The sequence below is a fragment of the Stenella coeruleoalba genome (genome assembly GCF_951394435.1).
Source record: "Stenella coeruleoalba genome assembly, chromosome: Y".
Lineage (NCBI taxonomy): Eukaryota > Metazoa > Chordata > Mammalia > Artiodactyla > Delphinidae > Stenella > Stenella coeruleoalba.
The window spans coordinates 3442885-3723283 of record NC_137168.1 but is presented as its reverse complement, the minus strand read 5'-3'; the positions used below and the strand labels follow the sequence as shown (position 1 = coordinate 3723283).

At 39.2% G+C, this 280399-nt stretch overlaps 2 protein-coding genes and 1 long non-coding RNA gene across 6 annotated transcripts; all 3 read left to right on the top strand.

The window, feature by feature from the left end:
- Positions 1-9374: 9374 nt before the first annotated feature.
- LOC307181038 (zinc finger X-chromosomal protein-like) lies at positions 9375-64376 on the top strand. Of its 3 annotated transcripts, XM_079911795.1 has the most exons (9): positions 9375-9733; positions 12413-12548; positions 44046-44134; positions 48614-49183; positions 58382-58531; positions 58745-58885; positions 59258-59413; positions 59899-60039; positions 60937-64376. In XM_079911795.1, the coding sequence occupies exons 3-9, from the start codon at positions 44074-44076 to the stop codon at positions 62118-62120; spliced, it is 2403 nt and encodes an 800-aa protein (XP_079767921.1). In that variant the 5' UTR covers positions 9375-9733; positions 12413-12548; positions 44046-44073; the 3' UTR covers positions 62121-64376. The 3 variants fall into 3 exon arrangements, with proteins under 3 accessions (XP_079767921.1, XP_079767923.1, XP_079767922.1); XM_079911797.1 differs by lacking the exon at positions 12413-12548; XM_079911796.1 differs by lacking the exon at positions 9375-9733 and having other exon boundaries at positions 10252-12548.
- A 60391-nt stretch (positions 64377-124767) lies between these two features.
- Positions 124768-267907, top strand: LOC307181083 (protein WWC3-like). Its single transcript, XM_079911857.1, is given in 22 exon segments — positions 124768-125289; positions 125526-125767; positions 155939-156015; positions 157709-157788; positions 187600-187729; positions 199695-199844; positions 212108-212181; positions 216703-216945; positions 224476-224530; positions 224534-224565; positions 225383-225705; positions 230300-230423; positions 231167-231241; positions 231946-232032; positions 233111-233303; positions 233830-234004; positions 234458-234747; positions 262214-262378; positions 264452-264544; positions 266340-266567; positions 266714-266740; positions 266742-267907. Coding segments are annotated over 22 exon segments (3339 nt in total). The 5' UTR covers positions 124768-125053; the 3' UTR covers positions 266982-267907.
- Positions 267908-268465: 558 nt separating this feature from the next.
- Positions 268466-271820, top strand: LOC307181066. 2 transcript variants are annotated; one of them, XR_013825855.1, is made up of 4 exons: positions 268466-268868; positions 269068-269205; positions 269311-269385; positions 271746-271820. It is a non-coding gene; the product is annotated as an uncharacterized lncRNA (long non-coding RNA). The 2 variants fall into 2 exon arrangements; XR_013825856.1 differs by having other exon boundaries at positions 269068-269385.
- The last annotated feature ends 8579 nt before the right edge of the window (positions 271821-280399 follow it).

Sequence of the window (280399 nt, the reverse complement as noted above, 5' to 3'; positions counted from 1 at the left end):
CAAATCCAGCAATTTTACCTCTTTGTACTCCAAGAGAAGGTCTTATAAATGTGGTCAAAGAGGGTCTTAAAATATGTACTAATATTTTTCAGTGTCTTTGGTGTTTGGGCCATTTGTCTGTATTATCTGTGCTTGTTAAACTTGATTCTTGTCCGTAGAAGTTAGGGCTCTGGAATATGCATCTCTACCAGCATGTTTCCCTTGACAGTTTGAGAACTATTGCTGTTCTCTTAAATATAAGTGGTCTGCTTTTGCTTATTTAGTTATGCTGGTTGTTTTTTTTGTTTTGTTTTTTTTTGCGGTACGCGGGCCTCTCACTGTTGTAGCCTCTCCCGTTGCGGAGCACAGGCTCCGGACGCGCAGGCTCAGCTGTCACGGCCCAGCCGCTCTGCGGCATGTGGGATCTTCTCGGACCGGGGCACGAACCTGTGTCCCCTGCATCGGCAGGGGGACTTTCAACCACTGAGCCACCAGGGAAGCCCAATGGTGGTGGTTTTGAAAATATATGTTATGATGTGGGTCCACAGAAGAGTGAAGAAGGCAGCAACCAGTATTGGTAATATTTGCGTCTCTGCAAGAATTCTTTCAAATACAAAGGTAAGAAAAAAATTGATAAATAAAGCAGGTCATTTGTCTTGTCAAATTTCCTACCATCTGGATTTCGTGAATTAATCCCTATGAATCATCATACCCCCATGGTTTTGGCTTCTTTGAACCCTTGTATTTATTGGTAAATAGTTAAATCTACAGGGTTGATCGTATTGAGGTTTGATTTTAGGGTGAGGTGATGAAGGACAAATTACTACATAGGTGGTATTGTGTATAGTCATCACGAGGCAAATATCTAATTGTTCCTCTTTTTTTAAGCAGCCATTGATGATCATTGGTTAGATTAAGGTGAAATATCTACTTCAGTCCTTCTTAATGTATTAGTTGGAATACCTCTGTAAAGACAGAATTTCCTCTTTCATTGTAGGAATGGCTTATAATCATGCATTTTTCAAATAACATGTTCTCTAGCATTTTCCAAATGCAATCTTTTTTTGTTTTTTAACATCTTTATTGGAGTATAATTGCTTTACCATGGTGTGTTAGTTTCTGCTTTATAACAAAGTAAATCAGTTATACATATACATATGTTCCCATATCTCTTCCCTCTTGCGTCTCCCTCCCACCCTCCCTATGCCACCCCTCTAGGTGGTCACAGAGCACCAAGCTGATCTCCCATTGCTATGCGGCTGCTTCCCACTAGCTATTAGTTTTACATTTGGTAGTGTATATATGTCCATGCCACTCTCTCACTTTGTCCCAGCTATCCTTCCCCCTCCCTGTGTCCTCAAGTCCATTCTCTAGTAAGTCTGAGTCTTTATTCCATCCTGCCCCTAGGTTCTTCATGAACTTTTTTTTTTTTAGATTCCACATATAAGTGTTAGCATACAGTATTTGTTTTTCTCTTTCTGACTGACTTCACTCTGTATGACAGTCTCTAGGTCCATCCACCTCACTACAAATAACTCAACTTCGTTTCTTTTATGGCTGAGTAATATTCCATTGTATATATGTGCCACATCTTCTTTATCCATTCATCTGTCGATGGACACTTAGGTTGCTTCCATGTCCTGTTGTAAATAGAACTGCAGTGAATTTTGTGGTACATGACTCTTTTTGAATTATGGTTTTCTCAGGGTATATGCCCAGTAGTGGGATTGCTTGGTCGTATGGTAGTTCTGTTTTTAGCTTTTTAAAAAGGAACCTCCATACTGTTCTCCATAGTGGCTGTATCAGTTTACATTCCCACCAACAATGCAAGAGGGTTCCCTTTTCTCCACACCCTGTCCAGCATTTATTGTTTGTAGATTTTTGATGATGGCCATTCTGACTGGTGTGAGATGATATCTCATTGTAGTTTTGATTTGCATTTCTCTAATGATTAATGATGTTGAGCATTCTTTCATATGTTTGTTGGCAATCTGTATATCTTCTTTGGAGAAATGTCTAATTAGGTGTTCTGCCCGTTTTTGGATTGGGTTGTTTGTTTTTCTGATATTGAGCTGCATGAGCTGCTTGTGAATCTGGGAGATTAATCCTTTGTCAGTTGCTTCATTTGCAAATATTTTCTCCCATTCTGAGGGTTGTCTTTTCATCTTGTTTATGGTTTTCCTTTGCTGTTAGAAAGCTTTTGTTTCATTAGGTCCCGTTTGTTTATTTTTGTTTTTATTTCCATTTCTCTAGGAGGTCGGTCAAAAACATCTTGCTGTGATTTATGTCAGAGTGTTCTGCCTATGTTTTCCTCTAAGAGTTTGATAGTGTCCGGTCTTACATTTAGATCTGTAATCCATTTTGAGTTTATTTTTGTGTATGGTGTTAGGGAGTGTTCTAATTTCATTCTTTTACATGTAGCTGTCCAGTTTTCCCAGCACCACTTATTGAAGAGACTGTCTTTTCTCCATTGTATATTCTTGCCTACTTTATCAAAAGTGATCATTTTTTGAAATGTCACTATAAATTCATAAATGTGGACACCATTGATATATTTGACTCTTTTGCAGTTAATATAGTTTTGATACAAATATTCTCATCTTTAGCAAATGGAATCCTCTTTTTATTGGGTTGTGACATGTTTAGAAACACTACTAATTTTTAATACTTTATTTTCTTAATTTATGGTATAAGATGTCCTAGCCAGGGAATTGTCTTTTCTTTAAGGAAAGCTGTTTGCTTTTTGTGGGAAATGATATATAAAAGCCCCAAACCATGTATGAGCGGTGCTTATTGCTGCTGATTATTTTTTCTAGGCTTCATATATTGATTTTTACCTATTTAGTAGTGCTAGTTTTTCATCCCTTGTGACTTATAACTATAAAGTATAATTAAGCTGGTGGTGATTTTTAGAAATTAAATAACCTTATTCAACAAGTGTGAAAAATACTGCTTGAAAATCACCTCATTGACCATCAAAATTTTAAACTAATTTTATTTGCTGAATATGTATGGATTAAATATGCAGGTTAAAATTTATACTTGATATTATTTTATAGATGCAGCAAATTACAGCACAACATGCAACTTGCTCATTGTCCAAGGTAAATGACAAATTTTTATAAGTCATGCTTAGGGTGATAGTTAATTTTATGGGTCAGGTTGGCTAGGACAGGTTACCCAGATATTTGGTCCAGCATTATTTGACGTGTTTCTGTAAAGGTGTTTTTTCAAATGAGGTTAACATTTTTAGGAAAACAGATTACCCTCCGTAATATTGATGGGCTTCTATCGATCAGTTAAAGGCTTGAAGAGGAAAAGGCTGCCTTCAGACCATAGCATCAACATTTTCCTTGGTCTTCAGCCTGCTGGCCTACACTGCAGATTTTGGACTTCTGCAGCTCCATAATCTCCTGAGGCATTTCCTTAAAATAAATCTGTCTTTCTCTCTCTCTGTCTCTCTGTTCCTGTCTCTGTGTCTCTGTCTCTGTATGTCTCTCATTTTTTCACTGTTTATCTTTGCTTCTTCTTTTTAATGTTTAAAAAAATTAAATGGAGTCGGGAGGCCAGCATGGAACTTGCACACTCTGAGGGGTAGCAAGCCCAACAGGAAGAAGAAAGACTTGTCTTCTTTCCTGGCAAGGACTCAGCCAATGAAAACCCCTGAACTCTGTTTACTACAGCACTCCATTACTTCTTTTTCCTCTCTATAAAAGTATTCTCCTTCTTGTGCTACGTGGGATGTACAAATGGCTCGGTCACAGTTGCAGACCCCAAACTAATTTTCTGCTAATTTTGAACAAACCCAAACTTAACTTTTCTTAAAACTGAATTGGACTACAGTGGCTCTAAAATTTCCAAAACTGAATGCAATGCCTCTTTCAGTTTGTATTCGGAAGCTGCCAGAAGTTATCAGCAGTCTAAAATTTCCTCTTTGCAAAACGAGATTTTTAAGATTAACTGAGGCAAGAAAATGATAAAGACAGATAAAATGGTTTCCAAAGCCTCAGGCTTCTCTTCCTTGGCTTCTTTGTCTCAGGCTCTGCCTCCGTGCCATCTTCCTCCTTTTCTTGTACCTATGCCTCCCCTATACCCTCAAATCCTCTATACTAATTCTATTAACCAAACTTCCTTTTTCCCTGAAACTCTCCCCACCCCCTTTTCCTCTGTACCCATCGGAACTTGTCCCTTTAAAATTAAGCCTTCTAAGGATCCAGAAGCTAAACCCTTAATTTCTTATTCTCACTGGACTAAAGCTGAACTGCAAGCCATAGTCAAAGATTTTCCTAACATAACCAAAGACTCTCATAGATTTGTTAACAAAATTAATATATTCATTCAAACTTACCAACCTAGTTTCTCTGATTTATATCAGCTGATAATGTGCTGTGAAGGGCATGCCCAGCCTCAGATGAAAACCCCTAATTGGGAAAGTCCTCAAAGGTCTCTAGAATTACAACTGGGAGATGAGCCCACTAACTTATTATATGATCACGCTCAGACGGTCATCAGGCAACTTCATGGAGAAATTCCTAGGGCTTTTCCAAAGCCTGCTGGTTGTAACGAAATTCAGGCTCGCACACAAAATCTGATGAACCTGTTCATGACTATTACAATTGACTTCAAATAATTGTTGAATTCTTGTTCTTCCTTTAAATGTTGATTCCCCTGGGTAGCTTTTAACTCTTGTTTACTAATGGACTAAATAAGGATTGTTTTCCCCTTGTGGTTAAAAGGACCAGGATGGAATGGGAAACTATGTCCACGCAGATTTAGTTAATCTGGTAAACCAGCTCTCTCACCTTCTAGGTAAGCCACCTAAAAGGAACACTGCTGAAATTCTTCATCTTCAACTCCAGCAAATGAAGTCTCCTAAATGAAAAAAAAAAAAAAAAAAAAAAAAAAAAATCCCTCTAGTTTCTACTGTTTTTGCCAAGAGGCAGAGATTGAAAAAGAGATTGTTAATTTAGGCATTCAGGCACCTTGACCCAGTAACCAGCCTTTCACGTCCTCCCAGTTCTCAGTGATGGAGCTCTGAGGAACTACAGGGGCTCTTCCCACTCCTCCCTGTTAAGCAGCTTGGGGAAGCAGTTCTCCTCACTCAGGATGAACCTGCTTCCGGCCCTAACTGGCACTGGAGCCACACTCTTGGTGCTCTACCCCTCTACTACCAAGAGCCCCTGCCTTGGATCACTGAAATCTTTCAGAGTGGGATCTCTAACGAACCTCAAGAGGTTCCTGTCTCTGAACCTATGCCCTTTTGTTCGGGAGCTTTGAGAGACACACACCCTTTTCTCACTGCTTCCTCCACCGCTTTTCATGTATTAGGCAGAGACTTCTTACAGGAGCATCATGCTGGAATTGCTCCTCCCCAAAATGGAAACTAATTCTAGAATTGACAGTAGTCATCAAAGTCATCAACCAGGTGAATTAAATGACCCTTTGACATCTTTTATGTGTTGCGTCTCTGTCAGTACGAGAGCACATTCTGGAAAAGCTGATCATTTGTCCCTATTGAATCAGCTACCACCTTCGTATGGGCAAAATCTCCAGCTGGTATTGGCAAAATTCACAGCCACCCCTCCCATCAAGATTCTCATAGGGCTTCCCTGGTGGCACAGTGGTTGAGAGTCCGCCTGCCAATGCAGGGGACACGGGTTCCTGGCCCGGTCCGGGAGGATCCCACATGCTGCGGAGCGGCTGGGCCCGTGAGCTGTGGCCACTAAGCCTGCGCGTCCAGAGCCTGTGCTCCGCAACGGGAGAGGCCACAACAGTGAGAGGGCTGCATACCACAAAAAAAAAAAAAAAAAAAAAGATTCTCATAGATCCCCTCAAAACCTCTTACCAGAATTACTCAATATCCTGTAAGGCCAAGTGTTGCTATTACAAATAACCATGTTTTCATAGAGCAATATTTTCACAGTGCACTCTCTGAAGATGAAGACCTTAAGCATCACACCTTGCAACTTAGAGATTTTGTGTCTTGGAAAAGATACCTTCAGAAAGATTATTTTCAACTCAGTGGAGGGACCTTTATCAGGTACAGCTAAACAACCGTGTGGCATCAATCTCCAGGGAAAGACTCTTGGATTCACGTGGCACACCTAAAAATAAAAAGCACTGAACGCTGACTGGACCTGTGCATTATCTGGTGACCTTAAACTAAAGATTTCTTGGAATAGAAGTAGAAAACATCTGATGAGACAGCTTTCCGAAGACATCCAGACCAGGACTGATGAAAATTTGTCACCAAACCTCTGATGATGACATACTGCTTTAGATGGTCTGCAGTGTCTATGCTCTATGTAACATATGAACTTTAGATAAAAGACCCCTGAGAGTTCTCCTTCCTACCCCTGCCTATTGCTTGAATATGACCTCAGTACGTTTCCAATCTGTACACATTCCGACTGATGTGAGAAAATACACCCAGGAAAGGTCCTTCCTGACCCTGAGGGACAAAACTGCTGAAACTAGAAAAGCTGACTTTTGATCAGTGATGCTTTCAGAAAAAAATCTTGATCAAAGGGGAAAATGAAAAATTTTAATAAACAGAAACCTCTGTATAATGAAGTTGAGAGACTGGAATGGGAAGCTCTCATGCTCTGCAAAAATAGTAGACCCCAGCAGGAAGAAGAAAGAGTCCTCTTCTTCCCTGGCAAGAACTCAGCCAATGAAAGCCCATGGGCTCTCTGTTTACTACAGCCCTCATAACTTCCTTTTCCCCTCTATAGAAGTGTTCTCCTTTGCTTATTGTCCTGGAACTTGTGTGTGGCTCACCCATGGTTGCAGACTGTGAATAGCAATTCTATGCTGATCTCAAAACCCCTCCCCTTTTTTCCTGAAGAAATAACTGGGTTTGTTATAGGTCAACACTGGAGAACACTGACTAATACAGATTATGGGTACTGAGAAGTGGGATGCTGCAATAACAAATCCCTAAAAATGTGGAAGCTTCTTTTTTTTTTTTTTTTTTTTTCGTGCGGTACGCGGGCCTCCCACTATTGTGGCCTCTCCCGCTGCGAAGCACTGGCTCCGGACGCGCAGGTCCAGCGGCCATGGCCCACGGGCCCAGCCGCTCCGCGGCACGTGGGATCCTTCCAGACCGGGGCACGAACCCGCGTTTCCCGCTTTGGCAGGCGGACTCTCAACCACTGCCAGTCTTTCTAAATTTTCCTTTCTTGTATTTCTTTGTGAAAGTGAAAGCACTTCTGAAGGTTTTTATTGTCAGGCGCAGTTTCTTATATGGAGTTCCCCAAAGGCAAGAACCAAGCACATCTTCGTCACTCTGTGTCCAGAATTCTGTAGGCCCCTCCCCTAATACTAAAACAATGATCAATAATTTTAATACAAGATAGAATGTAGGAGATCCTTTAAAACTCACGGTGATGTTAGGTGTACTAAAGGTCTTACTGTAACTACTTTAATATTTTATAATGTTAAACAATTTCACATCTCTATTCATACTTCTTCATTTTATCATAAGTATCTTGTATTTTTACATGTATTTCTGGTAAAATGATTTGTCATACAGTGGTATTTCTTTACTGCTATCCATAAATGTATTTGAAATACAAATGACTTTGCATTTTAAAAAAGCTAATGTAATATAGTTGACTTCATATGTATAGTCATCTATTAAATAATCTTTCTTGAATTCTAATAATGGTCTATCTAACAAATATAATTAGGCCATCACTTGTATCCTATCAAAGGCTAACAATCTTTTAATGTATGAAATATTAAAAGGCTATTATAAAAATAACACTGTCTAAACTACTACTTAACTCTGAAATTAGGAAACATCTTTTTCTTTTTACTGTGGCCACTGTTTTCTTAAGTGCTTTATACTGATGGTCCTACTAGTATTTTTTATAATCATGGGAGATCTAACAAGAATACTGACATTATCTTCTTGTGTTCTGATTATGTTAACTACAGTTGAAAGGATGATGTCAGACCCCATTCTTAGCATACCATAACATTAAACAAGGCCTTTGGAAAATATTTAAACACTGGTTGTCATTATTTTGAAATTATGTTAATTATATTTGAAGTTAAGCTAGTTCTTTTTCACCTGAAAAAATATTTTTCTTCACCTTTCTGTGAAAATATATTCTATCACAGCCTTTTGTAGTTTTCTATAAACAATAATGACATGTTGTCTTTTGTGATTTCTGAAAGGATATTTAGTCACTCAGAAAAAACAAAAACAAAACTAAGCTATGGACTTGAATGGAAAACTATCACCCAGAGACTTTCCCAGAGATTTCTAACTGTACCTCTGTTTTTCCTTTTACAAAGCATTTCATGATTTTAATGTATGTGAGGCAAGGACGAGTTGCATTCTGGGAGTTTTGACAATATGTATGATAGAAAACTTAAATATTTAGCCTCTACATTTAAAGAGATTTCTCCACCTGTATTCTGTTGGCTCTGTTATTTTTGTATTCCTTGTTATTTAAAATGTCTTTATCGTTTAGGTCCATACTGAGGAAATACAGCATGTCGGATTCCAGATTAATATAGAGAAAGGCAACATTTTTTCACTTTTTACTACCATCTTTCGAAGTTTGGACCCCAAGTTCAGTATGGAAAGATAGCAGAGAAATTTAAAGTAATAAAAACAGAAAATACATGGTTTCGGAGCTGATAAATGTCTGTTTAATCAAATTTTTCCCTTTCAGGCCTTTTTAACGTTTAAAGAGCTGTTTATGTAGCTTGCTTTAAAAAAAAAAATCCATAGCCAATTCTGCCAGTATATATGTATATTTATTAAAGAATACTGAAATACAAAAAAAAGCGTTATTTATGAAACAAATACACAAGACTTACATTTCAATAGGTTCAGAAATCCTCAAACACAAGGCACATAGAAAATTAACGAAACGTTAAAAATTGTTCATTGAAATGTGCAAAATCGCTTTCAAAGTTTAATCCTTTCCCACATTACATTCATATCAGGTTCTCTAACTTTTAAAAATGAAAATATTTGGTAGTTTTAGAACAAGCCGCCTGCTCCTCTTGCCCACAAACCATTCAGAGTGGCAAGTCTATTTTCATTTTATTTCAATTTTTTTTTTTTTTTTCTTTTTAAGCGAAGGAAGGGTACGGCGGGGGTTGCTAAATTTTCTAGCTACAAGGATGAAGAAAACACATTTTCTGCAGGCTTGGGTCTTGACAGCTTGCAAACAACTCGAGCAAGTACCTGGGCCACGACCCGCACCGAGACGCGGTACGTCTCTGGGCAGAACCCAGTCCGCCCAGGTGCGGACCTCCTGTCTTTCCGCGGGGTTGGCGGACCGCGGCCCTGCGTGGGTTTTACGGCCGAGGCGGCGGCAGTGGCGCGTGTGCGGCGGAGGCGGCGGCGGCAGCGGCGGCGGCGGCGGGCGGGAGCGCGGAGGAGGAGGAAGGAACGTTGTCAGTCAGGCCGCCGGAGACCCCGCCGCAGCACGGCAACTATACTCTCAGGTCGAAAGGCCTGAGTGGCTTCGACACGAGGCGCCGAGGGACCAACCGGGCCGAAGAGGGGACTTCACCCTTCCGTATTTTCTTGGGTTTCTGTCCCAGGCGGTGACGTGACGTGCTGACGGCGGGCCCGTGCCGGGGAGCTGGGCCGCTTTTTGTCAGCTCCGAGCTCGGCCCCTCCTCCCTCCCTCCGCCCGCCCCACCAGCCGGAGCCCGGCCCAGTGCTCCAGAGAAAGGCCGGCCTGCGGCACCCGCCACCGTCGCCGAGCGCCCGCACCCGGGTCTGGTGAGTCTGGGACGCGGCCGCGGCTGCGGGGCCTAGAGCGAGTGGGACGGCCTGGTCTCGGCCTGGTCGGCGGCCCGTGTGGCGCTCTTACGCGCTAGGCGGGTCGGTGTGGCGTGCGGCGGCGAGCAGGCCCCAAGGAGGCCGCAGTTAGGCCCGGGAAGGAGCCCGGCTGCCCCGAGCAGCGGCGGAGGCGCGCTCTGTTACCGGGCGGGATCTGGGGGAGGGTCTCCCTGTGGCCCGGGAGGCGGCCGAGGGGCATCGGGTTGGCGCCGCGGCCGGCCCGGGCACCGCGCGCGAGTGAGGCCTGGCAAGGAGGCGAGGGCTGTAGCCGGGAGGTGAAGGCCGCTGGCCGGCCTGCCCGATTTTCGCTATGTAAATATAGACGGGGTGGGGGGGGCGAGGGGGGACAAGATGGCGGCGGATTTACGCCTGCTGCAGGGGATGGCTGGGAGGGGGAGCCGCCATCTTGAAGGTGGCTTTTGAAGGCGAAATTCCGCTACAGCCCGTGAGGTGGGGTCGGAGAGCAGACGGCGGCGGCTCGGGTGGCGGGTACCGGCGGCCCGGCACGGCAGCGTGTACGCGCGGAGGGGGCGTGCTCGCTGCCTACAACGGCCGTGGTCCTTCCAGTCGTGATGAGCCCTCGGGCTCCAGGCGCTCGGCGGCAGCGCCTCTTTCCTGCTCTGCCTACCGCAGCTTGCTGGCTGGCTGCAGTTTCCGCTGTATTTTAGCCGAGCTGCTGGCAATCACGACCTCGCGCCTTACCCCCGCCCTTGAAGCCACTCTAGGGTGGTTAGGGCCGATGACCGCCTAGGCACCTGAGCTCACGAAGGCAAATGAGAATCTAGGAAATTTTATTTTTACTTAAGTAAAGTCATACATGCACCTTGACGTGCCTATCTTTAGGTTTTCCACCAGTTGCCTCCCTGAGTATCTCAGTAATAAAAAATGAATTTGATGGGAAAAAAGTGCTCGTAACTCTTTTTTGTGCCGCAGGATACAGATACTTCGAAAGCGATTAAAAGTCTGAAGTCTTCTTTTCCTTAGCTGAAAAAATTTTGTTGGAAACTTGCGTTTAAGCGACTAGTGATAATTTTACACAGTATATAGTAAGAGTTGGAAATGGGGTTTTCTTACTGAAGTACGATAAAGTGATGCATTATTTACGAGTTTTTGTACCGTGCTGCTGTTTAGATTTTGTCTTATTTGAAAAGTCTTAAGGTACAGTCCCATTCTTTACAGTACTTTACATTGTATATTATTCAAGTTTATTGGTGAACTCTTTAAGCCTGTGTGAGCTTTGCGTTGTACTAGTAAAGATTGAAAAAGTTCCGAAAATCGGATGATGCCTGCAAGAAGTTCACTGCTAAGGTTTCATAGGAATGCGAGGTCTTCATTTGGAGCATTCGGAAAGGGTCCCTGAAGTAGGAGGAATTCTAGGAAGGTACTTACTGAAAATTTGTGGGACTTCATTAGGTGGAGATAGAAGTAGGGAAAGGGCATATTTTAAGTTTGAAGCTTCTTCAGAAGACAGTACATATTTAAAGTTTGACTAGAGTGGATGTATAGGTAGCGGCATACTGGAAATTGAGACTAGAAAAGGTAGATTCTGAGGTAGACTGATGGAACACCTAAGCTGTGCTTCGTATTTATTTAGCAGTTCTGGCTCCAACCATTGGGGAGAACTTTTAAAGTTGAGAAATAATGAAAACTAGTAGTAAGTTGATCAGTGTTTTCTTTACTAGAAAAATTATCGAGTATTGCTGCTTCTTGAATGACTCATGTGTTCTTGACAGCTGCTCCTTTTTTCTTTTCTTTTTTTAAATAAATTTATTTAATAAAGACTGCGTTGGGTCTTTGGTGGTGCGCCCAGGCTTTCTCTAGTTGCAGTGAGCTCCCCACTCCCTTCTCTTCCTTGCAGTGCACAGGCTTCTCACTGCAGCAGCTTCTCATTGCAGAGCATGGGCTCTAGGCACGCGGGTTTCAGTAGTTGAGGCACTTGGGATTCAGTAGCTGTGTGGCTCCTGGGCTCTAGAGCACAGGCTCAGTAGTTGTGGCGCACAGGCTTAGTTGCTCCATGGCATGTGGGATCCTCCCTGGATCAGGGATGGAACCCGTATCCTCTGCGTTGGCAGGCGGATTCTGAACCACTGCACCACCAGGGTAGCCTGACAGCTGCTCCTTTTTTTCTATCCTAAGTTCTAACATCAAGTAACGTTTTGCTCAAAATTATTATATTTCCTCTAGTGAACAAAATTTTAGTTAACCATGGTACAACATTACAGGAATAATTTAGGAAGTAGGTTTGAAAAAACAGAAGAGTAATTCCTAAAAATACAATAAATAACCTTGACATGGCCTTGTGCAAACCTCCTTCCCCCGGTGAAGGCAACCGCATCGTGAAAATAATTTTATTACTCTTCTCTGAACCAAGCTTTAAACTTTGTTTTTTCATTTATGAATGTCCTAGATGCAGGTTTCAGAAAGCATGTGTTTCCTAATCTTTCAACACGTGATGCTCCATGAGAAAGATTATCACATTTATCATGAATGGCCATGTTTAGAAAACTTAGAAACTGGACTGAAGGAGACAGATGGGAAGCAAGTTGCTAATGCAGCCTAGTTGTTGAGGTGTGAAGGATGAACATAAACTGTAGAAATAGTTGCTTTATATCTTGACAGCTGGGAAACAGAAAGAACTCTGAGAAGATAGAATGGTATGCTGCATAGTACAGCAGAAGCAGATGTTCCAGTACAGCAACAAAGGATGTTCAAGATAATGATTATATTAAACTCAAATGTATAATTAAGAAGACAGGTAAGTGTATGACTTTAAAGCATTTCTATCAGAAATGGTTAAATATATGATGTTTTTTGCTTGAAGGGGTAGATTCTGATGACAGGTATTAGCCAGCTGTTTTAATTTATGTGTATTTTTCAAATAGAGGCAGTTTTTTTTTTTTAAAAAGCATACAGCACTTTTTGTAAATGGTTTCTCTGATCCTATTTAATTTGTATTCTCACAGAATAATCTTTGTGTTATTTGTATTTGAGCACATTGTGGCAATTACAAACTTTAAAAAAAAATTCTCATGTCAACTCCAGTCTTTCAAATTTTTTTTGAAGTCTTTTTATTCTTTTACTTAACTGAGAAAGGTAGATGGTCATTTGATGTAAATGATTGTTCTCTTTAGCTTCATGCTTTTGCTCTGTTTCTACCTAGGCTTTCTTCCATTTCTTTTACTGCAGTGCTCTCCTTCCAAGCCCAGGTGCTCTGCTTAACCTCTTCCCAGACACTCTGCTGGCTCATTTCTCTCTCCTTAAAATTTTCTTAGGTTCTCTAATCTTCTAAAAATCATCAGTCCTTTTCTTTCCCCCCCACTTATTTCTAAATTCATTATTTCCCAAATAACGAGACTATTCCACAGTACAATTGGTATGTCACATAAAAGTGTTTTGTGTTTCAGAGACTCTGTGCCTTCTGTCTCTGCTGTGGTTCTTTTTAAAACCTCATGTGGAATCTCCCTTGACGTCAGTCCTCTATCCTGTTTTCTCCAGTCTTCTCTGGCTTCGCTGTCTCCTCTTGTCTGAGATTCTCACCTAGCATTTCTCGTTGCCTGCTGAACAACTCATTTGCCTTCCTGACACTCCATACTCAATATGGCTAAAATAAAATGTATCTGATACATATTAAGTGCCCAATAATATGAGCTGAAAAAGCAGTTTCTTCATAGAATCCCTAAAACAACTCCTGCTTGTTGATTTCTTTCTGTTTGTGACTTTATTTTCCCAGGCTTTTCTTTTCGTGTCCCATAGAACAATACAGACATCTTTAACTTACCATTGAAGCTGTTGTATTCTATTAGTTTATATTTTGTTTTCTTGAGGTCCTAACTGTAGAGACAGTTTCTCATCCTGCCTTGTCCCCTTAGCAAAATGATCTGGCGCATGGGCATCATTTCCAATAAATATTATTTGAATGACTGAATGCAGAGATGTATATGGAGTTGAATAACTTTCCAATTGGAATTAGCTTAAACAGTTACTGTGTTATGGACAAGGGTATAAATATTAAGGCATACTGTGTCCACATTATAAAGGTACAAAGTCCAAATGGGAGCTCAGGATAACCTTCCCTGCCTGCTTTATTCTCCTCTTTTTCATATTCTTCACCCGATAGGAATATGGACAGTCCATTCTTATTATTTTTCAGTACAACATTTTATAAAATTATGCAGGAGTTCTGACGTGGAAAAGTTTGAGAAACTCCTAGTCTAATTTCATAGTAGACTTGTATTTTAATAAGTAAATAGGCCGTGGCTTATTTATTCATTAATAGTTACAGTTAAGTTTTAAGTTGTTTGAATTTTCAAAACAGTGCTGCTCTCTTTGTACATAACTCTTCTCTCTTGGGTTTATGATATAAATGGAATTGGTACACTGAAGTGTATATATATGCATTGTCAGCTCTACTGGGAATTGCCAAGTTCTTTCCACAGTGGTTGTATTTAGTTGATACTAAATTGTGAGTCTCTGTTTCTTCATAGCACTGCCAAAGACTTAACAGTTTAATTTCTTCCAGTTTCCAGGGATTAGATGTTTTCTGATTGTCGCTTTAACTTTGCGTCAGTCAGAATACTAGTGAGGTGGAGCCTTTTTTTCCCACATGTAAGTGAAATCATACAGTATTCGTCTTTCTCTGACTAATTTTACTTAGTCTCATATCCTCTAGGTTCATGCATGTTGTCACAAATGGCAATATTTCATTCTGTTTTATGGTTAACATTCCACACCTTTATTCATCTGTATGGTGCAGTTAGGTTGCTTTTATACCTTGGTGATTGTAAACAGTCCTGCAGTAATGAACATTGGGATGCATGTTTTTCTCTAATTAGTGTTTTTATTTTGATAAATACCTAGGAGTGTAATTGCTGGATCATATGGTAGTTCTATTTTTAATTTTTTGAGGAATCTTCATACTGTTTTCCACAGTATGTTTTCCACAGTATGTTTTCCACATACTGTTTTCCACAGTGGCTGCACCAATTTACATTCCCACCAACAGTGCATGAGGGTTCCCTTTTCTCCACATCCTTTTGCCAATACTTGTGATTTGTTGTCTTTTGGATACTACTCATTCTGATTGATGTGATGTGATCCCTCATTGTGGTTTTGATTTGTATTTCCTTAATAATTAGTGATGTTGAGCATCTTTTCATGTGTCTGTTGGCCATCTGTATGTGTTTTTTGGAAAAATGTCTATTCAGATTCTCTGCCTATTTTTTTAAATTAATTAATTAATTTATTTATTTTTGGCTGTGTTGAGTCTTCGTTTCTGTGCGAGGGCTTTCTCTAGTTGTGGCAAGCGGGGGCCACTCTTTGTCATGGTGCGCGGGCCTCTCTTGTTGCGGAGCACAGACTCCAGATGGGCAGGCTCAGTAGTTGTGGCTCACGGGCCTAGTTGCTCCACGGCATGTGGGATCTTCCCAGACCAGGGCTCGAACCCATGTCCTCTGCATTAGCAGGCAGATTCTCAACCACTGCGCCACCAGGGAAGCCCCTCTGCCTATTTTTTAATTGGGTTGTTTGTGGGGTTTTGTTTTGTTTTGTTTGTTTGATGTTGTGTGACTTCTTTTTACATTTGGATATTAACGCTCTATTGGATATATCCTTTGCAAATATCTTCTCCCATTCATTGGGGGCCTTTTCGTTTTGTTGGTATTTTCCTTCCCTGTGCAAAAGCTTTTTAGTTTGAAGTAGTACCACATCTGTTTATTTTTATTTCCCTTGAGGAGGGAAATAAAAGAAGAGAAATAAAATTTCTCTTTTTTATGTGTGTAAAAAAAAATACTACTAATGTCAAAGGGTTTGCTGCCTGTGTTTTCTTCTAGAATTTTTATTGTTTCAGGTCTTACATTTAAGTCTTCAATATGTATTGAGTTTATTTTTGTGCATGGTGGAAGAGAGTAGTCCAGCTTGATTCTTCTGCATGTAGCTATCCACTTTTCTCAACAGCTTTTATTAAAGAGGCTCTCTTTTCCACATTGTATTATTTTTGCATCCCTTGTTACAGATTAATTACGTGCAAGTATGGGCAGTTCCTTTGTACATAACTTGTTTATAATATTATGTCTTTGTCTTTAACTTTTACCATTTTAATTACACTGTATCTTGATGTGTTCTTCTTTGGGTTAATCCTGTATGGGACTTGCTGTGCTTCCTGGACTTGGATGTCTGTGTCCTTTCCCATTTTAGGGAAGTTTTTGGCTATTATGTCTTCAGATATGATCTCTGCCTCTTTTCCTAATCTCTTCTCCTTCTGGGACTCCTGTAATGTGAATATCAGTACACTTGAAGTTGTCCCAGAGGTCTCTTAAACGATCCTCATTTCTGTTTATTCTTTTTCTTTTTTCTGTTCAGCCTCAGCAGTTTCCACTAGTCTGTCTAGTCACTGATATGTTCTTCTGTATCATCTAATCTACTGTTGATTCTTTCTAGTGTGTTTTTCATTTCAGTTATTGTATTATCTCTATTTGGTTGTTTTTTGTCTTCTACCTCTGTTAAAAACTTCTAACTTCTCACTCTGGGAATCCATTCTCCTCCCAAATTCTTTGACTATCTTTATGATCATTGTCTTGAACTCTTTATTGAGTAGATTGCCTATCTCTACTTCATTTAGTTCCTCTGGGGTTTTATTTCTGTACATACGGCAGCTGGCTGTGGAGTATTAGTGGGTCTTAGGGCTATTGCTGACCCACTAGTGGGCAGAGCTGAGTGCTGGGGTCTCTAACTGCAGGGCCAAAGGTGTCCTGGAGTTGGTGTTAGCCAGCTGGTGGGCAGGGCCTGAGATGTGAAGTCCCATGAGGTTCCCAGGCTGGGTGGTCCCATGCTAGTGCCAGTGCACTTGTGTGTGTGGTTGATTCCCAGGGCAGCTATGGGCTGAAGGCCCTCAAGATTAGCTGGCCTCCTTGTGGCTGGGGCTGTGTCCCTTCCTGGCTAGTTGCTTGGACTTCCTGATACTGGTGCTGACAGACTGGTGGCTGGGCCAGGTCCCAGTGCTAATAAGCTAGAGGGAGGGCTCCAGAGTGATGCTTGCCAGCACCAGTGTCCACATGGTAGAACAAAGCTCCCAAGAATGGCTGCCTCCAGTGACTGCATCCCCAGGGTGAGCTCCATTTGTCTCTTCTTTTCCAGGAGACTCTCCAAGATCAGGTATCAGTATATGGATCTAACCTGGGTGTCTTTCAAATCACAGCTTCTGTATGTGCCCTTTAAGAATGGAGTCTAGGGCTTCACTGGTGGCGCAGTGGTTGAGAGTCTGCCTGCCGATGCAGGGACACGGATTCGTGTCCCGGTCCGGGAAGATCCCACATGCTGCAGAGCAGCTGGGCCCGTGAGCCATGGCCACTGAGCCTGCGCGTCCGGAGCCTGTGCTCCGCAACGGGAAAGGCCACAACAGTGAGAGGCCTGCGTACTGCAAAAAAAAAAAAAAAAAAAGAATGGAGTCTATTTCCCGCATTCTTCTAGGTCTCCTCAGAGTAAGCCCCACTGGGTTTCAAAGTCAGACATACTGGGAACTTGTCCTCCCAGTGCAAGACCCCCAGGCTGAGGAGCCTACTGAGGTGCTCCAATTCTTTACTCCTTGGGAAGAATCTCTACAATTGTGATTATCATCCCATTTGTGGGTCACCTACCCAGGGATATGCATAGACCTTGACTGTACTGCATATCCACCACTTCTGTCTCTTTGTGGTTCCTTCTTTGTATCTTTTCTACTAGTCTCTGGTTTTTCTCAACAATACTTGCTCTGTAGATATAATTTTGGTGTGTGTGTGAGAGGAGGTGAGCTCAGGGTCTTCCAACTCCTCAAAATCTTAGTAAGTATTCTCTTATTCTTTGTAGAATTGTTTTAGTTGTCTTTTTCCTTTAACTTTTTTTAGACTCTTTATTTCAGTTGGAAAAATTATTAGATTTTTGTATTTGCATCAAGTTTATACAATATATGGACAATATATGGACATACATATATGCCTTTGATGAACATGGTTTATTTCTGTAGGCTTATTAAAGTCCTTTTATAACATTTTCTCCATCATCATTATCGTCTTTGCCATTGTCATCAAACACTTATTGTGTGCCAGCACTGTTCTTCAGACAGTACTAATATAATAACTTCTAAAATCTCCCTACCATAATTACACATTTCATTTATTTATTTATTTTTGGCTGTGCTGCGTGACTAGTGGGATCTTAGTTTCCCAACCAGGAATTGAACCCTGGCCCTTGGCAGTGAGAGCTCCGAGCCCTAATCACTGGACAACCAGGGAATTCCCAATACACATTTTCTTGTATCCTAAGTTTGCTTTGAAACTTTGAAACCCCAGGGATTGAAACCCATAATCTTAGTGGAGGTAGAATTTTAATTTTACCATCTGGCCCCAGAGTCTACACCTATACCATACTATATATTGCTTTTCATATATGCATTGTTAACTGTATTGTGTTACGTTGTGTAACTTTTGTGGCCATAGTGAATAGCAGTTTTTTAAAAGTAACAATTTCAGTTTATAATTTATAACAGACTCTGTTGACATGCAGAAATCGACTATGCAAACTTTCAATATTAAATGTATGACCATACTGCATAGATTCTGAGGTGCACTTTCCTCCTTATAGGTCAGTATCTCTGAAATTGAAATGTATTTATCACAGCCTGCAGTATTCAGGAACTACTCATTTTGTATCCCTCCACATGAGTTACAGTCATTATTGGTTACTACATACATTGCTAATACTTATCAGACAGTACTCCTGAAAGTAGAATAAATTGCTCTTGGAAGAGTTGAAAGAAGTTAAACAGCAGTCAGAGCCTGGGTTGTTTGATTCATATTTCAGTCATAGGATACGTGGTCATACATTGAGAGTCTTTTTATCACAAAATTTCCAACTTTGAACAGAAGCTGCTTAACTTACTTTAGCAAAAATGAAATAATGACTTTAGTCAAAAAATAAAGTGCTGGCATCAAAGTTTGAGAAGTAAGTGTCATTGACTTGTAAGAAAATTCTACAGATGATAATTAAGAGATGCTTCATCAACACCTTGTTGTTGGGAGAAAACTGTAGTTAGACATGGACATTGAACAGCTTTGAGCAGAAAAGTGAGCCACAGTAGCACCCTGAATGTGATGTGAAGAAGTTTTAATATTCTAAATGCATTTCTTTTGGTTATTTTTCACACACATGCCAACTCCAGTATGTATTTTACAGTTATAAATGATGACGAATTATATCATTTTATTGAGCAGTAGTTTTTCTTAGTGGTATGTAAAATAATGGTTCATCTAATAATTAAGAGCATCTTCAGAGTCCATGAAATCCAGTAGTGATACTAGTTAGTGGACTTTTTGCATTTTCTGTGTAATTGTGTTTTCTGTTAATAATGATGTTAGATTCAGTTTTTAATGGTATAGGTACTTGAAAGAGTGTTTCCAGTGTTTTTTTCTTTAAATATTGATACTGCAGTGTTCTCTTAGGTAAATATTCTTTAAATTCTCTTCCTTTAGAGTTTAGAAGTTTTTATCATAAAGAGGAGTTGAATTTGGGGGATGCTTTCGCCTGCATCTGTTGATTTTTTTTTTCCTTTGATCCATTAATGTGCTGAATTTTATTAATGGATTTCCTAACTTTAAATTCTCTTTGAATTTTCTGTATAGTTAGTATTTACATTTCCATATCATTGAGCTGTAATTTGTCCCTTATTTCTCAAGATCTTTTTAAACACTAGCTTACAAACTAATTCTTTCTACTTCTCTTCTTCCAGTTATTCAACTTAAATGTTAAATATTGCTTAACTTGATTTCAGGTAATGAACTTTAATCAGTATGCTTACCTTCTTTTTAAACTTCCATTTGAAGGTAGGGTTTGCTGACTAGAAGAAAAAAAAAAGGAAGTTTAAAATTCACTGTGCCAGGTAATAAAAAGATTAGCTGAGGGATGGATAAGGGGGAAAAAAAAGATGGTTAGGACTTTACTTAAGATAGAATGAAAGTTAACTTTAAAATATTAGAGGAAAACTAGATAGATTTAAAAGGATAACAGTGAGAGGTTTTTTAAAAATACAATTTTTAAAGTATTAATTAAATTTTTTTTTTGAGAATTTTTATATGGAAGAAGGCTAGACTATGGAAAACTAGAATAAGTTTTTTGTTGTTGTTTTTTTGCCACCCTTTGTGGCATGTGGGATCTTAGTCCCCAACCAGGCATCGAACCGATGCCTCCTGCAGTGGAAGCATGGAGAGTCTTAACCGTTGGACCACCAAGAAAGTCCCTAGAATAAAGAATTTTTAATATATAGTGATGAAACAGCTTGATATTTTATCTCTTGTGAATGAAATTTAAAAATTTGCAATTATATTTGTTTCATCTTTTAAAAACTAGATTTAGTTCTAATTTTAACAGTGCACTAATTCTCCAAATGAAGAGAATAAATAGAGGTGGATTGTATTTTGGCATGATTTTCTGACATAATTGTGAGCCATCATTATATGGCATTTTCACTTCATACTGGAATTGCAATATGAAAATTGTATGTCAGTTTTCTAAGACCTTTGCTAGGCTTAATCTTGTGGATATTTTTGTTTCTCTAGCTGTTAATTAGTCTTCCTATAGATTTTAATTTAAGTCAGTGGCCATGACTGTGACTGAGCATATCTTTTTCATTTTCACCAACTTTTTTACATCTTTTGTGCTTTACATTTTCACTTTAAATATAATTACTTTGTATTTAGCTTGTATTATTATTATGTTTAAAGAATTGATCTGTCATACTAATCAACAAAGATAATGTGTTTTGAGTGGAAAGCAGAGTTTACAGTTACGTGGAAGAAATGTTTTGAGTTCATTAGTTGAGTGAACTCCAAGCAGTTTTCTTGTTCACCCGTATTGTTAAACTATTGTATATTTTTAAACATATACAATATAGTCATTTTAATGAACAACATTTAAAAAAATTATATATAAACAACAGTTCTGTGGGGTGTGCACATTATCACTTCAGTGCCAGTGGCACATTAAATACGTTCATTCTTAAGACTTTTGCTTCTCCTGCAACCATTAGATCTGCTGAGATTTGGGTAATGAACATTCAAACAACTTAAATAGGCTTCAGAAGATACTGTGAAATAATTGAAACTGGAGAATAAGAGTCTTAGAAGGATTAAAAAAGTAAAATAGATAACATGTTTATGAGAAATGAGTAAAGTCCCTTTGTGTCCTTGAGCACATTTCTTAGCTTTCAAAGCTTCAATGTCATTAATTGGAAAATGGGGCTGGTAATATCTACCCCTAGTTCAGGTAAAGATAAAATGAGATAATTTATGCAAAGACTTTAGTACAGTTTCTGAGATCTAGCAAATTATCTGCAAATGACAGCTTTTTAAAGGATGGAAACAGAATAGATTAAAATAAGCATGAATACAAATTAAAAAGTGTACACACTGGACTTTCCTGACTTTGTTAGCTAACAAAGTAGAAATAATGGTAGACTAACATCTAGTACTTTAATAAAACAATGTAAGATCTTTTTCACAAACATATTAAATTTAAGGATTCATAAATTAAAGAAGAGTAGTAGATTGGAAAAAGTTAATATTTTAAGGATGTCAGTTCTTCCCAAATTGGTCAGTATAAATTAACAGAATCCCAGTCAATCCCCTTTAAAGAGAGGTTTAAATATATGCCAATAAGGACGAATATACAACACACATATACTGATAGGTCTTTAAAAAGTCAGTGAGATAAAACTCAGCTGAGAGATGTATAAAACTCATAAGCAACATATTAACAAAACCCAAACGTTCATTTTTCAGTAAAATTACAAATTTTAAAAATACTAATTTCCAGTGCTCATTGGGTTTTAGGGAAGTGTAGGTACTTTTACATTACTGGTAAAAGCATAAAAATTGTTAGGAGAGTTTTGTGGAGAGCGTCTTAACAGTATCGGGGTTTTTTCTGTTTTGTTTTTGCTGTGCCATGTGGCTTGTGGGATCTTAGTTGCCTGACCAGGGATCAAACCTGGCCCTGGCAGTGAAAACTCCAAATCCTAACCGCCAGACGGCGAGGATATTCCTTCAAATTTTTATGTGTACAAAACAGTCTGACTCACGTGACCTTCTTTACAGTTTTCCTATAGAATATCCACCAAAATGTAAACGACACAGCAAAAAACCAAAATGTGCTGTCACAGTGTTGCATACTAAAATACTGAGAGAGATGCAAGCAGTATTCATGTCTCATTTTGAACTTCGCTAAATTAAGTAAGAGCCTACTCATAACCAACTGAATCTGCTTAAAGGGCAAATTATGGAATTTACCATACTTTTTAAAAATCTAGCAGGAAATGGAGCATCTCTTAATAATTCTTACCTGCTGAGGAAAAGTAGCCCTCTTGAGGAACATTAATCATAATGGTGGTAAGATGTAGAGGTAGTTTATTTAAAATGCATTATTACCTTATCTGATATCGATTGTGTTGGCCTCAAGTATTAAACACATTCACTCATGTGAATAACCATTACCCTGATTTTTTAAATGACATTATGAGTAACAGAGAAGCCTCACTCCTGTCACCTTCCCAGTCAATTATTCCTCCCTTTGCAAGAAAGAACCACTATTCTGACTTCTGTTACCATTGATTTGGTTTTTATTTTTGTGTGTTGGGCTTTCCAGAGCAACATTATGCCTGGAAAAGTTATCCATGAAATTACTTATAGCAGTTAATTCATTCTTATTGTGTATAATAATGAGTTGTATAAATATTCCATCATTATCCATTCTGATATTAACTTCAGAGAGTACTGTTGGAGAATGTACATTTATTGGATTGGCCAAAAAGGTCATTTCGGTTTTTCTGTAAAATCTTAACAGAAAAGTCGGCACGAACTTTTTAGCCTACCTAGTACATGCTTTGGTGCTGGTAGTAAACAGTAATTTGCTAGGATTTTAATTGAATACAGAGGTTAATTTAGGGGAAATTGACATTACAGAGGCAGTGTTTTCTAGAGCAACAGAATTCTCCCTTTGTCTTTTAAGAAGAATCTCACTAGAGTTTTCAGTTAACATAGCCAATCATGTATTTAAGTGGTAAAAAATCTATTGTCTTTAATAGTACTAATTTTGTACTATTCTACTTTTCTGAACTGGTTATGATGATAATATTTCTGTTGGTTTTTTGGATTTCTTGGATATATAAGGTATAAATCAGAAATTTGACTATAATCATGCATTTACTTATCTTACCTAACTGAATTGGTTAGCAGTTTCCAGTATTAAAATACAATATGTTAAAAGGCATCTTAATCTTCTGACCTTTGTGAGAATGTAGTGTTTCACCCCTAAATTCAAGGTATGCAGTTTTACTTTAAAGTAATGCAAATATCATTCCTCTTTATTATGTGAGCTGATTTTGTGTAATAGAAACCCTTTGTAGCAGGTTAGACTGATTTTGAAATTCTGAAGTGCATAATTATACACTTGTGCACACATTTTTATTGTGTTAAGACATATCTCTTTTTCTACTGAGTGAATATTTTTTTTTTTTTTTTTTTTTTTTTTGCGGTAACTGGGCCTCTCACTGTTGTGGCCTCTCCCGTTGCGGAGCACAGGCTCCGGGCGCACAGGGTCAGCGGCCATGGCTCACAGGCCTAGCCGCTCCGCGGCATGTGGGATCTTCCCGGACCGGGGCACGAACCCGTGTCCCCTGCATCGGCAGGCAGACTCTTAACCACTGCGCCACCAGGGAAGCCCTGAGTGAATATTTTTAAGTAAAAAATCAATATTGAATTTCAACTTTTTGACATCTTTAAGAGTATCGTCGTTTTTTACTTGCAGCCCATTGATATGGACTAATTGGCTCCATCCTGATTTCTTACTTTGTTAAGGGATGTGTTTGTGTGTTTCTCTTTCAGATTATGGATCATATTTGCAAATACTTGAACTGGTGTCATAAGTAATAGAGTTTGGGAGTGGTTTGATTTATTTTATCAGGTTTTGGTTTTGGAGATTTGTTGACTTTGCCAAAGGAATTGTAAAATGCTCTAAAATAATTCATAAAACTTTAGAATTATTTGTTTTTGGAACTTGTGAAAAAATTCACCTATGAAAGAATTTGGGTTTCAAGCTGTTTGAAATGTTAACATTAGACAGGTTATTGTATTTACTTTTACGATTGCTTGAGTTTTCTATCTCCGGTTAATACTGGTAAATTTTAAAAAATTAATAATTTTTGGCTGTATTGGGTCTTTGTTGCTGCACATGGTCTTTCTCTAGTTGCGGCGAGCGGGGGCTACTCTTGGTTGTGGTGTGTGGGCTTCTGATTGTGGTGGTTTCTCGTTGTGGAGCACGGGCTCTAGGTGGGTGGGGTTCAGTGGTTGTGGTGCACGGGCTCAGTAGTTGTGGCTTGCAGGCTTGTGGGATCCAACTCGCAGGCAAGTTGCTCCATGACATGTGGGATCTTCCCGGACCAGGGCTCGAACCTGTGTCCCCTATATTGGCAGGTGAATTCTTAACCACTGTGCCACCCAGGGAAGTCCCTAGAGGCTATTTTCATCTCCTAGGATCAGGAAATACGGGGCTGAGAGTGAATAATGATCATGGGAATAAGAGAAAGGAACAGATAATTGAGTAGTTGGAAGGGAAAGAATAGGAAAGATCAGACATCCCAACTGACAGGGAAGGAAGAAAAGGTCATAGTGATCACTTCTGGAGGAAGCTGGGTTTTATCCAAATGAAATATTCAGTAGATAGTGTGGTGGAAGAATTAGGTCCAAGCCTAGTCTGAGTATGTGGATTTGGGGAATTATCATTCTGCATATGGTAGTTGAAACCATAGGAATAAAGAGAAAGTAGAAGACATGGCTGATTGCACAACCTTGGGCAAGACAGTAAAGGCTGAGGAGTGACACAGTAACCAGAACTTGGGAGAGTGGGAAGAAAACTAGGGTGTCACTTAAAGACTGAGAAACAAGAGAATTTCAAAACTGAGGGTATTCTCTCTCAAACGCTAATGGGGTGAATGAGAAAAAGGGTTATTCTTTAACCTACGGTTAACCCTACCATTCGTTGAAATATCATTGACATATAACATTATGTAAGTTTAAGGTGTACAGTGCAATGATATGTTGCCAGTATGCATTGTGAATTGGTTGTAAACACCTCTGCCTCATCACGTATTTACATTTTCTGTGTGTGGTGAGAACATTAAATTTTGACACCTTAGCTGCTTTGAAGTATGTAATACAGTATTGATAACTGAAGTCACCATTTGGTATATTAGATCCCCAGAACTTATACCTGAAGTTTGTACTCTTAGACCAGCATGTTCTCATTTCCCCAAACTCTCCTGCTCCTGATCCTACTCTTTATTTCATTGTATTTATAGATGGGCATACCTGCTCTTACTGTATTTTGCTTATTGCACTTCACAGATACTGAGGTTTTTACAAAATGAAGATTCTGGCAACGATGTGTCAAGCAAGTCTGTTGGAATCATTTTTCCAACAGCATTTTGTCATTTCGTGTCTCCGTGTCACATTTTGGTAGTTCTCTCAATATTTTAAACTTTTTTGTTATTATTATATTTGTTATGATAACCTGTGATCTTTGATGTTACTATTGTAATTGTTTGGCGGCACCAGGAACTGCACCCATATAAGACAATGAACTTAATAAATGTTGTGTGTGTTTTGACTGCTTCACCTCTGGGCCATTCCCCATTCTGTACCTTTTCTCAGGTCTCCCTATTCCCTGGGACACAACAATATGTAATAAAAGTAGACCGGCATGAAAAGATGCTCAACATTGCTAATTACTAGAGAAAGACAAATTAAAACTACAATGAAGTGTCACCTCACACCGGTCAGAATGACTGTCGTCAAAAAGTCTACAAACAATAAATGCTGAAGATGGTGTGGAGAAAAGGGAACCCTACTACATACTTGGTGGGAATGTAAATTGGTGCAGCCAGTGTGAAGAACAGTATGGAGATTCCTTAAAAAACTACAAATAGAGCTGCCATATGATCCAGCAGTCCCACTCCTAGCTTCCAAAGGAAGCTCTTAATTCCAAAAGATACATGCACCCCACTGTTCATAGGAGCACTGTTTACAGTAGTCAACACATGGAAGCAACCTAAATGTCCATCAACACAAACATGGATAAAGAAGATGCAGTGTATGTACACCAATGGAATATTATTCAGCCATAAAAAAGAATGAAATAATGCCATTTGCAGCAACATGGAGAGACCTGTATACATCATCATACTAAGTGAAGTCAGACAGAGAAAAACAAGTATCGTATGATACCACTTATGTGTGGAATCTAAAAAATAATACAAATGAGTTTATTTACAAACCAAAGCAGACATAGAAAACAAACATGGTTACCAAATCAGGGGTGGGCAGTGGTAAATTAGGAGAATGGGATTAACATGTACATACCACTATATGTAAAACAGATAAAAAGGATTTACTGTATAGCATAGGAAATTATATTCAATATCTTATAATAACATAATGGAAAAGAATATGATAAATAATATGTATACATATTCAGTTATGTACACTGGAAAGTAACACAGAATTGTAAGTCAACTATAATTCAATTAAAAAAAAAGGAAAGGAAAAAAAATTAGGAGTGAGAAGAAGAGTCACTTGATGAAGTGAACTTTATTGTTTTATTTTAAGAAATTGCCACAGCCCTCCTGCAGCCACCACACTGATCAGTCAGCAGCTATGAAGATCAAAGCGCAAGACCCTCTATGAGCAAAGATTAGGACTAGCTGAAGCCTCATATGATGGTTATTGTTTTTCAGCAGTGAAGTATTTTTAAATTAAGATATGTATTTTTTTAAGATATAATGCTGTTACATACTTAATAGACTACTGTACAGCATAAACGTAACTTTTGTATGCAGTGGGAAGCCAAAAAATTCATGTGACTTCCTTTATTGTGGGGCTCGGGACCTGAACCCAAAATACCTCCACGATATGCCTATAACACATTTTCTTTACTCATTCATCACTAAGCTTGTTTCCATATCTGGGCTATTGCAAATAGTATAGCAGTCTCTGCCTTATCTGAAGTTTCACTTTCTAGGGGTTTTAGTTACCCTGGTCAACTGTGGTTGGAAAATATTAAATGGGAAATTCTGGAAATGAACAGCTCTTAACTTTTAGATTGCATGCCATTCTGAATAGCATGTTGAAGCCTCTTGCCATCTGGCTCTGTCTCAGCTGGGACATGAATTATCCCTTTGATCCATGTATCCTGCCCCTTAGTCATTTAGTAGTTTCCTTGGTTTTCAGATCTACTGTCATGGTTTCACAGTGCCTGTTCTCAGGTAACACTTGTTTTACCTAATAATGACCCCAAAGCACAAGAGTAGTGATGCTGGCAATTTGGAAATGCCAAAGACAAGCATGAAGTGCTTACTTAAGGGAAAAGGTAGCAATTTGGGAATGTGAAAAAGAAGCCATAAAATGCTTCAGGGGAGAAGGTGAAAGTTCTGGACACAATAAGGAAAGAAAAAAATTGCTTAGGTTGCTAAGATTTACATTAAGAATGAATATTCTATCCATGTATAAAATATCCTATCCAGGAAAAAAAAGTTCCTCGTGGTTTTACTGTCACACGTCAGACTGCAAAAGTTACAGCCACAATGCATGATAAATGCTTAAAAAGGTATTGAATTCGTACAATAAAATGTTCTGAGAGACCGCATTCACATAACTTTGTTTACAATACATTGTAATCATTCTGTTTTATTAATACTTAACTGTTGTTAATCTCTCACCGTGTCTGAAAGTTACACTTTATCATAGGTATGTACTTACAGGAAAAAATATAGAATGTATAGCTTTGGTACTGTCTACAATTTCAGGTATCCAGTGGGGTCTTGGAACCTGTCCTGGTGGCTAAGAGGGTAACTACTGTTTTTTAGTGAACATGGCACTGCAGATATCTTTTTGACATAGTGATTTTATTTCATTAGGATATATACCCAGAACTGGAATTGCTGGATCTTATGGTAGTTCAATTCTATTAAGTTTTTAAAGTTTATATTACATTGCAGTATAGTTGATTTACAGTGTTGTCTTAGTTTCAGGTGTACAGCAAAGTGATTCAGTTATACATATACATATATCTGTTCTTTTCAGATTCTTTTCCCATTTAGGTTATTAAAGAATATTGAGTAGAGTTCTCTGTGCTATACAGTAGGTCTTGTTGATTATCTGTTTTATATATAGTAGTGTGTGTATGTTAATCCCAAGCTCCTAATTTATCCCTCACCCCACTTTTCCCCTTTTGTTATCATAAGTTTGTTTTCTAAGTCTGTGAGTCTGTTTCTCTTTTGTAAATAAGTTCATTTGTATCATTTTTTTTTAAGTTTCCTCCTATAAGTCAGCGCTCCCCAACCTTTTTGGTACCAGGGACCAGTTTCGTGGAAGACAGTTTTTCCACAGATGGTGGGAGGTGGGGGGTGGTTTCGGGATGATTCAACCACATTACATTTATTGTGCACTTTATTTCTATTACTATTACATTGTAATATATAATGAAATAATTATACCACTCACCATAATGCAGAATCACTGGGAGCCCTGAGCTTGTTTTCATTTGCCACTCACTGATAGGGGTTTGATATGAGACTGAAAGCAATTGATTTATTATGTTCTCTGTGCAGTCAAACCTCTCTGCTAATGGTAAACTGTGTTTGCAACGACTCCCTAGCACTAGCATCACTGCCTCAGCTCTACCTCAGATGATCAGGCATTAGAGTCTCATAAGGAGCATGCAGCCTAGATCCCTCGCATGTGCAGTTCACACTAGGTTTCACACTCCTATGATAATCTGATGCTGCCGCTGATCTGACAGGAGGTGGAGTTCAGGTGGTAATGTAAACAGTGGGGGGCGGCTGCAAATACAGATGGAGCTTTGCTCTCTCGCTCACCACTCACTCACCTCTGTGGACTGGTAATGGTCTGTTTCCCGGGGGTTGGGGATCCCTGATATAAGTGGTTTCATATGATATTTGTCTTTCTCTGACTTGCTTCACTTAGTATGATGATTTCTAGGTCCATGCATGTTGCTGCAGATGGCATTATTTCATTCATTTTCATGGCCGAGTAATACTCCATTGTACATGTGTGTACCACATCTTTATCCATTCCTCTGTTGATGGACATCGAGGTTGCTTCCCTGTCTTGGTTATTGTAAATAGTGATGTAGTGAACATTGGGGTGCATCTACCTTTTTGAATTACGGGTTTCTCCAAATATATGCCCAGAAGTGGAATTGCTGGGTCATATGGTAGCTCTGTTTTTAATTTTTTAATTAATCTCCATACAGTGGCTGTACCAATTTACATTCCCACCAACAGTGTACGGGGGTTCCCTTTTCTCCACACACTCTCTAGCGATTTATTGTTGACTTTTTCATGATGGCCGTTCTCACTGGTGTGAGGGGATACCTCATTGTAGTTTTGATTTGCATTTTTCTAATAACTGGTGATGTTGAGTAAGTATCTTTTTATGTGCTTTATGGTCATCTGTGTGTCTTCTTGGGAGAAATGTCTATTTAGATTTTTCTGCCCATTTTTTGATTGGGTTGTTTGTTTTTTTGTTATTGAGCTCCATGAGTTGTTTGTATATTTTAGAGATTAATCCCTTGTAGATCACATCATTTGTAAATATATTCTCCCATTTTGTGGGTTGTCTTTTGATTTTGTTTATGGTTTCCTTTGCTGTGCAAAGCTTTTAAGTTTAATTAGGTCCTAGTTGTTTATTTTTGTTATTATTTTCATTACTTTAGGAAGTGAAGCCAAAAAGATTGCTGCGATTTATGTCAGAGTGTTCTGCCTATATTTTCCTCTAAGTGTTTAGTAGTATGTAGTCTTACATTTAGGTCTTTAATCCATTTTGAGTTTATTTTTGTGTATGGTGTTAGGGAATGTTCGAGTTTCATTCTTTTATTTATTTTCTTTCATTTCTTTATTCATGCAGTTTTCCCAACACCACTTATAGAAGATACTTTTTTCTCCATTGTATATTCTTGACTCCTCTGTTGTAGATTAATTCACCGTAGGTGTATGGGTTTATTTCTGGGCTTTCTAGCCTGATCTGTTGATCTATATTTCTGTTTTTGTGCCAGTACCGTATTGTTTTGATGACTGTAGCTCTGTAGTGTAGTCTCAAGTCAGGGAACCTGACTGTTTGGGTGTTTTGTGTTTCCATACAAATTTAAAGTTTTTTTGTTCTAGTTCTGTGAAAAAATGCCATTCTAATTTGATAGGAATTGCAGTGAATCTTTGATTGCCTTGGGTAGTATAGTCATTTAGACAATATTGATTCTTACGATCCAAGAACATGGTATATCTTTCCATCTGTTTGTGCCATCATTGATTTCTTTCATCAGTGTCATACAGTTTTTGGAGTACAGGTCTTTTGCCTCCTTAGATAGGTTTGTTCCTAGGTATTTTATTCTTTTTCATGTGATGGTAAGTGATATTGTTTCCCTTATTTCTTTCTGAACTTCTGTTGTTAATGTATAGAAAGGCAAGAGATTTTTTGCATATTAATTGTGTACCCTGAAAATTTACCAAAGTCATTGATGAGCTCTAGTAGCATCTTCAGGATTTTTATGTATAGTATCATGTCATCTGCAAATAGTGACAGTTTTACTACTACTTTTCCAGTTTGGATTTTTTTTTTTTTCTTCTCTGATTGCTGTGGCCAGGACTTCCAAAACTGTGTTGCATCACAGTGGTGAGTGTCGATATTCTTGTGTTGTTCCTGGTCTTAGGGGAAATGCTTTCTGCTTTTCAGTTGAGTATGATGTTAGCTGTGGCTTTGTCATATATTGTCTTTAGTACTTTGACGTATGTTCCTTCTGTGCCCACTTTCTGGAGAGTTTTTCTCATAAATGTTGAATTTTGTCAGAAGGTTTTTTCCCATATATGTTGAGATGATCATGTGGTTTTTATTCTTCAGTTTGTTAATGTGGTGTATCACGCTGATTGATATTGAAAAATCCTTGCATACCTGGGATAAATCCACTTGCTCATGATGTATCTTCCTTTTAATGTATTGTTGGATTCAGTTTGCTAGTATTTTGTTGACGATTGTTGTGTCTGTGTTCATCAGTGATACAGGCCTGTATTTTTTCTTTTTTTCTTGGTATCTTTGTCTAGTTTTGGTATCAAGGTGTTCGTGGCCTCATCGAATGAGCTTGGGAGTGTTCCTTCCTCTGCAATTTATGGGAATTGTTTCAGAAGGATAGGTGTTAAGTTTTCTTTAAATATTTGATAGAATTCACCTGTGAAGCTATCTGGTCCTGGACTTTTCTCTGGACTTCTGTTTGTTGGTAGTTTTTTAATCACAATTTCAATTTCAGTACTTGTGATTGTTCTGCTCATATTTTCTATTTCTTCCTTGTTCAGTCTTGGGAGATTGTACCTTTCTGAGAATTTGTTCATTTCTTCTAGGTGGTCCATTTTATCAGCATAGTTGCTTATAGTAGTCTCTTATGAGTCTTTGTATTTCTGTGGTGTCCGTTGTACCTTCTTTTTCATTTCTAATTTTATTGATTTGTGCTCTCTTTATTTTCTTGAGAAATCTAGCTAATGGTTTATCAGTTTTATCTTTTCAAAGAACCAGCTTTTAGTTTCATTCATCTTTTCTATTTTCTTCATCTCTTTTTCATTTATTTCTGCTCTGATGTTTATAATTTCTTTCCTTCTAGTAACTTTGGGTTTTGTTTGTATCTTTTTCTAGTTGCTTTAGGTGTAAGGTTAGGTTATTTATTGGAGATTTTTCTTGTTTCCTGAGATAGGATTGTATTGCTATAAAATTCCCTTTTAGAACTGCTTGTGCTTCGTCCCAATCTTCATGTGCTAGGTTTTTGATCTTCATGTTTTTGCTGTCATTTGTCTCTAGGTATCTTTTGATTTCCTTTTGACTTCTTCAGTGATCCATTGGTTGTTTAGTAGTATATTGTTTAACCTCCACGTATTTGTGTTTTTTACAGTTTTTTTCTTGTAGTTGCTTTCTAATCTCATAATGTAGTGGTCAGAAAAGATGCTTGATATGATTTCAATTTTCTTAAATTTACCAAGGCTTACTTTGTGTGGCCCAGCATGTGCTCTATGCTGGAGAATGTTCCATGTGCGCTTGGGAAGAATGTGTAGTCTCCTTTTGGATGGAATGTTCTGTAAACATCCATTAAATCCATCTGGTCTAGTATGCCATTTAAGGCCTGTGTTTCCTTATTGATTTTCTGTCTGGATGATCTGTCCATTGATGTAAGTGAGGTGTTAAAGTCCTGCACCATTACTGTGTTACTGTTGATTTCTTCTTTTTTTTTTTTTTGCGGTACGCGGGCCTCTCACCTTTGCTGCCCCTCCCGTTGCGAAGCACAGACTCCGGACGCGCAGGCTTAGCGGCCATGGCTCACAGGCCCAGCCGCTCCGCGGCACGTGGGGTCTTCCCGGACCGGGGTATGAACCCGCGTCCCCTGTTATCGGCAGGTGGCCTCCCAACCGCTGCGCCACCAGGGAAGCCCCGATTTCTTCTTTTTTGACAGCATTTATGTTATATACTGAGGTGCTCCTATTTGGGTGTATATGTATTTTCGGTTGTTATATCATTTTCTTGGGTTGATGGTTTTATCATTAGGTAATATCCTTCTTTTTCTCTTGTAACAGTATTTTAAAGTCTATTTTGTCTGATGTGAATATTGCTATTCTAGCTTTCTTTTGATTTCTATTCGTATGAAATACCTGATTCCATCCCTTCACTTTCAGTATGTGTCGCTAAATCTGAAGTGGGTTTCTCATAGACAGCATTTATAGCAGTCTTGTTTTTATATCCATTCAGCCAGTCTGTGTCTTTTGCTTGGAGCATTTAATCCACTTACGTTTAAGGTAATTATCGATATGTATGTTCTTATTGCTATTTTGTTAATGTTTTGGATTTGTTTATGTAGGTCTTTTTTTTCTGTTCCTCTTTTGTTCTTTTCTCTTGTGATTTGATTATTAACTTCAGTGTTGTGTTTGTATTCCTTTTTCTGTTTTGTATGTATTGTAGATTTTTGGTTTGTAGTTACCATGAGGTTTTGCTGTAGCAGTCTGTATGTACACAAATTTTTTTAAGTTGCTGGTCTCTTAATTTCGAATGTATTTCCTATATCTTGCATTTGTACTGTCCTCACAGTTGCTGGTTTTGGTATCATATTTGTGTGTGGATGATTTTCTACCTTTACTGTATGGTTTCCTTTACTGGTGAGCTTTCCCGTTTGTAATTTTCTTATTTTTGTTTGTGGCCTTTTCTTTCCCACCTAGAGAAGTTCCTTTAGCATTTCTTGTGAAGCTGGTTTGGTGGTGCTGAAGTCTTATAGCTTTTGTGTGTAAAGCTTTTGATTTCTCTGGCGAATCTAAACTAGAGCCTTGCTGGGTTGAGTATCCTTTGTTGTAGGTTTTTTCCTTTCGTCACTTTAAATATATTGTGCCACTCTCATCTGGCTTGCAGAGTTTCTTCTGAAAAATCAGCTGTTGTTTTCCCTTATTGCTTTTAATATTTTCTCATTGTCTTTAATTTTTCTCAATTTGATTAATATGTGTCTCAGCGTATTCATCCTTGGGTTTAACCTGTATGGGACTCTGCACTTCCTGGACTTGGGTGACTGTTTTCTTTCCCATGTTAGGGAAGTTTTCAGCAATTAGCTCCTTAAATATTTTCTCAGGCCCTTTCTCTCTTCTCCTTCTGGGCCCCTGTAATGCGAATATTGGTGCATTTATCGTTGTCCCAGAGGTCTCTTAAACCACTCTCATTTTTTTTCATTCTTTTCTTATTTTGTTTTGCAGCAGTGATTTTCACAGTTTTGTCTTCCAGCTCATTTATCCATTCTTCTCCTCATTTATTCTGCTGTTGATTTCTTTTAGTGTACTTTTTGTTTAACTTATTGTATTTTTTAAAAATTAATTTATTTTACTTATTTGTGGCTGTGTTGGGTCTTTGTTGCTGTGCGCGGGCTTTCTCTAGTTGCGGCAAGCGGGGGCTACTCTTCGTTGTGGTGCACGCGCTTCTCTTGTGGTGGCTTCTCTTGTTGTGGAGCATGGGCTCTAGGGGCGCAGGCTTCAGTAGTTGTGGTACATGGGCTTAGTTGCTCTGTGGCATGTGGGGTGTTCCTGGACCAGGACTCGAACCCGTGTCCCCTGCATTAGCTGGAGGATTCTTAACCACTGCGCCACCAGGGAAGCCCCTATTGTATTGTTTATCTCTGTTTGTTTGTCTTCTATATATTGTAGCTGATTGTAAAGCATTTTTTGTATCTTGGTCTCTGCCTCCATTCTTTTTCTGAGATCTTGGATCATCTTTATCTCATTACTCTGAATGCTTTTTCAGGTAGCTTGCCTGTCTCTACTTCACTTAGGTATTTTTCTGGGGTTTAACCTTTTTCCTTCACCTGGAACATATTCCTCTGCTGTCTCATTTTATAACTTTCTGTGTTTGTGGTTTCTGTTCCTCAGGCTGCAGGATAGTAGTTTCTCTTGCTTCCGTGTCTGCCCCCTGGTGGGTGAAGTTGGTCTAAGAGGCTTTTGCAGGCCTCCTGGTGGGGGTACTGGTGCCTGCACTCCAGTGTGTGGCATTGGATCTTGTCCCTCTGGTAGGCAGGGCCATGTCAAGGGGTGTGTTTAGAAGTGGCTGTGGACTCAGGAAGATTTTAGGCAGCTTGTCGGCTGATAGGTGGTGCTGTATTCCCACCCTGTTGGTTGTTTGGCGACCCAACACTGGAGCAACAGGCTATTGGGTGGGGCCAGGTCTTGTGTCAAAATGGCAGCCTTCAGGAGAGCTCACACCAATGAGTACTTTCTGGTACCTCCGCCACCAGTGTCCTTGTCCGCACAGTGTCCTCACCTCCCCAGGAGACTCTCAAAGATCAGCAGGTTAGTCTGACCCAGGCTCCTATGAAGTCACTGTCTTTTTCCTGGGTCCTGGTGCACATGAGACCTTGTGTACCTCCTCCGATAGTGGAGTTTCTGTTTCCCCCAGTCCTGTGGAGCTCCTGCAGTCAAGCCCCACTGGCCTTCAAAGCCAAATGCACTGGGGGTTCCTCCTTCCAATGCCAGACCCCTGGGCTGGGGAGCCTGACGTGGGGGTCATTACTCTCCTAAAGGAGAACCTCTGTGATATAATTAGTTTAGAGTTTGTGGGTTGCCCACCTAGCGGGTATTGGATTTGATTTTATCGTGAATGCACCCCTCCTCCCATGTCATTATGGCTTCTTCTTTATGTCTTTGGATGTAGATTTTTTTTTTGGTAGGTTCCAGCCTTTTTTATTGATGGTTGTTCAGCAGTTAGTCCTGGTTTTGGTGTTTTTGTGAGAGGGGGTGAGTTCAAGTCTTTCTACTTTGCCATCTTGTCTCCAACTTTCTGTTTTCTGAAAATATGGTTCCTTTCTTATCCATATAATTGACATAATGTGGTGCTCAAGCTCACACTCGCAGTAGAGTAGAGTAGTACACCAGTCCATTAAGGTTACTCCTTGTTTATCAGTTGTAGGACATTCGATTTCAGGGTAAAATAGTAACTTTGGCTAAGTGAGGCCTCTTTGGTTTAATGTCAGAGTGTTAAAGGCTTCTCTCCCCTCCCCTTCTCCCAGATGGCTATGCGGAGCTCAGCTGCGGTGCACACCCTGTCTAGCCTGCAGACAGAGTCGCACATGCTATCTCCAGGCCTGGGTCTCTGTCCTTGGGCACCCTCTGGGCACATGCTGAGCTCACTGGGCATTTGGACCCCACTGGGGTCCCCATGGAGCTGTCCTGTTAATTTTTTGAGGAACCTCCATACCGATTTCCATAGTGGCCACAACGGTTTACATTCCCACCCACAGTGTGGAAGCATTCCCTTTTCTTCACGTCCTCACCAACACTTAATCATCTCTTTCAGACTAGCCATTTAACAGATACTAAGTGATGACTCTAACAGATTGCTTTTTGTATCATATCCAAAAAATTGTTGCAAAGACCAGTGTCAAGGAGCTTTTCTTCTCTGTCTTTTCCTAGGAGTTTTATGGTTTCAGGTTGTAAGTCTTAGTCCATTTGAAGTTAATTTTTTTGAATGGTATATAAGATAGAAGTCTAGTTTCATAATTTGCGTGTGATTATCCAACTTTCTCAACAGTGTTGAAAAGACCATTCTTTCCCTATTGACTGTTTTTAACTTCCTTATAAGTTATTGAGTGTATTTATATAGGTTTATTTCTGGACTCCTGATTCTTCTGTGATTTCACACGAATTTTAGGATTGTTTTTTCCATTGCTGTGAAAAATAATATTGGAATTTTAATGCATTGAAACTATGGATAGCTTTGCGAAGTGTTGACATTTTACAATAATTTTTCTTATCTGTGAACACAGCATATCGTTCCATTTATTTGTGTCTTCAATTTCAATTGAAGACAATTTCAATTGTACTTCATCCAACTCCTGAAACTTTACTGAATTTGTGTTTTGATGGAGTCTTTAGGATATTCTGTATATCAAATGTGTCATCTGCAGGTAGAGGCAGCTTTACTTTTTGCCTTTCTAGTTCCATTGCCTTTTCTTTTTCCCTGCCTGATTGGTCTAGATAGGACTTGCAGTACTGTGTTAATGGGAGTGGTGATTGTGAGCACTCTTGTGTCTGATCATAGAGGAGATGCTTACATTAGTTGTGGACTTATTACATAGGATTTTTATTCTTCATTTTGTTAATGTGGTAATCCTTCTAATGTGCTGTCGAATTCAGTTTAGTACAATTTTATTGTGAAGTTTTGCGTTTATATTCATCAGGGATAGTAGTTTTCCTTTCTTGGACTGTCCTTGTATTGCTTTAATATCATAAAATGAGCTTGGTATTGTTTCCTTTTCTTCAGCTTCTTGAAGTGTTTGAAAGGAATTGGCTTAGTGCTAATCCTTCTTTAAATGTTACCAAAACCATCTGGTCCTTGGCTTTTCTGTGTTGGGAGGTTTTATTTACTGATTCAGTCTCCTTCCTTATTATTGGTCTGTTAGATTGTATATTTTTTTCCTGATTCAGTCTTGTTAGGAAATATGTTTCTAGGACTATATCCATTTTTTGTAGGTTATCCAGTTTGTTGGCATGTGGTTGTTCTTAAAGATTGTATTTCTCTAGTGTCAGTGGTAATGTCTCCTTTCATTTCAGATATTATTTATTTGACTTTTTGTTTTTTAGTCTAGCTAAAGGTTTGTCAGTTTTGTTTACCTCATTAAAAAAACAGCTCTTAGGGGCTTCCCTGGTGGTGCAGTGGTTGAGAATCCACCTGTCGATGCAGGGGACATGGGTTCGTACCCTGGTCCGGGAAGATCCCACACACCGCAGAGCGGCTGGGCCCGTGAGCCATGGCTGCTGAGCCTGCGCGTCCGGAGCCTGTGCTCCGCAACAGGAGAGGCCACAACAGTGAGAGGCCTGCGTATCGAAAAAAAAAAACAAACAAAAAAACAGCTCTTCAGTTTGTTTATCATTTCTGTTGTTTTCTGGTGTCTATTTCATTTATTTCTGCTCTGTTCTTTGTTTCTTTCTGCCAACTTCGGGCTTAGTTTGTTCTTTTTATAGTTCCTTGAGGGGTAATGTTAAGTTGTTTATTTGAGATCTTTTTTCTTCATGTAGGTGTTTATCGTCATTTTGCCACATCTAAGTTTTGGTACGTTTTGCATTTTGTTTCCATTTTTGCTTCAGAATATTTTAAAAATTTTTGTATGATTTCTTCTTTGACAAATTAATTCAGAGTTTTTTGTTCAGTTAGTTTCCAGCTTTGTTCCTGGTACTGATTTCTCATTTCATACCATTGTTGCAGGAAAAGATACTTGATAATTTCATTCTTCTTAAGTTTAAGACTTATGACCTATATAATAATCTATCTTGAAGGGTATTCTGAGTGCACGCACGAAGAATGGGTATTCTGTTGCTGTTGGATGAAATGTTCTATATATGTCTTTTAGGTCCATTTGGTCTAATGTATAGTTCAATTCTAATGTTTCCTTTTAGATTTTCTGTTTGGATGACCTGTCTGTTAAAAGTTGCTCTGTTGAAGCCTCCTCCTATTGTTGTAATATTATTTCTCCCTTCAGATTCACCATTATTGGTTAATATGCTTAAGTGGGCCAGTGTAGGGTCCAGTGTTGGTTGCATACATATTTTTGATTTGATATATCTTTTGATGAATTGATCCTTTATCTGTATATAACCTTCTGTACCATTTTTGATGTACAGTTGATTTTGTGTGATATTTGTAGCTACCACTGCTCTCTTTTCATTGCCACTTGAAAGGATTATCTTTATCCATGCCTTCACTTTGAGCCTGTGTTTGTCCTTACTGCTGCAGTGAGTGTCCTTTAGGCAACATATAGTTGGTAGTTGAGTCTTGTCTCTTTTTTTTTCAAATCCATCTAGCCACACTCTGTCTTTCGATTAGAAAATTCTGTCCATTTATGTTTAGGATGGTTAATGATACTTAGAGATGTACTAATTCTCTCTTACTGTTTCTTGAATGACTAGAAACAGACATGAATTCCTTTTTTCCTTCCTTCTTCTCTTGCTGCTTTCCTTTGGGAACTGACTAGTTTTCATAGTGGTAAGCTTTGCTTTTCTTCTTTTATCTTTTGTGTATCTACTGTAGGTTTTTGCTGTGGTTTCCATAAATTATCTTATGCACATAATGATCAGTTTTAAGCTGATAACAACTTAAAATGTTGATTGAATACAAAAACCCTATCCAAACCCTTCACACTTTGTTTCTGTTGACAGAATTTGCCTTTCTCATATTACATATCTAGCAACAAATTGTAGCTAACATTGTTTCTAATACTTTTTATCTTTTAATTTATAGAACAATTTATTATTGTCCTGTATGTCCTTCGGAAATGAAGGAAAGGGGCTTCCCTGGTGGCACAGTGGTTGAGCATCTGCCTGCCAGTTCAGGGGACACTGGTTCGAGCCCTGATCCAGGAAGATCCCACATGCCGTGGAGCATCTAAGCCTGCGTGCCACGACTACTGAGCCTGTGCTCCATAGCCTGCGAGCCACAACTATTGAGCCCGCATGCTGCAACTACTGAAGCCCTTGTGCCTAGAGTCCCTGCTGCACAATGAGAAGCCCGTGCACCGCAACAAAGAGTAACCCCTGCTCACCTCAACTAGAGAAAGCCTGCGTGCAGCAACAAAGACCCAACACGACCAAAAATAAATAAATTTATTTAAAAAAATAAACTGTCTAAAATCAAAAAGAAATAGAGAATTTTAAAAGCAGCAAGAGGAAAACGTTCTTTCATAAGGGAACCACCATCATGATATAGGTGGATTTCCTATGGGGGAAAATGCTACCTATTTGGCATGTGGGATCTTCCCAGACAAGGGAGTGCACCTGTGTCCGCTGCATTGGCAGGTGGATTCTTAACCCACTTTGCCAGTTAAGAAGTCCCTAGACAGTTTAATTACGTGTCTTAGAGAAGATCCTTTTAGGTTGAAATTCAGGGGATATATCCAAATCCTCTACAGTTTGGGGAAGACATTCTTTCCTTAAAGCCATTGTTTCCCCTTGTCTCTGTTGTCATTTTCTGGGATGTCAGTAATATGTAGGTTGTTTTCTTTAATGGTATCCCACAGTTAAGGTATGCTCTCTTTCCTTTTCCATTCTTTTTTCTTTTTTTTAACCTCTGATTGGTTTATATTAAAGGACTTGTCATAAGATTTTTTTCTTCTGCTTTATCCAGTTTTTTGTTGATGTTCTCTATTTCACTTTTTTCCCATTTCATTTCACTGTATTCTTTTAGAATTTCTGTTTGGTTCTGTTTTATGATCTCTGTCTTGCTTTTTTATTTTAATTTTTTTTAATTTATTTTTTATTTTTTATTTTATTTTTTTCTGTCTTGCTTTTGAACTTCTTATTTTGTTGATGTATTGCTCTCATTGTTTTCTTGAATTGTTTCTCTGGGTTTTCTTCTAGTTTTCTGAGCTTTCATAAAATAACTTTTGAATTCTTTATGGCACATTGCCATAAAGATCTCCATGTCTTTGGAGTTGGTTACTTGAAAGTTACTGTGTTCCATTGGTGGTATTGCGTGTCCTTCGTTTTTCAAATTCCTTGAAGTCTTGTGTCATTCTCTTTGCATTAGAAGAAGCAGTCACTTTTCCAGTCTTAACTGTCCTCAGCAAAGAAATACCTTCTTTCATCCCTATGAGGGATTCTGAGGCTTTCTAATACCTTTTCTATGGACATGCCTGTTCCATCCTTTTTGCTCCCTCTTTTGAGGGAATCCTTAGATTGTATGCCTTATTCCTATTCTGCAAAGCCAGCATGGGTGCTGAGAGCCTCAGGTTTCCTTTATCCAGGGCTGTGCTGAATATCCTAATTGGTATGGTTTCTCGCAATCCCATTGAGTCAGACCTGCTCTTGGTACTGTTGACAAGACACAACAGAGAGCCAGCCATACGATGGGAGTGTGTATGGGTAAGGCAGGTATGGGGGTGGAACAAGCAGGGGGTCCCCAGCAGTTCATGGGTGGGTTTTCTGATAGAGTTGTGAAGCAGGAGGATCATGTTCCTTTGACGCCCCGCAAGAACCCTGGCTACTGTTCTCATAGCTGTTCTCCAGCCCCTAGTCCTGTAGCCGCACCTCAGTATTCTGGATGTGGCAAACAAAGTGGATCTCTTTGACAATATTCTGCACCACTGAGGTAGCTGGGTCCTCATTCACAGGCCAAGAAGGACTCTCTTGGCACTGAGCTGTGCTGCCTTGGGGGATGTGAGTAATGTGAAACCATTCTTACTGGCTCCAGTGCATCCAGTTTCAGATTTTTTGCTGAAGGGAGTTCTGGAATTTCTCCACTGACTCTTGAACTTCCACAAAAGCTCACTTATCCATGGATGATTGTCTCAGTCAGTGTTCTTTGGAGTGAAGACAGTAGAAAACTCTTATTGCACCATAATGAATACAAGTTCAACTTCTTTTTTTTTTTTTTTTTTTTTTGCGGTATGCGGGCCTCCCACCGCTGTGGCCTCTCCAGTTGCGGAGCACAGGTTCCGGACGCGCAGGCCCAGTGGCCATGGCTCACGGGCCCAGCCACTCTGCGGCATGCGGGATTCTCCAGGACCGGGGCACGAGCCCGCGTCCCCTGCACCAGCAGGCAGACTCTCAACCACTGCGTCACCAGGGAAGCCCTAAGTTCAACTTTTATTAGAGATAATGAGATTGATTTCTGTAGGGAAACTTTAAGATACCTTAAATAAGATATCATTTTATTTTTTATTATTATGCTCGTAAGATATTTTCTCATTTATCCTTTTATAGTCACATATTGAAAAAAGGAAAAGAAGTACAAGCTAGAAAGTTTTGGGAAGAGGAAGCAGTGACAACTTATTTAGAGGAACTATCTTTTCCATTTTTTTATGGTTGAAAAAATATTACTGTACCTATCATAGCCTTTTTATTTGAAGCATTTTGAATAAATTTCATAAAATACATTATATTTTGAAAATAAATTGGATGTCTTAGGGGTGGCATGTTGGAAATTAATTTTTTTATAGTATAAATTACAACTAATTCTTACTTGCATAGTTCCTTAGAGACTGTGTCAATATCAAACATTAATAAGAGATATAGGGACTTCCCTGGTGGGGCAGTGGTTAAGAATCCGCCTGCCAATGCAGGGGACACGGGTTCAAGCCCTGGTTGGGGAAGATCTCACATGCCGTGGAGCAACCAAGCCTGTGCACCACAACTACTGAGCCTGTGCTCTAGAGCCCGTGAGCCGCAACTGCTGAACCCACATGCTGCAGCTACTGAAGGCCATGCACCTAGAGCCTGTGCTCCACAACAGGAGAAGCCTGTGCACTGCAATGAAGGGTGCCCCCTGCTCACTGCAACTAGAGAAAGCCTGCATGCAACAATGAAGACTCAGTGCAGCCAAAGATTAAATAAATAGATTAAAAAAAGAGATATAAATAACCATGACATATGCTTAAAAAAAAAGAAGAAGAAAGGGATAATCGTGCTCTGGAAATTCAGCAGCAGAGGAAGTAGTTGTTTTTAGCATTTTCTTCATGAGGAAGGACATGTAGGGGATAAATTAGTGCAGGAATAACACGTAAAGGTCATTTACATAGAAGAAATCTGAAACCAAGGATAGAGTTTGGGTCTTATGGAGACTTTGGATATTTTTGTTTGGCTGATGAGAGAGACAGAAACAGAGATTGGGGTAGTGGTAGAAAGGAGGGGAAGATGAAGAAAAATTACGAGAATAATGGAAAGGTTGTCAGAACCAGATCTTAGAGGCTTGTAAGCCAAGGAGATCAGATTTTATTTGGAGAATCAGTAGGGAGTCATTAACATGTTTTGAATTGAGGTCTTACATCATTTAAAGTATGCTTTAGAAAAGGAAGAAGTTTACACTCACATGTATAAGAGAAGGAGAGAGGCATACCGTTCATGAAGGACCACGTAGGGTAAGAAAGCAGAGGAGAAGAGGAGATGCCATAGTCCAGAGCTTTTATTGGGATTCTATAGGGAAGGAATGGGCAAGGAAGAATAGGTATACTAAGTTTAGGATTGGATAGGTTGAACAATGTTAGTGGCCTTTGGGCTATAGGAACTGTCCCTAGTTGTTTGGAATGTGGCCCTGGGTTATTTTAGAGTAAGGAGAATCTTGGCTTAGTAAATTTGCTGGTTAGGGGTGTGGGCTCTGATTGGTTGGTTTTTATATCAAAGGTGCACTCACAGGGAGACTATTGCTGTCAGTAGGCAGTCCCTCCAGGATCAAGGTCACAAAAGAGAGAGAAATATAGTTGGTGCACTACATTACTTGCAGTCTTAATAGTAACAATTTATATGTTGTCAGCAAAAATGATAGAGATTAAAGAAGCTGTATGTGATAGCACTGTTGAAGGTGAGTTAGAAAGTGAGAAAGTGGCGATAGGAAAACCAATTAGGAAGTTTCTGTGGTACTTGCAACATAAGTAAATCATGGCCCCTAATAAACCTCCCCTTTCTACTCCCTCTATCTCCTCACTTGCTTTTTAGGCATGTGCTAGGTTCTTCGTATTTTTGTTTTTTAATTTTTCTTTTTTTTTTAAACTGGCTATTTTTTCTACCCTAGGCCATATTTTGTCGATGACCTACCTTCAGGTTTCATGTTTTTATGTTATTGTTTCAGTCACCAGGAGAGAGAGAGAGAAACTCTTGCTTGTGGTTTCAGACATCCTATAGATGGGACTTTGATTTTATTGTGTAAAGATGAATTTATTTTTTAACCTTTCAGCTGGTACCAAGTTATTCGTGGCCTGGAGAATATACATATACTTTGAGAATTATTTCCGCAACTAGATGGTCAATTAAGGGAGGTCACTGTAAGTTATATAGAAATCTTAAGAAGGTTTACCATTGTAATGAATTTTGAATTTTTACCATTTTGTAATTTATTGGTAGGAGATTGTAGACTATATTAAATTTAAAGATGTAATAAAAATCTTTTAGGAATTCCCTCAGTATTCCACAAAATGTGTTAAAGTTGAACCTTAAAGAGTCATGGCTGTTTATGGAAAGGAGGCTGGAGGGAGTTTTCTGGGGTACAAAAAATGTTTTATATCTTACTCTGAGTAATGCTAATACAAATTTACACAAATATAAATTTATTAAGCTAAACACTTAAGATTTATGCACTTTAATAAAAGAAACTAGTGAAATATAGCAGAAAAAAAAACAGAGAACAAACTAGTGGTTACCAGAGGGGAGAGGGAAGGAGCAAAATAAGGTAGGGAATCAAGAGGTTAAAAAGTAGTATGTATAACATAAATAAGTTACAAGGATATATTGTACTACACAGGAAACATGGCCAGTGTTTTATAATAACTAGAAATAGAATAACCTTCAAAAATTGTGAATCACTGAAACTTATATAACAATTGCACATCAACTGTACCTCAGTTTAAAAAAAGAAAAAAATTTCTGCACTTTATGTAGAGTACAATGTAACTAAAACAGAGAGAAAAACCCCAAAACACTGTCAACATGCTTGAGTTAACTTCTCTTACGATACAGCTACCCAAATAATAATAATTGGTAATCATTATGTTCACTTTATTTTACCTTGATAGGTTTTGATAAATCAAGAAATGTGACCATTTCAGAAGTGTAAATATCATGATGACGTTTTAAGTATGTGATACGAAAAAGTTAATGTTTGATATACTTTATTTCCCGGTTTAGGAGCTGTGACTAATGAGAATCAAAGGCCATGGATGAAGATGAACTTGAATTACAGCCACAAGAGCCAAACTCATTTTTTGATGGAATAGGTATATCTATTTCTTGGGTTGTTCCACTTTCCATCTGACAAATTTGGAGTTACCAAGAGGCTGTATTGCTAGATCTGTATTGATTTATCCTTAGGTATCTTGTTTTCCTCTCGAAATCTCGTTGCCAACTCAGTCTGTCAGTAATACCATCAGTATCAAAGTCTTGTTATCTTTATTCTAAATTTTCTCAGTTTACTAAGTCCTATTAGTTCTGACTTTGAAAGTGTTTCTTGTTTATTTCTGCTGTTACTGGTTTTCTTTTGTTGCTGTAATGCATTTCCACAAATTGAGGGACCTAAAATACATCAGTTTGTTACCTCACAGATTTGTAGGTCAGAAGTTCAGCTACAGTGTGGCTAAACTTGGTCCTTGTGTAGAGTTTCACAGAGTGTTGGCAGGGCTTCATTCTTTTCTGGAGCTAGCAATCCAAACTAGTATTCATTCTGATGGTATAAAGTTTTAAAGAATTTTGTGAATCTCCTTTCTGTGTCATTGGCATTTACCTTATTAGAAAAGAAATCCATCTACATATCCTTCCAAGATAATCCCACTTCTTTTTGACTTCTGCTGAGATGGTTGCAGGACAACGCCCTAAGCTCTTTAGATGCATCCTACTTTGATTAAGGAATCTGTGAGGCACACAGTTTACAGCCTTAGAAAGACATTGTATGACTGAATTCTCAGACCTTTTGCTTTGTCTGAGATTATAGAAGAGTTGTAGTCAGAAACTACTTTTCCTCTAAAAGGTTCTTTCCTGACAGCAAATCACCCCAATTTTAACTCCTTTTTTCTTTGTCATCTGTTGATGCTGAGAATTTCCCCAGTTGTTAAGTCCTGCTACATTTTATTTATTGGTTCTTCCACAATTTATCTTCTTTTCTTGAATTTACCATAAGCGGCAAGAACAAACCAGGTCACATCATCAACACTCTGCTGAAATCTCCTGAGCTAAATATCTGAGTTAACTGTTACAAGTTACGTTTTCCATATAACCTCAGGATACAATTTTGCTAAGCTACTTGTCGCAATGTAACAGGTTTTTCCTTCCTTCAGTTTTGAGTAACATGTTTCTCACTATCTTTTGAGCTTTTACTAGCAGTGTCCTTAAAGTCTAGATTTGTATTAACTGTCTGTACATGGTGACTTAGGTATTCTGTAAATTCTTTTAAAATTTTTCTGCTTTGGTTGTTTCTTCCTTCTGAGTTCTCACTAGCATGAGTTGTTAACATCCATATTTCCATTACTGGACTATTCAAGGGAGTATCAAAACCATTACACATTTGTAGGTATTTGTACAGCAGCACTCCACTCTCTGGTACCAAAAATCTGTATTCATTTCTATTACTGTTGCTCTGCCAAACATTAAACAAATGTAGCTGTATAACATAGTAAAATTCTTCATCTCATGGTTTCCATACATCAGAAGTCTATCACCGCATAGCTATGCTATTTGGTTTGGACTTCATGCGGCTGAAATCAAGGTGTCAGCAGGGTGTTTGTTCCTTTCTGGAGCTTCTGGGGTGAAACTGATTCCAAGCTAATTCAGGTGGTTGGCTAAATTCACTTCCTTAACAGTTGTAGGGCTTAGGTGCCCATTTCCTTGCTGGCTGGCCTTTGCTCCTCACAGCTAGTGTTCCTTCACTTGCTTTTCATGTGCTCCCCATCCTGCCCCACCCAAAGCAATTGGGCATTGAATCTCTCTCATACTTAACGTTCTGCTTCAACTCTCTAATGCCAGCCTAAGAAATTTCTCTGCTTTAAGGGTTTATGTTTATCTAGTAAAATCACCCTATTTAAGGTTCATAACTTTAATTATATCTGAAAAGTATTTATGGCATTAGCCATAATGTGATGTATTCACAATTTCAGCCATTGTGGCATGGACATTTTGCAAAGAGGGTAGGGTGGACTAAATGGGCTGGGGTGGCTGTATACCACACTGCTCTTCATGCCGGTTCTCCCACTTAGCCCAGGCACTATTATCTCATTCTTAACTTATATTAAATTATTTACCTTGAAGTTAGTTTCTTTTTTTCACTACCTGTACCAGTAGAGTACTCATTCTAAAATAACACATGGATGATGTCATTTCTCTGTTCTTCGATGTCCAGGAGATAAAGTATAAACTTGAAATTCTCTGTTTTGATAGTGTCCTACTTATACAGCCCTGTTTCTCAAAAGGCTTTCTGAAAGGAGCCTTCTGCATCAGGCAGATGGAATCTTGCTTCATTCCTCCAACTGCTCAAGGAAAATTATATTCATGAAGTTTTAACAGTGGGAAAAAAAGTATTGACATTTACAGATGGTTCTAAGTACATAATATTGTAAAGTGATTTACACAGCTATTCTTATAAGTTAAAATTTTAAGAATTTTACTCATTGAATTTTATATGATCATATTGCCATATATTAAAGCAACAGTAATTAATTTTACTAAGAAACATGAGGATTTTTAACATGCTTTCTAAATCCTGTGTGTGTGTGTGTGTGTGTGTGTGTGTGTGTGTGTGTTTCTTAAACAATTTGGGATAGTCTTGACTCGTGGTAATTTCTATTTGATAATGGTAAATACATCTTTGGACACTTGAACATATTGAAGTATAATTAATGTTCTTGAAAGAGAGACTGTAAGTTCCTTGGAGAAAAACACATAGGATTTACTAGCTTAAAGCCACAAGCCACAAGCAAGCCTGGGCATGGGTCAAGGGGTAGAATGAAGGGCTTTTTCATTTTAGCTCTATTTATTTAGACTATGTTGTTTGTCTGTCTATGAACAAGTCACTTAATTTACCAGGTCCTCCATTTTTACATGTCCTAATAATAATGAAACCTCTCATTACAGTTTTTCAGAACACTTCCCTTACATTGCCATTTGATCATTACAATACTCCTGTGAGGTATGCACGACAGATATTACTGTCCTCATTTTACTGATGAGGCAACCAAAATTCAGAGGTTAAATGACTTGCCCAAGGTTACAAAATGAATGTGTCTAAACTGTGCTCTGTGATTTAGACCTTTTAATCAGTGCTGTTGCCACTAAGTGCTTTCACAGGTATGTTTTTAAGATGCAGCTTAAAGTCATCTATTGCTTGATGTGAATTATTAGAGACATTGAAGACAAATTATTACTAAGCTTTATGTTGGAGTTTTATAGAAATTAAAGAAGACATTTTCTTGTTATTGTTTCTATGTGTAATGAAAGTGGGTATTAACTGGTTTAAAGACTCCCTGCAGCTTTTATTATTCCTTGGCCCTTGTTGATCATTTTTGTTTGTTGAAGAATCTGTTTGTTTCTCGGAGGGCCTGCTTATTGACACATAGGCATTGGGTTAGGCATCTGCTTAAATTCAGTTTCTCTGAGTCATGACCAGGGACACTAATCAGCCAAGTAGCATTGTAGTTAAGACTTCCATGATTGCGTTTTACTGGACCAAGAGCCAAGATACCAGATTTGTTTTCTTTTATTTTATCTTATGTTTTTGGTAAGGATATTTTACTTCTTTTCCCATTCATGGCATTCATTCAGTACATGTGCTGTGCAAGCAACTGTGTGTGATCTTGGTGAAGTCATTTAATCTCAGGGGGCTCCAGTTGATTCACCCCTCCACCTTAACTACAGAATGGAGTGAGTAGGGTTTCTTATATTCTGAGGAAACTGCCTTGGAGATGGAGTGTACGGGCTTGGGAAGAGGCTAGATGGAGGCAAGATACCCTGGTGAACTCTGTCAGGCTGCACAGCAACTAACCTCAACCTCCACTGCTCCAGTGCAGCTGTACTTTATTTCATCTTCTCTATCCACAGAGATTCTTAACAAGTTGTCTTTCTTTCTCCTTAACTGTGTAGCATTCTATCTCACTTTTCACTGATGCCCAGCTCCTTTTATATGCCAAATTCAGAGGATAAATTTAGAGGATAATTTCTAAATTTCCAGTCATTAAAGAATAATGGTGGAATATTATACCAGAATAGGGTGAGACAATGAAATTTTTTAAAGGAAGGGAAGAAAAGAAATATATATGAATGATTAAAAGTAGAAAACTGTGTTGAATGAGTTGGGGGGGAAAAGAAAAGAAATGGAACAGACAGGAGGGAAAATGGTTCATTAGTTTTCTGAATTTGTGTTGCTTAATTTCATAATTATGGCTTAAAATTTTATTTTGGTTGCCTGGTAACTTTAATGTTTGTTTGTTTTAATGAATATTTTTCTTTTGTGACTGCCCTGCATTTTTTGTTTTTCTAGTATTTCTTTACATGTTAATTGGTTAGCGTTGAATAAAACCGTGCTTGTGTTAAAATCTTTTGTTTCTTATATGAATCAGATAGATTCCCTCTTTATTTCTTAAAGCTATTTTAATGTTTGAGAAAGCCAAGGATATAGTCTGTTCTCCTGGTGGAAATTAAAGAACATTTACATCATTTAAGATAGCCATTCATGCCTACCTGAAATTTGTCGTTTTAATTTTTGTTTTTTTAAGGAACTGATGCTACACACATGGATGGTGATCAAATTGTTGTGGAAGTTCAAGAAACGGTTTTTGTTTCAGATGTTGTGGATTCAGATATAACTGTACATAACTTTGTTCCTGATGACCCAGACTCAGTTGTAATCCAAGATGTTATTGAGGATGTTGTTATTGAGGATGTTCAGTGCTCAGATATCTTAGAAGAAGCAGATGTGTCTGAAAATGTCATCATTCCAGAGCAAGTGCTTATTACCTCAGATGTAACCGAAGAAGTTTCTTTAGCACATTGCACAGTCCCAGATGATGTTTTAGCTTCTGATATTACTTCAGCCTCAATGTCTATGCCAGAACACGTCTTGACAAGTGAATCCATACATGTGTCTGACATTGGACACGTTGAACACGTTCATGATAGTGTAGTTGAAGCAGAAATCATCACTGATCCTCTGACAACTGATGTAGTTTCAGAAGAAGTATTGGTAGCAGATTGTGCCTCTGAAGCAGTCATAGATGCCAACGGGATCCCTGTGGACCAGCAAGATGATGACAAAGGCAACTGTGAGGACTACCTAATGATTTCCTGTAAGTGTTGGGGTACAGTGATTGTCCAAGGTGTTTTTGAAGGCTGTCTTTCCTAACTTACATTAGGGTGATGTTTTCTTTTTTTTTTTTTTATGGTACGCGGGTCTCTCACTGTTGCGGCCCCTCCCGCTGCGGAGCACAGGCTCCGGACGCGCAGGCCCAGCGGCCATGGCTCACGAGCCTAGCTGCTCCGCGGCATGTGGGATCCTCCCGGACCGGGGCGCGAGCCCGTGTCCCCTGTATCGGCAGGCGTACTTTCAACCACTGCGCCACCAGGGAAGCCCAGGGTGATGTTTTCTTGACTTAAATTTATATAATGTTAAGATAAATCTCATAAGCCTATTTGCAATATTGTTTTAGTGTGGTTCCTATAAGATAAGCTGTAATTAAGGAAAGTGAAATGATACAAAAGTAAAGTTATTTATTTCTACATAAGGTTGTAATAGAAAGATAAAGGCTGCAAAGAATAGGACTGAACTATATGAAATCGTGAAGGATGTAATTAGGCTGTTACTTCCCTTATTAGAATTACCACCAAAACTTGAAAGGGTTTCAGTTTGGAAAAAAATCTTCTCTCTTTATAATGCACTCACTTTTGCACTTACTTTTTCCCACACCAATGTCTCTTTTCCCTTTGGAGTAATAATTGTATTTTTAAAAATAAATTCACTTTTGCATTTGGAATTATATTAGTATAACACCTTGAAATAAAGTAGTCATGTACAAGAGCGTAAACAACTAATTTATGTAGATTTTAGATTGATTAGAAATTTAATATCATTGTTTTACATTCTGCTCACTACTCCTTATGGAATGCTGGCTTTCTTCATTGAGCGTACTTTTTTTAATCACCCAGGACATAATTAGACATAGTTTTGCTTATAGCACATATCATAGTCATAATAATTGTTAGTAGAATGCCTCGATAGGTGTCTGATCTTTCTGACTCCAGCTTTTAAATATATTCCTTACATTAATGGGGTTTCACTTTGTTGGCTAGTTCCATTATCTAGCTGTTGATTTAAACAACTTGGTTATCTTAAATTAGCAGCTCATACAGATAGCTAGGGTCTTTAAAATCAAGTTTTAGTGTACAGGTGGAGTTCAGACTGTTCCCACTGACTCTGAATATAAGTCTTTTTCCCTTGTGTCTTTGAGCATAGCACAGTAAAATTTACTGCACACATTTTGGGGGCAGAGATAGTAGGCATTTATATGTCTCCAGTGTGATCAGGTATATCATCATCGTGGCCCAGCTTTATGATAATGATAATTTTCTACATTTTACAGCCTCCACTGCTCCAGTGCAACAGCACTTTTTTCATCTTCTCTATCCACAGAGATTCTTAACAAGTTTTCTTTCTCCTTAACTGTGTGGCATTCTATCTCGCTTTTCAGTGATGTACTGTTTGAATTTTATACCACATACATGGATTACTCTTTTAATAAAAGTAAACTAATTGGCAAAAAAAAAAGCCACTGTGAAAGCAACAATAAGAATAAAAATAAATAATTTATTATCAGGAATCTTTTGATCAGGCTTTAGAATATTGCAAAAGTGAAATGGCAAAAAAAATAGAATTAAACATGATTATGGAGAAAATTGATAGACACAGGAGACAGAAACTAGGAGATAAAACCCAAATACAGAAAAATTCAGTGAACTTTTTAAATACTTAAAAGACAGTAAACCTTGAAAACTAGACAGAATTGGCTCATCACATACAAATGATCTTTCCTCAAAAAGAGTAATGGTGGTTTTCTCATTAGTAAACATGGAGGCTAGAAGGCAATGGGATAATACAGTCAATATGTTGAAGGGACAAAGACGGTCACCCAAGAATTCTATATCTAGCTAAAGTTTTAAAAATGAAGGAGAAATTGACCTTCCCATATGAACAAAAAAACCTGCAGTAATCAAGACTGATCAGTATTAGTATAAGGATAGACATAAATCAATGGAAGAGAATTGACAGTGCAGACATAAACCCATACATCTCTGGCCATTGATTGATACACTGATTTTTCACAAAGGTTTCAAGATAGTTCAATGGGGGGACTCCCCTGGGGATCCATTGGTTAGGAGCCTGCACTCTTACTGCCAAGGGCCAGGGTTTGATCCTTGGTTGGGGAACTAAGATCCCACAAGCTGTGTGGTGAGGCCGAAAAAAAAAAAAAAAAGTTCAATGGGGAGGAAAAATAGTCTCTTCAACAAATGATACTGGGATCTCAGAATTGGAGAAAATATTTGTAAAGCCTGTATGTAACGGTCTAAGAATCAAGGATATTAACCTTTTACAACTCAGTAATAAAAAGACAGATAACCTGATTTTAAAAATGGGCAGAGAACTTGAGTAGACATTTCTTCAAAGGAAAAAGCGTAAGTATATAAAGGATGTTCAACATTGTTAGTCATGAGGGGAATACAAATCAAAACCAGAGTGATATACCACTACAGACATTCAGATTGGTATTTTAAGAAATGGAAAGTAAGAAGTATTGGCACGAATGGGGAGATTTTGCATCTCATAAATTGCTGGTGGGAAAGAAAACGGTGTAGCCACTTCAGAAAAATTTGGCAATTCCTCAGAAAGTTAAACATGAAATTACCGTATGACACAGCTATTCTACTGCTAAGCATATACCCGGGAAATTTTAAAACATGTCCACACAATAGTTTTTATACAGATGTTTATAGCAGCATTTTTAATGCTAGTAGCCAAAACATGTAAACAACCCTAATGTTCATTAGTAGGTGAATTGACTTTAAAAATGTGGTATCACCATACATTGGAATTTTATTTGGCCATAAAAATAAGAGAAGCATTGATACAGTCCACATCATGGATGAACTTAGAAAGTTCAAGAAATAAGTATATGAAATGTCTAGAATAGGTATATCTATAAGGACAAAAAGTAAATTAGTGATCGCCTAATCTAATTGTGAGATAGTTGAAGATGGGTTGGTAAAAGAGTACAAAGGTTATCTTTTGAGGGCGATAGAAATATTCTGGAATTAGATGGCGATGATAATTGCACGACTGTGAATTTATTAAACACCACTGAATTGTGCACTCTACTCACTATAAAAGGGTGACTGTCATGGTATATAAATTTTATCTCAATATTAAAAGAGAATCATTGAAATCATATGAGGCAATACATTGTAAAAAGAAATTAACAGAATGATAAAACCGTCAAGTCGTAATGGTAGTTACGTTAGTGAACTTTTAGAGGATAAACCACAAAATACTCAATACCATATGATAATCCAACAGGGTCTAAAAATTCTGAGGAAACTATAGTTTAAAAATTTTATACCCAGCCAACTTGTTCTTCAAAACAAAATGACAGATAAGTCATTCTCAGGTACCCAAGATTTCACAGACATTAGGACTCATGAGTGGTGGGGGTTTGCTATTCAGTAATTAATAGAACAATTAAATGAAATACATCAGTAGAAATATCTCAGGAATGGAGGGAAAAACTGGTGTTAATTTAAAACTAGAGTTTGGCGTTAGCAGATGCAAACCGTTATATACAGAATGGATAAACAACAAGGTCCTACTGTGTGTGTAGAACAGGGAACTATATTCAATATCCTATAATAAACCATAAAAGAAAAGAATATAAAAATTATGTGTGTAACTGAATCACTTTGCTGAACAGCAGAAATTGACACAATGTTGTAAATCAACTGTACTTCAGTAAAGTAAAAAATAAAAGTAGACTAAACAAATGTATATTTTAAGATCATGCAACAAAGTAATTATGTACAAAGTATTAACTATAAAGTATTTCGGATGGCATGATGTATAAGTGTGTTAATTTCTATCATCACAGATGACAGTAGATAACTGTCCTTAAAATATGATAACCATCTAATAACTATAATACTTTTCCAAGAGGGGTGTTTTAAAATCTACATTTATTGGGCTAATAGACATTTACTTGAAGACCATCACTTATACATTTAGCAAATGGATGTTGAATAGTTACGATGTGCCAGGCAATGTTGTAGGCTCTTGGGATTAGTGAATAAAATGAATGGAAGTTCCTTCCCTTCACAGGGAATGCCTTCTAGCAGAAGTGTACAGGCATAAAATTAATAAGTGAATTATGTGTGTATTAGAAAGTGCTTTGAAAAAGTTAAAATAGCCCAATAAAGAAGATAGTGAGTTGTTATGCTCAGGATGCCTAGAGAAGATGACATTTTATGAAAGACTTCATTTGAGTTTTCTGGTAGACATCAAAAAGGAAATGGATGTGCTAAACTGAGTTCAGGAGATAGTTCTGGGTTAATGATATAGATTGATATAGATTGAGAATTCTTAGTGTATAGATGAAATTTTAACCGTAAGGGTGAGATCACCAAAACAGGGATTGGTTATGTATAAAGGAAAGAAGGCCAAGAATGAAAAGGCGTGAGGTTTTTAAGAGGCAGGGGAAAAGGAGCAGCTATGACAGAAGAATCAAGAGTGTAGGTCAAAGAAGTCAAGAAGGAAAGTCAGTCACAGAGGAGAGTGAACATCTGTGTCAGATGCTAGTGCAAGTCAAATGAGTGCTGAGAATTGGTCATGAGTGACTTTAGTGAACAGTTTTGGTGAAGTTTGGCAGAAGCCTAAGTGAAGTGAGTTCAGAGAATGTGGAATGAGAATTGGAGAAATGAAACTTGCAGAAGTGGGATCAAGATAAGGTGGTTTTATCATTGTTGCTGTTTTACAGAGAGAAAGCTTAGTTGTTTTCTGAAAGGAATGTTCCTGTAGAAAATGATGGATAAATTGATGTAAAAGATAATTGTTGAACAGTACAGAGAAAATATAAATTAGTGCTCAAGTCAGAGGGATTGCTTTTAAATAGGAGGAGTACAAATAGTTTATGGTAACGTACAGTAAAAATAGAATTTATGGATTTAGTTGTTGTCAAGCGGGTAGAGCCAAATTTAGTGGATTTTTTTTAATGTTGTTTCACTTGTTCTTAGGGAAATAGGAAGTAAAATCAATTGGTAGGTAGTGTTGGAGTTTTGAGGAAAAAATGTGAAATATAATCCATTCACAACAGTTTATGGTCATGTATTTGAAAATGAAACCATAAGAATTATGTGATTTTTAAAAAAAATCCAGATGTAGCTGCATAGATAATAGGTGCAAAGACAAAAGTTACATTCAGCAGGGGTGTGATTCTGCAAATCAAATGGTCAGATGAAGTGAGAGAGGGCCATAGGAATTGGGAGAATATTCAAGGGACTAGAATGGTGAACGTGAAATTAAATTGGCTTTATTGTTAAATTTGTTGTTTAAAAATAACATTATAGGGCTTCCCTGGTGGCGCAGCGGTTGAGAGTCCGCCTGCCGATGCAGGGGACACAGGTTCGTGCCCCGGTCCGGGAAGATCCCACATGCCGCGGAGCGGCTAGGCCCGTGAGCCATGGCCACTGAGCCTGTGCGTCCAGAGCCTGTGCTTCGCAATGGGAGAGGCCACAACAGTGAGAGGCTCGCGGACCGCAAAAAAATAAATAACGTTATAATTTTCCTTCAAAACATTTGTGTTCATTCTTCCATTCTTTTACATGTATACATGCATAGAGAAATATCTGAACAGTATTCTTGTAACTATTGATAGTTTTAGGTGATGGGGTTAGAGCCTAGAATTTTGACCACTAAGTCCCCAGGGAACTCCCTTTATTGCATATTTTTAAAAACGTAGAAGCAACTAGAAGGATCTTTTACAGCTGCAGGTGAATATGTGACATTTTGCAATTCCAAAATTATTAGATTTTACAGTCCTCAAGAGTTTTATGGTTACCTACAGATTAACATTTATAAAAACATCTAGTGTGAATTTGTAAACACAGGACATCAGGTTTTTCAGTACCTGTTTAAAATGACTTTTTATAAACTTGCCAAAAGAGGGCAACTTCATCTACAAAGTTCTTAGAGGTTAGTTCCCCAAAGAATTATACATTTATTTTGGATTGTCCTGCCTGGTTTGCTGAGATCTCCAGCCCCTATCTCAGTTTGACATTCCAAAGTCACCTTTAAGAACATAATTTTAATTGTCAGTCAGCTGGATATGTCATTAAAAAAACCGCTAGGGCTTCCCTGGTGGCGCAGTGGTTGAGAGTCCGCCTGCTCATGCAGGGGACACGGGTTCGTGCCCCGGTCCGGGAAGATCCCACATGCCGCGGAGCGGCTGGGCCCGTGAGCCATGGCCACTGAGCCTGCGCGTCCGGAGCCTGTGCTCCGCAACGGGTGATGCCACAACGGTGAGAGGCCCTCGTATCGCAAAACAAACAAACAAAAAAAACGCTATTACACGTCAGACCAGAATTAAGGATATAATGCCTATTTTTTCCTCATGAACTGTATTTATTAAATATTGTAAAGATATTTTAGTTAAATTCAGGGTTTAGGGAAGGGGAGTGTGTGTGTTATTTGTTTATAATTGCCAAGAGTTTAACAAGCTGGGATTTTTGACCCTTGATATCATTAGGTTCATCCTGTACCAGCTCATTCTCCCTCACTTCTCAAGTTCTTAACCCAGTCTACCTTTCTCTTACTTTTAAACCAGAGTCCTTTGCCTCCTCTTGTGTATATCTGGTTGAAACCACCAGTCAGGACTTTTTTTCTTGTTTTCTGCATTTCTAGCTCCTGTCCCCCCAAAACAGGCTAGCTACATTGCTATTGCTGTTTGCTTCTGGGTATCAAAAATAATAGTGTTTACCCTCCTGTATAAGGAAACTGCCTTCATTTTTGCTCCTAGTTTCGTCTTCTCCCTTTCCTTCTGAGGTCTTGATCCAGCAGATTCACCATGCCCTCTTAATTCCAGCCTCTCACTTTCTTTATTACCTATAGACTTTGAGCAGGCTTAAGTATTTTTATCAAACAGTAATCTCCTTGATCCTGCAACCCATTCTGATTACTGCTTCTGTATTCTCCTTTTTTATACTAAACTTAAAGAAATTTACATCCTATATAGAATTCTCCACCCACTTTTGTCTGACCCCATATAGCATTCACTAAAACACTTTTCATCGAGAATATCAGTGACCTCTGGGTTACTATAAACCAGTGTAGATGTTCCTCCTTGACTTCGTATGTGTGTTGTGTTATTCTGTGTGCCATAGTAGGGTTTGCACATTGGTAAAAATATTTCAGGATGCTGTTTGAAAGCAGTTTTATGTTAAGTAATTTATTGGGGATGGGGATGGTCTTGATTTGTAATAAGAAACTAAAGTGTTGTATTTTCACTTGGGAGATACTTAATTTATCTGAATATTCTACGTAAGAATATTCTATAATTCTATGTAAGAATTTGATTAGACAAATGAAATTTTTAGATCTTATAGAGAACATGATGGGGAATTTGGAGAAGTTATTTTAAAGATATCAAAAGCTGAATTCTGTCTTTCTAAGCCAGTGTTAGGAATTTAAGACGTAAAATTACATAGTGGTCAAAACTATCGCCATGGCCTTATTTGAGTTGTGCTTGAGTCATGAACTTACTCATCTGATCGCTACTCATGGAAAAACCACCTTCTGTTAATTATACCGTTTATGGATTTTTCAAAAAAATCACCTTAAATCTCATAGAATTCTTAAAATACCTAAAAGTTGATGAATGTTAGCTATGAGTCACATGGATTAGGTTTTGTATTCTGGCTTAGGTCATTACCTGTGTGATCTCAGATAAATCATTCAACTTTCATTAACATAGGTTTCCTGTCCTTTAAAATTTTGGCAGTACTTTAAAACCTCCCTCCTTAAGTATTTAGTTACTAGGTAGGTAATCTCTTAAATGGTAGCTATATCACATTTTAAAATAATCAAATCATCTGTTCATCATCTGTTTTCCTACTAGAATACAAACTTCTTGAGTCCATGACTTTTTCGTATTTTATTTGTATCTCTGGTATCTAGCCCAAAGTCGCACTTATAGTTGTGATTCATTGTTGAATTGAATAAAATATAATCGTTCAACGAAAAGGATAATGAAATACGTCTAGCAGAGGAGCACCAGAAGCAAAAAGGAAATGAAAAGGCTTGATGGCAGTATTGAAGACAAGCTAAATTGAAGTCTTCTCTGGGCTTTGGTTCTGCTTCTCTCTGCTTGGTCTTCAGCTCTGCCAGATAGACCACTTGTTGTGTCTAGAGCAGAGAGAACATTCCTTCAATCTTTCTCTAATGCACACAGCGTCAGTGATGAGTTGAATAGTACTAAGTTTTTATCAGTCTTTGCCAAACTTTCTTTTGTGCCAGAGATAGCAGTGCACGAAAGGATATATTATTTGGGAATTATATTTTTGGTATTATTACAATTCAGAATATGTTTCTTTGAGACATTGTTTTTTTTTACTTTTGTTAATTTTCCAAATCCTAAACATAATACTGTACAAATTTTTTTTCTTCTGTTATGAAATTTAAAATATGAAATGTTTGTTCTGTATTCCCTGAATCTCTACTATTGGGAACCATGAGAGCCTCTATTGTTAAATAAGGATTTTGGGGTTTTTTTTCCCAAAAATGTAAAACACCCTACCTTCATTAAGGTCTATAAGAGTATGTTTAAGTATAGATTTGCTGCATTTGTAAGCAATGACCCAGAATGATTACTTTTATGAACTCAAGTATCTGTGTGTTTGTTATGTGCACGTATATATACCATGTCTGTAAGTATGTGGTTTTACATGAAACAGTTTGATGTTTACATTGACCATTGTAATATACATTTTTGAAAATCATACTTCGTTGTTTTTTTTTTTAATTCAATTCTAATAGAAACATAAGATCAAACAGTATTCAGGAGTAGCGAACATGAGATAACACCGATAAAGCATTTATATTAAATTTAGTGCTTGCTGATTTTACTACTAGGACATTTCCCACAAGATTTTCGAAAATATAATACTGCTTTTACCTTATGCATATAACTATATCCAAAGGTAAGGTATATCATTTCATTACTTTTGTTAGTTTCCTAGGTTACCAGCAGTTTAAGTAAAATAATTTTTACCTTTATATCTCATCTGCTTTTCGAAAATTTTCAAAATGTATTCATTGAATCTTCTGCTTTCTGGGTAGAATCATCCAGTTTTACATGAGTCAGGTTAGAGATTATGTTTGTAAAAAAGGAGTTTTGAAAATGGTAATATTTTATTTAAGCATCTATTACTATGTAATGTGTTTCCTGCCTTTTTAGTGGATGATGCTGGCAAAATAGAACACGACGGTTCCTCTGGAATGACCATGGATGCAGAGTCGGAAATGGATCCTTGTAAAGTGGATGGCACTTGCCCTGAAGTCATCAAGGTGTACATTTTTAAAGCTGACCCTGGAGAGGATGACTTAGGTAAGAGGAAACCTTCAGCATATTATACATCCTGATCAAACACTTCAGCCTAATTACTTTTTGGTGGTTTAGACTGAGAATGCTGTAATCTTTTCTGAAGGTAACTTTTAGGAGGGTTCCAATGTAACAGAAAAGTATGTAAAATGTAGTAAGTGAAACAGGTGGAAATGAAGTCTTCACATAAATTCTTGGAGCCTTCATCTTCTCTGATAGGTGGCACTGTAGACATTGTGGAGAGTGAGCCTGAGAATGATCGTGGAGTTGAACTACTTGATCAGAATAGCAGTATTCGTGTGCCAAGGGAAAAGATGGTTTACATGACTGTTAACGACTCTCAGCAAGATGAAGATTTAAGTAAGTAGGTGGCCTTTTTGTGGGAGAGAATTTTATGTTTCTATAGGCTTTAAATTTTTTAAAGCACCAGTATTTGAAGAAAATAAGCAGCACTAAGAAGACATTATTGTACTGCTGTATTCCAAAGAAGAATATCAGTGACTCTTGATGTATGCTCAGGATGTCATTTTGTAAGCAAATTATGGTGAAAGCCAAGAAAGTGATGATTCATTGAATAAATATTTATAGTGTATTTACTATGGGAAAGTAATATTCTAGGTATGTAACATTTGAACCTCCTTTCTGTTTAATAACAAAATTGAAATAAAAATATCTTCCCTGTCTGATCTGTAAACTTGGTCACAAAAGTGCTTCTGTTGATTTTCTACTCAGATGTTGCAGAAATTGCAGACGAAGTTTATATGGAAGTGATTGTAGGAGAGGAGGATGCTGCTGTTGCAGCAGCAGCCGCTGCTGCAGTGCATGAACAGCAAATGGATAACAATGAAATCAAAACATTCATGCCAATAGCATGGGCAGCAGCTTATGGTATGTCATGTTGCAGCTTGAAGGAATGCATGGTTCTTGAACATGAATTTATTATTGAAAAACATGTTTTTAGGGTCTTAAGTTTCAGCAATATGATGTACCAGTGTAGTGATTTAAGTAAAAACAGGAAGATGATATAGTCTACCTTTTGCCTTTGCCTTTACCTTTAACAGGAATTTTTTTCGTGCCTATATTTAAGAAGTATGTAGACTTTCAAGCTCAAATTTTTTAATCTTTAGTATATGTGGCTCATGACCTTTGAGTGAGAACGAGAGAATTCATGGGGGAAAATGATGCTGTATTTGGAAGCTAGGCATTTCCTACAGTCTTGTATATAAGTAAGCCCAGTAAAGCCTAGTACCTAGAAAGGGAATTTCTGTCATTCATGAGTATCATGGTTTTTCATTGTTGTAGTTTATAAAGAATCCTTAATTCTTTATAATTTATAATACTGTATAATTTTGTTTTTTAATGCATATTGTTAGGTAATAATTCTGATGGAATTGAAAACCGGAATGGTACTGCAAGTGCCCTCTTGCACATAGATGAGTCTGCTGGACTTGGCAGACTGGCTAAACAAAAACCAAAGAAAAGGAGAAGACCTGATTCCAGGCAGTACCAAACAGGTGAGGGCACACGAGTTCCACAGTGCAGCGTGCTCTGCAAGCTCTCAGTTGAAACTAGTATGTATCCCCAGAGGTGTTATGATGGCATTTTAACTGCTAGAATACAGTAGCTTTTGTGTATTGAATTTGAAAATATAATTTTAAGAATTCACTGATATTCATGAATGATTTCCTTGGATAAAAAATAGATTTTGGATCAGAACCTATTTCAGGAAAAATAAAAATATCAGGTTATTTTAGTGGAAATGCAAAAAAAGATTACTAAAATATTATGTCAGTTAACTTTAAATGAAAAAACTGAAAAAAATCTAGGGACTTCCCTGGCAGTCCAGTGGTTAAGACTCCTCACTCCCAGTGCAGGGCACAAGGGTTCGACCCCTGGTCGGGGAACTAAGATCTCACATGCTGCATGCCTTGGCCAAAAATAGGGTTCTGTTTCTGTCAGCATGAGGCATCATTCAGAGAGGAGCAGGACAGATATGTCAGTTGTTCATTCATATATTCCTTTTTTGTATATCTTGTATAATGATTTGCATATTAGATTTTTTTATAGGTCTGGGTGAACTTTAAGTTAATGTCAGTTTGGCTTGACATAATAAAAGCTGAAATGTTGAGCTTTATGAATGATTTTCTCTAGATATCTAAATTTATATGGCTTTAAATTGCTACTTTATATATTTTAAACTAGGAATAAGATTGGTACAGTCATAATGAGGTTTCTGGACCAGGTTCTCTTTATTACTAGGTTTCTATATCTTTTGTTGAAAAACAATAAAAGGTATGTTAAAGTAATATAGGTACTTATAAACAGTGTTCAGAACACACACTTTAAATGCTTGAAGAGACCAAAACAGAACTTGGATTGATCACTCATGCTCCTTTCTTTTCCTTTCTTAGCAATAATTATTGGCCCTGATGGACATCCCTTGACTGTCTATCCTTGTATGATTTGTGGGAAAAAGTTTAAGTCGAGAGGTTTTTTGAAAAGGCACATGAAAAACCACCCTGAACACCTCACCAAGAAGAAGTACCACTGTACTGACTGTGATTACACTACCAACAAGAAGATAAGTTTTCACAACCACCTGGAGAGCCACAAGCTGACCAGCAAGGCGGAGAAGGCCATTGAATGCGATGAGTGTGGGAAGCATTTCTCTCACGCTGGGGCTTTGTTTACTCACAAAATGGTGCATAAGGAAAAAGGAGCTAACAAAATGCACAAGTGTAAATTCTGTGAATACGAGACAGCTGAACAAGGGTTATTGAATCGCCACCTTTTGGCAGTACACAGCAAGAACTTTCCTCATATATGTGTGGAGTGTGGTAAAGGTTTTCGTCACCCGTCAGAGCTCAAAAAGCACATGCGAATCCATACTGGGGAGAAGCCGTACCAATGCCAGTACTGTGAATATAGGTCTGCAGACTCTTCTAATTTGAAAACTCATGTAAAAACTAAGCATAGTAAAGAGATGCCATTCAAGTGTGACAGTTGTCTTCTGACTTTCTCAGATACCAAAGAGGTGCAGCAACATGCTCTTATCCACCAAGAAAGCAAAACTCACCAGTGTTTGCATTGCAACCACAAGAGTTCGAACTCAAGTGATTTGAAACGACATGTAATTTCAGTTCACACAAAGGACTACCCCCATAAGTGTGATATGTGTGATAAAGGCTTTCATAGGCCTTCAGAACTGAAGAAACATGTGGCTGCCCACAAGGGTAAAAAAATGCACCAGTGTAGACATTGTGACTTTAAGATTGCAGATCCATTCGTTCTGAGTCGCCATATTCTCTCAGTTCACACAAAAGATCTTCCATTTAGGTGTAAGAGATGTAGAAAGGGATTTAGGCAACAGAATGAGCTTAAAAAGCATATGAAGACGCACAGTGGTAGAAAAGTATATCAGTGTGAGTACTGTGAGTATAGCACTACAGATGCCTCAGGCTTTAAACGGCACGTTATCTCCATTCATACGAAAGACTATCCTCACCGTTGTGAGTACTGCAAGAAAGGGTTCCGAAGACCTTCAGAAAAGAACCAGCACATAATGCGACATCATAAAGAAGTTGGCCTGCCCTAACAATACTTTCACAGACTTTTGTAGAGATGTTGGCTTTTAAAAGCCAATTTTAAAGCCGATCAGTTTTGTTCACATACAGTACTGTACATTGATTTATACTGTGTACAGATAGGATTATTCCTTCTCGTTACCTTTACATTTTATTCAGTAGTGTTCTGAATCCTATTTAGTTTGTTTAATGAGGAAAAGTAGCAACAAACAAGTTGCTTTCAATAAAATAATCCCTGATTCTGTATTGAATTTTTCCATCTTAGAAGTTTTAACTATTTAAGTATTTACTTTATTCACCTTGATGGTACTCTTCTAAGACGATTAAAGATAAAAACATGATTTAGTAACTCTAAAAGTAATCATTTTGACTCGTTTTTCCCCCACAAATTCTTTGCATTAAATAGAAACATCTGGAATATAAATGGGAGATTTTACTGTCAGTTCTAATTATAACATGAGTCATTTACTTGTCTAGCTTAACATTTTCAAATCACATGACCGTGAAACTTTGCATTTGAGCCTCAACATTGAATATAGTATATTGGCTAAGTTTGTGCTTAGTTTTCATTCTGTTTAACAGGCAAAATATGCTTCTTTTTACTTTCTTTGTAGTGTTTACATTTTTTGCCAGCACAGCACACTTTTAGAAGTGGTATTGAAAGGTTTTGCTTTTTCCTGTTTTTCATTCTCTGTCTGTACTCCTTTGTTTTAGAATAGTTATGTTCTGTAAATGAGACTTATTGTGAACTAAGTTTTGGAATTTTTTAGAGAGAAATGTGGCTCATATGCTTTTGCAAGGTACCCTAAATTTTATATGTGCCTGTATGTTGCTTATTTTACATACTTAAACACACAATCCCAAATTCTAAGTCTATGATGAAAAGTATCAAATGTACAATGAACTGAAAGATCCACAGATGTATGAAGGAGCATTTTTGCCAACTTTTTATTCAGAAGGATCAAAATTTAGCTGACGAATTAGGAAAACATAAGGACACTAATATTTTTATAAAGTGAAGTATTATCTTATAAAAATCTTTGGTAATTGGAAAAGAGAAGTTAATGGTATTCTAGATAGAATGCTTTCATACAGGTTTATCTTCATACCTTAAAAATTTCTGAAAACCTAATGAGTACCAGTAGATATTAATCTCTCTGTTCAGACCGAGAAGCCTGTAAAGAACCTGTCTTCTCACAAAATAAGGCAGAGAGTAAGGAAGCGGTGGCTGTATATACTAGAGAATGGGTGCAAATTAAACTTGACAAGCTCAGCCTGCGTTTTTATTTCTTAGGCAGTTAGCAAACTTGAATAATACTCAAGTTGCCTTTTATTAGAAGACAGAAGTTGTATTTAAAGTACATAATAAAATGTAAGGCTTTATTTGAAATATAAATTCTTTCACAGTTTTGTTTTTTATTTGAGAGTTGAAATATTTTAAGCAGTTAGTGAGTCATAAACATAGATATAAAATGAATTCAGTTAATTAGAATTTGGTTGTGTTAATACAAATTTTGGAGAAAAGGAAACACGTTTTAGGTTGCTCAAATTAGCTATTGGCACATATATACTGGCACACTGTGGGAGATTAGAAATTTTTCTTCCCTTGTGGTAGGTACCTTACAACTTCATTATGGTGCTTTCTTCTACTCCTGTAGAGGTTTTACCTTTCTCTGTGCCATTCATATTCAGAAGTTATATTAATACAGTCAGAAATCTAAGCATTTGGGGTTTTTCACAGCCACTCAAGGCTAGATTAATTTAATCTCGTTCTAAATCAAGTGATTTAGGTATATAGGAATTTAAACCTAATGCCAGCCACAGCCACAAGATGGATTTTGGAACCTCTGCCTTCTTGGCCCTCATATATGTCCCCATCTGTTTTATTGTCCATCTGTTGACCTGTTCTGGAAAACTCTTATTTTTGTATGTGAGTATCTTTTAAATCTCCCTCAAATTTGTTATTCCCTGAAGTAACATAAAAGGAAACGTTTAATGAAAGTTTACATTTAAGAATTTTAAAACATTCTGTAAAATTAATATAGATAAATAATTAATTTTATTTTAAAAATACACTGAAAGATAAAGAACAACACTTTACATCATATTTCTCACATTCTGGAGTCATAAACAGTTGTTTTGTTTTTAAGCGCAATATTGAGACCTTTAAAAGGTATTAAGGATTTGGTCAAGTTAATATAAAACATTTGCCTTTATAAAGAAAAAATGAAATTGTACTTACTGTTATGTACTGATATTAATTGAGGTTGTTTTAATTCTTAAAACAATTTGATTAGCAAAGCTAAAAAAGTATATGTTTCAGTTTAGTGTTTAAAGAGGTACCAATTTTTAGAAGAACATAAGTTATTGTTTTGTTGAAATAACCTGTCAGATATTGTATGTTCCCTCCTTTGTACACATTGTAAAATACTTAAAGTAAAATACTTAATAAGAAATTCATATAGAAGAATGTGACACTATTGTAAATGTGTACTTGAGAGTAACATGCAAAAATAAAAATCAGACTATTTTCCTGATAATCAGTGTTTAGTCTATTTGATACTAGTACAAAGTTAACACTTGCCTGAGAAAAAAAAAGTGCAGCTTTCTTAAATCTAGTAAACATAATACAGTGGACTATTTTTGTTTCCCCATTTCTTAATTCATTCTGTATAGAAGTGGAATGAATGCAAAATGTTTAATTGTGCTTCATTTTTTTGACTTGGTTGGAAATGTTCATCCTGTGAGTTAGCACGTAATATTTTAGAGTAGTTAAGAGCTAATTGGGGGCTTCCCTGGTGGCGCAGTGGTTGAGAGTCCACCTCCCGATGCAGGGAAACGGGTTCGTGCCCCGGTCCGGGAAGATCCCACATGCTACGGAGCGGCTGGGCCCGTGAGCCATGGCCACTGAGCCTGCGCGTCCAGATCCCGTGCTCCGCAACGGGGGAGGCTACAACAGCGAGAGGAAAAAAAAAAAAAAAGCTAATTGGTAAGTCCTTTTGATTAGCATGTCCTTGAAATACACTTTTTTCTTTTATCTTTACAAAACATTTGTCGTTTTCCATCTGCAACTACTTCTGAGATAAATGTCCCATGTATAAAGTGGTTGTTTTAGACCACGTAAAGTTCATTTCAGTATAAGACCACAGCAATCAATGATGGTTATTACTGTTTTCATAGCAAAAGACTCTGTCCTTGAGTTACCCTTTTGTGCCCAGTTTGGAGGTCTGTTACAGACACTAACATACTGTAGAACAGGTTATTGTCATAGTAAAAATTAGATAAAAGTTATCAGGAGTTGTCTTAACCATTTAGTATTTATCACAGTTCCAGAGGCCGGGAAGTCCAAGGTCAAGGCACTAACTTATTCAGTGGGTGGTAAGTGCCACTTTTCTAGTTCATAGACTGCCAGCTTCTGGTTGTGTCTTCACATGGTGGAAGGAGTGAGGGAGGGAATAGTGAGGCACTGTTCCCACTTGTGAGGGCTCTACCCCCATGACCTAATCACCTCCTAAAGACTCCACCTCGTAATACCATGACATTGGGATTCGATGGCACATAAAAACATAATTTTAGGGAGTCAAAAGCATTTAGTCAATAGGAGTTAAAAAGATTGGGACATTCAGATTTTTATTGAGAAAACTGATGTAACGTAAAAGTCACTGTCTAAAAGGGTAAAATTAGTGGCCTTTAAACATTGACAGTGTTGTGTTACAATCACCTTTATTTAGTTCCAAAAATCTTAGATTTTTAAAGATAAAGATTCTGCACTTCTTCAACTGTATAGGAATATGTGTTTGCCTAATAGTTCAAACAGTAAATAATAAAAGTTTGAGTTAAATATTAAGAGAATATGGTGAATGTCACTCTGACAAGTCATAAGTCAGACAAGACAACTGCAACTCAACTGAATAACTCATTTATAATAGAGTGCCTTATAAATAACACCTAACCAAGTCTGTGATCCCCCTACTCAGATCATTTATACCCCTGTTCTCTGGAATCTTCGTTTCACTGATTTCCTTTATTTCCCACAAATGGTAGGTCATATAAGGAAAAGCATGACCAGTCAGTATCTTAAGGATGTGCTATTTCAGAATAGTGGGTTTTGAACTTTGGGCCAAGGATGTCTAGTATCAGCATTACTTGGAAACGTGTTTGAAATACAGATTTTTGGGTGCGCTATATACGCACTACATCAGAAACTGCATAGGACCTAGCAACCTATTTTGTTCTTGTAAAAATACACGTAACAAAATTTAACATCTTTTAAGTATACACTTCAGTAGTGCTTAAGATTTACTCATATTTTGTTGAGGATTTTTTCATCAATATTCATAAGGAATATTGGTCTGTAGTTTTCTTATAACGCCTTTTCTGGATTTGGTATCAGATAATGTCATTTCGTAGAATGAGTTTGGAAGTATTCTGTATTTGGGGAATATTTTTACTATTATTGGTGTTAATTCTTACAGGTGTACAATTTAAGCGATTCACAATTTTTAAACGTTATACTCCATTTATAGTTAATAAAATATTGGCTGTATTCTTTGTGTTATACAATATATCCTTGTAGCTTATTTTATACATAATAGTTTATACCTTCTAAACCCCTACCCCTATCATGCCCTTCCCCCCTTCCCTCTCCCCACTGGTAACCACTAGTTTTTTTCTCTGTATCTGTGAGAGTGCTTTGTTGTTATATTCACTTGTTTATTGTATTTATTTTATTTCTTCTTAAGTTCTGGTAATTTATGCATTTCCAGGAATTTCTCCATTTCATCTAGGTTGTCTAAATTGCTGGTGTTGAATTTTTGATAATATTAATGTATTTTAACTTCTTTTTTTTCTGTGTAAGCATCAGTAGTAATGTCCCTACCTTCATTACTGATTTAGGTAACTTAATGTTTTTTTCTAGCTTTCTTAGTCTACCTAATGTTTCATCAATTTTTTTCAAAGCATGGCTTTTGGTTTTGTTAATTCTGTTATTTTTCTGTTTCATTCATTTCTGCACTAACCTTCATTGTTTTTTTCCTTCTTGCATTGTGTTTAGTTTTGCTATACTAAAACACAGTACTTTAAGGTTTAAACAGTTTATTTATGAAAGATTCTTATTTTTAATGTAGGTGTTTATAGATTTCCCTCTGGGAACGGTTTTCTCTACATCTATTAAGTTTTGGTTTATTGTATTCATTTTCATTTGACTTAAGGTTTTTTTCCCTAATTTCATTAGTGATTTTTTTTTTCTTTGACCCATTGCTTGTTTAATACTATGTCATTTAATTTCCATGTTTTTGTAAATTTTCCAGTTTTTCTTGTGTTACTGATTTCTGGCTTCATTCCATTGTGGTTGAAAAGATACTTTATATAAATTCAACTTTTAAAAAAAATTACTTAGACTTGTTTTATGGCCTAATGTATAGTCTACACTGGAGAATTTTCCATGTGCATTTGAGGGAAAGGTGTAGTTAGCTCTTGGAATCAGTATTCTGTTTATAGAGTGTTCAGTTCCTCCATTCCTTGTTTCATCTTTTTTTCTGGTGTTTTTATCCATTTTTGAATGTGAGCCTGAAGTCTTTATTGGAGAGCTGTTTCTCATTCAGTTCTGTCTATATGTATTTCATATAAATTGGTTTCCTTTTTTTTTTATTTGGTGTGTATCTGATTGTCATATCTTCATATCTGATTATCGATTAACCCTTTTGTCAATATATAATGTCCTTTGTATCTTGTAGCAGTTTTTGAGTTGTTAAAAACTAGACAATGGGTCCAAAATGCAGTGGCTTATGCTAAGCCCCAAATAGAGGTTTAAGTTAATTACAGCTTCTGCTCTCCCAGAAGTGGAGTCTTAAACCAGTCAATTAGGAATCACCTGATCAGCACTGGTTAGATAATCTGCTAGATATACCCTCTGCCGGCTCCTAAAGGAAAGTAACTTTGCAATAACCAACTCATTTTGTTTTTGCAGAGTGTAACTTCTTTGTTCCTTCTGCCTATGAAAGCCTTTCATTTTGTACAGCTACTTTGAGCTCATTTCTGTCTGATGGATGATATGTTGCCTGATTCACATATCATTGACTGAATCCAGTAAGGTCTTGAAAATTTACTCAGTGGAATTTTATTTTGCCTGATACCAGTATAGCTACCGTAGCACCCTTTAGGTCACTGTTTGCATGAACTATCTTTTTTCACCCTTTCATTCTTGTATTTTTGGATGCAAAGTTAATCTGTAGATATCATATAGTTGAACGATTAAAATATTTTAATATATATAAATATATAATATATGAAGTATATAAAATTTTTTTAATTTAATGGTCCAACTATATGCAGTTAGTGCAGTTCAGAAGTAAGATTACTATTTCCCAATTGTCAGCCACAATTCCCTCATCAGTGAAACAAGGACAATGAAAGTACCTATCTCATAGAGTTGTTCAGATTAAATAAATATATTGTAGGAGAATGCCTGGCAAAGTAAGAACTCAGTGAATGGTCTCAATTGTGCAAAGATGAACAGTTCATTTGGCTGTGATGGACAAGAGAAGCAATAGTTGCTGATAGTTAGACCTTAGACCCTCCCTTCTTCCTTCCAGGAATAATAGTCTCATATTTCTTTTACGTTTTCAAAGTATTCTGTTACACATTCTTTTGCTGTCTGTGTAATCCTCATGAAAATCTTGTTAAGGTGGCTGGGACTGTTATTGTCTCCATTTTGCAGATGAGAAACTGTGACCTTAGTGGTTTAAAACAGCTGCTCTTAAAATTTAGATGTACTTTTGGTTTTGGTTTTGTTTTTGCCATACGTGGGCCTTTCACTGTCGCGGCCTCTCCTACTGCAGAGCACAGGCTCCGGACGCGCAGGCTTAGCGGCCATGGCTCATGGTCCCAGCCGCTCCGCGGCACGTGGGATCCTCCCGGACCGGGGCACGAACCCGTGCCCCCTGCATCGGTAGGCGGACTCAACCACTGCGGCACCAGGGAAGCCCTGCTCTTAACATTTATTCATCTGGGACACATGGTGCTTTCAGATGGACAAATTTATGTGTAATTCATTCCATATCTGTACCCTTTTCCCTCCTACTGGAAAACATTTAATGCTATGCAGGCATTAAGAAGGTTAAATAGATAGAGCTATGCATAAGAGATGTGAAAGGATTTCTCTATTGTTGGTGAAAAGAAGGTTGTAAAATAACTTTATAGTAATATTCCATGTATGTTTATTCAGGTATAAAGTTGTTGGAGAGGCCACACAGGAAACTGTTAACAGTACTTAACTATGGAATTGAGGGATAGGAATCTTTAAAATGTACCCAGGATTTAATTTTTAGGTATGACTGAATGATGACACAAAAAGTCAATGCCATTGAAAGGAGAGTTCATTATTTACAGTTCCCAAGAGGAGCAGCATGATATTGGTGATTTAATAAGAAATATATACATTTGGTCTTTATCCTGTTTCTGGCACAGAACTCCTAAAACCCTGGAATTTACTAAGTGATAAGGGGGATAAAAATGGCTTGATATTCATAACAAACTCATTTCAACCATACGTGAGTTTCTGTTAGGTGACCTTTGTAAAGGACCAAAAGTTTGGGCTGACTGCCAGGAGGAGAAGGGGTGGAAGTTGAGCATGGAGAGGCGTGCTTGCTGTATGCCTCTCTTCTGTCTGGCTATTCCTGAATTCCTTTCATAATAAATGTAATCTAGTAATTAAAATGTTTCTGTGGGCCACTCTAGCAAATTAATTTAACCCAGGAGGAAATCATAGGAACCTCCTATCTTCAGGCCAGCCAGTTGGTGTGAAGAACAGGTCTTGTGATTGGTGTCTGTTGGGGTGGGGGAGGGGGTGATGAGAGAGTCTTATAAGACTGAACGCTTGACCTGCGGGATCTGATGCTATCTCCAGGTAGATAGTATTATAATTGAGTTAAATCATAGGACGCTCAGCTGATGTTGGAGAACTGCTTTGCTTATGACGAAAACCTAAATACATATGATCCCAAACATATTGAGAGTAGAGGAGACACACAGAAGTGTTTTCTGCCCTACTAGGATACTGTGCCACATAGGGAATTATTAGGATTGGTAAGCAGACATACAGAGCAAGGGGGAAAAATGATGTACTTCTTACTGTATTACCTCTATTATTGTAGAGGTGGAAAGCTGTTAGGTGAGGATGTTTTTGATTGATCAGGAAGTAAAACACAGATGTTGGAGTTCGCATTGGAGGTTTGCAATATGATTTCCATACATCTGTGAAAACCCACGCTGCAGAGAAGAGGTATCCAATGTTTAGGAATCATATCAAGGAAACTGGGGAGTAATAGTGGAAACTTTTAGAGATGAGGACATAAGTTGCCTTAAGCAGTGTAAAACATTTTAAAAATGAGGATAGAAAGGAGCAACACAAATTGAAATACAAGGAGTTTTTTTAGGTTGGTCCATATCTAAGTTTCCCATTTGTATATTATTAACCCAGATATGGATCTGAAATTTCCAGGTTCTCTAACCCTGGAGTTGTAAATAGAGGTTAAGACCTGGGGCAAGATGGAGATGCATTTAGGGGTTCATTTGCTGGACTGCAATTTGTAATGGAGTTGTTACAAGAGATGTATTATGTGTTTCTTAATTAAATTGGCTATCTGCATCCTATCAAGAACATAAAACTCCTTGAATGCCTTTTCCAAGAGCCCAGCATTGTGAATTTGACAAGTGAAATGTATGCCTTGCTTATTATCAGTAATGTTTGTAACTCTGAAAGGAATATAGAATGTCCTGGCAAGGCCTTTTACTGTGGCTTTAGTATATGTAAAGACATGTATGATTTTGATTTTGATGTATGTCAGGTATCTCTGAGGTAAGAAATTCCCAGTTCTTTGTCCTCAAGGGGTAACACTTAGGCAATGGCCCAATAGTTGATAATGTAAAGATGGGGAGCACTTGGTAAAGTCACCCAGCACTAAGTTGGCTGAAGTTTGGCCAAGAATGTTGTTTCCTGGGTTCCATCCTTTCTGGGATATGCTGGCTCAAAGATGGAAAGCAGTAACATTCCACAGAGTGCCATTCACTGCTAGTCTACTGACTCCCATTGCTGTTCACTCAGTTAATCCCAAGGGGTTCCCCAGGTAGCCAACTGGTCAGGGGAAGGGTGACCTCCTTTATCACCAGAACATCTGAAAGGGACTAGGACAGGGAGGACACGCTCTCCTGCAGGTAGAATATGTCAGAAGGCCCAGGTTTGGCTGCATCCAATAATAATGAGGCCTCAGTAGCTGTGCCAAGCTTGTGGAATACTATTTCCATGACCCAAAGTATATGTGTAGCTAGGTATGGAGGGCCAGACTCAGGTCCCATGAGATCCTCTCTTTCCAGAAGAGCCCAGGATATGGCCAGCAATTGTAGTTGTAATGTTGTATAGCATGGAGCCAAGAGGAACAGCTTCTTATATTAGATAAGTCCTTAGGCTACTATGGCATCATAGGAGGCATGAGAGAAGGTTGCCAAAGTCTTTAGTGACAGAGTCCCTGAGGGCACTAATGGGAGCGCCTATTGATTTTAATGGGAATAGATTTTAGACTCTTTTATTGGAAGGGTCCCATTGAGGGTGGGTTGATGATTTGTAACTAGCAGCATCAATGGGATGAAGTAAAATTTGTTAATACCGAGTATATTGCCCTCAGAACCAAAAGAAGACTAAAAGATGTCAGACTTTTGTGTCTGTAATGAGTGTGTCAAGTGAATCTCCTTGGATGAGGATGTTGCCAATGTAATGTCATACCTGTGTTCCTAGTGAAATGTGGCTATCATTAAGATGTCTGCAAAGACTTTCATGGCAAGGCTGTTGGGGTGCCCTTTGTATTGTGACCATTTGCAGATTATTGCAAACTGAAGCTGAGAGGTAAGACATGGAATAGAATATATTATCCAGTTTATAAGAGAGAAATATTTCGTGTTTGTTGTTTGGATAGTCAATAATTTTAACAACATTGTATATTGGATATGAGGCCCCTAATGAATGGTATCATAGCATTAAGGTTGTGGTAATCCACCATGAGGTGTCATATTTTTCATGTTTAGCAACAGGCAAATTGACCTTTAAATGGAGAAGCAGTGGGAAGAATCACCCCTTTACTTAGGTTTTACAAAATGAGTTATAATCCTTGAAGGTCCTACTTACATTGGGCAACATTAACTATTTTAATTAGAGTTTCCATGGGATTCCATTTTATCAAGTCAATTTGTAAATGCCAAAGTCTTTCTTTAAATATAATTATTCATTGTTTTTAGTGTCTATGCCCAATATTGAATATTTTAGGAGGAGGGGTATTATAACTATGGAAAATTTAGGTATACCCTTTCTTCTCTATTTTACATTTAGTTTTTCTAAACTTTTCCTAATTATGGGGAGTGACAGTGTTTAAACTGGTGTGATCCCCAAGTATAAGTACAATTTGAGTCCCAGAATTGATTAAATCCATGAAGTTTTGTTAATGGGTTATTTTAGCAAATGCTAAAGATAGTTGATAATCTAGGTTGTAGAGGCACAAAGCCAACCAGCACCTGTTTATACTTTTGTATATAATTCCTTTAGTATATAAATTTTATTTTAAAAAATGTGTACATATATGTATTACATATAACTTGTTACATAAATTTTTAGAGAATAAATTTGAGGGTCACATTATGGACCTTTTTTCATTTAGTTATATATTATATATACCTTTACTTAATTTTAAAATTATATATATAAGTGTATATAATGAAAAGTTAAAGGTATATGTGCTATATGTTTATGTGTGTGTATATATACATATATACAATTAATTTAATTATCTTTCATTTCCCTTCTATTTGTTGTGGTTTCCCCATAGCTCCTGCCTTTTTTTTTTTCCTGTTTTAGGCTTTTAACTACCTGAAGAAAAGATTTTTAATTTCTGTCTCTGGAGGAGAGGGAAGAGATTCAGTACCTCTATTCAGCAGATTGTCTCTAGAAAGGTCCCTGTCTGCAGTGAAGTCAGTCCTGTTCCCCAAACATTTCACCTGTACCCCCTAATTTTTCATTTGTTTATTTTTGTTTTGTGTGTCCTTGACCATTTGGTTTTAAATTTTCCTTTGGGTGTTTACCTAATAAATCCCTTGTTGTTTAGAGTTAGCCTCTTCTTTTTTAATAATTTTTCAAGTTTAATTGTACTTTTTTTTTTTAGAATCAGTTTTTATTTATTTATTTTTGGTCGCATTGGATCTTTGTTGCTGAGCGTGGGCTTTCTCTAGTGGCGTCGAGCTGGAGCTACTCTTTGCTGCAGTGTGTGGGCTTCTCATTGCGGTGGTTTCTCTTGTTGCTGAGCACGGGCTCTAGGCATGCAGGCTTCAGTAGTTGTGGCTTGTGGGCTCTAGAGCACAGGCTCAGTAGTTGTGGCGCACAGGCTTACTTGCTGCATGGCATATGGGATCTTCCTGGACTTGAACTCGTGTCCCCTGCATTGGCAGGCGGATTCTTAACCACTGCGCCACCAAGGAATTCCCTAGAGTTAGCCTCTTCTGTGAGTGACAGCTTCCCTTTCTAGGGTGTACCAATGAAACTCAGAGAGGATGAGGTCCATATCAGAGGAGCAGTGGTAGCAGCATACTGATTTTGTGGTTATTTGGTTTTCAAAATGAGTCTTTTAGCATGCTGAAGACAGCACTTAGGAGTACCTAAGTATGTTAACCAAGAGATATGCAATCTCCTATAAATTGAGAAAACTCCTGTCTTAGGGCAGGGGTCCCCAACCCCGAGGTACAGATTATAGTTTAAGTTCTTTAATCCACTTGAATTAATTTCTGTATTTGTATATGGTATAAGACAAGAGTCTAACCTCATTTTTTCTTTTTTTCTGTCCACGCTGTGTGGCATGCGGGATCTTAGTTGCCTGACCAGGGACTGAAACCAGCCCTGGCAGTGAAAGTGCCAAGTCCTAACCATTGGACCGCCAGGAAATTTCCTAACTTTATTCTTTCACATGTATTTATACTGTTTTCCCAGAACCATTTGGTGAAGAAATTATTGTCCCAGATATGATCTGTGGGACTCAGTGAGGGTTTATTATGTATGCATCCTGCATCTAAAAAGTGCAGGTGGTACTCCAAATCATCTGAAGTCATAGGGTCTGCAAGACAGAGGCATTCTGATTTTCCATCCTCCATGCAGAAAGTGCACATGTGCTTTAATTGTGTTGTCAGAAGACTGTCTGCAAATATAACAGGGAGCTAATATTCATCTGTCAGCAGGAAGGTACAGGCAATGTTTCCGTACCCTTGCAGGGGTATCTAAGAGACTGAGCAGGGAACGATTTTCCATTCCACCACCACCAGGTTTGCAGGCACTGTTACAATTCCAACTCACAAAAATTATCTGCAGTGCTTAGAGGAGAGATGAACATACAACCCGCACCTGACCCCCACCAGAGGATGCAGGCAGTGCTCCAATTTCCCTGACATATAGTGTCAGATAGATAGGGTCTGAGAGTCAGAGAGGGGAGCTGAATTTCTCCCCTCCCCTAAAGATGAAGGCAGTTCTCTATCCTGCCAGGATAGCATCTGTTTACTGAGAGGTAAATTGAGCTCCCATCCCCCCTTTCACAAAAGTTGAAGGCCATGCTTCAACTGCCCTCCTAGCATAGTGTCTTCAAGTTAGAGAGGGAAGATGGTAGTATACCCTCTCCCACATCTACTCCATCCAACCTGGAAACTTCAACTGGCTCACTAATTCCACTGACTGCATAGTTCTCTGCTGTTCAGAGCAAGGAGATAACTTCTTCACCGACACCTTCAAAAAGTACAGGTGTTTATCCACTTCTGCTTGCTGGTAAGGTGTATGTATGGATCTGAGTGGAGAACTGATTCTTCAGATGCATCCTAGATGCACTGGCACTTTAATTTCTAGTTGGAATTGTGTCTGTGGGCCTGAGCAGAGAGTTGATGTTTCAAACACCCTTCAGCACATAAAGGTAATCCTTAATTTCCCCTGCTACAGTAAATAATGTTTATGAGTTTGTGCTAAGAGCTGATCTTCCATCTTTAACTCACACAATGTACATGGTACTGTAGTCCCAATGAAGACACTGTCCTCTGTTTACAACAGGGAGCTGTTCATGTATCACCACTCTTAAAAGATGCCAGTGGTGCTTCAGTTTCCCTCTCAGGATAATGTCATCAGGTTATACTGGGGAGTTGATCTTCATATCCAATCTAGATGATCCATGTTGTGTTCAGTCCAAATGCTGGGACAGTGTTTGCAGTTCTGAGCATGAAAACTGATGCCAGTAAGATATATGCATTTCTCCAATTCCCTTGCATATGTTGGTGGGGCTGAGCTGGGAGTTAATTTTCTCTTCCCTCTGAAAAAATACTGACCCAATTTGCATGCTGGGATAGTAATTCTTGAACTGTGGATAGTTCATCTTCTATACTTCCAGATGATGCTGGTGGTACTCTAATACTACTGCAGACAGAGTTTCTGTGGTGCTGACAGGGAAGCTGATTTTATACACGGATACACACGTACTCAAACCTGACCAGAAGATGCAGGACATGTTCCAATTTTCCATTCCTGGATGCACCTCAGGGTGTTATCAAGGAGGTAATCTTTACCTTCTACTGAAAAGATGCAAGTAGTGCTCCAAATGCCTTGCCAGGGCTGATATTATAGTCTTAGTTTTAAATATGCAGGCCACGCTCTTGAGATAGTGTGTGTGGTATATAGCAAGGAGCTAATCATACTTCTGGTCTTAGTCAACTCAGGCCATAACAAAATACCATGGACTGGGTAGCATAAATAACAGAAGTTTGTTTTTCTCGTAGTTTGGGGACTCAAAGTCTGAGATAAAGGGTGAGTTGGCTTCCTGGCCTGTAGACAGCCATCTTTTTGGCTTATTTCACATAGCATAATGTCCTCAAGTTCCCTCCATGTTATTGCACATGATAGGATTTCCGTTTTAAAAAAATATGTACATATGCCTGAAGTAGGATTGCTGGATCACAAGGTTATTCTATTTTTAATATTTAACTACTTGTTGTTTTCCAAAATGGCTTTACCACTTTATAGTCTTACCAATAATGCAAAAGAGTTCCAATTTTCCACATCCTATCCTACACTATTTTTTAAAATAGTGGCTATCCTAATGTATATGAGGTAATAACTTATTTTTAGTTTGATTTACCTTTCCCTGATGATTAGTGATTTTGAGCATCTTGTCATATGCTTACTGGTCATTTTTATATCGTCTTTGGAGGAATATCTATTCAAATCCTTTGTGTATTGTAATGCCACCTTATTTGTTTACTTGTTGAGTTTTTAGAGTTTTAAAATATATTCTTATTATTAACCAGATACATGGTTTGCCAATACTTTCTCCATTCTTGAAGTTGCCTTTTCACTCTGGTGATTATTTCCTTTGCTGTGCAGATTTTAAGTATAATCAAGTACCAACTATCTAGTTTTGCTTTTCTTGCCTGTGCTTTTAATGTTGTATCCAAGAATTCACTGACAAATTCAACATTAGATTATGAAGGTCTTACCGTATGTTTCTTTCAGGAGTTGTATAGTCTCAGGACTTACATTTGATCATTAAATTTTTAGTACATTTTTGTGTAAAATAGAAATTAAGTGTCTACTTCTTCTGCATGTGAGCATCAAGTTTTCTTTACACTCTCTCTTGTTTAAGAGACCTCTTTTTCCCATTGGGTAGCTGTGGCACCACTACTGAAGATTATTGAACCATATACAGGAGGGTTTATTTCTGGGCTCTTTATTTTATTTCTGTCTTTATGCTGGTACCTGTCCTGTGTTGATTATTATAGATATATAATACACTTTGAAATCAGTTGTGATATTATTTTTCAAAATTGTTTTGATTACTCAGTGTTTTTTGAGATTTCATATGAATTTTAGATTTTCTTTCTATTTCTACAAAATGTCATTGAGATTTAGAGAAATACTCAATTTAATCTGTAGATCTCTCTGGGTAAAATGGACACTTAAAAATATTAAGCCTTCCTATACATGAACGTAGGATGTCTTTCTATTTATTTGTAACTTCAGTGTTTTTCAGCAAGGTTTTGTAGTTTTCATTATACAAATTTTGACTCCTCAGTTAAGTTTATTTCTAAGAATGTTTTATGCTATTTGGATTTTCTCAAATTCCTCTTCAAATTGTTTATTGTTAGTATATTAAAATGTCATGAATTTTTTGAGCATTCTTTTTGTATCCTGCTACTTTGTCTAATTTGTTTAGTAGTCTAACACATTTTTTGTGTGTGGAATTGTTGGGGTTTACTACATCTAAGATGACATAATTTGAGAATTTTTTTTTTCATTTCCAGTTGGGTGCCTAATATTATTTTTCTTGCCTAGAGTAGGTTTCTAAATTGTTCCTTACTTTAGAAGAAAACGTTAGTTTTTCATCATTGAATATAATGTTATGTTAGTAGTGGACTTTTCATATGTGTCCTTAATTATGTTGAGGTAGTTTCTTTCTACTCCTAGTTTGTTGACTGTGTTTATCATATAAGGGTGTCAAATTTTGTTAAATGCCTCTGCTTCAATTAAGATGGTCATGTGGTTTTTGTCCTATATTCTGTTAATGTGGTATATTATATTGATTTTTGTATGTTGAACTACCTTGAATTCCAGGAACTGATCCCATTTTGTTATGTTGGCTAAGCCTTTTAATGTTATTAAATTTGGTTTGCTAGTATTTTGTTAAGTATTTTTGTATCAATATTGTAGTATTTTTTCTGGCCTTTGGTATCATGGTAAATCTGGCTTCTTAGAATAAGTTTGGAAGTATTCCTTCCTTCAATTTTTTTGAATTTATTTTATTAGGAATGGTATAAATCTTCTTTAAATGTTCAGTAGAATTCTATTATAAAACCATCTAGTCCTGTGCTTTTCTTTGTTGGGAAGTTTTTGATTACTAATTCAATCTCTTTACTAGTTACAGGTCTGTTCAGATTTTTTTATTCATTCCTGATTCATTACTCATTTTATTGGCTTATAATTGTTTATAGTAGCTTCTTATAATCCCTTTAGATCTGTGGCATCAGTTTTAATGTCTCATTTCTGGTGCTTATTTGAGTCATATCTTTTAAAATTAGTCTAACTAAGGATTTGCCAATTTTGTCTTTCTTTTAAAAAAGTTAATTCATAGTTTCCTTGGTTCTAGTTTTTTAATCTACATTTCATTTATTTCTACTGTAATATTTGTTTCTTCCTTTTGCTAACTTTTGGGTTATTTTGTTCTAATTACTAGAAATGGAGAGTTAGGTTTCTGATTTGAGATCTTTCTTTTTTAATGTGAGAGTTTATTGCTATAAACCTCCTGCTTAGTACTGCATCACACAAGTTTCAGTATATTGTTTTCCCAATGTCTGTTAGTTCCTGTCCATGTTATACTTTACCTCTTTTAGCATATTTAAGAAAGTTGTTGTAAAATCTTTGTCTGCTAAATACATAGCCTGTGTTTCTTTAGGATCACTTTCTGGAGATTTATATGATTTCTTTGAATGCATCATATTTCTTATTTCATTGTATGCCCTCTGATCTTTTGCAACAATGTGGCCATTTGAAAAAAAACCCACTATTCCCAGAATTTGCTGAGTCTCTCCATTCAGAGGAAGATCTTTGCTAATCAGCCAGGTGTGAAGGCTTAATGTCCCTTGAGGCCTTTTCTGGGCATGTGTCTCCCTTACAACTATGAATGTACTTCTTACTATATACCCAGCTGTTTTAAATATCTTAAACTCCATAACAGTCTCATTCTTGCTTTTTCTCATCTTATATGTTGTCTTTTATTCCTCTGCCCCTCTAGTTCTGCAGTGTTCCTGCAAGTGTCCTGCACTGTGGCATTTCTATTGCTTTCGGTGACTCCAACCTGATTTCTAAACTATGCCATCATTCTTGTCAGTGCTCTGAATTGTGTGAAACAGAATCCAGTCCTTTGAATTCAACATTCCAGAACCTTGCAAATAAGCTCAATTTTTTCCCTCTATCCAAAGGGAAGAACAGGTGATTTGGTGGCTTCCTCCTGACCATGCCATACTGAGGAAAGGTTTGGGCATAGGTGAGAAAAACTTCACAAAATTCTGTACATTTGAATGTGCCTTTTCTTCACTGGGCATTAGTTTAGTGTCTGCAGATCATTAACTGGTTTCTAAAGCTCATAAAAGCTATTTAGTCAGTCTGTTGTGTTTTGTATTTCTGTGGGGTGAGGTGAGGTGAGGCTTGGAGCTTCCTAGTCTGCCATCTTGGTGACATCATACATTCACATACACAGTTGTAAAACATGCAAACCATGAAATTCTCCACTTTAATAATTTTTAAGTATTCAGCCCTGAAGCATTGAGTGTATTTACATCACAACTATCTATCTCTAGAACTTTTTAATCTTACAAAACTGAGACTCTGTGTCCTTTAAAAAAATAACTACATTCTTTCTCCTGCCAACCCTTGACAGTCAACATTTTACTCTCTATCTTTAAGAATTTTACTATACTAAGTACCTCAGATGAATAAAATATAGTTTGGGTTAATGTGTGTGTGTATGTGTGTGTGTGTGTATGTGTATGTGATTGGCTTATTTCACTTATCATTATCTCTTCAAGGTTCTTCCATGTAGTACTATAGTATGTAATCTCTGGTAAAGGCAAATACATGGACAATTACAAAAGCTATTTAATGCTCAATTTCATGTGTCAACTTCACTGGACTAAGGGATGCCAACATAGCTGGCAAAACATTATTTCTGGATGTGCCTATAAGGTGTCTCTGGAAAAGATTATCCTTTCCATCAATAGACTCAGCAAAGATGATCACTGTCACCAATATGAGTGGGCATTATCCAATCCGTTGAGGGTTTAAGTAGAACAAAATGTGCAGAAAGAATGAATTTGCTCTTTCTTCCTTTGAAGAGACATCTATCTTTTCTCCTGCCATTGGATATCAGTGTTCCCAGTTCTTGGGCTTTTGAACTGAGACCAGGATTTATACCATTGGCCCCCAATTTTCAGTCCTTTGGACTTGGTCTGAATTATATCACCAGCTTTTCTTGTTTTGCTTGCAGATCACAGATTGTGGGCTGTCTAGGCCTCCATAACTACAAAAACCAATTCCTATAATCTCCTTTTACATACGTAAGAGGTCCTAATAAGATCAGCAGATTTTTTTCATATGAAAACTTGGAGTCCAGAGACAGTGGACAACAAATATCATATATTTGTTTGTTTCTCTGGACAGTTTTAGTACATCTAGTATTATACTGTAACTTTGTAAATCCCCATTGTCTTCTATATGATTTGAATGCATAAAAGGTAAAATTATTAGTCTATGTTTTTGGACTCACAATGTATAAAATTGTCATTTTACAACATCAACTGAAAGAGGGTGCAGACAAAGTTGAGTAGGAGGAGAGTTTTGTTTATTATTGAAGTTAAGCTTGTATAAGTTCTTATTAGAGTATCATAATTTTAGGAAGCTAAATGTAATGACCATACTAACTACAAAAATACCATTAGGATATATAAAAGGAAATGAGAAAGGAATTATAAGGTTTAACTACATAAACCCACTAAACACAAAAGAACACATAATGTAGGATATGAGGGGCAAAAATCTATATGAAATATAAGAAACAAAGGGCAAAATGACAGAGTCACTCACCAGTAATTACGTTAAATGTAAATGAGCACAGATATTAGTACATATATATTCATAGCAGCATTATTCACAACAGCTAAGAAATGAAAGCAAAATGTCCATAAATAAACAAAACATGGAATATTCATTCAGTGAAATTACTGACCTTTATAAAGGAAGCTCTCTTTGAGTTTATCCTATTTTTGGTGTCATATCTAAGAATTTATTGCCAAATCCAAGGCCAAATTTACTCTTATGTTTTATTCAAAATTCTATAGTTGTAGCTGTTGTATTTAGGTTTTTTTTTTAACCCATTTTGTATTAATTTTATATATGCTGTGATATAGAAGTACTACCTCATTCTTCTGCATGTGGATATCCAATTGTCCCAGAACCATCTGTGGAAACATTTCTTTCCCCATTAAGTGGTTTTGATGCACATCAAAAATTATCTGACCTTAAAAAAAAATTATCTGACTTTATAGACAGAGGGGTTTTAGGGGGGACTGTCAATTCAACTTAATTGGTCTATATGTCTATCCTTATGTCAGTACTACACTGTCTTGATTGTTGTAGACTTGTAGTAATTTTTGAAACCAATAATGCAAGTCTTCCAATTTTTTTCTCTTTCAAGATTTTTTCAATTATTTGCAATAACTTACAATTTCCTATAAATCTGAGGTTAAGCTTTTCCATTCTGCAAAAAATGTTGGTGAGATTTTGATAAAGATTGCATTGAATCTGTCATTGGCTTTGAGGGATATTGCCACCTTAACAATTTTAGTTGTACCAATCAGTGAACACAAATGTCTGCATTTATTTAGGTTTTCTCTAATTCTCTTCACCAAGGTTTGAGTGTGCACATCTTGCACTACTGTTTAAAGTTTTTGCTAAGTACTTTTTGATAACACTGTAAATTGAATTATTAATATCATTTTTAGATTGTTTATTTTGTGTAGAAATATAACTGAGTTTTAAACGTCTACCTTTACTGACTCCCTCTTGCAAGAGCACTGCAATCACAACTAACTGCTGAACAATCATCGATAGGAAGACACTGGAACTCACCAAAATAGATACCCCAGATCCAAGGACAGAGGAGAAGCCATAATGAGATGGCCATGGGGCACAATCACAATAAAATCAAATCCCATACCTGCTGGGTGGGTGACTCACAAACTGGAGAACACTTGTACCACAGAAGTCCACCCACTGGAGTGAAGGTTCTGGCCCCATGTCAGTCTTCCCCCGCAGGGGTCCGGCAATGGGAAGAGGAATTCCTAGAGAATCAGACTTTGAATGCTGGCAGGATTTGATTGTAGGACTTCAACAGTACCGGAGTGAGTGGAGACTCCACTCTTGGGGGGCACACACAAAGTACTGTGAACATTAGGACCCAGGGGGAAGGAGCAGTGACCCCATAGGAGACTGAACCAGACCTACCTGCTAGTGTTGGAGGGTCTCCTGCAGAGGCGGGTGGTGGCCGTGGCTCACCACAGGGACAAGGACACTGGCAGCAGAAGTTCTTGGAACTATTCCTTGTCATGAGCCCTCCCAGAGTCCGCCATTAGCCCCACCAAAGAGGTAGCCTCCAGTGCCAGGTCACCTCAGGCCAAACAAACAACAGGGAGGGAACCTAGCCCCATCCATCAGCATTCAAGCGGATTAAAGTTTTACTGAGCTCTGGCCACCAGAGCAACACCCAGCTCTACCCACCACCAGTCCCTCCCATCTGGAACTTGAACAAGCCTCTTAGATAACCTCATCCACCAGAGGGCAGACAGCAGAAGCAAGAAGAACTACAATTCTGCAGCCTGTGGAATGAAAACCACATTCACAGAAAGATAGACAAGATGAAAAGGCAGAGGGCTGTGTACCAGATGAAGGAACAAGATAAAACCCCAGAAAAACAAAGTGGAGATAGGCAACCTTATTCTGAAAAAGAATTCAGAATAATGATAGTAAAGATGATCCAGGACCTCGGAAAAAGAATGGAAGCAAAGATTGAGAAGATGCAAGTAATAGTTAACAAAGACCTAGAAGAATTAAAGAACAAACAAACAGAAATATAATAACTGAAATGAAAAATACACTAGGAGGACTCAATAGCAGAATAACTGAGGCAGAAGAATGGATAAGTGAACTGGAAGAGAGAATGGTGGAATTCAATGCCACAGGACACAATAAAGAAAAAAGAATTAAAAGAAATGAAGACAGCCTAAGAGACCTCTAGGACAACATTAAATGCAACAACATTTGCATTATAGGGGTACCAGAAGGAGAAGAGAGAGAGAAAGGACCTAAGAAAATATTTGAAGAGATTATAGTTGAAAACTTCCCTAACAAGAGAAAGGAAATAGCCACTCAAGTCCAAGAAGCACAGAGAGTTCCAGACAGGTTAAACCCAAGGAGAAACATGCTGAGACACAGTGTAATCAAATTAAAAAAAAATTAAAGACAAAGAACACTTATTAAAAGCAACAAGGGAAAAATAACAAATCTCATACAAGGGAACTCCCATAAGGTTAAGAGCTGATTTCTCAGCAGAAACTCTACAAGCCAGAAGGGAGTGGCATGATATAATTAAAGTGATGAAAGGGAAGAACCTACAACCAAGATTACTCTGCCTGGCAAGGATCTCATTCAGATTCAACGGAGAAATCAAAAGCTTAACAGACAAGCAAAAGCTTGGAGAGTTCAGCACCACAAAACCAGCTCTACAACAAATGTTAAAGGAACTTCTATAAGTGGGAAATACAAGAGGAGAAAAGGACCTACAAAAACAAATCCATAACAATTAAGAAAAAGGTAATAGGAACATACGTATCCATAATTACCTTAAATGTGAATGGATTAAATGTTCCAACCCAAAGACACAGGCTGAATGGATACAAAAACAAGACCCATATATATGCTGTCTACAAGAGACCCACTTCAGACCTAGGGACACATACAGACTGAAAGTGGGGGGATGGAGAAGATATTCCATGCAAATGGAAATCAAAAGAAAGCTGGAGTAGCATACTGATATCAGATAAAATAGACTTTAAAATAAAGAATGTTACAAGACACAAGGAAGAACCCTACATAATGATCAAGGGATCAATCAAGAAGAAGATATAACAATTATAAATATATATGCACCCAACATAGGAGCATCTCAATACATAAGGCAATTGCTAATAGCTATAAAACAGGAAATAGACAGTAACCCAATAATAGTGGAGGACTTTAACACCTCACTTACACCAATGGACAGATCATCCAGACAGAAAATTAATAAGGAAACACAAACTTTAAATGACACAATAGACCGGATAAATTTAATGGATAATTACAGGACATTCCAACCAAAAACAGCAGATTACACTTTCTTCTCAATGCACACGGAACATTCGCCAGGATAGATCACATCTTGGGTCACAAGTCAAGCCTGTGGTTTTCTGAACACGCTATGAGATTAGAAATCAATTATAGGGGAGAAACGTAAAAAATGCAAACACATGAGGGTAAACAATACATTACTAAACAATCAAGAGGTCACTGAAGAAATCAAAGAGGAAATAAAAAAATATCTAGGGCCAAATTACAGTGAAAACATGATGATCCAAAACCTATGGGATGCAGCAAAAGCAGTTCTAAAAGGGAAGTTTATAGCTATACAAGCCTACCTCAAGAAACAAGAAAAATCTCAAATAAACAATCTAACTTTACACTAAAGGAACTAGAGAAAGAAGAACAAACAAAACCCAAGTTAGTAGGAGGAAAGAAAACATAAAGATGAAAGCAGAAATAAATGAAATAGAAACAAAGGAAACAATAGCAAAGATCAAAAAATGAAAAGCTGATTCTTTGAGAATATAAACAAAATTGATAGATCTTTAGCCAGACTCATCAAAAAAAAAGAGAGAGAGGACTAAATCAATAAAATTACAATTGAATAAGGAGAAGTTACAACAGACACTACAGAAATACAAAGCATCAGAAGATACAAGCAACTCTATGACAATAAAGTGGACAATCTGGAAGAAATGGACAAATTCTTAGAAACGTATAGCCTTCCAAGACTGCACCAGGAAGAAATAGAAAATGTGAACAGACCAATCACAAGTAATGAAATTGAAAACATGATTAAAAATCTTCCAAGATACAAATGTCCAGGACCAGATGGCTTCACAGGTGAATTCTATCAAACACTTAGAGAAGAGCTAACACCCATCCTTCTCAAACTCTTCCAAAAAACTGCAGAGGGAGGAACACTCCCAAACTCATTCTACGTGGCCACCATCACCCTGACACCAAAACCACACAGAGATACTACAAAAAAGAAAATTACAGACCAATATCACTGATGAATATAGATGAAAAAATCCTCAATAGAATACTAGCAAACAAAATCCAACAATACGTTAAAAGGTTCATACACCATGATCAAGTGGGATTTATCCCAGGGATGCAAGGCTTCTTCAGTATATGCAATTCAATCAATGTGATACACCCTATTGACAAATTGAAGAATAAAAACCATATGATCATCTCAGTAGATGCAGAAAAAGACTTTTGACAAAATTCAACACCCATTTATGATAAAAACTTTCCAGGAAGTGGGCATAGAGGGAACCTACATCAACATCATAAAGGCCATATATGACAAGCCCACAGCAAACATCATTCTCAATGGTGAAAAACCGAAAGCATTTCCTCTAAGATCAGAAACAAGACAAGGATGTCCACTCTCGCCACTATTATTCAACATAGTTTTGGAAGTCCTAGCCATGGCAATCATAGAATAAAAAGAAATGAAAGGAATACAAATTAGAAAAGAAGAAGTAAAACTGTCACTCTTTGAAGATATGATACTATACATCGAGAATTCTAAAGATGCCACCAGAAAACTACCAGAATCAGTGAATTTGGTAAAGTTGCAGGATACAAAATTAATGCACAGAAACCTCTTGCATTTCTATACACTAATGATGAAAATTCAGAAAGAGGAATTAAGGTAACAATCCCATTCACCACTGCAACAAAAAGAATAAAATGCCTAGAAATAAACCTATCTAAGAAGGTAAAAACCTGTACTCAGAAAACTATAAGACACTGATGAAAGAAATCAAATGTGACACAAACTCATATATACACTACAAAAGGTAAAATAGATAGCAGTCGGAAGCAGCTGCATAGCACAGGGAGACCAGCTCGGTGTTTTGTGACCACCTAGAGGGTTTGGATTGGGATGGTGGGAGGGAGACACAAGAGGGAGGGGATATGGGGATATATGTGTAGGTATAGCTGATTCACTTTGTTATACAGCAGAAACTAACACAACACTGTAAAGCAATTTTACTCCAATAAAAATGTTAAAAAAAAAGACACAAACAGATGGAGAGATACACCATATTCTTGGATTGAAAGAATCAATATTGTGAAAATGACTATACTACCCAAAGCAATCTACAGATTCAATGCAATCCCTATCAAATTACCAATGACATTTTTTACAGAACTAGAACAAGAATCTTAAAATTTGTATGCAGACCCTGAATAGCTGAAGAAATCTTGAGGGAAAAAACCGGAGCTGGAGGAATCAGGTTCTCTGACTTCAGACTATACTACAAAGCTATAGTAATCGAGATAATATGGTACTGGCACAAAAAAAGAAATATAGATAAATGGAACAGGATAGAAAGCCCAGAGATAAACCCATGCACCTATGGTCAACTAATCTATGACAAAGGAGGCAAGGATATACAATGAAGAAAAGACAGTCTCTTCAATAAGTGGTGCTGGAAAGACTGGACAGCTACATGTAAAAGAATGAAATTATAACACTCCCTAACTCCATACACAAAAATAAACTCAAAATGGATTAAAGACCTAAGTGTAAGACCGGACACTATAAAACTCTTAGAGGAAAACATAGGAAGAACACCTTTGACATAAAACACAGCAAGATCTTTTTTGACCCACCTCCTAGAGAAATGGAAATGAAACAAAAATAAACAAATGGGACCTAATGAAACTTAAAAGCTTTTGCACAGCAAAGGAAATCATAAACAAGATGAAAAGGCAACCTCAGAATGGGAGAAAATATTTGCAGATGAAGCAGCTGACAAAGGATTAATCTCCAAAATATACAAATAGCTCATGTAGCTCAATAGCAAAATAACACACAACCCAATCAAAATATGGGCAGAAGACCTAAATAGACATTTCTCCAAAGAAGACATACAGATGGCCAAGAGGCACATGAAAAGATGCTCAACATCACTAATTATTAAAGAAATGCAAATCAAAACTACAGTGAGGTATCACCTCACACCAGTTAGAATGAGCATCATCAGAAAATCTACACACAACAAACGCTGGAGAGGATGTGGAGAAAAGGGATTCCTCTTGCACTACTGGTGGGAATGTAAATGGATGCAGCCACTATTGAGAACAGTACAGAGGTTCCTTTAAAAACTGCAAATAGAACTACAATGTGACCCAGCAATCCCACTACTGGCTATGTACCACGAGAAAACCATAATTCAAGAGAAAAATGCACTCCAATATTCATTGCAGCACTATTTACAATAACTAGGTCATGGAAGCAAACTAAATGCCCATCAACAGATGAATGGATAAAGAAGTTGTGGTACATAAATACAATGGAATATTACTCAGCCATATAAAGGATAGAAATTGTGTCATTTGTAGAGACGTGGATGGACCTAGAGACTGTCACACAGAGTGAAGTAAGTCAGAAAGAGAAAACAAATATTGTATACTAACACATATATGTGGAATCTAGAAAAATGGTACAGATGAACCAGAGTGCAAGGCAGAAATAGAGTCACAGATGTAGAGAAAAAAACATATGGATACGAAGGGGGGAAAATGTGGCGGGGGTGGTGGTGAGATGAACTGGGATATTGGGATTGACATATATACACAATTATTTATTAAAAAAATTAAACTCTACATTTACTGTGTTCTGTTCATTATGTCTGTTTCTTTTCTTTTTCCAATTTTGGGTCTTTTTGTGGTATAACAGGAAATATATTTAGAATTCTACATTTGTTTAAGTGTTTTAAAATTTATCTCTCTGTATACTTTTTTGATTGCTCTAGTTATTACGATGTGTATATGTTACTTATTATGGTCTAGTAGTATCAACACCTTACCACTTTGAGTGAGGTATAGAAATCTTACGTCCTTTTACTCTCCTTCTCCTCACTTGTAAATATAAATGCCTTAATATTTCCTTTATATACTTTTATTGGTAGATCAGATAATGCTATAATTTTAGAGACAACTGTAAAATTATTTAAAAACTCATGCAGAAAATATGGCTATCAAATTTAATTCTAAAAAAATTTAAAAACTTACAGCATAAAATGTACCATCTTAACCATTTTATATATGCACTCCAGTACTGTTTATTACATTTTTGTGCAACAGATCTCCTGAACTTTTTGTATTTTGTAAAAATGAAGTTCTATACCCATTGAATGGAAATTCCCCACTTCCTCCTCCCCTCAGTGAAAATTACAGAGTTTTTGTGTGTAAATCTTGTATCACAAAATTTTGCTAAATTAATGTTCTTGTAAATTCTTTGATTTTTTTAAATAAAGAGAAATAGAGGGTTTTTTTTTTCCAATTTGGATTCCATTAATTTCTTTTTCTTTCCTAATTGCTCTGCCTAGCAATTTCAGTACAATGTGAGTAGCAGTGGTAAAAGCATGAAACATTATTTTGTTCCTAATCATATGGGTGAAATATTTCATTCTGTACCATTGAGTATGATGTTAGCTCTGGTTTTATTCCATAAACATTCTATTATTGGGGAGATTTCCTTTCTGTTTCTGGTTTGTTGAGTATCTATCTTGAAAAGGTACTGTGTGTTGTCAAATAATTTTTCTGCACCAATCGTGTTTCCCCCTCTTCATTCAATTCCTGTGGTTTGTTACATTGGTTGATTTTTGTATGCTGAACTACCGTTCAATTAATAGGTAAAATGCACCTGGCCATGTTATGTCTTCTTTTTTTTTTTTGCAGTACGCGGGCCTCTCACTGTTGTGGCCTCTCTCGTTGCAGAGCACAGGCTCTGACACGCAGGCTCAGCGGCCATGGCTTACGGGCCCAGCTGCTCTGTGGCATGTGGGATCTTCCTGGACCGGGGCACAAACCCGTGTCCCCTGCATCGGCAGGTGGACTCTCAACCACTGCACCACAGGGAAGCCCTTATATAATTCTTTAGACATGCTGGTAAGTTCAGTTGGCTAGTATTTTGTTGAGGATTTTACATCAATATTCATCAAGGATATTTGTCTGTAATTTTCTTTTCTAGTGGTATATTTTTGTCTGACTTTGGTATCAGAGTAATCCTGGCTGGGGAGGGCATGTGAGATTTTTTTGTTTAGTAGAAGGGAGGATTTTAAAGGGTTGATACCCCTGGCCATGTGCCATCAACCTCAAATGTTCAAGGGTCATCACATGCCATGGACTTGAGCTTGGTTACAGTAAAATTACATATGAATATATTGCCTATTTGTTACACAAATTCTGAGTTTGTAAACCACAGTATGTTTCCATTAGGCTCTTTGAAGGGAAAGATATTATACATAGGAAAATATAACTTGCAGAATATTTTCAACTGAACATTGTCAAATACTTACTTAAAACAAAATTTTAGGCACTGTGTAAATCAAGTAATGCAAACATTACATGAATGTAAAACACAGTTGATAGAATCTGTATTTTTAAAGAATAAATTTATTTATTTTATTTTTGGCTGTGTTGGGTCTTCGCTACAGTGCACGGGTTTCTCATTGTGGTGGCTTCTCTTGTTGTGGAGCACGGGCTCCAGAGCGCAGACTCAGTAGAACCTGTATTTAATGAAATGTTCATCAGTGACTGATGAGTGGAACAATCAAACAATCTACCAGCCAATTAGAAGCAATTAATACTAGTATTGACAGTAATGGCCAACCACAAGTTTGCTTGGTTATACTAAACTATTTTTAACATCATTGGGAGATACTCTTAACTGCAATGGGGCAATCCAGTTAAACAGATATTGGTTCAAGTCCTGCTCCATTATTTAATATCCATTTGACTTTTGGAGTTAGTTAACATCCTTTATAAAATTAATTTATTAACTTAATATGTCCTTTTAAAATACACTAAATGTATCCTTTAAAAATGTTTTTTAATTGAAGCATAGTTGCTTTACAATATTAAATTAGTTGCAGGTGTACTACATAAAGATTCAACAATTTTATACGTTATATTCCATTTAAAGATATTATAAGATTGGCTATATTACCTGTGCGGTACAATATATCTTGTAGCTAAGTAGTTTGTAAGTCTTATACCCTACTTCTACTTGCCCAGCCCACTTCCCTTTTTCCACAGGTAATCACTAGTTTGTCCTCAATATCTGTGAGTCTGTTTCTGTTTTACTACATTCATTCTTTTATTTTTGTTTTTTAGATTCCACATATAAGTGAAAACACACAGTATTCATCTTTCTCTGTTTGACTTATTTCATTAAGCATAATACTTTCCAGCCTCATCCATGTTAATGCAAATGGCAAAATTTCATTCATTTTTCGCTCGAGTAGAATTCTGTGGTATATACCATATCTTTTTTGCCCATTCGTCAGTGGATACTTAGGTTTCTTCTATAACTTGGCTGTTGTATTTAAAGCTGCTATGAACATTGGGGTCCATGAAACTTTTCAAATTAGTGTTTTCATTTCCAGAGGTAGAATTTCTGGGTTATATGGTAGCGCTATTTTTATTTTTTCAAGGCACCTCCATACTCTTTTCCATAGTGGATGAACCAATATACATTTCTGCCAATAATGCATGAGGGTTCTCTTCCCCACATCCTTGCCAACTGTTGCTACTTCTGGTCTTTTTGATGATAGCCATTCTGACAGGTGTGAGGCAATATCTCCTTGTGCTTTGATTTGCATTTCTCTGAAGACTTCCGTTGTTGAGCACCTTTTCATGTGCCTGTTGGCCATCTGTATGTCTTCTTTGGAGGAATGTCTACCTAGGTCTTTTGCCAATTATTTTAATGTAGTTATTGAATTGTATGAGCTGTTTATATATTTTGGGTATTAACACCTTATCAGTCATATCACTGGAAATATTTTCTCCCATTTCATCAATTGTCTTTTTGTTTTGTCAATGGTTTCTTTGGTTGTGCAAAAGCTTCTAAGTTTAATTAGGTCTCATTTGTTTTTGTTTCCTTTGCTCTAGGAGACAGATCCAAAAAATATTGCTATGATTTTTATCAAAGAGTGTTTTGCCTATGTTTTCTTCTAGGAGTTTTATTGTTTCCGGCCCTACATTTAGGTCTTTAATCTATTTTTAGTTTATTTTTGTATATCATATGAGAAAATGTTCTAATTTTATTCTTTTACATATAGTTGTCCAGTTCTTCCAGCACCACTTATTGAAGAGACTGTCTTTTCTCCATTGCATATTCTTGCCACTTTTGTTGTAGATTAATTAACCATAGTGGGTGGGTTTTGGACTCTCTATTGTGTTTCAACTCTGTTTCTGTTTTTTGTACCAGTAGCATACCATTTTGATTACTGTAGCTTTGTAGTACAGGCTGAAGTCAGGGAGTAATACCTCCAACTTTTTCTCTTCTTCTCCAGATTATTTTGGCTACCTGGGAGTTTTATGTGGTTCCACATAAATTTCATAAAATTATTTTTCTAGTTCTGTGAAAAAGGCCCTGGGTATTTTACTAGAGATTGCATTAAATCTGTAGATTGCTTTGGGTCATATAAACATTTTAACAATATTAATCCTTCCAATCCATGAACATGCAATATCTTTCCATTTCTTTGTATAATTTTCAGTTTTTACTTCATCAATGTTTTATAGTTACAGAGTATAGATTTTTCAATTCCTTAGTTAAGTTTATTCACAGATATTTTACTCTTTTTAATGTGATTGTAAACAGGATTTTTTCTTGCTTTCTCTTTCTGGATGGTTCCTTATTAGTATATAGAAAAGCACCAGATTTCTGTGTATTAATATTGTATCCTGCAACTTTACCAAATTTATTTATTTGTTCTAATATGTATATGTATATATACACAACATATTATATATACATATATACATATATATAAATATACACATTTTTTGGTGGAGACTTTAGGTATTCTATATGTTAGTATCATGTCATCTGCAAATAGTGACAGCATTACTCCTTCCCTCCCAATTTGGATTCATTTTATTATTTTTTTTTCTAGTTTGATTGCTGTGGCTAGGACTTCCAATACTACGTTAAATAGAAGTGGCCAGAGTGGGCATCTTTGTCTTGTTCCTGATTTTAAAAACAAAGTTTTCAGCTTTTCACTTTTGAACATGATGTTAGCTGTGGGTCTGTCATATATGGTCTTTATTATGTTGAGATATGTTGCCCCTAAACCCACTTTGATGAGAGTTTTTTTAAAAAATGAATTAGTTAATTTTTGGCTGCCTTGGGTCTTCATTGCTGCACACAGGCTTTCTCTAGTTGTGGCAAGCAGGTGCTACTCTTCATTGCGGTGCACAGGCTTCTCATTGCAGTGGCTTCCCATGTTGCAGAACACGGGCTCTAGGCGTGTGAGCTTCAGTAGTTGTGGTGCATGGGCTTAGTTGCCCGCGGCATGTGAGATCTTCCCGGACCAGGGCTCAAACCCATTTCCCCTGCCTTGGCAGGCGGATTCTTAACTACTGTGCGACCAGAGATCCCCAACAAAACATTTTCTTAAACTGAATATAATTTGCCTTGGTAGGATTCATTCTTTCTTGGAACTCATGACTCTATTCTCCTTTCAAATTTATTTCTTTGAGAACATTTATTGTATACTTGTTCCACCATTGTATTTTTTTGCAGTTTTTTTATTTTTAAAATATCTTTATTGGAGGATAACTGTCCCACAATGGTGTGTTAGTTTCTGCTTCACAACAAACCGAATCAGCTATACACATACATATGTTCCCACATCTCTTCCCTCCTGCATTTCCCAGCCGCCCACCCTCCCCATCCTACCCCTCTAGGTGGTCACAAAGCACCAAGCTGATCTCCCTGTGCTATGCGGCTGCTTCCCACTAGCTATCTATTTTACGTTTGGTAGTGTATATATGTCCATGCCACTCTCACACTTTGTCACAGGTTACCCTTCCCCCTCCCTATATCCTCAAGTCCATTCTCTAGTAGGCCTGTGTCTTTATTCCCATCTTGCCCCTAGGTTCTTCATGACCTTTAGTTTTTTAGATTCCATATATATGTGTTAGCACACGGTATTTGTTTTTCTCTCTCTGACTTACTTCACTCTGTATGACAGACTCTAGGTCCGTCCATCTCAGTACAAATAACTCAATTTCGTTTCTTTTTATGGCTGAGTAATAAACCATTGTATATATGTGCCACATCTTCTTTATCCATTCACCTGTTGATGGACACTTAGGTTGCTTCCATGTCCTGGTTATTGTAAATAGAGCTGCAATGAACATTTTGGTACATGACTCTTTTTGAATTATCGTTTTCGCAGGGTATATGCCCAGTAGTGGGATTGCTGGGTCGTATGGTAGTTCTATTTGTAGTTTTTTAAGGAACCTCCATACTGTTCTCCATAGTGGCTGTATCAATTTACATTCCTACCAACAGTGCAAGAGTGTTCCCTTTTCTCCACACCCTATCCAGCATTTATTACTTCTAGATTTTTTGATGATGGCCATTCTGACTGGTGTGAGATGATATCTCATTGTAGCTTTTTTTTTTTTTTTTTGCGGTACATGGCCCTCTCACTGTTGTGGCCTCTCCTGTTGCAGAGCACAGGCTCCGGATGCGCAGGCTCAGCGGCCATGGCTCACGGGCCCAGCCACTCCACGGCATGTGGGATCTTCCCAGACCGGGGCACGTACCTGCGTCCCCTGCATCGGCAGGCGGCCCCTCAACCACTGTGCCGCCAGGGAAGCCCCTCATCGTAGTTTTGATTTGCATTTCTCTAATGATTAATGATGTTGGGCATTCTTTCATGTGTTTGTTGGCAATCTGTATATCTTCTTTGGAGAAATGTCTATTTAGATCTTCTGCCCATTTTGGATTGGGTTGTTTGTTTTTTTGATATAGAGCTGCATGAGCTGCTTGTAAATTTTGGACATTAATCCTTTGTCAGTTGTTTCATTTGCAAATATCTTCTCCCATTCTAAGGGTTGTCTTTTGGTCTTGTTTATGGTTTCCTTTGCTGTGCAAAAGCTTTTAAGTTTCATTAGGTCCCATTTGTTTATTTTTGCTTTTATTTCCATTTTTCTAGGAGGTGGGTAAAAGAAAGATCTTGTTGTGATTTATGTCACAGAGTGTTCTGCCTTTGTTTTCCTATAAGCGTTTGATAGTTTCTGGCCTTACATTTATCAAAATCAAAAATAAGTTTACCATATGTGCATGGGTTTATCTCTGGGCCTATCCTTCCTGATGCTTACATTTCAGAGGAATGGCTTTCAGGTCATTGAGAAAGACACTCCTGGGTTGTAGGAGGTACAGAAACATCACAGCAGAGAAAGGATTCACATTTGTAATTAGTTAATGCTCTATGAGAGGGAGGGCATGGGGCCTATATTCAGGTAAATTCTTTTGGCAGCATTCAACCTCCTCAAGCAGGTTTTTTAATGAGGTCATCCTAGGGACACTGCTTTATGCTGGTAGTAGCTATCCTAGAGAATGGTCTTTCTTTGCCCAAAGGTTTACATGGAGTTTTTATGTTCTTGGTGTTCTGCAGGTCTTACCATAATTTTAGATGTGTTACAGAAAATGCCACTGCACAGATTCCAGACTTTAAAGAAAACTTACTCATTGGTCCAAATATCAAATCAGTCAGAATATTGCACTTTATAACCTTTTTTTTTTTTTTTTTTTTTTACCGTACGCGGGCCTCTCACTGTCGCGGCCTCTCCCGCTGCGGAGCACAGGCTCCGGACGCACAGGCCCAGCGGCCATGGCTCACGAGCCCAGCCACTCCGCGGCATGTGGGATCCTCCCGGACCGGGGCAGGAACCCGTGTCCCCTGCATCGGCAGGCGGACTCCCAACCACCGCGCCACCAGGGAAGCCCGTATAACCTTTTTTGTTTAGTTTCAGAAAAATTGTGGGAGACAGAATAACTCTAACTAGTGCGTCTCCTTGATTTTGGTGTTCTTGTGAGTGCTTTTTCCAAGTTCCACAGGACTTTAGGCCACAGAAATCTCACCACCCCTTTGGAATTTTTTACTTTTTTTGAAAGCTTCTACTGAGGCAGTACAGAACTAACTTCTAGATAAGTGTGATGCATTATGACCTCTGGCAAGATAACTGATCAAATATGGGATATCACATACTGAGATGGGGAAGTTTTGCTTCCTTGTGGTGTTCATGTTTCCAAAATTGGCATTAGGCACAAACATCGTTTGGGAACCTTAGCTAAAAATTAGAACTTAACAAGTTTTATGAAAAGAATACCATTTTAACATTGCACTGTAGGATTTTTGTTTACATCCCTGACTCTACTTCTGTTTTGTAAATAAATTCATTTTTACCCTTTTTCTAGATTCCACATATAAGAGATATCCTATGATATTTGGTTTGCTATGTCTGACTTACTTCACTCAATATGACAATATCTAGGTTCATCCATGTTGCTGCAAATGGCATTATTTTGTTCATTTTTATTGCTGAGTTATATTCCACTGTAGATATATACCACATCTCCTTTATCTGTTTATCTGTTTTATGGTTTTTGTTTTTTTTTTTGCGGTACTCAGGCCTCTCACTGCTATGGCCTCTCCCGTTGCGGAGCACAGGCTCCGGACGCGCAGGCTCAGCGGCCATGGCTCACGGGCCTAGCCGTGGCATGTGGGATCTTCCCAGACTGGGGCATGAACCCATGTCCCCTGCATCAGCAGGCAGACTCTCAACCACTGCACCACCAGGGAAGCCCTGTTTATCTGTTTTTATTAAAAAATAATTACCTAATTTTTATTTTTTGCTACATCAAATCTTAGTTGAGGCACATAGGATCTTTTGTTGCAGCACACGAGCTCTTTGTTGTGGCATGTGAGCTTCTCTCCAGTTGTGGCACATGGGCTCTGTGGTTGAGGCGCTCAGGCTCAGTAGTTGCCCTGTGGCATGTGGCGTCTTAGTTCCCTGACCAGGGATTGAACCCATGCCCCCTGCATTGGAAGGTGGATTCTTAACCGCTGGACCACCAGGTAAGTCCCTATCCATTCCTCTGTTGATGGACATTGAGGTTGCTTCCATGTCCTGGCTATTGTAAATAGTGCTGTAATGAACATTGGGGTGCATGTATTTTTTTTCAAATTATGTTTTTCTCTGGGTATATGCCCAGAAGTGGGATTGCTGGATCATATGGTAGCTGTATTTTGCTTTTATAAGGAACCTCCATAGTGTTCTCCATAGTGACTGCACCAATTTAAACTCCCACCAACAGTGTAGGAGGGTTCCCTTTATGCCACACCCTCTCCAGCATTTACTGTTTGTAGATTTTTTGATGATGGCCATTCTGACTGGTGTGAGGTGATCCCTTATTGTAGTTTTGATTTGCATTTCTCTGATAGTGTTGTTGAGCATCTTTCCATGTGCATACTGGCCATCTGTATGTCTTCTTTGGAAAAATGTCTATTAAGGTCTTCTGCCCATTTTTTGATTGGGTTCTTTATTTTCTTTATTGAATTGTATGAGCTGTTTGTATATTTTGGAGATTAAGCCCCATTGGTTGCATTAGTTGCAAATATTTTTTTCCCATTCTGTAGGTTGTCTTTTCATATGATTTATGTCATATGATAATGTTTTGCCTATGCTCTCTTCCAGGAGTTTTATGGCGTTATTTCTTATGTTTAAGTCTTTAACCCATTTTGAGTTTATTTTTGTGTATGGTGTGTTTTATCTTCATTGATTTACATGCAGCTGTCATACCTTCCCAACACCATTTGCTGAAGAGAATGTATTTTTTCCATGGTTTATTCTTGCCACCTTTATTGAAGATTAATTGACTACAGGTGTGTGAACTTATTTCTGGGCTTTCTACTCTGTTCTTTGATTCAAATGGCTGTTTTTGTGCAAAAATTATGCTGTTTTGATAACTGTAGCTTTGAAGTATTGTTTGAAGTCAAAGGGTGTCACCTCTTGCTTTGTTCTCTTTCCTCAGGATTCTTTTGGCACTACCGGGACTTTTATGGTTCCATATAAATTTTATGATATTTGTTATAGTTCTGTGAAAAATGTCATGAGTATTTTGATAGATATTGCATTAAATCTGTATATTGCTTTGGGTAGTATGGCCACTTTTAACAATATTAATTCTTCCAATCCAAGAGCATGGGATATCTTTCTATTTCTTTGAATCATCTTCAATTTCCTTTATTAATGTTTTGTAGTTCTTAGCATATAAGTCTCTCACCTCCTTGGTGAGGTTTATTTCTACATATTTTATTTTTTAATGTCATTTTAAAAGGGACTGTCTGTTTACTTTCACTTTTTGATATTTTATTGTTAAAGAAATGCAACTGATTACTGTAAGTTAATCTTGTCTCCTGCTACCTTGTTGAATTTATAGTTCTAGTAGTTTTTGTGTGAAGTTTTTAGGGTTTTCTACATGTAGAATCTTGTCATCTGCACAAAGTGACAACTCTATATTTTCCCTACCAGTTTGACCAAATGTCACTCTTGATGCCCTCAGGAGGGCACTCAGATATACTGCCATAGAGTAGGGAAAATGTGAGTTTGTCATGTGAGATGCTGAGTGTTCCCATAGGTCAGCTGAGGGTTTCTACAGGTGAGGCTTTCCCAATGGCTCATGCACTAGGCTTCCTGATGGAGTCCATAGTACAGTGAGCAGAAATTGTATCCCTTTAATGCCTTTTTTGCTGCTCTCCTAATCTTTTCCCTCCCCACAGTGATGGAGCTCCTAATTTAAAACTCTGGATGCTGTGAGAGACAAATGAGTTTATTTGGCAGAGTCACACAGAGCTGTGAAGCCACAATTTCATTTACCCTCTGAGGAAAAAAACAGCCTGAGAGGGTCTCATTTAGCCCTAAGCTGTGCCCCCTTATTGTAGGGGTTGATGTGGGCAAAGTCAAGCTGTTCTTCTTACCCATTCCAATGCACCAAAACTTGTTTTTATTCCGCTCCAACAGAGTGCTGAAATTTCTCCTCTGGGAGCCTGGACTTCCACAAAGGCTCTCTTGTCCATGGGGACTGACCCAGTCAGTATTCTCCAGGTACTCCCAGACTGTGGCCAAGAAAGACTGGTACTTATTTACACTCTCATCCATGCTCCACAGGTTGAATCAAAGTCCATCTACCTATAACTCAATGCACAGGTGGGCAAAAAATCCTCCCGGGTCCCTTGTTGTATGGTGAGGATCTCACATCTCTCAAGGATGCACTTTTTTTTGTTCATGGACAGATATCGACAGATAGCATATTTTTGTTGGTAAAGATGGGGACAAAAAAAGAGGAACATCTTATGCCTCCGTAAAGTTGATGTCACTCTTAAATCAGTTGTCTTAAGTAGGTCCAATGAGCTAAGGAAACAATGGGAAAAGAACTGAAGGAAATTGGGAAAATAATGTCCAAGCAAAATGAAAATAAAGGGATAGAAATTATATTAAAAAAGAAACCCAAAAAGAAATTCTGGGACAGCAAAGTACAAGACCTGAAGTGAAATACTGAATAGATGTGTCCACATCAGATTTGATCAGGCAAAATAAAGGATTAGTGAACTTAAAGATAACCCAATGAAAGTATTCTATCTGATAAGCAGGAAAAAAAATGGGGAAGAATTAACAAAGTCTGCGGTACTTATAGGACACAACCAAACATATCAACATACACTTTATAGGAGTTCCTAAAGGAGAAAAGAGAGATAAAGGAGCAGAAAATATCTTGAAAGAGTAGTGGAACAAAACTTCCCTAATTTGAATATGACAGGAATATACATGGTCAAGAAGCACAACAAATCATAGGCAAGATAAACTCAAAGAGACCCCAAACCAAAACACGTTGTAATGAAATTGTCTAAATCTAAAGATATAGAATTTTGAAAGCAGCAAGAAAGAAGATACTCATCACTTACATGGGATCCTCAGTAACAATAACAGGTAATCTCTCTTACTGCATGGAGAAAAACTAAAATTATTTCCCATCAAATCAGGATTAAGAATGCCCACTTTCACCACTTCCATTCAATACTATACTGAAAATTGAAGGCACAACATTTAGGCAAGAAAAAGAAATAAAAGTTATCCAAATTGGGAGGCCCGCGCACCACGATGAAGAGTGGCCCCCGCTCGCCGCAACTGGAGAAAGCCCTCATGCAGAAACGAAGACCCAACACAGCCAAAAATAAATAAATAAATAAATATAAAAGTTATCCAAATTGGAAAGGAAGCAGTAAAATTATCTCTGTTTACTAATGACGTAAACTTATATGTAGAAAACCTAAAGATCCCAGACATAAAAAAAAAGTTAGAGCTAATAAACAAATTCTACCAATTTTCATTATACAAAATCAACACACACATTCAAAATCAATTGCATTTAGGTACTCTGGTAATGAACAAAAAGAAAATTAAGAAAACAGTTTCATTTAAAATGAATAAAATACTTAGGTATTTTAGCATCAAAAGCATCAAAAAGAATAAAAATAGCATCAAAAAGAATAAAATACTTAGGTATAAATTTAATCAAAGAGAGGAAAGACTTGTATGATAAAAAGTACAAAATGTTGCTAAAAGACAGTAAAGAAGACCTAGATAAATATAAAGCCATACTGTATTCATGGATTAAAAGACAATAATGTTATAATGATAATTATAACATTATTATATTATGTTATATATATATAATATATATTATATATATATTATGTTATATTATAACATACCCAAAGAATCTACAGATTTAATGCAATTCTTATCAAAATCTCAAAATAATTTTTTACAGATATAGAAAAATCAATCCTAAATTTTAACTGGATTCTCAAGGGATACTAAATAGCCAAAATAATTGAAGAACAAAGTTGGAAGATTCGTACTGCTTCACTGCAAATATGCTAAAACCTACAATAATCAAAACAGTATGATACTGGCATAAGGGCAAAATACCAATTAAGTAGAACAGCCAGCCAGTTACAGGATGCCAAGAACATTTGGTGGGTGAAGACAGTCTTTTCCAGAAATGGTGCCGGGGAGAATGAATACCTGTATGCAAAATAATGAAGTTGGACCCTTGTATACAAGAATTAACTCAAAATGAATCAAAGACCTAAATATAAGACATTAAAATATAAACTCTTGGAAGAAAACATCAGGAGAAGCTTCATGATATTGGATCTGACACTAATTTTTTTTGACGTGACCAAATCACAGGGCGCAAAATAAAAAAATAAATTGAATTTCAACAAAATTAAAATTATTTTGGTATCAAGTGTACTATCAACAGAGTGAAAGGGCAACCCACAGATTGGGAGAAAATGTCTATGACTCATATATATGATAAGCGATTAATATCCAAAGATGTAAAAAATTCCTATAATTCAACAGTAACAACAACAAAAACTCAATTTTAAAAAAGGGTAAAGAGCGTAATAGAGATTTCTCCAAATAAGATACACTCATGAACAATAAGCACGTGAAAGGAGACTCAACATCATTATTCATTAGGTAAATGCAAATGAAAACCACTTCATAGCTATTATGATACCTATATTTTTAATGGAAAATAAGCTTTGGGGAAATTGTGAAGAAATCTGGATCCTTGGAGGGAATGCAAAATGGGGCAGCCAATATGGAAAACAGTTTGGTTCTCCTCAAAATTTAAGCACAGCATTACAGCATGATCCAGCAATTCTGGTCCTAGCTATATATATAAAAAAATTTAAAGCAGGTATCAAGCAGATACTTGCACAACAGCATTTACATCACTGTTGTTAACATTAGCTAAATGTGGAAACAACCCAAATGTCCATCAAGAGGTGAATAAACAAAATGTGGCCTGTGCATAAAACGACTCTTATTCAATCTTAAAAAGGAACAAAATTCTGACATTATGCTAAAACATGGATGAACTTCAAAGACATTAAGTGAAATAATCTAGTTATAAAAGGACAAATACTGGTATGGAGTACTTGAAAGTAGTAAAATTCATAGAAACAGAAAGTGGAATCGTGGGTTCCAGGATTTGCATATGGGGAAAATGAGGAGTTGTTTAATGGGTATAGAATTTTAGTTTTGCATGATGAAAAGTTCTGGAGATTGGTTGCCTAGCAATGTGAAGTTACTTAACGCTACCAAACTGTACATGTAGAAATGGTTTAGGTGTCAAGTCTTATGTTACATATATTTTACCACAACAAAAACCCAGATCCACTTAAAGAAAAAGATCCAATTGTGAATAATACTGTCCAGTAGAATTAATTTATCCCTGTATGACTATGAGGACTAGGAGGGCTCTATCCCTGTACTTTATCTCTGCTTCCCCATGGTTGGTCTTGACTCTGTTTTGAAATTCTGGCTTTTGTGCTACCTCTACCAGCTCAGAGTCACTCATAACAACCTCCTGGTATCAACTGGGAATGTACCATAAACCTCATTCAGGGTTCCCAGGCTGAACTTGTCCATGGTTTGATTTTAGGTACCACCAACTATGCTTTCATTGCTGTTCCACTGTTCCACTTCTACCATGAAGTTGGAGCTTCACCTCCAGGGCAGATGCCTACACTAATAGGCAAAGGAACACAATCATATGAACTTAGACTATGCCCTTTTAAGTGTTTACATTCCAGTCAAGGAGACCCATGTATAAAATTGAAAGTTCTAGGCAAATTGTGAGTGTGGCTTGATAGGCAACTTGCATCTTAAACAACTACCCAGTGCAATTTTCTAGGAATTCATGAAAATCTCCACATCCAGTTGTTCTGACATATGATGACCTTCTGGATGATGACATTTTTTCCCCCTAACGTCACTTCTTTGTGTGGACAGGTTAGTGGCTATTCATCACTAAGTTTTGGCTCCCAAAATCTAAAATTTCCTACATTTGGGGAATTTCCTTCTTATGTAGCAGAATAACATCTCCCATTGTAGAACCTGATCTTGCCAGCTTCCCTTTCAGTCAGTGAGTGCATGCGTCCCACACTTTTCCACCTAGTGCATCTATCAGACAGTGAGTTGGAGACAAAGTCTGGGATCTTGCTGGTAAGGCTAGTGACAGCCAGTGTCAGAGGCAGAAGCATAGCTTGCACTTCTCAGGGTAGCATCAGAGCTTAGCATCATTCATGCAAATGATGTGTAAGTGTGCCTGTGCTGGAAGCAAGCATTAGTGTCTTTATAAACTCCCCTTGTGGGGTGGTTCTAACCATTGTTCCTGGTGATTTCAGGAATCATTATTCCCTGATCTTTCCCAGATTCCAAAAATATTCATCTGTTAAATCCCATTCTGTTTAAATCAAATGGAGTAGGTTTCCATTGCTTCTAATTAGGAAACCTGATTGGTACAAATAGAAAGAGAATAGTTTCATACAGATTAGTCTGGTACTTGAGTTTCTCAGTGTGGTAGTTGGGTAAATTAAGAACTCCTTATACAATTGCTATCAGATACTTGGAAACAAAGATGAAAATACAAAGAGCAAAATCTACCAGCAGTACTCAAGAACAAAATCCATTTTGTAAAGTCCTGAGAGCCATAGATGGAACCACATCCAGGGGAAGACAAAAGTCCTTTCTGTTGCCAGTACAGCTATCAGAACAGCTCCCAACTGTGATACCTAGAGCAAAACACACCAGTGGCTTTTCAGTCTAGCTGCATATTAGATGTACTTGGGTAGCTTTAAAAATCCCAGTGCCCAAGCCTCACCCCAGACCAATTACATCAGCATCTTTGGAGGTGGGGTACAGCACCAGGTTTCTTGATGGATCCAGTGGTTCCAACGGTGGGGTAACTAACTATTCTAGTTTGCCTAGGACTAAGGAAAACTAAGAGGTTTCACCAGGACACCGGGCTTTCAGTAAAAATGAGAGTTGCAGGTAACCAAGACAGTTGGACAGCCTACTGGCAGCCAGTGTTGAGAATCCCTGCCTTATACCCGTAAAGACTAAGTAAAGCCAATCTGAGATGGGGTTGGAGGTTGGAGGATGCTAGTTTGCAGAAATGGCACATATGGGAGTCAAAAACTTTTCTTCTTTATGTGCCAGCAACTCCACTCCTCAGTATATACCCTAAACAATTAAAAATATTTGTCCACACAAAAACATTTACATGAATGTTCATACTAGCATTATTCATAATGTCAAAAGGCTAACACAACCAAAGTCCATCAACAAATGAAAGGATAAACAAATGGTGGTATAAACGACTAACTGAAATATTCAGCCACAGTATGAATGGAGCACTAATACATGCTACAACAGTAATTTCTTGTATTTTTGTCTGAAATTGAGTATGCTCGGTTGTTTACTTTGACATGTTACTTGTAAAAATGAGTTGTTCACCTGTTTATTTTTCTGATGACTATATGTTCTTTGGAAAGTCTGTTTACTGGAGAAAATACATATCATTTATAGATAGTCACATTATTAAAAGACAGCCATGATTTAAAGCCTTGCTACTGCCTTCAATTTTAAAGGTAAGTGATGAAAAGAGGAATCTACACATTTTAAAACAAAATATGTTGCCTTTATACAAGTTTTTTCTAATTAATCTCTCAGTTCAAATGTATCTTGAGCATTTACCCATACTAAGTATTTTTTGATATAGTAAGTAATCTTTAAAGACTGGATGGTGTTCCAACCTGTGGATGCACTGTCCCTTGTTTAGCTTATTTAAATTGGTCATTTAAACTGCTTCGATTATTTATAAAATATGTCACTACCTAAATTTGACACACATTTATTTTCTGTCACCTTTCACTTCAGATTATATTTTAGGATAAAAGTTTACAGGGGAATCCCCTGGTAGTCCACTGGTTAGGACTCCATGGTTTCACTACCAAGGGCCAGGGTTCAATCCGTAGTTGGGGAACTAAAATCCCACAAGCAGGTTGGTGTGGCCAAAAAAAGAAAGAAAAGTTTACATATAGAGTTGAAGCTTTATCCAATTATTCCTACCCTGCCATCCCAAAATTAATCTCTAATCTTAAATTGGTGATTGTTCTTCCTATTCTATTTTTTTGGTTTTGTTTTCTTATTCTTTAGTTCATTATTTAACTACAAACTGTGTATCCATAAATAATATAAATTTTCTCTGTGTTTTTAAAATTCTACACATAAAATGCAAGTACATACCTTTAATTCTCTTAACACTATGATTTTGAAATTTTTTTTTTTTTTCGGTATGTGGGTGTCTCACTGTTGGGGCCTCTCCCGTTGCAGAGCACAGGCTCCGACGCAGAGGCCCAGTGGCCATGGCTCATGGGCCTAGCTGCTCCGTGGCATGTGGGATCTTCCCGGACCAGGGCACGAACCCGTGTCCCCTGCATTGGCAGGTGGACTCTCAACCACTGCGCCACCAGGGAAGCCCTGATTTTGAAATTTATTCATGTTGACATACATGGAGTTCATTGTAACCCTTATATTATAATTTATAAATATATTAATGTAATTTATTCACAGTTTTTCTACTAGTAAACACATAGGTTGTTTCAAGTAATTTAGAATCAATGCTCTTATGATTGAACACGTGTTCAAGAGTTTACCTAGACTTTCTCTAGGGGATATGCCTGGAGAAGAATTAACTGTACCAATTTAAGGAATCTGAGATTCCTGGAAGAGGAATATCTTGTTAGAGGCATGTGCTATTTCAGTTCCTCTAGATACTGGCAAATTGCACACTTCAGCCAGTAGTGAATGAAAGTTTCATTTCCTCACATCCTTGCCACCACTGTGTGTTGTGAGATGTTGTGTTAAGCATCTTTGCGGTTAGACATCTTTTAATGCTTCTTGGCCAACAAGATTCCATCTTTTGTGAATTTCCTGTTCATAGCCTTTGTTTATTACCCTGTTGGATTGTATATCTTTTTTCTTATTGATTTCTAAATGTTTTGAATATATGCTTAATTAAGACAAGGTCTCTAAGTGTGTGTGCCACGCACAAATGGGTAATTAAGGAGATTTTGATTATTACAAAAGTAAGAGCAGATGTGGAGGAAAACTAATAAGGGATCATGCAACAGTCAAGGCTGGTAACACTGGTGAGTCCTCACCACTTTCGGTTTGATGTGAAAAAGAAGCTCTGAGGACAATTATTCAGAGATTTTTGGTGTTCCTGTATATGGTCCGAATCTTCTGAGCAAAGGACGCTGAGAGGCTTTGTTAGAGGATGATGGGACAGCAGCCAGCCCAGAGAGCTGAAGAGAGTGGATATTGCAGACTAAGAACGTGGCACTTCCGGAGCCATCCGGGTCCCTCGGCCTTCTCCTTCTCAACCGGGAGAACTTTGCTCGCCTTCCAGGGCAACAAAGCTGGAGAGCCTCCGGCTCAGGCCCTGGGAGTTTGGCTTGCATCCCAGGGAAAGTCATCTCTCCGCAGGAGAGGAGGGCGGGCCAGCAGCAGCCCTGCTGACAGCTCGGCTCCTAACTCGGGGCTCCTGTGCTCTGCCGCGTCCCCACCACGGGCAGGTGACAGCGCTCTTGTTACGTCGCCCTGTGGGAACCGGCGAGCTGGGTATCAAGTAAAGACACTGCTCGGGCTGCTGCATTTTGCTGTAATAAAGTCTGTGCCTCTGACCAGGGCTCTGGTGCCTTCCATCAGGATATGCGCATGAAACCGGGGCAAGCTGACTTCTGAGCTCGCGGGAGGGTAAAAACTTCGAAGTTTCTGACGCCCAGGAGCCAAGCTCTGGTGGAGGGTCACAGCCAGCTCCCTCCACAGACCGGGAGTCAGGGCAGTAAGCCCCACACTTCCTGCCTTCTTAGCACCCCCTGTCCCCCAACCTCTCCAGAGGCCCCACCGTTAAGCCAGGGTGGGGCCGGAGCACCAGACTCAGTTCATACTGGTTGCCAGCGATGATTAAAAGAACGAACAATTCTCAAAAAAAAAAAAAAAAAAGAACAATTCTCAGTTTTTAAATCGTAGTATGCAATACACTTGTAGCTGTACCTGGCTCTTTCACTTAAAATGTTTTACAAATGGCTTCAAACACGTGCACACAGAACACCTTATTCTTTTTAATAGCTTCACAACATTCCATTGTGTGGAGATAACTTATTTAACAAATATCTTACTGATAAATATTTAAGTTGATTTCAACTCTTTACTACAACAAATAGTCTTTGTACATAGGTATTTCTGGACATATATGTTGCAAGGCAATCTGCAAAATATATTTGCAGAAATAGAATTTCTAGGTTTAGAGAGTACTCCCAATAGATAAACTGTTCTTCAGAGCAGTAATGTCAATTTATACTCCAACATCTATACCTTATGTTATATAACATTTTTAGCACAATCTCATAAATGGACGATAACTTCAGAGTTTAATCTGTATTTCTTTTACTATGGGTAAGACCGAATCTTTGTTCACATGTTTAAGAGCCATTTCTATCTCCTTGCCCATTTTCCTAATTTGTGGTTGTAATTTTCTAATTGTTTTATAGAAATTCTTTATGTAGAAAATTGAAAATTGATTCATTTTTTGGTCATATCAGTTACCAATTACCCCCAGTTTATTAACTTCTGATATTATTTATGTTGTTTTTCTTCTTTTAGGATTTATTTACTAAAAATTAATAGTTTATCCCCTGAGATATATTTTTATTTTTGTGTGATCACATATTTTCAATTATTTACTTTACAGCATCTGGATTTTTACAATTTGAAAAAGACCTTCCCCACTCTGAGACTCCATATGCATACAAACAGAGCAATTTTACACAATCTTTTCCAAAAAATAGAAGAGGAAGGAATATTTTCCAGTTCATTTTATGTTACTATGATACCAAAACCAGACAAAAAAGTATATTTAAAAAAATTATAGACCAATATCTCTCATGAACTTAGAAACAAAAATGCTCAGGAAAATATAAGCAAATCAAACTCCAAAATGAATTAATAAATTATATACATGACTAAGTGGGTTCATTCCAGTGAGGCAGGGCTGGTTCAATATTGTTTAAAAATCACTCAATTTAACTGACATATTAACAGGGTGGTTAAGAAAAGTCATGTGACTACACTGGTTGATACAGAGAAAGCACTTGACAAAATTCATCAGCAATTTATGATAAGGACTTTCACTAAACCAGAAATAGAGGGGACCTTCCTGAACTTGATAAAGAATATCTACAAAACCCCTATAGCTAACATACTACTGGAGAAGAAAAAAAGGAAGGATGTCCTACCTCATCACTGCTATTCAGCATAGTACTTCCTAGTTCTCACCACTGCATAAGGCAGGAAAGGAAATAAGACCTACACAGATAGGAGAGAAATAAAATATTTGCAAATGTCATGGTGGTCTATGTAGAAAATTCCACTGAGTCTATATAAAACCTCCTAGAATTGGTAAGTTAAGCAACTTCGCGATTTGAAAGATTAACATGCAAAACTTATTGTATTTCGATATAACAGCAATGAATACATATAACAGCAATGAATACATGAAATTAAAAAATATAATACCATTACAGTCAATCTAAAACTGAAATATTTAGGTGTGAATCTAACAAAGTATATTCATAACTTGAAAGCTGCAAAGCTACAAAAAGGATCTAAATAAATGGAGACACATACTGTATTCATGGATAAGGAGTCTCAATAGAGTAAAGATGTTAATTATCCCTAAATTGACAGGATTAACTCAATTCCTATAAAATCTCAGCAAGACTTTTTAAGGATTTAGGGAGAACTATTTTAAATTTATGTGAAAAGGCAAAGGAATTAGAGTTGTTAAATTGAAAAGTAAGTATAAAGAAGAATCAGACCACATGATTTCAAGACATTTAAATAGCTATATTCATTGATTTGGAAGTACTACTGGTATTGGAGGTATAGTATTAGAGGAAGGATAAACACACATATAAATAGAACAGAATAGAGACCTCAGACAGGGAAGTAGGTATGACTATGAAGGAGTAGAAGGAAGGAGATATTCATAGTAATAAAATGGTTCTGTGTCTTGATTGTAGTTGTGGTTAAATGAATCTATATATGTGATAAAATGTCACTCTACCAATGTTAATTTCATATTGTACTACATCTATGTAAGATAAATCATTGGGGGAAACCTGAATAATGCACACAATGATATCTCTGTTGGGCACAGAAAAGCTCGCGGTACTAACTTTACAACTTCCTGTGAAACTATGCTTATTTCAAAATAAAAAAAAATTTAAGTCTCCCATATATCATTTATTAAATTTAAATTTTAATCCACCTAGACTTTGTTAAGCTGGGATGTGAGTTAAAGATCTCTATGAGAAACTGTGAAGGTTACTCTGCTTTAGAAATAAAATTCTAAAATGTTCAGTAGCTGAAAATATAAATCTCACAAGATGTCAGTTTGGGCTACTATAATAAAATACCATAGACTGGGAATCAAACAACAATCATTTATGTCTCACAGTTCTGGATTCTGGTAAGTCCAAGGTCAAAACTTTGGCAGATTCTGTATCTCATAAAGGACTTCCTCCTGGTTCATAGATAGCTGTCTATTCTCTATGTTCTCATATGGTGGTACAGGTTAGGGGTCTCTCTGGGATCTTTATAGGAGCCCTAGTCCCATTCATGAGGGCCCTATCCTCATGACCTCATGACCTCCCAAAGGGCCCCACCTACAAATAGCATCATATTGGGGGTTAAGATTTCAACATATAAATTTTGGGGAGATAACAAACATTCAGCTCACAGCAATGACTAAGGTGGTCATTCCAGACCAGTGGGCGGTTTGCTTCCAAACATCATTTAGGGGTCCAGTTTCTATTTTATCCTCCCTCCATCCCCTCAGATGTCACCCTTGTCAATTCTGGGGTGATTCTACCTCTGGGTGGCAACAAATTGGAAGAAATATGAGAGTAAGGAGGAGTTAAATTCAAGGTCTTAAATCTAGGCTGGAAACTCACCTATTACTTATACTCATTCTCTTTTGGCAACAACTTTGTTGTATAGTTACACCCAACCATGAAAGGGGCTATTAAATGTATCTATGTACCCAGGGAGAAGGAGAAAATGGAGTTTGGAGGACAACTACCACTCTTTGGATAAGATCCACATGATTTTTTTCTAAGTGACTACAAATTTGTCAAGTTTGCTATTTATTAAATAATCCCATTCTCCATACACTTACACAATATCACTTTCTTATATAATAATTTTTATGCTATGTACTAATTTCAGGCAGTTTTACCCATTAATCTGTCGATGTTTCAGAACTGTACCCATAAAATTAACGCATTTATAATGTATTTAATATTTAATAGTCCTAGTACTGCCTGCGACCATTTACTCTTTTCTTAATTTTTTCCCTGCCTTTGTTTGCCAATTTTTCCATATTAACTTTAAAGTAATGTATTTCTAAAATATATTCTCATTACTTTTGAAAACTTTAATCTGGGGATTTCCTAAAGAATGTGTATCTGATATGTTCTTCCATAATGAATGCATATCTGATATGTTCTTCCACCTTTTCAAGCTTTAGGTCTTCTACTAATATTTTAAGATTTTGTTACATATGTTTTGCACATTTCTTTTTAACTTCTCAGTTGTCAGAATTCTAAGTTGGTGGCGCTTAGAGATATTTCATTGTTTTCCTGCTTTTTTTTTCCTGCTGATGTAATTCATATTGTTAAACTACTTCATTTTTCACTGTTGGTAATTTTTTCCCTGTTCTCAAAATTTTCACTTGGCTTTTGTGTTCAGAAATTTTAATTTCACTTCTATATGCTAGAGTTGGGTCTCATTTATCTGCTCTGAGCATTCATGTCTTTCTATGCTGATATATTCTCAGCTGTTCTTTTACTACTCGATAAGGATGTTGTACATTCAGACTTCTGTGTTATACACGCTTGAGGTTTTGTTTTCTCAAGGGATTGTTTACCATCTCCTTCCCTTGGAGCGACATCAAGAAACAACCTTCCTTTCTACCTCAGTGGGAGTTTACCTAGCCCTCCCTTTCATGAAGGCAGAGTCTGCCCATGATCATAAAATCCCTTTAGATTTTAAGTTTTCCTGTGCCCTCACAAACATTTGTAAATTAAAAAAAAATTTGCCATTTAGTTAGATAAAAAGTAGAGCATGGAGATGATTTTTAAAAAGGTTTTAAAGAAAACTTAAGTTACATGTACGTATAAGAGAGTGCACATATCCAAACTGTAAAGAGTGATCAGTTTTCACAAACTTGTTAGGACCATTTAACCAACACCCAGATCAAGATAAAACATTAGGTCCAGAAACAACCATAAGGCCCTCTTTCAGACACTACCCCCCAACTGCTATATACCATATGCCATTGTATTAATGTGCTACAATTTCTGTATCCATTCTGCTGGTTATAGGCATTTGAGTACTTTCCAGTTTGAGGCCACGATGTACAGTACTGTTGTAAAACCCGTGTAATGTGTTGTGGTGCATATATTTTGCATTTCTGTTGCATATATATCAAAGGATAAAACAAATGCATAGTAAGGTATGCATCTGTTAAACTCTAATATAAAATGCTAGTTTTCCAAAATGGTTTTACTCTCAACACTGCTGTCGTGTTTATTTCCTTAATTAGATTACTAGCAAAATTGGAAAATTTTTGGAGTATAGGCCTTTAAAAAGTATTTTCCCACAAATTATGAGTCATGACTAAACACAGATCTGGAAGAATATGTGGGTAGTTGTTTATTTAATTTCTTACTGCAAATTAAGATACTATCAAGACAGAATTTCTTATATTTCCCACAGAAACTGAAGCTTCTGTATACACATGTATATATAAAAAATTTTGAAGCAGACAAAATGTTGGAGAAGTATCTCAAGCAGGCTTACTATAAAATGAGTTGCTACCTTTTAATTATAAAGAATTCTTGCAAATCAATAAGAAAAAAATGAACCTTGATGACACAATGGTCAGAGATCATGGGCATTCAGGTTAAAAACTAAGTTATTTTTGTTAGATACTATTAATAATTTTTGAAGAATGATAAATGCCTTCAGGAATGACCTTGTGCACAAATATCACTAGTCAAGTATTTTCTCTTGTAGCTGCTGGTAAAGGAAAGGTAGCTGGTAAAGTACATGGTAATTAAACATTGTTGACTGAGTAGCAATAAGTCAAAAGAGAACAAGAGAAGGAAAGAAAAAGTTTGGTGAGAACAGGAGGATACTAGGAAGAGAGCAGAAGATATGCAATATTAAAAACTCTCTCAGGGGCAGCAGATGACTTTAGTGCCAACACCTATTATGTAGTTGTGCAGGCTGTGTTGCTAGATTGTCTGGGTTCAAATCTCAGCCCACCACATAACATCAGTGTTACCTTGGCTTGTTATTAACCCCTATATACCTAAGTTTCCTCATCTTAAAAACTGAAATAATAATTAGTACCAGCCTCATAGAAATGTCAGGAGGATTATATGAGAGTATATTTGTAAACTCTTCAGAACAATGTCCATTGATTTAAAAATATCAAATTAAGATGGCAACAATAGTTAATCATACTGCATTATATATTTGAATGTTGCTAAAAGAGTAGATCTTAAAAGTTCTCATCAAAAGAAAAAAATTCTGTATCTACGTAGAGTGACAGATGTTAACTAGATTTACTATGGTGATCATTTCATAATATATACAAAGATCAAATCATTATGTTGCACACCTGAAACTAATATAATGTGTATGTCAATTATATCTCAATAAAAGAGAAAAAATATCAAATATAAACTAAATATATATTATTTCTACCCCAGGAAAACGGAGGCCTACCTTGTGTAAAACTGTACAATCTTTTAGAGAAAGAGACAGTGGCTGCTCTTCAAGGAAAAGGGCACATTTCTTACAAAATAATAAAAACAATTCATACAAGGGTCTGGGAAAGACAGGCCATCCATACAGAAGAAACAGGACACAGAAAAAATGTGGGATATAAAATATAGTGGGATATAAAATATAAGTCCCACAAAGGATTTAATCTGGCACAGAACAAAATAAATTTTTAGATGGCCAATATATATTTGAAAAGATCTCATTCTCATTTGTTATCAAGGAAATGAAAAGTAAAATACACAAGATACAGTAAACACTGATAGGAAGTGATAAAATCAAGAAGAATCGTTGGATGGATAATTATCTTAAAAATTTTTATATGACATTTAGTAATCAGTCATATGTACAGAGAAATGGAAAAAAGCATACACAGGCACAAGCAATACTTAATGTTCAGAAAAGAGCTAAGAAACTTTCTCCTCAGGATGACATCAAGGCTATGTTATACACAGCTAATTAGTGAAGAGTGTCCATGGTAAAAAGTCAGTCTGGAAAGGTGAGTGTTTCTCCAAATGCCCAATTATCAGCAAAAGATCACAAGGCATACTAAGAAACAGGGAAACATGACCCATTCAATGGAAGAAAATCAAGCGGCAGAAACCGTCCCCAAGAAAACAGGAATTGGACTTACTAGGAAAAGATATTTAAAACAACTGTCTTAAATATGTTTTAAAAAAATTAAAGGAGAGCAGGAAGGTGGTATATGAACAAAAAGAGAACAGCAACAAAGAAACATAAATTCTAAAAAGGGAATCAAATTCTGAAGCTGAAAACTAAAGGAGCCAGATTGAATATTTCACTGGAGAAGTTCAATAGCAGACTTGTGCATGCAGTAAGAAAGAATCAGTGAACTTGAGCACAGAACATTTAATATTATTTAGGAAAGAAACAAAGAGAAAAGAATGAAGAAAGTGAACAGAGCTTAGAAACTTGTGAGATACAAGCAATAGGACCAATATATGCATTATGGAAGTCCCAGAAGGAGAAGAGACAGAGACAAAAGCATATATATAAAGATTATTTGAAAAAATAATGAATGAAAACTTTTTAAATTTGAGAAAAAAAGACATAAATCAACAAATCCAAGAAACTCAGTCAACTCCAGTTAGGAAAAAGCCAAATAGACCCACACTGAGACACATTATATCAAACAGTCAAAAGTCAAAGACAAGGAATCTTGAAAGTAGCAAAAGGAAAAGAATCAACAAGTTATAAGGGAGCCTCTAAAAACTACCAGGTAATTTCTCAGCAGAAATCTCATAGCCTGGAAGGCAGTGGGATGATATATTTAAAATGCTAGTGGAAAAAAAAAAAACAAAAAAAACTTTCAACCAAGAATTCTATATTTGACAAAATATTTCTTCCAAAATTAGAGGGAAAAATTAAGCTAATAAAGACTTCCAGATTCCATAAAATCTCTATAGAGAAGCTGGCCAGATTGTCCTTATTTTTACGCAGGCTTACATCATAGGTGGTGGTGTTTTCTTCCACAGAGGCACATCATATACGATTGTCTCTTTTTGTGATGTATGTGATTGTGAGCATAATAATTTATTTAGTCCACAAATATTTATTACTTGCTTTTTGCCAGATTATGCAGTGGTGAAAAAACAGACATGCTTTCTTAATGTTGCTTTTAGTTCAAGGTTTCACATCTTCAGTACTACTGATATTTTAGGCCATAAATAAAATAAAGACTTACTGTATTGTGCTGTGGTTTGAAATCTGTAGGCTATAATCATAAGATGCCAATATCACTCCTGTCTCCCATATACAAATTAAAAATAGGATAATGAACTTCTGTGATCTACCATCAAATTCAACATTAAGTCTTGGCAAACTTGCTTTATATCCAATTCTTCCCATTCCCTTCTATCCAATTATTTTGAATTAAGACTTAAATATGTCATATTTTTATAATTATTTCCAAATGTGTGTGGACACTTAAGAAAATAAATGAAATACCACTATTAAATCTAAAGTTTTAAATTCAAATTTACAAAAAATTACTTCTTAATATCATTAAATATCCAGAGAGTATTCACATTTCCAACTGTCTCATAAGTATCACAAAAGTATGTCCAGCTTGTTTGTATGAATCTGATTCCAAATATGGCCCACATCATGTTATATCTCTTAAGTTCCTTTTTAAAAATTGTTTTAATTTTATATTTGGGTATAGACTTAGAGAGCGAACTTTTGATTACCGGGGGAAAATGGGGAGAAGGGATAGTTAGGGAGTTTGGTATTGACATGTACATACTACTATATTTAAGATGGATAACAACAAGGACCTACTGTATAACACAGGGAACTCTGCTCAATGTTATGTAGCAGCCTGGATGGGAGAGGAGTTTGGGGTAGAATGGATACATGTATATGTATGGCTGAGTCGCTTTGCTGTGCACCTGAAATTAAGTTCCTTTTTAATGCACAGTTTCTTCTCTACCTCCCTCTCTTCACTGGCTATTTGTCAAAGAAAAACGATCATTTGTTGGGTAGTTTCCACAGTCTAGATTTTACTGATTGCATCCTGATGTTTTAATCTTTTCTCTGATATCTGTGTGTCCTGCCAGCTGTTACAGGGTCCAAAAGCTTTGATCAAATTCAGGTTTGAGTTTTGGACAATACTATGTCCTAAGTGGTGGTGTTTAATTCCACGGAGAGGTAACATATTCTTATAATTGTAGCAGCTACTGCTGCTCAAAGCTGAGCTCCATTTTAATTCTTGTAGAATTGAAAATGATGACATTGTACTTCTATGATTCCTTCTTCATGATTTGCTGGAATGATTCCATAAGGGAATACTTCCCCTCAAGTACAGACTGGTTATCAAGAGGTGCAAGGTAAATCTGAACTTCGAGCATTACATTTCATTTATGGAAATTTCTGGATCGCCTTTGGCCTACTAGCTAGTACTGTTTATGGAAGGTGGTCACAGACTCAGGTGTTTTATACTGGAGCTCTTGGATTTGTTGTTATTTCTGAGGCTGTCATGGGAGAATTCTCTTTTTTGGGATTTCCTAGCTCTAACTGGGATGTCATGAACACAATTCTATTGTAGTGTTAAGTGCCTGACACTAAGCTTTTGATTTCTGGAGCATTGATTTCAGACAGCCATCTTGACTAAATATATTGCATTGCCAGTTATATGACACAGGCTCTAGTAAACAAACTAAAAAGGAAACCAGGCCACCCCACCCATGAAATTCCCCTTTTAGAAAGTCCTGGCTTACCTAGATAACTGACCACTTGAGTGACCCCGGTTTTCCCTTCCTGCACTTTAATTCCTGTTCTTATGTTTTAAATTCACTAATAGACAGTGAACCTCAAAACCTGAGGCACCCCACCCTCAGGCAACAATAAAGGCAGAACTGCAGGTCCATGTTGTTCCCCTCTCTACTCTCAACTTTGCTGTGTGGTGCTGGGTGTGCTATGGTGCGCTCCAGGACCTGTGAGTAAGAAAGCTTGTTTTTCCAAAGCTTTCTGAGGGCTGTTGCCAGGCATGTTCTGCAAGCATAATAAGAATTACAAGGGCTGGTCCATTGTCTCTGGTTGGGAACATGTCCATGCAAACTTATGACCAGAAATGCAGGCCCAGGTGAGTGCCTCAGGCATTCTGAGCCAATAGCACCGCTATTGGGGGGCTGAGACTGACCTCTGAGACACAACTGGCTGGCAGAGGAGTCGTCAGTAACAACTAATTTAATAACAAATTCTTTGTCCAAAATGATTTTTTTTTTTAGGCTGGCTCTGTTTATTTTGAAAAGGTTTGTTGAAGTTTTAAAAACACATTTAATTCTTTCAGTAACTAAAAATTTGCATCCAAGCCATAGGAAATTCACTCTTTTTTTTTTACGTCTTTATTAGAGTATAATTGCTTTACAATGGTGTGTTAGTATCTGCTTTATAACAAAGTGAATCAGTTATACATATACATATGTTCCCATATCTCTTCACTTTTGCGTCTTCCTCCCTCCCACCCTCCCTATCCCACCCCTCCAGTCGGTCACAAAGCACCGAGCTGATCTCCCTGTGCTACGCGGCTGCTTCCCACTAGCTATCTACCTTACATTTGGTGGTGTATATATGTCCATGCTTCTCTCTCGCTTTGTCACAGCTTACCCTTCCCCCTCTCCACATCCTCAAGTCCATTCTCTAGTAAGTCTGTGTCTTTATTCCTGTCTTACCCCTCGGGATTTTCTTTTTGAAAATTACTATTTGTTTGGAATTTTTAAAGGACACAAGTCAGAGGACAAGGCCAGCTTAACTGGCATCTGACCTGTGTTGTGCACAGAGTCCCATACAGATGGCTTCTGTACTTGATTTAAAGCTATATTGTCACCAACATGAAACTCAATATTTTTTGAACAAATATCCCCACACTTTCATTTTGCACTGGTTTACACACAAAATATGTAACCAGTCCTGGATAGAGATGCATGGGAAAAAAAGGCAAAAGTCAATCTTTGCTTAAAGATGGGTTGGTCTAGTATTAGCTCTACTAAAGGAATGCAAACTGCTGTGAGCACTTCCTGACATTGTTCTCTATGCTTCCTTCCCCTGTAAATCTGCATTTGTTACAGTGTTAAGAGTTTTTACTAGCTATTTTTGTATCACTTTAACAGTGTTTCAAAAACATTGAGGAGGATCTTGTCGAAATGGTGATGTAGGATAATCTGGACTCACACCCTCCCACAAACATACACAAATCTGAAAGTAACCTACAAGCTAGCTAAGTAATTCCTACACATTGGGGAAACAAGAAAAAAAATACCCACATCAAAGCAGGCAGGAGAGGGTGACATAATTTTGCCATAAACCCATTCTAGTACAGTACTTATCTCATGAGAAAACTTAAAACTTGGAGCTTCTCCCTTAGGAGTAAAAAAGTTTGAACCCCACATCCAGTCCTGCCTACTGCTCTAGCCTCATCCTCCACCAACAGTCCATTCTAGAAAAGCACACCTTGTGCCTGAGAATGACTGTTTCTCTTCTCACCTCCCTTATAAATTGGGGCCTCTACAATGCAGTCCTGGGTCACTGGGGAGTCCCCCAACCCATCATCTGAACCCCACCATCCGTGGCAGTTGTGATTCTTTTAACTCAAAATGAGGTCATGCATGATGCTAGGTAGCAAACTTTACCAGTGTGCAACCTCATAGGTAAAAAAATTTTGAGAAGCATTTAGAAACTTTTATAAGTAATTTGGCAAACAATTTTTTGTTTACTGAAACTGATAATGAAAAATGGGGAACTTTGAATGTTCTTTTCATTTCATTTGTCTACTAATTAAGTTTCATTGTATTTTACCAGACAATCTACCCATGACTAATTGCAAAGAGAAAAGAAAAACAACAACAGCCTTTTACCAGATAGTTTGAGAAGCACTAGTTTATCTGTTTCCTGAGAACACAAGACAGGTTCTGTCACTAAAAAGCACTGAATAAATGGAGGATGAATGAATAAATAAGTGCAATTGACAAATATGAGTAGTGCTAAGGTAATGGAACAGACAGAACTTGATACTACATTGGATTCATGTTAGATAAGAGAAAGAATCAAGGAAAACTCCAGCTGTTCCTGGAAGATTGCTGATGGCACTCCCTAAGATAGGCAATATTAGAAGAGGAGCAGTTAAGAGCATGTTTACAGATGAGAAATTAATTTTTGAATGGGTTGACTCAGATTACTTATGAGATATCCAAATGCAGATGTCCAGGAAGCAGTTAGATATATAGGCTAGAAGCTCAGAAGCAAAGTCTGGCAAAAGGTGTAATTTCTTAGTTGAAACAATTAGAATAAATGAGATCCACCTGGCATGTAAAATTGGAAGGGAAGAATTTAAGGAAAAACCTGTGGGTACCTAGCAGTTTCTGGCATACAGGAGATGATTAGTAACTCTTTGTCAAATGAAGATATAGAAAGATATGAACTTAACGCTATTCCATTCCAAGTCCAAGTTTTCCTGAACTTTCCTAAGCTTTCACATTCTTCTCTTAAACTGCAGAGCATTCTAACAGACACGGCTGTCGCTAGGGGTGGCGTGAGGAAGATGACTGACTAGAAAAGGCAAAGCTGGAAAACAAAAGCAGTGGGGAGGTTTTGAAAACACTGAAGAAAGGCTGGGCATGAGGATAAGAGGATAAGCCTAAGGAAAAAAACATCAGAGTCAGATTTTGAAGTTAAAGGTACGGATTTTACCATAAGTCACAGGCTTTTTCTATGTTTCCTAATAGGGTAAATAATACATGGTATAGACTGTACCATGGTGTTTGGAAACAACCAACAGCAATAGCAGAATAAATTCTTACTTCAGTTAAAGTGCATGAATTAGAATACTATGTGTCATTATAAATCTTCAGAATGTAATCTGCTAAATGCAATGTGGTGCCCTAGACTGGAACCTCGAATAGGAAGACAGAATTACTGGAAAAACAGGTGAAATCTGAAAAAAAGTGTGTAGTCTAGTTAGTAGTACTGTGCCAATGTTTATTTCTTAGTTTCAACAATTGTATGTGGTTATGTATGATGTTAACATTAGAGGAAGCTGTCCTGCATTACAACTTTTCTGTAAATCTAAAATTATTCCCAATAAAAAGTTTAGTTTTAAAAAAGTAAGCTCAAATTAAAAAAAATAGTAAGTTAACAAAGGAATTCATGCAATACAATAGTGTTTATAAATAGTTTCAAAACATGCAAAGTAAAACTAGATATTGCATATCAATTCATACATATGCAGTGAAAATATAAAAACATGCAGTGGGTTTCAAGAATATCTGTATTATTTCCTTCTCTTTAAAAGAATCTGGGAAAAGGACATGGAAGCAACCTAAGTGTCCATCAACAGATGAATGGATAAAGAATATGTGGCACGTATATACAATGGAATATTACTCAGCCATTAAAAGAAACGAAATTGAGCTATTTGTAATGAGGTGAATAGACCTAGAGTCTGTCATACAGAGTGAAGTCAGTCAGAAAGAGAAAGACAAATACCGTATACTAACACATATATATGGAATTTAAGAAAAAAATGTCATGAAGAACCTAGGGGTAAGACAGGAATAAAGACACAGACCTACTAGAGAATGGACTTGAGGATATGGGGAGGGGAAGGGTAAGCTGTGACAAAGTGAGAGAGAGGCATGGACATATATACACTACCAAATGTAAGGTAGATAGCTAGTGGGAAGCAGCTGCATAGCACAGGGAGATCAGCTCGGTGCTTTGTGACCGCCTGGAGGGGTGGGATAGGGAGGGTGGGAGGGAGGGAGATGCAGGAGGGAAGAGATATGGGAACATATGTATATGTCTAACTGATTCACTTTGTTGTAAAGCAGAAACTAACACAACATTGTAAAGCAATTATACTTCAATAAAGATGTAAAAAAAAAGATGTGGCACATATATACAATGGAATATTACTCAGCCATAAAAAGAAATGAAATTGAGTTATTTGTAGTGAGGTGGATGGACCCAGAGTCTGTCATACAGAGTGAAGTAAGTCAGAAAGAGAACAACAAATACCATATGCTATCACATATATATGGAATCTAAGAAAAAAAAAAAAGATCATGAAGAACCTAGGGGTAAGACGGGAATAAAGACACAGACCTACTAGAGCACGGACTTGAGGATATGGGAAGGGGGAGGGGTAAGCTGTGATGAGTTGAGAGAGTGGCCTGGACATATATACACTACCAAGCGTAAAGTGGATAGCTAGTGGGAAGCAGCCGCGTAGCACAGGGAGATCAGCAAGGTCATGTGTGACCGCCTAGAGGGGTGGGATAGGGAGGGTGGGAGGGAGGGAGACACAGGAGGAAAGAGATATGGGAACATGTGTATATGTATAACTGATTCACTTTGTTATAAAGCAGAAACTAACACACCATTGTAAAGCAATTATACTCCAATAAAGATGTTAAAAAAAAAACCTGGGACAGATACTAAGCAGGTAATTTACTAGGGTAAATGCTATACTTAACTGTGCAGCAAATTCTCAGTAATGTCATTTTAAGCCTTAACCCCAAAGTCCACGTTAACTCGTGTCAAAGAAAAATTTTTAAAAATTAAATCATTAATCAGAAGCTGATTCTAAGAGAATGTAAGAAATAGAGATTTATAACCAGATAGAAAGGGAATGCTTGAATAAGTTTGCTAATTAAGAGGTGAAACTAGTTAATGTCCTAAAGAACAATAAAACTGTAAACTTTAGGGTTATTTTCTCTCCTTGACTAAAATAATTTTCACCTAAACCAGGCAAAACCAGGCAAAAAAACATGTAACTTCAGAGAGTCTGGGCCTTAACTAGTAGTAACAGCAAGTCAAACAAAGGTATATGCCTACATAATTAAATAATAAAGTCTGTTGAACCATACTCCCTTATAACATTAAAAGGATATGCAGTCATCCTTTTGCCTAATGACCAATTTTACATAATTTTTCTTAAAACTCCCTCCCCCTTAACATTTTCCAAAGATCCTCTTAATCATACACAAAAAGGACTGACCTTATTGTGTTCTGGCCTGATTAATTTACATAAGGCAGCCATAACTCTTCTTTATAGCATGGTCACTAAATCTAGAGGTATTGGGCAAAAATCTTTTTACCTAAAGAGATTTTATAAAGTATCTTTTATAAAGAGATAAAAGAATTTTAAAGACTTTGTTATTTGCTTTTGAATATCATGACTAGGAAACCCAAGAAATTTGGTTCTAGTATTTCAACTATAGTGCCTACAAATGTGGTAAATCATGTCTCCTCAAGGTTCCCCAAATCTCCTAATGTTCCCGGCATGCCAGTAAGTGACCTTCCTTACTATTGAAAAGCTGCTATAAATATATATCATAAAACATATAAAAGACACTTTAGTTTCTGGCGGGCTTTTTGGAATTTGATTTCACATACAAAATGAAACCTTTCTCCTTAATCAGTTTGCCTGACATAATGAAATTTCTTTTCTTTCCTTTTTTTAAAAATATTTATTTATTTATTTAGGCTGTACCAGGTCTTAGCTGCGGCCTGGGAGATCTTCAGATGCAGCATGTGAACTCTTAGTTGTGGCATGCAAGTGGGATCTAGTGCCTTGACCTGGGATGGAACCTGGGCCCCCTGCATTGGGAGTGCAGAATCTTACCCACTGGACCACCAGGGAAGTCCCAAGATTTATTCTTAATAATGATACTCCATGGATTGCCTTGACTACACAATAGGTTTATCCAACTATATGCTGGTAAAAAGGAGGACACATACTTTTTGAACCTGTGCCAACATCACATTCATGGATACTTACATGCCAATGTTCAGTGGAGCATTATTCACCATAGCCAAAAGATGGGGAAAAAACCCCCAAATTTTCATCGAACACAGGAATGAATAAACAAAAAGTGTATATTCATATAATGATACATTATTCAGTCGTAAAAAGGAATGAAATTGAAATATGCTACATGGATTAAACTTGAAGACATTTTGCTTAATGATACACTGGACAAAGTCAATGTAAAACAACATTTACAAACCATCCCCTCCAAAAGCAAGAGAATATACACTCTTCTCCAGTGTATATAAAACATTCTTCAGGATGGATTATATGTCAGGCAACAAAGCAAGTCAATAAATTTAAAGAAGACTGAAAACACATCAAGCATCTTTTCTGACTATAATGGTATGAAACTAGAAATCAAATACAAGAAAAAAACTAGAAAATTCACAAATATATGAAGATTAGACAATGGTACTGAATAGCCAATTGGTCAATGAAGAAATCAAAATAGAAATATGTGTTTGGGATTAACAGATATATACTACTATACATAAAATAGATAAATACCAACTGTATAGCACAGGGAACTATATTCAGTATCTTGTAACAACGTATAGTGGAAAAGAATTTGAAAAAGAATATATATACAGGTATATATTTATATATGTATATATATATTTATAATCGAATCAATATGCTGTATACTTGTAACTAACACAATATTGTAAGTCAATTCTACTTCAATTTTAAAAAGAAGGGAAATAAAAAATTTACCTTGAGACAAGATGAAAATACCACATACCACAACTTAAGGCATTTGTCATAAAACAAAAAATATTTCAAATAAACAACCTAATTTAATACTTCACAGAACTAGAAAAAGAGACAAACTAAGCTCAAAGATAGTAGAAGGAAGGGAATAATAAAGATCAGAGCAGAAATGAATGTAATAGAGACTAAAAAAAACCCAAAACAAACTGTAGAAATACTACAGAAATACAAAGGTCATAGGAGACTGCTATGAACAATTATATGCCAAAAATAGGATAAACCTAGAAGAAATATAGAAATCCTAGAAACGTACAACCTACTGAGACTGAATCATAAGAAGTAGAAAATCAGTACAGTCAGAAAACTAGGAAGGAGATTGAATCAGTAATTAAAAACATCCCACAATGAAGCCGAGGGCCAGCCTGCTTCATTAGTGAATTCTAACAAACATTTAAGGAATTAATAGTAATTCTTCTGGAACTATTCCAAAAAATAAAAGAAGAGAGAACACAAACTCATTTTATGATGCCAGCATTGCCGATACCAAAACCAGACACTACAAGGACACTACAAGGAAGGAAAATTACAGGCCAATATCTCTCATAAACATAGATGTAAAAATCTTCTAAAAACATTAGCAAACAGAATCCAACAACATATTAAAAGAAGCATACATCTTCATCCAGTGGGACTAATTCCAGGGATGCAAAAGTGGTTTAACAACCAGAAATCAGTCAATGTAATACACCACGTTAACAAAATGAAGGATAAAAATCATATGATCATCTCAAGAGATGTAGAAAAATAATCTGACAAAATTCAACATCCTTTTATGAAAAAAACTCTCAACAAAGAGGGTATACAGGGAACATATCTAAGCATAATAAAGACTACATGTGACAAACCCACAAGTAAATTTACACTGAATGGTGAAAAGCAGAAAGCTTGTCACCAAGATCAGGAACAAAACTGTTACTGCTTTTATTCATTGTATTATAGGAAGTCCTAGCCAGAGCAATTAGGCAAGAAAAGAAAGGAAGAAGTAAAACTGTCACTCTTGCAGATGACAGGATATTATATATAGAAAACCCTAAAGACTCAACTAAAAAACTGTTAGAACTAAGAAACAAATTCAGTAAAGTTGCAGGATAAAAAATCAATGTTGCATTTCTATACTCTAGTAACAAACCAACAGAAAAAGAAATTAAGAAAACAATCCCATTTACAACTGCATCAAAAAGATAAAATACTTAGGGATAAATTTAAGCAAGGAGGAGAAAGACCTGCACACTGAAAACTGTAAGATACTGATTAAAAAAAAAACCACAAACACATATAAATGGAACGATATTCTGTGCTCATTGTTTGGAAGAATTAATGTTGTTAAAATGTCCATACAATCTATGAATTCAATGCAATCCCTATCAAAATTCCAATGACATTTTTCAAATAAATAGAACAAACAATCCCCAAATTTGTATGGAACCACAAAAGACCCCAAATACCCAAAGAAATATTGAGCAACAAGAACAAAGTTGGAGGCATACTATTTCCTGATTTCTATTTATACTATAAAGCTATAGTAATCAAAACAGTATGATAGAAGCATAAAAACAGACACACAGATCAGTGGAACAGAACAGAGAACCCAGAAATAAACTCACAGATACATGATCAATTGCTTTGTGACAAAGGAGCCAAGAAGGTACAATGGGGAAAACACAGTCTCTTCAATAAATGGTGCTGGGAAAACTAAACTATATGTAAAAGAATGAAACTGAACTACTATCGTATACCATACATAACAGATGAATGAATAAAAAAGATGTGGTGTATATATACAATGGAATTTGGCCATTAAAAAAGAAGGAAAAGTTACCATTTGAGATGCCATGGATGGACTTAAGGGCATTATGCTAAGTGCAATAAGTCAGAAAAAGAATGATGAATACTGTATGATTTTATATGTGGCATTATAAACAACAACAACAAAAATAGAGAACATAGGTGCCTGCCAGACACCAGGGCATGGGGAGATGGGTGAAATGGGTCAAAAGTTAGAAAGTTCCAGTTATAAAATACATAAGTCATGAGGATGTAATGTACTGCATGGTGACTATAGTCAATACTGTACTGTGCATTTGAAATTTGTGAAGAGAGTAAATCTTAAAAATTCTCATCACAAGAAAAAATGTAACAATGTATGGTAACTGATTTAACTCCACTTATTGTGGTGATCATTTCCCAATATACACAAATATGAAATCTTTATGTTGTATACTTGAAACTAACATAATACTATATGGCAATTATATTTCATTAAAAAAATAACAAAACAAAACGTCCATATTTTCCTGCGATAAAGTATTGCAATCAGGACTCTGGTATTAGTTTGCTAGGGCTGCCTTAACAAAATAGTACAGACTTCGGTGGCCAAAACCACAAAAATTTACTTTCTGACAGTTCTACGGGGTGGAAGTTGAAGCCCAAGGTGCTGGCAGGGTTAGTTTCCTCTATTTAGCTTGGAGATGGATACCCTCTCTCTGACTGTATTCTCTTTGTATGTACAAACCTGCCTGCAAAAATTTCATCTTCTTAAAATTAAGGGACCAGTCAGATTGCATTAAATGGTAGGCTCCATTCTGAGGGCCTCGTTTTAACTTAAACAGAGATTTGAAAACTTACCTCCAAATATCCTTACCTTCTGGTACGCATATGGGAGGGGGGTTGGCATGACAGTCTTCAGTCCGTAGCATGCCTGAAGAATAAAGCAGTTGAGCGATTTAGAGCAAGACAGAGCCCGAGGCGGAACAGATCGCTGCTGGAGGAGTAAGAACACTCCATGAAGATTGTGGGAGGAGCCACCGGGCGTAGGAAGGAGGTGGGGTCTTTTGCTAACTACACTCCCGCCCACACCCAGTACGGCTGCAAACTATGCGAAAGCGGTTGTGCGTTCCTTGAAAATAGGCATTCAGGAGGGGCCGTGGCTTTGACTCCTAGCCTGTGACTCCGCGCAAGTGTCGGCTATCCAGGCGAAGCAGAGAAGCGGGCGTCGGCTGGCGGGCTGCAGACGGGCGCCGGTGCGCGGGCACCGGGCGGAGGATGCACCGGGCGCTACGGTCGGTTCCCCGCGGCCGCCCCCGCGCCCCAGACGCTGGGCCTTAGGGCTGGCGGAGGAGGCGGCGAGAGTGGGGCTGCCGGGCGGCAGCAGGGCCCTCGCCGTCATGCCGTGGATGAGCGGCGGCAGGCGGCGGCGGCGGCGGGGACAGCCGCGCGAGGCCCCGCGGGAGCAGCCGCTGCCCGCGGCCCCCGCGCCCTCCGCGCAGCCACTCTTGAGGGCCCGGGAGAGCGCCGAGCTGCAGCTGCCCGCCGGCTGGGAGGAGGCGCGCGACTACGACGGCCGCGTCTTCTACATCGACCACAACACGCGCCAGACGTCGTGGATTGACCCCCGCGACAGGTAAGGGGGGCGCTGGGGCGGTGTGACTCTGAGGGAGTGCCACCTCCGGCGGCTGAAGCACCGGCGGATGCACTGGCGATATGCTCCGCCCAGCTCGGAGCCGTCCGGAGACCCTAAACTTGGGTCCGGTCCGTGGGTTACCCGGTAGGTCGAAGGAGTTAATTGGGTCGTACGCTCTGCAAGCTTGTGACACTACTGAACGCGGAGTCTTGACCTCTGGGATTCCCTCTGCACAGCGAAGTCTCTTCCTTGGTCACGTCACCCGCTGACCGACGCCTGGGAGCTGGGCGCCTGGAATTTCCTCTCCAGGGGCTGACGGATGGCCCTCTCTTCCTTTTTCCTCCGCGGTCTCGCCTATCCCTGTCGGGCCTCCGCGGCCCACCACCCCCAGGCTGTGGCCCTACAGGCGCCCCACGACCTCGCGGTGGCCAGATGAGCTGTTATCTTGGAGCACAAACGTGCGCCCCAGCCTCGTGGTGTGGGTTCCTTGTCTGGCGGGCTGAGCTTAGTTTCCATTCGAAGACTGTGCCAGATGGGACACTTCAGGGATTCCCGATTCTTTGGAGTAACCATCAAACTTGTGACGGTTACTCTTTAGCGCCTTAAAAATTGAGTTAAAATTCTGATTGAAAAAGCCTGTGTACTGCGGTCAGAATGGGCTATGATTAGACCCATATGCTTTTTGAACAAAGGGAAAAAAAGAGTTAAATTTTAGGTTACCGTTTTGTGCAAGATACGAAAAGACCACTAAGTCTTATTATTCATATAAATAAGTCTTATGGAGTAAAAACGAATACCTTTAAAACTACTACCATATTAAATTTAAGTTCATCTAATGATGCTTTCTCTTAATTTTTGCTCAATTGTCTGCTGCTTTCAATGTTCAGCCGCTTTTAGAGAGATGGATTTTTTTGTGGAGTTGGAATTCTGTTCAAACTGAGCCTTTCCAGTGATTATCTGATATCTTGTTCTGTCTGGAGCAACTTCTCTCCACCCTGGGCCTGAATGCCAGAAAGGAAATACTGCAAGCTTCCCAGTGATTTTCAGAAGAAAATCTGAAAACGCCCAGTGTGGTGACAGGCTCCTGATTCCTCCTACCTGCACTGGAAAGGCAGTGCTTCTGGCACAGGCATTTCAAAATATGCTCTTTTATTTTATAAAGAAGGAGACAATCTGCTGAATTATTGTTTAAGGATTTCTCTGGGTTCTGATAGGGAAAAACCAAGCAAAAGGATCGATTCCCTAACATTCACTCTCAGTGTTGCAACCTTCTGGACTCAGAAATTTATATGAATCCTAGCAGAAATTTAAAGGTTAGTAAGATTGTTAGTTATGTTGAAAATGTAACTATGAGATGAGATCATATAATTTTAACCAAAAGCTAGAGCCACAGCTGTCTGATCAAGACTTGGATGGTTCTGGAGTTACTAAAACTGCTTGGAATATGGTGTCTTTTTATGCTGTAAGTCTGTTAAAAATCCAAACAACTGGAAAATGAACCAATTAAACGTACTGTTTTTGCTTAGAAGAGGCCACGTGTGATTTTATGAGGGTAATATAAAAATTTGTCTTGGAGTGGGGATTCATAATGAAACTACGAATGTGTAAGTTTCTGTTTTAATGATAAATCAAGCAACATAAGTGAGCAGACTATAGAAATCAGGTTGTATAATCTTCATTTCCATGTCATTCAGATACATTTCCTAGCTTCCTTTTTATGAAGGTTAGTTTGTGTAATTGAATAGCATTTTACACTTCTTTTTCAACATCACTTAGCTACAGGTTCAAAAAAAGTACCACTTAAATGCTAAAAGTACCAATCCAGTGAACAAAAGTGAATATGTTGCTACTTTTTTTTTTTGCAAAGTAACAACACATGAGTCTTCTATGAGATAATTTTTTTACCTTTTTTTTTTTTTGCGGTATGCGGGCCTCTCACTGCTGTGGCCTCTCCTGTTGCGGAACACAGGCTCCAGACGCTCAGGCCCAGCGGCCATGGCTCACGGGCCCAGCCGCTCCGCGGCACGTGGGATCCTCCCGGACCGGGGCACAAACCCGCGTCCCCTGCATCAGCAGGCAGACTCTCACCCACTGCGCCACCAGGGAAGCCTCGAGATAATTTTTTTAAAACATCTTTATTGGAGTATAATTGCTTCACAACGTGTGTTACTTTCTGCTTTATATCAAAGCGAATCAGCTATACAAATACATATATCCCCATATCTCCTCCCTGTTGCGTCTCCCTCCCACCTTCCCCATCTCACCCCTCTAGGTGGTCAGGAAGCACCGAACTGATCTCCCTGTGCTATGCAGCTGCTTCCCACTAGTTATTTCACATTGGGTGGAGTATATATGTCAATGTTACTCTCTCACTTCGTCCCAGCTTACCCTTCCCCCTCCCTGTGTTCTCAAGTCCATTCTCCACATCTGGGTCTTTATTCCTGTCCTGCCCCTAGGTTCTTCACAACCTTTTTTTTTTTTAATTCCATATATATGTGTTAGCGTACAGTATTTGTTTTTCTCTTTCTGACTTACTTCACTCTGTATGACAGATTCTAGGTCCATCCACCTCACTACAGTAACTCAGTTTCATTTCTTTTTATGGCTGAGTAATATTCCATGTATGTATGTGCCACATCTTTTTTTTTTTTTCTTTTTGCTGTATACGGGCCTCTCACTGTTGTGGCCACTCCCGCGGAGCACAGGCTCTGGACGCGCAGGCTCAGCGGCCATGGCTCACGGGCCCAGCCGCTCCGCGGCATGTGGGATCTTCCCGGACCAGGGCACGAACCCGTGTCCCCTCCATCAGCAGGCGGACTCTCAACCACTGCGCCACCAGGGAAGCCCATCTTTTTTTTTTTAAACATCTTTATTGGAGTATAATTGCTTTACAATGATGTGTTAGTTTCTGCTTTGTAACAAAGTGAAACAGTTATACATATACATATGTTCCCATATCTCTTCCCTCTTGCGTCCCCCTCCCTCCCACCCTCCCTATCCCACCCCTCTAGGTGGTCACAAAGCACCGAGCTGATCTCCCTGTGGTATGCGGCTGCTACCCACTAGCTATCTATTTTACGTTTGGTAGTGTACATATGTCCATGACGCTCACTTTGTCACAGCTTACCCTTCCCCCTCCCCATATCCTCAAGTCCATTCTCTAGTAGGTCTGTGTCTTTATTCCCATCTTACCCCTAGGTTCTTCATGATCTTTTTTTTTTCTTAGATTCCATATATATATATATATATATATATATATATGTGTGTTAGCATACGGTATTCATTTTTCTCTTTCTGTCTTACTACACTCTATATGACAGACTCTAGGTCCATCCACCTCACTACAAATAACCAAATTCGTTTCTTTTTATGGCTGAGTAATATTCCATTGTATATTTGTGCCACATCTTCTTTATCCATTCATCTGTTGATGGACACTTAGGTTGCTTCCATGTCCTGGCTATTGTAAGTAGAGCTGCAGTGAACATTTTGGTACATGCTCTCTTTGAATTATGGTTTTCTCAGGGTATATGCCCAGTAGTGGGATTGCTGGGTCGTATGGTAGTTCTATTTTTAGTTTTTTAATGAACCTCCATACTGGTCTCCATAGTGGCTATACCAATTACATTCCCACCAACAGTGTAGGAGGGTTTTCTTTTCTCCACACCCTCTCCAGCGTTTATTGTTTGTAGACCTTTTGATGATGCTCCTTCTGACCAGTGTGAGGTGATACCTCATTGTAGTTTTGATTTGCATTTCTCTAATGATTAGTGATGTTGAGCATCCTTTAATGTGTTTGTTGGCAATCTGTATATCTTCTTTGGAGAAATGTCTGTGTAGGTCTTCTGTCCGTGTTTGGATTGGGTTGTTTGTTTTTTTGATACTGAGCTGCATGAGCTGCTTGTAAATTTTGGAGATTAATCCTTTTTCAGTTGTTTCATTTGCAAATATTTTCTCCCATTCTAAGGGCTGTCTTTTGCTCTTGTTTATGGCTTCCTTTGCTGTGCAAAAGCTTTGAAGTTTCATTAAGTCCCATTTGTTTATTTTTGTTTTTATTTCCATTTCTCTAGGAGGTGGGGCAAAAAGGATCTTGCTGTGATTTATGTCATAGACTGTTCCGTTTTTTTTCCTCTAAGAGTTTGATAGTGTCTGGCCTTACATTTCGGTGTTTAATCCATTTTGAGCTTATTTTTGTGTATGGTGTTAGGGAGTGATCTAATCTCATACTTTAACATGTACCTGTCCAGTTTTCCCAGCACCACTTATTGAAGAGGCTGTCCTTTCTCCACTGTATATTCCTGCCTCCTTTATCAAAGACAATGTGACCATATGTGCATGGGTTTATCTCTGAGCTTTCTATCGTGTTCCATTTATCTATCTTTCTGTTTTTGTGCCGGTACCATACTGTCTTGATTACTGTAGCTTTGTAGTATAGCCTGAATTCAGGGAGCCTAATTCCTCCAGCTCCATTTTTCGTTCTCAAGATTGCTTTGGCTATCCAGGGTCTTTTGTGTTTCCATACAAATTGTGAAATATTTGTTCTAGTTCTGTGAAAAATGCCAGTGGTAGTTTGATAGGGATTGCATTGAATCTGTAGGTTGCTTTGGGTAGTAGAGTCGTTTTCACCGTGTTGATTCTTCCAATCCAAGAACATGTTATATCTCTCCATCTATTTGTATCATCTATAATTTCTTTCATCAGTGTCTTATAATTTTCTGCATACAGATGTTTTGTCTCCTTAGGTAGCTTTATTCCTAGATATTTTATTCTTTTTGTTGCAATGGTAAATGGGAGTGTTTTCTTGATTTCACTTTCAGATTTTTCATCATTAGTGTATAGGAATGCCTGAGATTTCTGTGTATTAATTTTGTATCCTACTACTTTACCAAATTCATTGATTAGCTCTAGTAGTTTCCTGGTAGCATATTTAGGATTGTCTATGTATAGTATCATGTCATCTGCAAGCAGTGACAGCTTTACTTCTTCTTTTCTGATTTGGATTCCTTTTATTGCCTTTTCTTGTCTGATTGCTGTGGCTAAAACTTCCAAAACTATGTTAAATAAGAGTGGTGAGACTGGGCAACCTTGTCTTGTTCCTGATCTTAGTGGAAATGCTTTCAGTTTTTCACCATTGAGGATGATGTTGGCTGTGGGTTTGTCATAAATGGCCTTTATTAGGTTGAGGAAAGTTCCCTCTATGCCTACTTTTTGCAGGGTTTTTATAATACATGGGTGTTGAATTTTGTCAAAAGCTTTCTCTGAATCTATTGAGATGACCATATGGTTTTTCTCCTTCAAGTTGTTAATATGGTGTATCATGTTGATTGATTTGCATAAAATGAAGAATCCTTGCATTCCTAGAATAAACCCCACTTGATCATGGTGTATGATCCGTTTAATGTGCTGTTGGATTCTGTTTGCTAATATTTTGTTAAGGATTTTTGCTTCTATGTTCATCAGTGAGATTGGCCTGTAGTTTTCTTTCTTTGTGACATCCTTGTCTGGTTTTGGTATCAGGGTGATGGTGGCCTCGTAGAATGAATTTGGGTGTGTTCCTCCCTCTGCTATATTTTGGAAGAGTTTGAGAAGGAGAGGTTTAGCTGTTCTCTAAATGCTTGATAGAATTCGCCTGTGAAGCCATCTGGTCTTGGGCTTTTGTTTGTTGGAAGATTTTTAATCACAGTTTCAATTTCAGTGCTTATGATTGGTCTGTTCATATTTTCTATTTCTTCCAGATTCAGTCTTGGCAGGTTGTGCATTTCTAAGAATTTGTACATATCTTCCAGGTTGTGTATTTTATTGGCATAGAGTTGCTTTTAGTAATCTCTCATGATCTTTTGTATTTCTGCAGTGTCAGTTGTTACTTCTCCTTTTTCATTTCTAATTCTATTGATTTGAGTCTTTCCCTTTTTTTCTTGATGAGTCTGGCTAATGGTTTATCAATTTTGTTTATCTTCTCAAAGAACCAGCTTTTAGTTTTATTGATCTTTGCTATTGTTTCCTTCATTCTTTTTCATTTATTTCTGATCTGATTTTTATGATTTCTTTCCTTCTGCTAACTTTGGGGGTATTTTGTTCTTCTTTCTCTAATTGCTTTAGGTGCAAGGTTAGGTTGTTTATTCAGGATGTTTCCTGTTTCTTAAGGTAGGATTGTATTGCTATAAACTCCCCACTTAGAACTGCTTTTGCTGCATCCCATAGATTTTGGGTCGTCGTGTCTCCATTGTCCTTTGTTTCTAGGTATTTTTTGATTTCCTCTTTGATTTCTTCCTTGATCACTTCGTTATTAAGTAGTATATTGTTTAGCCTCCATGTGTTTGTATTTTTTACAGATCTTTTCCTATAATTGATACCTAGTCTCATAGCGTTGTGGTCAGAAAAGATACTTGATATAATTTTGAGTTTCTTAAATTTACCAAGGCTTAATTTGTGACCCAAGATATGATCTATCCTGGAAAATGTTCCACAAGCACTTGAGAAAAATGTGTATTCTGTTGTTTTTGGATGGAATTTCCTATAAATATCAATTAAGTCCATCCTGTTTAATGTATCATTTAAAGCTTGTGTTTCCTTATTTATTTTCATTTTGGATGATCTGTCCATTGGTGAAAGTGGGGTGTTTAAGTCCCCTACTATGAATGTGTTACTGTCGATTTCCCCTTTTATGGCTGTTATTATTTGCCTTTTGTATTGAGGTGCTCCTATGTTGGGTGCATAAATATTTACAATTGTTATGTCTTCTTCTTGGATCGATCCCTTGATCATTATGTAGTGTCCTTCTTTGTCTCTTCTGTTAATCTTTATTTTAAAGTCTATTTTGTCTGATATGAGAATTGCTACTCCAGCTTTCTTTTGGTTACCATTTGCATGAAATATCTTTTTCCATCCCCTTACTTTCAGTCTGTATGTGTCTCTAGGTCTGAAGTGGGTCTCTTGTAGACAGGAAATATATGGGTCTTGTTTGTGTATCCATTCATCCAGTTTGTGTCTTTTGGTGGGAGCATTTAGTCCATTTACATTTAAGGTAATTATCGATATGTATTTTCCTATTCCCATTTTCTTAATTGTTTTGGGTTCGTTATTGTAGGTATTTTTCTTCTCTTGTGTTTCTTGCCTAGAGAAGTTCCTTTAGCATTTGTTGTAAAGCTGGTTTGGTGGTGCTGAACTCTCTCAGGTTTTGCTTGTCTGTAAAGTTTTTATTGCTCCATCAAATGTGAATGAGATCCTTGCTGGGTAGAGTAATCTTGGTTGTAGGTTTTTCTCCTTCATCACTTTAAATATGTCCTGCCACTCCCTTCTGTCTTGCAGAGTTTCTGCTGAAAGATCAGCTGTTAACCTTATGGGGATTCCCTTGTGTGTTATTTGTTGTTTTTCCCTTGGTGCTTTTAATATATTTTCTTTGTATTTAATTTTTGACAGTTTGATTAATATGTGTCTTGGCATATTTCTCCTTGGATTTATCCTGTATGGGACTCTCTGTGCTTCCTGGACTTGATTAACTATTTCCTTTCCCATATTAGGGAAGTTTTCAACTCTAATCTCTTCAAATATTTTCTCGGTCCCTTTCTTTTTCTCTTCTTCTTCTGGAACCCCTATAATTCGTATGTTGGTGTGTTTAATGTTGTCCCAGAGGTCTCTGAGACTGTCCTCAGTTCTTTTCATTCTTTTTTCTTTATTCTGCTGTGCAGTAGTTATTTCCACTAGTTTATCTTCCAGGTCACTTATCCATTCTTCTGTCTCAGTTATTCTGCTATTGATCCCTTCTAGAGTATTTTTAATTTCATTTATTTTGTTGTTCATCATTGCTTGTTTCATCTTTAGTTCTTCTAGGTCCTTGTTAAATGTTTCTTGCATTTTCTCTATTCTATTTCCAAGATTTTGGATCATCTTTACTATCATTATTCTGAATTCTTTTTCAGGTAGACTGCCTATTTCCTCTTCATTTGTTAGGTCTGGTGGGTTTTTATCTTGCTCCTTCATCTGTTGTGTGTTTTTCTGTCTTCTCATTTTGCTTATCTTACTGTGTTTGGGGTCTCCTTTTTGCAGGCTGCAAGTTCTTAGTTCCTGTTGTTTTTGGTGTCTGTCCTCAGTGGTTAAGGTTGGTTCAGTGTGTTGCATAGGCTTCCTGGTGGAGGGGACTAGTGCCTGTGTTCTGGTGGATGAGGCTGGATCTTTTCTTTCTCGTGGGCAGGTCCATGTCTGGTGTTGTGTTTTGGGGTGTCTGTGGACTTATTATGATTTTAGGCAGCCTCTCTGCTAATGGGTGGGGTTGTGTTCCTGTCTTGCTAGTTGTTTGGCATAGGATGTCCAGCTGTAGCTTGCTGGTCGTTGAGTGAAGCTGGGTGCTGGTGTGAGATGGAGATGTCTGGGAGATTTTCGCCATTTGATATTATATGGGGCTGGGAGGTGTCTTGTTGACCAGTGTCCTGAAGTTGGCTCTCCCACCTCAGAGGCACAGCAGTGACTCCTGGCCGTAGGACCAAGAGCCCTTCATCCACATGGCTCAGAATAAAAGGGAGAAAAAGTAGAAAGATAGAATTAGTAGAAGAAAGAAAGAAAGAAAGAAAGGAGTAAAGAAAGAAAGAAGGAAGGAAGGAAGGATGGAAAGAAAGTAAGAAAGAAAGAAGAGGGAGGGAGGGAAGGAGGGAGGGAGGAAGGAAGGAAGGAGGGAAGGAAGGAAAAAAGAAAGAGAGGAGATAAAGTAAAGTAAAATAAAGTAAGATAAAATATAATAAAGTTATGAAAATAAAAAAATAATTATTAAGAGAAAATACAAGGAAAAAAGCTTAAAAATAAAAAGGACAGATAGAACTCTAGGACAAATGGTTGAAGCAAAGCTATACAGACAAAATCTGACACAGAAGCATACACGTACACACTCACAAAAAGAGGAAAAAGGGAAAAAAATCTTAAATCTTGCTGTCAAAGTCCACCTCCTCAATTTGGGATGATTCGTTGTCTAAAGGAGGGAAGGAAGGAAGGAAAGAAAGAATATAAAGTAAAATAAAATAAAGTTATTAAAATAAAAAGTAATTATTAAGAAAAAAATTAAAACAAAAACAAAAACGGACAGATAGAGCCCTAGGACAAATGTTGGAAGCAAAGCTATACAGACAAAATCTCACACAGAAGCATACACATACACACTCACAAAAGGGGGAAAAGGGGGAAAATCATAAATCTTGCTCTCAAAGGCCACCTCCTCAATTTGGGATGATTCGTTGTCTATTCATGTATTCCACAGATGCAGGTATATCAAGTTTATTGTGGAGCTTTAATCCGCTGCTCCTGAGGCTGCTGGGAGAGATTTCCCTTTCTCTTCTTTGTTCGCACAACCCCCAGGGGCTCAGCTTTGGTTTGGCCCCGCCTCTACGCGTAGATCGCCGGAGGGCGTCTGTTCTTCGCTCAGACAGGACGGGGTTATAGGAGCTGCTGATTCAGGGGCTCTGACTCCCTGAGGCCCGCGGGAGGGAGGGGCATAGAGTGCAGGGCTGGCCTTCGGCGGCAGAGGCTGGCATTACGTTGCACCAGACTGAGGCGCGCTGTGCGTTCTCCCGGGGGAGTTGTCCCTGGATCCCGGGACCCTGGCAGTGACGGGCTGCACAGGCTCCCCGGAATGGGTGTGTGGATAGTGACCTGGGCTCGCACACAGGCTTCTTGGTGGCGGCAGCAGCAGCCTTAGCGTCTCATGCCCGTCCCTGGGGTCCGCGCTTTTAGCCGCGGATCGCGCCCGTTTCTGGATCTCCTTTAAGCAGCGCTCTTAATCCCCTCTCCTCGCGCACCAGGAAACAAAGAGGGAAGAAAAAGTCTCTTGCCTCTTCGGCAGCTCCAGACCTTTTCCCGGACTCCCTCATGGCTAGACGTGGCGCACTAACCCCCTGCAGGCTGTGTTCATGCCGCCAACCACAGTCCTCTCCCGGCGCTCTGACCGAAGCCCGAGCCTCAGCTCCAAACCCCGCCTCACCCGGCAGGTGAGCAGACAAGCCTCTCGGGCTGGTGAGTGCCGGTCGGCACCGATCCTCTGTGCGGGAACCTCCCTGCTTTGCTCTCTGCACCGCTGTTGCTGTGCTCTACTCCGCGGCTCCGAAGCTCCCCCCTCCGCCACCCGCAGTCTCCGCCCGCAAAGGGGCTTTCTAGTCTGTGGAAAGCGTTCTTCTTCACAGCTCCCTCCCACTGGTGCAGGGCCCGTCCCTATTCTTTTGTCTCTGTTTATTCTTTTTCTCTTTTGCCGTACCCAGGTACGTGGGGACTTTCTTGCCTTTTGGGAGGTCTGAGGTCTTCTGCCAGCGTTCACTAGGTGTTCTGTAGGAGTTGTTCCACGTGTAGATATATTTCTGGTGTATCTGTGGGGAGGAAGGTGATCCATGCGTCTTACTCCGGTGATTTTTAAATGAACTAAGTTAGGCCGTGCGCAGAACTACAAAAATGGCAGCTGTTGTTAGTTGCATACAGAACACAAACATTGCACAGGACTCTAATTGGCAAGTTGGTCGTTAAGAGGAGAGAGATGAGAAAGTCTACTGGTCTGGTTGTCCAAGTAATGCACAAGTGTAAAATGTTAACAGTTACTGTCTTATGAGCTCAAATATAACCACTTGTGTGGGAATAAGTGTCAGTATTCAGACTTTCTTGTAGATGTATAAAGATCAGTTACAAACCTAAGAAATTATTCAAAAAGTTTATGTGTTTGGGAGGATGGTTTGGGGAACTGTTAAGATAGGGGCAGGGATAGGAGAGGCAAACAAAATGATACCATACAGCATTTGAAGACAGATTTTTTTTAACATCTTTATTGGAGTATAATTGCTTTAAAATGGTGTGTTAGTTTCTGCTTTATAACAAAATGAATCAGTTATACATATACATATGTCCCCATATCTCTTCCCTCTTGTGTCTTCCTCCCTCCCACCCTCCCTATCCCACCCCTCTAGGTGGTCACAGAGCACCGAGCTGATCTCCCTGTGCTATGCAGCTGATTCCCACTAGCTATCTGTTTTACGTTTGGTAGTGTATATAGGTCCATGCCACTCTCTCACGTTGTCACAGCTTACCCTTCCCCCTCCCCATATCCTCAAGTCCGTTCTCTTGTAGGTCTGTGTCTTTATTCCCGTCTTACCCCTAGGTTCTTCATGACATTTTTTCCCCCTAGATTCCATATATATGTGTTAGCATACGGTATTTTTCTTTCTCTTTCTGAGTTACTTCACTCTGTATGACAGACTCTAGGTCCAACCACCTCATTACAAATAGCTCAATTTCGTTTCTATTTATGGCTGAGTAATATTCCATTGTATATATGTGCCACATCTTCTTTATCCATTCATCTGATGATGGACACTTAGGTTTTATCCATCTCTGGGCTATTGTAAATAGTGCTGCAATGAACATTTTGGTACATGACTCTTTTTTTTTTTTTTTTGTGGTACGCGGGCCTCTCACTGCTGTGGCCTCTCCTGTTGCGGAGCACAGGCTCCGGACGCGCAGGCTCAGCGGCCATGGCTCACGGGCCCAGCCGCTCCGCGGCATGTGGGATCTTCCCGGACCGGGGCACGAACCGGTGTCCCCTGCATCGGCAGGCAGACTCTCAACCACTGCGCCACCAGGGAAGCCCCATGACTCTTTTTGAATTATGGTTTTCTCAGGGTATATGCCCAGTAGTGGGATTGCTGGGTCATATGGTCGTTCTATTTGTACTTTTTTAAGGAACCTCCATACTGTTCTCCATAGTGGCTGTACCAATTCACATTCCCACCAGCAGTGCAAGAGTGTTCCTTTTTCTCCACACCCTCTCCAGCATTTATTGTTTCTAGATTTTTTGATGATGGCCATTCTGACTGGTGAGATGATATCTCATTGTAGTTTTGATTTGCATTTCTGTAATGATTAATGATGTTGAGCATTCTTTCATGTATTTCTTGGAAGTCTGTATATCTTCTTTGGAGAAATGTCTATTTAGGTCTCTGCCCATTTTTGAATTCGGTTGTTTGTTTTTTTGTTATTGAGCTGCATGAGCTGCTTATAAATTATGGAGATTAATCCTTTGTCAGTTGCTTCATTTGAAAATATTTTCTCCCATTCTGAGGGTTGTCTTTTGGTCTTGTTTATGGTTTCCTTTGCTGTGCAAAAGCTTTGAAGTTTCATTAGGTCCCATTTGTTTATTTTTGTTTTTATTTCCATTTCTCTAGGAGGTGGGTCAAAAAGGAACTTGCTGTGATTTATGTCATAGAGTGTTCTGCCTATGTTTTCCTCTAATGGTGATAGTTTCTTGCCTTACAGTTAGGTCTTTAATCCATTTTGAGCTTATTTTTGTGTATGGTGTTAGGGAGTGATCTAATCTCATACTTTTACATGTACCTATCCAGTTTTCCCAGCGGTACTTACTGAAGAGGCTGTCCTTTCTCCACTGTACATTCCTGCCTCCTTTATCAAAATAAGGTGACCATATGTGCCTGGGTTTATCTCTGGGCTTTCTATCGTGTTCCATTGATCTATCTTTCTGTTTTTGTGCCAGTACCATACTGTCTTGATTAATGTAGCTTTGGGGTATACTATCAAGTCAGGGAGCCTGATTCCTCCAGCTCCATTTTTCATTCTCAAGATTCCTTTGGCTATCGGGGTCTTTTGTGTTTCCATACAAATTGTGAAATTTTTTGTTCTAGTTCTGTGAAAAATGCCAGTGGTAGTTTGATAGGGATTGCATTGAATCTGTAGGTTGCTTTGGGTAGTAGAGTCGTTTTCACCGTGTTGATTCTTCCAATCCAAGAACATGGTATATCTCTCCATCTATTTGTATCATCTATAATTTCTTTCATCAGTGTCTTATAATTTTCTGCATACAGATGTTTTGTCTCCTTAGGTAGCTTTATTCCTAGATATTTTATTCCTTTTGTTGCAATGGTAAATGGGAGTGTTTTCTTGATATCACTTTCAGATTTTTCATCATTAGTATATAGGAATGCCAGATAGTTCTGTGCATTAATTTTGTATTCTGCTACTTTACCAAATTCATTGATTAGCTCTAGTAGTTTTCTGGTAGCATCTTTAGGATTCTCTATGTATAGTATCATGTCATCTTCAAACAGTGAAATCTTTACTTTTTCTTTTCCGATTTGGATTCCTTTTTATTGCCTTTTCTTGTCTGATTGCTGTGGCTAAAACTTCCAAAACTATGTTGAATAAGAGTGGTGAGACTGGGCAACCTTGTCTTGTTCCTGATCTTAGTGGAAATGCTTTCAGTTTTTTTACCGTTGAGGATGATGTTGCCTGTCGGTTTGTCATATATGGCCTTTATTATGTTGAGGAAAGTTCCCTCTATGCCTACTTTCTGCAGGGTTTTTATAATACATGGGTGTTGAATTTTGTCGAAAGCTTTCTCTGCATCTATGAGATGATAATATGGTTTTTCTCCTTCAATTTGTTAATATGGTGTATCACATTGATTGATTTGTGTATATTGAAGAATCCTTGTTTCCTGGAGTAAACGCCACTTGATCGTGGTGTATGATCCTTTTAATGTGCTGTTGGATACTCTTTGCTAGTATTTTTTTGAGGATTTTTGCATCTATGTTCATCAGTGATATTGGCCTGTAGTTTTCTTTCTTTGTGACATCCTTGTCTGGTTTTTGTATCAGGGTCATGTTGGCCTCATAGAATGAGTTTGGGAGTGTTCCTCCCTCTGCTATATTTTGGAAGAGTTTGAGAAGGATAGGTGTTAGCTCTTCTCTAAATGTTTAATAGATTTCGCCTGTGAAGCCATCTGGATGCGCAGGCTCAGCGGTCATGGCCACAGGCCTAGCCGGTCCGCGGCATGTGTGATCCTCCCAGACCGGGGCACGAACCCGTGTCCCCTGCATCAGCAGGCAGACTCTCAACCACTGCGCCACCAGAGAAGCCCCTGTTGGAAGATTTTTAATCACAGTTTCAATTTCAGTGCTTGTGATTGGTCTGTTCATATTTTCTATTTCTTCCTGATTCAGTCTTGGCAGGTTTTGCATTTCTAAGACTTTGTCCATTTCTTCCAGGCTGTCCGTTTTATTGGCATAGAGTTGCTTGTAGTAATCTTTCATGATCTTTTGTATTTCTGCAATGTCAGTTGTTACTTCTCCTTTTTCATTTCTAATTCTATTGATTTGAGTCTTCTCGATGAGTCTGGCTAATGGTTTTATCAATTTTGTTTATCTTGTTAAAGAACCACCTTTTTTTTTTTTTTTTGCTGTATGCGGGCCTCTCATTTCCGTGTCCTCCCCCATTGTGGAGCACAGGCTCCGGACGCGCAGGCCCAGCGGCCACGGCTCACAGGCCCAGCCGCTCCGCAGCACGCGGGATTCTCCAGGACCGGAGCATGAATCTACGCCCCCTGCATAGGCCAGGTGGGCTCCCAACCACTGCGCCACCAGGGAAGCCCCCCACCTTTTTTACATCTTTATTGGACTATAATTGCTTTTCAATGGTGTGTTAGTTTCTGCTTTATAAAAAGTGAATCAGTTATACATATACATATGTTCCCATATCTCTTCCCTCTTGCATCTCCTTCCTTCTCACCCTCCCTATCCCATCCCTCTAGGTGGTCACAAAGCACCTAGCTGATCACCCTGTGCTATGAGGCTGCTTCCCACTAGCTATCTATTTTATGTTTGGTAGTGTATATATGTCCATGCCACTCTCTCACTTTTTTATAAAACCAGCTTTTAGTTTTATAGATCTTTGCTATTGTTTCCTTCTTTTTTTTTTCATTTATTTCTGATCTGATGTTTATGATTTCTTTCCTTCTGCTAACTTTGGCATTTTTTTTGTTCTTTCTCCAGTTGCTTTAGGTGCAAAGTTACGTTGTTTATTTGGGATGTTTCCTGTTTCTTAAGATAGGATTGTATTGGTATAAACTTCCCTCTTAGAACTGCTTTTCCTGTATCCCATAGGTTTTGGGTCATCGTGTCTCCATTGTCATTTGTTTCTAGGTATATTTTGATTTCCTGTTTGATTTCTTCAGTGATCACTTGGTTATTAAGTAGTGTATTGTTTAGCCTCTATGTGTTTCTATTTTTTACAGATCTTTTCCTGTAATTGATATCTAATCTCATAGCATTGTGGTCAGAAAAGATACTTGATACAGTGTCAGTTTTCTTAAATTTACCAAGGCTTGATTTGTGACCCACGATGTGATCGATCCTGGAGAATGTTCTATGAGCACTTGAGAAAAATGTGTATTCTGTTGTTTTTGGATGGAATGTCCCATAAATATCAATTAAGTCCATCTTGTTTAATGTATCATTTAAAGCTTGTGTTTCCTTATTTATTTTCATTTTGGATGATCTGTCCATTGGTGAAAGTGGGGTGTTAAAGTCCCCTACTATGAATGTGTTACTGTCGATTTCCCCTTTTATGGCTGTTAGTATTTGCCTTATGTATTGAGGTGCTCCTATGTTGGGTGCATAAATATTTACAATTGTTATATCTTCTTCTTGGATCGATCCCTTTATCATTATGTAGTGTCCTTCTTGGTGTCTTGTAATAGTCTTTATTTTAAAGTCTATTTTGTCTGATGTGAGAATTGCTACTCCAGCTTTGTTTTGAGTTCCATTTGCATGGAATATCTTTTTTCATCCCCTGAGTTTCAGTCTGTATGTGTCCGTAGGTCTGAAGTGGGTCTCTTGTAGACAGCATACATATGGGTCTTGATTTTGTATCCATTCAGCCAATCTGTGTCTTTTAGTGGGAGCATTTAGTCCATTTACATTTAAGGTAATTATCGATGTGTATGTTCCTATTCCCACTTTCTAAATTGTTTTTGGTTTGTTATTGTAGGTCTTTTCCTTCTCTTGTGTCCTTACCTAGAGAAGTTCCTTTAGCATTTGTTGTAAAGCTGGTCTGGTGGTGCTGAACTCTCTTAGCTTTTTCTTGCCTGTAAAGGTTTTAATTTCTCCATTAAATCTGAATGAGATCCATACTGGGTAGAGCAGTCTTGGTTGTAGTTTTTTCTCCTTCATCACTTTAAATATGTCCTGCCAGTCCCTTTTGGCTTGCAGAGTTTCTGCTGAAAGATCAGCTGTTAACCTTATGGGGATTCCCTTGTGTGTTATTTGTTGTTTTTCCCTTGGTGCTTTTAATATGTTTTCTTTGCATTTAATTTTTGACAGTTTGATTAATATGTGTCTTGGATTTATCCTGTATGGGACTCTCTGTGCTTCCTGGACTTGATTAACTATTTCCTTTCCCATATTAGGAAGTTTTCAACTCTAATCTCTTCAAATATTTTCTCAGTCCCTTTCTGTTTCTCTTCATCTTCGGAACACCTGTAATTTGAATGTTGGTGAGTTTAATGTTGTCCCAGAGGTCTCTGAGACTGTCCTCATTTCTTTTCATTGTTTTTTCTTTACTTTGCTCTCCAGAACTTATTTCCACTATTTTATCTTCCAGGTCACTTATCCGTTCTTCTGCCTCAGTTATTCTGCTATTGATCCCTTCTAGAGTATTTTTAATTTCAATTTTTGTGTTGTTCATCGTTGCTTGTTTCATATTTAGGTCTTCTAGGTCCTTGTTAAATGTTTCTTGCATTTTGTCTATTCTATTTCCAAGATTTTGGATCATCTTTACTATCATTATTTTGAATTCTTTTTCAGGTAGACTGCCTATTTCCTCTTCATTTGTTAGGTCTGGTGGGTTTTTATCTTGCTCCTTCATCTGCTGTGTGTTTTTCTGTCTTTTCATTTTGCTTATCTTACTGTGTTTGGGGTCTCCTTTTCGCAGGCTGCAGATTTGTAGTTCTAGTTGTTTTTGATGTCTGTCCCCAGTGGTAAGTTTGGTTCAGTGGGTTGTGTAGGCTTCCTGGTGGAGGGGACTAGTGCCTGTGTTCTGGTGGATGAGGCTGGATCTTGTCTTTCTGGTGGGCAGGTCCACGTCTGGTGGTGTGTTTTGGGGTGTCTGTGGCCTTATTATGATTTTAGGCAGCCTCTCTGCTAATGGGTGGGGTTGTGTTCCTGTCTTGCTAGTTGTTTGGCATAGAGTGTCCAAGCACTGTAGCTTGCTGGTCATTGAGTGAAGGTGGGTCTTGGCGTTGAGATGGAGATCTCTGGGAGATTTTCGCTGTTGATATTACGTCGGGCCGGGAGGTCTGTTGTTGAGCAGTGTCCTGAAGTTGGCTCTCCCACCTCAGAGGCACATCACTGACACATGGCTGCAGCATCACGAGCCTTTCATCCACATGGCTCAGAATAAAAGGGAGAAAAAATAGAAAGAAAGAAGATAAAATAAAATAGTTATTAAAATTAAAAAATAATTACTAAGAGAAAATTGTAAAAAGTAATAAAAAAGGACAGAACTGTAGGACAATTGGTAAAAGCAAAGCTATTACAGACAAAATCGCACACAGAAGCATACACATACACACTCACAAAAAGAGAAAAAGGGAAAAAATATATATCTTTGCTGCCAAAGTCCACCTCCTCAATTTGGGATGATTTGTTGTCTATTCATGTATTCCACAGATGCAGGTACATCAAGTTGATTTTGGAGCTTTAATCCTCTGCTCCTGAGGCTTCCGGGAGAGATTTCCCTTTCTCTTCTTTGTTAGCACAGCTCCCGGGGTTCATCTTTGGATTTGGAACCGCCTCTGCGTGTAGGGCGCCTGAGGGCGTCTGTTTTTCGCCCAGACAGGACGGGGTTAAAGAAGCAGCTGATTCAGGGGCTCTGGCTCACTCAGGCTGGGGGGAGGGAGTGGTGAGCCTGTGGCCGAAGAGGCCGGTGTGACTCTGCAACAGCCTGAGGTGCGCTGTTTTTTCTCCTGGGGAAGTTGTCCCTGTATCACGGAACCCTGGTAGTGGCGGGCTGCACAGGCTCCCGGGAGGGGAGGTGTGGAGAGTGACCTGTGATCACACACAGACTTCTTGGTGGCGGCAGAAGCAGCCTTAGCGTCTCATGCCCGTCTCTGTGGTCCGCGCTGATAGCCGCGGCTCGCGCAGTCTCTGGAGCTCCTTTAAGCGTTGCTGTTAATCTCCTCGCGCACCAGGAAACAAAGAGAAGAAAAAGTCTCTTGCCTTTCGGCAGGTCTAGACTTTTCCCCGGACTTCCTCCTGGCCAGCCGTGGTGCAATAACTCCCTGCAGGCTGTGTTCATGCCGCCAACCCCAGTCCTCTCACTGCGCTCGGACTGAAGCCTGAGCCTCAGCTCCCAGCCCCGCCCACCCCGGCGGGTGAGCAGACAAGCCTCTCGGGCTGGTGAGTGCTGGTCGGCACCGGTCCTCTGTGCGGGAATCTCTCTGCTTTGCCCTCCGCACCCCTGTTGCTGCGCTCTCCTCCGCGGCTTCGAAGCTTCCCCGCTCCGCCACCCGCAGTCTCCGCCCGCGAAGGGGCTCCTAGTGTGTGGAAACATCTCCTCCTTCACAGCTCCCTTCCAGAGGTGCAGGTCCCGTCCCTATTCTTTTGTCTGTGTTCTCGTTTTTCTTTTGCCCTACCCAGGTACGTAGGGAGTTTCTTGCCTTTTGGGAGGCCTGAGGTCTTCTGCCAGCGTTCAGTAGGTGTTCTGTAGGAGTTGTTCTACGTGTAGTTGTATTTCTGGTGTATCTGTGGGGAGGAAGGTGATCTCGGCGTCTTACTCTTACGCCATCTTCGATTATCCATAAACTTGTTTTTAAGTATTTATTTCTTCTAGGTGCTATTTTCAAGTGGAATTTTCTTCTTCTTCTTCTTCTTCTTTTTTTTTTTGCTGTGGAAGTATTTTAAGTTGTATTTCTTTTCAAAATGTAAATCCTTTTTTTTCTCTTTCTATAGGAATGTAAATTCATTTTAACACTGCAGGAATCACCCATGAGTGAGTCTTCATTACTGTTTCAATATCTGTTTCCTGTTAAGGGAAGGGGATGTCTATGGAGAAAGAAAGTTTTCCCAGGGTGACCTAGCTGGGACTGGGACTAATTTCTTTTCTTCTCTGATCCCGGCAGGGGAACTCTGCAAGTCCCTCTGGTTCACTCATGGTCACCTGACCAGGACTGAGGTATACCTCCCAATTACAGAGATATTGGGTAGGCTTGCTTTTTAAAAAAATTTTTTTGCAGAAATTATATTTCACTGTAGGTGATTACCAGGTATTGGGTATAATTCCCTGTGCTGTACGTTATATTCTTGTTTCTTATCTATTTTAATAGTAGTTTAATAGCAGCTTGTATCCATTGATCCCATACCCCTAATTTGTCTCTTCCCCCTACTCTGTCACCTTTGGTAACCACCAGTTTGTTTTCTGTATCTGAGTCTGTTTCTGTTTTGCTGATACAGCCATTGTATTATTATTACTATTATAATTATTTCTGAATTCCACACGTAAGTGATATCAGATAGTATTTGTCTTTTTCTGTCTGACTTATTTCACTAAGCATGATATTCTCTAGGTCCGTACATATTGTTGCAAATTGCAGGATTTCAGTCTTTTTCTATAACTGACTGATATCCCATTGTGTATACATATATACATATATCTATATATATACATATATATATATCTATATATACACATATATAGATATATACAAATATCACATTTTCTTAATCCAGTTGTCTGTTGATGGACACGTAGGTTGCTTCCGTATCTTGGCTATTGTAAATAAAGCAACTGTGAACATTGGGTACAAGCATTTTTTCAAATTAGTGCTTTCATTCTTGTTCTGGATATATACAGGAGTGGAATTAGTGGGTCATATATGGTAGCTCTATTTTTAATTTATATAACAAGTCTCCATACTGGTCTCCACAGTGTATGCACCAGTTTCCTTTCCCACCAACAGCATACAAGAGTTCCATTTCTCCACATTCTCACCAACATTTTGTTGTTTGTAGACTTTCTGATCATGGCCATTCTGAGAAGTGTGAGAGGATACCTCACTGTAGTTTTGATTTGCATTTCCTTCATAATTAGTGATGTTGAGCATCTTTTCAAGTGCCTGTTAGCCATCTGTGTGTCTTCTTTGGAAAGATGTCTGTTCAAGTCTTCTGCCCATGTTTTGTTTGGGTTGTTTGTTTGCTTTTTTTTTTTTTTTTTTTTTTGTGGTACGTGGGCCTCTCACTGTTGTGGCCTCTCCCGTCGCGGAACACAGGCCCCGGACGCGCAGGCTCAGTAGCCAAGGCTCATGGGCCCAGCCGCTCCGTGGCATATGGGGTCCTCCCGGACCGGGGCACAAACCTGCATTCCCTGCATCGGCAGGCGGACTCTCAACCACTACGCCACCAGGGAAGCCCTGTTTGTTTGCTTTTTGATATTGAGTTGTATGAACTGTTTGTATTTTTGGACATTAACCCCTTGTTGGTCACATAATTTGTAAATATCTTCTCCCATTCCGTAGGTTGTCTTTTTGTTTTGTGGATGGTTTCCTTTGATGTACAAAAGCTTTTAGGCTTAATTGAGTCCCATTTGTTTATTTTTGCTTTTATTTCTTTTGCCTTAGGAGAGTGATCCAAAGAAATATTGCTACAATTTATGTCAGAGTGTTTCTCCTCTATTCTCTTCCAGAAGTTTTATGATTTCTGGGCTTTCATGTAGGTCTTTAGAGTATTTTGAGTTTGTTTTTTGTGTACAGTGTGAGGAAATGTTCTAATCTCATTGATTTACATGCAGCTGTCCAGCTTTCCCAGCACCACTTGCTGAAGAGACTGTCTTTTCTCCATTGTTATTCTTGCCTCCTTTTTCATAGGTTAGTTTACTATAGGTGTGTGAGTTTATTTCTCGTCTCTCTATTCTCTTTCATTGATCTATGTGAGTGTTTTTGTGCTAATATCGTGTCATTTTGATTATCATACGTTTGTAATGTAGTCTGAAATCAGGGAGTGTGATACCTCCAGCTTTGTTCCTTTTTCTCAAGATTGTTTTGGCAACTTGGGGTCTTTTGTGGTTCCATATAAATTTTGTGATTATTTGTTTTAGTTCTGTGACAAATGTCCTGATATTTTGATAGTGATAGCTTTAAATTGTAGATTGTTTTGAGCAGTGTGGCCCTTTTAATAATATTAATTCTTCCAACCAGAGAGCATAGGTTATCTTTCTACTTCTTTGCATCATATTTAATTCACCAGTATTTTATAGTTTTCAGTGTATAGGTCTTTCATCTCCTTGGTTAAGTTTATTCCTAGATATTTTATTTAATTTTTTGATGACATTTTACACAGGTTTGTTTTCTTGCTTTCTTTTTCTGATATTTCATTGTTAATGTATAGAAAAGCAACAGATTTCTGAATATTAATCTTGTATCTTGCAAGTTTACTGAATTCATTTATTAGTTTTAATAGTTTTTTGTTGAAGACGTTAGAGTTTTCCATATAGAGTATCTTGTCACCTGCAAATAATGACAGTTTTATGTCTTCCCTTCCAGTTTGGATCTTTTAATTTCTTTTTCCTGTCTGATTGCTATGTCCAGGTATTCACTACTAAGTTGAATAGAAGAGGGAGGAGTGGGCATCCTTGTTTTCTTTCTCATTCTAGAGGAAAGGCTTTCAGCTTTTCACCATTGAGTACTTATGTTGACTGGCTTTGTCATAAATGGCCTTCATTATGTTGAGATAAGTTCTCTCTATACCAATTTTGATTAAAATTTTTATAATGAATGATATTCAATTTTGTCAAATGCTTTTTCTGCCTGTGCCCATTGGCTTTGTTGGGAGAGCTCGATCTGATGTGATCACTAGTCATGTCTTTCCTCAGGGTGTGCTGGCAGCTATCACCTTGGTAGGTGGTGGGGCTGGACATGGAGGGCCTAGAGCCAGAACCAGTTTGAACCAGGGCTTCTCTTCTGTTCAGTGACTATTACTGCCCTATCCAAGGTGTGGTCAGGTCCCATGTTGCTGGAGCAGTGTAAGAGAAAGAGGAACTTTCTCCTGAAAGTGAGTGCCAGAAATGGCTGCCTCTGCCCCATGCAGATAACCTCTTTAAGGTCTGAGGTGCCTCTGCCTCCCATGGCCAAGTTTTCTGTCCTTGGCTTGCCAGGCTACTGTGGAGCTGTGACATGCAGCAAGCCTACTAGGGTGTTTGCTTGGATCAGTCTGCGGAATCAATGCACCCAGGGGTTCACAAGAAATCAGCCAGCCACCTGTGTCTTCTCAATCCATGCTGTAAATCCTGCCTGAGGGCAAGGCAGCACACAAACACTTCTCAGGTGTGGAGTGTCAGATTCTCCAGCCTTTCTGTTGGTCCCAGCAGTTCTCCTTGCAGCCAGGTCTCACAGTGCTTGTCTCCTGCATGTAGGATGCAGTCTGTGGCTTGACCTGCTCACTCCCCAGGGCTGGTCTTTGCCTACGTAGCCTCCCTTTTCTTCTTAGTTCCCTCCCAGGGTCACAGGTGCCAACTCAGTACTTTTCCCCCTTCCTCTCTGATTATGTGGGAATCGTTCTTGTAGTCTTGGCTCTGTAGGGGGTTCTCTCTTTTTTTTGTTAACATCTTTATTGGAGTTTAATTGGAGTTTACAATGGTGTGTTAGTTTCTGCTTTATAACAAAGTGAATCAGCTATACATATTCATATATCCCCATATCCCCTCCCTCTTGCGTCTCCCTCCCACCCTCCCTATCCCACCCCTCTACGTGGACACAAAGCACCGAGCTGATCTTCCTGTGCTATGGGGCTGCTTCCCACTAGCTATCTATTTTACATTTGGTAGTGTATATATGTCCATGCCACTCTTTCACTTCGTCCCAGCTTACCCTTCCCCCTCCCCATGTCCTCAAGTCCATTCTCTACATCTGTGTCTTTATTCCTGTCCTGCCCCTTGTTCTTCATAACCACTTTTTTTTTTTAGATTCCATATATATGTGTTAGCATGTGGTATTTGTTTTTCTCTTTCTGACTTACTTCACTCTGTATGACAGACTCATAAGTCCATCCACCTCACCACAAATAACTCAATTTTATTTGTTTTTATGGCTGAGTAATATTCCATTGTATATATGTGCCACATCTTCTTTAACCACTCATCTGTCAATGGAAATGTAGGTTGCTTCCGTGTCCTGATTATTGTAAATAGAGCTGCAGTGAACATTGTGGTACATTACCCTTCTTGAATTATGGTGTTCTCAGAGTATATGCCCAGGAGTGGGATTGCTGGGTCGTATGGTAGTTCTATTTTTAGTTTTTTAAGGAACCTCCATACTGTTCCCCATAGTGGCTATATCAATTTACGTACCACCAACAGTGCAGGAGTGTTCCCTTTTCTCCACACCCTCTCCAGCATTTACTGTTTCTAGATTTTTTGATGATGGCCATTCTGACTGGTGTGAGGTGATACCTTATTGTAGTTTTGATTTGCATTTCTCTAATGATTAGTGATGTTGAGCATCCTTTCATGTGTTTGTTGGCAGTCTGTATATCTTCTTTGGAGAAATGTCTGTGTAGGTCTTCTGCCCATTTTTGTATTGGGTGATTTGTGTTTTGATATTGAGCTGTATGAGCTGCTTTTAAATTTTGGAGATCAGTCCTTTGTCAGGTGCTTCATTTGCAAATATTTTCTCCCATTCTGAGGGTTGTCTTTTGGTCTTGTTTATGGTTTCCTTTGCTGTGCAAAAGCTTTTAATTTTCATTAGGTCCCATTTGTTTATTTTTGTTTTTATTTCCATTTCTCTAGGAGGTGGGTCAAAAAGGATCTTGCTGTGATTTATGTCACAGAGTGTTCTGCCCGTGTTTCCCTCTAAGAGTTTTATAATGTCGGGCCTTAACATTTAGGTCTTTAATCCATTTTGAGTTGATATTTGAGTATCGTGTTAGGGAGTGTTCTAATTTCATTCTTTTACATGTAGATTTGTATACTGCTGCTTTACCAAATTCATTGATTAGCTCTAGTAGTTTTCTGGTAGCATCTTTAGGATTCTCTATGTATAGTATCATGTCATCTGCAAACAGTGACACCTTTACTTTTGCTTTTCCGATTTGGATTCCTTTTATTTCCTTTTTTTCTCTGATTGCTGTGGCTAAAACTTCCAAAACTATGTTGAATAATAGTTGTGAGAGTGGACAACCTTGTCTTATTCCTGATCTTAGAGCAAATGGTTTCAATTTTTCACCATTGAGAATGATGTTGGATGTGGGTTTGTCATATACAGCCTTTATTATGTTGAAGTAAGTTCCCTCTATACCTACTTTCTGGGGGCGGGGTATCTTAAATCGGTGTTGAATTTTGATGAAAACTTTTTCTGCATCTATTGAGATGACCATATGGCTTTTTTGCCTTCAGTTTGTTAATATGGTGTATCACATTGATTGATTTGCATATATTGAAGAATCCTTGCATTCCTGGGATAAAACCCACTTGATCATGGTCTGTGATCCTTTTAATGTGCTGTTGGATTCTGTTTGCTAGTATTTTATTGAGGACTTTTGCATCTATGCTTATCAGTGAAATTGGCCTGTAGTTTTCTTCCTTTGTGACATCTTTGTGTGGTTTTGGTATCAGGGGGATGGTGGCCTCGTAGAATGAGTTTGGGTGTGTTCCTCCCTCTGCTATATTTTGGAAGAGTTTGAGAAGGAAAGGTGTTAGCTGTTCTCTAAATGTTTGATACTAAACCCCTGTGAAGCCATCTGGTCTTGGGCTTTTGTTTGTTGGAAGATTTTTAATCACAGTCTCAATTTCACTGCTTGTGATGGTTCTGTGTGTATTTTCTGTTTCTTCCTGGTTCAGTCTCAGAAGGATGTGCTTTTCTAAGAATTTGTCCATTTCTTCCAGGTTGTCCATTTTATTGATGTATAGTTGTTTCTAGTAGTCTTTCATGACTCTTTGTATTTCTGCAGTGTCAGTTGTTATTTCTCCTTTTTCATTTCAAATTCTGTTGATTTGAGTCTTCTCCCTTTTTTTCTTGATGTGTCTGGCTAATGGTTTTTCAATTTTGTTTATGTTCTCAAGGAACCAGCTTTTAATTTTATTGACCTTTGCTAAAGTTTCCTTCATTTCTTTTTCATTTATTTCTGATCTGATCTTTATGATTTCTTCCTTCTGCTAACTTTAGGTGTTTTTTTTTTTTTGTTCTTTCTCGAATTGCTTTAGGTGTAAGATTCGGTTGTTTGTTTGACATGTTTCCTGTTTTTTGAGGTAGTATTATATTGCTATAAACTCCCCTCTTAAAACTGCTTTTGCTGCATTGTGTAGGTTTTGGGTTGTTGTGTTTTCATTGTCATTTGTTTCTAGGTGTTTCTTGATTTCCTCTTTGATTTCTTCAGTGATCTCTTGTTTATTAAGTAGTGTATTGTTTAGCTTCCATGTGTTTGTATTTTTTACAGAGTTTTTACTGTAATTGATATCTCGTGTCATAGCGCTGTGATCGGAAACGATACTTGATACGATTTCTATTTTCGTAGATTTACCAAGGCTTAATTTGTGACCCAAGATATGATCTATCCTGGAGAATGTTCCATGAGCATTTGAGAAGAAAGTGTATTCTGTTGTTTTTGTATGGAATGTCCTGTAAATATCAATTAAGTCCAACTTGTCGAATGTATCATTTAAAGCTTGTGTTTACTTATTTATTTTCATTTTTGTTGATGTCTCCATTGGTGAAAGTGGGGTGTTAAAGTCCCCTAGTATGATTGTGTTACTGTTGATTTCCCCTTTTATGGCTGTTAGCATTTACCTTATGTATTGAGGTTCTCCTGTGTTGGGTGCATAAATATTTACACTTGTTATATCTTCTGCTTGGATTGATCCCTTGATCATTACGTAGTGTCCTTCTTTGTCTCATGTAATGGTCTTTATTTTAAAGTCTATTTTGTCTGATATGAGAATTGCTACTCCAGCTTTGTTTTGAGTTCCATTTGCATGGAATATCGTTTTCCATCCCCTCAGTTTCACTCTGTATGTGTCCCTAAGTCTGAAATGGTTCTCTTTTAGACAGCATATATATGGGTCTTGTTTTTGTATCCATTCAGTGAGTGTTTGTCTTTTCGTTGGAGCATTTAATCTATTTACATTTAAGGTAATTTTTGGTTTGTATGCTCCACTTACCATTTTCTTAATTGTTTTGGGTTTATTATTGTAGGTCTTTTCCTTCTCTTGTGTTTCCTGCGTAGAGAAGTTCCTTTAGCATTTGTTGTAAAGCTGGTTTGGTGGTGCTGAATTTGCTTAGCTTTTGCTTCTCTGTAAAAGTTTTAATTTCTCTGTCATATCTGAATGGGATCCTTGCTAGGTAGAGTAATCTTGGTTGTAGGTTTTTCCCTTTCATCACTTTAAATATGTCCTGCCACTCCCTTCTGGCTTGCAGAGTTTCTGCTGAAAGATCATCTGTTAATCTTATGAGGATTCCCGTGTATGTTATTTATTGTTTTTCCTTTGTTGCTTTTAATATTTTTTTTTGTATTTTATTTTTGATAGTTTGATTAGTATTTGTCTTGTTTCTCCTTGGATTTATCCTGTATGGGACTCTCTGTGCTTCGTGGACTTGATTAACTATTTCCTTTCCCATGTTAGTGTAGTTTTCAACTATTATCTCTTCAAATATTTTCTCAGTCCCTTTGTTTTTCTCTTCTTCTTCTGGTTTCCCTATAATTTGAATGTTGGTGTGTTTAATATTGTCCCAGAGGTCTCTGAGACTGTTCTCAATTTTTTTTCTTTTTTTTCTTTATTCTGCGCTGCAGAATAATAGTTATTCTACTACTATTCCACTAGAAATAGTTATTTCCACTACTTTATCTCCCAGGTTACTTATCCATTCTTCTGCCTCAGTTATTCTGCTATTGATTCCTTCTAGAGAATTTTAAATTTCATTTATTGTGTTGTTCATCATTGTTTGTTTGCTCTTTAGTTCTTCTAGGTTATTGTTAAACGTTTCTTGTGTTTTTTTCTATTTCCAAGATTTTGGGTCATGTTTACTGTCATTACTCTGAATTCTTTTTTAGGTAGACTGCCTATTTCCTATTCATTTGTTTGGTCTGGTGGGTTTTTACTTTGCCTTTTCATCTGCTGTGTGTTTCTCTGTCTTCTCATTTTGCTTAACTTACTGTGTTTGAGTCCCAGGACTTTAACGTGGAGATTTTGTATGAATGATTTCTTTCAGTGGCATTGTTTGAGGTATTCATTTTGTTTGTGATCTTAATAAATGGAAAGAAAAAGGCAAAACAAAAGGAATAGGACTTGGCCTATGGATGATTTATATTCTTTAAATACTTAATCCATTGTGTTTGTGTAACTATGATTCTTAGTAAATGAAAATTTGAGGTAATTTTGGCAAATATTTTAGCTGTTATAGAAATTTATTTCCAGTGGATACAGTTGTTTGGAATTCTGACTGATAGTTAAGTAAGTTTTACAGAGAAAAGTTTTTTTTGTGTTTGTTTGTTTTTTAAATAGGAAGTTCTGACCTGTTCAAATTATTTGGATTTGGTTGATTGTGGAGCTATTGAACATTGTTGGTGTTTAAGCCACTTCAGGTCTGTAGCTGCTGACTGAAGGATGCACAATCTAAACGTTGGGATTTGTTTTTTTCGGGGATCTTACTGAAGACTCAAGCCCATGAGGCAGTGTCTCAGATAGCTCTGAGGGACTGATCCAAAGAGGTAAGGGAGGGGCCAGCATATAGAAGAGTTTTGCAACAGAAAAACAGGTAAAAGTTTACTGTTTATAAAAGAAAGCAGATATGTCACATTAAGGAATTTAGTGCTTTCCCATGTATGGGAAGATGGAAGAGTCTGGCTCACTGAAATCATTGCTTTGATATGCACTTCAGCTATCTGGAGCCAGTATCCTGTGTTTCCTCAGGGTGTACCATTGGAGGTGCCTGCTTTGCTTACTGATATGGCAGATGACATTCTTCCTCTACAAGCCACACTCACCTATATGAGGTCAGGAAATGATTTTGACCTAGTTTCTAGGTGTTGCCACCTAAGTTACCTGAATGATAGCCTTCAGTACCCAGATCAAAGGAATAAAAGAATGGATGCTGGCCCTGCAGTTGGGTCTTATAAGCAGGAGAAACTAATGAAAATGCCCTGGATGCAGAATACACCAGTGTGGGGTGACTCTCAGATGAAGAAAGAGGAGTCTCCACAACTCAGAAAGGGACAGGAACCAAGTCACCGTACCTTCAAGGCCTAAGAGAAAGGAGACAGAAGCATCAAGAAAAAGGGATGCAGAGAGGTGGACGGGGTGATAGAAATTAGAAACGGCCACTAAAGTGGTCTAGGTGTCGAGACACTGGAAAAGGCTTGCAGCACTCTGTGCTGCCAGAAAGTGCCTGACTGTGTAAAAGTTCTGTCTTATTCACCCCTAGATATGGGTTATTCTTGGTAATGATGCTGTGCCTGTTAAAGAACTTTAAATCATGTGCACTTCACTGTTTATGAAAGCAGTAAGCCATGTATTGTATTTGAGCTATTACGTATCTGTGAAATCCAACTCAGGATAAAATTGTGGGCTCTTCGGTGTGTGTGGGGAAAAAACCTTGGAGGAATTGCATTTTCTCAGGCCTGCCATATACTGACAGATTACTATAAAGCTACCTTTAAAAAACTTTATTTTTTACAGTTTTACATTTACAGCAAAATTCAGCAGAAAGTTCCCATATTCCACTGCTCCTACACATACACAACCTCCCCCATCACTTACCAAAGGGCACATTTGTTACAACTGATGAATATATATTGACATATCATCATTACCCAGCATTCATCTTTATATTAGGCTGTCTCTTGGTACTGTACATTCTGTGAGTTTGGACCTACATATACTGACATGTATGTATCATTATAGTATCTTTTAGAGTATTTTTACTTCTCTAAAAATATTCTGGTTTCTAGCTATTAATTCCCCCTTACAACCTGTGGCAATGACTGATTCTTTTGCTGTAGGATACAGTTTTTGCCTTTTCCAGATTGTCATATACTTGGAATCATATAGCATGCAGACTTTTCAGATGGGCTTTTGTCACTTGTATATTTTTTCACGTGTATATTTTAGGTTTCTTCATATCTTTTTATGGCTTCCTGACTTTTTATTTCTTTTCTCTTTTTTAGTGCTGAATAATACTGTATGGTCTGGTTGAAATAAAGTTTATTTACCATTCACCTGTTGAAGAGCATCTAGGTTGCTTCCAGGTTTTGGCAGTTTTGAGTTATGAACCTTCTTCAGTGTGCAGGTTTTTTTTTTTTTTTTTTCAGTGTGCAGGTTTTTATGTAGATATAAAATTTCAGCTCTTTTGGGTAAATACCAAGGAGTGTGACTGCTGGATCACATGGTAAGAGTATGTTTAGTTTTGTGAGAAACTGCCAAAGTGGCTGTAGCATTTTGCATTCTTTCCAGCAGTGAATGGGAGTTCCTGTTACTCCACATCCTCACCAGCATTTGATGTTGTCAGTGTCTTCATTTTGGCCATTCTAACAGGTGTGTAGTGGAATCTCACTGTTGTTTTAATTTTCATTTTCCTGATGACGTATGATTTAGAGCATCTTTTTTTCATATGCTTTGCTGTCTGTTTATCTTCTTCAGTGAGGTGTCCATTAATTGGTGGTGGCCCATTTAATTGAGTTCTTTGTTCTCTCACTGTTGAGTTTTAAGTATTCTTTCTATATTTTGGATAACAGTTCTGATCAGATGTGTCTTTTGCGAATGTTTCCTCTCCGTCTGTGATTTGTTGTCTCACATGTGTTGACATTGGCTTTCACTGAGCAGAAGTTTTAATTTTAATGAAGTTGAGCTTACCCATTATTTCTTTCATGGATCCTGCCTTTGGTATTGTATCTAAAATGACATTTCCAAACCAAGGTCCTCTTAGTTTTCTCCTATGTAATCTCCTAAGAGTTTTATAGTTTTGCATTTTATATTTAGGCCTTGAGTTAAATTTCGTGAAGGGTGTGAAGTCTGTCTAGGTGATTTTTTTTTTTTGCATGTGGATGTCCACTTGTTCCAGCATCATTTTTTGAAAGACTATCTTTGCTATCATATTATTTTGCCACTACCACACTATCTTGATTACTGTAGCTTTATATTGTCTTGAGGTCTGATAGGTTCTGATAGGTTCTCCAGCTTTGTTCTTCTTCAGTATTGTGTTGGCTGTCCTGGGCCTATTGCCACTTTAGGATCAATTTGTTGATGTCCACAAAATAAGTTGCTAGAATTTTGATTGGGATTGTTTTGAATCTATAGAGCAAGCTGGGAAGAAGTGACATCTTGACAGTATTGAATCTTTCCCATCCATGAACATGGAATGTCTCTTCATTTATTTAGTTCTTCTTTGTTTCAGTTCATCAGAGATTTGTAATTTTCTTTGTATAGCTCCTGTACAAGTTTTGTTAGACTTATAACTAAGTATTTCACTTTTGGAGGTGCCATGTGAATGGTATTGTGTTTTAAATTTCAGATCTACTTGTTTGTTGATGGTATTTAGGAAAGCAGTTGACTTTTATATATTAACCTTATATCCTACAGTCTTGTTATAATCATTTATTAGTTACTGGAAGTTTTTTGGTCATTTTTTTCCAGATTTTTCATATAAAGGTCAAGTCATCTGCAAACAAATCCTTAAGTAAAAATCAACCATTAAAAATATTTGAGGCTGTGAAATGTTAGTTCTTTAGTTGTCAGTGCTAATGTTAATTTGTATGTGTGATGCTAAGAGGTAATTAATAAGGTGAATATGAAGTTCTTATCTGTATGCATGTATGTAATTTAATGGATCTATTGTAAAATAAAATATTTGCTTTCTATTTAGCCTTTTCTGGATATTCAACAAATACTAAGTACAGCCCACTCCAAATAAAAGCAGAAATAGCAAGTCATCAGGACAGGGTGAGTAAAAATGAGTGTTTTTACACTAGAAGCAGCTTGTGTATTCTTTATATACTGATAACATCACTTATTATGATTTACTTAATTCCTTTGATAGGAAGAGAAAAGTTTCATTTTAAAGCCTCAGCCCATCTAACAAAAAATTGCTTGTATCCCTCTGTGTATTTCATAGGGCTAGATTCACCCAACATTTGGAAAGATTTGGCGATGTCCGGGCCCGAGCTCACAGGGCTGCTTCCCTTTATTAGTGGGAGGCCAGCTCTGTCCCTTGGCAGATTTAGCATCTGCCGTTCTTCCCTGGTCTCTGTATTCCCAGAGAAATCTTGCCTGCGATGGTGTTTGACCAGAAGGTGCCGGTGCTCCTTGCCAGTGGTGTCAGGTTCTTTGTGTGCCACCGTGTTCCATCCCTTCATCCTCTTGTCTTTGGTGTCTGGGAGGGGGGACAGGAGACATCTTGGAGACCAAGCCTCCCATCCTAGTGTCTCAGTGCCTAAACCAGAGTGTCTCTTTTAGTGCTGTGGTTCTCACATTCTAGTGCACCAACAAAAAACACCTGGGGCATCAGTTCAAAGTGTGAGCCCCATTCCCATTTCCATAGAAACTGTCTCATTACCATGCTGGCTGCCCCTGGAAGAGGCAGGGCTCCCTGCCAGCAAACGGCCCACAATTAAGTGTCCCCTGCTCGCTCGGCTGCCAGAGATGGCTCCCAACCCCAGCCAGCATGGTTCAGAAGGGCTGTCAGTATGCCTGCTTTCTGGAGCGATCAGACACCTGCGTGGGGATTTTTCTCGGCATCTTAGAAACATGAGCTCGCCCCAGCCTGTGACCAGGTGCTGCGCCTGTTACGAGATCCCAGACGTCAGCCTTCCTGCGATTTTCACTGGGTGCTGTGTGAGCAGGCCCGCCAGGTGCCCCAAAGATGTTGAACAAAAGACATGGGAACCATTAGGTTTAAAATCACTTCCTGGGCATTGCCCTTTGTCCCCTTGCTCGGAAGACATTTTGTCACCAGGCTCCAGGACCGGCAGGCTTCTCCAGAAGTGGGTGGAGGGGCCTCTCTCCTCCATGAGGGGCTCGGAGGGGCTGCCCTGGGTCTACAAGCCCTCCCTGTCCCGTGCAGTCACCATGTCCTCGATTTGTCCCCACACGTGTGTCACTGGGTATGGAAGAGGGGGAGTGAGTGTGGGGGACCTTCTCAGGGGGACCTGGGGAAGACGCGGGGTTTCTTCTGAAGGAACTGGAGGTGGAGTTTTAACAAGGCCTGGAGTGGGTCCTAGCACCTGTTTAAATAAGCACTGCAGGCGACTGACTTTCAGGTAGTGGGAAGCCATGCTTTGAGCAACAGGGCTTCCTAGGTGAGATCTATGGGAAGTAAGCAGAAGAGAGGATGAAAAAAGTATGACAAAGTTTGCTCATTGCAATGTGTAAATCAATACCTTGAAAAAGAAAATTGTTGCCGGTTCCAGGGCTCCACATGGGTAGAAAGCTGTTTGGTGACCCGGGCCTTCTGTGTCTAAGCGAGCCAGCCCCTCTGCCAGGGCTGTTTGATATGCCAGGGATGGGAGGTCATGGAGAGACTGGGTGACCCCGTGAATTGCAAGCTATTCAGAAACTTAGATGACAATGCTAACAACTGTAGAAATCATTTCTCACAGCTTCTTTTTGTGGAAAAAAAAATGTAATTTGTCTTTAGCTTTGCAGATTAAAACAAGAGCTGACCCAGATGAAGCAAGAACTGAAGTACAAAGAAAAGGGGGTGGAGACCCTGCAAGAGTGAGTGGCCTGCAGTGACAGAGGGAGAGTTTCCCTGCGATTTCCTGTTTGGTGCCGGGACATGTGTCCTAAAGCTTCACGGGTGTTCACTTTTATGCTTTTATTTATGCTCATTATTTCCCTAAATTAAAAAAAATTGTATTGAGTATAGTTGATTTACAGTGTTGTGTTAGTTTCAGGTATACAGCAAAGTGATTCTGTTATGTATATACATATACATATATATTCTTTTCCATTATAGGTTATTACATAATATTGAGTATAGTCCCCTGTGCTATGCAGTAGGTCTTTGCTGGTTATCAATTTTATATTTAGTAGTGTGTATATGTTAATCACAGAATCTGTTCTTTGAAGATACTCAGCTTTTAAAATACTTGAGAAACAAGATCCTTATTTTTATATTATGCTCATTATCTCTAGCTACATACTTTATATATGTAGATAAAGCTGTATAATCATTATTAAATTAAATTTTCTTAATTAGAAGTACATTAATTTAAAAATTAAGTTCTCCTTTCTCATTAGCCATACTCAAGTGCTTATTAGCTGTACGTGGTTAGTTCAGCTTTTCTCTACGTCAACGCAATTGACATTTTCAGTTGTCCTATGATATTTTATGGAGGATGTGCTGTCCATTGTATGATATTTGGCAGCATCCCTGGGTTCTCCCCACTGGATACCAGTGGCACCTCTTGATTGTGACAATCAAAAATGTTCTCCAGTACTGGTAGATATCTCCTAGGTGGACACATTACCCCTCAGTTGAGAACCACCAGGCTAATGACGACTGTATTGGACAACTCAAATAATAGAACATTTCCATCATTACAGAATGTTCTATTTGACAATATAGTTTATAGGTCTTCCTCCTGAAGTCATCTTTACAATTATTCCTATTATATTCCTTATTTTCCTATTAAGAGTTTGGGGATGAATTTCTTATAATTTGTGAGCTATATTAAGTTAATGAACAAGTGTTATTTTACCAATGATAACATTACTGGTTTACTTTTTGGATGAAATTATTCTTGATTTATATCCTATCTTCATTTCCTGAACTTGAGCACAGGCTTCACATTTTCTGTGCCTACGTTTCTCATTGATTTGTGAATGGTAATGATTCTGATAACAGCAGCAGCATCTAATACATAGCTTTCAGTTTATGGTGGGAATCCATGTGGTTACTATTATTGGTAAATGTAGAAGCATTCCACTCTTTGCATCCAATATGCAGATTCAAAAATCCTGTGTCAGATGTGACTGCAGTATTGTTGTTTATAAGGTAAAAGATAAATGTCACTGTTCAACAAATATATTATTTCAATGTCATATAAAGGTAATTAACATAGATCAAGTCCTGTTCTTTAATACGTGGTTGAAATTAATTTTCTTAATTATCTAGACTGGTTGGGTTTATGAGTCATTTGTCTTTTGTGGGGGAGGGGTTGTTGTTGTTGTTGTTGTTTTATGGACATTACAACTCTGGAATTTACTCATCTTATAACTGGAAGTCCGTACCATTTGACCAGCATCTCCACATTTCCCCCACCCTTTAGTCCCTGGTAACCACTACTCTATTCTCTGTTTCTGTGAATTCAATTTTTTTTTTAGATTCCACATATAAGTGAAATAATACAATATTTTTCTTTTCTTATTTCACTTAGCATAAAGCCTCCAACTCTCTTTAGGTTATCACAGATGGTAAGATACCATTCTTTTTAGTGGCTGAATAATATTGCACTGTGTGTGTGTATATCTTCATCCAGTCATCTGTCAGTGGATCATTAGGTTCTTTCTGTGACTTGGTTATTGTGAATAATGCTGCAGTGAATATGGGAGTGCATATTATTTGATGGAGGTTTCATTTCCTTGTAATATATACCAAGAAGTAGAAATGCTGGATCATATGTTAGCTCTATTTTTATTTTTTTTTGAAGAACCTCCATTATGTTTTCTGTAGTAGTTGTATTGCCACCAACAATGTACAAGAATTCCCTTTTCTCCACATCCTCACCAACAGCATTTCTCATCATTTTGATGATAGCCATTCTGACAGGTGTCAGGTGGTATCTCATTGTGGTTTTGATTTGAATTTACCTGAGTCTTAATGATATTAATCATATTTTCATGTGCCTATTGGCCATCTGTAGGTCTTCTTAGGAAACTGTCTATTCAGATCCTCCCCTTATTTATTTTTTTTGTGGTACGCAGGCCTCTCACTGTTGTGGCCTCTCCCGTCTCAGACAGCACAGGCTCCGGACGCGCAGGCCCAGCGGCCATGGCTCACGGGCCCAGCTGCTCTGCAGCATGCGGGATCCTCCCGGACCGGGGCACGAACCCATGTCCCCTGCATCGGCAGGCGGACCCCCAACAACTGCGCCACCAGGGAAGCCCTATTTATTTACTTTTAATAAATGAGTTTTTAATCAGTAATTTCCCTTTTTGGTTTTAGGCCAGTTGGAATTGAATTTCTTTTCTTATTTATTTATTTATTACATCTTTATTAGAGTATAATTGCTTCACAATTGTGTGTTAGTTTCTACTGTATAACAAAGTGAATCAGCTATACATATACATATATCCCCATATCCCCTCCCTGTTGTGTCTCCCTCCCACCCTCCCTATCCCACACCTCTAGGTGGTCACAAAGCACTGAGCTGATCTCCCTGTGCTATGTGGCTACTTCCCACTAGCTATCTCCCCTTATTTTTAAATTGGATTGTTTGTTATTTTGCTATTGAATTGTATGAGTTTTTTATATATTTTGTGTTAATTCCAATGGCAAGGAACTTTTTCCTTGTGTTCTCTTGGAGAAATTTTACATTTGCAGGTCTTACATTTAATTTAAATCCTTAATCTGTTTGAAGTTAATTTTTGTGAATGGTGTAAGATATGTGTCCAGTTTCACTGTTCTGCATATGAATATCCAGTTTTCCCAATACCATTTATTGAAGAGACTTTTCTTTCCCCTTGAATATTCTTGGCTGCCTTGTCAAATATTAATTTAACCTATAGTGGGCTCTCAGTTTGGCTACATTGGTCTATGTGTCTATATCAGTACCATACTGTTTTGATAACTATAGTTTTGTCATATAGTTTAAAATCAGATAGTTTGATTCCTCCGGCTTTCTTCTTTCTCATTATTGCTTTGGCTTTATGAGATCTTTTTTACACATTTAGAATTGTTCTTTACTAATTCTGTGAAAAATGCCTGTGGAGTTTTGATAGGGATTGCATAGAGTCTATAGATGCCTTTGAATGGCATGGATATTTTAACAGTGTTGTCTCTTCTGATCATTGACATGAGAAACCTTTCATTCATGTTTTTCATTTCTTTAATTACTGTCTTGTAGGTTTCAGTGTATAGAACTTTCACTTCCTTGGTTAAACTTATTCCTAGTATTTTGTTGGTCTTAGTGCTATTGTGAATGGATTTTTTTTCTTTATTTCTCTTTCTGATATTTCATTGTAGTGTGTAGAAACACAACTGATGTTTGTACCTTGACACTGAATGCTGCAACTTTGCTGAATTTTTTTATTAGGACTGTTTTGTTGGTGGGGTCTTCAGGATTTTCCATATACAGGCATATGTCACATGGAGACAGAGACTTCTTCCTTTCCAGTTTGAAATTTCTTTTCTTGCCTAATTGCCCTGGTTAGGAATTCCAGTACTGTGTTGAGTAAAAGTGGCTAGAGCATGCCTCTTACCATCTTAGATGAAAAGGTTTCTTTCAGTCTTTCACCTGAGTGTATTAGCTGTGGATTTGTCATGTTATGTCCTATATTATGTTGAGGTATGTTCTTTCTACAAACAATTTGTTGAGAACGTTTATCATGAAAACATGTTGAAAATTATCAAATACTTTGTATGGCTTTTATTTATTTATTTTAACATCTTTATTGGGGTATAGTTGCTTTACAATGGTGTGTTAGTTTCTGCTTTATAACAAAGTGAATGAGTTATACATATACATATGTTCCTATATCTCTTCCCTCTTGCATCTCTCTCCCTCCCACCCTCCCTATCCCACCCCTCTAGGTGGTCACAAAGCACCGAGCTGATCTCCCTGTGCTATGCGGCTGCTTCCCACTAGCTGTCTGTTGTACGCTTGGTAGTGTATATATGTCCATGTCACTGTCTCACTTTGTCACAGCTTACCCTTCCCCCTCCCCATATCCTCAAGTCTGTTCTCTAGTAGGTCTGTGTCTTTATTCCTGTCTTACCCCTAGGTTCTTCATGACATTTTTTTCTTAAATTCCATATATATTTGTTAGCATATGGTATTTTTCTCTTTCCGACTTACATCACTCTGTATGACAGACTCTAGGTCTATCCACCTCATTACAAATAGCTCCATATCGTTTCTTTTTATGGCTGAGTAACATTCCACTGTATATATGTGCCACATCTTCTTTATCCATTCATCCGATGATGGACACTTAGGTTGTTTCCATCTCCTGGCTATTGTAAATATAGCTGCAATGAACATTTTTGTATATGACTCTTTTTGAATTACGGTTTTCTAAGGGTATATGCCCAGTAGTGAGATTGCTGGGTCATATGGTAGTTCTATTTGTAGTTTTTAAAGGAACCTCCATACTGTTCTCCATAGCAGCTGTACCAATTCATATTCCCACCAGCATTGCAAGGTTGTTCCCTTTTCTCCACACCCTCTCCAGCATTTATTGTTTCTAGAATTTTTGATGATGGCCATTCTGACTGGTGTGAGATGATATCTCATTGTAGTTTTGATTTGCATTTCTCTAATGATTAATGATGTTGAGCATTCTTTCATGTGGTTGTTGGCAGTCTGTATATCTTCTTTGGAGAAATGTCTATTTAGATGTTCTGCCCATTTTTGGATTGGGTTTTTTGTTTTTTTGTTATTGAGCTGCATGAGCTGCTTGTAAATTTTGGAAATTACTCCTTTGTCAGTTACTTCATTTGCAAATATTTTCTCCCATTCTGAGGGTTGTCTTTTGGTCTTGTTTATGGTTTCCTTTGCTGTGCAAAAGATTTGAGGTTTCATTTGGTCCCATTTGTTTGTTTATTTTTGTTTTTATTTCCATTTCTCTAGGAGGTGGGTCAAAAAGGATCTTGCTGTGATTTATGTCATAGAATGTTCTGCCTATGTTCTCCTCTAACAGATTGATAGTTTCCAGCCTTACATTTAGGTCTTTAATCCATTTTGAGCTTATTTTTGTGTATGGTGTTAGACAGTGATCTAATCTCATACTTTTTCATGTACCTGTGCAGTTTTCCCAGCACCACTTATTGAAGAGGCTGTCCTTTCTCCACTGTACATTCCTGCCTCATTTATCAAAGATAAGGTGACCATATGTGCCTGGGTTTATCTCTGGGCTTTCTATCGTGTTCCATTGATCTATCTTTCTGTTTTTGTGCCAGTACCGTACTGTCTTGATTACTGTAGCTTTGTAGTATAGTCTGAAGTCAGGGAGCCTGATTCCTCCAGCTCTCTTTTTCGTTCTCAAGATTGCTTTGGTTTTCGGGGTCTTTTGTGTTTCCATACACATTGTGAAATTTTTTGTTCTAGTTCTGTGAAAAATGCCAGTGGTAGTTTGATAGGGAATGCATTGAATCTGTAGATTGCTTTGGGTAGTAGTGTCATTTTCACAATGTTGATTCTTCCAATCCAAGAACATGGTATATCTCTCCATCTATTTGTATCATCTTTAAGTTCTTTCATCAGTGTCTTATAATTTTCTGCATATAGGTCTTTTGTCTCCTTAGGTAGGTTTACTCCTAGATATTTTATTATTTTTGGTGCAGTGGTAAATAGTGTTTTCTTGATTTCAATTTCAGATTTTTCATCATTATTGTATAGGAATGCCAGAGATTTCCGTGCATTAATTTTGTATCCTGCTACTTTACCAAATTCATTGATTAGCTCTAGTAGTTTTCTGGTAGCATCTTTAGGATTCTCTATGTATAGTGTCATGTCATCTACAGTGACAGCTTTACTTCTTTCCGATTTGTATTCTTTTTATTTCCTTTTCTTTTCTGATTGCTGTGGCTAAAACTTCCAAAACTATGTTAAGTAAGAGTGGTGAGAGTGGGCAACCTTGCCTTGTTCCTTATCTTAGTGGAAATGCTTTCAGTTTTTCACCATTGAGGATGATGTTGGCTGTGGGTTTGTCATATATGGCCTTCATTATGTTGAGGAAAGTTCCCTCTATGCCTACTTTCTACAGGGTTTTTATCATAAATGGGTGTTGAATTTTGTCAATAGCTTTCTCTGCATCTATTGAGATGATCATATGGTTTTTCTCCTTCAATTTGTTAATATGATGTATCACATTGATTGATTTGTGTATATTGAAGAATCCTTGCAACCCTGGAAGAAACCCCACTTGATCATGGTGTATGATCCTTTTAATGTGCTGTTGGATTCTGTTTGCTAGTATTTTGTTGAGGATTTTTGAATTTATGTTCATCAATGATATTGCCCTGTAGTTTTCATTCTTTGTGAAATCCTTGTCTGGTTTTGGTATCAAGGTGATGGTGGCCTCGTAGAATGAATTTGGGAGTGTTCCTCCTTCTGCTATATTTTGGAAGAGTTTGAGAAGGAAAGGTGTAGGCTCTTCTTTAAATGTTTGATAGAATTCACCTGTGAAGCCATCTGGTCCTGGGTTTTTTTTTTTGGAAGATTTTTAATCACAGTTTCAATTTCAGTGCTTGTGATTTGTCTGTTCATATTTTCTATTTCTTCCTGATTCAGTCTTGGCAGGTTTTGCATTTCTAAGACTTTGTCCATTTCTTCCAGGCTGTCCGTTTTATTGGCATAGAGTTGCTTGTAGTAATCACTCAATGATCTTTTGTATTTCTGCAGTGTCAGTTGTTACTTCTCCTTTCTCATTTCTAATTCTATTGATTTGAATCTTCTCCCTTTTTCTCTTGATGAGTCTGGCTAATGGTTTGTCAATTTTGTTTATCTTCTCAAAGAACCAGCTTTTAGTTTTATTGATCTTTGCTATCGTTTCCTTCATTTCTTTTTCATTTATTTCTGATCTGATTTTTATGATTTCTTTCATTCTGCTAACTTCAGGGTTTTTTTGTTCTTCTTTCTCTAATTGCTTTAGGTGCAATGTTTGGTTGTTTATTTGAGATGTTTTCTGTTTCTAACGGTGGGCTTGTATTGCTATAAACTTCCCTCTTAGAACTCTTTTGCTGCATCCCATGGGTGTTGGGTCATCGTGTCTCCATTGTCATTTGTTTCTAGGTATTTTTTGATTTTTTTGATTTCTTCAGTGATCACTTCGTTATTAAGTAGTGTATTGTTTACCCTCCATGTGTTTGTATTTTTCACAGATAGTTTCCTGTAATTGATATCTAGTGTCATAGCATGTGGTCAGAAAAGATACTTGATACAAGGCTTGATTTGTGACCCAAGATATGGTCTATCCTGGAGAAGGTTCCATGAGCACTTGAGAAAAATGTGTATTCTGTTGTTTTTGGATGGAGTTTCCTATAAATATCAAGTCCATCTTGTTTAATGTGTCATTTAAAGCTTGTGTTTCCTTTATTCATTTTCATTTTGGATGATCTGTCCATTGGTGAAAGTGGGGTGTTAAAGTTCCCTACTATGAATGTGTTAGTGTCGATTTCCCCTTTTATGGCTGTTAGTATTTGCCTTATGTATTGAGGTGCTCCTGTGTTGGGTGCATAAATATTTACAATTGTTATATCTTCTTCTTGGATCAATCCCTTGATCATTATGTAGTGTCCTTCTTTGTCTCTTCTAATAGTCTTTATTTTAAAGTCTATTTTGTCTGATATGAGAATTGCTACTCCAGTTTTGTTTTGGTTTCCATTTGCATGGAATATCTTTTTCCATCCCTTTACTTTCAGTCTGTATGTGTCTCTAGGTCTGAAGTGGGTCTCCTTTACACAGCTTATATTTGGGTGTTGTTTTTGTATCCATTCAGCCAATCTGTGTTTTTTGGTGGGAACATTTAGTCCATTTATATTTCAGGTAATTATCGATATGTATGTTCCCATTCCCACTTTCTAAATTGTTTTGGGTTCATTATTGTTGGTCTTTTCCTTCTCTTGTGTTTCTTGCCTAGAGACGTTCCTTTAGCATTTGTTGTAAAGCTGGTCTGGTGGTGCTGAACTCTCTCAGCTTTTGCTTGTCTGTAAATGTTTTAATTTCTCCATCAAATCTGAATGAGATCCTTGCTGGGTAGAGTAATCTTGGTTGCAGGTTTTTCTCCTTCATCACTTGCAATATGTGCTGCCACTCCCTTCTGGCTTGCAGAGTTTCTGCTGAAAGATCAGCTGTTAACCTTATAGGGATTCCCTTGTGTGTTATTTGTTGTTTTTCCCTTGCTGCTTTTAATATGCTTTCTTTGTATTTAATTTTTGACAGTTTGATTAATATGTGTCTTGGCATATTTCTCCTTGGATTTATCCTGTATGGGACTCTCTGTGCTTCCTGGACTTGATTAACTATTTCCTTTCCCATATTAGGGAAGTTTTCAGGTATAATCTCTTCAAATATTTTCTCAGTCCCTTTCTTTTTCTCTTCTTCTTCTGGAACCCCTATAATTCGAATTTTGGTGCATTTAATGTTGTCCCAGAGGTCTCTGAGACTGTCCTCAGTTCTTTTCATTGTTTTTTCTTTATTCTGCTGTGCAGTAGTTATTTCCACTATTATATCTTGCAGGTCACTTATCCGTTCTTCTGCCTCAGTTATTCTGCTATTGATCCCTTCTAGAGTATTTTTCATTTCATTTATTGAGTTGTTCATCATTGCCTGTCTCATCTTTAGTTCTTCTAGGTCCTTGTTAAATGTTTCTTTCATTTTGTCTATTCTATTTCCAAGATTTTGGATCATCTTTACTATCATTATTCTGAATTCTTTTTCAGGTAGACTGCCTATTTCCTCTTCATTTGTTAGGTCTGGTGGGTTTTCATCTTGCTCCTTCATCTGTTGTGTGTCTTTCTGTCTTCTCATTTTGCTTATCTTACCTTGTTTGGGGTCTTCGTTTTGCAGGCTGCAGTTTCGTAGTTCCCTTTGTTTTTGCTGTCTGTCCCCAGTGGCTAAGGTTGGTTCAGTGGCTTCCTGGTGGAGGGGACTAGTGCCTGTGTTCTGGTGGATGAGGCTGGATCTTGTCTCTCTGGTGGGCAGATCCACATCTGGTGGTGTGTTTTGGGGTGTCTGTGGCCTTATAATGATTTTAGGCAGCCTCTCTGCTAATGGGTGGGGTTGTGTTCCTGTCTTGCTAGTTGTTTGGCATAGGGTGTCCAGCACTGTAGCTTGCTGGTCGTTGAGTGAACCTGGGTGCTGGCATTGAGATGGAGATGTATGAGGAGATTTTCGCCATTTGATATTATGAGGAGCTGGGAGGTCTCTTGTTGACCAGGGCCCTGAAATTGGCTCTCCCACCTCGGAGGCACAGCACTGGCTCCTGGCTGCAGCACCAAGAGCCTTTCATCCACACAGCTCAGAATAAAAGCGAGAAAAAGTAGAGAGAAAGAATTAGTAGAAGTAGGAAGAAAGAAAGAAAAGGAAGGAAGGAAGAAAGAAAGAAAGGAAGAAAGAATGAAAGAAAGAAAAGAGGGAGGGACAGATGGTGGAAGATAGGAAGGAGGGAAAGAAGGAAGGAGGGAAGGAAAGAAAATAGAAAGGAAGAAGATAAAGTAAAATAAAATAACGTAAAATAAAATAAAGTTATTAAAATAAATAATTATTAGGAAAAAAAGTACGGACGAATAGAACCCTAGGACAAATGGTGGAAGCAAAGCTATACAGACAAAATCTCACACAGAAGCATACACATACACACTCACAAAAAGAGGAGAAGGGGAAAAATAATAAATCTTGCTCTCAAAGTCCACCTTCTCAATTTGGGATGATTTGCTGTCTATTCATGTATTCCACAGATGCAGGTACATCAAGTTGATTGTGGAGCTTTAATCCGCTGCTCCTGGGGCTGCTGGGAGGGATTTCCCTTTCTCTTCTTTGTTCTCACAGCTCCCAGGGGCTCAGCTTTGGATTTGGCCCTGCCTCTGCGTGTAGGTTGCCGGAGGGCGTCTGTTTTTTGCTCAGACAGGACGGGGTTAAAGGAGCCGCTGCTTCAGGGGCTCCAGCTCACTCAAGCCGTGGGGAGGGAGTGGTATGGAGTGTGGGGCGAGCCTGCGGCAGCAGAGTCCGGTGTGACCTTGCACCAGCCTGAGGCGCGCTGTGCGTTCTCCCGGGGAAGTTGTCCCTGGATCCCGGGGACCTGGTAGTGGCGGGCTGCACAGGCTCCCCGGAAGGGGGGTGTGGATAGTGACCTGTGCTCGCACACAGGCTTCTTGGTGGCGGCAGCAGCAGCCTTAGCGTCTCCTGCCCGTCTCTGGGGTCTGCGCTTTTAGCTGCGGCTCGCGCCCGTCTCTGGAGCTCCTTTAAGCGGCGCTCTTAATCCCCTCTCCTCGCGCACCAGGAAACAGAGAGGGAAGAAAAAGTCTCTTGCTTCTTCGGCAGCTCCAGACCTTTTCCTGGACTCCGTCCGGGCTAGCCGTGGTGCACTAACCCCTTCAGGCTGTGTTCACACCGCCAACCCCAGTCCTCTCCCGACGCTCCGACCAAAGCCAGAGACTCAACTCCGAGCCCTGCCTGCCCCTGCGGGTGAGCAGACAAGCCTCTCGGGCTGGTGAGTGCCGGTCGGCCCTGATGCTCTGTGCGGGAATCTCCCCGCTTTGCCTTCTGCACCCCTGTTGCTGTGCTCTCCTCCACAGCTTTGAAGCTCCCCTCTCCGCCACCCGCAATCTCCGCACACGAAGAAGTTTCCTACTGTGTGGAAACCTTTCCTCCTTCACAGCTCCCTCTCACTGGTGCAGGTACTGTCCCTATTCCTTTTGTCTCTGTTTAGTTTTTTCTTTTGCCCTACCCAGGTACGTGGCGGGGGTTCTTGCCTTTTGGGAGGTCTGAGGTCTTCTGCCAGCGTTCAGTAGGTATTCTGTAGGACTTGTTCCACGTGTAGATGTATTTCTTATGTATCTGTGGGGAGGAAGGTGATCTCTGCGTCTTACTCTTCCACAATCATCCACTTTATATGACTTTTATCCTTCATTGTATTATTGTGTAATCTATGGATTGATTTATGTATGTTGAAATATGCCAACATCCCAGGAACTAATGCCATTTGATCAAGGTGTATGACCCTTTTAAAGTATTGTTGAATTCTGTTTGTTAGTATTTTGTTGAGAATGTTTGCATTTATATTTATCAGGGATATTGGTCTGCTGATTTCTTTTCTTGTAGTAACCTTATCTAGGTAGCTTTGGTAATGCCAGGGTAATGCTGACTTAGTAAAATAAGTTTTGGAGTGTTCCCTCCTCTTTAATTTTTGGGAAGAGTCTGAGAGGGATATATATTCATTCTTCTTCAAATGTTTGCTGGAGTTTAGCCATGAAGCCTTCTGGACCTGGACTATTCTTTATTGAGAGATTTTGATTCAGTCTCCTTATTGTTATCGGTTTGTTTACATTTTCTATTTCTTCATGATTCACTCTTGTTAGGTTTTATGTTTCTAGGAATTTTCCCATTTCTTGTAGGTTGTTCACTTGCTGACATATAATTGTTAGTAGCTTTTTATAATCCTTTTTATGTGTCTTCATTTTCATTCATAATTTTTTTGAGTCTTCTCTCTCTTTTTTTTCTTGGTAAGTCTAGCTAAAATTTTGTTTATCTTTAAAAAAAAACTCAGTTTTGTTGATTTTTAAAAATTTTCTCTAATTTGTACTTCATTTATTTCTTCTCTGATCTTTATTTCCTTCTTTCTGCTAAGTTTGGGCTTAGTTTGTTTTACTCTTCCCCTGAGGTGTAAAAGTAATTTTTTTTTTAGACCTTTTTCTCCCCTCATAATATATGGTGTTTATTGCCTTTAAACTTCCCTCTTACAACTGCTTTTGCAGCATCCCATAGATTTTAGTATGTTGTGTTTACACTTAAATTTGTTTCAAGATGTTTTTAAATTTCCTTTTTGATTTCATCTTTGAGCCATTGGTTTTTCAGGTGTGTATTATTTAATTTCCACATATTTGTGAATTTTCCAGTTTCTCTCCTGTCATTGATATCTTGTTTTATATTTGTGATCAGAGAAGATATTTGGTGTAATGTCAGTCTTTTAAGATTAAGGATAAGATTTTAAGATTTCTTAAAGATAGTTTTGTGACCTAACACATGATCTGTCCTGGGGAATATTCCATGTGTTCTTGAGGAGAAGGGTATTCTGTTGCTGTTGGATGGAATGTCCTGTTAGGTCCATTTTGTCTACAGTTCAACTTGATTTTCTGTCTGGATGATCTATCCCTTTTTTTATGCTTTATTGGTGATATTTAAAATTATTTATTTTATTTATTTATTTTTGGCTGTGTTGGATCTTCTTTGCTGCTGTGGGCTTTCTCTAGTTGCGGCAAGTGGGGCCTACTCTTCATTGTGGTGCGTGGGCTTCTCATTGTGGTGGCTTCTCTTGTTGTGGGGCATGGGCTCTAGGCGTGTGGGCTTCAGTAGTTGTGGCATGCAGGCTAAGTAGTTGTGGCTCGTGAGCTCTAATGCACAGGCTCAGTAGTTGTAGTGCAGGGACACAGTTGCTCCAAGGCATGTGAGATCTTCCTGGACCAGAGCTCGAACCCGTGTTCCCTGCATTGGTAGGTGGATTCTTAACCAGTGTGCCACCAGGGAAACCCTATCTATTGTTGAAAGCAGGGTATTAAAGTCTCGTACCATTGTTGGATCATTGTTTATTACTCCCTTCAGATTTGTTAGTATTTGCTTAATATATTTAGCTCTAATATTGGATTCGTATATATTTAATATTGTTGTATCTTCTTGACGAATTGACCCTTTATAATTGTATTATTATAATGTAATTATAAACCTTACATTATTTGACCTTCTTTGATTCTTCTTCCTGTTTTTAGCTTGAAGTCCATATTGTCTGTTGTAAGTATTTTGCTCTTTACTTGCTTGGAGTATCTTTTCATCCCCTCACTTTGAGCCTATTTGTGTCCTTGAATCATAAGTGAGTCCCTTGTAGGCAGCATATGAGTTTGTTTGTTTATTTATCCGTCTAGCCACTCTATGCCTTTTGATTGGCGCATTTAGCCCATTTACATTTAAAAGAATTATTGATATGTAAGGAGTTATTGCTGACATGTTAATTCTTCTTTTTTTCTTTTTTTTATTATTATTGTTTTTTTGTGGTACGCGGGCCTCTCACTGTTGTGGCCTCTCCCGTTACGGAGCACAGGCTCCGGACGCACAGGCTCAGCGGCCATGGCTCACGGGCCCAGCCGCTCCGCGGCATGTGGGATCTTCTCGGACCGTGGCACGAACCCATGTCCCCTGCATCGGCAGGCAGACTCTCAACCACTGCACCACCAGGGAAGCCCAATTCTTCTTTTTTTTAAAAGAAAAGATTTATTTATTTGGCTGTGCCGGGTCTTAGTCGTGGCACTCGGGATCTTCCTTGCCACATGCAAGATCTTCACTGTGGCATGTGGAATCTTCTTTTTTTTTTAGTTGCATCATGCAGGCTGCAGCTAAGGATTCCACATGATGTTACTAAAGATCCCACATGCCACAATGATGTGTTCATTCTTTACTGACTGTTTTAAAAGTTTGTTTGTTCCTTTTTTCTCTTGCTGTCTTCCTTTGTGAATTAATGATTTTTGTAGTTGGTACTCTGATTTTCTTCTTCTTACTTGTTGGTATCTGTTACAGAGTTTTGTTTTGTGAGAGGCTCACATGAAATGTCTTAAAGATATGACAATCTATTTTAAGCTGATAACAACTTAATTTTGATTGTATACGAAAACTCAACCCTCGATACCCCCCCGTACCCATTTGATATTTTTGATATCACACTTCACTTGTTTTTAAAATTATATTCATTAACAAGTTATTGTTATGCCAGCTGTATTCAGTTCTTTTGCCCTTCAACCAATATACTAGAATTAAGTGGTCAACATGCCTCCATGTTAAAGTGTTAGAATATTCTGAAACTGAATATATAGACATGGCTTTACCTGTGTCTTATGTATTTTCATGTTACCAATTAGCATCTTTTTGTGTTAACTTGAAGAACTCCTTCCAGGATTTCTTGTGAGATAGGTCTAGTGGTGATAAATTCCCTTAGCTTTTGTTTATAAGGAATGGCTTTATTTTGTCTTTAATTCTGAAGGACAACTTTGCTGGATAAAGCATTCTTGGTTGGCAGTGTTTTTTGCTTCAGCCCTTTGAATATATCGTTCTGTTCTCTCCTGGTCTGTAAGGTTTTTGTTGAGAAATCCTCTCATAGCCTTATACGGGTTCCTTTGTATGAGAGAATGATTTTTCTCTTGATGGCTTAACATTGTTTTTGATGTTAGAGGGTTTTATTATAATGACTCTTGGAGAAAAAAACTTTGGATTGGAATTTTGGAGTGACCTAATTGCTTTATGAACTTTGGTGTCCAAATCTGTTCCAAGGTTTGGGAACTTCTCAGCCATTATTCCTTCAAATAAGCTTTCCACAATCCTTTCTCCTGCTCTTCTCCTTCTGGGACTCCAGTGATGTGTAAGTTGTTTCTCTTATTGTCATCCCATTGGTCCTGTAGGCTTTCTTAATTCCTTTTCATTCGTCCTTCTTTTTGCTCCTCAGGATGGATGATTTCCAATGATCTGTCTTGGAGGTCCCTGATTCTTTCTTCTGCTTGTCTTCCTTATCAAGTCTGTTATTGAAGCTCTCTATTGAATTCTTCAGTTCATTCTTTATTTCTTTTTAATGCTTTCTATCTGCTTGTTGAACTTATTTTGTGCTTGTGTTGTTTTCCTGAAAGCACTATTAATTTTCTATGTTCTCTTGCAGCTCTGTGGTCATCTTTAGAATAATTATTTTGAATTATTTCTCTGGTAATTCCTGAATCTCCGTTTCTTTGGGTGAATTATTGTATTCTTACTGTGTTCTCTATTACTTTACTGTTTTCCTTAGAAAATGTTATGACTCTTCATGATCCCTGTGCCTCGTGTAGGTGTCTGTGCATCTGAAGAAGCCATCACCTATTCCAGACTTGATGGTTTCAAGTTCAATTTATGACTGTGTCTTCAGTTGGAAGACACACCCTTCCAACTGAGTCAGAGCACTGGGTCAGAGCACTCTCTAACATGCTGTAACTTAGTGGATGTCTTAACTTAACTTAACTTAACATAGTGGATGTCCTTATGCTTTACAGCATGTTAGAGAGTGCTCTGACCCATAGTTTAGTGGTATGGGGCACCAGTTGTCATGGCATATACCTGGACTAGACATGTGGAGGGTTTGGTGACTCATTAGCAGAGGCTTTCAGGTCCCCCGCATTGACAACTGCAGGTGTCCTGTAGTGGCTGCAATGGCTGTTGAGGTCTTCAGCAGTTACTCTGGGTATAGTGGCTAGAGAAAAGGGAAAAGAGCAGTGGTGGCTAGAACCAGTGGTTTTGCATATACTTGGCTGTGGGGCCAGCCCCAGGTGCCTATGTAGTAGCAGTGGCTGTTTCCAGACACATTTATTGGTGGGGGCCAGGGTAAGGACTGGGGCCAAGTGTGGGCTCACTGGCAGCTGCAAAGACCCTGGCTGTTGATGTACACTACTGTGTCTACTGGTTCTTGACAGAAGGGCATGGCAGTGGAGACAGTGGCTAGGGGTGGACTGGGATTTTGCAAGTGCATAATACCAATGGCAAGGGGCTGATGAAATCTGCAGGGTAGCTGTGGCAATTGAGCAGGCTATATGTTTCTTCAGTGGTAAAGTCCACTGCAGGCCAGATTACTGGGAACCACAGTTGCTTCTCCTGCTGTTGGAAACCTCTGCTCTTCCTTCTTCTTAGCCATCTCTCTACATCTCAGTCTGTCAATGTCTCAGTGGGGTGAACCAAAGTGAGTCCTTGCTCTCATGCCCTAGTAAGCAGGGTAAGGTGGTTGCTTACCCCACTGTCCCTTTATTGGCAAGGGGAACTCTTTATAGCTGAGTGGTTCTCACCTGATGCTAAATAGTGCTGCCTGGGGAAGGGGACCATCAGATAAAATGAGGCTGTTCTTCATTCCCTTTTTGTGCAGTTATTCTCAGGGTTTTTGTTTCACTGTGTTGCTGAAGTGTCTCAATGGAACCCAGAGCTCTCCCAGAGCTGTTTTATTCCTAGATAAGTCATTGTTGATCTCTGTGGGGGGATGGAGGATTGTGTCTTCTATGTCATCTATATCTGATCCGAAGTCTTTTAAACTAATCGTCTTCTTTTTCTTCCCTGATCATTACCCAGCATTGTGTTCATTCTCCTCTGATTTGGATCTACAAAAGGAGTTCTTTAATTATCTATAGTCAGTTAGCACAGCATGTAAAATTGTTTTTCTCTTAAGCAAATCAAGCTTCATTTTCAACATCAGCTACTGGTTTTGTTACTCATTTTGTCCATCTTTGTGATGCTTCCCGGTGCACCAGTACCCGTTCTGTAATTTTACTCTGTAAAACCCTGCCCACATCCAGATGCTCAGATGCCTGCTAGGGTGCTTCTGTATGTGCTGTGGCTGTGTCCTCCTGGGTCACTTCTGCTAAGGGGCTGGTTGTCTCTTTTCTTGGTGTGAAGCTACTCACTGGGGTTTTGTATTGTCGATCTGATGCATGCATTTATAACATTTCCCGTCAGCTTTTTACTTAAGGTTTTACACATATATCTTTTCAGGATGATTTCCTGAAAGAGGAATTTCTGGGCCAAATGGCAAATGCGTTTGCTGTATAGTTAGATATTGCACCATTTTGGATTTCCATCACTGACACAGGTGATTCTGTTTTCCAGAACTTTACTAACAGCATGTGTTGTCAAACCTTAGTGTTTTTGTCAGTATTATAGGAGAAATTTCTCAGTGTAGTATTATTTCACATTTCTTTTGAGGCCTTTTATAAAACACTTCAGAACATGTATAAAATGTGTGAAATACTTGGTGCAAACAAATATTGAAAACTCTTACAACAAGTAATTAAAGTCTCCAGATAAATTGGGCTATCCTTATTCAGTGAAAGGACTAGTAGGCTCTGCTGCCCTAAAGTTCCTGAAGCTTGCTTTGAAAGATTTTCTTCATGTAACTCATTACTAGCATCCAGAGACATAGCAGGGAGGACTCAGAATGAGTTTCCCAAATGGGTGATGCCCAAGAACATACATCTGATTGGATAAAGCCCACCCACGTTATGCAGACTAATGTTTTACTCAGAGTCCACTGATTTTTTTTTTAATTTTTAAAAATAATTTTTATTGGAACATAGTTGATTTACAGTGTTCTGTTAGTTTCAGGTATACAGCAAAGTGAGTCAGCTATACATACATATGTCCACTCTTTTATATATTATTTACCTGTATAGGTCATTACAGAGTATTGAGTAGAGTTTCCTGTGCTATACACTAGGCCCTTATTAGTTAAGTATTTTATATATGGTAGTGTCTGTATATCAATCCCAATCTCCCAGTTTATCCTTCCTCCCTTTCCCCCTGGTAACCATATGTTTGTTTTCTGCATCTGTGACTCTTTTTCTGTTTGTGAATAACATCATTTATACCATGTTTTTAGATTCCACATATAAGCGATGTCATGTATTTGTCTCTCTCTGTCTGACTTCACTCAGTATGACAATCTCTAGGTCCATCCACGTTGCTGCAAATGGCATTATTTTGTTCCTTTTTATACATTGCATGTATGTACCAATCTTCTTTACCCATCCCTCTGTTGGTGGACATTTAGGTTGCTTCCATGTCCTGGCTCTTGTAAATAGTGCTGCAATGAGCATGGGGTGCATATATCTTTTTGAATTAATGTTTTCTCTGGATATATGCCCAGGATTGGGATTTCTGGATCATATGGTAGCTACAGTCTTAGTTTTTCAAGGAAGCTTCATACTGTTCTCCATATTTGCTATATCAGTTTACATTCCCACCAACAGTGCAAGAGAGTTCCCTTTTCTCCACACTCTCTCCAGCATTTATTGTTTGTAGATTTTCTGATTTTCTGACTGGTGTGAGGTGATACCTCATTGCAGTTTTGATTTGCATTTTTCTGATAATTAGTGATGTTCACAATCTTTCATTGGCATCTTGGCCATCTGTATGTCTTTGGAGAAATGTCTATTTAGATCTCCTGACCATTTTTTGACTGGCTTGTTTGGTTTTTTTTGATACTGAGCTGCATGAGCTGTTTGTATATTTTGGAGATTAATCCCTTGTTGGTGTCTTCATTTGCAAATATTTTCCCATTCTGAGGGTTGTCTTTTGTTTTGTTTATGGTTTCCTTTGCTGTGCAGAAGCTTCTAAGTTTAATGAGGTCCCATTTGTTTATTTTTGTTTTTATTTTCATTATGAGCTGGATCAGGAGAGATTTTGCTGCAGTTAATGTCATAGTGTGTTCGGCCTATGTTTTGCTCCAAGAGTTTTATAGTATCCAGTCTTACATTTAGGTCTTTAATCCATTTTGAGTTTATTTTTGTGTATGGTGTTAGGGGTGTTCTAATTTCATTCTTTTACATGTAGCTGTCCAGTTTCCCAGGGCCACTTATTGAAGAGGCTATCTTTTCTCCATTGTATGTTCTTGCCTCCTTTGTCGTAAATTAGGTGACTATATGTGGGCGAGTTTATATCTGGGTTTTCTATCCTGTACCATTGATCTATATCTCTGTTTTTGTGCCAGTTCCATACTGTTTTGATTACTGTAGCTTTGTAGTGTAGTCCGAAGTCAGGGAGCCTGATTCCTCCCACTCCATTTTTCTTTCTCAAGATTCCTTTGGCTCTTCATGATAATTTGTGTTTCCATACAAATTGTGCAATTTTTTGTTCTGTTTCTGTGAAAAATGCCATTGTTAGTTTTCTAGGAATTGCATTGAATCTGTAGATTGCTTTGGGTAGTAGAGTCATTTTCACAATGTTGATTCTTCCAATCCAAGAACATGGTATATCTCTCCATCTGTTTGTATCACCTTTAATTTCTTTCATCAGGGTATTATAGTTTTTGGCATACAGGTCTTTTGTCTCCTTAGGCAGGTTTATTCCTAGGTATTTTATTCTTTTTGTTGCAGTGGTAAATAGGAGTGTTTCCTTAATTTCTGTTTCAGATTTTTCATCATTAATGTATAGTAATGGAAGAGATTTCTGTGCATTCAATTTGTATACTGCTGCTTTACCAAATTCATTGATTAGCTCTAGTAGCTTTCTGGTAGCATCTTTAGGATTCTCTATGTATAGTATCATGTCATCTGCAAACAGTGACACCTTTACTTTTGCTTTTCCGATTTGGATTCCTTTTATTTCTTTTTCTTGTCTGATTGCTGTGGCTAAAACTTCCAAAACTATGTTGAATAATAGCGGTGATGGTGGGCAGCCTTGTCTTGTTCCTGATCTTAGAGGAAATGGTTTCAGCTTTTCACCATTGAGAATGAAGTTGGCTGTGGCTTTGTCATATATGGCCTTTGTTATGTGGAGGTGGATTCCCTCTGTGCCCACTTTCTGGAGAGTTTTTATCTTAAATCGGTGTTGAATTTTGTTGAAAGCTTTTTCTCCATGTATTGAGTTTATCATGGTTTTCATCCGTCGGTTTGTTAATATGATTTATCACATTGATTGATTTGCGTATATTGAAGAATACTTGCATTCCTGGGATAAACCCCACTTGATCATGGTGTATGATCCTTTTAATGTGCTGTTGGATTCTGTTTGCTAGTATTTTGTTGAGGATATTTACATCTATGTTCGTTAGTAATTCTGGTCTGTAATTTTCTTTTTTTGTGACATCTTTGTCTGGTTTTGGTATCATGGGGATGGTGGCCTCGTAGAATGAGTTTTGGAGTGTTCCTCCCTCTGCTATATTTTGGAAGAGTTTGAGAAAGATAGGTGTTAGCTCCTCTGTAAATGTTTGATAGAATCCGCTGGTGAAGCCATCTGGTCCTGGGCTTTTGTTTTTTGGAAGATTTTAATCACAGTCTCAAGTGCTTGTGACTGATCTGTTTATATTTTCTGTTTCTTCCTGGTTCAGTCTCAGAAGGTTTGCTTTTCTAAGAATTTGTCCATTTCTTCCAGGTTGTCACTTTTATTGGCATAGAGTTGCTTGTAGTAATCTCTCATGATCCTTTGTATTTCTGCAGTGTTAGTTGTTACTTCTTTTTCATTTCTAACTGTTGATTTGAGTCTTTCCCCTTTTTTTCTTGATGAGACTGGCTACTAGTTGGTCAATTTTGTTTACCTTCTCAAAGAACCAGCTTTTACTTTTATTGATCTTTGCTATTGTTTCCCTCATTCCTTTTTCATATCTGATCTGATTTTTATTTCTTTCCTTCTGCTAACTTTGGGGTTTTTTTGTTCTTCTTTCTCCAATTACTTTAGGTGTAAGGGTAGGTTGTTTATTTGATATTTTTCTTGTTCCTTGAGGGGGAATGTATTACTATAAACTTCCCTCTTAGAATGCCTTTGCTGCATCCCATAGGTTTTGGGTCATCGTTTTTTCATTGTCATCTCTTTCTAGGTATTTTTAAATTTCCTCTTTGATTTCTTCAGGGATCTCTTGATTATTTAGTAGCATATTGCTTAGCCTCCATGTGTTTGTATTTTTTACAGTTTTCTTCCTATAATTGATATCTAGTGTCATAGCATTGTTGTCGGAAAAGATACTTAATATGATTTCAATTTTCTTAAATTTACCAAGGCCTGATTTGTGACCCAAGATATGATCTAACCTGGAGAATGTTCCATGAGCCCTTAAGAAGAAAGCATATTCTGTTGTTTTTGTATGGAATATCCTATAGATATTACTGTCTATCTTGGTTAATGTATCATTTAAAGCTTATGTTTTCTTATTTAATTTCATTTTGGATGATCTGTACATTGATGTAAGTGGGGTGTTAAAGTCCCCTACTATGATTGTGTTACTGTCAATTTCCCCTTTTATGGCTCTTAGCATTTGCCTTATGTATTGAGGTACTCCTATATTGGATGCATAAATATTTTCAAGTGTCTTATCTTCTTTTTGGATTGATCCCTTGATCATTATGTAGTGTCCTTCTGTGTCTCTTGTAATAGTCTTTATTTTAAAGCCTTGTTTCTGTGATATGAGTATTGCTACTCCAGCTTTCTTTTGATTTCCATTTGCATGGAATATCTTTTTCATCCCCTCACTTTCAGTCTGTATGTGTCCCTAGGTGAAGTGGGTCTCTTGTAGACAGCATATATATGGGTCTTGTTTTTTATCCATTCAGCCAGTCTGTGTCTTTTGGTTGGAGCATTTGATCCATTTACATTTAAGGTAATTATCAATATGTGTGTTCCTATTACCACTTTCTTAACTGTTTTGGGTTTGTTATTGTAGGTCTTTTCCTTCTCTTGTGTTTCTTGCCTAGAGAAGTTCCTTTATCATTCGTTGTAAAGCTGGTTTGGTGGTGCTGAATTCTCTTAGCTTTTGCTTGTCCGTAAAGTTTTTAATTTCTCCGTCAAGTCTGAATGACATCCTTGCCAGGTAGGGTAATCTTGGTTGTAGGTTCTTCCATTTCATCACTGTAAATATGTTGTGCCACCCCTTCTGGCTTGTAGAGTTTCTGCTGAAAAATCAGCTGTTTACCTTATGGGAGTTCCCTTGTATGTTATTTATCATTTTTCCCTTGTTGCTTTTAATAATTTTTCTTTGTTTTTAATTTTTGTGAATTTATTACTATGTGTCTCAGTGTGTTTCCCCTTGGGTTTGTCCTGCCTGGGACTCTCTGTGCTCCCTGACTTAGGTGGCTGTTTCCTTTCCCATGTTAGGGAAGTTTTCAACTATAATCTCTTCAAATATTTTCTTGTATCCTTTCTCTCTCTCTTCTCCTTTTGGGACCCCTATAATGTGGATCCGGGTGCATTTAATGTTGTCTAGAGATCTCTTAGGCTGTCTTCATTTCTTTTCATTCTTTTTTCTTTACTTTGTTCCATGGCAGTGAATTCCACCATTCTGTCTTCCAGGTCGTTTATCTGTTCTTCTGCCTCAGTTATTCTGCTATTGATTCCTTCTAGTGTATTCTTCATTTCAGTTATTGTATTTTTCATCAGTGTTTGTTTGTTTTTTAATTCTTCTAGGTCTTTGTTAAACATAGTTTGCATCTTCTCGATCTTTGCCTCCATTCTTTTCCGAGGTTCTGGATAATCTTCACTATCATTATTCTGAATTCTTTTTATTGAAGGTTGCCTATCTCCACTTCATTTAGTTGTTTTACTGGGATTTTGTCTTGTTCCTTCATCTGGTACATAGTCCTCTGCCTTTTCACTTTGTCTGTCTTTCTGTGAATGTGCTTTTCCTCCCACAGGCTGCAAGATTGTAGTTCTTCTTGCTTCTGCTGTCTGCCCTCTGTGGATGAGGCTATCTAAGAGGCTTGTGCAAGCTTCCTGATGAGAGGAACTGGTCTGGAAGAATTTCAGATGGGAACTCTTGTCTGAATGTTTGGTAAAATTTGCCTGTGAAGCCTTCTGGTACTGGATTTTTTTTTGTTGGAAGGTTTTTTTTTGCTGTATGGGGGCCTCTCACTGTTGTGGCCTCTCCCATTGCAGAGCACGGGCTCTGGACGCGCAGGTTCAGCGGCCATGGCTCACTGGCCTAGCCGCTGTGCAGCATGTGGGATCTTCCTGGACCGGGGCACGAACCCACGTCCCCTGCATCGGCAGGCGGACTCTCAACCACTGCGCCACCAGGGAAGCCCTTGTTGGAAGTTTTTTATTCACAGTTTCAATTTCAGTACTTGTGATTGGTCTCTTCATATTATCTGTTTTTTCCTGGTTCATTTTTGGAAGGTTGTACCTCTCTAAGAATTTGTGGATTTCTTCTAGGTTCTCCATTTTACTGGTGTATGGTTGCTCATAGTAGTCTCTGAGGATCCTTCGTATTTCTTTGGTGTCCACTGTAACTTCTGCTTTTTTGTTTCTAATTTTATGGATTTGAGTCCTCTCGTTTGTTTTCTTGATGAGTCTGGCTAAAGGCTTATCAAATTCATTTATCTTCTAAAATAAGTAGCTTGTAGTCTAATTGATTTTTGCTGTTGTTTTCTTTGTTTTTATTTCTACTCTGATTTTTATGATTTCTTTCCTTCTACTGATTTTGAGTTTTGTTTGTTTTTTCTCTGGTTGCTTCAGGTATAAAGTTAGGTTGTTTCTTTGAGATTTTTTCTGTTTTCCTGAGGTAAGATTGTATTGTTATAAACTTCCCTCTTAGAACTGCTTTTGCTGCATCCTATAGGTTTTCGGTTGTGATTTTATTGTCATTTGTTTCTATGAATTTTGATTTCCTCTTTGATTTCTTCAGTGATCTCTTGGTTATTTAGTACTGTTTTCGTTATTAGCCTCCATGTGTTTGTGTTTTTATAGTTTTTTTTTCCTGTAATTGATTCCTAATTTCATGGAATTGTGGTTGGAAAAGATACTTGATAAAATTTCAGTTTTCTTAAATTTTTCAAGGCTTTATTTGTGGCCCAAGATGTGATCATTCCTGGAGAATGTTCCATGTGCACTTCAGAAGAAAGCGTATTCTGCTGCTTTCAGATGGAATATCCTATAAACATCAATTAAATCTATCTAGAGTATTGTGTCATTTAAAGCTTGTTTTTCCTGCTTTATTTTCTGTTTGGATGATCTCTCCATTGGTGTAAGTGAGGTTTTAATGTTCTCCATTATTTTTGCACTGCTGCTGATTTCCCCTTTTATGGCTGATATCCCCTTTTATGGCTGATATCATTTGCGTTATGTATTGAGATGCTCGTATGTTGGGTGCACATATATTTATAACTTATATTTTCTTCTTGGATCTATCCCTTGATTGTTATGTAATGTCCTTCCTTGTCTGTTAACAGTCTTTATTTTAAAGTCTATTTTGTCTGATATGTGTATTGCTACTCCAGGTTTCTTTTGATTTCCATTTGCATTGGATATCTTTTTCCATTCCTTCACTTTCAGTCTGTATGTGTCCCTAGGTCTGAAGTGGGTCTCTTGTAGACAGCTATATATGGGTCTTGTTTTGTATCCATTCAGCCAGTCTGTGTCTTTTGGTTGGAACATTTAGTCCATTTACACTTAAGGTAATTATGGATATGTATGTTGCTGTTATCAGTTTCTTAATTGTTTGGGGTTTGTTTTTGTAGGTTTTTTCCCTTTCCTTCCTCTTTTGTTCCTTTGTCATTTGATGATCGTCTTTAGTGTTGTGTTAGGGTTGCTGTTTGTTTTGTGTTTGTGTATCTGTTGTTTCTGCATTTGCTGTGCCCATGAGGTTTACTTTTTTAATATCTTTATTGGAGTGTAATTGCTTTACAATCTTATGTTAGTTTGTGCTATACAGCAAAGTGAATCCACTATATGTATACTTATATCCCTATATCCCCTCCCTCTTGAGCATCCCTCTCATCCCTGTAGGTGGTCACAGAGCATCAAGTTGATCTACCTTTGCTATGCAGCAGCTTCCCACTAGCTATCCATTTTACATTTGGTAGTGTATATGTGTCAGTGTTACTCTGTCACTTCATCCCAGCTTCCCCTTCCTCCCCATGTCTTCAGGTACATTCTCTACATCAGTGTCTTTATTCCTGTCCTGTCACTCAGTTCATCAGTACCATTTTTTTAGATTCTTTATGTGTTCATTAGCATACAGCATTTGTTTTTCTCTTTCTGACTTCACTCTGTATGACAGACTCTAGGTCTATCCACCTCATTACAACCCATGAGGTTTTGATACAGCAGTCTGTATATGTACAAGGCTGTTTTAAATTTGCTGGTCTCTTTCCCACCTAGAAGAGTTCCTTTAGCATTTGTTGTAAACTGGTTTAGTGGTGGTGAATTCTGTTAGCTTTTGCTTGTCTGTAAAGCTTTTGATTTCGCCATCAAATTTGAATGAAAACCTTGCAGAGTAGAGTATTCTTGGTTGTAAGTTTTTCCCTTTTATCACTTGAAATATATCGTGCTACTCCCTTCTGGCCTGCAGAGTTTCTGCTGAATAATCAGCTGATAACCTTATGGGGATTCCCTTGTATGTTTTGTGTTCCTTTTAACATTTTTTCTTTTATTTTTATCACTTTGATTAATATGTGTCTTGCCATGTTCCTCCTTGGGTTCATCCTGTATGGGGCTCTCCGTGATTCCTGGACTTGAGTGAGTGTTTCCTTTGTCATGTTAGGGAAGTTTTTGGCTGTAATATCTTCAAATATTTTCTCCAGCCCTTTCCTTTCTTCTCTTCTTATTCTGGGACTGCTATAATGCAAATGTTGGTGCTTTTAATATTGTCCCAGAGGTCGCTGAGACTTTCCTCATTTCTTTTCATTCTTTTTTCTTTATTCTGTTCTGTGGTAGTGATTTCCAGCATTCTGTCTTCCAGTTTACTTATTTCCTCTTCTGTCTCAGTTATTCTGCTATTGATTCTTTCCAGTGTATTTTTCATTTCAGTTATTGCGTTCATCTCTGTTTGTTCTTTAACTCTTCTAGCTCGTTGTTCAACATATCTGGTATCTTCTCACTCTGTGCCTCCAATCTTTTTCTGTGATTTCGCATCATCTTTACTATCATTACTCTAAATTCTTTTTCAGGTGAATTGCCTATCTTCTCTTCATTTAGTTGTTATTGTGGGGTTTTATTTTCTTTCTTTGTTTTCAGCATATTTCTGTGCCGTCTCACTTTGTCTCACATCCTGTGTTTGTGGTCTTCTTTCCACAGGCTACAGGATTGTGGTTACTCTTGCTCTTGTTTCTGCCCCCTGATGGGTCAGGTTGGTCCAGGAGTCTGTGCAGGCTTCCTGGCGGGAAGGACTGGTGTCTGCCCTCGGGAGGTTGGTGCTGGGTCTTGTCCCTCTGATGGGCAGGGCCTTGTGAAGGGGTGTGCTTTGAGGTGGCTGTGAGCGCAGTATGTCTTTAGTCTGCTAATTGGTGGAGCTGTGTTCCAGTTTTGGTGGTGGTTTGGCCTGAAGCTTTCCAGCACTGGAGCGGGCAAGTTGCTGCATGAGCCTGGTTTTTGGTGCTGAAATGTGGACCTCTGGGAGAGCTCACTCTAATCAGTATTCCCTGGGGTGTTTGCTACCAGTGTCCTTGCCCTCACAGTGAGCTATAGTCGATCTTTGCCTCCCCAGGAGATCCTCCAAGACCCCTAGGTAGGTGTAGTGTGGTGGACCTCACTGTCCTTAGTTACCTGGCCCTTGGGTCTCAGCTATGGTTTCAGCCCCATCTTTGTGTGTGGGCCACCCATAGGGGTCTGCTCCAGAGGCTGCCCCAATGCACACAAGTCTGCTCCGATGACTTGGTAGTGTATAGGTGTTCAGAGGCAGTGGTAGCCAGGGTTGTGGGATCCCTGGTAGCGGCCATTCCCATTGTAGATGCTGGTGCCTTGACAGGCACCTGGTGCAGTGCCTGGCTTTACTGATAGCTGCACTTAGACTCTGCAGCTGCTAAAATCTGTAAGGAAGTCACAACACCTAAGTACGAAGCTGAAGCTGATGTGGTTAGCATCTTACGTCGTGGCCTTAACAGTGGTTGTGTGTTTATACTCTATGACTATTTGATTACCATTGACTTTCAAGCAATTGAAACCACTTTGTTCAATGCAGTAGAATTTCATTTCTCTATATGGGTGTCAGTGTCAAGTGACAATTCATTTGCTGTATTTTTCATTCTGGAGGAGCCAGTAGACCTGGTTAGCAGTGGCATTGACTCTTACAGAGAAATCACACTTTTCTGGCCTTGGGTTTTTGTTTGAAAGTCTACAGATTTCATTTGAGTGATGAAATTAAAATGTAAATATATACATAAATGTATGATATACATCCTTTTCACAGGATGAATGAAAGAATACATTACCATGTAAGTAATTTTCATTTTTTCCTAAAGAAAAGTTGGGCCACGTCCTTGGTAGATGCAGTCCTGTGAGAATGATGGTCTTTTATTTCTGCCTTGTGTTAGAGAATCTTGGTTCTCCATAGAGTGCCTACAGTGGAAAACTGTGTGGGCTTTTCTTCTTTTTTTTTGTTTTTGTTTGTTTGTTTTTTTAAATTTTTGGCTGTGTTGGGTCTTCGTTGCTGTGTGCAGGCTTTCTCTAGTTGTGGTGAGCGGGGGCTACTCTTCATTGTGGTGCACTGGCTTCTCATTGTGGTGGCTTCTCTTGTTGGGGAGCATGGGCTCTAGGTGTGCGGGCTTCAGTAGTTGTGGCACGTGGGCTTAGTAGTTGTGGCTCATGGGCTCTAGGCGCACGGGCTTCAGTAGTTGTGGCACACATGCTTAGTTGCTCCGTGGCATGTGGGATCCTCCCGGGCTAGGGATCGCACCCATGTCCCCTGCATTAGGCAGGCGGATTCTTAACCACTGCACCACCAGGGAAGCCCTGGGCTTTCATTCTGTTTTATGTTTTCCTATGATGTGTGTCCTGGTGTTTCTGCAGTCTGTGGATGAACAGCCCTGTTCAAGGGACCTCACTCTGAGTCTGAGCTCTGAACTGGACATGGAGGAGAACATCATCTGTATTTCTGATGTATCTCAGTCCTGGAATAATGGCTCTCTCTTTCTAGTGTCAATTCCCTGCATATTTAAAACTGTACTGAGAGCATGGAGGTCAGTCTAATTATAAATAACATCCGCCAGCTACAAGTAATCATTGTAAGAAGAGACTCCTCCAACTTGGTTGTTCTGGGACCTGATTAATGTATGAACAAATGTATGAACTTCTACCTCTAGAGAGTGAAGCTCAGTAGGGATCCAGATAGTTCTGATGATCAGCTGGGTTTGGGAATCCCATTGCAGACTTGGCATCCTCATGAAGTCACCAAGGCTTCTGGGAGTTCAGAAACTTCTCAAGATGACACAGTTAACTTGCATGAGATCTTGGACCAAGAGTCATCTCCTGACTTCTGGTGTCATCACATTGTACAACCACATAATGCCTCCTGTGTAAAATTGTAGTGAATTACACTGATTTTTTGTGGGTTTGTACTGGTAAGAATGTATGAGATGGACCGTTTATGCATGTCACTTGTGACTTATAAGTCTGCTTAAGGCACTTAGCAGTGAGGGAGAAAGCCAGTGATTTTGGTAAAGGTGGGGCTGGTTTTGAGGGATGACATAAAAGAATGTATAAAAAGCTAATATGCCTACTGCTGTCGTCCTTGTTTTTGGCTCCCAGTTTTTAATAGCCACCAAGAGGAACTTTTTATATATTATCACTGAATCTGACAGTGACTCAAAGGTGATATAGGGTTAAAGCTTACCCCCTCAATGGTTTGGATGAACTGTTGTATGAAAGAACTGAAGTAGGGGTTTAATGAGAGCAGAGAAAAAAGAAAGAAAATTTGCCTGTAGTCCAAGTTTTAGTTTTTGTTCACTTATTTTAACTTTCTTCATGAAACACTCTGTAGTTAAAAAATATATGTACCTTTCTCTAAAAATGTATAAGTAAAGCTTTATGCTTTATAGGAACATTCAAAGCAATGTGTATATGAGGAACATACATCTCTGTAACTGATCCATTATGGAAGTGCCCATGAGGCCAGACCTTGTTGGGATGTAGAGGTGTCACCATTCAATGTGTGGGGTCCCCCAGTGCATCTGTATCCACTCTCCAAGGGAGAGCACTCGGCCCAGTTTTCATAAATATTTTGTTTGTTGATGGCAATCATAGCAGTGCTGTTGAGCCCTGAAGCCCTATTCCGAAGGGAGAGAATGATTTCCTGCTTGTTCTCTCATTCCAGTGGTGCTGATAGCTCAGATCAGCTCTGGTGCTGAGTTTTGCTGTGAGTTGTGACATTTGTAGCCAGGAATTTGTTAATGATAATAAAGTACCGGAGTTGGTGCATTTTTTACTTTTTCTCCCATGAGTAAGTAGACTGAGCATTATCCTGATAATAATAATCAGTGCAGACATTATACGCCAGGTCTCTGCCAAGTAAGCCCTTTCCTTACATTTCTCATTAAGTGGGAGGGACAGTTTTAGTGTCCTCATCTGAGGCATGAGGAAACTGAGGTTTAAAGAGGTTAAGTGTCTTGCCCAGGGTCCCACTGTAGAGCTGGAGTGTCACTTGTACTCACCAGCATGCCAGGATGCTCTTGTGAGTGGAACAGAAGGGCATTTGGGCTGGTCTTTAAGCATCTGGATTTTCGGGTAACATGGGGGAAACAGTTTAGAGCTAGAATCTGTGTCATCGTGTATCTGGTGACTTTCCAGAGAAGGAGTTCGTTCTCTCTCTGGCTACAGAAAACTGCGTACTCTTTAAAGGGTGGAGCCAAGCCTTGTCTTCTTCAGTGCTCTGCTTCTACCACCCTTGCTGCACACAGGGATTGGCTGGAAGAATGTATGAATAGATGGATGGAAGGGAGTGAAGGCAGGAGGAAGGAACAAGAAGAAATGAAAGGAAATAAGGAAGGAAGTATATTAGTTTGTGATTTGTGGGTGGGTAGATATAAGGAAAGAAGAAAGAAAAGAAAGGAAGGAGGAGAAAAAGTTCCTTTTATATGTATTTGAATTGAAGGAAAGAATTTAGGAGATGGCTAGGAAAGAGTAATAAATTGGAACCAGAATGAAATAAAAGAGATATTTAGAAGAAATGTAGAAATTTCCAACTTTGCACAAAGCACTGTTACTGATACTTTACTGTTTTTAGCTTTACCCATATATTCTCCCTGCACATAGATCTCACTTAACGTTTATTTATTTTTATGTACCAGAAAGAAAGAAGGGTTTTTTTTTTTCTTGCTGTCTGTTTTTGTGTGTGTGTAACTTTTGGGGTTACTGTTACTATTATTTAATGGAATGTTATAATCTCACATATTTCTTTTTGAACCAGGATTGATGGAAAGATGTCAAGTGCTGACACCAACTACAAACTGGATGAGGCACAGGCTATAATGAGCGAGCTCAGGACCATCAAAAAAACCATTTGTACAGGCGAGAAGGAAAGACGGGACCTGATGCACGTAAGAGGCCCCGGTGCTCTTCAGAACCCACATCTGTCCTTCCGTCTGCCTGCCTGCTTGTCTGTCTTCCTTTCCTCTCTGTATATATTCACATACATACATATGTATCCTCCCTTTCTCATCTATATATGTCCGTGTATCTATACACACATGCATTTTAATAGGTTTATTACTTGTTATGTATATGTAATTTATGTTTAAAAGTTTTTTTTAAAAATTGGGAATGTTCATGTTGTTCAATAATCAAAACAATTCAAAAGGTATACAATAAGAGGTCTTGGAATCACCATGTTCTTTCATAGCCCATAACTGCTTTTAATGGTTTCTTGTGTACTCTTCTAGTGTTTATAAAGACACAAAAATAGCCTTCATGCAAAAGCTAATTATGTACATACAGTTTGATCTTGCTGTCTTGCTCATATAATAATACTATCCTGTACTTTTGCAAATACATACACAAATACCTCTTTATTCTTTAGTTATAACTGCACAGTATTCCATAATGTGGATGTTGAAAAATTATATATCTGAGATCGTTAGTTTTATTTTGCTTTATTGTTATTACTATCTTTTTGGCCCCTTAACTCCTGTAGCTTCTGTTATTTTTAGAAAAAGATGTGCTTTTGCAAGTGGATATATGACGGTCTTTTTGCTTGATGCTGTAATGCATTCAGTTTTTCCTTTTACGTTCTCTCGTTTTTGCTTCTTTTTTTTCTGGCTGTAGCACGTGGCTTGTGGAATATTAGTTCCCTGACCAGGGATTGAACCTCTGTACCCTGCAGTGGAAGGGCGGAGTCTTAACCACTGGACCACCAGGGAGATCCCTATGGTCTCATTTTAGTTATAGTTTTTTTTAATTTCTTTTCAGTTTTTCTTCATGTACTCAATCCGCCAAGTGGGCAGGTACTACGTTATACACATTTATGTAGATTCTGCACAGTATAAGACATACAGGGATATATAAAGTAAATATCAAACATAGAGGCAAAATAAGACAGATGCATATATAACTTTAATGTATACCAGTGCTTCCTAAAGTCAAGGCTGCAGTGAATTAAGTAGAGTTTCCTAAATGGTGGTTAAAATGCACATTGTTGGGCCCTAACCTATTCTAGTGAATTAGAATGATGTAGTTGGGGCCCACAAATCTGTATTTGTAAATGACTTTCCAGGTCATGGTAGGTAAATGATGTATTCTTAGTTTTGCTGTGAACAATGGTAACAAGACTAGCTACCATTAGTGAACCTTCTGTGTGTGCAGAATTGGACAAGATGTTCTGCATGCATTACCCATCTAAGCCTAGCCAAAACCTCAGAGTGAACACAGTGGTGTTTGATAGTGTATATATGGAGGCTTTGGCCCAGGTTGAAGCTGGTTTCCCTGCTCTGGCCCCTCTGAGGCTACAGTGCATAGCAGTGGATAAATCATCCACTTGTGTTGCTTGAGAAAGGATAGAGAGTTTATGGAAGGAGTTTCAGGCCTCAGAATTTTCTCTGAGATGTCCATAGCTTCACAATCTATGGGAACCTCCAGGAAGAGGCAAGAGCAACACCCTCTTTCACTAAAATCAAATAAGTTATTTTAGCTTTCTTATACTAAAAACTGACACCTTCTAAGAAACTTATGTTTACAACTACGTATACAAGTTATATTGCACTAAAATCAAATAAGTTATTTTAAAATCAAATAAATTATTTTAGCTTTCTTATGCTAAAAACTGACCCCTTCTAAGAAACTTTTGTTTACAACCACATATACAAGTTATATTGCACCAAGGTATTCTGGTTCTTGAGTTTGTAGTAAGAACTGTGGAAGAGGAGTATGTTTAGAAATGTAAAATCAGTGTAGAAAATTTGAAATGTTTAATTTTTATATTGAGAGGTTCTGTTTGCCAAAATTTCTGTGTTTTTTGGCAAACTAGCATGTATATTAATTTTAACTCTGTACAATTAGGGTGGAAAATATTAGGTTGTAGAAACACATAGTAGAGGTGACATGGAAGATTCAGAAGTCCCAAGCCCTTGGAAAAAGAAAAAAAAGAAAAAAAAATGAAACACTGACTGATCCAACTTTGTGGGCATTCTGCAAAACAGACAGAGGCTTATAGGAACCACACAAATTTACAATCAAGAAAAATCTATGTTCAAAACACTGAAATTTCATGGCATTTTTACTTGATACCCCATCCCTTGCCCTTGCCCCATTCCATTACCAATGCAGCACTATCTAGGTCTTGAGGAAATGGTGATCTAGCTCCCTGCCTTGAACTGGAGGGATCACAGCAGACCTTATGTAGAAATTAATGAGTATACTTGTTCAAACCTATTTTGGGATTACCTTAAAATCTGACGCGAGGTGTTCATTTTGTATAACTTGGAACCTGCATGAGAAAAACATCAGTCACTACTCTAAAAGTTACAAGGCTGACTGTAAGCATGGACTTACCTTGGATGAGAGCTTATGAGTGGAGTCATACAGTAGACTATTTAAGGACCTGAGAAGAAGTTGGGATGAGACTCTGGTAAACTAGGACATCTAAAGCAGTTATATATGAGGAGGAATTTAGAAAACTATGGGTATGCAAAGGTAAAAGACATACTCAGAAAAGTCCTCAGAAGAGCTTTAGAGCTTGTGCTGCTCTCTTAGACTCAGAGTATAAGCTAAGTATAGCTAAATGGTAGAGGAATGCCTGAAAACAGAGCCAGTCTACAAAGATAGAGAGGTGGTTTACTTTTGTTTTTGCAGCTCCTGGCATTCAACGAAGTCACTATCAAACATTAGCGAAACATTAGATAAAGGAACCAGACTTCGGTGATCACACATAATTAGAAATAGTCTTTGCAAATATAGTTTGTAAAAACAAACGGACTTTTGTAACTTTCCAAAAAAAAAAAAAAAGTACCATGGGGAAGAGGGAGTACTTGATTTTAAGAATTACCACATTATAAAGTTAAATGTTCAGTTTTCAAGAGAAAATCACATGGCATAAAAAAAAAAAACCAGGAGAACATGGTTCATTCAAGGGAGGAAATTAATTGATAGAAATTACCTGTAAGAATCCCAGATATCAAACATATTCTACAAAGACTTTATTTTTAGCATCTTTATTGGAGTATAATTACTTTACACTGGTGTGTTAGTTTCTGCTTTATAACAAAGTGATTCGGTTATACATATACATATGTTCCCATATCTCTTCTCTATCATGTCTCCCTGCGTCCCACCCTCCCTATCCCACCCCTCTAGGTGGGCACAAAACAACAAGCTGATCTCCCTGTGCTATGCAGCTGCTTCCCACTAGCTATCTGTTTTATGTACGGTAGTGTATATATGTCCATGCCACTCTCTCCCTTTGTCACAGCTTACCCTTCCCCCTCCCCATATCCTCAAGTCCATTCTCTAGTAGGTCTGTGCCTTTATTCCCGTCTTACCCCTAGGTTCTTCATGATCTTTTTTTTTTTTAGATTGCATTTATGTGTGTTAGCATACAGTATTTGTTTTTCTCTTTCTGATTTACTTCACTCTGTATGACAGATTCTAGATCCATCCACCTCACTACAAATATCTCAATTTCATTTCATTTTATGGCTAATATTCCATTGCATATATGTGCCACATCTTCTTTATCCATTCATCCAATGATGGACATTTAGGTTGCTTCCATGTCCTGGCTATTGTAAATAGAACTGCAACGGACATTTTGGTATATGACTGTTTTTGAATTATGGTTTTCTCAGGGTATATGCCCAGGAGTGGGATTGCTGGGTTGTATGGTAGTTCTATTTTTAGTTTTTTACGGAACCTCCATACTGTTCTCCATAGTGGCTGTATCAATTTACATACCCACCAACAGTGCACGAGTGTTCCCTTTTCTCCACACCCTCTCCAGCATTTATTGTTTCTAGATTTTTTTGATGATGGCCATTCTGACTGGTGAGATGATATCTCATTGTAGTTTTGATTTGCATTTCTGTAATGATTAATGATGTTGAACATTCTTTCAAGTGTTTGTTGGCAATATGTATATCTTCTTTGCAGAAATGTCTATTTAGGTGTTCTGCCCAATTTTGGATTGGGTTGTTTGTTTTTTTGTTATTGAGCTGCATGTGCTGCTTGTAAATCTTGGAGATTAATCCTTTGCCAGTTGCTTCATTTGCAGGTATTTTCTCCCATTCTGATGGTGGTCTTTTGGTCTTCTTTATTTCCTTTGCTGTGCAAAAGCTTTGAAGTTTCATTAGGTTTCATTTGTTTATTTTTGTTTTTCTTTCCATTTCTTTAGGAGGTGGGTCAAAAATGATCTTGCTGTGATTAATGTCATACAGTGTGCTGTCTATGTTTTGTCTCTAACAGTTTGTTAGTGACTGGCCTTACATGTAGGTCTTCAATCCATTTTGAGTTTATTTTTGTGTATGGTGTTAGGGAGTGTTCTAATTTAATACTTTTACATGTACCTGTCCAGTTTTCCCAGCACCCATTATTGAAGAGGCTGCCATTTCTCCACTGTATATTCTTGGCTCCTTTATCAAAGATAAGGTGACCATATGTGAGTGGTTCTATCTCTGGGCTTTCTATCCTGTTCCATTGATCTATATTTCTATTTTTGTGCCAGTACCATACTGTTTTGATTACTGTAGCTTTGTAGTATAGTCTGAAGTCAGGGAGCCTGATACCTACCGCTCTGTTTTTTATTCTCAAGATAGCTTTGGCTCTTCGGGGACTTTTGTGTTTACATACAAATTGTGAAATTTTTGTTCTAGTTATGAAAAATGCCAGTGGTAGTTTGATAGGGATTGCATTGAATCTGTAGATTGCTTTGGGTAGTAGAGTCATTTTCACAATGTTGATTCTTCCAATCCAAGAACATGGTATATCTCCATCTATTTGTATCATCTTTAAGTTCTTTCATCAGTGTCTTATAATTTTCTGCATACAGGTCTTTTGTCACCCTAGGTAGGTTTATTCCTAGATATTTTATTCTTTTTGTTGCAGTGGTAAATAGGAGTGTTTTCTTAATTTCACTTTCAGATTTTTCATCATTAGTGTGTAGGAATGCCAGGTATTTCTGTGCATTAATACGTATCCTGCTACTTTACCAAATTCAGTGATTAGCTCTAATAGTTTTCTGGTAGCATGTTTAGTATTCTGTATGTAGAATATCATGTCATCTGCAAGCAGTGGCAGCTTTACTTCTATTCCATTTGGATTCCTTTTATTTCTTTTTCTTCTCTGATTGCTGTGTCTAAAACTTCCAAAACTATGTGGAATAAGAGTAGTGAGAGTGGGCAACCATGTCTTGTTCCTGATCTTATTGGAAATGGTTTCAGTTTTTCACCATTGAGGATGATGTTGGCTGTGGGTTTGTCATATATGGCCTTTATTATTTTGAGGAAAGTTCCCTCTATGCCTACTTTCTGCAGGATTTTTATCTAAATGGGTGTTGAATTTTGTTGAAAGCTTTCTCTGCATCTATTGAGATGATCATATGGTTTTCCTCCTTCAATTTGTTAATATGGTGTATAACGTTGATTGATTTGCATATACTGAAGAATCCTTGTATTACTGGATTAAACCCCACTTGATCACGGTGTATGATCCTTTTAATGTGCTGTTGGATTCTGTTTGCTAGTATTTTGTTGAGGGTTTTTGCATCTATTTCATCAGTGAAATTGGCCTGTACTTTTCTTTCTTTGTGACATCTTTGTCTGGTTTTGGTATCAGGGTGATGGTGGTCTCGTAGGATGAGTTTTGGAGTGTTCCTCCCTCTGCTATATTTTGGAAGAGTTTGAGATGGATAAGTGTTAACTCTTCTCTAAATATTTGACACTATTCTTCTGTGAAGCCATCTGGTCCTGGGCTTTTGTTTGTTGGAAGATTCTATCAACTGTGATTTTTAATCACAGTTTCAATTTCAGTGCTTGTGATTGGTGTGTTCATATTTTCTATTTCTTCCAGGTTCAGTCTTGGCAGGTTGTGCATTTCTAAGAATTTGTCCATTTCTTCCAGGTTGTCCATTTTATTGGCATAGAGTTGCTTGTAGTAGTCTCTCATGATCTTTTGTATTTGTGCAGTGTCAGTTGTTACTTCTCCTTTTTCATTTCTAATTCTATTGATTTGAGTCTTCTCCCTTTTTTTCTTGTTGAGTGTGGCTAATGGTTTATCAATTTTGTGTATCTTCTCAAAGAACCATCTCTTAGTTTTATTGATATTTGCTATCGTTTCCTTCATTTCTTTTTCATTTATTTCTGATCTGGTCTTTATGATTTCTTTCCTTCTGCTAACTTTGGGGTTTTTTTGTTCTTCTTTTTCTAATTACTTTAGGTGCAAGGATGGGCTGTTTATTTGAGATGTTTCCTGTTTCTTAAGGTAGGATGTATTGCTATAAACTTCCCTCTTAGAACTGCTTTTGCTGCATCCCATAGATTTTGGGTCATCTTGTCTCCATTGTCATTTGATTCTAGGTATTTTTTGATTTCCTCTTTGATTTCTTCAGTGATCAGTTTGTTATTAAGTAGTGTATTGTTTTGCCTCCATGTGTTTAAATTTTTTACAGATCTTTTCCTGTAATTGATGTCTAGTCTCATAGCGTTGTGGTTGGAAAAGATACTTGGTATGATTTCAGTTTTCTTAAATTTACCAAGGCTTTATTTCGGACCCAAAATATGATTTATCATGGAGAATGTTCCATGAACACTTGAGAAAAATGTGTATTCTGTTGTTTTTGGATGGAATGTCCTATAAATATCAATTATTCCATCTTGTTTAATGTATCATTTAAAGCTTGTGTTTTCTTATTTATTTTCATTTTGGATGATCTGTCCATTGGTGAAAGTGGGTTGTTAAAAGTCCACTACTATGACTGTGTTACTGTCGATTTCCCCTTTTATGGCTGTTAGTATTTGCCTTATGTATTGAGGTGCTCCTGTGTTGGGTGCATAAATATTTACAATTTTATATCTTCTTCTTGGATCGATCCCTTGATCATTATGTAGTGTCCTTCTTTGTCTCTTCTAATAGTCTTTATTTTAAAGTCTATTTTGTCTGATATGAGAATTGCTACTCCAGCTTTGTTTTGAGTTCCATTTGCATGGAATATCTTTTCCATCCCCTCACTTTCAGTCTGTTGTGTCTGTAGGTTTGAAGTGGGTCTCTTGTAGACAGTATATATATGGGCCTTGTTTTTGTATCCATTCGGCCAGTCTGTGTGTTTTGGTGGGAGCATTTAATCCATTTACATTTAAGGTAGTTATCGATATGTATGTTCCTATTCCCATTTTGTTAATTGTTTTGGGTTTGTTATGGTAGGTGTTGTTCTTCTCCTGTGTTTCTTGCCTAGAGAAGTTCCTTTGGCATGTGTTGTAAAACTGGTTTGGTCATGCAGAACTCTCTCCGCTTTTCCTTGTCTGGAAAGGTTTTAATTTCTCCATCAAATATGAATGAGATCCTTGCTGGGTAGAGCAATCTTGGTTGTAGGTTTTTCTCCTTCATCAGTTTAAATATGTCCTGCCACTTCCTTCTGGCTTGCAGAGTTTCTCCTGAAAGATCAGCTGTTAACCTTATGGGAATTCCCTTGTATGTTATTTGTTGTTTTTCCCTTGCTGCTTTTTGTTTGTTTGTGAGTCTTTTGTTTTGTTTTTTTTGTGGTACGCGGGCCTCTCACTGTTGTGGCCACTCCCGTTCTGGAGCACAAGCTCCGGACGTGCAGGCCCAGTGTCCATGGCTCACAGGCCCAGCTGTTCCGCGGCATCTTTGCTGCTTTTAATATGTTTTCTTTGTATTTAATTTTTGATAGTTTTATTAATATGTGTCTTGGCATGTTTCTCCATGGATTTATCCTGTATGGGACTCTCTGTGCTTCCTGGACTTGATTAACTATTTCCTTTCCCATATTAGGGAAGTTTTCAACTATAATCTCTTCAAATATTTTCTCAGTTCCTTTGTTTTTCTCTTCTTCTTCTGGGACCCCTATGATTTGAATGTTGGTGCGTTTAATGTTTCCTAGAGGTCTCTGAGACTGTCCTCAGTTCTTTACATTCTTTTTTCTTTATTCTGCTGTGCAGTAGTTATTTCAACTATTTTATCTTCCAGGTCAGTTATCCGTTCTTCTGCCTCTGTTATTCTGCCATTGATCCCTTCTAGAGTATTTTTCATTTGATTTATTGTGTTGTTCATCGTTGTTTGTTTCATCTTTAGTTCTTCTAGGTCCTTGTTAAACGTTTCTTGCATTTTGTCTATTCTATTTCCAAGATTTTGGATCATCTTTACTATCATTATTCTGAATTCTTTTTCAGGTAGACTGCCTATTTCCTCTTTATTTGTTAGGTCTGGTGGGTTTTTATCTTGCTCCTTCATGTTTTTCTGTCTTCTCATTTTGCTTATCTTCTGTGTTTGGGGTCTCCTTTTTGCAGGCTGTAAGTTCATAGTTCCTGTTGTTTTGGTGTCTGTTCCCAGTGGTAAGGTTGGTTCAGTGGGCTGTGTAGGCTTCCCAGTGGAGGGGACTAGTGCCTGTGTTCTGGTGGATGAGGCTGGATCTTGTCTTTCTGGTGGGCAGGTCCACATCTGGTGGTGTGTTTTGGCATGTCTGTGGCCTTATAATGATTTTAGGTAGCCTCTCTGCTAATGGGTGGGGTTGGTTTCTTGTCCTGCTAGTTGCTTGGCATAGGGTGTCCAGCACTGTAGCTTGCTGGTCGTTGAGTGAAGCTGGGTGCTGGTGTTGAGATGGAGATCTGTGGGAGATTTTTGCCGTTTGATATCACAGGGAGCTGGGAGGTCTCTTGTGGACCAGTGTCCTGAAGTTGGCTCTCCCACCTCAGAGGCACAGCAGTGACACCTGGCTGCAGCACCAAGAGCATTTCATTCACATGGCTCAGAATAAAAGGCAGAAAAAATAGAAAGAATGAAAGAAAGAAATAGGATAAAATAAAATAAAGTAGATCAAGCAAAATAAAGCTAGTAAAATAAAAAATAATTATTAAGAAAAAAATTTTAAAAAAGTAAAAATACAAACAAATATAAAAACGGACGGACAGAACCCTAGGACAAATGCTGAAAGCAAAGCTATACAGACAAAATCTCACACAGAAGCATACACATACACACTCAGAAAAAGAGAAAAAGGGAAAAAAATAATATATATTAGTCCCAAATCCACCTCCTCAATTTGGGCTGATTTGTTGTCTATTCGTGTATTCTGCAGATGCAGGGTATATCAAGTTGATTGTGGAGCTTTAATCCGCTGCTCCTGAGGCTGCTGAGAGAGATTTCCCTTTCTCTTCTTTGTTTGCACAGCTCCCGGGGCTCAGCTTTGGATTTGGCCCCACCTCTGCATGTAGGTCGCCTGAGGGCATCTGTTTTTCGCTCAGACGGGATGGGGTTAAAGGAGCCGCTGATTCGGGGGCTCTGGCTCACTCAGGCCGGGAGAAGGGAGGGGCACGGAGTACCGGGTGAGCCTGCGGCTGCAGAGGCCAGTGTGACGTTGCACCAGCCTGAGGCGCGCTGTGCGTTCTCCTGGGGATGTTGTCCCTGGATCCCGGGACCCTGGCAGTGGTGGGCTGTACAGGGTCCCCGGAAGGGGTGTGTGGATAGTGACCTGTGCTCGCACACAGGCTTCTTGGTTGGCTTCCTAGTGTGTGGAAACCTCTCCTCCTTCATTGCTGCCTACCACTGGTGCAGTTCCCGTCCCTATTCTTTTGTCTCTGTTTTTTCTTTTGCCCTACCCAGGTATGCAGAGATGTATTTCTGATGTATCTGTGGGAATGATGGTGATCTCTTCGTCTTACTCTTCCGCCATCTTCCTCAACTCCCTCTACAAAGAGTTTAAAACACACGTGTAAGACATCATCAAAAAGCATAATAAAAAATGTGGACAAAATACTACAGTAAGTCTAGAAAACAGTGTGAACAAAATGAGAATACTAACAAAGGAAAATGCTGTATGCTAATGATGAACAATCGGTAAAGAAAACATAAATAAAAGAAGGTTATTCCATGCTCATGGATTTGAAGACTTAACATTATTCAAAGGATTATACTGTCCATGGTAATCAGTAGTTTTAGTTCAATCCCTGTCAAAGCCCCAATAGTGTTTTCTTTTTCAGAAATAGAAAATCCGTCCTCAACTTCATATGGAATTTCAAGGGATCCCCTAGGTAGCCAAAACATTTTGCAAAAGAAAGACCAAGGTGAAAGGACTCATACTTCCTGATTTCAAAACTTAGCACAAAGCCACAGTAAGTAAAACTGTGTGCTACTGGCATAAGGACAAACATGTGGACCAATGGAATAGAATACAGAGCCCATATATAAGCTCTCATATATATGGTCAATTGATTTTCCACAAAGGAGTCAAGACTGTTATTCATTACTAGAAAGGACACTCTGTTCAACAAATGGTGTTTGGAAAACTGGATATTCACATGCAGGGGAATGAAGCTGCAGCCTTACTTTACACTATAAAAAGGTTAACTCAGAATTGATGAAGGATGTAAATGCAGGAGCTAAGATTACAAAACTCTTTGAGGAAAACACAGAGGAAAATCTTCAGAGCATTGGATTTGGTAGTCTTTTCTTGGATATAACACAAGACAGCACAGAGAATAAAAGAAAAAATAGAAACTTTGTAATTCAAATAAAGTGTTATGCATTAAGTGATGCCAGCAGTTAAAAGGTATCCACAAAAATCAGAGAAAATATTTGCAAATCATATATTTTTTAAGTAGCATGCAGAACAAGAACAAAAAAACTCTTAAACCTAACAAAAGAAAGGCAAACAATTCAATTGAAAGGGGGTAAAACCTAAACAGATATTTCTTGAAAGAAGATGGACAAATGGCTAGTAAGCATATGAAAAAATGCTCAGCATCATTAATCATTGAGGAAATGCAAAGCCAAGAACAGTGAAATAATATTTCCCGCACAATAAGATGGTATATAATTTAAAAACTGCAAATAACAAGTGTTGGTGAGGATATGGAGAAATCGAACCCTTGTATGTTGCTGTTGATTATAAAACATGCAGCCATTCTGGAAAGCAGTTTGAGAATACTTCAAAAAGTACAACTTACTGTATGATCCAGCAGTTCCACTGCCAAATTTATCTATATGTAAAGAGTTTAAAACAGGTATTCATATGAATTCATACATATTCATAGCAGCATTATTTTTCAGTAGAAAAGAGATAGAAATAGCTTGTGCCTATCAGCCGATGAATGCATATATATTCAATTATATATAGAATGGAATATTATTCAGCCATAAAAAGGAGTGAAGTAGTTAACATGCTATATGTTTGAATCTCAGAAATGTTATTATAAATGAAAGGAGCCAGACATAAGTTGTATGATTTTGTATGATTTTTTTATATGAAATATTCACAATAAGTAAATCGTTAGAGGAAAAAAGTGATTGTCATTTGCTTAAGGTCAGGGAACCAGTGATACTGCTTGTTCCTCTTGGGGCAGTGGAAATGTTTTAGAACTAGATAAGAAGCAGTGGTTGTACAACATGGTGATTGTATTAACTGCCACAGAATGGTTCAGTTTGAAAGCATTGTGTTAGGTGCATTTGAGCTCTCTAAAACATATATGAGCACAGTATGGGAATTGTTTTCACATTCTCTGTGGTTTATCTATGAAGATCTCAAGGGATTTTAGCATTTTTTTCTTACTAACATAACTGTTTTTCTTTAGGAAACAAAGATTTTAAAAGCTAGTTAAAATGGTACCACAATTATTTGCCATTTTAGTCACAATCCATCAGAATCAGTCAATCACTGGTTTAAATTATAAAAAATTGTATTAAAGGTGCAAGTAGTGAGAAAATTTTCTTTTAAATCTAACAAGAATGGAGAGTGGGGTGGGTCAACTGCCCAGTGAGAGTTGGAGACCTATAATTGGAGTGAAATGACTGCTTTAAAGAGAAGGGAAGCATTACATCTCTCTTCAAATAGTTTGTCTTATTCTGTTACAGAGCCTGGTGAACCTTACCAATGGTTTCAAGAATTTCTCCTTTATTACTGACTCTCTGCAGGATTTTTCTCAGAGTTTGGGCTCACTTGTAGATTCTCATTTGCCTCAACAGTTCTGTGATGCTTCATCTCAAACGGATATCATTGGAGAGGTATGCTTGCTTAAGGGACAAGAAACAAGTGTGCTGAGAGAGAAGGGCTTCTTTTGTGTTGCCATCAGCAGTTTTGTTTAATTTTCCATTTTCACAAATATTTAATGTTTTATGCAGTTAGGTTGAAAGACAGCATATTGTTTGATTCCCTCTTGTGAAGGTTCAATGGTATGGGATGCAGTTAAATTTTTAGCTACCTTTGTCCTTGTGACTTAGATTTTTTAAAAGAACCCTTTGCAGAGTTGAGATTAAACACTTTTTCAACAAAACATGACTTTCTAATGCACAGATTGGCAAGCTTTTTCTGTAGAAGGATCAGACAGTGAATGTATTAGGCTTTTCAGGGATGTGGTGTCTGTCAGCTATTCAGCTCTGCCATCTAGTATACAAGGACCCATAGGTTCTAGAAGAACAAATTGGTGTGGCTATGTTCCTATAAAACTTTACTTATTAGGTGGCAGAATGGATTTTTCCCCTGGTTGCCTGAGGATTGACTTTACAACACTAGGTTACTAAAGTCTTTGTAGCTGAGGCACTCTTGGCTTCTACTTTGATACTGTTTGTCATTGTTCTAAAAAAAGGTTAGGAAATTTACCTGAATTAAAATTAATTTTGTTTGAGACTTGGTAGAATTTCAAAATGCACTTTTGATAATGTGTGAATCTTTGAGTTAGGCGAGGGTTGGGAATCAGTATTTGAAACTGGACTGTGGATATTTAAAAGCAGTACTTTTGTAATGTCATTGAGTGACATTTGCTGTTAAGATTTTACCAAATAGAAATCCACTTGGACTGCGTCTTTTTCCTAAGACTTATTAAACAGAGATGTGTAAGTGGAAAGGTGAAGACAGAAAAAGATGAGAGAATAAAGAAAATAGATTGACATAAAACTCAGGTCTTGAAATAATTAGTACTGCAGGGGGAAGATGGTGGAAGAGTAACACGCGGAGATCACCTTCCTCCCCACAGATACATAAGAAATACATCTACACGTGGAACAACTCCTACAGAACACCTACTGAACACTGGCAGAAGACCTCAGACCTCCCAAAAGGCAAGAAACTCCTTGCGTACCTGAGTAGGGCAAAAGAAAAAAGAATAAACAGAGACAAAAGAATAGGGATGGGACCTGCACCAGTGGAAGGGAGCTGTGAAGGAGGAAAAGTTTCTACACACTAGAAGGCCCTTCACGGGCGGAGACTGCAGGTGGTGGAGGGGGGAACTTTGGAGCCACGGAGGAGAGCGCAGAAACGGGTGTGGAGGGCAAAGCATTGAGATTCCTGCACAGAGGATCAGTGCCAACTGGCACTCACCAGCCCGAGAGGCTTGTCAGCTCACCTGCCGGGGCGGGCGGGGCTGGGAGCTGAGACTCAGGCTTCGGTTGGAGTGCAAGGAGAGGACTGGGGTTGGTGGCCTGAACACAGCCTGCAGGGGGTTAATACACCACGGCTAGCTGGGAGGGAGTCCGGGGAAATGTCTGGACCTGCTTGAGAGTCAAGAGACTTTTTCTTCCCTCTTTGTTTCCTGGTGAACAAGGAGAGGGGATTACGAGTGCTGCTTAAAGGACCTCCAGAGACAGGCGCGAGCCGCGGCTAACAGCGCGGACCCCAGAGATGGGCGGGAGATGCTAAGGCCAATGTTGCCACCACCAAGAAGCCTGTGTGCGAGCACAGGTCACTCTCCACACCTCCCCTCCCGGGAGCCTGTGCAACCCGCCACTGCCAGGGTCCCAGGATCCAGGGACAACTTCCTGGTGAGAACACATGGCGAGCCTCAGGCTGCTGCAACGTCACGCCGGCCTCTGCCACATGGGCTCGCCCCACATCCGGACCCCTCCCTCCCCGCAGCCTGAGTGAACCAGAGCCCCCAAATCATCCCAAATTGAGGAGGTAGATTTTGAGAATTTTAATATATTAAAAGATGTATTATTTTTTCCCCTTTTCCTTTTTTTGTGAGTGTCTTTGTGTATGCTTCTGTGTGAGATTTTGTCTGTATAGCTTTGGTTTCACCATTTGTCCTAGGACTCTGCCCATCCGGTTATTTTTTTACTTAAAAAATTTTTTTTTCTTAATAATTATTTTTTATTTTAATAATTCTATTTTGTTTTATCTTTATTTTATTTTATCCTCTTTCTTTCATTCTTTCTTTCCTTCCTTCTTTCCTTCCTTCCTTCCTACCTCCTTTCCTCCCTCCCTTGCTCCCTTCCTCCCTCCCTCCCTCCCTCCCTTCCTTCCTTCCTTCCTTCCTTCCTTCTTTCTTGCTTTCTTTTTCTCCACACTGGTCCAAAAGACATGTCCCAGCTCCACATAATATCACATGGTGAAAACCTCCCAGAGATCTCCATCTCACCACCAACACACAGATGCACTCAACACCAGCAAGCTGCAGTGCTGGACACTCTATGCCAAAAAACTAGAAGACAGTAACACAACCCCACCCATTAGCAGGGACGCTGCCAAAAAACATAATAAGACCAGAGACACGCCAAAACAAACCACCAGATGTGGACCGCCCACCAGAAAGAAAAGATCCAGCCGCATCCACCGGAACACAGGCACTAGTCCCTTTTACCAGGAAGCCTACACAACCCACTGAACCAACCTTAACCACTGGGGGCAGACACCAAAAATAAAGGGAACCACGAACCTGCAGCCTGCAAAAAGGAGACCCCAAACACAGTAAGATGAGCAAAATGAGAAACAGAAAAACACACAGCAGGAGGAGCAAGACAAAAACCCACCAGACCTAACAAATGAAGAGGATATAGGCAGTCTACCTGAAGAAGAATTCAGAATAATGTTAGTAAAGATGATCCAAAATGTTTGAAATAGAATAGAGAAAATGCAAGAAACATTTAACAAGAACCTAGAAGAACTAAAGAGGAAACAAGCAATGATGAAAAACAATAAATGAAATTAAAAATACTCTAGAAGGGATCAATGGCAGAATAACTGAGACAGAAGACCTGAAGACAGTGACCTGGAAGATAAAATAGTGGAAATACCTACTGCAGAGCAGAATAAAGAAAAAAGAATGAAAAGAACTGAGGACAGTCTCAGAGACCTCTGGGACAACAGTAAACACACCAACATTCAAATCATAGGGGTCCCAGAAGAAGAAGAGAAAAAGAAAGGGACTGAGAAAATATTTGAAGAGATTATAGTTGAAAACTTCCCCAGTTTGGGAAAGGAAATAGTTAATCAAGTCCACGAAGCACAGAGGGTCCCATACAGCATAAATCCATGGAGAAACGCACCAAGACACATATTAATAAAACTATCAAAAATTAAATACAAAGAAAACATATTAAAAGCAGCAAGGGAAAAATAACACACAACAGAATCCCCATAAGATTAACAGCTGATCTTTCAGCATAAACTCTGCAAGCCGAAGGGACTGGCAGGACATATTTAAAGTGATGAAGGAGAAAAACCTACAACCAAGATTACACTACCCAGCAAGGATCTCACTCAGATTTGATGGAGAAATTAAAACTTTACAGACAAGCAAAAGCTGAGAGAGTGGAGCAGCACCAACCAGCTTTAAAAGAAATGCTAAACGAACTTGTCTAGGCAAGAAACACAAGAGGAGGAAAAGACCTACAGTAACAAATCCAAAACAATTAAGAAATGGGAATAGGAACATACATATCGATAATTACCTTCAATGTAAGTGGATAAATGCTTCCACCGAAAGACACAGACTGCCTGAATGGATACAAAAAGAAGACCCATATGTGTGCTGTCTATAAGACCCACTTCAGACCTAGGGACACATACAGACTGAAAGTGAGAGAATGGAAAAAGATATTCCATACAAATGGAAATGAAAAGAAAGCTGGAGTAGCAATTCTCATATAAGACAATATAGATTGAAAATAAAGACTATTACAAGAGACAAAGAAGGACACTATATAATGATCAAGGGATCGATCCGAGAAGAAGATATAACAATTGTAAATATTTATGCACCCAACATAGAAGCACCTCAATACATAAAGCAAATACTAACAGCCATAAAAGGGGAAATCGACAGTAACACATTCATAGTAGGGGACTTTAACAACCCGCTTTCACCAATGGAAAGATCATCCAAAATGAAAATAAAAAAGGAAAAACAAGCTTTAAATAATACATTAAACAAGATGGACTTAATTGATAATTATAGGACATTCCATCCAAAAACAACAGAACACACATTTCTCTCAAGTGTTCATGGAACATCTCCACGATAGATCAAATCTAGGGTCACAAATCAAGCATTGGTAAATTTAAGAAAATTGAAATTGTATCAAGTTTCCTTTCCGACCACAATGCTATGAGACTAGATGTCAACTACAGGGAAAGATCTGTAGAAAATACAAACACATGGAGGCTAAACAATACAGTACTTAATAACGAAGTGATCACTGAAGAAATCAAAGAGGAAATCAAAAAATACCTAGAAACAAATGACAATGGAGACACGACGACCCAAAACCTATGGGATGCATTAAAAGCAGTTCTAAGAGAGGTTTATAGCAATCAATCCTACCTTAAGAAACAGGAAACATCTCGAATTAACAACCTAACCTTGCACCTAAAGCAAATAGAGAAAGAAGAACAAAAGTACCCCAAAGTTAGTGGAAGGAAAGAAATCATAAAATCAGATCAGAAGTAAATGAAAAAGAAATGAAGGAAATGATAGCAAATATCAATAAAACTAAAAGCTGGTTCTTTGAGAAGATAAATATTATTGATAAACCATTAGCCAGACTCAGCAAGAAAAAAAGGGAGAAGACTCAATAGAATTAGAAATGAAAAAGGAGAAGTAACAACTGACACTGCAGAAATACAAAAGATCATGAGAGATTACTACAAGCAACTCTATGCCAATAAAATGGACAACCAGGAAGAAATGGACAAATTCTTAGAAAGGCACAACCTGCCAAGACTGAATCAGGAAAAAATAGATAATATGAACAGACCAATCACAGGCAATGAAATTGAAACTGTGATTAAAAATCTCCCAACAAACAAAAGCCCAAGACCAGATGGCTTCACAGGCAAATTCCATCAAACATTTAGAGAAGAGCTAACACCTATCCTTCTCAAACTCTTCCAAAATATAGCAGAGGGAGGAACACTCCCAAACTCATTCTACAAGGCCACCATCACCCTGATACCAAAACCAGACAAGGATGTCACAAAGACAGAAAACTACAGGCCAATATCACTGATGAACATACATGCAAAAATCCTCAACAAAATACTGGCAAACAGAACCAACAGCACATTAAAAGGATCATACACCATGATCAAGTGATACACCATATTAACAAATTGAAGGAGAAAAACCATATGATCATCTCGATAGATGCAGTGAAAGTTTTTGACAAAATTCACACCCATTTATGATAAAAACCCTGCCGAAAGTAGGCATTGAGGGAACTTTCCTCAACATAATAAAGGCTATATATGACAAACCCACAGCCAACATTGTCCTCAATGGTGAAAAACTGAAATCATTTCCACTAAGATTAGTAACAAGACAAAGTTGCCCTATCTCACCACTCTTATTCAACATAGTTTTGGGAGTTTTAGCCACAGCAATCACAGAAGAAAAGGAAATGAAAGGAATCCAAATTGGAAAAGAAGAAGTAAAGCTGTCACTCTTTGCAGATGACATGATACTACACATAGAGAATCCTAAATATGCTACCAGAAAACTACTAGAGCTAATCAATGAATTTGGTAAAGTAGCAGGATACAAAGTTAATGCACAGAAATCTCTGGCATTCCTATACACTAATGATGAAAAATCTGAAAGTGAAATTAAGAAAACACTCCCATTTACCATTGTAACAAAAATAAAATATCTAGGAATAAACCTGCCTAAGGAGACAAAAGACCTGTATGCATAAAATTATCAGACACTGATGAAAGAAATTAAAGATGATACAAATAGATGGAGAGATATACCATGTTCTTGGATTGGAAGAATCAGCATTGTGAAAATGACTCCACTACCCAAAGCAATCTACAGATTCAATGCAATCCCTATCAAACTACCACTGAAATTTTTCACAGAACTAGGACAAAAAATTTCACAATTTGTGTGGAATTACAAGAGACTCTGAATAGCCAAAGCAATCTTGAGAATAAAAAACAGAGCAGTAGGAATCAGGCTCCCTGACTTCAGACTATACTACAAAGCTACAGTAATCAAGACAGTATGGTACTGGCACAAAAACAGAAAGATAGATCAATGGAACAGGATAGAAAGCCCAGATATAAACCCATGCACATATGGTCACCTTATCTTTGATAAAGGAGACAGGAATGTACAATGGAGAAAGGACAGCCTCTTCAGGAAGTGGTACTGCGAAAACTGGACAGGTACATGTAAAAGTATGAGATTAGATCACTCCCTAACACCACACACACAAAAAAACTCAAAATGGATTAAAGACCTAAATGTAAGGAGAAAAACTATCAAACTCTTAGAGGAAAACATAGGTAGAGTACTCTATGACATAAATCACAGCAAAATCTTTTTTGACCCACCTCCTAGAGAAATGGAAATAAAAACAAAAATAAACAAATGGGGCCTAATGAAACTTCAAAGCTTTTGCACAGAAAGGAACCATAAAAAATACCAAAAGACAACCCTCAGAATGGTAGAAAATATTTGCAAATGAAGCAACTGACAAAGGATTAACCTCCAAATTTTATATGCAGCTCATGCAGCTCAATAACAAAAAAACAAACAATCCAATCCAAAAATGGGCAGACGACCTAAATAGACATTTTTCCAAAGAAGATATACAGACTGCCAACAAACACATGAAAGAATGCTCAACTTCATTAATCATTAGAGAAATGCAAATCAAAACTACGATGACATATCATCTCACAGCAGTCAGAAAAGCCATCATCAAAAAATCTAGAAACAATAAATGCTGGAGAGGGTGTGGAGAAAAGGGAACACTCTTCCACTGTTGGTTGGAATGTAAATTGAGATAGGCACTGTGGAGAACAGTATGGAGGTTCATTAAAAACTACAAATAGAACTACCATATGACCCAGCAATACCACTACTGGGCATATACCCTGAAAAAACCATAATTCAAAAAGAGTCATGTACCAAAATGTTCATTGCAGCTCTATTTACAATAGCCCAAAGATGGAAACAATCTAAGTGTCCATCATTGGATGAATGGATAAATAAGATGTGGCACATATATATAATGCAATATACTCAGACATAGAAAGAAATGAAATTGAGCTATTTGTAATGAGGTGGATGGACCTAGAGTCTGTCATACAGAGCGATGTAAGTCAGAAAGAGAAAGACAAATACCATATGCTAACACATGTATATGGAATTTAAGAAAAAAATGTCATGAAGAACCTAGGGGTAAGACAGGAATAGAGACACAGACCTACTAGAGAATGGACTTAAGGATATGGGGATTGGGAAGGGTAAGCTGTGACAAAGCGAGAGAGTGGCATGGACATATATACACTACCATATCTAAAATTGATAGCTAGTGGGAAGCAGCCGCAAAACACAGGTAGATCGACTTGGTGCTTTGAGACCACCTAGAGGGGTGGGATAGGGAATGTGGGACGGAGGGAGACGCAAGAGGGAAAAGATATGGGAACATATGTGTATGTATAACTGATTCAGTTTGTTATAAAGCAGAAACTAACACACTATTGTAAAAGAATTATACTCCCATAAAGATGTTAAAAAAATTGTTATATTGCAGGTTTGGAATTTGAGGCTCAGAGAGGTGAAGTGACTTGCCCAAGGTCACACAGCTTATTCTTGTTTGATTGTATCTTGTGTTGTTAACAGTACTAGTCATTAAATGTTCAAAATGAGAAAAAAAATAATTAGCTACTATTTTGAAACTCAGCAAACATTTCCTCTTTTGGAAGTATAGTAAATAATGAGTATTTCTTGAATTTTCTGGAACAGCCTATTTTCAGTTTTCCCCTCATTTTCCTAATAGTACACTTGTACATTTTCAACCACATGTATTATGTGGTTTAAAGAATATGGTCACTAACTGTAACACACAGGGAAGAATCTGTTAACCCAAAAAATAATATTTTTTTCTAAAGATTTTGGAGTGACTGAGAGAAGGAAAGAAGTCTGACTCACTCAGTTTCTTTAGTTAGTCATTGCTTCTTGTCAGGAGGTTAGAATTAGAATGTATTTATTTCTAACTAGCATGAGGAGAAAGGGGTTAGATCAAAGACTTTTGTAATGATTTATATAGAATGTCCTAAACCTTTTGGTGTGAAGCTTGTTACAGAGTTATAATAACAATAGCAGTAAATTCTTCTTATTGATGAAACTCTTAAGTGTACGGGAGCAGGCATCTTCCCACGTCTGACCTCATTTTAACCAGTTGTTCCCATCTCTGTTACGTAGTATGATGAGGAGACTAAGGTGCCAGGTTACCTAAGGTCTTAAAGCTGAGAGAGGCAAGTCTGGGTTCAAAATTACATCTCTGATGATTAAACTCCTGCACTGTCTACTACATCATGTTACTATAGAGAAAAATACCAAAAAGCTATGCCCTATATCATAAGTACATATGATATCATATATTAGCTCTTGCTATGTGGGTTTTAAAACTGCAGTCAAAGTGTCAGGTCAATTAGAAAGTCAGTCTCAGATTAGGTGACCAAACAAGCAAGAATGTACAAGGGGGAAAAGACAGTCTCTTCAATAAGGAATGCTGGGAAAACTGGACAGCTACATGTAAAAGAATGAAATTAGAACATTCTCTGACATCATACACAAAAATAAACTCAAAATGGGTTAGTAAGACCAGATGTTATAAAACTCTTAGAGGAAAACATAGGAAGAACAGTCTTTGACATAAATCACAGGAAGATCATTTTTGACCCACCTCCTAGAGTAATGAAAATAAAAACAAAAATAAGCAAATGGGACCTCATTAAACTGAAAATCTTCTGCCCAGCAAAGGAAACCATAAACAAAATGAAAAGACTAGGGAAAGACAGATGAGAAAAAATATTTGCAGAGTGACCAACAAGGGATAAATCTCCAAAATATACAAACAGCTCATGCAGCTGGATATCAAAAAGAAACAAACAAGGCAATCAAAAAAATGGGTGGAAGATCTAAGTAGACATTTCTCAAAATAAGACATACTGATCGCCAAAAGTCACATGAAAATATGCTCAACATCACTAATTATCGGAGAAATGCAAATCAAAATTACAATGCGATATCACCTCACAGCAGTCAGAATGCCCATTATCAAAAAGTCTACAAGCAATAAATTCCACTGTTGTTGGAAATGTAAACTGGTGCAGCCACTATGGATAACAGTATGGAGCTTCCTTAAAAAGCTAAAAATAGAGCTACATATGATCCTGCTATCCCAATCCTGGGCATATATCCAGAGAAAACCATAATTCGAAAAAATACATGCACCCCAGTGTTCACTGCAGCACTATTTACAATAGCCAGGACATGGAAGCAAGCTAAGTGTCCATTGACCATGGAATGATAAAGATGTGGTACATATATACAATGGAATACTACTCAGCCATAAAAAAGAATGAAATAATGCCATTTGCAGCAATATGGATGGAACTAGAGATTACCATACTAAGTGAAGTAGGTCAGACAGAGAAAGACAAATATCATATGATATTGCTTATATGTGGAATCAAAAAAAACGATACAAATGAACCTATATACAAAACAGAAATAGAGTCACAGATGTAGAAAACAAACTGTGGTTAGACGGGGAAAGGGGAGGAGGGATAAACTGGAAGATTGGGATTGACATATAGACACTACTATGTGTAAAGTTTATAGCTAATAAGGACCTACTCTATAGCATAGGGAACTCTACTCAACAGTCTGTAATGACCTACGTGGGAAAAGAATTTTAAAAAGAGCGGATACATGTATATGTAAAACTGATTCACTTTGCTATACACCTGAAACTAACACAACATTGTAAATCACCTATACTCTTCAGCATGGCAGTTTGTTTCACCAAAATGTGCAAGCTGAGAAGGCAATAGAGAAAGTCACCTAACATGATGGGAGTAACAATCCATTGTAACCTAATCACAGAAATGACTTTTCTTTACTTTTGCTCTTTTCTGTTGGATCGAATCAAGTCACTGGGTCCAACCTACTTTCTAGTAGAGGTGAACACACCTGGGCTGAATAACAGAAAGTGAAGATTGTTGAGGGCCAACTTAGAAGTGTATCTATTTTAGTTAATATTATGAGCCAGTTTTGAGGGCAGGTGTTAGGTATATGACATGTTTTCCAAGAATAGGGATTTGTAACCAGAGACTTACAAGCAATATCAGCATAACATTGGAATTTGGAATTTGTGGTACATGGTATAGGACTATATAGAAACTGAGACAGGAACTATTTTGGTATTTTTTAATTGTAGGTTGCTTTGTTTTTGACTAAAACATTTTTATTTGTCTCAAAGAAGAGTGAAGCCTACAAGTTTGTAAATTACTTTTAGAAGAGATTTAAGGAGTGAAGTGTATTAATCTCACTGAAGAATCAGCTCAGTGATAAAGAGGGTGATGAAAAGACAAGTAGAGCATTTCCTTTCTGGAAAGTTTCTGAAGATGTCAAACTTCATATCTAAATATGTATACTGAGCAGAGTTTGTGGAAAGGGGGAGCTGATAGAACTGTTTAAATATATGATTGTGACTCATTTCATTGGAGAATTTTCAGTGCACCATAAGCCACTTCTTCATCTTGTCGTTCAGTATATTTCCAAGGCAATACACGTGTAGAGAAATTCACAATAGAAACTTATCAAAATGTGTATCAACAGATAAATTACTAATCATTCAAGTAGAATGTTCTTAAATATTTGTTGACATGAAGTTATTAAAAGGAAAAAGACTTAGTGGTCATAATATATGATCTAATAAAGTCAAGTCTACACCTAGAAGGATTTTTTTAAAATTTATTTATTGTTGGCTGCATTGGGTCTTTGTTGTGTGCAGGCTTTCTCTAGTTGCAGCAAGCGGGGGCTACTCTTCATTGTGGTGCGCGGGCTTCTCATTGTGGTGGCTTCTCTTGCGCAGCATGGGCTATAGGTGCGCGGGCTTCATTAGTTGCAGCATGCAGGCTCAGTAGTTGTGGCTTGCAGGCTCTAGAGCACAGGCTCAGTAGTTGCGGTGCACAGGCTTAGTTGCTCCATGGCATGTAGGATCTTCCTGGACCAGGAATTGAACCCGTGTCCCCTGCATTGGCAGGAGGGTTCTTAACCCGTGCACCACCAGGGAAGTCCCTGAAGGATTTGTTGAAAATACATTTTTATGACATTTCCAGGAATGAAAAAAGTAAGCCACAGTTGTGTTTCGTATAGGTCTTTTTGTTTTGTCTAGCATGTCGTTCACTTCAGTGTAATTAGTAGGAAAAATATTTAAATACAACTACTGATTGGATCCAGAACACCACATTTTATATTCTAGCTCTTAAAGTAATATTGCCCAATCCCAGTCATTTTTATTCTTTGATTTCCTTATTTTTACATTTTGTTCTTTTATATAGCATACCATATTGGAGAGAGTTATCCTATATCCCAAACACATACTAGTCTGTCTTCTTCAGATTTTATTATTTCTTAGTAGGACATGATCATTCCGTATTCATTGAGAAACTTGATATTTGAGAACACTGTACAAAATGGGATAATATTTTAAACCTTTGTATCAACTCTTAATAAATTATTTCTTTCTTTAAAAACTTCAATTTTGGGCTTCCCTGGTAGCGCAGTGGTTGAGAGTTCCCCTGCCGATGCAGGGGACACAGGTTCGTGCCCCAGTCCGGGAAGATCCCACATGCCGCGGGGTGGCTGGGCCCGTGAGCCATGGCTGCTGAGCCTGCGTGTCCGGAGCCTGTGCTCCGCAACAGGAGAGGCCACAACAGTGAGAGGCCCGCGTACCACAAAAAACAAAAACAAAAAACTTCAATTTTGTTTCATATAATAACAAACGAATATTTTTCCCCTGGGGAAAAAAAGTCCACTGTTTAGATAATATTAAACCCAGGTTCCCAAACCCCTCTGGTCAGAGATTGCAACAGAATTTTATTTGGTACATTTCCTTCCAGTGCTTTAAAAAATTGAAATTTAAAGAAGAATTAAAAGAATATTTTTAACTGTTGCTGAAATTTAAATGAATTTACAATTTTGAAAATGTTTTAATATGAATTTTTATTGTTTTTCTTTTATTCCCCAAAGTTTGCCTTTGATGATAAAGCAAACCTTGTAGACCAAGTCAGACTTAATCAGCAATGTGAGGAGGCCAGAAAGAGGTAAGAAACTCATTTTAAAAATCTTGCCTCCTGCTTACTTCTTTTTCCCTGGAGAGAAATTGAACACAGTTCAGTATGTGTCTACCTACAATTTTACCAAAATGCAGTGTCTAATGTAATACAAAATAATGGATTCTCATTTTTTGTTTAGCTTCCGAATACATGTAACAAAATGTCAAGTGCATTTAAAATGTCAAATTCAAAATATTGCTAACACTTGTAAAGATCTGATTCATTAAGAATGGAGATTTTTCAGCTTTTTTTTATCCTTCTGGCTGAGAACTCCCTTTTTGCTTCCTCTTAGACTGAGTATCAGTCCCTCAGACCAGCCTAAGTTAAACTATTGTTTTTTCCTTTTAGTTATTTAGCTCAATAGGTTAATGTTGAGCCATTAATGGAAAAAGCCACACATAATTGTTTTCAAAGACATTTTAAGTACTAGAGTAACAGGTAATAGCAGTAGATATTCCATTTCATTTTGTTTGAAAGAATTTAGATGCAATTATTTATATTGACCTAAATAATAATAAATAGTCTGGCTTCTGAAATTCAATATTTGACTATATTTGTGCCTGTTTGTTTATCTTTCCTAGTCTTAATTTTAGAACATGGGCAAAACTGAGACAATTAATACGTCATATTTCTCCTCAAATGCTTAGGGCCCCTTGTTTTCAATATTGTCCCACTGCTTTAGCATTACTGTCACCTGCTTAGCGACTTTATCTCTTTTCACCCTTTGGTAACTTGTTAAAACACAGTTGTTTAAAATATGTCCTACTTAAAGCTATAAAGCGTATCAAAAAGAAATTTCTTTCGTCAAAAATGAAATACTATCTTGAAGACAAAACAGCAGGATACCAGCTAGTGTAAGGAGGATACTTTCTGGCTAAATAATTGGCTCTCATCATTGTGTATAATTTATGTATGTCTGGAATTTCACTTTTCTTGGCTTCTTAGAAAATGTAAAAATATCAACAGAAGCAGCTCACATGACTCCCTGCTAAGGACAAGCATTAACTGACCTAGGTCTTCAGTTTGCTAAGTGGTTTTATATTCAATTTATTCTTGCTTGTTATGATGTAGTAGTGTTGGACTTTAAAATTTCCACATGTAATATTTCAAAATTCATTATCCATATTGATTATCTACAGTGGTCACATTATTAATCATATACTTCTTCTCTTTAGCTTGCTCGTATTTTTTGAAGGAATGTTGCCTCTTGTGAATATTCCTCTGGGCATTTTGCATGTTTGTTCTGAAAATGCATAGTGTAGGCTGGAATTTGCCAGGCTGCACTAAACTCAGAAAATAGGTCAATGCTATGCTTAGCAAGTAATTGTTACATGTTTTGCTGTAACATTTACCAAACACAGTGAGTGATTTCTTATTTTCTAGAGATGTAACCTTTAAGGTTACAGTGAATAACCTTTAAAATGTCTAGGTAACTACTTAGGTAGATTATTCATGAAAGAACATTGCATTTCACCTTCTTATGTATATTTTATATTTTACATATATTTTATTTTTTAGAGCATTTTCAGGTTTACAGCAAAACTCAGTGGACAATATAGAGTTCCCATGTACTTCTTACCTATCTACACATATAACCTCCCTCACTATAAACATCTCCAGAGATGTACCAGAGGGTAAGTACATTTGTTACAATTCATGAACCTACATTGTCACATCATAATCACCTGAAGTCCATCGTTCCTTTACATTAGGGTTCATTCATGGTATTGTACATTCTGTGCATTTGGACAAATGTATAATGACATGTATCCAATATTATGGTATTCAGTACAGTCTTTTCAATTCCCTAAAAATCCACAGTGCTTTGCCTACTCATTCCTTCCTCAGCACTAACCTATGAAAACCACTGAGTATTTACTAACTCCATAGTTTTCCAGAAAATCATATACATATAATCATGCAGTACGTAGCCTTTTCAGATTGACTTCTTCACTTATAATACTGTGTAAATTTCCTTCCTGTATTTCATGTCTTGATGGCTCATTCCTTTTTAGTGCTGAATAATATCCCATTGTTTAAATGTACCATAGTTTATTTCTCTGTTCATCTACTAAAGTAGGACATCTTGGTTGCTTCCAAGTTTATTTTTTTATCCTATGTACAATTTTATTGATGGAATAAACGTATATTTCCATTGATAAAATGTAAAAACATAAAGGGAAGTGTTTCTTGATACATAGACGATATAAATAAAAGCAGGACAAAATTAATAAGCAGTGAGATGGAAACAAATTGCTTCCAAGGTTTGTCTGTTATAAACAAAGCTGCTAAAAACATCCATGTGTAGATTTGTGTGGACATAAAATTTCAGCTCTTTTGGGTAAACACCAAGGAGTGTGACTGCTGGATCACATGGTAAGAGTGTTTAGTTTTGTGAGAAACTGCCAAAGTGGCTGTAGCATTCTGCATTCCTTCCAGCAGTGAATGGGAGTTCCTGTTACTCCACATCCTCACCGGCATTTGATGTTGTCAGTGTCCTCATTTTGGCCATTCTAATAGGTGTGCAGTAGAACCTCACTGTTGTTTTAATTTTCATTTCCCTGGTGACGTATGATTTAGAGCATCTTTTTTTCATATGCTTTGCTGTCTGTTTATCTTCTTCAGTGAGGTGTCCATTAATTGGTGGTGGCCCATTTAATTGAGTTCTTTGTTCTCTCACTGTTGAGTTTTAAGTATTCTTTCTATATTTTGGATAACAGTTCTGATCAGATGTGTCTTTTGCGAATGTTTCCTCCCCGTCTGTGATTTGTTGTCTCACATGTGTTGACATTGGCTTTCACTGAGCAGAAGTTTTAATTTTAATGAAGTTGAGCTTACCCATTATTTCTTTCATGGATCCTGCCTTTGGTATTGTATCTAAAATGACATTTCCAAACCAAGGTCCTCTTAGTTTTCTCCTATGTAATCTCCTAAGAGTTTTATAGTTTTGCGTTTTATATTTAGGTCTTGAGTTAAATTTTGTGAAGGGTGTGAAGTCTGTGTCTAGATGATTTTTTTTTTTGCATGTGGATGTCCAGTTGTTCCAGCACCATTTGATGAAAAGACTGTCTTTGCTATCATATTCTTTCGCCAGTACCACACTATCTTGATTACCGTACTGCTTTATGTTAAGTCTTGAGGTCTCATAGTGTCAGTTCTCCAGCTTTGTTCTCTTCCTTCAGTATTGTGTTGACTGTTCTGGGCCTGTTGTCCCTTTAGAATCAATTTCGTTATGTCCACAAATACAAGTTGCTAGACTTTTGATTGGGATTGTTTTGTATCTATAGAGCAAGCTGGGAAGAAGTGACATCTTGACAGTGTCGAATCTTTCCTATCCATGAACATGGAATGTCTCTTCATTTATTTAGTTCTTCTTTGTTTCAGTTCATCACAGTTTTGTAATTTCTTTTGTATAGATCTTGTACAAGTTTTGTTAGACTTATAACTAAGTATTTCATTTTTGGAGGTGCCATGTGAATGGTATTGTGTTTTAAATTTAAGATCCACTTGTTTATTGATGGTATTTAGGAAAGCAGTTGACTTTTGTATAAGCTTGTATACTTCAATCTTGCACTAATTGCTTAAGAGTTCCAAGGGAAATTTTTTTTGTTATCAGTTTCTTTTGGGTTTTCCTCATAGATGATTATGTGAGCTGTGAACAAGGACTGTTTTATGTCTTTCTTTCCAATCTGTGCACAGTGTATTCCTTTTATGTTATTCCATTAGTTAGGACTTCCATATGACGTTGAAAAGGATTAGTGATGGGGTAAACCGTTGTTTTGAAGTTGATATCAGTGAGAAAGCTTGAGCTTCACACCATTAAGAATGGTATTGGGGCTTTCCTAGTGGCGCAGTGGTTGAGAATCTGCCAGCTAATGCAGGGGACACGGGTTCGAGCCCTGGTCTGGGAGGATCCCACATGCCACGGAGCAACTAGGCCCGTGAGCCACAACTGCTGAGCCTGCACGTCTGGAGCCTGTGCTCCGCAACAAGAGAGGCCGCGATAGTGAGAGGCCTGCACACTGTGATGAGGAGTGGCCCCTGCTTGCCACAGCTAGAGAAAGCCCTCGCGCAGAAATGAAGACCCAACACAGCCCAAAATAAATTAATAAAAAAATTAAAAACAGAATGGTATTAGTTGTATTATTATTTTTTTTTTGTAGATGTGCTTTATCAAATTGAGGAAGTTTCTATTTTAGAGGGGTGTTTTTGGTTTTGTTTTTCATATATACTAAATGAATGCTAGATTTTGTCAGATGCTTGTTCTGCATCTCTTGATATGGTCACATGATCTTTTTTAATCTGTTGCTGTGATGGATTATATTAATTGATTTTTGAATGTTGAACCAGCACATCTAGGATAAATCCCACTTGATGGTTGTGGTGTAAATCTTTTTGTGTTATGTTGGATTCTATTTGCTAATACTTAGTTGAGGATTTTAGCGTCTGTATTGTGAAGAGAATTTTAAAAATGAAGTTCATGGATTTTTCAGTGTCCCTGTCTCGCAGAGTCGCAAATATCCAGAGGCAGGTGGCCCAGTTTGAGAGCGAGTCCTGGCCGCGCATGGCCGAGGCCGACAGGGACAGGCTGAAGCTCATCAAGGAGAAGGAGGCCCTGCTTCAGGAGCTGCAGCTCATCATCCAGCAGAGGAGGCCGGCGGAGGACGTGGCCCGGCTGGAGGAGGAGCGGCGGCGCCTGGAGGAGGAGATCCAGCGCTCCCGGGCCACATCCGTGCAGGGTGCCACGGAAAGGTGGGCTGGCTGGGCAGGCGGGGCCGGCTTCCGGCGGAGGAGCAGCTGGCAAAGCCGAAGCCTTGTTACTCAGGCAGCTACGGCCTGGCGGAAGGTGGAGGGAGCCGGTGCCTGCCGTCTGCAGGGGGTGCCCAGGGCTCAGAGGCTCCCGGTCCCTATTACAAGTGGGAGGTGGTCGAGAACCGGATAGAGTAAGGAAGACCGGGGAACCCACCACTTAGACCCCGCCCACTCCCGCTGCAGGTACCGGGTGCACCCGGCCCCTGTGTTTTCAGGGCAGCGCCCAGGACAGGTGTCGGGTCTCCAGCCAACAGGGGGCCGGAGGCAGGTGGTGGTCGGCTCCGTGACCACGGAGGAACCTCGTTCCTGACATCAGCAGCATCTCCGTTTCCGCAGTCTACCTCTTACTTTTATCTCCGACTTTGATTTCTCGCCAGCAAAGCCTGCCCTTTTGGCAGCAGGAAGTCTCCGCTCTCTCGCGTGTCTTTCTGAACGTGCGCCTCTTCAGTTGGTCTTGGGGCTCTCCCAGTGTGGGACACATGAAGCCAGCACAGAGTCCTTTGTCCTCTGTTGCTCGCCCTTTCATGTGCCCTGTCTCCTGGTTTGCGTTTGCTGTGTGTGATCACAGATTGCTGTGTGATCACGGATTGCGTGGAAGGCTGGGTCTGCTTTCCACGTTGCACAGCTGTTAGAAGTTTGGGGATATTTGCTGAGCTTTGGAGAGCCCACCGCCCATTTGATAACATACTGGCTCCTTAAAATTCACTGTATTACCAGGATCATAAGCTGTATCTCTGTGAGCATTCTCTAGGTAGAGTTTAATAGTCACCTGAATTATTTGGTTAGTACAGATGCCCTTATAATGACTGTTTCATCGAATGTTAGGATTGTCCTCTGTATTTGCTGGGGGTTATCTCTGCTTGGTTATTCATCATTAATTGATAGGTCTGTGTCCTGTCCTTAGGGGCTAATGTCAGCGCTGGAGGAAAGCGGTGTGGTTTGGAGAGTCCAGTGCATAGGAATGGGCAGAGTACATGCTAATTTGCCTGGCATGGTAGAGTGCCCTCTCACCTCGGTCAAAATAAACCCAGAATTTATTGCTTCTGACTCTGCAAAGGGATATGAAATGGAAGTTTCATCTGTGCTCTTGTGCTTCTGTATTGTTTCCGCTTAATATCACTTTCCATTCTTCCCATGGTATTCTCTTGTGTACATTCTGGGTGGGAGGCCCTGGCAGTTCCACTTGGTTCTCTGTTAATGGGATGGATTCAGTCCTGTGAATACTACTTGCTTCTCAGGACCTGACACCCACACACCAGTGACTGATTCTGCCCTTGCCATGTGGAGATCCCAGGGCACAAATCCAGGGAACCCCCAGAGCAGGTGTTACCATTATGCTTGGATTCAAGGCCTGGGTCCCCCAAACTTGTCCAGTTTATGCGGTCTTTTGTGGGAACAATGCAGGAGCTGAGTCTTGGGATCTGAAACCATGGGGTGAAGAAGGAGAAGTGAACTTGTCTTCTGAGCATGAAATATGTTGGTCCTGGGTCAGAAATGGTAAAGGGGAAAGGGAGGATGGATAAATTAGTTTGGGATTAAAATATACATACTAGTATATATAAAATAGATAACCATCAAGGACCTACAGTATAGCGCTGGGAACTATACTCAATATCTTGTAATAACCTATAATGGAATAGAGTATAAAAAGGGAATATCTGTTTATATATGTATAACTGAATCACTTGACTGTACACCTGAAACTAACACATTATAAAGCAACTATACTTCAGTAGAAATTAATAAAAAATAAACATTTAAAAAGTAAAGTACTATTTAAAGTAAATGACTTAAAGATAGTAAATTAGACTCTACATTTTAAAATCTATTATCTCTTAAAATACTCCTCTTTGTAGAAGGAGTTCTTAATGTTCTTAGAAGTTCACCTTCTTTAATGTGCAAACATGAGACTCTACTTCTAGGGCTGAACCCTGGCAAGTTTCCTGTATGTCTTTTGCTTCCTAGTAGAAAAAATGTGTACAGAAGTTTGGCATGTATTTAAGATTCCTATTTTTATAGAAAAACAGAATAGAAATATGGCCGCTTACATCCCAGACAGTTTTTACATCTCTCAATAATTGATAGACTGTCTTGTATAAATGATTCCACGTCTGTTTTACAGGGAATTTACATTTACGTTCATCACCACCATGGTTACAACTTTTTTTTTTCTTGTGATGAGAACCTATAAGATTTACTTTCATAGCAACTTTCAAATACACAATACAGAATGATTAAGTCTGGCACCTTTACTCATTTCACTCTGTCCTTCAGGTCTGGCCACCACCAATCTTCTCTCTGTATCTATGACCGTCTTTGTTTGTTTGTTTTAGATTCCACATATAAGTGAGACCATACTTTATGTCTTTGACTTACCTCATTTTAGCACAGTACTGTCAAGATTTCTCCATGTTGTCACAAATGACAAGATTTTCTTCTTTTCTGGCTGAGTAATATTCCAACGTGTGTGTGTATTTACCACATCTTCTTTATTCATTCACCTGACAATGGCCACTTACCTTGTTTGCATATCTTGGCTGTTGTAACTAATGCTGTTATAAATATTGGGATACATGTATCTTTTCAAATTAATGTTATCACTTATTTCTTTTTGGATAAATATCCAGAAGTGGTGTTGCTTGATCATATGGTAACTCTATTTTTGATTTTTAAGGAACCTCCATATTATTGTTCATAGTGGCTGCACCAATTTACATTCCCACCAACGGTGTAGGAGGGTTCCCCTTTCTCCACATCCTCACTAACTCTTGTTATTTCTGTTCTTTTTGATTATAGCCATTTTGACAGGTGTGAGGTGGTATCTCACTGTGGTTTTGATTTGCACTTCTCTAATAATTAGAGATGTTGAGCATCTTTACATGTGCCTTTACATGTGTTGGTCATCTGTATGTCTTTAGATAAATGTCTATTTCAGATTCTTTGGCCATTTTTTTAATTGATTTTTTTGTTTTTTTCAATTGAGTTGTGTGAATTTTTTATATATTTTGGATATTAACCCCATATGAGATATAGAATTTGAAGGTATCTTTTCCCACTCATTAGATCTATCCTGGAAAATGTTCCATGAGCACTTGAGAAAAATGTGTATTCTGTTGTTTTTGGATGGAATGTCCTATACATATCAATTAAGTCCATCTTGTTTAATGTATCATTTAAAGCTTGTGTTTCCCTTTTTATTTTCATTTTGGATGATCTGTCCATTGGTGAAAGTGGGTTGTTAAAGTCCCCTACTATGAATGTGTTACTGTCGATTTTCCCTTTTATAGCTGTTAGTATTTGACTTATGTTTTGAGGTGCTTCTATGTTGGGTGCATAAATATTTACAATTGTTATATCTTCTTCTTGGATCAATCCCTTGATCATTATGTAGTGTCCTTCTTTGTCTCTTCTAACAGTCTTTACTTTAAAGTCTATTTTGTCTGATATAAGAATTGCTACTCCAGCTTTCTTTTGGTTTGCATTTGCATGGAATATATTTTTGCATCCCCTTACTTTCAGTCTGTATGTGTCTCTAGGTCTGAAGTGGGTCTCTTGTAGACAGCATACATATGGGTCTGGTTTTTGTATCCATTCAGCCAGTCTGTGTCTTTTGGTGGGAGCATTTAGTCCCTTTACATTTAAGGTAATTATCGATATGTATGTTCCTATTCCCATTTTCTTAATTGTTTTGGGTTCATTATTGTAGGTCTTTTCCTTCTCTTGTGTTACTTGCCTAGAGACGTTCCTTTAGCATTTGTTGTAAAGCTGGTTTGGTGGTGCTGAAGTCTCTCAGCTTTTGCTTGTCTGTGAAGGTTTTAATTTCTCCATCAAATCTGAATGAGATCCTTGCTGGGTAGAGTAATCTTGGTTGCAGGTTTATCTCCTCCATCACTTTAAATATGTCCTGCCAGTTCCTTCTGGCTTGCAGAGTTTCTGCTGTAAGATCAGCTGTTAACCTTATGGGGATTCCCTTGTGTGTTATTTGTTGTTTTTCCCTTGCTGCTTTTAATATGTTTTCTTTGTGTTTAATTTTTGACAGTTTGATTAGTATTTGTCTTGGCGTATTTCTCCTTGGATTTATCCTGTATGGGACTCTCTGTCCTTCCTCAAGTTGATTAACTATTTCCTTTCCCATATTGGCGAAGTTTTCAAGTATAAAATCTTCAAATATTTTGTCAGTCCCTTTCTTTTTCTCTTCTTCTTCTGGAGCCCCTATAATTCGAATATTGGTGCGTTTAATGTTGTCCCAGAGGTCTCTGAGACTGTCCTGAGTTCTTGTCATTCTTTTTTCTTTATTCTGCTCTGCAGTAGTTATTTCCACTATTTTATCTTCCAGGTCAGTTATCTGTTCTTCTGCCTCAGTAATTCTGCTATTGATCCCATCTAGAGTATTTTTAATTTCATTTATTGTGTTGTTCATCGTTGCTTGTTTCTTAAGTTCTTCTAGGTCCTTTTAAATGTTTCTTGCATTTTCTCTATTCTATTTCCAAGATTTTGTATCATCTTTATTATCATTATTCTGAATTCTTTTTTCAGGTAGACCTCCTATTTCCTCTTCATTTGTTAGGTCTGGTGGGTTTTTACCTTGCTCCTTCATCTACTGTGTGTTTTTCTGTCTTCTCATTTTGCTTATCTTACTGTGTTTGGGGTCTTCTTTTTGCAGGCTGCAGGTTCGTAGTTCCCATTGTTTTTGGTATCTGTCTCCAGTGACTAAAGTTCGTTCAGTGTGTTGTGTAGGCTTCCTGGTGTAGGGGACTAGTGCCTGTGTTCTGGTGGATGAGGCTGGATCTTGTCTCTCTGGTGGGCAAGTCCATGTCTGGTGGTGTGTTTTGGGGTGCCTGTGGACTTACTATGATTTTAGGCATCCTCTCTGCTAATGGGTGGGGTTGTGTTCCTGTCTTTCTAGTTGTTTGTCATAGGGTGTCCAGCACTATAGTTTTCTAGTCGTTGAGTTGAGCTGGGTCTTGGCATTGAGGTGGAGATCTCTGGGAATTATTTGCCGTTTGATATTATATGAAGCTGGGAGGTCTTTTGTGGACCAGTGTCCTGAAGTTGGCTCTCCCACCTCCAAGCCACAGCACTGACACCTGTCTGGAGCACCAAGAGCCTTTCATCATGGCTTGTAATAAAAGGGAGAAAAAGTAGAAAGAAAGAAAGAAAGAGAAGGAAAGTAAGAAAGACAGAAAGGACGGAAGAAAGAGAAGATGAAGTAAAATAAAGTAAGATGAAATAAAATAAAGTTATAAAAGTAAATAATTATTGAAAAAAATTTTGTTTAAAAAAGAAAAAGCAAAACAAAATAAAAACCGACAGATAGAACCCTAGGACAGATGGTGGAAACAAAGCTATGCAGAGAAAATCTCATACAGAAGCATACACATACACAGTCACAACAAGAGGAAAAGGGGAAAAAAATCATAAATCTTGCTCTCAAATTCCACCTTTTCAATTTGGGCTGATTCATTGTCTACTCAGGTATTCCACAGATGCAGGTACATCGAGTTGATTGTGGAGCTTTAATCCGCTGCTCCTGAGGCTGCTGGGAGAGATTTCCCTTTCTCTTCTTTCTTCTCACAGCTCCTGGGGCTCAGCTTTGGATTTGGCCCCGCCTCAGCGTGTAGGTCGCCTGAGGGCATCTGTTCTTTGCTCAGAGAGGACGGGGTTAGTGGAGCAGGTGCTTCGGAGAATTTGGCTCACTCAGGGGGGTGGTGAGAGAGGGGTACGGAGTGCGGGGCGAGCCTGCGGCGGCAGAGGCCGGCGGGACGTTGCACCAGCCTGAGGCTCGCCATGCGTTCTCCTGGGTGAGTTGTCCCTGGATCCCGGGACACTGGCAGTGGCGGGCTGCACAGGCTCCGCGGAAGAGGGGTGTGGATAGTGACCTGTGCTCGCACACAGGCTTGTTGGTGGCGGCAGCAGCAGCCTTAGCGTCTCATGCCTGTCTCTGGGGTCCGCGCTTTTAGCCATGGCTCGCACCCATCTCTGGACCTCCTTTAAGCAGTGCTCTTATTCCCCTCTCCTTGCACACCAGGAAACAAAGAGGGAAGAAAAAGTCTCTTGCCTCTTCGGCAGGTCCAGACTTTCCGGACTCCCTCCCGGCTAGCCGTGGTGCACTAATCCCCTGCAGGCTGTGTTCACGCCGCCAACCACAGTCCTCTCCCTGTGCTCCCTGTGCCTCAGCTTGCAGCCCCGCCCACCCCGGCGGGTGAGCTGACCAGCCTCTCGGGCTGGTGAGTGCCGTTCGGCACCAATCCTCTGTGCGGGAATCTCCCCACTTTGCCCTCCGCAGCCCTGTTGCTGCGCTGTCCTCCACTTCTCCGAAGCTTTCACCCTCTGACCCCCGCAGTCTCTGCCCTCGAAGGGGCTTCCTAGTGTGTTGGAAACCTTTCCTCCTTCACAGCTCCCTCCCACTGGTGCAGGTCCCGTCCCTATCCTTTTGTCTGTGTTTATTCTTTTTTATTTTGCCCTACCCAGGTACGTGGGGACTTTCTTACCTTTTGGGAGGTCTGAGGTCTTCTGCCAGCGTTCAGTAGGTGTTCTGTAGGAGCTGTTCCACGTTTAGATGTATTTCTGGTGTACCTGTGGGGAGGAAGGTGATCTCCGCATCTTACTCTTCCGCCATCTTCCCCTCGTTCCCGGTATATCAGTTTTGCTTATCAGTAATAGTCAAAACTTTGTAACTCTGGCTGCTGCCAAAGTTCACCTCCTTCTGGTTTCCTCTCCTTGAGCATTTTGCCTTCCGTAACAGGTGGAAAACTTTGTTTAATGGGTTCTTTCCACTGCCACGTATCAAAATGCAATCATTTTGATTTATAAATCAGTCTTTCATTATAAAGGCAAGATTAATCAGTCCCCACAGTTCAACAATTATTTATTATATGTGTAGGGCTCTAGTCTCGGCAGTTAGCTTGCTACAGTAGGAGAAAAATATTCTAGAAAATTATGAAGTAGGAGAAGGCAGAAGGAAGAAGAAATATATACCTCCAACCCATATCAACCCATGACTGTTGATATTTTGTTTTATTTGATTGTGATCTTTTATTCTCTAGATACAAGAATTGCATTTATTTTTTGCCTTGAAGACTGCCTAGGATGAGGGAATCAGATTTATTCCAAGGAAATCCAGTAGCTTTCTATGAGCCCTGCCTTTGAACCCATCTGCTGGATTCCCATCCGTCTATTTACCTGCCTGTCCACCCACTCATCCTCCCATCCATCCATCTTATCTCTCTATCCATACATCTGTTCCATCACACATCCAACTTCTAGTGTGGATCACTTGCACTGTTCAGGATTCTAGAGGTACTTTGTGAAATAAAACAAAAACAGTTATCTTGGAACTTGTGACATAGGTGTGCTTTTAGAACTGATAGTCATTAATCTGTTTTGGCGGAATATATAGTTTAATTTCTTGTTAGGAAAATATACTTGGCAACTTTGAAATCCACCAGTGGACTGTTTTTGTACCTACAGGATTATACTTCAGGAAAAAAGAAACTGTCTCCTGATGCCACTGGAAGAAGCCACCTGACTAATGTCCTATCTCCAGTCCCAGTTACAAAGGTAGGTAACTTGATTATCATGTTATAACATAGTGGCTGTGAACTTCATGATTCATTTAGCCTGGTTTTCTCTCCCAGAACTTAGAACCTGCAGTGGTTGTAAGCACAGGACAGGAAAGTGAAGACAGGGTATTTTTAAGATGAGCTGCTTATATATGACACGAGGAATATGAGGAGAACCAAATGTGACTTCAGAATAATGAATCTTAAGTCGGATTTATCGAAGGATTTTGTCACTCACAGCATCAGGACTGTATATATCCATCTACATAGACGCACACATACGCGTTTAATTATTTACTTTTAAGATATTCATTTTAGTTAGGCATGAATATCTTTAAAATCCGATTTGGATGCTCAGTAAGAGCTCCAGTTTTCAAGCACTTACCGTATCGTGAAGTGTAGTGTTAAGGGCTTTCTGTGTATTATTTTCTCAGTTCTCCCCCTCACAGCGCCTTGAGGCAGGAACCGCTGTCATCCCAGCGCAGGGTGAGAAGGTGGGAGGCTGGGAAAGGGCAAAGCCCTTGACCAAATCAAACGCATTCAGCTAGTCTTGAGTGTGAGCTGGAACTTGAACTCGAGCAAGAGCCCTTGAAGTTAACTACTGCTCTCGACCGGCATTCAAAGAAACAAAGGAAATATTTACGAAGGGGCGGGGGTGGGGGGGTGTCTTAAAATGCTCAGAGGTGTTGAAGAGGCGCCAGGGTGAACGGGCCCGAGGCAGAGTGTTGCTCCTTGTGGAGCAGACCGGAGGCGCGGCTCCCGGTGGGGACGGGCAGGCTCCAGTCGCGGGCTCCAGGCTGCTCTTCTCGTTTCAGCCTGTCCGCCAGCACCCTGACCATCTCCTTGGGGAGCAGCCGCGGCTCCCTGGCCTCCAGCTGGGGCTTCCTGAGCTCCGTCAGCTTCACTGACATCTATGGCCTCCCTCAGTACGAGAAGCCCGACGCCGAGGGTGGCCAGCTCCTGGACGCCTTCGAAGTGGCGGGCATGGGCACCCTGGACAGGCTGCGCGCTCAGGCCTCCACCATGGGGGAAGAAGACCCGCCTGGCGCGGTGTCCCTGCCGCTTCACGGGTGCCCCAGGGACAGGGAAGGACCTCGCGAGCGAGGACCCCAAGCGGCTGCCGCTCCCACGGCTGCAAGTACGTACGGATGGGTCTGGTGGGTGACCCAGGGCCGGGGAGGAAATGTCTCGAGTTCAGGGAGGAAGCTGCGTGCATCCGCATAGAAGCCAGCTGGCTCTGCTGTGGCCTAGTGAGCCCTCAGCTTAGGACCCTCCAGGGCAAGAGGAGGCCCCCACACCCGCCCGCTCGCTAGCTCGCTCGTTCTGCGTGCTTTTGCCCTGGGTGCTTGAAATGTCATGGAAACTGGCAAAGTAGTCTTTCCCAGGCATTTGGCTTGTTTTCAGAATATACTTATTTGTCAAAAATGAGACAGTTCCTCCTCATTCGGAGGCTGCTAAAGAAGTACTCGGGCCTTAATGAAGTCTCCGGGGCATGTGCCCACATGCAATGTTCTGTGTGTGCCCGCCTCAGACCAGCCTTGGGACTGCTGTCTGGCTGTGGCCCGGCAGAAATCTCTACTGACGTTGGCCTTGTGACTTCATCTCTTCATCATTTGTTCCCAGAATTTTCAAAGACTTAATTCTGTCAAACAGGAAATGACAGTATTTTGCATGATTTCATAAGTTGTCCCAGTAAGCATTAGTCATTTCTACCAAATTACTTTCTCTGGTATTCTTCAAATCCTTGCCTACTCAACTCTAACTGCATATCCTTGGGCACACCCTTAGACCTGGTTGACTCTCGGCTTCATTGCTCTTCAACAAATACACCATTTTGTTACCCATGGGTTATATACATAGTACTAGTTTCTCTTAGTGAAGAGAAAGTTCTCTTAGCATTTACATATCTAATGACAGACCAGCTATGTTCTGAATCAGTCCCTTGGCTAATTGGCACCTCCATTGTTTTCCTGTCTTTTTTGTTTGCAAGTGCTGCTTATACATTATTTCAACATCCCAATATAAATTATTTCCATAGTTCGTATGCATATGTAAGCTGCATTTACTTTGTTCTTTTTTATACACATATACTCTTGTCCATTTGCACTCATTGTCTAACTTTACTCTTTTCTTTTCCCTTTGCAAACTTTCCTTAAAACTTTTCCATTTTCACTTATTGTCTAGCCTTTACTCTTCTTTTCCCTGTGCAAACTTTTCTTTTCGCTATGCAAACCGTCCGAAATATAGAAGTATCAATCCAGTTATACACAAAGTCAGCAAAAGATTTAAGGACCCCTTTCGGTCCACGGGAGAGACTGGGTGGGAAGGAGAAGAGCTGACTTGATTTCCTTATTTTTCATCCACTACTTGGTGGTGGATGTTATAGTTCTTCAAGCTTCTTAGACTGGGAGGTCTTTGCTATCGGTACGGTCAGATACTGCCACCTGGTAGTGCGTTCACATATGAGTGGAATTGGGCCCTTACAAACTAGAGGTACTTGACTCAGTGAATGGATCCTGACAGGTGCTTGCGCAGGGCTGGGTGAGCAGCTTCAGGCATGGACACAGGGTGACTCCTTGCCTCCCTTGATGCTTGTGGGAATGCCTGAGCCTAGAGTCATTGCAGCTTCATAAAGTTGGTGAGGATCTCAGTACTCGTTATAATAACCCCACCCCTCATTTATGACGCCCGAGGTCATGTAGTTCCCTCCACTCTCCAGTCTGACTAAGAACAGTACAGTCTAAGTTTGACTCAAGCAAGCTTTAGTGAGAAAAATTTTAGTAACATAAAATTCAGAATTTCCCATTGTGTTTTAAGTCAGTCTGAGGGGACAGAAGGTGGGGCAAGGGAGTGGGGAAATAAACTGTCATCTTTATCCGTTTTTACATGTTTACTACAGTTTTATATTCCCCACACTTTAAAAGTCAAATGTGTCACGATTCTAAAATCTGTTCCTGTTTTCATTTCGCACTGGTGTTTGCTAATATAAGTCCATAAATATTTTGACTTTGTTCATCTGTTTATTGATGTTTTTATTACATTCATACCCTGTTTAAAATTGTTGTCTTAAATTCTACAGTTTTTTCACTTTGTGCTTTTTTTTTTTTATCTCTTTTCTCATGCGGCTCGACAGAAACGTTCACTGTAAGTGACCTTGGACGTCTCCTTCGCCTTGCTGGTCAGGCTGTGCCACATCTTTGTGCAGTGAATCAGTGTATTTAGGATGGTCGGGGTGTGGTCAGGAAGGGCATAGCTCATAGCTGTGCTTTAATGTAGCTCAACAGTTGCTCTTATTATTGTTGTTGTCGTTTGAACGGTATTCATCCTGGCTATGAAAGTTGTGTAAGAACTTTTCTAAGAGCTTGACGTATTTTTTCCTTCTTGCGTTTTTTCCCCAGACTTTAACACTTTCATTATTTTAATATGCCAGCTGGCAGCTTTGCCCACGATGTGATTTTCCTTATACTTTCCTCCCTTTTGTCAAGCAGCGTTGCTGTCCTTAGGTCTCAGTGTCTGTTTGTCTGTGTTTAATGATGGAAAGGTCTGAGGTTTATAAAATGAACGTGTGGAAGCTTGTTTATTCCTTACTTCACTGGCATTGCTCCCCACTCTCCGTCTCGTTGCCTTGAAGCCCAAGAGCAGATGGTTGCGGTGTGTACTGTGGGGTGTGCCGTGTGCTTTCTTTCTCACCCAGGGCAAGTGCTGACCGTACCTCCTTCTGTCAACTCCTGCATCCAGTTGCTCCTTGAAGGTGCTAAGCCTAGGATCACTGAGGATTGATTCCCCCATTTCCTTTCTCTCTTCATCCACTTTCATTGCAATGAGAGAGAAATTTTGGCAGTCACACCATTGGGTTGCCTGGAAGTTAACTGGATCATTGTGTGGTGTTACTTCCTTAAAGGCATGTAGGGCCGAGTGTCAGGGCTGGGAATGGGAGTAGTGAGCCATTGTGTTTGCTGGGGTTCCATGGAGCAAACTGAGGGGTTCTATCTGCAGTTTAGAGCTGGAGGCTCTGGGTCCTTCCATGGGGCCGGGGTGACGAGCAGAGCTGGACTTGGGAGTCGTCATCTACGATCTGAGAGTCGGTGCCTCCGGCCATCCCGGGACGGAGCCAGCTTCTGCCCTTGGCCGAGGCGGGGCCAGTGGCCCCCACACTGGGCGCTGCAGGCCTTTGAAAGGTCGGCTTTTGTCTGCAGTTAACATCCTGAGGCCAAAGGCCACAGCCCTGTCTGTTTTGTACCCCGATGAATATATTTGGGTTTAATGGTTGCTGTGAATAATAATTTGGCTGAAAAGGGAGATGGTTGGGGACTTCCCTGGTGGCGCAGTGGTTAAGAATCCGCCTGCCAAGGCAGGGAACACGGGTTCAAACCTGGTCCAGGAAGATCCCACATGCCACAGAGCAGCTAAGCCCGTGCACCACAACTACTGAGCCTGCCCTCTAGAGCCCGCGAGCCACAACTACTGAGCCCAGAGCTGCAACTACTGAAGCCCGCATGCTCTAGGGCCTGTGTACCACAACTACTGAGCCCATGTGCTGCAGCTGTTGAAGCCCGCATGCCTAGAGCCCATGCTCTGCAACAAGAGAAGCCTCCGCCCTGAAAAGCCCGTGCACCGGAATGAAGAGTAGCCCCCGCTCGCCACAACTAGAGAAGGCCCAGCGCAGCAACGAAGACCCAACGCAGGCAAAAGAAAAAAAAAGAAAAGAGATGGTCATTGGTGTCAGGGGTGCACAGATGTCTAGATTTTCAGTTTCTAGAGCTTAGATGGCCGGAGAACATAGACAAGAGGGACCTGCATTATTAACAAGAGGCATTGTGATGCCAGAGTGAGGCTCAGTTTGGGGCTTCATGCTTTAAGCCTGTGTTCTAACCGTGTGTGCCTCTCTCAGAAGCATTGAGGTTCCTGTGTCCATCGTCACATTTAGCAGCAGGAGACAGCATGCCTCCTTCTGTTGCTTTTGTTAAAAGAAACTTGTTGCTGTGAGGGAAGGAGTAGAAAGAGTTGATGAAATGATAAAAGGGAAAATGTCAGTAGTTGTCTTTGCTCTTGGTTACAATAGATATGAGACAAAAATAAGCTGCCCAGTCATGGTCCTTCCTAATCCCAGGAGACAGTTCTAGAAGCCAGTGTGGCCCCAGGGCTGCTGAGGAGGACGCTGCAGTTAGAGCGGCAGAGGGGTCACGGAGACGTTGGCAAAGGCCCAGTCTGGGTGCATCTGTGTCCTCTGACTCGAAAGTCACTCCATTTTGTTGGGGGTTATTTGATGATTTTTAAAAACTCTGTTTTCTGATTATAAAGCAGTGTAGCCTGTGTTCCTTGTATAAAGTATGGAGAATACCAAGCAGCGTCAAGGAGGAAACATCCCCCACCTGCTTCTCGGAGAGCGCTCTGCCGTCCACGTGCAGGCGAAATCTCTCTCCAGGCTTTCCCGTGTGACACACTCTCAAAGGGCCACGCCAAGGGCCTTCCCGCCACCTTCTGACCTGTGCGCTCATTAAGGAGGTGAAGGGAGATTGATGATCATTTAAAGAGCTTTTAAAGAAGTAGCCAGAAGCCTGTTTGTTCCATTTGTTTGTTCCAGTATAAGAAAAGACTGGAGCAGAGTGCATGTAAACACACATCTGCAAACGTGCTGGCCTGTCTCTGCCCCTTCCTGCCTTTGTCTCTGCTCTGCCCTGGGCTCCCGCCCTGTTGCCTTCTGAGACTGGCCATGTCTCTCTCGCCTGCAGCAGCGACCCCCCAAGAAGACAGCGACGCCCAGAGGCTGGAGCGGAGAGTGCGCTGCGTGTCCGCCTGCCTGTCCGATTACTCGCTGGCCAGCGACAGCGGCGTGTTTGAACCTCCCACCGAAAGGTTAGAAGCTGACCTTCTGGCCTCCCTGGGCTGACTTCCCAGAAGGCACCCCTGCCGGGACCTGTCTGGCTTGACACTCTGTGTGTCTCCGGGGTGCAGCTTTCCTGGCTTCTCTCCATGCGGTAGGGGCCCTGAGCATCCCCACGGACCCCCTCTGCTCCCAGGTGGCGTCTGGGGACTGGCCTGGCTTCGGGCATCTAGCATGACTGCTTTCTCTCTGGCCCCGGGGGTTGGAAGGCATGAGCCCAGTAGAGCCGGAAAAGGAGAATCCGTGTGCGAGGGAGACCTGCTTTTCTGGAAAGGACATTCACTAGAAATGGATGTTCCCCCCGTCCCCTTTCCTTAGCTGGAGGAATCACTTTGCAAGGGCAAAACTCCTTGTGGGCTTTATTTTGTTTGAGACCTTTGATGTCATTTTTTCAGCTTAACCACTGGACCGCCAGGGAAGTCCCCCCTGCAAAGCTTTTAAGAGTATATGTTTTTGATCTTTGTCGTAAATATCACATGTGGTTTTGAGAGGTATTTTCTCAAAAAGGCCACTTGGTCAACAGGTACCCTGGGAGGTGACGTCATGGATCCTGGGGACCTGCCGTGCCCTGCCAGTCACTTAAAGCATTTATTTATGTTGCAACTTAATAAAGCCCTTCTCAGTAAGAAGCACCCCTAGTGTGAGAGAGCTTCTGCCGAGTCCGAGGTAACCAGGCCCCCCCGGGATAACGCGGTGCCTTTCCGACTGTGTTCAGGAGTGAGGATGCTGACGACCCTGCGCGTGGAGACGCTTGCGGTAACGAGGGGCCCCAGATCCATGTTGGATTTTTGTGAGTACAGAAGACTCCTTCCCTGTTGCTCGTAAAGACGATGGGTAGATTGGGGCCCGCCCGGCATCTCACACCTCCACACACAGGCCAGGAGGGATGGAGGGACCCGCGTGATCCGGCTGCTGCTCCCTGGCCTGGGTGCCCCCGGGCCCATCTCAGCGGTCTCAGGTGAAGGGACAGAGGTGGCGGGAAGGAGAGATGGGCAAGAGCGGCTCCATTGCCGTCCTCCAACAACGAGTCACAGCCGGGGACTCTCACCCCATGGGCACAATCCGGCCCTCGGGGAAGTTCCCGCCGGAGCTGGGGTAGCCAGGTGCTGTGCAACACTAAGCGTTCTGGTTTCTAGCTACAGTGTCTAGAAAGGCAGTTACCAGCAGTGTTCAGACGAACGAGGCAGGATGGTCACATCCCAGCAGCTTTCTTTTGCTCACTCTTGTCATCCTAGTGTTTCTCGGCACTCGTGGCGTTCGGGCTCGGTCGCTCTCGGTGGGGGGCCGTGCTGTGCCCTCTGGCGTGTTGAGCAGCAGCCCTGGCCTCCGCCCACGACACGCAGTAGCCCCCCTCCACTCAGTGTGACAGTAAGAGACGCCTCTAGACTTTGCGCAGGTCCCCTGGGGGTGGGGTGAGGACCACTGCAGTCGTTCAAGCAGGATTTCTGCACCGTGGGGCATTTGCAGTCTGTGAACGTGCATTTTATTTTCTAGGCACGACAGTGCCAGCGAGTGTCTCCTCGTGAATGTGCTCCAGCTGAAGAACTTTGCCGGGCTGGTGGTGAAGGAAGACTGCAAAATGTAAGCTCCCGCGCCAGTGGGGGCCGTGTCCTCCCCCCGGGCCCTCCTCCACATGGCACCACTGGCTGACCTGCTGCACGTGGCAGTTTGGGGAGGGAAAAGACTGTCTTGGAACCTGAATTTACAATAAAACGCTAGGGGGTGTCTGTCTGAAATCTAAAGGATTGTAAGTTTTAAGAAGAGGCTGGTTTATTATTTGAGGCAGGTGGAGTTACTGGAGCCAGGCTGGTTATGTGCCGTGGCCATGCTGACAAAGTGCTGGGTGCCCATCATCAGCAGCGTTGGGGCTTAAAACGTCCATTCTGGTCACAAGGCTGGTGGCGACACAGCCACACTCGGCTCTTGCGATCTGATGAGGTGCCTGAAGAGGCCTCAGGCTGGGCTCAGGCATCCTTGTCCGAGCAGGGAGAAGGAAATCTGTGTTGTCCCCAGTGGGGAGATGGGTGCCCGATGGGGGTGTGAGGTCCCACTTACCCTGGCGGGTGAACCCACCGGTGATGGGTGTTCACGCCCGACGGTGCCCTCCCCTTCCGTGAGTCGTCTTGGTAAACTGGCCTCCCGAAGGCCTTGGAAGCAGCCTGGTTTTCAGCGGCTGAGGGTTCGCCCTGGGATTCTGCTCGCCCTGACGTGTACTTCACTCCACTGATGCTGGAGCTTCTTCTGGGTGCTGGCTTCCACGCTAGGGGTGGATAGGGCCGGGAGCCCAGCCCGGCTGGTGCCTGAGCACTCTGAGAGGCAAAGCAGGCAGAGCTTGGAGAGGGAGCCATGGTGCCGTGGAGAGATCAGTGCAGATGTTTTGCCACAAAGATGATGAAAGCAGAAAGTCTGTTTGACTCCCCCTGAAGTTATAATTGCTGATTTTTATGTTTTCTTTTTGCTAATTTTTTCTTTTCTTTTCTTTTCTTTTCCTTTTTTTTTTTCCTCTCCAAAGGTAGGTCAGTTCTTTGGACTTTCTTTTTGTTGAGAAAAGGGCTTTTTCCAAAGGACTTTTCAGTTTTACCTATTCACATCCAAAGCGTAACATACAGGGGTGTTCGTGTATGTGGTCCATGCTCTTTTCTCCCTGTCTCGATTCCAGACACATCTGCGTCTGTTTGCCTCCGCTTGACCCTGGCACACCAAACACGTTCTGCTCTAAGGCTCTGGAATTGAAAGCCCCCTTGGTGTTTAATGAAGTTTGCAGAATCCCCGTGCATTCAGACATGGTGATGTTGAAGTCACTTCAGTTATACATGTGCTCAGTGAATCCTCAGCTGCAGGAAGAACTGCCGGTACGGTGCCCTCCTCACCCTCTCCTTCCTACTTTCCACCCCTCTCTCCCCCTCTCTTTTTGTCAGTCTCTGACATCAGTCTTTCTATTGTCCTGTCTTCTCCCTTAATCCTGCTTTTCTTCCTGTCTCTCTTTCTCAGTTTCTGTCTGTTTTTCTGTTTGGTTACAGTTTGTTTCAGAGTAACATACAGATTAAAATCAGCAAGGGAGGAAGCATATAGGCCAGAGTCTAGGTGAGATCCAATCCTGAAGTTTCCATTTTCTTCACTGTGTGTTACCTTTTGTTGTCTGTCCTTGTTCCCTTCCTAGCAGTTTCTAATAGAGCTGAATAAGCAACATGAGAGCCATCCTCCCTAGGATCCTCCAACACCACTTTAACACTACTTTCATTTTACCTTAGTCCTGTTAGTAAGAATGAAATACTTTCATTCTTTCTGCTTAAGATTCAAGGGTAACCTTGATGCCCATTGGTTGTTAAGGTGTAGTCATTCAGGGCCTGTTGTGCCTTTTTTTTAAACACCACGCAGGGCATTGGTCAGATTAACTTGGCTGATTACGATGGTTCGAGCGAGATGCAGCTGCGCTGGTACTCGGTGCAGGTGTTCACTGGCCCTGAGCCCCCGTGGCGGGAGGACGAGCGGCTGGGACATAGCGACTCCCGGGACCCTGTGATGCCCCTTTACGTCTTCCCCGGAGCAGCCCGTGGGTGAACGCTGGACTCGGGGCAGACGTGTCTGCAGTAGAGGAATAGCTCAGATGGGCAGGCACCGCAGTAGAGGAATAGCTCAGATGGGCAGGCACTGCGAGGGAATCGCTTCCCGGCGGGTCCTTTCCAGCAGCACTTTCGTGTTGCTTTATTTCCATGGTTTTCCATAAAGAGCATCATGTTTCCAAAGCTTGCTACCTCTTCCTAATAGCTTTCTCTGGATTTATTTTCGAGAGGAATTTATTTCCAAAAGGGAAAGTGCACGGCAGAGCGGGAAGGGTGTGTGTTCAGGGATGAGCGGAGGCTGGGCGGGCTCGGGGAGAGGGGGTTCCGGGATGCTGGCGTCTTCAGCGGCTGCAACTGGGCGATACACACAGACAGACCCTCTTAATGAAAGGCCTTGTAGCTCTGTCTTCCCTACGAAACAGAACTGCCTTTCATTTTATAAGAAAAGCAACCGTCTTCAGTCACTGGTAGCAAATATTGGGTGTGTCTGCTGCTGTGCTCTGAGTGCAGCAGTAAAGTCAGTGCCCTGATGAACGTTTTGGGGGCTGTTGCCATGCCCGCCTTCAGGAGTTGGCAAGCCGACTCGGTGGACAGTGGCTGTAGCAGCTGCGCCCAGACCAGCCCCCCGCACCCAGAGCCCTGCTGCGTTGGTGTCAGCTCCATCCACGGACACACGTTTGCTGGCCAGGCAGACCCTTACGGCTCGGAGAAACTTCAGCCCCCACCTCTGAAGGTAAGAACAAAAGGACAAAGGATTTCGCGGATGTTTTGCCTCACAGCACCATGTGCTGCCCTGGAAGGAGGGCCTGTGTGCCCTACGCGAGGGAACTGAAGTGAGTGGCCTCAGATCTGTAAACAGCAGGTACCATGGAAACGTCTGTCTACTTTAAATTAAAAGGAAAGGACAACTAAATGGGGTGGATTTTTACTCCTTCAGGTGCCATCTTCAGGGCCGCGTGTGGCTCAGGGTGTTTTGTGCGTTCCTAACGTTTTGGACGCTTGTCGTTTTTCTCCGTTTCTGACATTAAGAGCAGTGAAGCATCCTTTTGGCCCTTCTGTTCACCTGATCCTAGTTGTGCCCATCACCGTATCTCCAGTGAGGAGATATTTGTTCCGAAACTATTCAGCACATAACAAACGGGGACATACAGCCCCTCGCTTGGCATCTTTCTAAAGTGGATTAAAGTGCATTACATCAGGAATAATTATTTTGGATTAGGCTGCCAATAATTATGATTGTTCTACTTTATAACACTTTTATTTACAATCATTGACCCAAATCAGAGTAAGCAGCCATGGGATGCAGTTTTGGTATTTCCCCCTCCCCCAACGTTTAAATTATGCCCTAGTCACTTTTGTTAATACTTCACATTTCCATTCTTTGTGTGTATATATGTGAGTGTGCACCCAGCTTCTTTTTCCTTCTGAATCATTTGAAAACTAATTCAAGATTGTGACACATTCCTCCTAAACAATTCAGTACAAATCTAAGAACAAGCACATTTTCATACTTAACAGTAGAGTTATACTCAGAAAATATAACAATGACATCGAGTATAAAGTCCACGCACAAAATTCCTCCGTTGTTCCGTTGTGCTTTGTTGACTGAAAAAAAAAAAAAAAAAGCACAATCTAAAAGCTGAGAATTCTGTTTTATTTGGCAGACTTTCTGAGGACTATAGCCTGGGAGACACCCTCTCAGGTAGCTCTGAGAGACTGCTCCAAAAAGGTAAGGGAGGAGCCAGGATATATAGGGGTTTTGCCACAAAAACCATGTAGTTGGAACATTGAAAGATTATAGTTAATTAAAGGAAACCAGGCACCTCAAGTTAAGCAATTTGTAGCACCACATTTCTCATCATAGAGACTTCAGAATTCAGTAGGCTAATAGCATGGTTGCTATCATTTAAGGCCTTTTGACTGAATTCTGTTACTCCTTCGATGTGGGAAACTATATCTTCCAGACCTACTGAAGGCACAAAAATAACTGGTAAGTAATCATACCAGTGAGATACAGATCTCTTGGTCCATTGGGCTCATACTGATGGTAAATTTGCTGGACTTATATCTAAATTTTACATAAGTGGCCTTGAGCCCAAGGAAATCCTAAAGTACACCTTCCTAGCCATCCTGGTGGAAGCCAGGGCCGTATATTGGACCCACAAAGCCATTGAGTTCCATTACGTACGATCCACTGTATTCTCATCGCCTGACCCAGTCTGTTCCATACCTATCACTATCTTTAAGGGAGATGATATATTACCATTTTTCATAATGTACTAGTGTCATCAGGCTGATGATTTTTAGAGTGATTTAACTGTTCCCAACGTAGGGAGGTCTTTAAACTTAGACGGCCATAGCGTATTTGATGACCATTTTCAGCCGTAAAAATCCATCCCATAACTGAGGGAGGGTCACTCCTAATAATTAAAAAGTTACACCTTTTGATTGAAATTCAGTTCATTGTTCTGAGCTTGACTGACCTCAATGGAAAACTCATATTTATGGCTAGGGTCAGAATAAGTATGTTTGATTGGCCAAGTGAGGGGGTCCCATCTAGTAATATCAGTAGTGGCCTGACAGAACTATAATTTCTTTCTTCTAAAATAAATTTCCTGAGGGCCATCCAATCAGACCCTTGGAGTGGAGAAACCCACCAAGATAACCCAGAAGTACCGGGTGCAGGTAATTGACCATAGTCCCAACAATTGGAGCGATTTCTAAAATTTGCACAGAATCGTTCCCATTATAGGAAAACATTTGGTTTCTGTGCAGAAGTCCAAGAAACCAAGAATAAAATGTTGTAAATAACCGTATGGGTCAGGTCCAGCCTGTTGGGATAGCTGTCTATTTCTGATGTCACCTTCTCATCCTGGTGTTGGTGTTTCTTTCCTATTGGAGCATCACTTTAAGGTGAGTTTGAGGTCATCAGTCCTCCCTATAGACCAGTCTGGTGCAGGAGCCCTTTTTAGGTGGGAAGCATGAATCCTAGAGTCAGTTCCCTTCAGTTTTGCTGCCCATGAGTTAGTTAAAAGAACCTGATAAGGGACCTTGCATCTAGGGTGGAGGTAGTCTTTTAAATACTGCCTTTTCCAATGTACGTAATCTCCAGGTTGTAAGTCATGGGGCATATGATCTTCGTTTGAGGATAGATTACTATGATATGCTTCAGAAACAAGCTTAGAATATCCTTTGAAAAATGCAGTTAAGCCTATGCCATGATGTAATATGTCTCCTTTTAATAATATAAGTTAATATAGTTCATCATTCAATCTCATTGTTCTCCCTGTGATCATCTCAAAGAGAGGGAAGTGATGTTTGCCAAGAGAGGTGGATATGAGGTTGAGAACCAATGGAAGGGCCTTAGGCCAGGTGAGGAATAAGCATCCATAATTTTAGCCAGTTGTTTTTTAATTGTTCCATTTGTTCTTTCTACTAAACAGAAGACTGGGGATTATAAACACAATAGAAGTGCTGCGTAATTGGAAAAATCTTGCAAATTTTCTTAATAATTTGGCCAGTAAAATGAGTTCCTTTATCACTATGTATTTCTGAGGGGATTATTCAAAGAGGTATCACCCTTTCTAAAATTGATTTCTCTACTTACTGCACTGTGGCCTTTCTGCATGGGAATGCCTTAGCCCAATGTGAAAACATTCAAATTATAACAAGAATGTATTGATAACCTTCTGAGTGAGGCATTTGTATAAAATGAACATGCAAAATTTCAAAAAGACCTGCAGGTGATGGGAAATTTCTTTGAGAACTGTGTAAATGCTTCCCTGGGTTATATTTTGGACAAGTTGCACATCTTGAGTAAACCTTCTGGGCTATTGTAAAATAGGCTTTGAAAAATATTGTTTACGTCGTAATACCACCTTATCTGGGTTCCAATGAGTTAACTCATAAATATATTGTGAAATAGGATATTGAGCTCCAAACAGAAAGATAGGCTTTCCCTTTGGACCTGTCCACATCTCTTTGTTAGTTGACTCTTCCTCCATTCTGTGTTTAGGTGTCTTTTTCCTTTTTCTGAAAACTTTAACCATTTTCAGCAAACACCATTCCCTGAAACTTCAGCAGTATATCAGTAAGGTTACTGGGAGGCTGAAAGGGAAAGACAGTGGTTAGTTGGTTGTTGTTGTTTTTCAGAGCTGCTGTCGTGGCAGCATGATCGACTAGAGAGTTTCCTTTTGCTTCTGCAGTGTCAGCCTTTGAACGGCCCCATGCCTTAGTAACAGCAGGTGCACATGGCAACAGAATTGCATCTAATAATTCTGCTACTTGTTTCCCAGTTTTGGCAGGCTGTCCTGAGGTTGTTAAAAATCCCCCCTCTTTTTTTTCCCAAAAGCATACCAAAATCATGTGCCACCCCAAAAGTATAGAGGCTGGCAGTGTAAATGTTAGCAGATTTTCCTTTTGCCAAATGACAGACAGGCTCTTGTTCGTGCTGTTAGTTCAGCCTGTTGGGCAGAAAAGATATTAGGTAGGGCCCATTTTCAAGGATACACAGTGGAGAAACGACAGCGTTACTAGCCTGGTACATTCCACGAGGTCCTCTTAAGTATGAACCATCAGTGAATAACATAAAGTCAGGATTATACAGTGGGCTTTCTTGACAGTCAATCCTAGAAGATAAAAAACTGTCAGTTAAAACAATGCAATCATACTTTTCATTATTGCCATTTGATTCTTAAGATAAAAAATTGTCAGTTAAAACAATGCAATCTTACTTTTCATTATTGCTATTGATTCTTCTGGAAGCAAGGTCACTGGACTAAGTTCATTACACCTGTGGAGAATTATGTTTGGTGAGAGGAATACAATCTCATGATTACAATCTCAAGTTAAATGGCTCGCTGAATAAGGTTGTGTGTGAAGAGAGTTTAGTAGAGTTTTCATGGAGTGGGGAACAAAGACGGTGAGAGGGTGACTCATGACTGTCTCCTCTGTTGTCTGACAAACAACAGCTATTGCTGTGACAGCTTGGAGGCAAGGGGGAGGCCCTTAGCTACTGGATTTAGCTGCTGGCAGCAATATCCTATTGGTCATTAGTGACTGCCATACAGTTGAGTTAATACTCCTAGTGTGGCACCCTTGTTTTTATGCACAAAGAGAAAAAAAAGGGAAAATCATAGATCGGATGCCCCTTTGCCAGGAAGCCCTTTAGAGAAACCAGAGGCTTCGCAATGGTCAATTCCCCAACCAAGAGGTTCAGGTTCGTATTGTTTAGGCAAATTATCTATGGTCGAGACACTAAAGAAAAATTTGGAATCCAGCGCCTTTGGTAGCCTGCAAGGCCTAGAAATCCCCTTACTTGCCTTCTTGTTTTAGGAGCAGGGAAAGCCAAATTGCCTCTAGAGCAATTGAAACCCCTTCTTTAGATACCAAACATCCTAAGTATTTTACATTAGCCTCACAAAATTGTAATTACTCTTTGGGTGCTTTATATCCCTTTGAGGCTAACTTCTGAAGCAAGTACAGGGTGTCTTGCTGATTATGTATCAAGGGTTTGAACACAACAGCAAATAATCTACATATGGTATGAAAATTGACTTATGAGGAAAAGCTGGATCACATTAAGTCCACATTTTAAAAAATTATTATTATTTTTAACATCTTTTTTGGAGTATAATTGCTTTACAATGGTGTGTTAGTTTCTGCTGTATAACAAAGTGAGTCAGCTGTACATATACATATATCCCCATATCTCCACCCTCTTACATCTCCCTCCCACCCTCCCTATCCCACCCCTCTAGGTGGTCACAGAGACCTGAGCTGATCTCCCTGTGCTATGCGGCTGCTTCCCAGTACCTATCTATCTTACATTTGGTAGTGTATATATGTCCATACCACTCGCTCACTTCGTCCTAGCTTACCCTTCCCCCTCCCCGTGTCCTCAAGTCCATTCTCTATGTCTGCATCTTTATTCCTGTCCTGCCCCTAGATTCTTCAGAACCAGTTTTAATTTTTATTCCATATATATATATTAGCATATGGTATTTGTTTTTCTCTTTCTGACTTACTTCACTCTGCATGACAGATTCTAGGTCCATCCACCTCATTACAAATAACTCAAGTTTTGTATGTTTCTATGGCTGAGTAATATTCCATTGTATATATGTGCCACTTCTTCTTTATCCATTCATCAAATGATGGACACTTAGGTTGCTTCCATGTCCTGGCTATTGTAAATAGAGCTGTAGTGAACATTATGGTACATGACTCTTTTTGAATTATGGTTTTCTCAGGGTATATGCCCAGTAGTGGGATGGCTGGGTTGTATGCTACTTCTATTTTTAGATTTTTAACAAATCTCCATACTGTTCTCCATATTGGGTGTATCAATTTACATTCCCACCAACAGTGCAAGAGGGTTCCCTTTTCTCCACACCCTCTCCAGCATTTATTGTTTGTAGACTTTTTGATGATGGCCATTCTGACTGGTGTGAGGTGATACCTCATTGTAGTTTTGATTTGCATTTCTCTAATGATTAGTGACGTTGAGCATCCTTTCATGTGTTTGTTGGAAATCCATATATCTTCTTTGGAGAAATGTCTGTTTAGGTCTTCTACTCATTTTTTGGATTGGGTTGTTTGTTTTTTTGATATTGAGCTGCTTGTAAACTTGGGAGATTAATCATTTGTCAGTTGCTTCATTTGCAAATATTTTCTCCCATTCTGAGAGTTGTCCTTTGGTCTTGTTTATGGTTTCCTTTGCTATGCAAAAGCTTTGAAGTTTCATTAGGTCCCATTTGTTTATTTTTGTTTTTATTTCCATGTTGCTAGGAGGTGGGTCAAAAAGGATCTTGCTGTGATTTATGTCATAGAGTGCTCTCCCTATATTTTCCTCTAAGAGTTTGTAGTGTCTGGCCTTACATTTAGGTCTTTAGTCCATTTTGAGTTTATTTTTGTTTATGGTATTAGGGAGTGTTCTAATTTCATTCTTTTACATGTAGCTGTCCAGTTTTCCCAGCACCACTTATTGAAGAGGCTATCTTTTCTCCATTGTATATTCTTGCCTACTTTATCAAAAACAAGGTGACCATATGTGCATGGGTTTTTCTCTGGGCTATCTTGTTCCATTGATCTGTATTTGTGTTTTTGTGCCAGAACCTTACTGTCTTGATTACTGTAGCTTTGTAGTATAGTCTGAAGTCAGGGAGCCTGATTCCTCCAGCTCAGTTTTTCTTTCTCAAGATTGCTTTAGCTATTCGGCGTCTTTGGTGGTCCCATACGAACTGTGCAATTTTTTATGCTTGTTCTGTGAAAAATGCCCTTGGTAGTTTGATAGGGATTGCACTGAATCTGTAGCTTGCTTTGGGTAGTATAGTCATTTTTGCAGATGATACAACACTGTTTATATCATCTGTTTGTGTCATCTTTAATTTCTTCCATCAGTGTCTTACAGTTTTCTGCATACAGGTCTTTCGTCTCCTTAGGTAGGTTTATTCCAAGGTATTTTATTCTTTCTGTTGCAGTGGTACATGGGAGTGTTTCCTTAAATTCTGTTTCAGATTTTTCATCATTAGTGTATTGGACTGCAAGAGATTTCCGTGCATTAATTTTGATCGTACTACTTTACCAAATTCATTGATTAGCTCCAGTAGTTTTCTTGTAGCATCTGTAGGATTCTCTATGTATAGTATCATGTCATCTGCAAACAGTGACAGCTTAATGTCTTCTTTTCCAATTTGGATTCCATTTATTTATTTTTCTTCTTTGATTGCTGTGGCTAAAACTTCCAAAAGTATGATGAATAATAGTCGTGAGAGTGGACAACCTTGTCTTGTTCTTGATCTTAGAGGAAATGGTTTCACGTTTTCACCATTGAGAACGATGTTGGCTGTGGGTTTGTCATATATGGCCTTTATTATGTTGAGGTAAGTTCCCTCTATGCCTGCTTCTGGAGTGTTTTTATCATAAATCGGTGTTGAATTTTGTGAAAAGCTTTTTCTGCATCTATTGACATGATTATATGGCTTTTCTCCTTCAATTTGTTAATATAGTTTATCACATTGATTGATTTGCATATATTGGGATAAACCCCACTTGATCATGGTGTATGCTCCCTTTAATGTGCTGTTGGATGTTGTTTGCTAGTATTTTGTGGAGGATTTTTTCATCCATGTTCATCAGTGATAATGGCCTGTAGTTTTCTTTCTTTGTGACATCCTTTTCTGGTTTTGTTATCAGGGTGATGGTGGCCTCACAGAATGAGTTTGGGAGTGTTCCTCCCTCTGCTGTATTTTGGAAGAGTTTGAGAAGGATAGTTTTTAGTTCTTCTCTAAATGTTTGGTAGAATTCACCTGTGAAGCCATCTGGTCCTGTGAAGCCATCTGAAGCCATCTGGTCTGGGCTTTTGTTTGTTGGAAGATTTTTAATCACACGCTCAATTTCAGTGCTTGTGAGTGGTCTGTTTATATTTTCCATTTCTTCCTGGTTCAGTCTCAGAAGGTTGTGCTTTTCTAAGAATTTGTCCATTTCTTCCAGTTTGTCCATTTTATTGGCATATAGTTGCTTATAGTAATTTCTCATGATCCTTTGTATTTCTGCAGTGTTACTTCTCCTTTTTCATTTCTAATTCTATTGATTTGAGTCTTCTCCCTTTTATTCTTGATGAGTCTTGTTAATGGTTTATCAATTTTGTATATCTTCTCAAAGAATCAGCTTTTAATTTTATTGATCTTTGCTATCATTTCATTCATTTCTTTTTCATTTATCTCTGATCTGATCTTTATGATTTCCTTCCTCCTACTAACTTTGGGGTTTTTTTTTTTTTGTTCTTCTTTCTCTAATTGCTTTAGGTGTAAGGTTAGATTGTTTATTTGGGGTGTTTCTTATTTCTTGACGTACGATTGAATTGTTATAAACTTCCCTCTTAGAACTGCTTTCGCTGCATCCCATAGGTTTTGGATCGTCGTGCTTTCATTCTTATTTGTTTCTAGGTATTTTTTTGATACCCTCTTTGATTTCTCCAGTGATCTCTTGTCTATTAAGTAGTGTATTGTTTAGCCTCCATGTGTTTCTATTTTCTACAAATTTTTTCCTGTAATTGATATCTAGTCTCATAGCATTGTGGTCAGAAAATATTCTTGATACGATTTCAGTTTTCTTAAATTTGCCAAGGCTTGATATGTGACCCAAGATATGATCTATCCAGGAGAATTTTCCATGAGCACTAGAGAAGAAAGTGTATCCTGTTGTTTTTGGAAGGAATGTCCTATAAATATCAAATAAGTCCCTCTTGTTTAATGTATCATTTAAAGCTTGTATTTCCTTATTTATTATCATTTTGGGTGATCTGTCCATTGGAGAAAGTGGGGTGTTAAAGTATCCTACTATGATTGTGTTACTGTCAATTTCCCCTTTTATGGCTGTTAGTATTTTCCTTATGTATTGAGATGCTCCTATGTTGGGTGCATAAATATTTACAATTGTTATATCTTCTTCTTAGATTGATCCCTTGCTCATTATGTAGTGTCCTTCTTTGTGTCTTTATTTTAAAGTCTATTTTGTCTGCTGTGAGAATTGCTACTCCAGATTTCCTTTGATTTCCATTTACATGTAATATCTTTTTTCCATCCCCTCACTTTCAGTCTGTATGTGTCCCTAGGTCTGAAGTGGGTCCCTTGTAGACAGCATATATACAGGTCTTGTTTTCATATCCATTCAGGCAGTCTGTGTCTTTTGGTTGCAGCATTTAATCCATTTACATTTAAGGTAGTTATAGATAAGTATGTTTGTTCCTATTACCATTTTCTTAATGTTTTGGGTTTGTTATTGTAGGTCTTTTTCTTTTCTTGTGTTTCCTACCTAGAGAAGTTCCTTTATCATTCGTTGCAAAGCTGGTTTGGTGGTGCTGAATTCTCTTAGCTTTTGCTTATTTGTAAAAGTTTTAATTTCTCCATCGAATTTGAACGAGATCCTTGCTGGGTAGAATAATCTTGCTTGTAGGTTTTTCCATTTCATCACTTTAAATATGACTTGCTTCTCCCTTCTGGCTTGCAGAGTTTATGCTGAAAGATGATCTGTTAACTTTATGGGGATTCCCTTGTATGTTTTTTGTTGTTTTACCCTTGCTGCTTTTAATATTTTTTCTTTGTATTTCTTTTTTGATAGTTTGATTAATATGTGTCATGGCATGTTTCTCCTTGGATTTATCCTGTATGGGACTCTCTGCGCTTCCTGGACTTGGTTGACTATTTCCTTTCCCATGTTAAGGAAGTTTTCAGCTATAATCTCTTCAAATAGTTTCTCAGACCCTTTTTTTTTCCTTCTTTTTCTGAGACCCCTATAATTCGAATGTTAGTGCGTTTAATTTTTGCCCAGAGGTCTCTAAGACTGTCCTCAATTCTTTTCATTCTTTTTTCTTTATTCTGCTCTGTGGTAGTTAGTTACACTATTTTATCATCCAGGTCACTAATCTGTTCTTCTGCCTCAGTTATTGTGCTATTGATTCCTTCTAGAGAATTTTTTTTTCTTTCTAGAGAATTTTTAATTTCATTTATTGTGTTGTTCATCATTGTTTGTTTGCTCTTTAGTTCTTCTAGGTCCTTGTTAAATGTTTCTTGTATTTTCTCCATTCTGTTTCCAAGAATTTGGATCATGTTTACTATCATTACTGTGAATTCTTATTCAGGTAGCCTGCCTATTTCCTCTTAATTTGTTTTGTCTGCTGGGTTTTTATCTTGCTCCTTCATCTGCTGTGTGTTTCTCTGTCTTCTCATTTTGCTTAACTCACTCTGTTTGGGGTCTCCTTTTCTCAGGCTGCAGGTTCATAGTTCCTGTTGTTTTTCGTGTCTGCCCGCACTGGGTAAGGTTGGTTCAGTGGGCTGTGTAGGTTTCCTGGTGCAGGGGACTGGTGCCTGTGTTCTGGCGGATAAGGCTGGATCTTATTTTTCTGGTGGGCAGGTCCACGTCTGGTGGTGTGTTTTGGGTTGTGTGTGAACTTAGTATGATTTTAGGCAGCCTTTCTGCTAATGGGTGTGATTGTGTTCCTGTCTTGCTAGTTGTTTGGTATGGGGTGTCCAGCACTGAAGCTTGCTGGTCACTGAGTGGAGCTGGGTCTTAGCGTTGAGATGGAGATCTCTGGGTGAGCTTTCGCTGTTTGATATTGCATGGAGCCGGGAGGTCTCTGGTGGACCAGTGTACTGATCTCGGCTCTCTCACCTCAGAGGCACAGGCCTGACACGTGACCAGAGCACCAAGGCCCTGTCAGCCACACAGATCAGGAGAAAAAAAAAGAAAGAAAGAGAGAGAGAGAGGGAGGGAGGGAAGGAGGGAGGAAGAAAGTTATTAAAATAAAAAAATTATTAAAAATTGAAAAAATTAAAAAGTAATTAAGAAGAGAAAAATAAAAAAGAAAGAAAGAAAGAAAAGCATAACCAAACCAAAAAACACATCCACCAATGATAGTAAGTGCTAAAACCTATACTAAAGAATGGACAGACAGAACCCTAGGACAAATGGTAAAAGCAAAGCTGTACAGAGAAAATCGCACCAAGAAGCATACACGTACGCACTCACAAAAAGAGAAAAAGGAAAAAAATATATATCTATATATTAAAAAAAAGGAAGAGAGCAACCAAATAAATAAATCTACCAATGATAATCAACTCTAAGTACTAAACTAAGATAAAAATAAAACCAAAAAGAAATTAAGCAAACCTCAAGTCTACAGTTCCTCCCAAAGTCCACCTCCTCAATTTGGGATGAATCGTTGTCTATTCATGTATTCCACAGATGCAGGGTACATCAAGTTGATTGTGGAAATTTAATCCTCTGCTCCTGAGGCTGCTGGGAGAGATTTCCCTTTCTCTTCTTTGTGCTCACAGCTCCCAGGGCTCAGCTTTGGATTTGGCCCTGCCTCTGCGTGTAGGTCGCCGGTGGGCGTCTGTTCTTCTCTCAGACAGGACGGGGTTAAAGGAGCCGCTGATTCGGGGGCTCTGGCTCATTCAGGCCGGGGGGAGGGAGGGGTACGGATGTGGGGTGAGCCTGTGGCCACAGAAACCAGCATGACGTTGCACCAGGCTGCGGTGCGCCTTGTGTTCTCCCGGGGAAGTTGTCCTTGGATCATGGGACCCTGGCAGTGGCGGGCTGCACAGGCTCCTGGGAGGGGTGGTGTGGATAGTGACCTGTGCTTGCACACAGGCTTCTTGGTGGTGGCAGCAGGCAGCTTTAGCGTCTCAATCCCGTCTCTTGTGTCCTCACTGACAGCCGCGGCTCACACCCGTCTCTGGATCTCGTTTAGGCCATGCTCTGAATCCCCTCTCCTCGCGCACCCCGAAACAATGGTCTCTTGCCTCTTCGGCAGCTCCAGACTTTTCCCTGGACTCCCTCCCGGCTAGCTGTGGCGCACTAGCCCCCTTCAGGCTGTGTTCACGCAGCCAACCCCAGTCCTCTCCCTGGGACCTGCCCTCCGAAGCCCGAGCCTCAGTTCCCAGCCCCCGCCCGCCCCGGTGGCTGAGCAGGCAAGCGTCTCCGGCTGGTGAGTGCTGGTCTGCACCGAGCCTCTGTGCGGGAATCTCTCCGCTTTGCCCTCTGCACCCCTATTACTGCCCTCTCCATGGCTCCGAAGCTTCACCCCACTGCCCACCCCATCTCCGCCAGTGAAGAGGCTTCCTAGTGTGTGGAATCTTTTCCTCCTTCACAGCTACCTCCCAAGGTTCAGGTCCCATCCCTATTCTTTTGTCTCTGTTTTTTCTTTTTTCTTTTGCCCTACCCAGGTATGTGGGGGTGTTTCTTGCTGTTTGGGAAGTCTGAGGTCTTCTGCCAACGTTCAGTAGGTGTTCTGTAGGAGTTGTTCCACGGGTACATGTATTTCTGATGTATTTGTGGAGAGGAAGATGACCTCCATGTCTTACTCCTCTGCCATCTTGAAGGTCTCCCCTGTAAGTACACTTTTAATATCTGGGAATGTAAGTGGGGCTTTCAGTGTAGCCCTGTGGCATCATGGTCCATGTATATTATAGTTCATTCCAAGCAAAGGCAAAAAGATATTGGGCATCAGGATGTACAGGGATACTAAAGAATGAACTGCAGAAATCTTTCACAGTAAAGAAGTCACTATTTTAGGGATATAGGACAGTAAGGTATGGGTATTTGGCACTGCACAATAGCAAGGAAGATAGTAGCACTGATAGATCTCAAACCTTGTACAAATCTCCAATTCTTGCCATTAGATTTTTTTGTTTACATCTTTATTGGAGTATAATTGCTTTACAATGTTGTGTTAGTTTCTGCTCTATAACAAAGTGAATCAGTTATACATATACATATGTCCCCATATCTCTTCCCTTGCGCGTCTCCCTCCCTCCCACCCTCCCTATCCCACCCCTCCAGGCGGTCACAAAGCACCGAGCTGATCTCCCTGTGCTGTGCGGCTGCTTCCCACTAGCTATCTACCTTACATTTGGTGGTGTATATATGTCCATGCTTCTCTCTCGCTTTGTCACAACTCACCCTTCCCCCTCCCCATATCCTCAAGTCCATTCTCCAGTAGGTCTGTGTCTTTATTCCTGTCTTACCCCTAGGTTCTTCATGACGTTTTTTTTTTCTTAAATTCCATATATATATATGTGTTAGCATACGGTATTTGTCTTTCCCTTCCTGACTTACTCACTCTCTGTGACAGACTCTAGGTCCATCCACCTCATTACAAATAGCTCAATTTCGTTTCTTTTTATGGCTGAGTAATATTCCATTGTATATATGTGCCACATCTTCATTATCCATTCATCCGAGGATGGACACTTAGGTTGTTTCCATCTCCAGGCTATTGTAAATAGTGCTGCAATGAACATTATGGTACATGACTCTTTTTGAATTTTGGTTTTCTCAGGGTATATGCCCAGTAGTGGGATTGCTGGGTCATATGGTCGTTCTATTTGTACTTTTTTAAGGAACCTCCATACTGTTCTCCATAGTGGCTGTACCAATTCACATTCCCACCAGCAGTGCAAGAGTGTTCCTTTTCTCTGCACCCTCTCCAGCGTTTATTGTTTCTAGATTTTTTGATGATGGCCATTCTGACTGGTGTGAGATGATATCTCATCGTAGCTTTGATTTGCATTTCTCTAATGATTAATGATGTTGAGCATTCTTTCATGTGTTTGTTGGCAGTCTGTATATCTTCTTTGGAGAAATGTCTATTTAGGTCTTCTGCCCATTTTTGGACTGGGTTGTTTGTTTTTTGTTGTTGAGCAGCATGAGCTGCTTATAAATTTTGGAGATTAATCCTTTGTCAGTTGCTTCATTTGCAAATATTTTCTCCCATTCTGAGGGTTGTCTTTTGGTCTTGTGTATAGTTTCCTTTGCTGTGTAAAACCTTTGAAGTTTCATTAGGTCCCATTTGTTTACTTTTGTTTTTATTTCCATTTCTCTAGGAGGTGGGTCAAAAAGGATCTTGCTGTGATTTATGTCATAGAGTGTTCTGCCTATGTTTTCCTCTAAGATGTTGATAGTTTCTGGCCTTACATTTACGTCTTTAATCCATTTTGAGCTTATTTTTGTGTATGGTGTTAGGGAGTGATCTAATATCATACTTTTACATGTACCTGTGCAGTTTTCCCAGCACCACTTATTGAAGAGGCTGTCCTTTCTCCACTGAACATTCCTGCCTCCTTTATCAAAGATAAGGTGACCATATTTGCGTGGATTTATCTCTGGACTTTCTATCCTGTTCCATTGATCTATCTTTCTGTTTTTCTTTTTTGCCAGTACCATACTGTCTTGATTACTGTAGCTTTGTAGTATAGTCTGAAGTCAGGGAGCCTGATTCCTCCAGCTCCGTTTTTTGTTCTCAAGACTGCTTTGGCTATTCGTGGTCTCTTGTCTTTCCATACAAATTGTGAAATGTTCTGTTCTAGTTCTGTAAAAAATGCCAGTGGTAGTTTGATAAGGATTGCATTCAATCTGTAGATTGTTTTGGATAATAGAGTCATTTTCACAATATTGATTCTTCCAATCCAAGAACATGGTATATCTCTCCATTTATTTGTATCATCTTTAATTTCTTTCATCAGTGTCTTATAATTTTCTGCATACAGGTCTTCTTTCTCCTTAGGTAGGTTTATTCCTAGATATTTTATTCTTTTTGTTGCAGTGGTATATGGGAGTGTTTTCTTGATTTCACCTTCAGATTTTTCATCACTAGTGTATAGGAATGTCAGATATTTCTATGCATTAAATTTTGTATCCTGCTACTTTACCAAATTCATTGATTAACTCTAGTAGTTTTCTGGTAGCATCTTTAGGATTCTCTAAGTATAGTATCATGGCATCTGAAAACAGTGACAACTTTACTTCTTATTTTCTGATTTGGATTCCTTTTATTTCCTTTTCTTCTCTGATTGCTGTGGTTAAAACTTCCAAAACTATGTTAAATAAGAGTGGTGAGATTGGGCAACCTTGTCTTGCTCCTGATCTTAGTGGAAATTCTTTGAGTTTTTCGCCATTGAGGATGATGTTGGCTGTGGGTTTGTCATATATGGCCTTTATTATGTTGAGGAAAGTTCTCTCTATGCCTACTTTCTGGTGGGTTTTTATCATAAATGGGTGTTGAATTTTGTTGAAAGTTTTCTCTGCATCTATTGAGATGACCATATGGTTTTTCTCCTTCAGTTTGTTAATATGGTGTATCACGTTGATTGATTTGCATATATTGAAGAATCCTTGCATTCCTGGAATAAACCCCACTTGATCATGGTGTATGATCCGTTTAATGTGCTGTTGCATTCTGTTTGCTATTATTTTGTTGAGGATTTTTGCATCTATGTTCATCGGTGATATTGGCCTGTAGTTTTCTTTCTTTGTGACATCCTTGTCTGGTTTTGGTATCAGGGTGATGGTGGCCTCGTAGAATGAGTTGGGGAGTGTTCCTCCCTCTGCTATATTTTGGAAGAGTCTGAGAAGGATAGGTGATAGCTCTTCTCTAAATGTTTGATAGAATTCGCCTGTGAAGCCATCCGGTCCTGGGCTTTTGCTTGTTGGAAGATGTTTAATCACAGTTTCAATTTCAGTGCATGTGATTGGTCTGTTCATATTTTCTATTTCTTCCTGATTCAGTCTTGGCAGGTTGTGCCTTTCTAAGAATTTGTCCATTTCTTCCTGGTTGTCCATTTTATTGGCATAGAGTTGCTTGTTGTAATCTCTCATGATCTTTTCTATTTCTGCAGTGTCAGTTGTTACTTCCCCTTTTTCATTTCTAATTCTATTGATTTGAGTCTTCTCCCTTTTTTTCTTGATGAGTCTGGCTAATGGCTTATCAATTTTGTTTATCTTATCAAAGAACCAGCTCTTAGTTTTATTGATCTTTGCTATCGTTTCCTTCATTTCTTTTTCATTTATTTCTGATCTGATCTTTATTATTTCTTTCCTTCTGCTAACTTTGGGGGTTTTTTTGTTCTTCTTTCTCTAATTGCTTTAGGTGCATGGTTAGGTTGTTATTCGAGATGTTTCCTGTTCCTTAAGGTAGGATTGTATTGCTGCAAACTTCCCTCTTAGAACTGCCTATGCTGCATCCCATAGATTTTGGGTCATCGTGTCTCCATTGTCATTTGTTTCTAGGTATTTTTTATTTCCTCTTCGATTTCTTCAGTGGTGACTTCGTTATTAAGTACTGTATTGTTTAGCCTCCATGTGTTTGTATTTTTAAAGATCTTTTCCTGTAATTGATATCTAGCCTCATAGCGTTGTGGTTGGAAAAGATGCTTGAGACAATTTCAATTTTCTTGCCATTCGATTTTTAACTGGCAGAATGGCAGTGTCACCAGGGCTAGTGTAAGGCACAGTAAGCCCTTTCTTAATGTAAGCTGATATCAAAAGTTCTGTTTCTTCTGTGGCTTCCCGCCTCGATAGGTATTGACTGATATTGGACAGGGGTTTATTTTGGTCTGTGGTAATTTTAATGGCTGCTGCAGATGTATTTTCCCTATGTCAGTAGGATCAAGTGACCCCAATTCTTCAGGTACTAAGCCTGGCAGTTTCTTGTTCAGCATCACTCTCAGTCACAAAATTATATGATGAAGAAATCTTTGTAATTTTTTAGGGCTAAAACCATTTCTCCCTTAACAGTAAAAGAAATATGAGCATCATAAGTTCCTAATAAATCTATACCTTTCAGGTTCATAGGGGTATATTCTACTAGGAAAAAGGAGTTCCTTTGTTTAAGTTCTCCTAATTATAATTCTAAAGGTAATGATTTAAGCGTCTTAATATTTGCATTAGAAACCCCTACCATCTGTCCTGAGGTGTTAGAGAGAGAGAGCCTTTAATTTTGATAGGGTTCAAAATGTAAAAGGTAGCTCCTGTATCTATTACTGCTTTAATTGTTTTCTCCTCATATAATCATGTGTATTTCTTCCAGGGTGTTAGAGAGGAGGAGGTTCCCTCAGATCAGCCTTACTCTTGTTTAACTTGAAATTACAGTCTGTATCTGGTTTCCCTTCTAGGTCTCTCTTTTCTTGTCTTGCAGTTTCCCCAGTAATGGCCCAGTGTTTTTCAGTAAAAGCAAATTTCAGAATTTACCAGTCACGGATTGAATAGGGTTGGGTTAACTTTAGACTGACATTGATTATTTAATTGTTGCAACTGAATGTTCGTAAGTTTTATAGAGGCATCTTTTTCTTTTTAGTACTTTTGAAAAGTTGGTCAGCCAGCATGACAAGGGCATTTGTATGTGATACAGACAAATCATGTCTAAATGATTAACATGCCTAAATCGTGTCGTTTAGAGCAGCCGATTCCTCATCCAGACCTTCTAAAAAGATGGAGTTAAGCAAAGAATCATCTTGGTGGTTAAAGAATGATTCGGGTGTCATGCCGTAATATTGTTTAAAAGTTTCCTTGAACCTCTCATAGTGATCCAGGATTGATTCATCTCGTGTTTGTTTACGTTGCTGAATCTTTGACCAGTCGGCAGTTTTTGGAAAAAGCTCTGTGATAATTCTGAGTAATTTGTGAGCTAACTCCTTGCATTCACCTTGAGCCTGTGGGCTGTATAAATCAAAATTTGTTAAGGGGTCTCTCCATCCTGCTTTCTCTACTTATTCCTTTGTTTGACTTTTAGAAACTAATAGCTGTATTACTTGATATAAATCGGAAAACCTGAGCTCATAGGTTTGGACGATTAGCTCAAATTCCTTAGCAAATCCCAATGGATCTTGACTACATTCGAGAAAGTCCTTAGCTAAAACTAAGTCCTGCTCGGGTCCAGGATGTGTACGTAAGCGCAGAGTACAGTTCATCTCTTCCTGTAACAGGTTTCTCCTTCAAGGGAACTATGAGTACTTCTGATCTTATTCTTCCTTTCCCGGGGAAGGGGAATCAGCAGGAGAATGGTGGAAGAGAAAGAGAGCGCGTCTGGGTCAGGCAGTTCGGATAAAGGAGGCTATAAAGAAGGAACGGAGTGAGAGACAAGGTTAACGCTAGTGGCTTTTAAAAATTCTAATAGCATTTTGAGCAACCTTTTGTTGATTTTTTGCGAAGAAGTTACTTTATCATTTCCCCTTTTAGACGCTTCTAAATACCAATTGAAATAAGCATTCCATTTCTGTTTGATCTTTTTCTACCTGCATATGCAAAAAAAAATCCCCCGGTTTTCAAATGTCAAAACAGACCCAATTGGGCCATTTAAGGTTGAGATCTCTTAGTGTAATTGCCCTAATTCGGTTGGTCCTTGCAAGCGTGAGCTCCATACGTATTGCACGTGAATCTGGCTAGAGTGTTAGTGTGGAGGCTGGCTTTCTGACACTCCATGTTTCTCTGTTTGAGAGTGTCTGTTTCCCATTTTAAAGTTGAATTTGTTGGGGATAAAATTTTCTAGTGAAATTGTGGGGTGGGCCAGCGTGCTGCTTGTGAGTCTAACTCCTCCGGGATTTTGCCCTAAAGTCGTTTTAGCTCCTTTTACGTGTCTTGGGTTTTCCCTCTGGTAGTGTAAAACCACCACAATGCTCAGAACTTATCCGTGCTCCCAGCAGAGCAAGCTTTCGTTAAAATGAGTGGGTTTCCGCATAGGGATGTTGCACAGTACAAGGACTTGCCTCCACCACTGCTGCAAGTTAATTATAGAAAACCGGACATCTCAAGTGAATGAATGCAGCACTTTTCTACATAGGGGAAGATACAAGAGTCTGGGCTCACTGAAAGCATTCCTTTGATATGCACCTTAGCTATCTAGGGTCAGAATCGTGTTCTTTCCCATCCTGAGTCCCCTCTGGGTGCACCATCGGGGGGCGGCTGTAGTGGCTGAGGGCTTGATGGTGGGCTTCCTGTTTTTATCTTGAGTTCCCTCAGGGCTCAGCACTGGGGGCAGCTGTAGTGTCTGATGGCTGTTGTTCACTGATATGGCAGGTGGCATCCTTAGTCCACAGCTTCATAAGTATTTTTAAAAGTTAGGTATTTCCTTTGAAGTCCTATTTGTTTATTATTTAGTTGCATTTTGGTTTGTTTCTTTTGTTGTTTATTTGGGATCCAGTTAACAATCAAGTGTTCCATTTACTTAACATGATATAATTTCTTTTCTGATTTGAGAATACCTTATAGATATCATACCCTTTTCCAGTCAAATTCTTCAGTGTATTTTCCTAGAGACAATGATTCTGCCTCATTACCATAGTAATCGAAATCAGAAAATTAACTAATTAGTACTATTTTCAAATCTATAGACATATTTAAATTTAACCAATTGAAACACAAATATGGTTTAAAGAAAAAGAAAAAAAATTTTGTCAAGGTTCCAATAAAGGTTTATGCTTTGCTTTTACCTCTCAAGTTCCTTCATCTTCATTATTCTGGAACATTTTTGTCTTTTATGACCTTAACATGTTTGACAAATTCAGGCCCATTATTTTGTGGGATGTCCCTCCATGTGGCTTTGTCTGATTTTTCCTCATTAGATTCAGGTTTGTGTTTTTGGCAGAAATATCTAGAAGTGACGTTGAGTCATATGTATACTATCAGGGGACACATGTTGTGAATTTGCTATACTGCTAAAGAAGTCAGCTTTATTTATGTTGTTAAAATGACGTCTGTCAACGTTTCTCCACAATAAAATTAATATTTTTCCCTTGTAGTTAATAAGTGTCTTGGGGGGAGATCGTCCCCCTTAATTTTTAAAAGTAAATTTTTTGTTATAAGTTTGGAATCACAGCTTTGTTTTCCTGTCCTCTGTATCATAATCCAACACTGTCATTTATTTTGATGCTAGTTTTATGCTTTTAAAAGAAAACATGAAGTTGTGAGTTTCAGTCTTCGCTAAAAATCCTGAAGCAGTCCTAGGAAACCATGTCCCTAGAGAGCAAACAGTTTATAGATCTAAAAATCAAAATATCGGTCAATTTTAGTCCTATTTGATTTATGTGAATGGATCCATAGTACAAGTGTCTGATTTTAAGTTTTTTTTACATTACTTTATTGTAAACTCCTAGATTTAATCATGCCATTCTCTTTTCACAGCCAGTTCTTTAGCCTAGGTCTGAGGTCCTCAACCTGATAATCATATGCCACACAACGTATATGGATTTTTTTCTTGGGGAGAGGATCCATAGGCTTCGGTATATCTTTAACGGATCATTATGGGAACTTTTTGCATAAATTGCCTTTATTTTCCACCCACATTAGTTTATTTTTCATTTCAGCCTCAGATTGATTCCCTTAAACATCTTTCCCTTAGGTCATCACTTTGCTTAGGATGCTGTATCTTTTTTCTGACTCATCAGTGCAAACCTAGGTACTTTATCCTAACTTGCAGACCTGCTATTAGCTAAATAAATCTAATAGGCTTTTTATGGCTTTCCCCAACCCCCTAGTCTTTTTGGTGCCACTTTAAAGTTTTCTCCTGAATTTTTACATTTGCTTTGTGCCCACTCTATGCCATTTCAGACTGCGTTCTTTTTCCTTTTATGTCGCACATTACTCAGATTTTCTTCTTGATGATTTTCCCGTAGTAATTCATCCTGAATTCCGTGAGTATTTACATATTACAGTCAATACTACACTGTTGCATATTGTTTTCATGTTTCTTTGGAATTCTTCAGGTATTTAATGCGTGTAACTGATCTGCTCAATGGATGATACATTTATTGATAGCAGGGACAATATATAGTTTTCTTTAATTTTTGTAGATACCAGTACCTACTCTCCATATCTATTCTTTCCTCAGGTATTTATTGAACACCTGTTATGTACCACCGATTGCACATGCAACAGCACAGAAAAGAAACAGCCCTGCTTTCAAGAGCATGCATGCAAGAGACCAAATAAATCAGTAAAGTATAATACTGATTGTTTTGAGCTTTTAAAGCTTTATTAAGTTTTTTATTGTGGCAAATATATAACATAAAATTTACCTATTTAACCCTTTCAGGTGTATAATTTAGTGGCATTAAGTACGTTCATAATGTTGTACAGTCATTGCCATTACATTTCCAGAACTTTTCCGTCATCTCAAACTGAAACTCTGTACCCATTGAATAGTAACTCCCAGTTCTTCCCAAACCAGGTCTTAGTAAACACTGTTCCACTTTCTGTTTCTCTGAGATTGCCTAGTTTGGCTACCTGCTATAAATGCGGTCATACAATATTTATCATTTTGTGTCTGAATTATTTCACTTAGCATATGTCTTCAGCGTTCATCCATGTTGGTTGCATCAGAATTTCCTTTCTTTTTAAGGCTGAACAATATTCCTCTGTACATATGTGACACATTTTGTTTATGCATTCATCTGTCGATGTACACTTGAGTTGCATCCATCTTTTGGCTATGATGAATAATGTTGCTAGAAAATTGTTATACAAATATCTGTTTCAGTCCCTGCTTTCATTTCTTTTGGGTGTATACCTAGAGATAAAAATGGGTCATCATATGGTAATTCAACAGTAAATGTTTTAAGAATCCATCATATTTTCTTCTACAGTGGCTGCACAATTTTGCATTCCTGTGAGCAGTGCACTTGAAGTTCCATTTTCTCCCAGTCTTTGCCAAAACTTGTTGTTTTCTGCTTCTGTCACAATAATTATCCTAATGGATGTAAAGTAGTATTCGTTGTGGATTTGCTTTTTATTTCCCTAGGGATTCATAGTGTGATCATATTTTCATGTAGCTTAATGGCTATTTGTATATCTTCTTTAAGTTCTTTGCCAGTTTTAAAATCAGATTTGTTTGTTTTTGACTCGTAGGAGTTCTTCAGATACTTTGGATATTAATTCTTTACTGGATACCTGATTTGGGTATATTTTCTCCCATTCAGTGGGTTGTCTTTGAGGTCTGTTGATTGTGCCCTTTTTACTTTTGTGGCCTGTGCTTTTGGTGTCATATCTAGAACATCATTGCCACGTTGTGGCAAGTTTTCCTCCTCTCTACTAAGACGGAAATTAATGGCTATAAACTCTTACCTTACAAAGGAAGAAATATCTCAAATCAACAAACCAAAACCTTACAACTTAAAGAACTAGAAAAGAGGAGCAAATAAATGACAACTAACACAAAGAAGGAAGTAATGATTAAACCAGACATAAACAAAATAGAAATCAACCCTGCTGACAGCCCTCCTGACCTAGGACTTGAGTTCCATAATTGTGAAAAAATACTTTTCTGTTGTTTAATCTCCCTAGTCTATGGTATTTTTTTTATAGATCTTTATTGGAGTATAATTGCTTTACATTGTTGTGTTAGCTTCTGCTGTATAACAAAGTGAATCAGCTATATGTGTGCATACATCCGCATATCCCCTCCCTCTTGCATCTCCCTCCCACCCTTTCTACTCCACCCTTCTAGGTGGTCACAAAGCACGGAGCTGATCTCCCTGTGCTATGCGACTGCTTCCCACTAGCTATCTGTTTTGCATTTGGTAGTGTATATATAAGTCCATGCCTCTCTCTCACTTTGTCCCAGCTTACCCTTCCCCCTCCCCATGTCCTCAAGTCCATCCTCTACGTCTGCGTCTTTATTCCTGTCCTGCCCCTAGGTTCTTCAGAGCCTTTTTTTTTTAGATTCCATATATATGTGTTAGCATACGAGTATTTGTTTCTCTCTTTCTGACTTACTTTACTTTGTATGACAGACTCTAGGTCCATCCACCTCACTACAAGTAACTCAGTTTCGTTTCTTTTTATGGCTGAGGAATATTCCACTGTATATATGTGCCACACCTGCTTTATCCATTCGTCTGTCAATGGACACTTTGGTTGTTTCCGTGTCCTGGCTATTGTAAACAGAGCTGCAGTGAACATTGTGGTACATGCCTCTTTTTGAATTACGGTTTTCTCACGGTATATGCCCAGTGGTGGGATTGTTGGGTCGTATCGTTGTTCTATTTTTAGTTTTTTAAGGAACCTGCGTATTGTTCTCCATAGTGGTTGTATCAATTTACATTCCCGCCAACAGAGAACCTCAGATCCCAGGGAATATTCATCAGAGTGAGGTCTCATGGAGTTCCTCATCTCAGGACCAAGACAGCTTTACCCGATAGCCTACAAACTCCAGTGTTGGAAGCCTCAGGCCAACCAACCAGTAAGACAGGAACACAATCCCACTCATTAAAAAAAAAGAGAGAAGGCAAAAAAATACGGCACAGATGAAGGAGCAGGGTAAAAACCTACAAGACCAAATAAATGAAGAGGAAAGAGGCAATCTACCCCAAAATGTAAGAGCAGACACTGTGCTGCTTTTTAAGAGCAGCTGTGGCAGACTAACACCTGAAGAAAAAATGATTTGACCACCGTCATTGTCAAAACACTCAAGGACTTAAGTAGAAATAAAATCCCTCAACATATTAAAGTCCATGTATTGAAAATCCATAGCAAACCTCATATTAATGTTTGCTTCACATACTATAGAGCTCTTACGTTTGGTTCAAATGTATTTATAATTGTTAAATTTTTCTGAGGAATTGACATTTTTATCAATAGACTTTTCATCAATATGTCAATATTAAATTGACATATATATCAATCTTTGCATTCTGTAATGGTTTTTGGCTTGTATAGTCTCCCTTCTCTCTTCTTCTGGTTACTATTTCCACAGAATATTTTTTCTTTTACTTTCAAGCTATCTGTGTCTTTAGATCAAAAATGGGTCTCCTGAACAATATGTTGTTGGTTTCTGTGTTATCTGTTCTGTCAGTGCATGTCTTTGGGGAGTTTAGTCTCATTACATTTAAAGTAATTTCTTACAAGGATGCTTTCTGTTGCTGTGTTGTTACTTGTTTTCTCTGTATCTTACAGGTTTTTTTGCCCATCATTTCCTCCATTTCCTCTTTCTTTTACATTTAGTTGATTTTTTGGTTGTTTGACATGTTTCGTATCCCTTCTCATTTCCCTGTATGTATATGTGATAGGTTTTTTTGTGTGTGTGTTTATCATGGGGATTACATGTAGGATCCTAAAGTTGCAACAACCTAATTTGAATTGACACCAACTTCACTTCAGTCGTGTACCAGAGCCACTGATAATAATCCTCAGAGTGAGAAATCAACAAGATGGCAGACGAGGAAACTCTAGGCTCTCTTCCCCCATGGAAACATCAAATATATAATATACAGGTCAAAATAGTTTATAAGAACTTTAGAAATGAGTTAAGAACCAAGTACATGTCTAATCAAGAAAAGCTGCATTCAAAACAGAAGGAAATTTCATGCCATTTTGCTCACCTTTATCCCAGACCCTTTCCAATGTAGCACAGCGTGTTTGGGAAGAAAATGCCAATTCTCATTTCTTCTCTTAGGCAAAGGTAATGAGTGGAACCTGCTTACAGTGTTCTGCCTTACCTGGGGACTACCGTAAGGGCTGGTTCTTGTCTTGCCAGACTCACACCACTAATGGTATAGTTTGGATATCAGCTTTGAGGCCACATATATCAGGGCTGGTGCCACAGTATGTTAGAGCCGCAGGGGGTCTGCAGTCCTGCTGTCAGCCAGGAATAAGAGGTTATAGGCAGATGAATATAACAGAAAATACGGTCCAGAAAAGAACCAGGGTGAGAATTTAGTTATATTAAGACGTTTAAAGGCAGCTGTATATACTGGTAACAGGAATCAAAGCAAGCCCAGTCCTAGGAAAGAAACGTCCTCAGACAACTTTTCTAATTGCCTGTGTCCTCCACGCTTCTCCTTATCATCTTACTGTGGTTTCCTTAAATGTGTCCAGGAATTTCTCTCTTGCTGCTTTCTGTGTTACATCATTATCTTTGTTCAGTTTGATACTAATGTGTCTTGTTGTGGGTCACCCTGAGTTTATCCTACTTGTAGTTGTGAAGCTTCTTGTATTTATATGTCTATTTTGTCAAATGTGGAAAGTCTTCCTATATCTTCAAAAAAATCTTTCTACTACTTTCTCTTTTCTCCTTATAAGGATCCCATAATGGTCCACTGACACAGTGTCCTATAGATCCTATGGGCCGTGTTCACTTTCCTTCAGTCCTTTTTCTTTGTTTGCTGGATTCCTTCTTTTCAGTTGTCCTGTCTTCCAGTTTGCCTCTTGTTTTTATATCTAGTTAAATATGTCATTTTACCTCTTTAGTGAATTTCTTATTTCACTTGTTTTATTTTTTTCGCCTCCAGCTTTGCTTTTTTAAAAAGTAATTTATATCTTTTACTCATTATCATCATTATTATTTTATTCATATATTGTTTCCTGATTTCCTTATTTTTTGTCCATGTTTTTTTCCTTTTGCTCTTTGGACATACCTAATACAATTATTTGAAATTGTAGGTTTGTTGTCTATGCTTGCTTTGAGATGATTTCTGTTGCTTTATTTGGTTCCTTTGAATGGGCCATCTTTCCATGTTTCTTTCTATGCCTTGTGATTTTTTTTGGTTGTTGTTGAAAATTGCACATTTGAAAAAACAGGCACTTTTCCCAGATTTTGCAGACTGTGAGCCTCGACATCACCTTGAAGTGAAAGCTTATGACCTCCCCAGTTTTTTCCGTCAGTGTGTGTTGAGTCTTTCCTTCAGCGTGTGTTGCCTGACCCTGCTTTCTGCTTTCTCAATTCCCCTATATAAATAGCTCAATTTTTGAAGGCTCAATTTTCCAGATTGTGTGTACCCAGCTTATTGTAGGGCTTTTTGTGGTCTATTGTATGTTTATACCAGTAGGTCAGTCCAGCAGCAGCTTTCAGGAGTCCCGCCTGCTGCTTCTGATCCTTTTCTATGACTAAGATGGGCCATGCTGCTTCTCCTGCACCTGAGATTCAAGTGAGGCAAAACTAGTCCAAACCTTTAGCTCCGTAACATGTAAAAATGTTACAAGTAAGGTCTACCCTACTTTTTCTAGTTTAAGGGAGGGAATTGGGAACTAGGCTGCTGTCTCCTCTAAGTTAAAAGACCATGATCAAGGGTTAGTAAAAAATGAAATGCTGTAAACTTTCCTACCACTTGAATATTTTTTCACTTTGAATATTTTATCATTTTTCTTCATTCATTTGCTCACTAAAGACTGCGATTGTTTGCAGAGCTCCTGTGGGTCTATTCAGCAGTGTATGGTTTTGTTTTGTTTTGAGGTATAGTTGAGTGCTTTTTGATGTTTCCATGAAGAAACCAGGACTTAGAGCTTCCTAGTTCACCATTTTCGCAAATCACCCTGTTTTAAGAAAGCATTTTAACAGAGAGGCTAACGAACAAATAATATCATGAGGGTTTAGATTTTTAGGAATGGTGGTCATTTTGAGGCATCTCTGAGAAGGTGAATTTTGAGTAGAGACCTTAAGGAAGGAAGTGCAGGAGCTGGGGAAGAGCATGAGGCACTGAGGCACTGAGGTGGAAGGCCTAATATGGTCAGAGAATAGCAAGGAGCATGGGCTGGGGCGATGAGCAGAAGCAGTTGTCACAGCTGAGAGCAGAGTTAGTGAAGGGGCCAAATTATGTAGGGTCCACTCAGGACTCTTGTTTTTTTTCTGAAAGGGGTAGGAAATTGAGGAGTAGTTTTGAGGCCAGGGGTGACGTGATTGTACTTCAGTTTTACGGGGATCTCCATAATTGCACTAAGAATTGACTCAAGGGGAGGGTAGGCATGGAATCAGGCAGGGCAATGAGAAGTGTGTAGCACTAATGTGCTGAGTAGGAGATGATGGTGACTTGGATGAAGGGTTGGTGACAAGGGGTCAAAAAACGCCTGATTTTTTCTCTCTTCACTTTATTGAGATATAATTGACATAAACACTGCGTAGGTTTAAAGTATACATCATAACGGTTGGACTTACACACATGTTAGAATGATACCAGAGTAAGTTTAGTGACCATCCATCATCTCACATAGACACAAAATTACAGAAATAGAAAAAAATATTTTTCCTGTAATGAAAACTCTTAGAATTTACGCTCTTGACCACTTTCATATATAACATACAGCAGTGTTCATTCTATTTATCATGCTGTACATACATGCTTAGTAGTTGTTTATCTTGTAAGTGGAAGTTTGTACCTTTTGACTGCCTTCATTGAATTCCCCCTCCCCCAATCCCCACCTCTGGTAACCACAGATCTTGTCTGTTTTCAGTGAGCTTGTTGGTTTTTGAAATATAACTGACCTACAACACTTTGTTAGTCCCTGTTATGCAACATACTTCTGTACATGTCAGAGTGATCTCCACAGTAAGTCGAGTTAACATCTGTCACGACACAAAGATAGTGTGCAGGTATTGGCTCCGTTCCCCACCCTGTATATTCATACCTGTGATTCATTTGTTTTGTGATTGTAAGTTTGTACCTCTTAATCTCCCTCACCTATTTCTTTCCTCCCATCACCTGTCTCCCGTCTGACAATCCCATTTGTTCTCTGGATTTATGACTCTGCTGCTGTTTTGTTAGGTTTGTTCAGTTATGTTGTGTTTTTAGATTCCACATATAGGTGAATCCGTACAGCATTTGTCTTCCTGTGTGTGACTTATTTCACTAAGCCTAATATGCTCTAGGTTCATGCATGTGCAAAATACTTGTAATTCTGAAAATTGTGCCAACGCAGTTTCTCTTGGTCTAGATAATGGAGTGTGAGAGAAAGACAGGAGTCCAGGATGACACTAAGATTTTTTTGCGTGAACAAATGAAAAACTTTTGGTAGAGTACAGAAATTCACGTTTAGACTCATTAAATGTGAAATGCCAGTTAGAGCTCCAGTGGAAATGGCAAGGTTGTTTGGTGACTCCACTAATTTAATGCTTGTGTTCTAGAAAGAGTCATGGTAAACAATAAATTACTATCTAGGTTGATAAGGAAACCAACACAGAAGATCTCTTCCCGGAAGAGGTGGCGAGTCTGCCGAAGGGGAGGCCCGGCCGCAGGGCCCGCGGCTCGCCCTTCACGCGGAGCAGCCCCGTTGTCCGTTCCCAGACTTTTTCGCCCGGAGCGCGAAGCCAGTACATTTGCAGAGTAAGTCGGGAGTCCTTTGCCACCTGCCTGGAAGGATTCTTCATCGGTCGCGGGTGGGGCTGGGCAGCAGAGGGTTGGAGCTCCCGGCAGATCCTCATCTGCACGCAGGGTTGAGAACTCTGAGACAGGTGGAGGGGGAGACCCCACCTGCTGTGGTCCGTGGAGACAGGACAGCAGGTTGGAGGTTGGCCGGCCGTGGCCGTGTGACAGTGACGGCACGGACTAGCAGAGACGAGGCGCTGTTGAGGATAAGTGCTCACGACGCAGCACACTGGGGCGCCGTTTGGCTCGAGCAGAGCTGTGACCCTCCAGCTCCTCTGACGGGGCTCGTTGGAGAAAGCATCTTCCCTTGAAAGGGCTACCAAGGGGCCGCTGCATTAGGGCAAAGCCAGAGTTTGATCATATGAGAGAGGCAGACCCTCAGGCCTCCGTGGGAGACACTGAGGGGTCTCCAGGCCCACCCTCAGGCTCAGAAATTGGCTAGGACTCACGGAACTCAGAAAAGCCGTCGTATCCACGATGATGGTGCGCCGCAGGGAAGGGGTGCAGACCGACGCGCAGAGGGAAGAGGCGTCGGGCAGCGCTCCGGAGAGACGTGGTGGAACTTCCAACCCTTCTCCCGCAGCGGAGTTGTGCGGCAGCTCTCACTTCCCGGAGCAGTGGCAGCGTGCCCGGAGCACAGCCAACCAGGGACGCTCACCGGAGGCTTGGTGCCCAGGGGTTTTGTAGGGGTGGTCACGGGGCACAGCTCGTGGCCGGCGTGGCTGACCTTCGTCTGCAGCCCCTCCAGGGTCAAGCTGGTGGCCCAGGGCCCCCCTCACATTGTCAGCAGAGACGGTGCGGCCGGGCCAAGGTCCCCAGGTAAACAGAGACACTTAGAACGTTCTAGGGACTTACAGGTCACTGCCCAGGAGCTGAGCAGGGAGCCCACCTTTCTTGGGCAGGGAATCCTTTACTCACAGGAGGGAGCAACAGGGGCTGGGGCCCAGGTGGCCACGTTTGCGAGGCCTGCAGCTCCTCTCCCCACACAGTGAGGTGTCCCGGTCGCGCTGCCCCGGGCAGCCCAGGGTCAGGCGGGGCACTCCCGCCCCATCAGGCTGCGGCCTTGTGGGGCCTGATGCTTCATCACGCGGCTGGAGGTGCCTGATCGAAGGCCATCCTTCCTTATCCTAGACTCCTGCTGAACCCCTGTGGAGCAGCCTCCCGCCTGCTTGCTGAGGAGGACGGGGCGGTGAAGGAGGAAGCCCTTCACCTCCCCAGAGACAGGCCTCCAGCCCCTGCACTGTGCTTTGCGCCCTGCACAAAGGCACACGCACTGACCGGCGATGCTTCTAGAGGCCTCTGTTTTTATATATGTTTGTGATGACTGGGAGGCACGTAAGTGCAGTGCTGCAACATTTCCTGCTATCTGGGGTTCACTGGCATGGAAAGTAAGGCCGTGAAGGCCAGGACTTTGCTTTCACACAGATACATGTTGATCCTGAAATGAAAACCTGCCGCCAAATGAAATACGTAACGTCTCGGCTCCCGTGAAGTCGGCATTATTTATTTTTCTTTTTAAAGACAGGCCTTTTCCCTTGACGGGCAGGGTGGGTGTTAGTGGTGTGGGCTTGTCCTCCTGCCAGGAACGAGGCTCTTATCTGGAACGCCACTCTTCCCAGCTCTTGCCAAAGCTAGAAACACAGCAAATGAGAATGACTGATAAAAAGTGAAAAGCGCTGAGGGGAGTGCGGGTTTTCATGAGCGTCACACCGTACCAAGTGGCAGTTGGCATTGATAGGACCGAAATTGTGTTGCGCGATTAGCCTGGAAAACCTCAGCTGGTTCGGTTGATGGACCTGAAGCAGGGGTGGGGCCGGGGGTTGGTCTGCTTATTTGGTTTGTCTTTGTTTGGCCTGAAACTCTTGTGTGGGGTTTTCTTGTAAGCGAAACCCAAAGTCTTGGTAAAAGCTCTAAACGTCATAACTGTTTGAGTACCTGCACGAGAACCAAAATAATCCAGTTCAGAGTACACAGAGAATGAATGTTGAACTCTTGAGGAAGTGTTTCTGAACCTCCGTCTTTTTGGTGTAGCTTTATCGTAGTGACAGCGACAGTTCAATGCTGGCCCGCAAGTCCCCCCTTGTCCGAAACACTTTGGAAAGACGAACCCTTCGCTATAAGCAGGTATGTGCCACGTAGACTAATCTGCCGTCTGTATGTATGCTGGGAGTTATTTCCACAAACCTGAAGGGGTAATATTTTAGGTAAGATTAATTGAAAGGTAATATGTTTATTTCCTTGTTTACTTAGATATAATTTTTAAAAGTGTATGTAATGTCAATGTTACCAGTATTTGTTAATTTCCTAAGATGTCATAATCTAAGATAATACATGATCGTTACATTTTAAAATATAATAAATTAATAAACAGCCATTCTGTATGAGAGATTCTTCTTTCTTTTTTGACAAGGGAGTATATACAGTTTAGAAAATTTGGGTCTTTCACTGTGGCGCATTCTCCTACATAGGACTGTTCTACAGTTTTCCTTTATATACACCGGAGTTTTTCTCCACGTCACGCCAGTTTACACAGTTTTACTCCTTTTAATTTGTAAGGTAGTGGTTCCCTGACCTTCCCGGGCAAGAATTCTGTGAAAGAAAAAGAAATTCCCAGATCTCCTTGTGGTGGTTGTATTTAGAGTAGCCGCTGACTGAGAGTGATAAGAAAATACATAACTCAGCAACAAAAGTATTTCTCAGCAGCCATGCTGTTGGCATTTTGGCCTACGTCTGTCTTTGTTGGGGGCTGTCCTGTGCACTGTGGGCCGTTGAGCTGCATCCCTGGCCTTGACCCACTAGTTGCCGGTACCACCCCCTCCCCCAGTTGTGACGACCAAAAATGTCCCCGGAGGGCCCAAGTCACCCGTGGTTGGGAACCAGTGAGCTCTACTATGAATTCAGGAGAGCTTTTAAATGAGTTTGTGTTTATTAAGTCACTTAGATTTGCATTTAACTTCTGTATATGTGCAAAATAGTGTTATGGGTGTGTAAAACGCATACAGTTATTCAGTCCTCCCAACAACGCTGATAGGCTCGTGGAGTTGTGATTTTGTTGCACTAACTGCCTTCCCCAGCGTTGTTAGCCGTGGCGTGGGAAGTACTGCTCTCAGCTCTGTGTACAAAATTCTATTCTCGTCTTAGAGCTTTCTTGAAAACAGGAGACTTGCTTACTTCAGGCGTGTGTGGGGAGGAGCGTTTTTTGTTGTTGTTGTTGTTGATGTTCGGCCTCGCTGTGCGGCTTGCAGTTGTAGTTCTCTGACCAGGGATTGAATTTGCAGCCCAGCATTGGAAGCGGGGAGTCCTAACCATCGGACTACCAGGGAATTCCCTGGGGAGGAACGTTTTTGACAGCTTGTGTGTGTTTAACCAGAAAGCCCTCAACGTGGTTTATAACGTGCTTTTTTCCCGTTATACAGTAGGCCATTAAGATTTTGCCATGTCGGTCTATTTTTCATCTTTCTACAGTAGCTGCGTTTTCTGCGGGCCTTATAATGTATTTGATCACTTTTCTCTTGTCAGGTATTTAGGAATTTTTCTGTCATAAAGCTTTTGCACATCATCAGCTGTGCCTTTCAGGTGCAAGTCATATGAAATTTCAGAACCAAAGAAAACACAACATTTTGTGGCTCTTGCTTATATTGTCAAGTAGCACTTGAGAAAGATGACGCCCTCCTGCCCCGTGTGAGAGGGTCTGTTTCTCTGCGCTTTAGCCAAAGCCTAGGTCGTCATTACAGCGGACAGCTTGCTGTCACTGGCTCGTTACCGGAGTGGAGGTTTGAACCCGTGTGGCCCCCATCCGTGTTGTGTTGGCGTCGGGCCACGCTGCGGCTGTCTCTCTCCAGTGGGGTCGGTCACTCGGGGAAGAAGTTGCGGGAAGGGCGCGGGCGGGGTGGGCGCGCTCACGGCCGCGGTCTCGCAGCCCTGCAGGTCCTCCGTGGCGGCGCTGGCGGCGCGCACGTCCCTGGACCTGGAGCTGGACCTCCAGGCGTCGCGGACGCGGCAGCGGCAGCTGACCGAGGAGCTGTGCGACCTGCGCGAGCTGCGCCAGCGCCTGGAGGACGCCCAGCTCCGCGGCCACGCCGAGCCCCCGGCCTGGCTGCTGCGCGACGAGCGCTTCCGGAGCCTGCTGCGGGAGGCCGAGAGGCAGGTGAGGCCCCGGCCCGCCAACGCGGGGAGGGGGCAGGCGGCCGGGCCTTTCTCGCCTCCCGGTGCCCGGAGCTGGCAGGGGCTTCCATCGCTCTTCCTTAAAACTGGAAGCAAACCCGTCTGGTTCACCCCGCGTTGCTGTTCCAGACGAGACAGACCAAACTTGACTTCCATTCAAGAACAGGCCGCTGAGAAGACGCTGAAGAAGGCCTCCAAAGGGGTGTGCCAGCTGCGCGGGCGGAACCTCAAAGAGCCCATCCAGCTGGGTGCAGGCGTTCAGGTGGGGAGAAGCCCAGGCCTCACTCTCGCGCTTGATTTTTACTGTCATACCTTTGTCATTATGAAGAGTAAAGTAAGTATTGAGAGAGACCCACAAGGAAGTCGAGAACAAAGCTGGAATCCCCACTGCTGTTAGCATTGTGCGATTTTTCTCCTGATTTATTTTCTGTGGAGCTTTAATTAAGGCCAGGTGTGATCATTTTTGTTTAATTTTGCATTCAGCTTATTAAGAATTAACATACCACATGTTACTACCTAACCTGTTATTTTTTTCATGACTGATTTCATCTAATAAACATAATTCACTTACCGGCTCTTGTAATATCTTTTTATGCTTATGATCATAAATAACAGCAATTTACATATGTACAGTATGTGTTATCTTTGCTTTTTAAAATTTAGAGTGAAGCATACTCTATATTCAGGAAAATGTTCTTTTCTTACCAAGACAGTTTAGTGAGTTCTCATAAACTGAACATGACAGAAATCAAAACATTATCAGCATTTCCAGATTACTCTGCAAATTTCCTTAAACACTGTGTTGAATTCTAATGACATAAATTAGTTTTGCATGGTTTTGTTCTTTTATACAGCCGCAGTTAACACAGTTCTATCCATACTACTTTGTGCCTGACTTTTAGCTTTGTTTTTTTCTATACCTGTAATTTTTATGTCCTTATCATAAAATAACACAAGATATTATAACCACTTCCTTCAGTTTTGATTTAGAATTCATCTATTGATATATTTTTAAAATGTATTCATTTGTTGATAGAACAAGAGTTAACACTATGTAGCAGGCACTCTTCCAGCCACTGGAGATAAATCCCTGCCCTCCTAGGAGTATCATAACTTCTATTAAAATTTTGAGAATTTGTATACGAACATATATTATGGAAATTCAAATTCTGATTGTTCTTTGAACAAGGAAAGCCATCATTGATATGAGAGCTTCCTGCCAGCTTTCAGTGTCTGCATATCACCTTCTAACATAATTTTTTCCATGCCCACCCACGGAGAAGATAACATTTTTCACGAGACCACGGGCTAACATACCCCTGCTGCCGGTTGATGATGTTTGCTGGAGTATTTATCTGCCTATTTTATTTCTGCGAAGTTCTAAAATTGTCTAGCTAAAATTGTCTTTCAAATATTTGTGCAAAGTTATTAATATACAATTTTTTTTCGAAAGTCCAATTTTTTTTCGAAAAGCCAAGCAGGGCTTGGCTTTTCCTTGTTGTTAAATTAACATCTCAAACAGGTTATTTTATAAAAGAGTAGCTGTTGTGTGAAGATTCGACAGTTTCCATGCTGTTTTCTTTGACTTGAAGGGTGGAAGACAGAAACTCAGGCAAATTCACTCTATTGTCATTTATTCATGGTTCTTTTCTTCCTCCTTGAAGGAGAATACTGACTTTAAGATGTATTTTAAGACTGAAACTTGGTTCTTCAGTATTTGCCTGGTGGTAGAATGATCTTTGGGGCCGGTTTTGTGTTCTGACATCGGAAATTCAAACACTTTGTGCTGAACTCGTCACTCGTCCCGTTTCTCCTGTGTGCATTTATCATGTATAGTGTACACTTTCGCACCCTTTATGTTCTGTTAAGATGCCACCTTAGGGGCTCAGTCCTAAGTCAGTGCGGGGTGCGCTTTGCGGAGCTTGGTCTCCCGCGCGGGCTGGGCACCCATAGCCCCTGGTTTCCGTGCACCTTTCCGTGCCCACCCCGGGTCTGAGGCTGGTCACGGAGCCCCCGGCAGGCACACAGCCCACCCTCACCCGGCCTCGGCAGCCCCGCCTGCCTTTCCAGTCCGCCCCATCTGATCTTGACCGACAAGGAGGGCACTGGTGGAGCTACCGCTCTGCTGCTCTGCCCTGCAGGAAAGTGAAAATAGAAGAAGGAAGGTGCGTTTTCACTGAGTCACTGGATCCGCTGATGGATAGAGCAGTCACGACATGGACACGATAACCTTTGAAGGCGCTTTCTTGAGGAAGCCAGCTTCCGTGGGAACTACAGCTACCAGGCGAGTCACTCACAGGAGAGCATGTGCTTTTGCTCAGAAGGCGCCCGCCCCATGCTGGAGTCTTGCCAACATTTCTTAAGAAATCTTAGAACTAGCTCATGAGGAAAAATATTTTTATTCAATAAAAGGGTACAACTATTCTTTGAATTGCCAAGTGATATAAATATTTTGCCTAATATATACTTATTATATTTAAAAGGCACTCTTCTTCATGACGCTTTGGATGAATAAACAAGATCAGTCACAAAATGTGAAAGAAAGAAAGACAGAAAGAAAATACAACTCTTCCTGTAGCTTTCTTCTCCCTCTTTTCCGTTGAAAATATGGACAATAGTTTGTAAGTAGTACTAAGACTGAAAACTTTATGCTATTCACAGTTGTCATCTGTTGCTATGTGTTTCTAATCTTTGTTTTGATTTTTTTTCCCTCGTCAATTTCTTAGTGTATATACTGGCAGTGGAAGTAGAGACTCACAAAACATTCCTTAGTAGAATGAGCAGCCAAGCAGACAGCATGGGTAAGCAAGTGAGGACAGTTAGGCCCTCTCTAACTTCCCTGAGCTATTTGAAACTTTAAAATCAAACAAAGAACTGTCTACCACGGGACTCTAGAGGATGCAAATGGCAAGTTATTTATATCTGAGGTACAGTCTCCATTCATGTGGGGAGGCTTGCAGAATGCATTTTCTCTGTGCTTCTTCTTAGCAGCTGTGCCAGCATAGAAATGCCCCAGACAGGTGCTTTTGAATAACACTGAATAACATACCCCCCTCCACCCTCTATCCCCAGCTCAAACAGATTTCCATTTGGAAGTGTTTCCCTGATAGAGAGCTGGGGGATTTTTGTTGTTTTAAATCCCGTCTTAGCCAAATGCAGCTTCTATGGCCGTGCAGTGGCCTCTTACATTTGCCACTTCTCTGTTTTACTTCTCCATGCTCTGCCTTGCATGTGATTGCTTTTATAAGATCATAGTAAGGAAGTAAAATCGAGACCAATGAAGAAAAGTTCTGTGCTGCCTGTGGAGGACCCCTTTTTGAGTGTTCATTGTTCATGCTGGAAAAGACAAATGGTCTGTGTTAGAGGCTGTGGTGGAGCAGATGGTGGGCTTGATTTTGCAACTTCTGATCAATTAAGACTGTCAGGAGCATATCCCACATGAACGAAAAGTTAAGTCCTGTTGCCTTATGTTTATCTTTGTATATCCTTAAGTTTTGTGTCCCCATGGTGAAGTGATATAAAATACTATATCTTCCTCAATTAAAATTTAGAACTCGGTCATTCGTATGTTTTTTCATGTATTCATTCCTTTATTAATAAAACATATTTACTGAACACCTGCTACTTACCTGGCACTATTGTAGGCCCTAGAATAAATTCCTGACGTCGTGGGAGCATCATAAACTGTATGACATAATATGGTTATATGTTTCCTTTGTCATTAAGAAAACTGCCCTATTTTATTGGCAGTCTTACTCAGGGTAGTCAGAGGTAGATTGCAAATGTTGATATCCCTTTTCAAGAAACTGTCAAAATGCTGCCACCAGCTTCTTTTAAAACAGAGCTACAAGTAAACTAATTTTTTCTTCCTATGATCACTGAGTTGTCAAACTTTGGTTGAAAACTCCTTAAATAAATATTCTTCTGTTGTGGGAATAAGTAATAATCAATATTCCTCTCTTTGCTTATGTCACCATTTCCTCCGATTTGTATTGTTTGAAAGTATTTCTTAAAATTAGAGTTCTTAAAACAGAGTGGAAATACATTTTAAAATTCCTTTTAAGTTTTGGAGAACTATAAATGTATAAAAATAGTAAAATAAATCCCTATGGTCCTCTGACCAAATTTCAACATGGATCAGTCATGGCCAAATTTGTTTCTCTTACACTTCCATTCACTTCTCCTCATATTTCGAAGCAAATCCCACACACAATATCATTTTGTCTGTAAATATTTCAGCTGCCATCCTATAGTAATCCAGGGTTTTCCAAAAGTCTCCTCATTAAAATAAACTCATGGTTGAAAAGCTTGTTAGGGATAAAAAAAGACATTGATTTCACCTTTTCACTGATTTCTGTGTTAGGAAGAACCTTGGATGAAGACCAAAGTAACATATTTCTTATTTTAAATCAAACTATCATAGCGTTCTATTGACCTTACTTTATTTTATCTTACTTTATTATTTTTAAAATTTTATGTATCCTGAATCTTTCATCCCTGTGAGATTTCCTTTGTCTCACTCTTGAGCTGCAGGCCAGAGGCCTGCAAGCCCTAGGCCTGCAAACCCTGCATTTGCCCAGCTTTAAGACCAAAGAAAGAGCCTGGGGTCAGCAAGGTAGACATCAGTGGTTTAATGGCTGGGGGCGGGGTTTACACATCTAAGCAAGGTCCTGGAGCAACACCCCATTATGTGCAGCTCACAGCAGGCAGGACTCCTGGGGTAGGGGGAAGGTTACCAGTTATAGGTGGAATTGACACCAGGTTGGCTCATTAGTTACCAGGGAAACTAGTAGAGGGGCACACCCCTCACTGCCCCTTTGTTAAGCTATCCTGGTAAAGGTGTTCTGATCTAAAGCTACAGCAATCACTAGCTGGGGCAGGGGCAGGTATGTAGGACAAAGTCAATCATGTGAGTAGGGTGTAGGCGAAGCAGGCACTGGTCCAGCAGGGGATGTACAGAGAGCAAGAGGACAGCCATCTGGGGGATCTGATCATGCAGATGGGATAATAATTAGGTGGTGGTTTCAGTTGGCTTTGCTTTTACACTTTATATCGGTTTTCTTTGCTGTGTGAGATAGTACGCGAAGTGAGGAAGTTAACTGTGGGTTCAAAGGGAATCCTGCACTTGGTAACTCATATGCTTGTACCGTTCAATACCCAGGTTGTCTCATCAAGGTGAACGACACAGTACTGATTGATTTAGGGACTGGCAACATACCCAACTTTATCAAATTGGACACAGGTATTTGTTTCCTTTCTTCCCTCCCAACCTTCTCTCTCTTTCTTCCTTTTTCCTGTTGCTCCTTCTATTTTACTTGTACCCTACCTTGATTAGACAGAACTGCAATGTGGAAGTCAGAGAGATAAGTGACGGTTGCTTCTGGCAGAGATGTTCTCCTTGAGTCCCATTCTCATCCCAGTCCACACATTTGGGACGAGAAGTTGCCAGACGGTCTCTTGAACTTGACGCTAAACAGTTGTGTGACTTCCCTTTGGGCTGCATCCATCAGCCCAGTCTCTGCAGGTTAGCTATATAAACTACAGTTGGCCACGAGAGGGAAACTTTGTTTCGAGTGTGATGACTTTAGGTGAGTTCCTTGAGGTAAAGGGCTAAAGGTGTCCGAATAACCTTAACCTGGTGTTGATGAAATGTTTCTCTGCAGAGTTGTTTCCCCTCTCCACTCCTCAGATTCCTCTGACAGAGGTTCACATCCAGTGTTAGCTGGTATCTGATGTGCTAATGAAGTACAATATTTTCCCCAACTGGTTTTAACAAAATACCACAAAATATAAAAAGACTGAAAAAATAGGACAAGGACAAATAACCGATGGCAGCTTATTTTCTGCCTACCTGCAAATGATTGTTCACATCTTGTTCTATTGCTTTTATATTCTTTCTTTCTTTTCCTGTGCCTGTGTTCCCTTCCCCACGTGGATCCAAGGACCAGCCAATGTTCTCACACACAGTTTCCTGTAGTGTCTCTTTGGGACTCTTTTAACCTGAGTTTTCCTCCCTGTTTTGAATTTGAAGGAGTGCAGGCTTCCTGTCTAATTCAGTACTCCACAGTCTGGGATTGTTCAAGTATTATTTCACCACAAGGACTTTGCACCTGTGCTACCTGCACTCCTGATTATTTACTACTCACCTGGAAATTGTAGACCAGAATACTTCATTGGTGTCAAAGTTCTTTTCCTTAAGTGAAAACATTGCGAGTGGATATTAGTGTTGGGGGTCACGCTTACGACACCTAAACCTGTTGCTTGATTTCAACATGACAACAAAAGAGATAACCAGACATGATGTGCCTCCCAGTGGCAGTGCACGATACCTCTCGTGAGGAATTCTTGTCAAAAAGGAGAACAGACTCAAACGTGGATGAAAAGAGAGAGAGCATAAATTGGAAGAGACTAAGAAACCTAGCAATCCGTTGCAGTTGCTTGCCTTTTAGAGAAGAGTACCAGAATATTTCAGGTTCAAATGATCTGTGGCTGGGCATTTGTTTCAGAATGACCCAGTGCAGGACTGCTTAGGTAAAGATGAATCAAGGCTGGCCGTGGGTTAGAAAATGTTGAAGCTGGGGGTGCGTACATGGGGACTCGTTATTCTTATTTTCTCAACTTTTGCAATCCTTTGAAAATAATTTTTGAAGTTGAATTGTATGTCCTATTTCCAATTAAAGTAAACGTTATTTATTAAATTAAATTTCCAGTTAAAATTTAACTTTACAGATTTTCCCCCCAACTTAACTTTGTTTTACATATATCTGTATCTCTTTCTCTTGTGATGAAACTCCTGGTATTAATTAAGTTACTTAGTTTTATAAACAGTACACATAAAATAACATCAAAATTGCAAAGCCAGTATTCCTAGGGACAAGAAATCCACTGAGTGGAGACAAAGGTGTTTTTGTAGTTCTTTTTGACCCTGGAATTATATTCCTGGTATTACTAACGTGGTATTGGTAGATTACGAGCAGTGGCAGTGTTAGATTGTCATCCTCAATACCACACCCTGATATCTGATACCACTTGCAAGTTTGTGGGTGGGAGGGTTCCCCAAAGCACACCTGGATTTAATAACACTTTAGAACAGCTTGCAATACCCACTGAAGGCTGTTACGCTCACGGTTACAATTTATTATAGGGAAAGGATACCGATTAAAGTCAGCCAAGGGAAGAGGTGCAGTAGGGCAGGGTCTAGGAAAGCTACACACACAAACCTTCCAATTGTCTTCTCCCAGTGAAGTCATGGATATTGCTCAGTATTCCTGGCTGTGACGTGTGACAGCAGACATGAAGTTTGGTCAACCAGACAGACCCACCCAATCCTTAGTGTCCAGAGTTTTTATTGGGGCTCAGCCATGTGGCTGACCACCCCTGTGGCTGATCCTAGCCTCTGGTCCCTTCAGTGGTAGAGCTAATACCCAATGGCCCCAAGTCCCTACCATATATCACACTGTTAGACTGCCAAGTGTAGCCGGAAGCCCCCAGGTCACCAGAAACACTGTTACCAGGCTGGATGTTCTAAGAGCTAAGAGGTCACCTCTTGGGGCTGAGGAAGGCAAAGACTAGAAGTCTCTTTACTACTCAGCATTTTCTCTATGCTTGGTTAACAGCGTGTTGTTGGATAGGCTTGTTTGCTTCTGTTTGCAGTATGAGGTTGTGTTCCTCTTTTTTTTCCCTGTTCATCCACATCCTTTGAATATGTAAGACCAATTTGATTGGATCAGAAGTGAAGAAAACAGTATGGAAAAGTATAATCAAAAAAGTTTCAGGACTTCTCTGATGGCACAGTGGTTAAAAATCTGCCTGCCGATGCAGGGTACACGGGTTTGATCCCTGGGCTGGGAAGATGCCACATGCCCTGGAGTAACTAAGCCCATGTGCCACAACTACTGAAGCCTGTGTGCTCTAGGGCCAATGTGTCATAACTTCTGAGCTGGTGTGCTGCAACTACTGAAGCCTGCGGGCCTAGAGCCCATGCTCCGCAACAAGAGAAGCCACTGCAACGAGAAGCCCGTGCACCACAACAAAGAGTAGCCCCCGCTCGCCACAACTAGAGAAAGCCTGTGCGCAGCAACAAAGATCCAATTAAATTTATTATTAATTTAATAAATTAAATTTAATTTTAATAATAAAATAAAATTTTAAAATAGGTTTCATCTAAGGAAGTGGGTTCTTGATCCTGATCTGCCATTCTTTCTACCAAACTGTATTTCCAGTAATTTCTTTCATGATAGTAGAAACAAGTTCAAAGCTCATGCTTGACCCACTAGAAGGTTGGCATGGTGGAGACAGTCTTGGTGCTTAATTAAATATAGTGTCCAGGAATGTTGGGTGTGATATTCTTTATATGTCCTTTTATATTTGTCAGTTTTTGCAGTATCTACTTGAAGCTTGGTAGAACACACAAATTTAAAATACAGTATCTCCCTGGTAGTTCACCTCTTATAGCATCCCTTTGTTTAGCATTCATGCAGCATATCAGTTTCTTTCCAGATATTTGATATCTGTAGATCGTAGGTAAACCTGATAAACCTGACCTGTATTTTATTTTTTGATGCTGGCTTTTTGTGTGGCCCATTTAAGGTTTGAGATATATATTTATATGTATGTGTATATATATATATATATACACACACACACATATATGTATCACTTTATATGGTGCTTTCTGCTTGTCCTGCCTCTTCTGTGTACAGCTATTTCCCCCACTCCCTTTCCCTTTCATAGCTTTCCTGGATTGATTAATTTGTAATGTTCCAACTTTTTAAAAAATTTTTTATATTCCTCTTTTTGTATTGTGGTAAAATACACATAAAGCATATTTATTTTAACCATTTATAAATATACAGTTCAGTGGCATTAAATACAGTCACAGTGTTGTGTAACCATCACCACTGTCTATAACCAAAACTTTTTTCTTTTTTACATCTTTATTGGAGTGTAATTGCTTTACAGTGGTGTGTTAGTTTCTGCTTTATAACAAAGTGAATTAGTTATACATATACATATGTTCCCATATCTCTTTCCTCTTGCGTCTCCCTCCCTCCCACCCTCCCTATCCCACCCCTCCAGGCGGTCACAAAGCACCGAGCTGATCTCCCCATGCTATGCGGCTGCTTCCCACTAGCTATCTACCTTACGTTTGGTAGTGTGTATATGTCCATGCCTCTCTCTCACTTTGTCACAGCTTACCCTTCCCCCTCCCCGTGTCCTCAAGTCCATTCTCTACGTCTGCGTCTTTATTCCTGTCCTGACCCTAGGTTCTTCAGAACCTTTTTTTTTTTTAAGATTCCATGTATATGTGTTAGCGTACGGTATTTGTTTCTTTTTCTGACTTACTTCACTCTGTATGACAGACTCTGGGTCCATCCACCTCACTACAAATAACTCAATTTCGTTTCTTTTTATGGCTGAGTAATATTCCATTGTATATATGTGCCACATCTTCTTTATGCATTCATCTGATGATGGACACTTAGCTTGTTTCCATGTCCTGGCTATTGTAAATAGAGCTGCAATGAACATTTTGGTACATGACTCTTTTTGAATTATGGTTTTCTCAGGGTATATGCCCAGTAGTGGGATTGCTGGGTCATACGGTAGTTATGTTTCCTCAATGATTTTAAATGTTAGCCATTTCTGATACTGCTATTTAAAAGGTAACTGTAGAAATTGTAGCATGCATATTGAAACCACCAAAGTTCAAAATTGTTTCTCCTCTTCTGGGAAAATAGGTCTTGAGAATACCATACCCCTCTCCTCTTTAACTTCTTGGAGCTTGAATGGTTTCTGGCCATGTTCTGGAAGATTAGGTTTTCCTTCCTCTCTCCTCTCTTTTCTGGGACTTGGATTTAGCCTGTGTTAGGTCTTTCCACATTAGTCAGGTTCATCCATACTTCTGTTTTTCACCTTTTTGTCTTTCCGTGGTGAGTTTAGAGCAACTTTTTCTCATCATCCACCATTTTTCTAATTTGCTCTTCAACTGAATGTAAATACATTCTTTAAACCCATTCTATTTGGTTTTTAAGTTCAGCTACTGCATTTTTCATTCCTAAAAGTTCTTCTTGATTGTTTTTCAAATCTGCTTGGTCGCTTTGCCAAGATTGTCTTTTATCCTTGTAGATACTTTCAGTGAAGTTCCAAATTCTGAAGTCTGTTTGAGCCTGACTTCTGCGGGTGCTGGTTCTTTATCATGCTGTCTTAGTTCCATCTGTGCTGGACAGTGTATGCAAAATATAATTAGTAAGAATATTAAGAGGCCTAGGACAATGGCTTCCTTCTTAGATAATGTGCATTCTGATCTCTCTGGTCTCTGGGGTGTCTGTCAGCCTGAAATCCCCTTGATCAAGCCTTGAGATTCCCTGTGCTGACCAGGCAGTGTGAAATTCATTTGTTTTTAAGTTCTAAGGAAGATGGGATTGTTTTCAGCTCAGCTGTTTGTGAGGCTATGGCCCTTTGGGGCCCAGCTAGTTGTGGGCAGGGTCTCCTATTAGACTGAACTTTACCCTGAGACTTAACTTTGGGCTTTGATTTCTATTCCTGTTTCCTTAAGAGGTCATCAAAAAGAAAGCTGATAGGGCTTCCCTGGTGGCGCAGTGGTTGAGAGTCTGCCTGCCGATGCAGGGGATGCGGGTTCGTGCCCCGGTCTGGGAGGGCCCTCCATGCCACGGAGCGGCTAGGCCTGTGGGCCATGGACACTGGGCCTGTGCATCCGGAGCCTGTGCTCCGCAGCGGGAGGGGCCACAGCAATGAGAGGCCCGCGTGCCGCAAAAAAAGAAAGAAAAAGAAAAAAAAAGCTGATAGCCTTTATGAAAGAAGGAAAAGTTAATTACCTTGCTCTGAGTTCTTTTTGCTCCTGGTTTTGAGTCTGGAATTTCCTTTCTGTCTTCTCACCCCTTAGGTCCTTTTAGGAGGATTGGTAAGTTTTTTTCTTTTTTTTTCTTTTTGGCCACACTGCTTGGCGGGATCTTAGTTCTTCCACCAGGGATTAAACCTGTGCCTATAGGCCCAGAAAGTGTGAAAGTGTTGGTTCCTAAGCACTAGACCACCAGGGACCTCCCTCATAAGAAATGTTTTCATACATTGCTTGTAGTTTTTTTCAAAAGCAGGAAGTTTGATCCAAAAAAGCCTTGCCCACCATAACCAGAAATTGGAAGCTGGAGGATATTTTAACTGATGAGTCCTTGTGTACTCATTCTCTGTAGATGTGCTGTCCCTTTCATTCTCGTTGTGTTTGGTGTATGAGGAAGGACTTTGAGGTCAGAGGATGTACAGCAGTTCAAAGGGTGTTGGGTGCTCTAGTTTATTTAGCAAAACTAAAGAAGTTTGCAGGCCAAACTTTATACATGCAGACTGCTAGCAGGACCACTTTAGGTCTTGTTGAGGTAGACGCCCATGGTGGTATTGTGATCAGGATTAAGAATGGTCTCTACATACAGTCTGTTTTCCTGAGGGAATAGAGAGAAGAGCACACTGTGAAGTAAGAGTGTTGCCAGCCAGATCAGTAAACAAAGGATTTCGTGGCCGTCAAGCCATCAGCCACTGCAGCTGTCCCTGAAGGTGAACCCAGAAGGAACTCAAGATAAAAACAGGAAGCCCACCATCAAGCCCTCAGCCACTACAGCCGCCCCCAGTGGTGCACCCAGAGGGGACTCAGGATGGGAAAGAACATGATTCTGACCCTAGATAGCTAAGGTGCATATCAAGCGAATGCTTTCAGTGAACCTAGGCTGTTGTATCTTCCCATACGTAGAAAAGTGCTAAATTCATTCACGAGAGATGTCTGGTTTTCTTTAATTAACTGTAAGCTTTTGACATTCTAACTACCTGCTCTTTGTTACAAAACTCCTATACATCCAAAGTTTTCTGGGAAAGGCCAGAGAAAGAAAATCATTATCTTCCTCTGGTTTGGAGACACAAAACATGTAACATGGTCTTTTAATCAAGGATCCTTCGGACAGAGCCTGAAATTCATTTTATTCAATCATAAATCTCAAGACTGAGTCCCCGGTGAATGTGTGACCCCACAATGGGAGATCTAATGGAGGTTTCTGGAGCAGTTGGCACATCTCTAGGAGACACATCTTGAATTTCAGAAGAAATATGTGCCATCTCAAATAAAATTTTCTTCAGCTACTTTTCTCACCTTGTTTTTCAACCCTGCGAGTTCACATGCTGCTTTGGCAGACCTACACAGATAAACTGTCTAGACCATCACAGTGGTTCTCAACCTGAGTAGCTGTGACACCACAAGATGACTGGTCTCCTAGCAATTAAAGTGTAACATTCAGCCAGTGTTTACTTCTCTATGAAATTTATCCAGTTAAAGTAAGATATGGGCTGCTTACTTAAACAGTAACTTAAGAAAATGAGATCTGCAAAATCTCATTCCTAAAGAGTCTTAAACACATCACATAAATAAATCCATTTCGTTTCTGAAATAAAAGTGATTTCTCTCCCTTCTACACACATACTCTTAGCGCCAGTAGTGTTCCCAAGCCACACTTCGGTCTGCTCGCCTGTGTGCAGTAAAGCCAATCTACTTACACCCGGTTGTGGTGAAGGTAAGTGTAGCCTTTATTGCAGGTGCCAAGCAAGGAGTCCAGGCAGCTAGTGCTCAAAAGGCCTGAACTCCCTGCAGGCTTTCAGGGAAAGGTTTTTAAAGACAGGGTGAAGGGGGTGGGTTGTGGGTTGCATGATCAGCTCATAGACATTCTTCTGATTGGTTGGTGGTGAGGTCATTGTGAGTCAGCGTCATCAACCTTCTGGTTCCAACCAGTCTGCAGTCTATGTGCTTGTGGGCAGCATGAAGTTAACTTCTCCCACCTGGTGGGGGTTTCAGTATCTGCAAAACAGCTCAAAGGGCATGGCTCAGAATATGATTTATAGCCCTGGAGAAGGAACTAAAGGTCCTTCACTTTGTTTAATGGCTAAACTATTATTATTTCTGTTTTGCTTCACTGTTTTCCTCTCTTTCTGCATATTCTGACTTCTCTAAATTTGCTCTTTGGAACTTGGGGGAAGTCTAGGAGGGTAAAGTTTTTCTACAGACAAGGGCAGGCAGAGGACATTGTGGGGAGTGTCTGTTCCAGGAAGCCTCCATAGTTACAATGCCCCCCTTTTTTTTGATACCCCTCAGACTTGAGGGACAGGTAGAGAAAAAGAAAGGGAATAACGTTTTGGATAGAGAGGGTAATTATAAACATGGCAGAAGAACTCAGTTTTAGTTTCCATTTCTGTTTCAATTTTCCTGAACTCTTTGAGGGAATGGGGCAACAACCACTTTGGCTACCACCTAATGAAATGGAGCATAGACCTGCCTAATTTGGGAATGGACACAGAGCTGGAAATACTGTTGAGTTTCAAGTTTAGCATCGATATTTTGTAGTATGAAAACGTTACTTCTCTCTTTGATTGTTTTGTTACAGCACCTGGACACACATTTGAAAATTAGCCAACATATGACAATGAGGATAATGATCAAAAAGAGTCCTCTAATTTTAGATGCAACCAGAAAAAATAAGGTTTGGAGTGTTTCCTCTTTAAATATATTCAGTAACCAAGTAAGCTTTTAAATTATTCTATATTTGGGTTTTTCATTTTTCCAGGGTTTTTATACATAATAGGAGCTATTGGCCACTAGTATCTCTCTCTGTGTCACTCTCTCTCTCTCTTCTTTTTTTGCCAAAATGTAATTTAAAGCAATTTTATTAGCTCATAGTATTCTGGCTGAATAATCTAGCGCCTTTTGCTGGGAGGCTGTATCTTGAGTTGGCTCATTTGCCACTACTATTTCTAAAGTAGGAGATG

Excerpts from the sequence above, each read along its gene's own strand:
- LOC307181038 (XM_079911797.1), top strand. The coding sequence starts at position 44,074 with ATGGATGAAGATGAACTTGAATTACAGCCACAAGAGCCAAACTCATTT. Across the intron at positions 44,135-48,613 it reads CTCATTTTTTGATGGAATAG|GAACTGATGCTACACACATG; the intron begins GTATATCTATTT and ends TGTTTTTTTAAG. Across the intron at positions 60,040-60,936 it reads TTCCAGGCAGTACCAAACAG|CAATAATTATTGGCCCTGAT; the intron begins GTGAGGGCACAC and ends TTCCTTTCTTAG.